Source organism: Ursus americanus, chromosome 23 (assembly GCF_024610735.1).
Source record: "Ursus americanus isolate L20-20 chromosome 23, mUrsAme1.1.p, whole genome shotgun sequence".
Lineage (NCBI taxonomy): Eukaryota > Metazoa > Chordata > Mammalia > Carnivora > Ursidae > Ursus > Ursus americanus.
This window is the reverse complement of record NC_142149.1, coordinates 11,311,315-11,570,000: the sequence shown is the minus strand read 5'-3', so window position 1 is coordinate 11,570,000 and position 258,686 is coordinate 11,311,315. Positions and strand designations below refer to the sequence as shown.

The 258,686-nt window shown below is 47.3% G+C and overlaps 5 protein-coding genes across 20 annotated transcripts; 3 read left to right on the top strand and 2 right to left on the bottom strand.

The window, feature by feature from the left end:
- The first annotated feature begins 19,194 nt into the window (after positions 1 to 19,194).
- On the top strand, positions 19,195 to 58,043 carry GNA13 (G protein subunit alpha 13). The gene is made up of 4 exons (XM_045813934.2): positions 19,195 to 19,670; positions 22,323 to 22,549; positions 48,744 to 48,794; positions 53,880 to 58,043. Exons 1-4 carry the CDS (start codon positions 19,388 to 19,390, stop codon positions 54,450 to 54,452), a joined length of 1,134 nt encoding a protein of 377 aa, XP_045669890.1. The 5' UTR covers positions 19,195 to 19,387; the 3' UTR covers positions 54,453 to 58,043.
- A 25,726-nt stretch (positions 58,044 to 83,769) lies between these two features.
- Positions 83,770 to 92,008, top strand: AMZ2 (archaelysin family metallopeptidase 2). Its single transcript, XM_045814246.2, has 9 exons — positions 83,770 to 83,878; positions 84,325 to 84,421; positions 84,743 to 84,832; positions 85,375 to 85,657; positions 86,196 to 86,369; positions 86,472 to 86,600; positions 89,259 to 89,422; positions 90,606 to 90,782; positions 91,716 to 92,008. The coding sequence occupies exons 4-9, from the start codon at positions 85,375 to 85,377 to the stop codon at positions 91,869 to 91,871; spliced, it is 1,083 nt and encodes a 360-aa protein (XP_045670202.1). The 5' UTR covers positions 83,770 to 83,878; positions 84,325 to 84,421; positions 84,743 to 84,832; the 3' UTR covers positions 91,872 to 92,008.
- Positions 92,009 to 93,913: 1,905 nt separating this feature from the next.
- ARSG (arylsulfatase G) lies at positions 93,914 to 221,114 on the top strand. Of its 12 annotated transcripts, XR_015721250.1 has the most exons (15): positions 94,037 to 99,503; positions 131,869 to 132,597; positions 153,601 to 153,788; positions 156,554 to 156,601; positions 158,466 to 158,577; positions 161,101 to 161,238; positions 169,207 to 169,403; positions 170,333 to 170,413; positions 181,421 to 181,529; positions 187,628 to 187,748; positions 192,167 to 192,257; positions 211,674 to 211,738; positions 212,591 to 215,651; positions 218,147 to 218,210; positions 220,170 to 221,114. XR_015721250.1 is itself a non-coding variant. In XM_087854191.1 (13 exons), the coding sequence occupies exons 2-12, from the start codon at positions 132,380 to 132,382 to the stop codon at positions 198,030 to 198,032; spliced, it is 1,380 nt and encodes a 459-aa protein (XP_087710317.1). In that variant the 5' UTR covers positions 94,039 to 99,503; positions 131,869 to 132,379; the 3' UTR covers positions 198,033 to 198,046; positions 217,999 to 218,140. The 12 variants fall into 12 exon arrangements, 9 of the variants coding, with proteins under 9 accessions (XP_087710312.1, XP_087710317.1, XP_087710315.1 ...); XR_015721251.1 differs by lacking the exon at positions 218,147 to 218,210; XR_015721252.1 differs by lacking the exons at positions 211,674 to 211,738; positions 212,591 to 215,651 and adding an exon at positions 197,956 to 198,046 and having other exon boundaries at positions 94,039 to 99,503.
- SLC16A6 (solute carrier family 16 member 6) lies at positions 98,372 to 116,902 on the bottom strand. 2 transcript variants are annotated; one of them, XM_045814013.2, is made up of 6 exons: positions 116,844 to 116,902; positions 109,433 to 109,671; positions 106,883 to 107,026; positions 105,005 to 105,133; positions 101,724 to 102,539; positions 98,372 to 100,607 (listed from the first exon to the last, which is right to left on the bottom strand). In XM_045814013.2, the coding sequence occupies exons 1-6, from the start codon at positions 116,891 to 116,893 to the stop codon at positions 100,357 to 100,359; spliced, it is 1,629 nt and encodes a 542-aa protein (XP_045669969.1). In that variant the 5' UTR covers positions 116,894 to 116,902; the 3' UTR covers positions 98,372 to 100,356. The 2 variants fall into 2 exon arrangements, with proteins under 2 accessions (XP_045669969.1, XP_045669968.1); XM_045814012.2 differs by lacking the exon at positions 116,844 to 116,902 and adding an exon at positions 116,525 to 116,765.
- Positions 196,193 to 227,351, bottom strand: WIPI1 (WD repeat domain, phosphoinositide interacting 1). 4 transcript variants are annotated; one of them, XM_087854192.1, is made up of 14 exons: positions 227,163 to 227,351; positions 221,726 to 221,808; positions 220,209 to 220,378; positions 215,410 to 215,506; positions 208,239 to 208,336; positions 207,485 to 207,577; positions 206,793 to 206,863; positions 206,089 to 206,196; positions 201,736 to 201,900; positions 200,825 to 200,932; positions 200,056 to 200,174; positions 199,531 to 199,631; positions 197,276 to 197,337; positions 196,193 to 196,679 (listed from the first exon to the last, which is right to left on the bottom strand). In XM_087854192.1, the coding sequence occupies exons 1-13, from the start codon at positions 227,240 to 227,242 to the stop codon at positions 197,317 to 197,319; spliced, it is 1,314 nt and encodes a 437-aa protein (XP_087710318.1). In that variant the 5' UTR covers positions 227,243 to 227,351; the 3' UTR covers positions 196,193 to 196,679; positions 197,276 to 197,316. The 4 variants fall into 4 exon arrangements, 3 of the variants coding, with proteins under 3 accessions (XP_087710318.1, XP_045669971.1, XP_045669972.1); XR_015721253.1 differs by lacking the exon at positions 197,276 to 197,337 and having other exon boundaries at positions 199,219 to 199,631; XM_045814015.2 differs by lacking the exon at positions 197,276 to 197,337.
- Between the last annotated feature and the right edge of the window lie 31,335 nt (positions 227,352 to 258,686).

Below are 258,686 nucleotides of genomic sequence, written 5' to 3'. Positions count from 1 at the left end.
TTTGTAAAGAGTGCTACATGACCTGAGACCCACCCCATGTCCCTCTCTCTCCTCATCTTTATGCCCCTGCCACACTGGCCCCCTTTCCATTTCTGGAAAACCCAAGCCTCTTTCTGCCACAGGGCTGTCACATGTGGCCAAAATTCTTCTTCACTTTCTTTTTATCTGGCTAGCTTCTCATCCTTTGGGTTCCTCAGGCAGAAGTCTTCCCTCCCCCCAAGACCAGCTTAGGTCCTTCCATTATGCCTCTTCTGGGTCCACTTTCCTTAAATATAATTTTTTTTTAATTTGTTAAAGGAAAAGGTTGGATTTGTACACCCACGTTCATAGCAGCTTCGGTCACAATAGCCCGCAGGTGGAAGCAACCAACGTGTCCATCGATGGATGACTAGATAAATAAAATGTGGTCTACCCATACAGCACCCATTAATCAGCCTCTGAAGGGAAAAAGATTCTGACCCACACTCCAGCATTGTCGATAATTATGTGATTCTCTCCATGTTGTCTGTCTGTCTGTCTGTCTGTCTTCCTAACTGTACTGTCAGCCCGCTGAGGGCAGGGCTTGCTTCTTCTATCCACAGGCTAGAGCCAGCACTTGGCACCATGCCTGGCCTTGAGCAGGCTTTCAATTATCCCCTGAGAGAAGAAGGAGATTCAGAAAGACATGCAGAGAACAGAAAGGAGGGACCAAGAGGCCCAAGGAAGCTCAATTTCTGTCTGTTCAGCTCCAGCCCTGCAGAGACCCCAGTGTCCCTTGACTTTGTCGCCTGTCCTTGGATGCCCAGACATCTCACTGTAATCACTTTACCTAAGGTGGCAGGAGGGCCTTTCTGCTCCTGGAGTGCTGGAACTATAGCTTCTCCTTCAAAACCTCCTCAAGGCCTTTTGTTTTGTTTTGTTTTGTTTTGTTTTAAAGATTTTATTTATTTATTCGACAGAGATAGAGACAGCCAGCGAGAGAGGGAACACAAGCAGGGGGAGTGGGAGAGGAAGAAGCAGGCTCATAGCAGAAGAGCCTGATGTGGGGCTCGATCCCAGAACGCTGGGATCACGCCCTGAGCCGAAGGCAGATGCTTAACCGCTGTGCCACCCAGGCGCCCCCTCAAGGCCTTTTGAATACTAATGACAGCGAGAACAAATGCCGGTAACATCGACCTGTTATGAGCCAGGCGTCATTGTCAGCGTTTTAAAGACCACTCACTTCTTCTTCCGGACAACCTCCAGAGAGAGGTCCTGTGACACAGCCCCCATTGTTCAGGTGAGAATCCAGAGGGGGTGGGACAGGCACAGAACTAGGAAGTTGCAGAGGTGGGATTCGAACCTGAGAGTCCAGCCTCAAAGCTCTGAAGTCAATACATAATTCTTTCTTTTTTTTAAGATTTTACTTATTTATTTGTCAGAGAGGGCACGTGTGAACACAAGCAGGGGGAGTGGCAGGCAGAGGGAGAAGCAGGCTCCCCACTGAGCAAGGAGCCCAATGCGGGACTCAATCCCAGGACCCCGGGATCATGACCTGAGCCGCAGGCAGACGCTTAACCGACTGAGCCACCCAGGCGTCCCAACATGTAACTTTTATAATGCATCGCAAATACCCCTGTAAGCTTGATGTACTTGTCCGTGGAGTGAAGACGCAAAAGACTAAATGGTAGGGAGAGTTTGTTCTCCCTAAGGCCCAAGGTCTTCTTCCTCCATTGTAGCCCTTTGAGAAAGCTACAGTTATGATCCCCATTTTACAAATGAGGAAACTGAGTCAAAAAGGCTTTGAATAACCAGCTCAGGTCAGGTAGCCTTGAACAGTAAGTAACAGAGCTGAGATTGCCCCCCAAGCAGGCTGGTTCCAGAGTGAACACTCCACACTCTGCCCCGGGCTGCTTCGGCCCATATGGACACCAGCCTGATGACCCTACGGGACACCCGTTACCAACATCTCCCTGCCTCCGGGGTTTCAGTGTCCCTAGTGTTCCCGTGACAGACACAGACTCACTCTCCTAGAACCGCAGCCCCTCCTTCTGCTTCTAGAAGACAGCATCTTTCCTGAGGAACAGATGGGGGAGCCCAAGTTGGTGTGTCTGTCCTACTGTGACTTTCCAAAGCAAGGGGCTTTCCAGAGTTCCGCCCAGCTGCTTTCTGCCTCTGGCTTTCCCAGGGAAAGCTCCTTCTGGAAGGGCGCAGGAAGATGACTGATCTTGGACAACCAAAGGAAATGAAAGCATGCGCATCTGTGAGGATTTTGACATCCACAGGTTTCCCTTTCTGTGTTTAGACAGGCTGTTCCAAATCTCAGCCCCCTCCCTCCTAATTCTCTCTGCTTCCACTGTGGGTCATTTAGACTCAGCTTCTCTGCCTCCCTTCCCGTCCCTCTCCGCCTTCCCCTTTTCTCCCTCCTTTCTCGCTTTCTCTTTCCCCAGTCACACTAGCTGGCACCCCCGCCTTGGAAACAGTAGCTCTGTGCTTTTGTCTCCTCTGTCTCTCTTCGGTAGGCCGGCAGCCCTGCTAGGGTCAAAGCCAAGGCTGCTCTAGAGACACCAAACTTTTTAAAATTCAAACCCTGAGCGTTTATCTTCCTCAAGGACTGCTAGCATGCTGGTATTCCTTCTTCCAAAATCTTCTGTGACTCCCCGTTGCCACCCACATAAGGATGACAGCCCTCATCCTGGCATTCCAAGGCTGACCCGCATCAACACTCCCTAAGACCCTGTTCTATAGTCAGTTCAGGTGACTTGCTTTTCCCCCAGGCACACGTGGAACCTACTTTTGGCTCTGGCCTCTCCCTCTGCCCAAATCCCCTCCTCCACATCCTTTGCAGTTGCTGCAGCCCCAAAGCCCCTTTTCGGGAACGATTCCTTGCACCCCCATCAGACTGGTGTTTCTTTCCTCTTCTTTGGCCCTGGTGTCATGCCCACTTGTGACACTCGCTGCTGCTCCGGGACCAGAAGCACCACATCCCCTCTGGACTGCAATATCCCCGGGGGTATAGCCAGGGGCTCCAGCAACTTCCTCACGCCCCTCACCCTGCCCCTGCATTGCACACTTGTCCACGACCTCCCTCCCTCCCCATCTCTACCATGCCCCAGAATCCCCCTTCCTAAGCAAACTCCCCTCTGTCCTCCCTCAGTTCCTCTCCCTGCAGAACCCAGCCTGCCTGGGGAACTCCGCTGCCTGGAGGGCACCGCCTCCCTCCCTCCCTCGCTTCTCCCCTACCCCCTCCCTCACGTCTAGAGCAGTGGCTTCCTGCTTCCTCCCACACTCCCCCCACTCGGGTGCTAAAACCCCTCCTTCTCTGGGGCTCATTCTGCCAGATACCAAGGTCCAGGTTTCTCCCCTGTAGTCAGTCTTTGGGCTTCATGTTGGGTGACTTCCCCAAGTCCCCCCACCCCCCAGGTGACCCATCTAATGCTCCGATCTCATAAATTCCCAAGGCCCTCTGCTGCCTTTTCTCTCAAAGCCGCACCCCGGACCTTGTCCTCGCCCAGAAATATGCCTCCTTCAAAACCTGGGTTTCAGCTCCTGGCCCTGTGAGCTTGGAGCGGTCTCCCTCCTGCTGTCTCCAGTGCCCCTCACCGCCAGGACCCGCCCTCCAGGCCCTTCCTGGCCATACTTCCCACCCCACTGGGTCTGGACTCCATGTCGGTGGAATGAACTAACTTCTGCACAGCCTCTCTGAGCCCTGCCACCCAGCAGGGGCACCCTCGCAGCCCCCAGGCGGGGCAGTTCCATGTGCAGTTGTTGAAGAGAAACCGAGAAAAACCCCAGCTGCGAAACCGGGTCTGTACAATCCCCGGCTGCCATCAGAGTTGGGTCAGCCCCTCCTTGAACTTGGTGGCTCCCTCTGCAGGTCTCCCACACAGCAGCCGTCATCTCAAGCCTGACCAAACCTCCATCCCTCTCATTCTCTGCAGGCCACATGGCATGAGTTTGGCTAAGCAGCTGGGAGCTTGGCCCCTCCCCTCCCCCACCACCTGGCAGCGTTGACCCCTCCCCTTGCCCCTCCTCACCACCACAAACGCATCTTCATCTTCGGGAGGGAGCGTAAGGTGTCATTTCTCCTGTTCAAGGCCACCTTGTCCAGCTGTGTGTGCTCTTGAGTCTTTTTCTTACTATCTCCTCCCTGACCTTGCTGCATTCTAGTACTCTCTGCCTCTGTCTCTCTCTGTCTCCTCCCTTGGCTGCGGGCCTTGCCAAGAATGGCCTGGTATGGTATATATTGAATTGTGTCCCCCCAGAAAGGGATATCTAAGTCCTGACAGCCAGCACTGCAGAATGTGACCTGTTAAAATGAGGTCAGGTTAATCCATTATGATTAACGTCCTTAGCCAAGGGGGAAATTTGAACAGAGGGAAGGCAATGTGAAGACGCACAGGGAGAGGAAGGCCATGGGGGTGGAGTAATGCATCCACAAGCCAAGGGGTGCCAAGAAGTGCTGGCGAACACCAGAGGCAGAAGCAGCCAAAGGGGATTCGCCCCTAGAGCTGCGGGAGAGGGTGCAGCCCTGCCCATACCTTGGTTTGGAACTTGCAGACTCCACAACTGAGACAATGCACTTCTGGTGCTTCAAGGTTCCCAGTTCGGGTACTTTGTTAGGGCAGCCCCGGGAAACCCTTGCAGGTGGGGGCGCTGACCCTAAGAAAGGCTTCGGCACCTCCCTGCTGTGAGGCTGGGGATGGACATATAGCTGAACGTAAGGTCTCCCTGAGAGCCTGCTAGAATACTGAGTGCCTCCCTGCTGAGTTAAAATTGTGCTCTCAGTTGGCTCTAGTGACCCCAGAGTTCTGCACTCGGGGGTAGTTTATAAACCTGAGGTCCCCCCAGGACATATCCTAAGTACGTTCCAGTCCCCAGCTCCTAGCCCAGACCTATCACCTGCAGGCTTCCAAGGCTATGCATAGAGTCAGTATAATTCTGGCCAGCTAAGGGAGCAGGGAGCAGGAGTCCGTGGAGAGTTCGGGGTTGCTTGGGGTGTCCACGAGCCTGGCAAAGCTTTTGTGCACAGCCACACGGGCCAGCCCGTGGGACACATTCAGCCTCATGCCGTGGTCAAGATAACCACGCAAAACGGAGTGATGTGCTGGGGTGTTCCGCAGACCGTTTCCCCAGGGTGACTCACAGCTCCGTGGAGATCAGCAGGCCGGGACAAGAGCCTGTGCTTTCTCTTCCTTCTTCTGTCTTTCCAGGAAAGACCAGGGAGCCCTTGGGACAGGACGTAAAAGCAACTCTTCTCATCCAGCCGGGCATCCTGCTTCCAGAGGCAAAGTTGTTGGAGCAAAGTGACACAAAGGAAGGTTTTGTCACAAAGTGACACTTACAGGAGGTTTGCCGGCCACCCATTCGCTCAGGCTCCTTCTTGCCCCTCATGGTGACCGTCTGAAACAAGGACTCACTTGGGCAGATTTCACACCCTCTTGTCTCCCAGGCCCTCCCAGCCTGGACACCCAGACCCAAAGACAGAAGCTGACGTGGGCTGATGTTTACGTGTAACCTGAGTGATTGCACTTCTAGATGAAATCCACGCCAGAGCTTCGTCTCACTGATGAAGGTACTTTTACTGCCCCCGGGCCCGTGGTGGGAACTAAGTACACTGGAATGGGCAGCAGAGAAGCCTGGGAGGAACAAGGAACGTGGGTGGCCACAGGTCCGATTCCTGCAGGAGTCTGTCTGCAAAAATGCATTTCTTCCTGCAGCAACGTCTAGCGCGCGGTGACTTTGCTCGGCAACAGCTTTACCGTATTTACGTGGGAGAAGCGCCACAATCAGCCGGCCGAAGGGTGAGTGCTGAGCTAAGGGACGCAGGACATGTGCAAGCATGTGTTGGGCACTTATGATGTGCACATTGTGGTGGAGAATCAAAGGCAAAAGACACAGTCAGCAGGGAAAGATTCTGCTTGTATGGGGGAGCCGAGCGCCACACAGAAGAGCGTAAGCAGCCTCGGAAAGAAGGAGGAGGGGCCCGGGCTTTGGAGCGGGGCTGGCTTCCAGGCTCAGCGCTGGGTGCACCCTGGACCCGCTACTCCACTTTGTCCTGTCTCAATCTCCTGAAATGGAAAATGGGAACGATACTGACCGCCCTGCATACTTCACAGGGCCATGGCTGAGCCCCGAACGGAGCCTGGTGAAGCCCTGAGTGCAGTTTCTGCCCCTTGGTCAGTGTTAATGGATGTGGTCATTACTAGCGGCTACACTGTTAAATAAGATATCGTATATTAAGTGCAAAGCAGTGCCTGGTACTTCTCAAGCAGTCAGTAATGCTAACTGCCATTATTAGCACAATTTCATTTTGAAGTTGTGCGTTAGTTATCTACTACTGCGTAACAAATGACCCCGAGATTTCACAGCCTCGTGCAACAACACACACGGATCTCTCCTAGTTTGTGTGGGTCGGGAACTGGGCGGCAGCCTGTCGCTGCACGGTTCTAGCTCGGAGCCTGTTAGAATTGGCAGACAAGCTGTTGCCTGGGTTGGCTTCCAAGGTGGCTCGCTCCCATCCTGGCAAGTTGGCCCTGGCTCTTGGCAGGAGGCTTCAGTTCCTTCTTCCATGGACCCCGGCAGAGGGCTGCCCGGGTGTCCTCCTGACACAGTGGCTGGCTTCTCCTGCGGTGAGTGATCCAAGGGAGCGAGGCCGAGACACGGTTGCTGTATTGCGAAACTCCTCACCACGATAACCCATCGGTTACACAGGCTGGCCCTGCTCATTTGGGGAGGGGCTCCCCAAAGGTGTGACTGCTAGTAGAGATTCACTGGGGGCCATCCTGGAGGCTGGCGACCGCAAGTGCCCAAGTTGTGTGGCAGAGACATGAGTTCCATGGGAGTTCAGATGAGAGGGAGAAAAATGGAGTGCTCGGGAATGTTTGGATTTTTTTTTTTTTTTTTTTAAGCTAGGTCTTAACCATTTCTTTTTTTTCATATTCCTTACTTCTGTCAGCACTTGCAAAGAGAGGACAGTAGGACTTTTACAACCAGAAGGACGAGAGGAAGGCAGAAAGGATACAGAAAAATTTAAAAGGGGTGAGCAGGACCTGTTGGAGGGATAGTAAGGGGGAGACATTGGGCGTGAAAAAAGTCTAGAAACAGAGGCAGCTGGGCCCCAAAGCCAAGTAAATAGGCTGAAACGAGCTGCGGTAGGAAGTCAATGTTAAGGGCATCAAGCTTTGGCTAAACACAGCTTCAAAATGCCTGCAGGCTTGTTTGATGTGGGGGAGTTGAGGCTGGGTGATGGGTTTTTGAAGGTGAAAAAATATTCTCTTCTGAGGGACATTCATTTCAATGCAAGCATGCCCTGGAGAGATCAAGGCAATACCAGGAAATGGACCTTAATAGCTTCCTTCTATCAGGGTAGGAAGCTTCCAGTTGATAAGAAAGTCGGAGTCGAGTATCCCACTTGGAGCAGTCTCCCCGAAGGAAGCGTTGGCAGGGCAGATAGTCAGTGTTTACACAGCACGCCGGCACTGTCTGCAGTTTATACAAACTGGGCATCCTCAGGCCTGCAGAAGACAGATCCGCCTGACCCAGAAAAACCCACAGCTGCTGCCCTGCCAGCACCGGGAGGAAGTGCCTGCCCAGACCCACCCTGCCCGGAGGCTCGGATGCCGGGACGTGTTGGGGGCTGGAGCTACTTTGCACCCGCTCATTTCCACACTGGATGCTACACTGTGGCATTTCTGGATTCGAATCAGCCCCAGCCCTTGAGCCTGACCTTGGCAAGGGCATTTTATGGCTCAGAGCTTCAGTTTTCCCATCTGAGAAAAGGGGAGAAGGCTAACAGATAAGCAGCCCTTGGACAGTGCCTAGGATCTAGCAAGAGCTGGTAGGCAGTGACCACCACCATGATCTCATTATTAGCCCATTATTCTTTCACCCCTCCTGGTTTCATCTGGATGTTATAGGGCCCTCCTTCCCAAACCCCTCTTCTTCTTTCAAAACCGTGCTTCCTGGGGCGCCTGGATGGCTTAGTCTGTTAACTGTCTGATTTCGGCTCAGGTCGCGATCTCAGGGTCCTGGGATTGAACCCCGCGTTGGGTTCTTCCACACGCAGTGGTTAGTCTGCTTCTCCCTCTCCCTCTGCCCCCCACCCCCCGTTCAGGCACTCTAGCTGTCTCTCTCAAATAAATAAATAATCTTTAAAAATACAAAAACAAACAAACAAACAAAAAACTGTGCTTCCAGAGAGGCCCCAGACGGAGCTCCCTGGCTGGTGTGGAGATGCTCTAACTCTCGTGGCCCTGGGCAGCTGCCATCCCTGCTGCCATCACTTAGCACAGTAATGGCTGGTTGACCAGATGGCTCTGCCCACTGTAAGCCTCCTAAACTCATTCTCTTTGTGTTCCCCCACATGTAGCACAGTGCCTGGTCCAAGCAGGCACTCCCCACATGCCCAGACGATGCAGTGTCAGGTGTGATTCCCTAGTGCCAGGCCAGATCCTGCAGCCCCACGAGGCTTGCTTTTGACCTAGACTATTGGCACATAGAGACAGGAGATGACAGTAACTTAGGCCACTGACAGGATTAGGGGGCCCCAGGAAGCAACTTCCTTTCCAGCAGAGCCTTCCCCCTTGCATCTAACAAAACCTGAATTCATGCTAGAAGAAATGCTTTTCCCAGAGAAGGTGTCAGGGGTACGAAAAACTAGCCAGGGAGTAGAAGTTAGACCTTTCCTCTGACTTCTGAGAAGTCCTTAACTCGGCCAGCCTAGACCCAGCACCCCAAGGAGTTCCCTAAAGCTAAGGAGTGTCTTCCACAATCTCAGAAACTCTGGGCAAAGTCCAGGGTCACCGTGTGATTCAGAGGGTGGAGTTGGTGTTATAAATTATACATTTGCTTTTTTAAAAAAAAAATCCATAAAAAACAGTCTCTCAGGCTTAGATTCAGCTATTTGTTTTAGGGGAATCGCTTTCTGATAAGCACCAGCACCCTGGTCTCTAAAGCCTTTCCATGTCAACACGGTCCCCTATGCGTGCAGCCCCTAAGCCTCCCGCCATCTTGCCCCTTTCCTCGCCCTCGCTCTGAAGAGCCTTGTCGTTTTCTAAGTCTCTAAGCCGGGCTTGGAAACGTCTCTGCATGGTTCTCTTCACTTTCACACTAGCCAGCTGCTATCACTGCACACCTAGATTACTGCAGCCACCTCCAAGCTGCTTTCCCTGGCTGCTGTGTCTCCCCTCTCCAACCCCTCATAGGCACCAGATGGATCTTCCTAAAACAGTACACAGGTCACCCACCCCTTGCTTAAAAATACTCCAGTACCGGGCGCCTGGGTGGCTCAGTGGGTTACGTGTCTGAGTCTTGATTTTTGGCTTAGGTCATGATCTCAGGGTCGTGAGATCGAGCCCCACTTCAGGCTCCACGCTCAGCAGAGAGTCTGCTTGAGATTCTCTCTCTCCCTCTGCCCCTCCTGCCACTCGTGTGCTCTAAATAAATAAATAAATAAAATCTTAAAACAAATATTCCTGTGGTTCCTCTTTAGCAGCAGAATAAAATCATAACGTCACGACCCAGGATCCAAACCCTTCCCAACCCGATTCTACCATGCCTCTTCAACCTCAACTGGTTGGTTCTGAGCAAACCAGCTCCCATGTTGTCCTGGGCACACACCAGGTGCATGCCCACTTTGAGGCTGTTCCACCTGCCTGGAATGCTCTTCCTTATTCCTTTCCTTCTAACCAGCCATTCAAGGCTTCTCTCTACTCCCCATGGATTGGCCCAGGAAATAGCCCCCCTAACTCCATGTGGCTGTTGAGCACTTGGCGAGTGACACTAAAGACCTTCATTTTTTATTTTGTTTAATTTTAAATAATTTAAAGACTGATACTTGACTCCGTTATTGGAAAACATTTAAGTGTGTTTGGAATCCGTTTTTGTGAACTTACTTTTTCAACTCTAAGTTTTATGAAATCTAAACACAGACCAGGTCTCTCTGATGACAGCCCAGCCTCTGAATTAAGATGGCCATGAGTGTGAAGTACATGCTGGATTTTTAAGACTTTGTACAAAGAAAGAAGAATATAAGATATCTCTTTAATAATGGTTATATCAATTACATGTTGAAATGATATTTGGCATATAACGGACTTAATAAACTAGGTTGTTAAAATCAATTTCACTTTTTTTTTCACTTTTCTAATGTAGCTACTAGAAAATGTAAAATTACGCATGTGCTTTGCATTATATTCCTCTTAGACAGCCATGCTATAGCCTCTAGATCCCTGAAGCAGTGATCGGTATAATTTAAAACTTAGCATATGTGGGACGCCTGGGTGGCTCAGTTGGTTAAGTATCTTGACTCTTGATTTTGGCTCAGGTCCTGATCTCAGTCGGGGTTGCGAGAGCGAGTCCCCACCCCACCCTGGCAAATTTCTGGCTCCCCGGGGAGTCTGCTTGAGATTCTCTCTTTCCCTCTCCCTCTGTCCCTCCCCCTGCTTGCTCTACATAAATAAATAAACAAGCAAATAGATAAAATCTGTTTTAAAAAAAACTTAGCCTGGGGCGCCTGGGTGGTGCAGTCGTTAAGCGTCTGCCTTCAGCTCAGGGCGTGATCCCGGCGTTCTGGGATCGAGCCCCACATCAGGCTCCTCGGATATGAGCCTGCTTCTTCCTCTCCCACTCCCCCTGCTTGTGTGTTCCCTCTCTCGCTGCCTGTCTCTCTCTGTCAAATAAATGAATATTTGGAAAAAAAAAAAAACTTAGCCTATGCAACTCTGCATTTAAAAAAAAAATCTTTATATTAAAAAATCCTTTTAACAGCTTTTAACCCCCAATGCTTCACAGCAAATGCTACTATTACCTGACAGCTATTTGGGGTCAGGCACTTTGCTACGTGCTTTACTGTATGTTATGACACTTAATCTTCCCAGCAACCCAGGGAGGTGTGGGCATAATTGGCTCTATTTTTTAGATAAGGAAAATGAAGCTCACAGAGTTTAGGTGGTTCATGCCAGGATCCTGATGAGAGATATAAGAGAGCAGAGCTGGGATTGGAACCCACACCTGCCCAATTCTCGCTGATGGTGTGACCCCAGCACATGCCTGATGAGAATGAGCAGCCACTAAGTATCTGCTGTTGCTCAGTTCGAGCTTCCCACGACACACGGAGACAAACTCCTCTGTCCTGCTTGACCCCACTGTGAGCAGGCTACTGGACGGACATCCAACATGTGATGGTGTGTCCCAGTCACCCCACCCCACACACGCCCTCCAGCTAGTTCAAGTCACTCAGTAACCCGTATTGCGGTATTATCTAGCCATTCCAAGTTAGCGCAGTGTGTAGCAAGGTCCAGGTCCCTGGTTCTGACAAGTTGGGCTGAGCCAGAAGTATCCTCCACACTCCCTGTATAGATCCCTTCAGTCCTGGAGGGCTGCAAATCCAGCTGGCCACCCTCAGAAACACAGGAAAGCGATGTGGAAGGAGGCAGATGGTTGCATACTCATTTAAATTACATACATTTAGCGAGCCATTATGATATGACACATTAGATGCTGAAGATACAAAATAAGTTAGCTGTGTCCTTTGCCTCAAACGGCTCACATTCTTGAGCAGTAGGTGAGGGAGGGACAATTGCAGCCTAGTGTCCTCTGTACTGTGATGGGACGAAGCAAGGACGCTGTAGGACCAAAGGGGTCGGGTACTTCCTTTGAACCAAACTGCGGAGGGAAAGAGGGGAAGGAATGTTTGGGAGGAGTGAAGAAGAAAGGATAGGGCAGATGGAGGGAGGGCACGGAAGGAGGGGAAGCCTGAAGAAAAGGAGCTAGGGAAAGAAGGATGGGAGAAGGATAGTTGAAGATAGTCTGGAAATCTAAACACTGGAGAATTTCCGGTGTTTTTCACCACTGCTGGCCAAACTAGAGACATGGCTGGTACTGTTAGGAACGGCATGAAATTTACCAAGAGAGTAATTCGTCGAAAGAAATATCTCCCTAAGAAAATGCTATTATTCCATGACAGGGTTATATTGGGGGTTGGACAGAAGGCTTTTCAGAAACATTTCCTAGCTGGCTGTCAGTAAAGTGCCCACTATTATTATTTGCTCCCTAATTTATGAAGAAGGTTAAATAACTAAGAATAGGGACACGGAGGAGCAAATCTTTTGGGGACCCAAGACAGAAGTGGAAGTCTACAGCTCATTCAGATTTTCTGTCAGAATTCATTGCACCTTCCCCCTGTGAGTCTGTTGGGTCAAATATGTTTGTCCCAGGAGAAGTTAAATAGCCCCCAATCCCAATTCCTTAATTGTTGTAACAAATTCACAGAGAGTCTGTGTGAGTCTTAGAAAGAAAATTGCCTGAGGCAATAGTGTTATTCTTTCTAAATCTAAGCACCTAGCCCTTTCTGCCCTCCAAAGTGCACAGAGTTCCTGAATTAGAGAGCCTGAACTTTGCCTTAAGGGCATCACCCCTTGCCTGGGGCAGTCGTGCACAGCTCCCTCTCCTCTTGGAGCTGGGTTTAACTTCTAGGCGGTAACTTCCTTTGCTTTCCCTGAGGACCTTAGCAGAAATCCAGGGTGAAGGAACAACTGAGGAACTGTCCAAAACACATTCATTATGCATCTCCTCGTCTCTAAAGTACCCATTGACTTCTTGCCCAGAGTGGCCTTGGGAAGGGCAGTGATGACCCCAAAATTTAGCAGGCTTCTACCAGAGGGGCATAAAAATCCCCAACCAAGGACCGGCTCGGGAATGACTTAAATGCAGTGTTTCAGCCATTATCTCCACTGGGATCCACTTCAAGAGCCCAGGAAGTTGACCATTTCTGAGGTTTAGCTCAGGTCCCTTGTCTGTAAGATGGGGGCAATTTAGATATGTTCTCACTATATCCCCCCAGGCAGTACTGCCCTTAGCTCCAGCAAGAGAAGTCCCCGCTTCACCTGTGCTTTAGAGGGTCCTGTTCTGGCTCTTTCCTGGTGCTGTCACTACTTGTAGGGTAAGACCAAGGGACGCACCCATGGACTGTGCTTCTAGCAGAACAAAAGCAAGCAAGGTACCCAGGGTCCCAAACTACCTTATCCAAGCAGGCCAAGTCTGTTTCCCTGAATGTGGGTCTGTCCTAAGGGGCGACTGCACCACAGGTGTGCCATCTTTAGGCCAACGGGCTGTGCAAGGGTGTCTGTGGGTGGGGGAGTGATCAGTGCATGGGCTTGTGGGCAGAGGAACCCACATGCCTGTCCATGAGGCATCCCTCATTATCCATAACTTCCATGACATAGACACCAGCTCATCAATTGGACAACTAAACACTTTGACAGAAGGAAACATGGTGACATTGACCAAAAGCCTGCTCTGTCGTTTTATGGAACTCCCCCCAAAACCTCTAAGACTATTATATCCATTTTATAGATCGGAAAACAAAGCCCATGCTCTTAATTCACTGTGCCGACATCTCCACTTGGACCTCTGCTCTCTGATTCCTTACACTCCCGGTACTGATGGGAACTAATCAATCCTGCCCCTCTTCAGAGTTCAAATGTGGGGGACAACCCCTCATATATGTGCATTTTCTCATTGTCGTATTAGATTCTTTTGACCAGAAAGAGATCCTGTTGGGGGGACACATCAGCTGCTACAGATGAAACTGAGTAGAAGAGATACCTTTAAACTCAGAAGGAAGAACTCAGGAAAGATCGGGAGACAGTTCTGACCAGGACAATATTCCTAAACCTTCAAAGCATTCTTAAAGACGTTTCGATGCGCCTTCCTCAAATAGTCTAAAACGGAAACTCTCGCGTATGGACAGAGACTGAGTACATTTGTTCTATAGTCTAATCCTCAGGACAAATCTTTATGTATAAATGCTCCCATTTTACAGATATGAAGGGCAAGGCACAATTACATGGAGTTCTCACCAAGTTCCTGCACCCACACGATATTCCCTCTCTGGGAAACCAGCAAAATGACCAGCAAACAGTCTGATGTGATTTGTACAGTTTAGACAGAAAAGTGGGTGACCTCACTACTTAAGAGACTTTCTTTTTACAGCTGTTTATTAGTAAAGAGGGAAAACAATCCTAAGTGCAAAATCGCTTGGCACAAAATTGCTTTGACAAGGGGACCCGCTTCCCCTTGCTTTTATTTCCTCCTCCCGCCTTCTCCCGGGCAGGCCTGGCATCGCCCTTCCTCCGCCAGGAGATAGCTAATTACTAAAGCAAGAGGCAGGGGCCTCGGTGAGAGTGTTTCAGCTTCTAAAACCTTCGATTCTCTGATTCTGACTCAGTAGCTTCCCTGAATCCTACCATGAGCTAGCCCTGCTTTTCCTTAGCAGCTGACCCAGGAATTTGGAGACAGAGGCGCAGGCGACGTTATTTGCTTTGGGAGCCAGGCTACCTGCTAGCCAGCTGGCCAGGAGCGTGGTTCCTGGAAGCAGCAGGCCTAAGCCTGCACTCCAGTGTTCTGAGTGGAAGACAACTGCTTCTACCCGCTTGGGAGCAGAGGACGATAAGGTGCAGGAAGAACTGGAGACCTTGCAGATGCAGCCTTCAATCTCTCTGGAGAAACAGAAACTTGCATTCAAGATACCTGTTTCTGGCAAGGGGTGGTCCATTTACAGGCAATAAAACTAAAAAGGATCCCTCATCTTTAAAAGCTCCGAGGGGAACTAAAGGAGAGGGACTGAGCAGGACGTTGAGTTTCTCAGAAAGAATCTCAGATTTACAGGCAAAGGTTTTTGTTAGTGTCATATAAATAGACTGCCCATAAATGAGTCCGATGGAGTCAGCACGGCGTAAGAGTTTATATGAGTGCTAGCGTGTGGCTTGAAGACAACACAGACTTCTGACTTCTCATAAGCCGAGTGAGGTCACAGCTGGTCAACAGCAGCTTGTGGATCTTTCTCGGAGGCTGAGAAAAATACAACCAGTAATTAAAGTCATGTTTTCCATTAATAACAACAACAACAAAAAAACCCACCAACAATGCAATTCCACATGCCTCGTTTCATATGAAACTTTCCACATGAGAGGCAAATTTCATCACACACAAAAGTGGCCTCTTCGTATCTAGCTCACATTAAGGGAACGTCTGGGGTTTACGCATCATGTAAATATTGCCCTCGGCTTGGCTCCTCTTTTCTAATTTGTACAGCAGCCACCTGGAACATTTGACAAACCAGAGGCTGAGCTCAAAGTATGGAACATCTTACCAGAATGAGCCTAAGAGCTGGTGAACTTCAAGATGATAGTCAGCTGCAAAGGGGCTGGAGAAATCGACCAACAGACCAACCAACCAACCAACCAGATTGTTGGATTCTGTGCTGCCTCATGGGTAAGCACAGCTAGCGACTTGTTTCTTGCGTCTGAACTTCCTGCAGCTGGACATTCAGGGGCACTACTGCAATTGTGGCCTGTCGGAAGGAGCACTGGCTTCAGAGTCAAAAGAGGGGGGCTTCAGGTTCTGGCTCTGCAACCGGCCAGGCTTAATGAGGCTTCGAGTGTGTTACATCATGTTTTCTTCCTGTCAGCCTCCCAGGGTGAGACAGGAGGGCAGCGAGGGTGATACTGGGTGTTCCTAGTTAGGCTATTGTGAGCCGAGAATGAGATAAAGTGAGTCAAAGTGCTTCGGGGCGTTTAAAACATTACACACATGTAAGCGATTTGTGTCACAGGAAGGCTAGGGAATCCCCTTCCTTTTCTAGTATGGGAAAGGAAGGTATGAAAAATCCACGCCCGTTTCGTGTGTAAGAAAGGATTAGAATCCACCTATTTTATACAACTGAGGAGGCGAAATGGAGTTGTATGGCAAGAATGCTGGCTGTGTTGTCATCCTTACTAGAAAATTAACACAAGGTTTAACTATCGAGTAATGTGACTGATTTTTAAATAAACATACCTAAACGGGGGGTGACCTATCCTGAGTGGTGAATAGTCACCGGGACAGGGGAATCACTTACTGAAGTTATATTTCCCATCATTCCAAAAAAAAATTTTTTTTAACTCCTGTTTTGGAATTGTTCCCAGAGCCTCTGGCATGTTCTTTTGAATATGTCTGAGGGTGACAAATTCTTGTCCTTTGTGGATAACAGTGATTTTTGTAAATAGCCCAAAGTTATTTGGCATGAAGGTTGGTAAATGAGCTCGAGATTACCATGTTTTTTAATGGTAAAAAAGCTGTGACTGGAAGATAGGATGCCTATCTTTCAGTTCCAGCAGAAGAGTTACAAGGGGTTGGCTTCAAGAATTGCCATTATTGCTGGAAAGGGCTTGTATCCTTCCCGGAGTGACCGCATCAGAGAAGAAAAGCCACTGGGAAATGTGTTTCTACATTTTCAATCACACCTTCAGTACCTTGCAAGACTGTTTGCCACCGGACCTTGGGTTTCCAGAAAGAATACAGCATTGCACCTAACCAACCATGCGATCATTTTATCACAGCTCCTCCAGGCACCTGAATTCCTCATTTGCTTTGGATCAACTGGCTAGCAACAAGACAGATGTTTCCAAAGAATGAACATCTGGCCCTACTAGAAATAGAGCCTCCAGCAGATTCGGTTCTAACCAGTGGACTCGGCACTCCCTTAAAAAGTTTGGATTTTTTCAGTCATGAAACAATCTATCTGGAAATTAAATCACTAATATCATTACAATGTTACCTGAAGCAGCTGCTAGAGCAGACTTGTTATTTTGTTATTTTAAAAGAAACACAATCAGTGGTTCATTCACGGGATATTGGACACTGTGGGTGCTTCACTGTTAAATGACGCCTTTTCTTTTATAGAAAATACTATTTTCCCCACCTCATTTTTTTTTTTATTGTGGTAAGATTCACATGACATCAAATTCATCATTTGACCACTTTTAAAGGGTATAATTCAGGGCATTTAGTACATCCACGATGTTCTGCAACCATTACAATGTCTAGTTCCTAAACATTTTCATCACCCCACAAGGAAACGCTGTGCCCATAAGCAGTCACTTCCCGCTCTTCCCTCCTTCTAGCTCCTGGCAGCTAGTAATCTGCTGTTACTATGGATTTGTCTGTTCTGGACATTTCCTATAAACGGAACCTTACAATATGTGGCCTTTTTTGACTCACTTTTTCCACTTAGCATAACGTCTTCAGGGTTCACCCATATTATAGCATCCGTCCGACAGTATTTCATTTCTTTTTATGGCTGAATAATTCCACTTTTATGGATATCCTACATTTTGTTTATCTGTTCATTCATTGATGGATATATGGGGTGTTTTCATCTTTCGGTATTCTGAATGGTGCTGCCATGAACATGGGTGTACAATTTTTGGTCTGAATACCTGTTTTCAATTATTTTTGATATATGTCTAGGAGTAGAATTGCTGGCTCATATGGCCATTCTGTGTTTAACTTTCTGAGGAAGCCCCAAACCTCTCACTCACCTTTATGCTTCTAACTTCAAGGTGGCTTGATTATCAGACAGAAGCAGTTGGACTGCTCTAGCCAAACCTCAGGCTGGGCCCGAAGGTGTCTATTTTCCAGAAACACCGACGAGAGCAGCTAGGCTTGATCTGAGCAAACCTGGTTCCAACACAGAGTTACAGGCAGGGCTTTGAACAGCTTTCTCTGTTCCTCTGCATGTCACAACGTGAACTGGCTGGGCAGGAATACCTTCCTGCCTCCTGGGCACCCTTGGTTCTCCATTATGCCGTACACACTTTTGGAAAAAAGAAAAAAAAAATATGTTCACTACCTAACTTACAGACATCCCTCCTGATTTTGCAGGAGAGCTCAGACCAGCATCTGGAGTCCACGTAGAAATGGTGCATGGGGGCCAAACCCACTCGCCTGTCGTGGGCAGAGGTTGGAGAACAAGGCCTCCTGAACACAACTGAGTCTCTAGAGAGATTTTCCATCCAGGGTCGACTTTTACCATACATTTTGCATGAAGGCACCACCCGGTGATTCTGACCCTATCAATCCATAGATACTGGAGTTGTACCTACCCTACTTTGTGTATTGTAGATTGTCACCCTATGGGCTTGGCCAGGACCATAGGAGATAATCCTACAACAGCCATTGTTTATTGCAGCCTAGTTACTGAGTCATGAGGCTTCTCAGCCATTAAGCCAACCTGACCGTAGACAGGCCCTGATTTTTTAATTTAAACCTGTCATAGGCCAACTCAGAGTGCTGACCTCTTACCTCAACTCCCCAACACATAGGTAGCTTCGGAGACACAGAGGTCCAAATCAAGGAGCATTACGGTTGCACCGCCCCGAAGAGAGACAAACCAAAACGGCTGTTTCCTCTTGCAACTAAATACTGAGAATAAAGAAGTTGGCTTCTGGGGTCCTTGGTACACAGTCTACCAACCCAGCTGTCACTTGTCGCTGGTTCCCTAGCAGCCCTTTCAGGTATCCTGGCCTGAATCTGCTGTCAGGACAGAAAAAAGTCCCTTGGCTGGTCATATCCTCTGTAATCTGGCAGGAAACCGAAAATTTGCCTGCTCCGGTCCTCTGTCTGTTTGCTTATCTGCTTCCTTGTAGGGAAGAGTCTGCTTCACAGTGTCCGGTTTAGGGGGATTTTCACCATGACCTCACCCTCCGCAGCCACCGTGCACTGACTTCAGTGCGACAACTCGGGTGGGAATGCACATTAATGAGACATTAACAACCCCTCGTCGCACATCTCAGATTAACATCAACTCCAGTTTCCTCCCCTGAAAGGAGAGCCTTTTGCAGGGTCTGAGGATGCCTAAAGGAGTTTGGGGCGGCAGACTGAAGATGTCTGGGTGTCACTCCAGGCTCGGGAGAGCAGGATGTCAAAGAAACCACTTTAAGAAAACGCACTAAAACCTTACAGACTCGCGCTGGCGGTCTGAATAAGCGCTGGAGCAAACAGCCTCGAAATGAGGCGCGCGAACAGTGACAGCAGGCAGCGGGCACGTAACGCAGGAGCGTTGAGAGCAGTAGGAGAGCCCAAAGGGCAACGTCTGGGACCTGGTCTCGGGCCTCTAGGGTTCCGGGAAGTAGCTTTCCGCCCGTCAGTGGGCGCCCCTAATTAAAGGGAAACAGAAAGTCAGGCTCAGCCGGTGGGCGCCCGGACCGGCCGGAGGCCACGTGACCATTCCCAGCTGCCCCCACCCCCGCGCGCGCCGGGGACGCGGCAGCTGGCAACCGGGCCAGAGCCTGACTCGTGGAGGGCGGGGAGGCTGGAAAGCGGCCGCGGCGTGCGTGCGCGCTCCCGGGGGGCGGCGGGCGCGCGCACGCCCGGGGGCCACCAACCCCTCCTGGGCCCGCCCTCCTTCCCTCCCTCCCCGGCTCGCCCGGCCCGCCCTGCCCGGCCCGCCCTGCGAGTCACCTCTCTGGTTCCCTCCCTCCGCGGGCGCGCTCGGGCCGCCGCAGCGCTCCCCGCCCTCGAGCCTCGTTGCAGGAGCCGCCCGCCGCCGGAGGAGGAGGTGGAGGGAGCCGGAGGGGCCCGCCGAGGCGGCGGCGGCGGCGGCAAGATGGCGGACTTCCTGCCGTCGCGGTCCGTGCTGTCCGTGTGCTTCCCCGGCTGCGTGCTGACGAGCGGCGAGGCCGAGCAGCAGCGCAAGTCCAAGGAGATCGACAAATGCCTGTCCCGGGAGAAGACCTACGTGAAGCGGCTCGTGAAGATCCTGCTGCTGGGCGCGGGCGAGAGCGGCAAGTCCACTTTCCTGAAGCAGATGCGGATCATCCACGGGCAGGACTTCGACCAGCGCGCGCGCGAGGAGTTCCGCCCCACCATCTACAGCAACGTGATTAAAGGTGCCGGGCGGGGGTCGCAGTGGAGACCGCGGGCTCGGGCCGGGGCGGGGGGGCGGAGGCGCCCGGCGCGGGGCCGGGCACCGCCCTCGTTCGCTCCTGTCCCTGGCGGGGGACCGGGCCCGGCGGGCGGGCGGGAAGGGGGCGCGCCGCGGGCGGAGGTCCTGCTTGCGCGGGGTGCCCTCGCCCCCTAGGGGAAAGGATGGCCGGGGCGCCCCGCTTTCCCCCTTGCCGTTCGAATGGGGGTCACGGCTGGTCCCCCACAGCCCCCCCTCGCCGCTGGCTTCGACCACTCCGAGAGGGAAGTGAGGCGAGCCGGGCTTCTCGGGGTGCTGGGTGATCGCGCCTGCCGTCCTCCAGACGAGGCCAGAAGACCCGAGCGCCAACCCCGGACCCACACCCCATCCGCCGCCCGGGCGCTGCCTGCCCGACCTCGGCGCCCCGGGTGGGTGACCCGAGTCACATGGGGTCGGGGCTGCTCCCAACTCCCTGCTTCTTTGGCCGCCTCCTAAGTAAGGGAATTCTGGAGCCGACTCAGTAAGGAAACTTTTGCTTGAGACTTGTCAAGGGCGAAGGGTGACAGTTCCTGGGCCCTTTTGGGCAACGACATGCAAACTTAAGGGAGTCCTGTGTACTGTGCTGGCATCAGGAAAGAGTAGACCCATACAGTTAGTCTGAAAAAATTAGCATCAGTGGTTTTTCGCCCCATTGTCACGGTCGGGCAGGATGTTTTGCCTGTAATCACTATGCAACACGTCTCTCTCTCCTTTTTTGCTTAATAACTGGGGTGGGGGGGGTACCACCACTTGCTCTACTATTCAAATGAAATCGTGCCTTGGTATAAAGAATCTTTGGCCTAAAAAGTGATGCGGAGCCTGTACAGGTTGAGTCAATGAATCACTGTCGGCTTGGAGCATAGGCTCTGCTTCTGTTTTTAAAATTAAACTGTTTGTAGGTGAAAAATACACATAATTTTATTTCTGGCCTTTCAGAGAATTGGAGAAGATGGTTCTTATTTCAGCGACAGTTACGTTCATTTTTCTTAGTATCAAGCATTTTCTAGTTTATAAAAGGCATTTTGGCAAATTTGAGATACAGAGCCTGGTACTTCAGGTGCCTCAGGAGACCACCATCTGGGTAGCAGTGGTCCAGGGATTTGCTACAGATTTCAGCAGATTTGCAAGCAGGGTTTCTTTAAGTGGGATTTTTTGTTCAGGAAGTTCTTAAGCAACTCCTTCTCATCACTTTTTTTTTTTTTTTTTTTACCTCCCAGGATTGAGTTGAGGAACCCCCCCCCCCTGGGGTGGGGGTCTGGGGTATAGAGGGGAGAAGAGCACTAGGCCAGCAGCTCACAGGTCACAGCCAGCCAGCTCTGAGCCCTCACACTACTGCAGTTAAGCTGTATAAAACAGTTGTATTTATCCCATCTTACTGTTGAGCACAAAACTAATTAAGGTCTCTTTCAAGGCTTAGGGCTCCGCCTTGCCAGTCCTTAATTGAAGGTACCTTTGTATCCTGATGGAGCTGAACTTAAGGAATTATGTCAGTGAATAGAGTCAAGATGTTAACTGATTATGAGCCAGGTAAACACCTGGTCCTTATTGTGCATTGGTTCCCTAAGTGTGACCTACTTTGAACACTGGTTATGAGATGAAGTAAGTCACTAGACATCTACTTTTTTGAGTTGGCTTGACCAAAAGATTGACAGACAATTGACTGAATGAATAGTTATGTGACTGTTAATTAATATGGACCAAAGGTAACAGTTTAGTGATTAGAGATCCTGGGTTTGAATTAATGTGTGTGAGTTGAATTCTCTGTTTCTGTGCTTTTTGCAGTTGCTCTTCCTCCCTGTTAGGGAAATCTAAGGCTTTCCTGTGACTTAAACTGATTTAAAGCTTGGCTTGGGAGTTTCTGAGTTTTGAATGTGTTCTTAGAAGACTTGGTGTTGGGGCGCCTGGGTGGCTTAGTCAGTTTAAGTCTCTGACTCTTGATTTTTGGCTCAGGTCATGATCTCGGGGTTATGAGATCCAGCCTGGTGTCAGTCTCCACACTCAGCTTGGAGTCCGCTTGGGATTCTTTCCCTTCCCCTTTGCTTCTCTGCTCGCTCACTCGATCTCTCTCAAATAAATAAAAATCTTAAACAACAACAACATCAAAACCACTCGGTGTTGGGTTAAAGCCGGGTGCTCAGAGAACAAATGAACTCAGAGAGATAATGTTTGACTCTTGGCATTTCATTAATGTCTTTTTGAAGGGTTCTGAAAATCTTAGCTGCAGCTGTTTTTTCAGAGCCCAGACATTGGCCTGTGCAGCGTGATTTCTTTTTCCTTCACTGGTTTTGGTTCTCTTGTGACTACCTTCTATTAAAAGTTTATAAAAAGTTATTTTATAAATTAGAACATGTTAAAATACTTCAGAAAGAGCAACTGTGTTAATGGTATTTGCTTTTCAAGGCTCCAATTTTATGACTGTGAACAAGTGTTAGCTTTTTTTTAGGCTCTGAGAAATTATGGGTGTTTGTTTCGATGTTGGTCTCCAGTTGTGGAGGAGGTGGGCCTGGAGTAGTTAAGAAACTTCAGAAAATGATACTGGAATAGAGTCAATGAGAATATCTGACTCCTAGCATACTTTTCTCTTTGTTTTTAAACGAAGGTATGAGGGTGCTGGTGGATGCTCGAGAGAAGCTTCATATTCCGTGGGGAGATAACTCAAACCAAGTTAACGGAGACAAGATGATGGCATTTGACACCCGGTCCCCCTCGGCGTCCCAGGGAATGGTGGAAACTCAAGTCTTTTTGCAGTATCTCCCTGCTATAAGAGCACTGTGGGCAGACAGTGGCATACAGAATGCCTATGACCGGCGTCGAGAATTTCAGTTGGTAAGAGATTTGGTTTTTTTACACTGTTGTTATTTTATTTTAATGACATTTACCGGTAGCTGATTCGAACGTACATTTTTTCACTGACTTCCGCATTAAAATGTATCTATCCAGAATTTTAGCCTCAGAAATTTGGATTGCTCTGTAGATGAGCTTCTTACTGAAGCAAGATAAAAATAAGGTAAACACCATAGATTGGGTGAAACAGTTACGTTTAATTGGCCATTTTTCTTCTTTGTAAGTAAGATGATAGTGATTTTCTTAGGTACTTTCTCCTAATTTTATTCTATTCTCGAAAATAATTTCCTCCCAATTGCAGCAATGATATTCATCCTTCCAAAAAAAATCGATCTTTTACTCTCAGGCTGAGAGCTTAGTAACTGCACCTGGTTGTTCAGATGTGTCATTTATATAGTGTTTTGAGGTACTGGTATGATACAGATTAATTTGTAAAGAGATTAAAGTTCTTGATAACATTTAAATCATTGTTGCATTCTGTGTGTGTGTTTTTCTAAGGTTTCTAAGCACAATTTACAAATCCTTTCTTTAAAAACAAAATAATCTTAGAGTACCATAGAATTTAGAGCCATTACACAGCACTGTAGAGAGGGTGGAAAAGAAGGGATCTGATCTAGGTTAAAGATGCACAAATAATGATTGAAATCGATTTTTTTTAATCAAGTGTTTTGCAGTTGAATTGTGAATGCTTTGATTGTATCCTGGGTTTTATTTGCCGGAGACCAGAAAGATCCCAGGAATGATAACAATTTAGACTGTATGCAATTTGGAGGTAGTTCAGATTTGAAGTGTTTTACTGTAATATGTTCCCAAAAAAGTGACAGTTGAAAGTAAAACTGCTTAGAAAGTTGTTCGATGATGTCATTGGCATTAAAGTGATCCACATGTATGGGTGCGGCTACGAAATGATACACAGCCAGCCGTCTTTGCTATTTGTTTGTCTTCAGAAGCAGTCTTGGCTCTTAAAAGTTCTAGAAACGTGTTCATGACAGCTTTTTATAAAACTGATTTTGAATCTTTACTTTCTCTGAATTATGGCTTTCACGGGCACCATACAAATGTAACGCTTGGTTACGTGCTGTCTTCTATAGTTCTCCTCTTTGGGGTGTGTACCTCGTCAAGTAACTTGTCCATTAATGAAAGGCGAAGACTGCTTCATGTTATTGTTCAAGTCGAGTCGCTGGCAGCATTATATATAGACAGTTACGAATTTAACTTGACAGAGTAACCTCCGTCCAGTTCCCAGACTTGGGGTTGATTTTTGTGCTTTGGTCAGTGTTTCTTATTTTATAGCTGATAGTTCCTCCCCACACCGCTTCTTGTCTCTCGTCACCCTCCCTCTTGTTGTTAAGAGCGGCTTATTCTCCTTTCTTCTTAATTCATTTTCTTGACAAAGTACACTTTCCACTCTAAGGTTTCTCAGGACGTTATTCATCCTTCCAGGTTGGGAGAAACACCCATCTGCAAAAGGATACGGTTCATGTTGATTGGATGAATAAATAAACAGTTGTACTCTAAAGGTTTCTGTAGGAAAGTTCTATAAGTCCATTTAATTGAAGTTGGGCCTCACTGACACTTGAATTTGGACATTTACATCCTAACAGTTTTGTGTCAAGACTGTGGTGTCATTGTAGTAGAGAAAGCATTCCTAAGTATTTGCCATTAAGAACAAATAGCCAAAACCACTCAGAGTGGGGACCTACACGTTCTTGACTTGACCCAACTGATGCATTAGGAGCAAAGAAGGTCTTGAGCACAAGGAGAGACAAGTTCCAGAAATACTTGTCCTCATATAAAGCAGGGGCAGAAGAAAAGAGGCACAGGGAGAGACGTAATTTTAAACTCCTGGAGGACAGGAATTTTTTTTCCCTGTGTATATCCTTGGCATTGTTAATGGTGCCTGTCCGTATAGAAGGAGTTCAGGTAATACACTGAATTAATGACTCTTGTGCTTTTGGATGCTGCGTGGTGCTTGGCACAGTGTTAGACACTGAGAAGGCTCCTGGCCCATTTAAAATTTTCCTCACGGTCCTCTTCAATTCCTTTTCTTCTCTACACGCAGCAAATTCCCAAGTCCTGTCTTTTCCACCCTCGAAAAATCTCTTGCATCCACTCTCTCCTTTTCCCCTTTCCATTAATGTCTTAGTACCTCTTGCTCGGACTGCCAGGTAATCTTGTTCAAACACAGCATGGGTTTGTTCAGAAGGCTATGCTCATTCTCCATTACCGCCAGAACAGAGTTCAACCTCTTTGAGTCAAGACTAGCTAGCTTCCCTACGGTTCCAACAATGTTGTGTTCATTAGACTACTTCACACACCTGCCAACCTCCCAGTTTCCACATACTCTGATTTTCTGCTTCTTTTAGTCAGGGTTTTTCATTACTATATCTAGTCAGTGGGTCTTACCCTTAACTTAGAAGAATGGTAATCACATTTCAGTGACTAAATGTGATCCATGCACCCCTTGCATCAGATTCATTGGAATGCTTGTTTAATACAAAACAAAATCGGAGTTCTAGACTTCCATCCCAAGAGGATCTGATTCAGGAATCTGGGATGGGACCCAGTGATGTGTATTTGTAGCAGATAGTCATCGATGATTTGGATGAATTTGCTCCTTGGCCACCCTGAGGGACAGTGCCTTAGGGTCAGAGCTTTCTCCAGCCCTTGCAGCTGGAATGTGGCTCCTGCCCTGTGCTCTCCTTGCTGTGCTTGCTTCTCACCCTCCTTCGGTCGCCTGTACTCCACTTGTTTGCACTTGTGTTTGGTTCTCCCACTGAAGTAGAAGCTCTGGTGGTATGCCTTGTTTGTCTTTTTCTCTCTCCCTAGCGTAAGCCTGACACTATTTTATTTCCTTATTTTTTAGACATTCTGAATTATAAGGTTCTTCTAGAGAAAAAAGAAACATCCCATATTAAGTGTCTTTTGGAAAATAGGAATCATTTCTGTATGCTAGTTTGTTAATTTTCTAGGAGATGGGAAGTCGTTGTATTACAGTCATAATTTTTCTTTTTATGTTTAACAATGTATATTCTTGAATCTTGGATAGAAAAAGTAAAACCATCAGGGGAAAAAGGAAGAGTTAACAGATAAATAAAATCATCTTTTTTTTGTTTCAACTAACAATCGATTATTAAATTTATTAATGCAAATTGAAATGCAAATGGGAACAGGTTTTAAGCCTTTTCATGTTTGTTTTTTTTTTTGTTTAAGATGAACAACTGCCTTATAATCAGTCTTAGGGGCAAAAGGGATAGGGTAGTGGTATCACAGCGTAGGTTTTTAGCCAGTCATTCATTTGTTAGTAATAACTTCGGGTGCAAACATGAATGTTTTCTTTTCCAAGTTCCCAAAGGCAAACATTTCCTTTTCTGGTTAGTTTCAGTATGGGTAAGCTAAATAGTTTACTGTGGAAAAAGAAAAATCTAAGATTTACATTGCTCTTCTAGTTTTTAAGGTACCTTTCTAATTCTTGTAAACGAGCTCACAGGCTAATACGTACTCAGAAGCAGCCTCTTTGAGTACTGGATTAAATATTTGTGCTGCCGAGCTTTGGCTGTGTGTTCACTGTGGCCCGCCACTGCACAGACGAGATACCCTCTCTGGAAAAACTTGTGTGACTGTGGTTGGGGAATGTGGTAGCTTAGATGACTAGAGATGGGAGTCAGGGCTTGGCTGGGAACTGATATAGCTGCAGATATGGAGCAAAACTAACAAAATGGCCAGGAATCATCGTCAGTTAATTTTTTTGGATGTTTAGTATACAGTTACTTACTCACAAATATAAGCAAGGTTAACAGGACTGGTTAAATAGGGCAGGAAAGTGTGTGACTGGGAGGGACACTCCAGAGCTTCCTAGTTCCTATAAACACTTTAACTGGTCAGCATTAATACTACTTCCTGTAATGACCCGTCTTTCTTTGCAATTCCTGAAACCAGTTATTCTCTTTGTTATCCTGGTACCTTCAGTTAGACTTAATTTTTCTTATTCAAGTAGTACAGTTTGTGCTGGATGATAGTTACACTTCTCCAGGCTGATGAGGTAGTTTATCTGTTAAGACAGAGCTGCTCTCAGTCTGGGCAACAGAGTAACTATTTAGCCTCATTCATTGGCCTATAAAGAGCTGAGCGCTAAGTAAAATAGGAACTTCAGTTTGGACTAAAATTTCTTTTTCTTTATTTGTCCTGCAAAATGGATTTGAAATGCTATAGAATTAGAGGCATTGGTTTATTCTTTAATTCTAATTTGGATTGGCTTTAAAAAATGAATTAGTTACTACTTTCTTTGGCAAAATATGTTTCTGTTGGGAAAGGAATTATTCTGTTTTCTTTATGAATAAAATCAAAACAGGACTTTGACTTCAAGTTGCAGAAAACCTATTGTCTCCTGATTCTAGGATTATTGTAAAACATTTGAGCATATATAATGAGAGGATTATATATAACTGCAGAGATTTTAAAATTTAGGTCTGTGTAGGTAGAATTGCCTTTTGGTGAATTTGATCAGATGAAAGTGGTTCCTTTTTATCCAAATCCTAGAAACCCAGAGGTATAGTACTGTACATTGAAAACGGAGAGGCTGCTTTGGCATGTGCTTATGATTTTATTACAACATTGCGAGATTGTGTTTTTGTGTTCCTTTATATGCCTAGGTATCTCTTGATGTATTATGTTGATGTGTTTGTGTTTATATCTTTTGTATTTTATTTTTTTGGTGAAAGCTTAACCAGCTATGGGATGTCTGAGCTCTAGGTGCTGAAGGGGTGTTGTAAACTGTGCTGCTTCATTACTTTTTACTGCTAAATAAAGCTAGTAGTATAGTAATTTATGCTGCTCTGAAAATGTTCATTAAACAACTAAGGGATGAAGCAAGGAAATGGTTTTGTTATGAAGACTAGACTTTAGTTTCAGAATTCCTTACGAGAGTGGACCTAGTGTGGGAGAAAGATTTGTGGCCCTGCGTTTAAGAAAACCATAATTGCCAAAGTCCTACCTGGATTGAATATTCCCTCTTCATCGTTCACAGATAACGACCCAACCAAGCTGGGGCACCTAGTCATATCAGCCCAAAACAGGTGCCATTTTTTTTTCCTCAGAAAATTAATTCAAGGGCTGATGATTAGGTCACTTTTTAAAATACCTTACTTTTTATAAAAATCGCTTTGTACTTTTCAGAGCCCTATCACATACATTACCATATAATCCTTTAAACACTGTGAGAGGAATGAAATACATGCTATTGTCTCCGTTTCACAGATGAAAAAATTCAGACGCAGAGAGGTTTCTTGATGCTTTGGATCACAGCTATTGAAAGAGGATAGACTAGCCACTGGGACCCTGATCTGCTGACTCTTGGTCCGCAGTGCTGGCCAGTGAACCATTGTGAAGCACCCAAGCATTACATCCGTGGAGCATGTTTTCCTTCCATGCCCAGCCTCTTCTGGCCGACACCCATGCACACAAATGATTAACACTCCCCTAGAAAGTTCTAGCATGTTATTTTAGATATGTATAAGGTTTTATTAAGAATACATGGCATTGCACTGGTGGTTACACAGTTCTTCTATTCTGAACTTCCATAATGTCCTTTTGCCATTCCTTCTTTATTAATTTCGATTATAATTATGATATAAATAATCTTAAATGACTTCGGTGGTAGATTTACTCACTTAGTGGTACAGTTCATCCTAACTACCATTCATCATCATAAAGGTGGTTTGAGTCTTCATCTCCTTGAAAACTAACTATACTAGTGATCCTCACCTGATGTCCCATCAGTGAACATGGTTTCTGATGTTTTCCCTGAAAAATGAAAGTTTACAGACAACCTGTTATCTGACAGGCAGCTATATATTTTTCTAGGCAATATGGAAGTTGGCCCATCTGGAATATAGTTGCCCAGCTTTGCTCTTGGAGAAGGGGATATCAGAACTCTTGTATTCTGTATTTTATAAGCTCTTTCCAATGTTTCTCATGTAGCTGTCAACAGTTTTTATACTGCTTGTGAGCATTCAGATTGCAGATTGTCGTAAGTTTTTGTTCCAGTTAGAAACTACCTATTTTTTTAAGTCCCTATTTCTGGAAGTTGACAATTATTTTTATTTCCTTGTTTGAAAGTACTTTGTTTTTTTTCTAGGTATATGATAGAGTTCACTTTTGTCGTTATTGTGAACATACTGTTTTTGCAAGATGCTTTTTTTCAAGAGAATTTGTTACATCCACATTAGCAGAGCAATTATTAGCAGAGCAATTATTAGAATGGACTGTTAGGGATCAAGGAAATAGTAATTTTGTTTTGAGAACCGGACTTTGGTGGCCTTGGCTAAAGTTACCAATCTGTTGCAGTGATGGTAGTTGTTTATCTTAATCTTTCCAGTTTAATCTCTTTTCTTCTGTTGGCAAAATGAATAAAAAAGATTTTTTAAATCAGTGCTGTGGGTGAACTGTTTCATCCCCAACTATTACACAAAAGCTGCAGAAAACTAATAGTAGAATCACCCTTCATTGATTTATTTTGGCTTTAGGTCTAAGTCGTAAGATCTGTGTACTTGGTTTTGCTATATGAAACTTTGTATCTTCCAAGCAGATTAGAAAATAACCATATTCAAATTCATTGATTTATTTTACGTGTTGTAAAGCATTTTTGCAAATGGTTTTAATGTGATGACGTTCAACTTCAATGTGGTTGTCTGCTGTGCAGTGGGATAACGTGGAACTCGAGGACCAGTTAGAACTTGTGTCCTGGCTCTGCCCTTCACTCTGTGAGCTTGAGCCAGTCCCTCAGCCTTTCTGTTTCTGAAATTGTAAAGGGGGACTCTCTGAAGACCTGTTATTATTAGTTGTTGTAGAAATTGCATGAGATGATCCGTATAGAATAAGCCTGTGGCACAGTGCCTGACTCCTATTAAGCATATTATTAACATTAGCCATTAATATTCCTAATAAGCCATATGCGCATAAACCATAAGTAGCTTTTTAACAAAATAAAGCCCTGTAAGCATTGATTTGATTCACTCTCTGAACTTGATCACCAATATAAAAATCCTGAATTCTAAAAAATGCAGAATATGACTCATATTCTCATTACACCATATGTTGTCTCTCCTGAAGGTAGAACATCCGAGAGAGAATTGAGCTCCTCTCTGTGGCTGTATTGGTTCTTGTTGCCTTTTCAGATCACTTGCTTGATTTGTAATCTGATGTGTAGGCCGAATTAACCAAATCCTTATCTTCCTGCCGGCGGTATTCCGCAGAGCGGCAGGCGCGCTGCCACTCCCCCTGCACGTGCTTCTCTGCTCCGTCTCTGTGGTGACCCTGCACCTGCACGCACGCACGCGCACACACACACACACACACACACACGCATGCCCTCTCCCTCTCCGCGTCCTGAGCCTGCAGTGGGCCGAGGCTTTGCAGGTACGCAGGTAGAGGAGGGTATTGGGGCTTCTTTTCCAAGGTAAAAAAAAAAAAAAAAAAAATCCTTACAAAGTACAGAATGATTATTTATTTATTTATTTATTTATTTATTTATTTAAAAGATTTTTATTTATTTATTTAACAGAGATAGAGACAGCCAGCGAGAGAGGGAACACAAGCAGGGGGAGTGGGAGAGGAAGAAGCAGGCTCCTAGCGGAGGAGCCTGATGTGGGGCTCGATCCCACAACGCTGGGATCACGCCCTCAGCCGAAGGCAGACGCTTAACCGCTGTGCCACCCAGGCGCCCCGAATGATTTTTTTTTTAAATTTCACATTACTTTTGTGAGATTTTGTAACTTCTGATCACTTTGCATAAAAAAAAAAAAAGAAAAAGCACTAGTTTTCCAGAGAAATGCCTCTGTTTTCTTATGAAGCAAAATAAATTTCAGATTTGCTCTCCTAAATAAAAAAAACAAACACATTTTACTGATTTTGGTGTTTAAAAACAATGTTAGCCAACAAACACAACTCCTCTGTTGCTAAAATATGGCAGTGTCCTTGGGTTTCTTGAGCTAGGGCAGCCACAATTAGCCTGTTAGTCGGACATTCTCTTCTCACCCTTCTGGAAAGGTTAAAAGAGCTGGACAAATGAGTAATTGGTGTGAGAGACTTTCACTTTCCTTTTCAGTATCCTGGTTACTCTTATTCCCTGGATAATCTTTTTAAAAATTATTTTTCTGTTAAACAAGAGGAACTGCCTAGTGGGAGGATCTGTCATCTTACATCATTGTGTGCTTTTCATTTAGGCCTCATGATGCGCAGTGCGGTTATATCCACTCCCTGCTACTAAGTAAGAGAAAAATGGAAGCTCCTAGGTTTTCCTAGCTGCTAGAGAGTCACAAGTTATTGCCTGGCCAACTCCGTGTTACATGGGGCCTAACAAATGAGAAGATCATGCTTTAGATAAATTGCCATTCCAATGTAAGATGGTCCCTAAATTCCTATTTATTGATTTTTAAAAGCCCAAGTAAGTGAATGTGTATATTCACAAAGTTGCAAATACTGTTTATCCTAGCTTAAAAGAGAGCAATGTGATTTAGCCTGTTGAGTTAAAATACTGCAATACTAGTGATTTGCTATTTTTAACTGTTACTTGCTACATTTGCAGTAAAACTATCCTTGTTTATTAGCTACAGCTTCAAAAATTATAGGGACTTTATGCCATATAGATGTCACACGTTTCAGTTCTAAAATAGGGCAAGGAGAATTATACGTACTTGCTTAATTTTTTCCTTGACTTTTTAAGATTATCTTAAATGATCAGACGTTGCAACCAGTTTTAAGGCTGGTGTTACAACTTAGTAAGAAACCAGAATTCTTACCTGTTAAACAGCATTTGGCACATTGGGCCATAATGTAAGATATCTTTGTTTTGAAAAAGAAGGCTCTTTGTTTTGTTTTGTTTTTTAAGCTTTCATTCTGTAGAAACGCATTGTTTTGAAGGGAATGTATATGTTCATCTTTTTTTTTTTTTTAACGTCTTATTATTTAAGTGATCTCTACTGCCAGTGTGGGGCTCAAACTCCCATCTCCAACGTCAAGAGTCGTGTGCTCTTCCAATGAGCCAGACAGGTGCCCCCATCTTATATTTTTATATGTAATTATATTTTGTTTTAAGTGCAAGTATTAAGGTTTAGAGCATTACTTTGAGTATCCATTTTCATTATGATAATCTGAATTCTTTTCTCAAATAGGAAAAGTAGAGAGAAACATAAAAGACAATGTGCGCAAGAAGGCCTCGAGTCGCAGATTTCAGGAGATCTGTTCTTGTCTGCTAACAGTTGACTGGCAGCTCTCAGCAGCCATTCAGTAACATTATTGATCACCTATTAATGAGCCAGGCCCTTTTTGCAGGCTGGATATTTGCTAGTGAATCAGATGAGAGTGGTCTCTGTTCTCATCAATCTTGCTATTTGGAGGAACCTACATTAATTGGCAAACAAATAACTAATTGAACGTGGTGAATGTTCTGAAGGACAAGAAAAGGAAGCCCTGTGGGAACTAGAGGATGGTCTGAGGAGGTGACCTGTAGTTATGGCCCCATAGATGAGAAAGGGTCAGCCAGGCGAGGAGAAGGAAGGTTCAGCAGGAGCACCGTGTGTGCAGGACGGAGGTGGGAAAAAGCTTGCTGGAGTGTGGAAATTGGGGGCAAATGAGAAGAGCGGTGGTCAGTTAGCAGATAGTTGTCGCGAACCCCTGGATGCTAAGCGGTTCCAGGGTTAGAAGACTGTTGCAGAAGGAACAGCTTTCATCAGGTGGTAGCTGTGAAGACAGAAGACAGTGGCTTCAGGAGGCACTTTGTAAGGAGAATCATGGGGACCTGATAGATTGGAGATGAGAGGAGTGAGGGGGAGGCAGACATTAAAAGTGATTTGGCTTCTGATTTTAATGACTAGATGGATGGTGGTGCTTTTTGCTGAAATAAAGATTGAGAGAGATTTCAAGGGGAAGATGAAGACTTTATTGGACATATTAGGTTGAGATCTCTGTGAGACCTATAGATGTAATCAAGTAGACCATTTGGTATGTGAGTCTGGAATCCAGAGCAGAGCTTTGGGCTATAGGTAGAAATTCAGGAGTAGTCAGGGGATATTTAAAGTCTACAGAATGTATACGTTTACAGGGGAATGTAATGTCAGGGGAAGGGTGTACAAGAGACTAGGTTTCAGGATGGAGTCTTAAGGAACCTTCAGATTGCTTGAGAACATTCAGAGAAGGGGGTGCTGGCAGACATGGCCAGAAAGGTAGGAGAATTTCAGGAACATGTAGTACCACGAGAGCCAGAGAAGTGTTTTGGACAAGAAACAAGTAGACAGCGGTGCCGCATGCCACTGAGGTGTAGTAAGGCTAAGACTGATGTGTTCCTTGATTTTGGCAACAGGAAGGTTATCGCTGACTGTGGCAGGTGACCTGGTGAGGGAGAAGCCAGGCTGGAAGGGCTCGAAGAGGGAAGAGAGGTGAGGAAGTAGAGAAGATTCACTTGAGATTAAGCCGACTGTTCTCATTTCCCTTTTGCAGTACTTTCAACCACCTGGCTTGGTAGGTTGGGTTTTTTCAAGCCTTTTCAGAGTTCAAGAGGACATTGTGTTTATATTAACCAGTTTCTTTGAATCGCACTGTCTCAGAAGCAGAGTTCATACCAGGTAATAATGCTGTTGATTTTAGGCCAGGCACACACAGAAGAGTTTTTCACTCTGTACTTGATTGTTTTACTTATGACCATTTCCTGTGTAGTGAGGGCAATAACTTGATCAGTTAAACACATTCATTCCTTTGTTCCTTCAGCACACATGTATTGAATACCTGCCCACACTATGTTCTGGGCGGAGTAGGCCCTGGGGACTCAAGAACTGCATGTCTGGCTGCCTTAATAGAGGCTCTCAATCTGGTGGGAGCCAGATAAGTCAACCCACGGTGGTCGCCAGTGAGATGGGAGATGCCATAGTATACTGCATTCGCTACTTTTCTGCCAAGAATATGCGGAATCACTAAGTGTTTACTAACCTAGAAAAGGCCTTAGAGAGTATGTGGATCCAGTTCACTTCATTTTATACATAAAACATAGGTCCGTAGAGGTTAAGGTCACCGCTAGTTTTGATTAGAGCCACTATTCAAAGTCAGGGCTGTATGACTCCATAGCCCATGTCTGATACTCACTACCGTACTTTCCTGTATCCCTTAAAAAGATAATTAACTGCACAATGATTTGGAAACAGGAACTGATATGCCAATATAAATTTTGAACTATTTCCCACATTCATCAGTATTTAGAAACATTCACAGGCTGCATTGCTTTGCTGTCTGACATGGTTGATTGACAGATGGGGAAAGGAAAGGTAGTTAATGCTCTCGTAGGCTGTGTGGGGCTTCTCTGTTGGCAAGAGAATTTGGGATGATGGATTGAACACTAAAACGGAATAAAGTGATCCGGGTTTTCCTCTCACCTGCTGTGTGATTTTAGGCATAGAATTTCTTTATTAATGTTGATTGTTAATGTTAAATGTTGCAGTTATTGCGTAATGTTTTAGTTGTGGGGATTTCAAGAAGCACTGTAGCACATCATCATAGAGCAGAACTTTCCATCTGGTGTGCATTCGCAAGGACTCTTATAGGCCCCTCTACTGAGATAGCAGGGGAATTGAAACTGTATTTGGGAAGTATGTCCTGTGTTGGAAGACACTTTTTTCCTTTTTTTTTTTTTTAACAATTGAGGTCATTTCTTTTTGAGTTAAAAAAATATATATCCTACTTAGGATTCTAGTTCTGGCAAAGCTTAATGTTTCTTTATATGCTATCGGGATTGTGTACGATTGATCCTTTTCAAAAAAGTATTTGAGGGGCGCCTGGGTGGCTCAGTCATTAAGCGGCTGCCTTCGGCTCAGGGCGTGATCCCAGAGTCCTGGGATCGAGCCCCACATCGGGCTCCTCTGCTGGGAGCCTGCTTCTTCCTCTCCCACTCCCCCTGACTGTTCCCTCTCTCGCTGGCTGTCTCTCTGTCAAATAAATAAATAAAATCTTTAAAAAAAAAAGTATTTTAACTTTGAAGAATTTTTTTCAAAGCTCAAAACTCTAAGCTTTTTAGTGTAATCATTAGGTGGAAACTAAAAAGTAGGAAAGTTGTTTTGTTTTTATTTTTTGAGGAAATTGCTTACAGACTCCAGAATCCAAATTAGTTTTTTTCAAAGTTTAAATTTTAAAACATATATGTCCATTCTAGAAAATCATCCAGTTAGTCCCTAATCACCATTATGAGATACCTTTGTTGACATTTTGGTATATTTCCTTCTGATATTTGAATACAGTATTGGAGGTAGAGATAAACTTTTCTGTACTTTCTGTACAATTTTATATTCTTTTCATTTGATGTTGCAACATCAGCATTTCCTGGAGGAGGCGATTTTCTCAGAGAACTGGTAAGGGATTCTTCTAGAAATGGATGTGAATTTTTGACTTAAATGTAAAATTCTTTCCTGTATATATTTTTTATGAACAGAAGGTAGTGGTGCTAAATGATAACATGGAATATAGGCTAACTTACCATGTTGCTACGCAGTTGAACAGCATTACATACGATGTCAGATCTAGCCCTCCGTCTCTGCCATCTTAAACTGTTTCTTCACATTTAAAATCTGTATTTAGGAGCACCTGGGTGGCTCAGTCAGTTAAGCATCTGCCTTCGGCTCAGGTCATGATTCCACGGTCTTGGGATCGAGCCCCTTGTTGGGCTCCCTGCTCAGCAGGGAGCCTGCTTCTCCCTCTCCTCCCCACCTGTGCTGTCTGTCGCTCTTTCTCTTATCTCTGTCTCTCTCTCTTACATAAATAAAATCTTAAAAAAATAAAATAAAATTTGTATTCAGTTTTTGAGGGAAGATTTTAAAAAGGAATGCTGACCTCCTCTCTGAAACCTGTATTATTCTAAAGAAGGGGCTTCAGTTCTTATGTAGAGTTTAGAGATACTTCACATACCAAAATTTAACAGCTTCGATGTGTTAGGTACACGCACATGGGTAGAAGATACGTGTATATCTATAAACAGTAAACGTATGGCTAAACTTTTTTCTTTCTTCAGAATGAAATGTTTTAATAAAAGTGAGGTTCTTTTTTGTGATTTCTGTAGTGGGAGAATTACTAAACTGCATTGTACATTTTGTGTTACGTGTGAATTGGAATTTGGTAGGACTACACGAATACTCTTAGCAAACTGGTCATTAGTCTGAAATTATTTTGGTGATAAGTCTCATTGAAAAACTGAATGTAAAAAGGAACTTACTAATTTGTGAGCAATGGCAAGGAAAGGGCAGTTTACAAAATGAAGTGATTAGCTTAGTTCGGTCCAAAAATTTCATATTTTTAATTTTGTGCCCTGGTTTGTTTTTACAGCTTATATGCGAGCCCCATGGAAATTAATTGCCTACATCAGACAAAACTTTTTTGGGAAATTCTATTTAGGCTATTATAAACTATCTTAGATTAGTCTGGAAAAGTATTTACTTTGAAAAGATGTTTTCAAATACTGGCGTGGTTTTTAATGTAACTGACTAATTTTTGGCTCTTTTCGGAAGTTTTAAGTGATACACGTGGAAAGCACTAGCCAGAATTTGAAACTGCACTCAGTTGGAGTCCACTGAATATTGACCTGTTTTCCTTTGACAAAGAAAAATAGCTTATATATTTCTAATAAAAGTTAATAGTGTCTTGTTCCTCATGAACCAAACATGCAGGAGGGATAGTGCTTTCATTATAAAGATGTCGATATGACCCTCATTCCAGACGTGTGCTGTGTATCACGTCAACACTTGATAATGCTTTTTTCCAGAGGAAAATGAATAAGGAAAGCCATTTTTTTTTTTAAAGATTTTATTTATTTATTTGACAGAGAGAGAGACAGCCAGCGAGAGAGGGAACACAAGCAAGGGGAGTGGGAGAGGAAGAAGCAGACTCATAGTGGAGGAGCCTGATGTGGGGCTCGATCCCACAACGCCGGGATCACGCCCTGAGCCGAAGGCAGACGCTTAACCGCTGTGCCACCCAGGCGCCCCAGGAAAGCCATTTTTTAAAAAAAAGCGTAGGTCATTTCAAAGATATGGAATAATAGGTCCTTTGTGAAGAACTGGCGGAAGGAGGGTGTTGGAAGGACACTAAAGGGGAGAAGAGGTGAGCGTGCCCCGTGGCCAGCTCTGAGAACCAGGGGAGGGCTTTGTACGTGCCCTGGATGCCTACACCACTCGTAAAGCTAGGTAGCCTCTTTATCATATTTTAGTTTGAAGAAAAAAAATTAACTGGGGGGGGAGACATGCAACCCTTTAGAAAGATAGTGTATTTCAAATATTTGAAATAGGATGGTTTCAAGCTCTTTTCACTTTGTCATCTTCAAAGCTTTGAACAAACTCTCTTAAAATATAATTAGGCCAAGTTTTATGTTTACTGACTTTAGGTAATTATAATGTTAGAGTCTTAGATTTTAGATAAATAGCGTGAGCAGAGCAGTATCATGGTAACTTTCATATTTTCATGTGAATATATGAAGAGAATAGAGAAAGGACAAATGGGGTAGGAAATTGAGTCTTTAAATAAGCAAAAAATACTACCTTCTGCCTTTGTTGTTAGCCACATCCTTAGATTGAAGTGAAGAGTCTTGATTCATTAACCAGCTTTAACCCCAAACTTTTCCATTTTGTACCTTATGTGTATTTGGCATTTGATTCTTACAGTAAACGTACATAAGTAAATGCTAGGTGGAAAGGCTTACATTGCTCAAAGTCTATTCATAGAATATTGCCCTAAAGTCTCCTTATTTAGATATGGCTTCACTATGATATTTGCAGGGCTTAAATTACTAGTGTATACAAATATAAATTACTGATTTAAAAAAAATATGTTCGGGTGCCTGGGTGGCTCAGTTGGTTAAGTGTCTGCCTTCGATTTGGGTCTTGGTATCAGGGTCCTGAAATGAAGCCCCCCCCCCCACTCATGCACATGTACTCTCTCTCAAAATCTTTTTAAAAAATTAAAAATAATTTAAAAAACATATAGGTCACGTGTAAAGGCGAGTGGATGTTTCCTTTTGAATACATTTTTCCAAACGAATGCTTAATGAAGCCTACCACTGAATATTCAGGTACTTTGATCTGGCTTAGTTTGGGGGATTATAAGACTGATGAAAATTAAAGGCACATTGCAGGCATACCGAAACCTTATTGTGGTAGTCGAGGCAGTAGAGTAGGGCAGTACAACTCACAGGTGTAATCAGTTTGAGGAGTAAACAAATTTCTAGTTTTCTCTCTTATCTGTTGATTCTTTTTCCTCTTTGAAGTATTCCAGACTTGCAAATGAAAGACTTAATATGCATGGAAAGTGTGTAAACAGCTTTAAACCATTGGACTTAGCCATTTTAGAACACAGACGTCTATTTTGTAGTTTACTAGGTCTTCTTCAGGAAATGTTTTGCTCTTTATAGCATTTGGCTAGTGGTTGGTTATATAAAGAGAAACTGGATATTAACTTTGAGTTCTCATTTTCAGAATCACATGTATGCTTACATTTCAGAAGAAAATTTCTCACTGTTAATTTACCTTGGTAGTATAGATTTTCTCTAATGTTTCCTTTACTATCATGTTTATTTTTAAAACAGAAAACTAGGGGTGCCTTAGTCGGTTGAGCCTCTGACTCTTGATATCCGCTTAGGTCGATCCCAGGACCCCTGAGATCCCCGTCTTAGGATCAATCCCTGTGTCGGGCTCCCCGCTCAGCTGGGAGTCTGCTTGTCCCTCTCCCTCTGCCTTCCCCCTTGCTCACACTGTCTCTGTCTCTCAAATAAATAAATAAATCTTAAAAAAAAAATAAAACAGAAGACTGTTGTAGGTATTGCTGGTCTCATAACTAAAAGGGCCTCAACAAGTAAAAACGGGATACTTTTTAATTCACTTATTTTTTCTAATTGACTTCTTTTTTCAGTGAGTTTTCTGCCACTTATAGGCACACTTAATTAGCCTGCAGTTAAATTCTAGACATTTTACAGGATTAAACAATGGCAGTTTATTTAGTAGTAAACTAAAGTCTGATACATACACTTCACGTGTGGTGCATTTTTTTTTTTGCATTTGATTGAATTTTATTTGACCTTTTCATCCCACAGTATAATTTTTACCTGTTTACCAGGTAAAAAGATATAGTATGCTTCTTCCTGATTAAGCACCTTGAGTTGCTTTATCTTACCATGCAAAGTTTAAGTGTCTGTTGTAGGAGCAAGTTAATTTTGTAGGTTTAATTGAGGTTTTAAGTTCTTTAGGATCCTGTGCTAAAATATAAGTAGCGGTTCTAATCATTTTTCTCATTTGTGCTTTTATAGCATTTAAAAGTGTAATACTTGGATTATTAGGTTCATCAATTTTTGACCACAAAAATCTCAGGGAGTTAGCTGCGAAGGCTGCAGACTCTGGTGGCCGTTTGAAAATAGGCTTTAGGGATGTGGAAAGGAAGCAGCTGAAATGGTAGTAAGGCATGTCTGAGTGACCAAGTCAGTTTTTAAAAAGAGAAACAAAGGGAAAGCTCTACTGGTAGGCTTAAGTCCACTGTCATGTCACAATTCAGATCTGTCAAAGGGAGGCCTCATGTTTTACTTGTAAGACCTAGTTGAACGAAACTGATCCTTGAAACCTACTTTTACAGTAAGATAAAGCTAAGTAAGTTTCTAATCTAGTTTTTTAATATTCTCGGCATCTTTGCAAGGCTTAAAAAGCAACTGATATGGTGCAGTCGATACCAAAAGCCATGAAAATGTCAATATAAAATCAATTTTGAGTAAAATGGGTGTCCGGATCTGAACTGATGCTGGAATGGCTGTATCAGGGTCCCTTCTTTTAGAGCTTACGTTTTTGATTTGATAGATTTGTGGTGGACCTGGGAATCTGTAGCTTTTAAAAAAGATTTATTTAGAGAGAGAAAGAGAGAGTGACACGGGGTTATGATCCCCTGACCCTGAGCTCAGGACCTGAGGTGAAATCAAGAGTCAGATGCCTAACGGACTGAGCCACCCTGGCGCGCTGGGAATCAGTGTTTTTAACAAACACGTTCAAATGCTAAGGCATGGCCTGGGGCAAGACCATGGGTCTAGAGCTGGAGTCAGAAAAGTGTTTCTGAAAAGGGCCAAGTAGTAGGAGTATGATATTTTAGACTTTGCATGCCAGCAGACAAAATCAAGACAATTACGTTGGCATTTATATAACAAGAGAAAACAAATTCCCGCAAGTTTTTTGTGGATGAAGTTCAAAATAGAATAATAAAAATTATATACAGTGTCTTGTAGTATATAGATTTACTAATGAGAAGAATGGGATTCTTTTGGAGATGAATAACATTTGCTTAATTGGGGTTCAGATTTTAATGCTCGTTATCATCAAAATAAGGTGCAAATGTTCATTAATGCTGATCTGTAGTAAGATTTTATATATTTCATCCATGAAAAAAATGTCTTTTCAAACAGATAGGTACTGCCAAATGAGCATATGGTGTTTTTTAAAAATTTTTAAAGATTTCATTTATTTATTTGAGAGAGAGCAAGTGAGAGCACCAGCTGGAGGGGGGGCGGGCAGAGAGAGAAGCAGACTCCCTGCTGAGCAGGGAGCCCCACTCCGGGCTGGATCGAAGGACCCTGGGATCATGACCTGAGCTGAAGGCAGACGATTCACTGACTGAGCCACCCAGGCACCCCTGAGCATATGATTTTAATTGAGCATAGTCATTGCTTGGAAGACATTTATAGAATTCTCTTACATTCTTCTCGATGTTTGCCTCTTGGCATGTTATTTACATTGTAAATTACCCATTTCCAGTTGATGGTTAGGTGGAAGCTGCTCATTTCACTGTTAAGTGCATTTTAAAATATGAAAATATCCTTTGTACTTGCATTGGGGTCTGAAAGATGCTGCAGGAACTATAGTGTGATTTTGGAAAAATACATGCAAATTTGTGTGCGGATGGACGTCTCACTTCTTGGTTTAACTTTTGACAGCGAAGAAACCAGATAAAATAGTTTGACATTGCTTATGATTGAAATAATGCCAATTGTTGAAATGAATTACCACAGTATAAGTTGTGCAAAACTGTTCTGCCTTTTAATTTGGGGTTAAATTCCTTAAGATATATAATCAGGTCTTCCCTAAAGCTAATTTCCAAAGGCATTCATGGTCTGCATTAGTGATTGAAGGTCGTTCTTATTTGGAAAAATTCAGTTTCATCCATTAGTTCCAAAAATCTCAGTAAAAATTTACCTCTGCTAAACGCTTGAACTGCATCATAGGACTGATCAGCACATTCAGCTTCTGTTTTTTACCAAAATTCATGGAACTGATGACAGATAAATCCATGGGAAGCAAATTAAATTTATTATTGACACTTCTGGTTCAAAAACACGATAGACCCATCTACTTCTCACAAATACCGAATCACGCAGTCCGAGATCATTTTTATAGTCTTTCTAAATTTGTCTTTTTTGTGCCGCACACGTATACTTTTACTGCCATCGGTTGTAACACACCCTGGCATATTATAACTTAGGTTAGCCTGCTTTAGAGTTTCCTCAGCGTCTTTGAAAGTGTTCTCATCTGCAGTTCTCCCACACACACTGTTGAGACAGGCTGCTTCAGTCCCTTCGGACTTGGCGCCGATTCCCGGAGGAAACAACCACAGAGCAGTAAATGGTAGTCCTTGCTTGGCCAGCAAACGTGAACCGCTTGGAAACTGACTTCAGTTTCAGTCTCTTTCCATCTTTTACCTTTGCAAAGAAATCCTGCTGTGATTAAATTATGTGATTTTTTTTTTTTTCCTGTCACTTTCCTGGGAGTTGGGATTATTTTGAAGAGTGTGTAGTCTGGTAATGTGGACGTACATTGTGTTCTCTTAGCGTAGCCACGGTGTCACTGCATAATAAACAGTGCTTTTCCATCAAATTTGGTGTATCAAAATTACCCACATTCCATTGTGCCTCAAAAGCGGGACATTGAAAGCCCTCTTCTGCTTTTTGTTTTGATGGATATGCACTAGTAAAAAAAAAAAAAAAAAAAAAAATTCACGCTGTGGCACTCTCGGTGACATTTGAGCCGTTTCGGGCTGTAATTGCATCAGGGCATCGTGTCGTGCAAAGTGAAGTGAGCTGCTCACACAGCGTGTGTCGTGACCGCTCGTGGCTGCTGTGGGATGGAGCAGCCCTAAGTCAGCGCGTGAACAAATGAGCGAGGTCGTGTTCCGAGAGAAGTTTATTTATGGACACTGATATCTGAATTTCATATCATTTTCAGATGTCATGAAGTATTCTTTTGATTCTTTTCCCTCCCCAGCCATTTAGAAATGGGCCACACAGAAACAAGCAGTGGGCTGGATTTGGCCTGCGGGTCATAGTTGAAGGATCCCTGCTCTAGAATATAGTTACCTAAGAAGAATATTCGAGTAGCTCTCAACCAGGCTTTCCTTCTGCCACAGTAGCACTACCACTGCTGTACTTGCATAGATTTTTCCTATAGTTCTGCAAGGAGGATCATTTTTAAAGTTCCTGTTAACACATTGCCAAGTTGCCTTATCTAGAATATGCATGCCTTGCTTTTTAAAAATCTGTATTGAAGTCCAGCTTAAATTCCATATCCTTTTAAAGTTGTAGATTCTAAATGCTGTCCTTTATTCATTTTAGCTATGCAGAAGAGAATATTGAATAAATTTGTCACTTGTTCAGTAACTGGGCAAATAAACTGCCAAGCGTTCCATACCGTGACTACACATTTGTTTAATAAAAATTACGTTCGCATTTGTGTTCTCAGCTCCTCTGTCACCTTTAAACTCAGTGTCTCTGACTTATTTTGTCACAAGCAAAGAAAGAACCTTTATAACACATGATTCCTGTGAAGGGGGGGGGGGGCATTGAGGCCATTCCTACTTTAGACGCAACTTACAAAATGCAGTTTGTAGAACTAATAGGATTTTTTAATTCACCGGGATACTGGAGCTTATTACCTCTCTGATCATTTCGTTCTTGAGGTAACTTAAGCTCAGTGGTACTGTCTTGTGTCTAGAAGCCAGGCCCACTGGCTGCTATGCTGTACTTAGACAGGTATGACCGTATTCTGAACAGAGGAAAAAAGAACTAAGGGCTGACATGAAACATCTCACGTTTTAAAAGTCGTAAGTGTGACTTACTGCTTTTCTTTTCAGTTTTATGAAAATTTCTCTCTGGTAACATAAAACAGACTGAGGAAGGTTATAATAGAGCCTCAAGTCATAACCAACAAAAAGCGAGTGTTAGACCCATGACATTTCTTGCCTGATACCTGGAATTATTTACTTCTGTATTAGCCTAGAGACTAGGCAACAACATAACTTGAATAATGAGTCACAACAAAAGTAGACTTAAGATTAATAGACGCAGAGATATAGGGAAAGGAGAACTTAAATCACTTGTACAAACTGAAATTGTTGCGTCGAGCAGAACTTCAGTAATTATCCATGGAACCACAAAACTTCCTCATTTTATTGACGGTTAAACTGAGGCCTGGAGAAGTTTAGAAACTTGCCAGGTCAGTGTTAGAAAAAGGACTAAAATCCACATCTTTTCCTTAACGTTAATAGTAGACAACTAGAGGACTTTTTGATTATTTCTGAAACTGTTAGGAAAAAATATGTGAGGGAAATTTCTCCCTGGTAATTCATACTTCATTCACCACTTTTGGGGAGGAGAGAGGAGGCCACCAGGTGCTGGGCGCTGAACAGGGTATAAATTTGCCTAGGAGCAGTAAAGCACGAACAGAAGGTGACCTTCAGAAGCTCTTGGGCTTACTGAGAACAGAGACTCCAGTATTCATTTTCCATGTCCTTCATGATTAGATTGCAAACAACACACCTTTTATATTTTTTAATTTGGGATTCTTTTTGAGACTGTAAAAAGACAGGTTTTCTCTCTCTCTCTCTCTTTTTTTCCCAGTAACACCCTCTAAAGCTACTGTGGGAAATTTCTCCTATGAAAATATTCGTCCTTTTATAGCACACACGTGTTTGCACATGCACACGGCCCCTGTGTGCACGGGTTTAAAATTGCTTGTTTCACAGCAGCTTAATCTGGGGGGGGGGGGGCTAACCTCTTAACAGAAGGAGGCTTTAGTTTACAGCCATGCACATTAAAAGGTACTAAAGCCGTTCTTGTGTCCCACTCTCGGTTTTCTAACTAATGGAAGGATCAGTAGTATCACTTAAAGGTCTAAAATGGTGAATTAACACAATTTTTTATGTCTGGGGAGTTATTTTAACAATACTGTATTTTTCATAGGAGTAATATGTTCAAGTATTTCCACTCCTTGAATAGATACTGGCTGAGTGATAGTGGAGAAGGCAAAGCGTAGTCACAGTATAATCAGTTGGTAGTAGGGCACCTTATTTGGGACTTTAAATACTAGAGAGAACCCACGTGGTCAAATGTGTGGAAGTGAATTATAAATATTTTGTACAGTGTCAAGTGCACAAAGAACTGTGTAAGTTACACTGATGGAACTTCCTTTGGTCGAAGTTGAAATTTAACAACAGGAGCGCATACATATTTCTCTAATTATTATCATTTGATTTGGGTGAGATTATGAATTCCTAGTAAACAGATTGGCCTATAGTAATTTGAACCTAAAAGATCTCAGATCCACTCTTAGGGAATGTTAAATCAGGACACATCAGGGAAAAGAACTTCAGCTTTTTTTATATTTATACTACCAAGAGAAGAACAAATAGGAACAATTTTCTTTTCCTTCTTTCTTCTTGAAAAGAGAATATAGTCACTCATTGAGCTACAAAGTTATCTTTTCCGTATTTAAATAGAATAGTTAAAGCGTACATAATACCGTCCCATTCTTATAAATTCTTGAGTCCACATTTGTTAATGGAATTACGAATTTTTTGGATTTCAGAAAGATAATACAGTGCATGTCCCGTTTATTATGTAAAATCCATAGTTGTGCAGCAGAACATTGGAATAGTTTTATCAGGTGGGAGAAATAAAGACTAACGAACCTAACATCAAGTCAGGTCAAGTTCTGCTCCCAGTTGAGTGTTAGAGCCAAGCTTACCAAAACACTTGTGGATAAGGGGTTGTAATTTCTTTGTAACCTTCACTTTGTGATCTACTACTTTAATTTAGCATTTAATGGTGTACATATTTCACATGTGGCAATTATATCAAAATAATTATTATTCGATGACATATAATGTTATTATATTAGTATACCAAAATTTATTAAATCATTCCCCTAATGATAAGTGGAAAAATGGACTTCCAAATCTGACTATCGTAGGTAGCACTGAGTAAAATATGTTTTTGTTTTAACATTTTGTTTATGTTGAATAAATTCCTTAGAATGGGTAAAAGTTCATTCAAAGTTTTCACCCATATTACTCATAACTTTCTAAAAAGTTTGATTTTGCAAGGTCACTAGAATGAGTATACCAGCTTCTCTATACCCTCAGAGACAATGGGTTGGTTATAAGCATTTATTTTTTTTAAGGGGGAAGGGGGAGCGTGCTGCTTTAGACAGTGCGCCCATGTTAAAGTGACTTTAACTTTCATTTATTTGGCCAGTAGTTAAGATAAACAGCAGTACTGATTGAAATACATTTTTGCGTAGTTGAACTTTTATTGTCAATTTGGGTATGGAACCTGTCATTTTCTGTGCTGCACAGAGAGCCCCTTGCTCTGGGGTGAGAAGTGAGAAGCAGCAGGGGGATCACAGTGTGGAGCCAGAGTTTGCACCTTACTTTATTACAGACACATCTGCAAAACACATCTTCTCTGATCTCAGCTTCGTGTATTTTCATCATCATTTCACACTGTTGGGGGGGAGAGAGTCAGTAGAACCTTTGTGGCAGTGAGTCGTAAGCATCTTAAACATGTTTAACCTCTTTGCCTTAGCAATTCTTTAGAGATCGGTCAGGGCATAATTTAAGAGCACATATAGCTGTACTCAGAGCTGTTTATCACAGCGTTATTTATTTTTAAAATATTTAAAATGTTTATTAAAAAATTCAAATATTCAACATTAGATCAGCAGTTTCATTTAACTTTTTACATAATAAATACTAGGAATTATTTTGACCATTAAATTTACTTAAGTTATTTAAGTGAGAAAATCAGGACACAGACTTGTCTGTATTATTTCAACAATGTTAAATACACAGAAAGTGATTGGAGAAAGAGGTCCTCAACTGTTAATTGTGATCCTCCCTGAGTGGTGGGGGTGATGGCTATTGCCTCTTTCCTCCTCTGTTCCTTTTACTAGCTATCAGTTTCCACAGTGAATTTATATTAAATCTAAAATCAAGGAAAAAGCCAAATAAATGCAATATATAACACTACCAGTAAAAAAACCACCTTTTTTAGAGATTTGCTAAATTTCATTCAAGTTATCTGACATTACGTAAGTATTTAATATACACATTACTGGAAGAATAACAGTTTTGTTAGTCAGACTCATATAAACAGTGACTATCTCTTATCATATTTATCCAAGAGACTCTACTTCAGTCTAACGGAGTCATTGTTATTTGTTTGAATTTTACTTTTTAAATACTTTTGGGTTGTACAGACAGTCCCGTAAGTAAATATTGGGATTTGTAGATGAAGCCCAGATTCCCTTTGGCCTGTATATCTCGGTCAAAACACAAAAATATTAATTTTTTCATCAAAATTCATGGTATACTGCAAAAAATATCCATCCAAGTTTACCCAGATAATCTCTTCATTAATCCAAAATGTATTCCTTAAAAATTTTTCCCATCTACTAAAAATCATCTTTAGATGCTATGAATACTCTACAAGGTCCAGAAAAATGTAAAATTGTCTATCATTGCTTACAGTCACGAGGAAATCAGCTGGCGCTCCCCACAGGCACACCCATTCGTATTTCTCCATGAAGACACGTGAAGGCAGCCAGGCTCCAAGTGTGTCCCACAGATCTCTGGGGGGTCCCAGACACCCTGTAAAGGGAGTCTTCAAGTCAGCACCCTTCATAATGATACCAAGCTGTTACTTCCCTTCCTCCCTGTGTTCACGCTGGCCCCGAGGGTGCAGAGAGAGCAGCAGGGGCTGTGAACAGCCAGCCCCGGAGCACAGGTCCAGGCATTGGCCCCACACAGAGTTGTATCCTTCATCGCCATGCAGTTGTGGTTGTCATTTCACACGCACACCCCACTGTCACTTAAGATGATCCCTAATTAAGCATTGAAAATTTTTAATTGTTTTCCATCTTGACCTTTGAGTCCACATGTCTTTCCTGTTCTGTGTGCTGGGCTGGGAGGCCCACGGAAACACCCTGCCGCGTACTGACTCAGGATGAAAAGCGCTTTAGCAGCTGGTTGGATTGTGAGCTGAACTAACCGTATTTTTCACAGAACACCGTTTTACTCGAGAAACCAACCAGCTTATTCAGACGTGGGCATTGGACAGACTTTATTTAGAAAAGAAGTGAAGTTAGCCAGCCAGTCACTTCAGGGAAAATACGGGAGAGTATTTGTTGCCATTGATAAAGCTTGAGCTTTGAAGTGAAAATCAAAATGTTAGGAAATCTTGTGATGGCCCACCACTGTGAGCTCGTCAGCTTCCCAGTTCTTAAGACTTCCCTGAGAGGTGAAAGAGACACTCATGACTGTGATTTTCTTAATATGGTGTAATGAAACATGCCAGCATTCGGAAGATCTCATTACTTGGTCACCTGCCACGTTCCTGTGACCGGTGCCTGGTGGTACAAAACAGTGGTTGGGGACAAGATCCATTCTAAGTCCAGGGAAAGCCAGTGAACTTCAGTGTAACAAAGTATAAAAAGTTCATTGGTAGGCTTTCTATGACACAGTGAACTAATTTTTTTAAAACTACCACTTGTCAAGTTTTGGTATAGTAGCAAAATATCTGCAGTTATCTGAAAATATTTTGTTAAACTGCTCCCTTTCCAACAACAGTTTTGTAAAAGGCCAGATTTTCTGTATGTGCTCAGCCAGGACAATCTATAGTAGCAGTTCAAATGAGAGGCCAGTGAGTATCTCACGGTCTTTTATTGAGCTATATATACTAAAATGTGTTAACATGTAATGGGTTTATTATTGGTATTTTTAAATGAATGTTTAAATAAAATATTTTTTAATTTTCTCAGTTTTACTTTCTCATATGGTAAGCATTAATAACTATAACCCACATAAGCAAGATCTGTTTGGCATCCTCAAGAATCTTAAGATGTGTGAAGGGATTCTGAGACCAAAACAAATTGAGAATTTCTGCAAGGTCTGTAACCCAGTGTGGTCCTGGAGGTCACCTGTGCTGCAGAAACTACTGGTCAGTTACCCCCCCACCCCCCGCCCCAGATCAGAACCTACAGTCAACGAAGATCTTCAGGTGATCTCCCCTATCCATTAGAGAAGCACTGACTTCAGGAAGTTACGCAAGCAGCCACGGGCAGGGGAGTGCTGTGCCACGGTAGTAGAAATCCAGCAGGAACGTGAAAACACAGAGAAAGAGCCCTTCTTGCCCCAAAGGGCTCCCCTCTTCTCTGTCCTCTGTTCAAGTATTTCCTCTTAGGAGTATATTCTAGATATTCGAAATTGGCTGGAGGTTTAATAGAAATCTGGGCTTAGAGAGAGTACCCTGGTCACTCAGGAAAAGACCTAACGGAGACATGAAGCCTGCGGCATTACTCAAAACCTTCTGGAGCAAAGCATGTCTGTCTAGGCAAGTGCCTGGTACTGAAAGATTTTACAGTGTCCTCGCCTCATCTCTGCTTTGCTCTTGGCACTAACGATAACCACCACTGGTATAAACTTAAGGTAGAAAAATGTAGACAGAAAGAATCCCCCTTAAATTGTATGTTTCTCTCAAAAGCAATTTTCACCTTTTCATTACATCTTCCCTTTGGATACCTAGATCGTTCTGTCACTAAGCGTCTGTGTGATCCTGTCCACGCAGACGGCCACTGGGCACCGCCTGTGGAAAGCATTTGTGAAATGACCAGCCCGTAGCGCGGGCAGAGGCAGACACCGTGTACGTTCTTAGTGGGGTTAGTTGTTCAGTCTGAAGTTTGTGACTAAACAAACTGTGTTTAGATTAAGTGCACAAGCAGACAGTTCAATGTAAACTGTTGTAACAGAATCTTCAGTTTCTAAGCCCTAATAACTCTTTATTTTCTTCTTGTTTTAGGGTGAATCTGTAAAATATTTCCTGGATAACTTGGATAAACTTGGAGAAGCAGTAAGTTTTTGTTTATGTTTGTTGCCATTTGAAAGCAGTAGCCAGGATATTAGTGGGGAGGTTTAGCAAAATTATGTATTAAGCTGTTTGCTTCTTCCTTTTTCCCAGTGGCAGTATTCCGACTCTTGCTGCTGCATTTTGTTCTCCCTCTGTGATCAGATCTCTGCCATTTCCCTGAGGAGTGCCCCGCCCACTGGTTCATGTGAAACTGTTTAGAGAAAGAAGTTTATGTTTGAAGATGAGATTGCACATTAGCTGTTCTACTTCAGGGTCTTTTGTGTGCGTGTGTGTGTGTGTGTGTGTGTGTGTGTTGGGTTTCAACAGAACACAGTGGGTTGATTGGTTTCAAAATCTTTTAGCAAACAGTATTTTTCAGTTCAGAAAAGGCCTGCTGAAGAGACTTCACGAAGTCGGAGAAGGAGTCGCCCTTGGAAAGAGAGTGGATGGTTTTCCTCTCGGCTGGCACTCCGGCTGGCTCTGGGCCTCCTGCAGACACGGCAGCTGCTCTGTGTTCTCTGGGGTGGACTCGGGCCAAAGACTGGAAGAAAGGTTGCTGTGCTCAGAAAATGTTTGAGAGTCACTGCCCTAGAGTCAGATGTTACCCTTCTGGACTTACCGAAGCATTATTTGTCTCCTCTTAAAGCAGATTTCTGTAATACATGTTCATATAATCATATGGGTTCTTTGGGATTCACTTTAAAAATAAAACTGAAAGAAAGCACAAAATGGGAAACGCATTGCAAGTAGGAAAGTGGCATACTAATATATCCAGGACACGTGAAAATGTACCTTCTTTTTGCAAGGTAATTTTTACAGTCCCTTATTTCGGATTTTGCTACATTGCACTTGTCTGCCCTTCAGCCAGTGTGTTTTTCTCTTGCCTCTTTTCTAGACATGTGTGTTCCAGAAGTTGGGATCTCCATATTAATGGGTTCTTACTCGCTCAGTCCACATTAGTGAAACTTTGTATTCAGACTTTATTTCATTGTCTCTTTTCCATCTGGTTAGATTGTGAGCCTTAAAAAAAAAGTTACGTATGCGCCAAATGGAGAGAGCCCTAATAAGAGTTATTTCGTATTTTCTAATGCAAATGGTGCTGCTTTGACCTCTTCTCGCTTTCCCTTTTCAGATAAGCTTTCCTTGAGCGCACCATGCAAAGTAGGTCCCTCCTCTTGTGTTCAGTATCAGCCCTTGCTTTACTCAAAGATCGTTGCTCTTTCCGCAGTTGGCTTATTTATTTATACGTTTACTCGTCCTTTACCTCCCTCTTGCCATGAGGGCAAGGACCTCACCTCTGATTGTGAAGAGTTGAGTTCCTGAGGCCTAGTGACAGTGTCTGGCATACAGTAGGCACTCAGCAAATAGGGAATGAATGACATTTTGAGTGAACGACTTTGGGCCAACTTTAGTCAATCTGTACTGAGTGCTGTGATCAGTAGCTAGGTGTAAAGGAGGGAGGAGTAAACCCGCTGTGCCACAGATGGGCCATTCCTGCTGTGCATGTCGGACACGTCCCAGGATTGCATTTGCTTCTCCGTCTCTCAGTGAAGTACCCGGGCCATTGAAGCCCTGCTGTGTGCCCAGCCCCATGACCCTCTGGGAGGTGGAATAGCTCAGGGGTCAACGACATGGGCTCTGCAGCCAGACCACCTGGGTCCCAAGCCCAGTTCCCTCACAGACTGGCTCTGTGTGACCAAAGGCATCTCTAAACCTTAATTTCTTCGTATCATGGTGCATAGTAAGAGACCTTATAGGGTTATGGGATGATTACAGGAAATAAACTCCATGTCTTAGTCTGCTCAGGCTGCCATGACAAAATACCATAGACTGGGTGGCTTCAACAGTAGACATTTACTTCTCACGGCTCTGGAGGCTGGAAGTCTAAGAAGAAGGTGTTAGGACTTTCTTCCTGGCTTGCAGACCATGGCCTTCTCTCTGGGGCTTCTTCACATGCATACACATGGAGAGACAGAGATCTCCTACTCTTCTTATTAGACCACCAAGACTATCTGATTAGGACCCTACCCTATGACCTCTTTTCACCTTAGTTATGTCCTAAATACAATCACTTTGGGGTTAGGGCTCCAGTATATGAATTTTGGGGGGACATAGTTCAGTCCATAGCACTCAGTAAGGTATTCAGAACAGTGCCTTGCATGTCGTAGTAAGTGCTCATTAGCGGTTTTGTTCTTTGATCCCTGTTTTTAAGGAGCTCATTCTAGTTGGAGACAAAATTATAACATACATAAAATGAGCAGAGGGCAATTAAATGATACTCGTCGTAAAGATAGTATTAGTCCATTGAACGGAGCGAGAGGTTCCGGCTGGAACATTGGAGCTAACCCACAAGAGTTAGTGGATCTGAACTGTCTGAAGGCTGAGATGGATTTAGGTATGTGGAAAGAGGAGATGGCGGCCCACCAAGATGGGGACAGCTGGCTGTGTTTAATGTTAGGAGGCACATCTGTCTGACAAAGGACCTGTGACGTTCTTGGCTCTAACTTACAACAACAGATTTCTGGAAGGCAGTAGCTTGGGTCTGGACGCATTGTTCATTGTAGTTGCACAGTCGTGCAAGTGAATGGTCGTGTAATGGTACCAAGATGGGCTGCTTTGGGCGGGTCTCGACACTAGCCTCTGTGGTAAGCCTGGACAGTGTAGAGCAGAGTCTGCCGGTTCCAGAAAACAAGGAGTAAAGAGGGTCATGAAAGCTAGTCGGCAAAGTTCGGCTCAGATACAGTGAGGAACCTCCCCATAAGTTCTGAGGTTATGATGTAGAAGGGGGAAGAAGGGGGAGGAGTGGCCGCCGGGAGACGCGGCCACCCGGCCGGACCACATGGCGCGGACACTGTATGCCGGGCCCGGTTCCCAAGCACTTCCCCCGTTGAACTCACTTAGCCCTCACATCCCCCTTGCGAATGTTACTGTCTGTATTTCACAAATGAGGAAGTGGAGACGCAGCAGGATTAAGTGACTTGGCCAGGGTCACACAGCCAGACTGTGGCGCGCTGGCTCCAGAGTTCACACTTCTCAAACCACTGGTGTTTTGCCAGACCGGTTAGCACTTGATTACGTTGTCCTGGTCTTGGAGCTTCATAGGAATTAGCCTTTAGCTTCCTAACCAGATTGTTAGCCTCTAAGTGAGGCAGTTAGAACTTGTAATTTTTATGGAATTAGAAAATTAGAAAACAACGACTCAGGGCTGGCGTGTTTCTGCGGCAGCTGGCAACGTATGCACGGCGTTTCTGGAAAGCAGTTGGGCTGTAAGTGTCCAGGGTCATCAAAATGTTCATAACCTTTGACCTCATGATCTTATTCCTGGTTATTTAGTCTCAGGAAGTAGTCGAAAGGGGGGGGAGGGTGAGGGAATATGTGTGTGAGAATTTTAGTTGCAGAATTTTTATTAAAGTAAAAAATTGGAAACAACTTTAGTGAACACTAGTCGGGGAATGTTTATGTAAATTACAGTACGTTCATTCATTGGGCATATTTATTTATACTCCTCTGAGGCGAAACACAACCGTATCAGCATGTGTAACAGTTGATGGTGAAACGTTAAGCAAAAAAGTAGGGGCAGGCTGCAAATTGTGTGGGTGTGCTGATTATAGGTAAAGTAGTTAAGTATGTGAACAAAAGCTAAAAGGAGGCCTGGAAACACTAACATGTTTTATGAAGGCCTAGCATTGTTTAATAAACGGTTGTGGATTTCAGGTAACTGAGAACTGCCTCCTTTTTTTTTTTATTCTTAACTCCATTGCACCATTTTGAGGAAATAATCACATTGTACTGAAATTTCAAAATTATATTACACTATTTGGAAAAGCATAAAATACAGCATTATAACAATCAGCGTTGTTTTAGAATCTTGCCTTGATTTAAAACAAATATTTTGACCTGGACGATGAGCATTAAAAAGCTCTCCTGTTCCATGTTGCCAAAGAGCTAAGTCAACATTCTGGAAGAACAGTAGCCTGAGAAGAAAGAACCAGTTATACTGCGTCCGGAAGCCCGCCGTCCGGGGTAGCCGGTGACTCGGGAGACCAGCAGCTTCTGTCTGTCCGGGGTCTCGGAGCTGACTGGTCCCGTTCACAGAGAAGGCAGGGGTCTTTGCATAAGCGCTCCCCCTGAGGCCGCTCGGCCCCCTGTGGTCACCTTCACTTCAGGGGCCGAGGCGCTGACAGAGCGACTACTCGCGCCGGAGGTGAGAAGCAGGAGCACAGCTGCTTGGGCTGGACCCTGGAAGCAAACCTGGGAGGCAACCCAAGTAAATGCAGTGCGTTGGCTGCAGTAGAAGCGGCGTTTGCCACGCGCGTGGTGTGGCCGCGGTGGTCATGTGGAGCGACCGTTGTGGGAGCTCTTCGTTGTGAAGGTGGGGCCCAGGAAAGGAGCGTGTAGAATGAGCTAGAGAGAGTTAGGCAGAACCTTGCCCTGGGAGGCAACCTTGGGGAATTGGCATTTCAGCCCTCCTGGCTTTTCACAGAGAGGCAAGCGGCAGGTGGGTGAGTGAGCAGTGAGGTCTCCGGGCGGAGTGGAGGGGGGTCGGTGAGGGGTGACAGTAAAGGTGGCTACACGGCGGTGGGCGGGGCGATGGGGCACCTGGTGGGGAAGACTTCAGTCTGCAGGCATTGCAGGAGTAAAAAACGTAGAATTTGAACCAGTCTTGCTACCCTAACATTTTAATATATCTTGGTGTTCTGTAGTGAGAATAGTACTGACGCTTCAATGCAGCCAGGAGAGGTCATTAAAAAGATAAGTTTGTGGGGCGCATGGTTGGCTCAGTCAGTTGAGCGTCTGACCTCAGCTCAGGTCATGATCTCTGATCTCGGGGTCCTGGTCCTGGAATCGAGCCCTGCCCACATCTGCATCTGCATCCGGGCTCTCTGCCTATCAGGGAGTCTGCTTGTCCCTCTCCCCTTCCCCCTGCTCATGCTGGCATGCTCGCTCGCTCTCAAAGTTTTCAATAAAATCTTTTTTAAAAGTAAATAAATAAAAAGGTAAGTTTGTTAGTTCACTCAGCCAGTTAGTTCATTAGACTTTAATTACGTCTGGGTTACTGAATGTAAAGCAGTTTTTTTTCTTTTCCAGGATTACATTCCATCACAACAAGATATTCTGCTTGCCAGAAGACCCACCAAAGGCATTCATGAGTACGACTTTGAAATCAAAAATGTTCCTTTCAAAATGGTTGATGTGGGTGGTCAAAGATCAGAGAGAAAACGATGGTTCGAATGCTTCGACAGCGTGACGTCAATACTTTTCCTTGTTTCCTCAAGCGAGTTTGACCAGGTGCTTATGGAAGACCGACTGACCAATCGCCTTACAGAATCTCTGAACATTTTTGAAACAATCGTCAATAACCGGGTTTTCAGCAACGTCTCCATAATTCTCTTCTTAAACAAGACAGATTTGCTTGAGGAGAAAGTGCAAATTGTGAGCATCAAAGACTATTTCTTAGAATTTGAAGGGGATCCCCACTGCTTAAGAGACGTCCAAAAATTCCTGGTGGAATGTTTCCGGAACAAACGCCGGGACCAGCAGCAGAAGCCTTTGTACCACCACTTCACCACTGCTATCAACACGGAGAACATCCGCCTCGTTTTCCGCGACGTGAAGGACACCATTCTTCACGACAACCTCAAGCAGCTCATGCTACAGTGACGTACAAAAGACTGGCCGTTTCAGTACCTTCTGTCCTTTTGATTGTTTTCTGTTTTGTTGTGTTTTTTAAAATAGCAGTTTACAACAGGAATTAGAAAAACCTTGATTCTGAGTTTAACTTCTTGGAAATCTTAGTCCTCCTTCTGCGGACTTCGGTGTGTGGCCGAAAGCTGCTGAATAACACATCGCCGATACCTGTTGACATTCAGCCTTTGATCTTTTCACTGTGGCTTCCCTTTGAGGGGTTGTAGTTTCCTGCCAAACCTCTGACTAGATAGAGTTCAGGCTTCGGCTTTTTCCACCTCTCAGCCTGAATCTTGTAGTGCCAAGTGTGGAAGGTGTCCTCGAATCTTTATTGGTATGAAGTTAAGGATATTCAGTTCTAAAACGGGCAAGGTCCCTTTTATCTGCCCTGTGCACGGCAGCGACACTTGTGCCTAGCTTTATGGTGACCTTGTTGGAAAGGGCTATGGAAAAAAAGTCTGATCTTGGGACTGGCATTCTATAGCTTTACCCAGATTTAGCCTTCGTGTGTTTTTAATTGCTTATATAGTGACAGTTGTTTAGTTTTAAAATTTCTGTGGTTTCTGAAGGTAATGTTCTTAGTGTTTTACAGTTTACATAAGGATTCCTGGTCTGATGCTAAGGGAGGTTCACAAATGGTACGGGGGCAGGGGGAGGGGAGCAAGAGGCAAGCCAGTGCCCTACAGAGTATTTGATGCAAAGTGATGAGTGAAATATAATGTGCCCTTTTCATCTTTAAATATCATGTACTAAATGTGCCATATGGGAAACATTCTGGCCATAGCAGCAACCAGAAAAATTGCAAGTCACTTGATAACAGAGCTTTCTGAATAAACGTACCCTTTCCAGGATGTTACATGCTTTACGCTCAGACTTGCACGTCCTGTCTCGGGGGATTTGGGTCCTCAGCGCAGAGAAGCATTCTGCCATCACCGACATCTTTCTTTTGTTCTCCTGTCTGTTCCCATCAGCTCCAGCTGTGGCATTTACTGGAGTTCGTGTTTATTTGGAGCTTGCCAAGGGCAGTGTTTTCCTGTCAAACAACTCAAGAAGGCATTACTTGAGATTCCTGTTCATTCTTGGTGTGTCTCTAAGATACACGTACATGTTTTTATCATTATTGCGTATGAAATTCTGGCTTTACTGAGGTACATTTTTAATGTCTTGAGGATACTTTTAAGAATAAGTCGTAGTTTTTTTAGTTCACACCGAAAGATGATTACATTTGACCTCTCCTCACCACTTCTGAGATGAAAGTGTACCCTTGAAGCAGCTGTGTGATGACAGTGTGGTCATGGGGAGCTCCTCAGAGGGGCTGGTTCGCAGTACTGAGCGAATGCCGCCTGCCGGGTTGTGTGTGGTGTTAGACCGGGCCTGGAGAAGCAAGTGTCCAGGGCCAGTGACAGTTGGGAAAATCTGACAGCTTTTCTTTTTCCTGAAAATTGTGATTAAGACTGTGATATCTGTCACTTTACTGTAGAGCTGTGTTCTCAGGTATTCCATTGGCTAGAAGGTCCTTGAAAGATTGGCCAACATTACAGATCACGCAGCCTTTTTCCAAGACCCTGGCTCTTGGTCTGTCTGCTGTCTAGTGCGAGAGTAGGGCTTTTCAAGGAGCTAACCAGGGATTGTTCTTAACCATTCCTGACTTATCTTGCATTTGAACTTCCACCATCATTTTATCCATAGTAACTTGCAGTGTGTCCACGCCTTGGTCATCCTCGAGCTACAGACACGTAGCCCAGCATCATAACGCAGGCCTTCGTAGTATATAGTTCATGCATGTTTGACTAGTTCTACATCCAGTGCTTCTTGCCAAAAAGAATATAGTGTTTAAATTTTAAATTCACAGAATTAGAATAACTTCAGTGCTAGTGAATGTCTGAATGCGTGCACAGTGACATTTGGACTTTTTGCTGGAGAGTCTATGTGTAAATTACTCAAAACAGTTTAACCGAATGGCTCAAACCATTGAACTCCAGTGAAGGCTAAAGGAAGTTCCCTGTACAACAAGGAAACTTAGTCTTATTTAAGTTATGTTTTAGATCCGTGATATAAACCATACATACCGCCTGACAAAGCAGCAGTCACCAAGTTGTTCCATTTTGACGACCACCAAGAAATGTTCAAACACCAAATAGATGTGGTATTAGTTGGGGTATTTGTGATTTTCTTTCCTGATGTTTGTGATGTCTCACATGTCTCAACGTTCTTTTAAAATAAAATCTAGACTCTACTTTGAGGCAGCAGATTACTTGTCCTGAATGGCAGGCTTGTTTAGACAGCGGAAGCGTGAGGCTGCTTCTGAAGGCTTTGGCTCACATTTCCTGTCGACTGTATTTTAAAACCATTTGAAGGAGTCTTAATACCTGAATTATGAAAGCTAGATCCTTTTGAAATACCACTATATGAAGAAGGAGATGAAATTTTCTGAACCAAATTGAGAAGGTGCTCATTGCTGTCACTATGCCAATTTCCCCTCATCTCTAAAAAAGTGGTTTAAAGTTCTTTGGTCTGTTTGCTTTTTTAAGTCTTCATGATTATGATTTGGAATAAAATGTGCCTAATTCTCTTATTACATTGTGTTCCTAAATCCAAATGTCTTCTCATTGAATTCTTAAGAAATGTCACGAAAGTGCCCTCATTGGCCTTGAAGAAACGTATACTATACAGAGTTGCCTTATAAATCGGAGAACACCACAAATGTAGGCCTTGATTTTTTTATAAGGAGAAGGTTTTGCCGGATGTTTTCCGAGGACCCACATCATGTAAGGCTTGCCTCTGCCACTTCAATGTTATTTTTCTCATGACCCCGAATCGTTGATTTCTGTCAAACATCGTAGGTCCGCGAGGTCGTCGCTGCAGCGTTGCTGTGGGCAAAGGTGCCCAGGAGCTGGACGGCAACCGCAGCAAGAAGGCCAGGGGAATGGCAGCGATCGCCCAGGTCTGCTCTGTTCTCTTTGAAGCGGCACCGGCGCGTCTTACACAGTGAAGGTCCTCTGGTTAATCTCTCAAGTTGAGGTGGTTTAGGGAAATCCTTTTTTCAGCTGGTGGCGTTGGTTTAAAGTAGCAGGAAGTCAGAGTACGTCAGTACCAGAAATGGTTAGAAGTATTGATTGAGATGCAACGGAAATCATACGCCCTGCCATTTTTTTGTAAGAGAACATGAGTAAATCTGAACTTCCAGCCTGTACCCAAGTACTTGTATTTATGCTTTTGATACAAATGTATTTCCAGCCTTAGTACACATAACCCGGTTATGCCTTATTTATGTGAAGAATAAAGTTACCAAGTCATGTTCTGTTATGTTCTGAAATTCAAATCACTATTCAGGAAGGCCTCAAATTGGTGCTTTCATTATGTAATGATCCATTTAGACAAAACCCCAAACCAAGCCATTTGAAACAAGTCTCTCTCCATTGCAATTTGTAGCAATGTTATTTCTGTCTGTGTAATAAGAAGGCTAAAGATCAGTGTTAACTCTTAATTTCTTGTTCGAATCCATGAAATCATGCCTGTAAAGCTCAAACATTTGTAACAAACTCCCCAATAAATCTAGAGAAAGTCGCTCTGTTACCTTTTTATTGCTTTTAGTTTAATTGAAGGAATCAAGCACAGAAAGCTTGCATGTGCCTTTTTCAGGCGGAAGTTTGACTTGGTCCTTCCCCATCGCTTTCCCATCATTTCCGCATGTTCGGTTCCATCCGTCGGATATGCACGTGGTGTGCCGCTTCCCTGTACGGACTGATTTTCTTTTATTGATAGGATGCAGGCTGGCCTTTCAGCCTAGAAAAGCATGAGGACCGGGGGTTGGGGGGAGGGGAGATTGTACGAGAGCGGGTGTGTATGGGTCTCCACAGTCCAAATAAGGCAAAGGTATGATACATATGCATTATTTTATGGTACGAGGTTAGGACTTGATAAATTTATACTAGAAATTGAAGTATAAGTCTACACCTGAACATTTTAAACAGGTCGGACTTCATGGCTTTTTCAAGTCCCATCAAGGCCATGTTAGCCTTAGGCTGGTGAGTGATTATTAACGGCATCTGAAGTACAATGTTTGTACCACTAGCATTCTTGTGTCTGTCCTTGAATGTGTAGTTAGCACGTAAGTGAGTATGTTCATTCTTGGGGCGTCCGGGTCCAACCATCTGATTTCCAATGCCAGAGCTCATATGGAACAAAAAGAGGGAATGACGGCACAATATTTTCTGGGTTGATGGGAGGTTTGGGGACCTATCCGGATCTGCTGTTGATAAAAAAATTTCCAGATCAAAGTATGCTAGGACCCACTATGCATACATTTTCACTCTGTGGATGTCGTGGTAGAAATATGCCACTTCCTGGGTATCTGATTTAGGTTTCTATTTAGGAAGCTTGTTTATGGTATTTCTTGCCATAGTAAGTGATACGTGTGTCCTCAGTTATGCCCTTTTGATGGTACCAAGGGGAACAGAGGGGGCGGGTAAGGATTAATCCTTGGAAAGTATATGTAACAATGCAACAAACTACACCATTTACTCTCTCTTTACCTCTTACTTGAAAGCAGAATGGCAACATGTTTTAAATGGCTTTTCTGTCCCACTCTACTGTGATGAGAGCTCATTCACCACAAGAAGCCCTTATCAAAAAGTGTATTTTGTAACAACCTCACAGATGCTGTACCCAACAAAACATGATTTATATTAGCTTTGTAAAAAAGTATTCGTGGCTTAGGATTTTTTATACGTATTATATCTTTTTATAACTTTCCAGGAACTAAGAAGCACGTTATCTGATGTTGTAAATTTCTTTTTTCGGTCAGTGCTTTAGTTCAGGATTGGCAATAAATTATTTCTAAAGGAAGGTCTGAAAGTGGAAAGAATGGTTTGATTTTACGCAATGAGTTGCTAGTCATGAAGGCTTTTACTTTTGTACATATTTTGCAAAAATTTTGCCTCTTGCTATTAATATTTGCTTTGTAAAAATTACTGACATTTAATAAACATTTATAAACTATTCAATACCACGATGTTATTTAAACCAAAGGCTTGGTAAATGTAAAGTGCAAAGCAGATACTTAGTTTGAAAAGCAAAACCTAGTGACTTAAAGCACTGAAATCTCTCAGCAGATCAGCAATATTTAACCTTCCTATTAATCTGTAAACTTGTCCTTAACTAAAGATGGGGATGCGTGGACTTCATCCAAGGAAGCTCGCAGACACTTAATACGTTTGGCCACGGGAATGGGGGAAGGGGAGCCACTCCTTTCCTCTCCACTCCTCTTAAGATTGCTGAAACCGCACTAGGGTGTTTGGAGCTGTGATTTGTCCACGGGCGGGAGTAACGCTGTTAGAGGTCTATTGTGACAGAAGCGGTGTTTTAAAAACAAGCCCACGTATTACCACTCATTTTTCTGGTTTCAACAAACCTTATTTTAGATCGTGATTTACAGAAAAATTGCAAGGGTCATAGGTTCCCCAATACACTACACCCTTTAAACAGTTGCCCCCATTATTAGCTCTTCCCTTAGTCTGGTACATTTGTCATTAACAAACCAGTACTGAGACTTTTTTTTTTTTTTAAGATTTTATTTATTTGACAGCCAGTGAGAGAGGGAACACAAGCAGGGGGAGTGGGAGAGGAAGAAGCAGGCTCCCAGCAGAGCAGGGAGCCCGATGCGGGGCTCAATCCCAGGACCCTGGGATCACGCCCTGAGCCGAAGGCAGACGCTTAACGACTGAACCACCCAGGCGCCCCTGAGACTTTAACTAAAGCCCACATTTCATTCCAATTTCCTTAGTTGTTCCCCGATGTCCCTCTCTGTTCCAGAATACATCTGGAATTGTCCTGTGTTCTTCGGCTCCTCTTGGCTATTACAGGTTCTCAGATGTTCCTTGTTTTTGATGACCTTGGCAGGTTTGAGAAGGAACACTGATCGGCTATTTTGTAGACGGCCCCTCTGTTGGGATCTGTCTGCTTTTGGTTCTCGTGATGAGACTCGGTTATGTGTTTGGGGGACCGCAGAGATAAAGCACCATCCTCATCAAATCCTACCTGGCATACCACCCATCTTTTCCCTTCACAATTGCCCCTAAATAAGAAGTTGTTAACTTTTGGCATGTTCATACTTTTGCTAAACTGGCATATATCAAAAACAGCATGTACCTCCCTGAAGTGTAATGAAGGGCCTTTCCCCACAACCAGAATTGTACAGCAGGTGTGAATAAAGGTTCGGTGACCATGGCCCTGCCCCAGACTGGCTGGCTCCAGGCCTTAGCGGCAAAGAAACATTCTGTTCCAAGGTCTCACTTTGAACATCAGTTTCACTGTTGGTCCCAAGAAAAACGGAGATAGAAAGATTTGGACTGAGAAATATCTACAAGTCTACAAATATCTACAAATGTACCTTGAAAACAGGTCATTAAAGGCTTTCTTTGAAAAATTTAAGATCTTTTAAAATTGAAATTAAACTCACGAGCATTTGAATCCCCAAAAGAAGTCAAGAAGTCTTTTTTTTTTTTTTAAAGATTTTATTTATTTATTCAACAGAGATAGAGACAGCCAGCGAGAGAGGGAACACAGCAGGGGAGTGGGAGAGGAAGAAGCAGGCTCATAGCAGAGGAGCCTGATGTGGGGCTCGATCCCATAACGCCGGGATCACGCCCTGAGCCGAAGGCAGACACTTTAACCGCTATGCCACCCAGGCGCCCCAGAAGTCAAGAAGTCTTAAAAAAAAAAAAAAAGAACAACAAACTTTTTCCTGCTCTTGTTGGAAAAAAAGAACATCCCTTTGTCAAAGAAATTGCTGAGACTCCTGTACTGTCCAGTAAAATGTTTTGGCACCATCATGGTTAACTGGCATGAGACGCTCTCAAAATGACCTGTTCCCTTGCCCACAGTGTGGGTTATAGGAAGAGAAAAGAGAGACTTTGGTTTCAAGAAGGCCGGAAACTCAGAGTTCATAGGTTAAACCAGAGGTTTGTTTTGGTGATGGGAAATTTGGCAAATCCTCAAAAAAACAAATGGCCAAGGGCAGTGTTTTAAAATATATGCTGTAATTTTTCCTTAGAAATGAGTGGGGCAACCGAAATACAGTACTGCGGTTGCAGTAAGGAGCATCTACGAAAACACTGTGCAGCTCGATTTCACAAGGGTCCCTTTTCAAGTGCACCGAGACGACAAAAGGCTCAAACAAGGCTTCGATACAAACTAACCATTCAAGGCAGCTGCGTGAAGCTTCTCTGTTGGCCAAAAGACTATGGAGGGAAGTTGTGTCCAGAATTAACATTTATTCTGAGTGGAGGAGGGTGCTGGGTGTTCTTTACCCGTGGAGGTACGTGATAGGAAAATGGGAGCCACGAAGTCTTTTTAAAAGTTGGTCATTCTAGGGGCGCCTGGGTGGCACAGTGGTTAAGCGTCTGCCTTCGGCTCAGGGCGTGATCCTGGCGTTGTGGGATCGAGCCCCACATCAGGCTCCTCCGCTATGAGCCTGCTTCTTCCTCTCCCACTCCCCCTGCTTGTGTTCCCTCCCTCGCTGGCTGTCTCTATCTCTGTTGAATAAATAAAAAAAAATCTTAAAAAAAAAAAAAGTTGGTCATTCTTTTGTAATTAATTAATTACACTGCAGCTTTGAATTTCCGTCCAGGTCGAACATCGCAGAAGAGGGAGAACATGCTTATAAGATGAAACTGAAGGTCAAACTGCTGACCTTGGGAGTGAAAATGTATAGTTGGGTTTCTTTATTTTTCTAGGATTCTGCACGGACCATCCCAACGCTTGTCAGCCTCGTGGGATTTCACCAGCTGGCTTATTTTCACACCAGAACGAGTTCGTCAGAACTTCCTCCGGAGTAAAAAGCGCCTCACAGCCCCTATGGCTGGGCGACACTGGTGACGTCACATATTAGAGGTAATTCCGTACGTGCCGTCCTTGCACGCGCGCAGCGGGTTTGCGGTCTGGGGAAAGATGCTCCGGATCAGCGTGAAGAGGAGGACGACTGGCCAGGCTGAGAGCTGGCGGAAACGAAGAGCACGGTTCCCGCAGGCGCACCGGACCGCCTGACCCTGTCTGCAGCCCACGGGACGCAGTTCCGTTCAGCCCCCCTGCCCGACATTCAAGGCGTCTGGCGTCAGCCTCCCTTGCCAACCAGCCTCCCTTCCACCGTCGTCACCCAATTCGCCCAGCGCCGGCCTTCCCCCACCCCCTTCTGTCCGCTCGCTTTGCCCCAGGCCAGACCCTGCTGTCTTCAAGCCCGGCCCTGAAGAAGACCACGGGCTTCCCATCCCCGCCGAGACCAGGAGCACCTTCCCTCCTGTGACCCTGTCCCTTCTTACTCCCCTCCCGGGGCTCTTCAAGCCTTCCCTCTTGTCCTCGAGCTTTCCCCGTTCCCATCTCGCCCCTCTCCTGACGGTGATAGGAACGCATCCTTGCTCTGCAGAGGCTCCTGCTAAGCTCCCCGAGAGCCCGTCGGACACCCCTGACTGCCCGTGAGAGTGACCAACATGGCGACCCCTTCTCAGGAGACTCACCACCAAGGGAAGCCAGACTGTGGAGAAGTGGCTTCTGAGTCGACTGTCACTAGCTTCAGGAGGGACCTGATTCGACGGCCGATCTGACTGAGTAATGGCCTCCGTGTTCTTGCCTACATTCAGATTCTTGAAAGCCTTCTAGAAGATTCCAACATGTAACAAATTGTTTATGGAAGAATATAAGACTATTATAGTCTATATAGTACAAAGTTCCTATGAGAAGGTCTTTTTTTTTTTTCCCTCAAAAAAAAAGGGGAAAAAAAGGGGAGGATTGCAAGAGGAAAATTCTCTGAAGACATTACGGATAACTCAACAGGTTTTGAGAAAATGGACGCCCGGTGGTTTGTTATTTTTTCCCTGCATTCTGCCCTCAAGGGGCACTTCCCCGTCACAAGAACATGTTAGTCTTCCTGAGGTACTGAAAGTCAGGACCGGGCAGCCTCTGAAAGTCATGGGCACTTTCAGATTCACTTGTGCCATGACCACCATCTTAGTTCAGCCTGCTCTAGAAAGTACTGCAGACTGGGCGCCTCACGGATGACAAAACTGTGCTCCTCGCCGTCTGCAGACTGAAAGCCCGAGATCAGGACACGAGCGCGCTGGGGTTCTGGGGGGGCCCTGCTCGGCGTTGCAGACTGCTGGCTCCTCACCGGCAGGAAGAGCTGCTTGGCCCCTTTTTCTAAAGGTACTGGTCCATCCATCGGGGCTCCACCGTCATGACCAAAGTCCCCATCTCCAAATACCGTCACACTGGGCTTAGGGTCCCAGCGTGTGAATGGGGGGAGGGGAGGACAAACATTCAGCTCATAACAGTCACCAGAATGTCATCAGGATTGGCTTGAATCCAGCTTGATCTTCTGCTTTTTTTTTTTTTTTCTCCACGAAGAACCACTTTTTTCAGTGATCAGTGCAGAGATAAGGATCCAGCGGCTTCTAAGCATCTTCTCTTTCAACACCTTTTTTGGTATAAGTTTTTTTTCATATACTACGAAAAATGTTTGGTGAAAAACCACCCCTAATCTTACCCCTTGATCACAACTGCTGTAAATAATGATGATATTTCTGTCTAGTCAGTTTTCTCGGTATATGATTCAGGGACAGGTCATTAACATTAGTCCCAAGGATAATTGTTTTAAATAGTTGCATATTTCACTCAGTGCCTGCTTAGATCTTTCTGCTAGAACTTCTCGCCCAAACTGGAGATGTGAACGGTCCTGAGAACAGTAGCAATGATGACACCCATTTCGTTTTCAGATGCTTGCCTCTCAGATGACTTCAGAGCCTGACTTTTTCTCCCACACACCAGCGCGTGGGTCTGAAGTCCACCTATGTCCTCATAAATCCAACATCCTCGAAGGCCTTCCAGATTGTCGTGAGAGTTGGACCACACTTTATTCGAGGCACCGTAGGACAGAACAGAAAAGTCTAAAACTGATTCCATGTTGCACAGATCCCTGATAGTGTGTGAATAATTCTCCACATGGGGAAGATATCTCAAAATGTGATGGTAGATAATTTTATCCACTTAGTAATAAAAAAAAAAACAGCAAAAGTGATTTTATGTCTGCATTGTAAAATGAAGCTTTTAGTGTTACTTCTGTTTCTAGATTTAAGGGGTTTTTTTTACAATGAGGTTTGTGTGTCCAGGGACATTCTCTAGCAGGATAGGGCTTATGTCCAAGGATGTCCTCATGATGATTTATAAAAGCCAGCTCAAAACTCTCCGGGAGTGGCACCCCAAGGGCATTCGGCCACCAAACTTCAGGTTTTTTACCCGCCTGTGACTTGATCCTTATCTTTAGCCCAGTCCTCAAGTAACCAAGGTTTTTGTAACAACGTCCAAATAACATTCAATAAGCAACTGGAAAGATGCTCGACGTGATTGGCCATCAGGACAATACAAGTCAAAACCACGGTGAGGTACCACTTTACACCAATTAAGATGACGAGGGTTTTTAAAGAATGGGCATAAGGGTTGATGAGGATGTAGAGAAATTGGAACTCTCAGACCTCACTGGTGGGATTGTAAAACAGTATATAACTCCTTTGGAACACAGTCTGTCCATTCTTCAAAACGTTAAATATGGAATTACCAGACGATCCAGCAATTTCTGTCCTTGGTATAAGTCAGAGAAATGAAAACATACATCCATACAAAAATTTGTACATGAACGTTTATACCAGCATCATTGATAATAGACGAAAAGTGGGAATAGCCCAAATGCCCAGCAAATGATGACTCCATGAAATGTGGCAGAGCCATACGAGGAAATATTATTTAATATAATGAATAAAGTACTGACGCATGCTATAAGATAGACGAACCTAGAAAACATTATGTTAAGTGAAAGAAGCCAGACACAAAAGGCTTCATCTTTACAATCATATTCTCTAGTTCCATTGATAGGAAAGGTCCAGAATAGACAAATCTGTAGATACAGAACTACTGACGGTTGTCTGGGGAAACAGGCAGTGCTGCTAACGGGTACAGCTTCTTTGGGGGGATGATGACATTGTTCCCAAATTAGATTGCAGTAATGCTCTCATGACAGTGGAATATGCTGAGAGCCACTTCCGGAATTGAATAGAAGATGCTTAGAGTCTTGGGGCTCCTGGGTGGCTCGGTCCACGAAGCTTGATTTCGGCTCAGATCCTGATGTCATGGGTCATGGGATCCAGCCCCAGATCAGGCTCTGCACTCGGTGGGAGTCTGCTTGGGATTCTCTCCCTCTGCCCCTCCCCCTGCTCATGCTCACGCTCTCTCTCTTTCTCAAATAAATAAATAAATCTTAAAAAAAAAAGATGCTTACAGTCTAGCAGGACAGAAAATATATATGCATGAATAATTAAAGCAAGATATACAGTAATAAACACCACTCAAGGGAACTAGATAAATTGCTGTGTGCCTTCAGAGAAAGATAAGTCCATCAAGATGGAATTGGGGAGACTTTTCTAGAAGAGAAGGCCTTCCCAGATGACTTACACATACCTGGATGTGAGGAGGGGGATAGGCTGCATGCTGGCTGGATGGAACGGCTTAGGAATGAGAAAGCCCATTTCACTGAGCAGTCTTCTGTAAGGTGCTAGAAGTAAAGAGGACAAAGATCCCCCCTATCCTCACCCCAAGAAGTTCACTGTCCAGTACATGAAACAAAAATAGGAAAGGCTATGACGAAAGATGAGTAAGTCCTAGGGAGTTCTAGGCAGAGGGTACTGCATGTGCAAAGGCCAGGGGGGTCGGTGGAGCTTATAAATGGAAGAAGCAAGAACTCGCCCTGAGAGACAGTCGGAGAGGGCCAGACAGGCAAAGCCCGTGGCAAAATAGTATTCATGATGCTATTCCTGCAAATTTAGTGTAAGTTGAAATTTTTCAGAATAAAAAGCTAGAGGAGCACCTGGGTGGCTCAGTCAGTTAAGTGTCTGCCTTCAGCTCAGGTCATGATCCTGGGGTCCTGGGATCGAGTCCTGCGTCTGGCTCCCTGCTTAGCAGGGCATCTACTTCTCCCTCTGCTGCTCCTCCTGCTTGGGCTCTCTCTCTTTCTCTCTCTCAAATAAGTAAATAAAATCTTAAAAAAAAATAAAGAAGAATAAAAAGCTAGAAAAAAGAAAGACATCATGGCCTTGGGGGGGGTGGTGTTGTAAACAGTAAAACAGCTTCAAAGCTTAGACTTGAGTGGGGTCCCTACCGCAGGCACAAAGGGCTGAGTTATGCCAAATCCATGACATGAAGATGCCTTCTTCTCTCAGCCACGGTCCTCGAGTGGCCTCGTTACCACGAACCCCCGGGGCTGCCCGCTCTCGCCAGCCTGCCCCTAATCCTTCTCTGTGACGGAGTCTGTGCTCAGTAACACAGGAGGTGCAGGGGCGCCTGGGTGGCACAGCGGTTAAGCGACTGCCTTCGGCTCAGGGCGTGATCCCGGCGTTATGGGATCAAGCCCCACATCAGGCTCCTCCGCTAGGAGCCTGCTTCTTCCTCTCCCACTCCCCCTGCTTGTGTTCCCTCTCTCGCTGGCTATCTCTATCTCTGTGGAATAAATAAATAAAATCTTAAAAAAAAAAAAAAAGTAGGTGCAAACCGCCCGTTCCCGCGCAGAACACACCTCATGGCGCTGTTTTCACTCAAGCTTTCAAATCCAAATTATGACCTTTCGAGAGAATTGCTGGGCTGCCTTTTCCTTTGATTTCGGAAGCTTATTTAAGGAATGACCGTGGGATGCTTCTGTGATTGATAAACAAGAGGGTGATCTCGGAAGCAAGGCGAGCTTGGGTTCAAATGCAGGCTTCTCTTACTAAGCTGTGTGACTTCAGGCAAGTGACTTAGCCTTTCTGGGCGTCGACTGCCTGCTCTGTCACGCCCGCCCGCGTGCGTTGACTGTTAAACATGAAATGAAGAAACTCGACAGGCAATGGAATAGGACTTGGGATCGCTATTGTTTTTGTCTTAAAGAATGTTTGATTTTTATCTTCATTTTCTCTCTTCTACTCCCTTCGATTTCTGTCTTCCTTCTACCCTCTCATCATCCTCTTTGTCTCCTTTTTCACCTTAACAATTTCCCCCTCGAAGAAGCCGGAAACCAATGTGTGAAATTCTCAAGTGTAATACTACCTTTGCCACCCAGGGGTGACACTTGAGCTGGAAGTTCCCGAGAAAGGAGTTGTGTTGTTATTTGGTAGGAGGGGGGAGGGTACGGACGGAAAAGTCCATCTTCTAGTAATTATACCTTGTATTAAAAGGATCTGTAAGCAAAATACATGTGCACCTCCATCTTTTGGTTGGCTGAGATCTACAGACAGAAAGTGTTACTAAATCAATGGCCAGGGACACCTGGGTGGCTCAGTCGTTAAGCGTCTGCCTTCGGCTCAGGGCGTGATCCCGGCGTTCTGGGATCAAGCCCCACGTCAGGCTTCTCCGCTGGGAGCCTGCTTCTTCCTCTCCCACTCTCCCTGCCTGTGTTCCCTCTCTCACTGGCTGTGCCTCTCTCTGTCAAATAAATAAATAAAAGTCTTTTAAAAAAATCAATCAATCAATCAATCAATGGCCAATGCTGGGACGCCTGGGTGGCTCAGTCAGTGAAGCGTCTGCCTTTGGTTCAGGTCATGATCCCTGGGTCCTGGGATCAAGCCCTGCATCGGGCTCCCTGCTCAGCGGGGAGCCTGCTTTTCCCTCTGCCTGCTGCTCCCCCCGCTCGTGCTCACTCTCTCTCTGTGACAAATAAATAAAATCTAAACAAAACAAAAGAACAAAAACCAATCGATGACCAGTGACAAGACAGTTGGGCTCTACTCAATCTTCACTGTGGGAAAACACGAAGGAGGTGTTTTTTTAAAGTTAGCTTTCTGTTCAGGCAGATACTGAACATTCCTCAGTGGGCGAAGGGTTTAACACTCCTTTTTCAAACATTTTTAATTCAGGCAAGATTGATACAGAGCAGATGGGTTCCTGGGTTGCCCCGTCTCATTTTGGCCCTTAGAGAGTGAGAAGGGGGACCATGATGTGGTCTCTGCCTGAAGCTGGTTCAGTTAGGGTCCCTCTGGGGACGTGTCTCAGTAGAGAGGACTCCCTGGCAACCCCACCGTGGGCGAGTGGAGACATCATTGGATCAGGGGAGGTCACTTGACCAAAATGGGCCCACCCCTCTGCTGACTGGGTGGCCCAAAACAGAGCCCTCTTAGGAGCAAGCTATTAATTAATCAGAGTAGGTCCCCGTAGTGAATCGGAGAAGGGAGACAGACGGACAGAGACGAGACGGAGCAACCTGTCCCCAGAGCTACATTGCATCCTGCCAGCTCTTCCAGAGGGGCTGGAATACAATTACTCCCCATCCTGACGGAAGCCTTGATGGCTCCCCATGCTTCACCATGGCCGCGGGCTTCCTACATAGCTCACAGGGCACAAAGCAGAGGCAAAGGGACACAGCAGGTTTTCTCCCCAACCCTTTCGCTTTGCATCTTTGCATTCAGATGTCTACAGTTCTCATTCCTTTTTGAGGCACTATACTTATAAGTGCCTTCCTGAATGTATTTTGCTGTCACAGTAGCAAATCCACTCGAATACCCAGAATGTTCTCCCCATCTCAAGACCAAAGATAATGATTAAGTCATCACACCTGCAAAGACCTTTTTCTCCGTATGTGGTGACATTTACAGGTTCCAGGGATTAGGACTTGGACATCTTCTGGGGGGGCGGGTACAGGGAGAGTGTTCCAATGGGCTGTGATTTCACGCCTCCTCCTCCCATTTGCACTGGAGACGTGCCCTCTTATTCTCCAACCTTCGGTAACAGCAAACAAGTCCGCTTTCCCGCCCAGCCCAGCTCCCTTCTGACTCCCTATCTCTGTGACAACCGCATCATTTTCTCCACAATCCTCCTTGGAGCTTTGACCCTTCCAGCTCCTTCCCTACCCTGACACCACCCCACCCACACTTGCTATGAGTCACAGATCTCAGAATCACGAAGTCTCTAAGCAGAAGGGAAACTTCCTATCGAATACTTTTGACTCAGAGACATGGCAGAGCCCGAGAGAGCTGGTGACTTGCCCATGTCAGGTGCTGATTTAATGGCAAGGCTGGATGAAAGCCCCGCACCCCCAGACCCACCTAGCTCAGCTGTCCATCCTCGTAAGAGTCCTCCTGCGGACGGTGCTCCCCCATCCTTCATCTCCAGCCCTGTTCTCGCCTGCTGTCCGCCGGGCACTGCAGAAGCCTCCGGGGACCCCCTCCTGCAGTCTCCCCTTTGGCCAGTCTCCCCAGTGTCTGTTCACTGCTTTTACCTGACTTGGGTCGCCCCCGTGGAAATAATTTCAGCATCTCCCTGTGACGCAGAAGCCAAGTCCCAAGAGTCAGCACACATTATTGAGCCTCTATTATGTGCTAGCTGCTGGGGGGTGCGGGGTGAGGGGGCGTCCATGATGAACCAGACCCAGGCCTGGCCTTCGATGGCAGTCTGGGCTGTGGACTGTCATGGCCCAGCATTCACGTGTCTCACCTGCGTCTCCTGTCCCCCCGCGTCCCCTGGCCCCCGCTGCCCCGAGAAGCCGACCTGCACATCTGGAGTGGGACAAGGGCTCATCCCCTGTGTGCAGAATGCCCTGTCCCTTCCTGACCCCGCAACGCATGGGCGGTCTTCAAAGCCTGTGCCTGGCCCTGCCCACGAAGCCTGCCCAGCACTCCAGTCCAGAGCCCTGAATTTAGCTCCCTTGCCCGTCTGGACCCTTCTATAACCCTCGCTCCTGCTCCCGTCCTGGGTTGACTGGAAGGAACCCCTGGCAGCTGCCTCATAGGGTAGTTTTCCGCTTCCATCCCCGCTGCGCTCCACCTGTCTCTTGTGGGTTTTGCCTGGCAGGTGGCGGCGGGTGGGGAGGGTGCCACAGTGGTCTGGAGGCCCCAAAGCTCCCCACTCTGAATACCCCGCTGGGTGCCACCACCTCTCCGGGGGAGCACAGCCGCGGCTGAGGAGAGTCAGGCTGGGTCCTCTGCCAGGGGTGCTCCGTGCCAGAGCTGAGAAACCCCCAGGGTGCCTGTCACCTACTCCCACCCCGGAGACCAGAAAACTGACTTCCTGTTTGGGCCTCAGTGAGAAGCACTCCTGCCTGTGGCTAAACTGAGCCCGTCCTTTTTTTTTGAGCCCTAGGAACCTGACCAGCCTGATGGCTCAGATTCCTGACATTTTTCTGGGCGTTTCACCTAGTTCCTGGGAGTGTGGGTTTTCATTGCCTCCTGTCGTGTGACAGACTACCCCAAAGCTCAGTGGCTTGAGACAACAGCAACGCTATTTGCATCTGTGGGTTGAGAATTGAAACAAGGCTCAGGGGGGTGGCTGGTCTCCGTCTGGGGGGAACACCCGAGTCTCCACCACCATGCTGGGTGTCTCCGTGGGTTTGGCTTCCGAGTCTGGGGGTGGTGGGATCAGTGGGAACAGGGGTGCCCATCAGGCTGAGTCCCTCAATCCCCTTTACGGAGGCTCGAGGCCTCTCTGTCTCCAAGGGGCCTCCCCAGGAAGATTGTCAGCCTGTTACCTGATAACACAGAGCTCCGAGAACGCAAGGGCAGAACCCACCAAGCTTTCCTAAAGCACAAGCCTAACTGTCCCATTTTGCGGTTAAAGACACTGAGGCTCAGGGAGGTGAAGTATTTTGTCTGGGAGGGGGCCACGGAGGGGGTGTGATGTCTCGACTCGAACCCAAGTCCATCGACCATGGATTCTTACATTCTCCACAAGCCTGGAGCTGGTGCCGTGTCCTCTGTCACCGTGTCCTCTGTCACACTGCATCGTTTGAGGCAGCCCAGACCCAAGGATGAACACCGTCAACGTCAGGAGGGCACGAGCGGTGAGTACGAGGGATGTGGTTCATGGTGGCCACCATGGTCACAACCTACTCTCCACGTCTTCTCTTTCCTGGCGGAGTCCAGTTCTTCAAGGTATGGAGGGTGGCTCAACCCCTCAGCACCCTTCCTAAGGGCTGGCTCCCAGCAGTTGCTTCACCTCCGTTCATCCTCTGGAGAGAGGAGTGGGGGCGCCACACGGGCCATGGTGCTGTCTGAGTGGGTCTGTCATGTTGCTCCCCCATTGTCCCCAAGAGCTTTCCTTTGGCTCGGTTGGAGGGAAGTGTAGCATTCGGGCCACCTTCTCCTTTCACAGATGAGAAAACTGAGTCTCATTTGAGGTTTTAGCTTACACACTTGCTAAAAGCCACATTAAAAAAAAAAGTAGCCGATGAGGCTTGAGAGCCCAGGACTCTCATTTTTTATTAAAATAGAGGGAAATAGGGGTGCCTGCCTGGCTCATTTGGTGAAGCATGTGACTCTTGATCTTGGGGTCGTGAGTTTGAGCCCCCATTGGGCGGAGAGCTTACTTCAGAAAGAAAGAAAGAAAGAAGAAAGAAAGAAAGAAGGAAGGAAGGAAGGAAGGAAGGAAGGAAAGAAAGAAAGAAAGAAAGAAAGAAAGAAAGAAAGAAAGAAAGAAAGAAAGAAAGAAAGAAAAAGAAAGAAAAGAAGGAAGGAAGGAAAGAAGAAGGGAGGGAAGTCACCAAACACGCCTCATCCTCTCCCGCTACCTTACACGTGTTCAAGTCATTCCCCCCACCAAGCATGCCCGACGATGCTGTCTCCACCGTTGATATTTTCTAAGATGCATACAAGTGTCACCCCTGCAAGGAACCTTTCTTCCTCCAGTTCCCTCCAAGCAAATGTGATCTCCCTCTCCTCTGAGCTTGGAACACCCGGAACACTTTCTGTGTGGCTCCTGCATGGGGGGTCACTCGCTTTCCACACTGTAAGCTCCTGAGGGCTGGGCTCGTGATCGAGCAGACTTTACTCTCCCTGGGTCCCCCGGCACCATGCCTTGCATGGGGAGGTAATTACTATTTGTGTGGAATTTGGTTTTGTGGATATAGAATTACCTTTCTTATCGTCCCAGAACTGTGTATAGGGCAGGTGAGCAAGCAGGAGGTCACCCCCACCTCCAAGAATTTGAAGATAGGAAAGTAAGATTTCCCTTGGAGATAGGGTTGCTGGATTTAGCAAATGACAATACAGGATGCCCAGTTAATTAGAATGTCAGAGAAAAAAAATGAATAATTTTTTAGAATAAGTGTGTCTGAGGCAATACTTGGGACATGCTTAAACCAAACAATCCTTCATTGTTTCTCTGAAATTCAAATAATGGGGAATCCTGCACTGTATCTGGAAACCCTACTGTGAGAGTCAAACCTTAAAGCTAACATGTCTGGAGAAGAAAAAAGAAAGGTGAAGTCACCTTTGGAAGTCAGAACAAGGCCTTCAGCAAGACTTGATTGCAATTGGAGAATATAAGAAAGCATATTTGCAGAAACACTTCAAACCGTCTATTGTGACATATCTTAGGAACGTGCCAGTCGGGAAGGTGGGGGGTTGGCCAACGATGGAAAATGGAGGGTGCTCTGATCTCCCTGTGGAGAGAGACTTAGCAGTCCTTTGAGTGGCCACTGGGGTCACCCCGAAGTCCCCCTGTTTACCAGAAATACTTGTTAGAATCTGGTGTCCCGTTGCCTCCTGGGACTGAATGTGCTGATGTGGGATGTATGGGAGCCATTCGTTAAATGGCTTTGGGGTTTTTCTACACCATTTTCTCTTGTGCTGGATCACCTCCAGGTGACACCCAGTGACAGTGACTTGTGTTTTATTTCAATTACCGCACTGTGTTTTGCTGGCTGTCTACTATGGCAAATGGCAGAATCCGTTTCTTCAAGGTCTAAGTGCAGGATCATAATAAGCATTATTTATTAAGGGCTTTTTTTATCTTACGTAATCCTTATAACAGCTCATCCCAGTTTCAGAGACAGACAGCGACCTTGAGAGATGTGACATCTCGTTCCAGGTCACACACTCAGTAAGTGGCACAGCTGGGACTCAAACCCATGGCTCCTTCCCGTGCTAATTAACCATCATTGACGTTTTGGCAGCCCTCTTTCTTTACGCACAATTACACCCATGTTTTTATAAAAATAGGCTCAAGTTATATATACTGTTTGGAAACTTTTTTTTAACCTTTAAAAACATTTTTTACTTTTATTTTTTTTTTAAGATTTATTTATTCATTTGAGAGAGAGAGACAGACAGAGAGAGCACAAGCAGGGGGAGAGGCAGAGAGGGAGAGGGAGAAGAAGGCTCCTCACTGAGCAAGGAGTCTGATGCTGGACCGGATCCCAGGACCCTGAGATCATGACCTGAGCCAAAGGCGGATGCTTCACCGACTGAGCCACCAGGTGCCCCAAACTTTTTTTTTTTTTTTAGTTCAACAAGATTTGGGGGACATCCTTCCACGTATGTGCTCCCAATGGCCATGCGATAAGATCATGCATAGCAGAGCTTTGAATGTTAACGAATACTTTGACAACTCAAAAAACAGCTCAAAAAGACTCCAGATATGAAATCCAAATGTGGAGGAGTAAGAAATAGTCACCCTGGAAAGAAACATCCTCGCGCCCTCTCGTATCCAGGGCCATCAGTAAAAGCCTAACCAGTTTCAAAGCCACAGGACGGTCATCCACATGGAGCAGAACCTTCCCAGGTTCTGCGTTTGATGAGAGGACTGAAGCGATTTGAATTAGCATTCAAAAGGCCTTACCCAGATTTCTAGGCTGGATCCCGAATCAATGGAGGGGTGTACCTCCAACCAGAGACTCTAAATAGGTTGGAAAAAGAAGGGTCTGTGAGGAAGCACAAGGGGGAGACCCTGGCCAGTTATTTTTACATCAGCTGTTTCAGAAGTCACTGTCACTACTGTAAATTAATCCCTGGCTGAAAATGATTATAAATCACTGCTTTCTTTTCATTCGAGTATACACATCTCCAAACCCTTCCCAGGAGAGTTTCTGGCCTACAGACTTAAACCACCCCAGTGACTCACGCCAACGGGCTGTTTTGTCAGAGTGCATTTCCATAATTAGAACTTGTGACCGACAAGTCCAACCACGAGGATATATCACAAGGACTTGTCGTGAGCTCTGGTTTCTTAGCAAAAAAATGACCTGCTAAAATGTCAGGGCTTTGCGTTTTTGCCTTTGGGGTTTTGCCATGCTGTTAGTAACGTGGTCAGTGTCTTCTGATAATAAATAGTTGTAAGGGGCTTTCCCAAGTCTTGCTTCATCCTCTTAGCCACCCTACGGGCTGGAGGTTCTTACTGTCCCATTTTGCGGTTAAAGACACTGAGGCTCAGGGAGGTGAAGTATTTTGTCTGGGAGGGGGCCACGGAGGGGGTGTGGTGTCTCGACTTGAACCCAAGTCCATCGACCATGGATTCTTACCTTCTCTGCCTGTGGTACACAGGCCTGAGCTTCCAGAATACGACGAAGTAGTTTGGTTTAATCCTCATCATCTCTACAGAATCTCCCCCGCCCCCAACCAAAGTTGTCAGGCCAGGACCTCATTCCCTTAGGGCCCCCAGTGGCTGCTTGGCTGACCGGTGCCACTGGACAGCCCAGAGAGAACAGTGACCCAGAAAGGCAAGGAGGAGAGTTTCCAGGCAGGAATGCTCTGTGGTGTCAGCTGCTGGGGTGATACGGCTGACAATGTGCCACACTCTGCTGTGACTTTGACTTTGTGCCTTTCAGTACATGCTGTTCCCTGCTCCTGAGTCGTCCCGTCCTGACTGGTCCTTGCTCCTCCAAGATTCAGCCCCAAATACTGCTGCTTTCTCCGCACAGTGGAGATACCATGATGTTTAAAATCTAACACAGCGTCATTATTTTAGAAAGCAAGCACAAGGCAACACTTTTTTTTTTTAAGATTTTATTTATTTATTTGACAGAGAGAGAGACAGCCAGCGAGAGAGGGCACACAAGCAGGGGGAGTGGGAGAGGAAGAAGCAGGCTCCCAGCGGAGGAGCCTGACGTGGGGCTCGATCCCAGAACGCCGGGATCACGCCCTGAGCCGAAGGCAAACGCTCAACCGCTGTGCCACCCAGGCGCCCCAAGGCAACACTTTTTTTAAACTTGTTTTTAATACATACATTTAACATGTATATCTGAATTTTATACCTAGTACGTGAATTTTATACCTACTATGTGAATTTTATGCCTAACATGTGAATTTTATACCTAACGTAATTTATATATTTTTGTATTTGTGCCTCCAGTAAATTTTACATGTAAGATATGTACATTAGTATATAAAGCTATAAAATACCAAAATGGTATCATCCTGTGCATGGGTTTTATAGCTCTCATTTCCATTCACCATATAATGGATTTATTTTATATCAATAAGTACTGATTGACATAAGATTTTTTTTCAGAATACTTTAAAAGATATAAAAGTCATAAATGCTCATCATGATATATACTTAAATAGTCCTAAAAGATATAAAGAAGGAAGTAAACAGCACAGGAAGCCCTCCTTCTAGAAAGAACCGTCATTAACATTTTGGCAAATGTTGCCTGTACACACACACATGCAGTTTCATTAATAGGCTCAAGCTATATATTGTTTTGTAAACCTTTTTTTTTTTAAACATTAAAAATTTTATTTATTTGAGAGAGAGCAAGCAAGAGATCGAGAGAGCACAAGCAGGTGGACGGCAGAGGGAGAGGGAGAAGCAGACCCCCCGCTGAGCAGGCAGCCCGCCGCGGGGGCTCGATCCCAGGACCCTGGAATCACGACCTGAGCCGAAGGCAGATGCTTCACTGACTGAGCCACCCAGGTGCCCCTTGAAAACCTTTTTTAAAATTCAGCACGGTCTCGGCAACAGCCTTCCATGTTCATAAACACGGCACGAGATTAATCTTTTTCATGACTGCATCGTACTGTATTGCGAGATTATAATTTTACATATTTGATTTGAAATACTAGTGATGAACGTTCATTTTCAGGTTCTCGGGGATTTTAAATAACACCGTGATGAACATCTTGTATGTAAAGTATTCTTCCTGGAATAAGAGGAATAGATGGAAAACTCAGTGTGCACGACCTCGGAGGTCTCCTAGGATTCCAGGGATGCTGAAAAAGTCCGCACCACGAAAGAGTCTGCAAGTGTGGGCAGAGGACCAGGAGTGATTTGTCCTTTTGTCGACTTTTCTGTTCTTTCACGTTCTTCTACATGTCTCACTATTGTCTTTCGTCATGTCGACTCGAGTAGGAATGTGTTTACATCGCAAGTAAGAGCTTCGCAACCACTCAAGCGTCAGCCCGAGCGGCCTTCTCCCTCCCGGGTCCCCTGCGCACGCTTGCTTCCGTCACTCGCCATCCCTGACAGAGGGCTGCCGGTCCCTCCATCCTGTCCCTCCGCTGGCAGCAGCTGGGCCCCACTGTTGGCCGGGGGTGATGCTGACGGACTTGGAGAGCGGAGGGAGGCAAGGGCTCGGGGTCCCGCGGAAGCCCCCTCAGGGGGCCCCCACAGTTCACACGGCCTGGGCCTCTCCAGGTTGTGAGCTCAGTGGGTTGTGCTTGTGAGGGAGAAGGCCTGCGGGACACGGCAGGGCAAGGAGGCCTTTCCTGCCTGAGCACATGAGAGGAGCTCCTTGTACCTCCAGGCCCAGGCTGGCAACCCGTGGCCACCGCCCTCCCCGCCCCAGTCTCCCTCGGCTGCTCCCCGCAGTGACCTGGCCACCAGAGGGAAGCTGGCTGCTTCTGCAGGCAGCTGTCCCCTCCCCCAGGAAAGTCTGAAAGGACGCAGAGGATGTCTTCAGTGTTTCCAAAGAGGTCACTGATTGAGTGGGCTGGTGTATGTTTGGTTAGTGCGGAGACACTTCCTCTTTCATTTGCGTCTCATTCAGGCTTCCTCCCCCCACCTTCTTGGAGACTGAAAAAGGGGAAGGGGAAAGAAAACCGAAAATTTCAGATGTAGCTGCAATGCTGGAGCCCATCCCTGGGGGGGTGGGGGGCTACCAGAGCCACCCGGGGGTGGGGGTGGGGGTGGGGGTGACGGTACACTCCCGAGGTTGCAGAGGCCCCTGGACCTGGCCCTTCTCCCTCCCCTCATGCTCCCTGTAGCTCCCACTCAAGTAATCCTGAATGCTCCCGGAGATCCTTAGAACCCCGGCTTCTCCTTTCCGGGGAGCGGCATTCCTAAAGTAAAAACTCAAGTCAGCTTTCGTTCACTTCGTGGAGTTGATTGTATTCATTTGCAAGACAGGTATAGGGAACACTGACGAGTATGTGTGTATGTACACACACGCACGCACACACACACGCACACGCACGCACACACACACGCACACACACACACACATGCACACACGCACACACACACACCCAGATTGTGGTAGCTTTTGGAAGCTGTCTGAGGCACAGAAAGTAACTTGTCTGACATCAAAGGACTGCAAAGAGGCCACAAACAGCAAAAGCCTTAGACACCGCCTCGCAATTTCTACGTGATTGACGATAAGCATCTATTTGCTCCAGTAAGTCGAAGCAGAGCTGTAACATTTTATTTGTTCCGGGAAACAGTAACTGAAGCCGCGGATCATAAATAATAAAAGATAGAAAAATCCTCTTTTCACCTAATGGACTCAAAGATCTCTTGCTTTTCACTTCTGCTAATGGCCTCCCTGACTTGGCACTACCCGAGCGGGCCCATGACGGGCAAATTGAGCCTCAGTGAGCAAGCAGAACTTGGTCCAAAAGATCATTTATAAGTTGGTTGTTTGCAACGCAGAATGCATTTTCCCTAAAATCTATCTTTGCCAGGGTGACTGGGCTCTTGGGTTGCCCTGGCACAGTAATCTCTCTCTAGCCCCTAGCTGACGTCAGCCACTCTGAGTACTCTCTCTCCCATAGCACCTGGGTGCTGGGTCTTTGAGGGCAGGTTGTCTGCAGGGCTGGAGGGAGAAAGCAAGTCAACTCTCGCTCTCTGGATACAGCCCTGGCTCAGCACAATTTAATTGTAAGTGAATTTTCTTCTCCATCTTCTCACCTCCCAGTAGCATCCAGGTAGGTTCCAGTGCCCGAATCCCCTGGATCACAGGACCCTCCCCAGTCTGCCTTAGCTGCTCTGGGCTGCTCTTCTGCTGAGGAACTCTGTGACCCTCAATTACTTACTTGTTTCTACTTCCTGACCAATCAGATTTCCATTTCCTCAGAGCAGCGGATATCAGCTAAGGACTAGAGGAAAAGTAAACTGAGCAAATATGAATTCATACTAGTGGGTAAATGACTGAAACCCTCTCGATGTGTTCTCATGTTAAAATGGGTTGGTTGTGACACTTGAAAAGCATTGTGGGCAGTAAGTTATAGAGGATGAAAACAAGGGGGTTAAGGATTTAGAAACTGCACAGTCATTAGTGGGACGCTCACCCTGTTTCCAGAACATTGGCAGTCAGTTAGGAAACAATCCTTTTTTTTTTTTTTTTTTTTTGGAAAAAATGGTCGGGTCACAGGTTCAGCTGCTAGGGAATCTCCCCTCAGTGAATCAGCTGGTTGTCTGCCAGCTCACCCCTGAGAACCCCCAGTAGATAATCTGCTTTCATGTACACAAAACCATCAACCAGCTTTGTGTGCCTCATGATGAAAGCTTAACAGATAGCCAAGGATCATCAGATGTTTGTGGAAAGTTCTAACATGAAAGCAAAAGACCCAAACAGAGGAAACAGCAGAACTAAACTTCAAAAGTAGCATAGTTCATATCCACAGAGAGACAAGAAAAGACATTTTACCCATTAAATGAGAAAAGGTACAAAATAAACATTCAGAGCAAGAAAGAGCATTTGGCTATTAAAGAATAGGGTGTTTGAAAAAAAATACTCAAAAGAAAAGACAGAAGATAGTTGACGAAAACTTCAGAAAATAGTACAAAAAGATGGATGGAAAAATATTAAAGAAAAGAAAAGAAAATGAGAGGATCCATTTTGAAAGTCCCACGTCCAGCAAATATGGAGAGAAAGAAATTTCTCAGAATGGAAGGATAAGAGACTCAGAGTGAAGAGCCCACTGAGCAAGCAACAAAATGAATGGGGAAGAAAAGGCTCAGACCGGGTCACATCTTTAAAAAAACTTACAGGGGCACCTGGCTGGCTCTGTCAGAAGAGCGTGTGACTCTTGGTCTCAGGGTCATGAGTTCGGGCCCCATGTTGGGTGTAGAGATTACTTAAAAAAATAAATATTTTTAAAAAATTTATATACTTAAAAACCATACAGTTCTTCAGGACTCTAAGGAGAAAGGGAAGATTCCAAGATCTTCCTAAAAAAAGCAGGTAACAAAAGAAGGATTAGGAATCAAAATCATTGAAAGTCAGAAAAAAAAGAACAAACCCTTCCCAATGCTGAGGCAAGATGACTTTCAACCTAAAATTCCACAGCAGTCCAGGGAGACTCTCAGTCAAGTATAAGGGTAGACTGGAAACATTTTTAGATATGTAAGATGTAAAAATATTTATTTCTATGTATCTTTTTTCTTTTCTTTTCTTTTTAAGATTTTATTTATTTATTTGACAGAGAGACAGCCAGCGAGAGAGGGAACACAAGCAGGGGGAGTGGGAGAGGAAGAAGCAGGCTCCTAGCGGAGAAGCCTGATGTGGGGCTCGATCCCAGAACACAGGGATCACGCCCTGAGCCGAAGGTAGACGCTTAACGACTGCACCACCCAGGCGCCCCTCTATGTATCTTTAATTCCAAAAGGATCTAGGGCAGGTGCTACTACAACCAAAGGAGTAAACCAAGAAGGAGGAAGACACAGAATTTAGGAGAAAGGATCCAACAGAGGAGAGTTCCGTTGCAGTCCCAGGGTGATGGCTACACAGCAGGCCCCGGGAGGACCGGTTCAGAGTGGAGCAGGGGATGGGGAACTGCAGAAGGAAGGCTCCCGGAAAACAAAACCAAACAACTGACGTGTTTAGTCTATGCAGAAAATATTGACAAGTGGGTAACAGAGATGATGAAGCCTTTTTTTTTTTAACGATAAAGAATTAGATTAGAGGAGGCTGGTAAATGGAGTTTTCATAATTTAAAAAAGAAAATCAAGTAACAGAAATAAAATGATGATTAACTCCAGGTGAAAATAAGGAGTTCTACAAGAAAGCAAGCCCGGGGGGCCTGGGGGGTTCAGTCAGTTAAGCGTCGGACTCTTGATTTTGGCTCAGGTCATAATCTCAGGGTCGTGAGATCAAGCCCTGCATGGGACGCTACACTCATCGCGGAGTCTGCTTGTCCCTCTCCCTCTGCTCCCCCACCGCAAATAAATAAATAAATAAATAAATAAATAAATAAATAAATAAATAAAATCTTTTTAAAAAGAAAAGGAAGAAAGCACGGTCGTAGTACACTGCCTGGCTCTGTAGTCAACAGTGAGTAATTATCGTAGTGGAAGCCTTGACTACAGAGTCAATCCAAAGTTGTGGTACGACTATATTGGCGGGGAACCAGAGGTGGGCAGTGTGAGGATGAGTAAGAGAGGTCAGTCCCCATCTCTCACGGCAACAAATCAACAGATACTACCTGAAACCAAGGGATCAAGAAATCTCATTCTAGGCATCCCGTTCAGAAATACAGACAAAAATACAGAGAAAACATCTGAGAGCCTCTTGGAAGTTAGCCTATGGGGTGGGGCTGTTATTTTTCATTATAACTCTCAGTATGATTTGGCTTTTAAAAATGTACTTGGAATATTTTCATATATTTAGTAATTTTTAAAGAAAATCAGAGAACTAGGAGAACGAACAACAGATTGGTTGCTGATCTAAATGGATCTCTAGTGGAATCTTCTTGAGTAAAATTCAGAGACTGTAGGGAAATGGTGGTGGGGGGGCAGGGTGAAGAGGTACAATTATATGAGTTCATACTGGTATGTTTTAATTGTATTGTGGTTATTTATGAAACTGTACTTGGTTTTGGAAAATATACGCTAAATATTTAGGAGTAAAGAGACATCGTGTCTGCAAATTACTCTCAAATGGTTTGGAGAAAAATTAAATATAAATATATTTTACATATTACATATATTCTTTTTATTCTAAAAATAAAGCTTAACGAACATGGGGTACTAAAGTTTTTAAACAATAAGTATTAAATACTTTGAAACTGTACAGAACTATTGTACAGAACTACTGTACAGAACTGTACAGAAATATTGTATCCTTCTAAAACTTGGGGGCAACCACAAAGTTTTTTCTTTTATCCAGGAAGTGAATTTAAATAGTTTAAATGAAAAAAAAAATTCTTATTAATGAATACATGAGTTGAATGAAAAACCATCTGGTATGTTCCAGATACCTTGAATGGAAGTCTTTACCTTTAAGTATCTCACAGTTTAGAAAGGGAAACACTGAGGAACTAAGCTATGATTATTGTGATAAGGACAACGATCGCAGTGTGCACAAAGCAATGAACATTGCAGAGGAGGGAGTTTTTTTGTTTTGCAGAGTTAGGGCTAGGGAGAGCTCTACGGAAGAGGTGAACACTGAGCTCAGTGAAGTTTCTCAGGATGTCAGAAGGCCACTGGACCAAAAGGTATAATGTCCAAAGTAACTCGTTTGATTCCTAAAACTACAGAAGTTCTGTGCTATTTTTATCTCTGTTGTACAAACCAGGGAAGAGATGCATAAGGTTAAAATGCTGACCACATGCTAATGAACAGGGTTCCAGGGTTCAAACCCAGACCACCATCTTAGTCCCTGTGCTACACTGACTGACTCTTGGGATGTCTGGAGATAGGCATTCAGTCAAAACGCACAACGTCCAAGAAAGCCAAGAAGTCAGTCAGGCACAGTGAGAGTGATGTGTTGATGTTCTCAGTTTAAACTTTGGGACCAGGCTTGATATGAATGCATTTTACTGACGAATGGGTTCAGGTAAGGGTGGAAATGGGCACTGAGGTCAAAGAATGAATTTGGACGTTTCAAGATCCAGGGGGAATAAACAAAGGAGAGACCGAGGTGGTCACTGGAGTTGAACAGATGAAACATTTATGAAGCTATGGTCCTCTAAGGAGAAACAAGAGGATAAGGGTGGAGAAGATAATCATCAGGGCTGAAATTATCAAGAAAATGTGTGTGGCCTTCCTGGAGAGTGAGGAAGGATGAAGAAAACACATAGGATGAAGAAAAATCAGAGTATGGCAAAAATGGCCTGAACTTCAAAAGAAAAGAGGTTGCTTTTTCGTAGTAGGAAAATGGCTTGGAAATGAAAACTGGGGCTCAGGAGTATTTTTGAGTGAAGGTTGGGAGGGAAAAAGTGATGTTCAGTGTCCCTTAAGGTGGGTCTTGAGAAGAGGACTTGTGGGAAAAGATGGGGGTGTAAAGAAACAGGCTTATAGTGGACTAGGGTTTTGGGGGGATTCTTTTGTAGGAAGCTGCTGAGTCAAATGGAGTGGAGAGCATGGGGTGAACCTAGGTAAGAATGAACTGAGCTGGATAGGAAGTGAGGGGCGGGTGGGCTTGTTTGGCGGCCTGCTGGAGACCAATACCCTTGAAGGGAAAGGGGATGGCAATTAAGTCGCGATTTATCCTTGGCAGTACAATGTGGCATTAGCCAGCCTGACCACCTACTATGTCCTAATGTCTGCTGGGCACTGGGCTGCATGAAGGGGCTGTAAAAGGGTGGGCCAGGGGATCCTCTGCTTTCATATACCACTTCCCAGCGCTGAAAGGGCTTTAGGGATCAGAGCTGGCTCCTTTCATCTTCCCCAGGACCAGAGAGGTTAACCAGCCGACCCAAGGCCACACAGCTAGTTCAGTCCTAACGCCCGCCCGCGCCTTTCTTCTCTCGGGCACACGCATTTCGGCCTTTCCAGCACAGCGAGGCGGCACCGAGGGATGCATCCCCGGGTGGAGAGAAACCCCGCGGGCGTCGCCTGGCGGGGTCCCCGCCTCCGCGCCGCCCCCCTCCGCGCGCTCCACCTGCGCTTGGCGGTTGCGGCCGCACCCGGGCCGCTGCAGGCGCTGCTGCCAAGAAGGGAAAGTCCAGCGGGTGACGGCCGCGGGGCGCGCGCCCAGGCTGTACGTCAACCTGCGGTCACGGCGGACTTATTTTGGACCCGGCTGGTTACATTAGTCACGCCGAGGGTGCTCCTCAAACCCGCGGCCCACTGCGCACCTTCGGCGCAGCCACTGGTCCCTCCAGGGGTCCCGCGGGGACCAGGGGGCAGAATGGGACCGTGGGGACTGACTTCGACGCCTTGCGGCCCGCTCGCCACCCTCCCCCGCTCGCGGAGACCAGCACCGCGACGGCGGCTCTAACTAGGGCTCTGGGCCCGCCCGAGAGCCGCGCGCTATGGGGCGTGGCGTGCGGCGCGGGGGCGTGGCACGGGAGTGGCGCGCGCGAAGGGGCGGGGCGGGGCGCGATGGAGCGGCGGAGCGGTGCGTGGCGCGATGGGGCGTGGCGTTGCGCCGGCGAGGGGGGTGGGGGACGCGGGACGGCGCAGGGCGCGTCGTAGGGGCGCGTAGGGGCCGCCGCAGGAGGCGGGCGGTGTCCCGGCCTGGCGGGGTGAGGGCAGTGCGGTGGAGCCGACAGATCCGGGCCGTGGCCTGCCGGGTTGGGGGCTTGGTTGGAGAGGATGGGGACGGTGTGGGCGGGGCCGCCGCGGCGGAAGCAGGGGAGGACGGCGGGGGCGGGGGCCTCTCCGGGGAGCAAGGCCCTTTGAGGAGGCTTCTCCGGGCGGAAAGACGAAGCGAGACTCCCCGGGGGATCCCCCACTCCACCCCAACCAGGGAGCGGGTCGCGGTTGCACGGGCCCCAGCCCAAGATGCGGGTTGCTATAGCAACCAGCGGGGGTGGCCAACTTGTCCAGGTTTGCCCAGGATGTGCTGGTTTTAGTACTGCAGGCGTCCTGCCCACTTAAGTGATCCTTTTCTGCCTCTCGCGGTTCCACCCAGAGTGGACCTGACAGACTGGCGGAAGGCCGACCTTTCACACTGCCTTTTTAATATTAGGGTTGAAGGCGCCCCCCGCACAGCACTTTCCTGACCAGGCCCAGGCATGCCCGTCCTTGTAAGGCAAAAACTTCGATGGGAGTTTACCTCCCTAAAGGTAGGTAGGATACAGGAGGGCGCATTTTGCTTGATAGTTTGTCCTGTAGGAGAAGTGAACTGGCAGCCAGCCCAGTTGGGAACAATGAGGACGATCTTATGCACGTATCAGAGCTTTGACAATAATGACCTCCGTTTGGGAATTGCATCCTCGCTCTGGAACCTCAGGATTCTGATGTCCAACCAGAACAGACATTAGCTTCAATTTTCCCGTCAGTTGTCAATCATTAAACTGGAAAAAAAAATCTAGAGAATTAGGAAATAAGATAGGTTCCAGAGAGTGAAGTCTAATTTTTTTTTTTTCCTCTTCTAACTCAAAAAGCCTCGTGGTGGAACAGCTGTTTGACGCATTCAGAAGAAAGGATGAGAGCCCTACAGAGGAACACGATGTGAATGGAAGAGACCTGTCATTGTGAGTCTGGCTTTTGATTAGTCACCTGATGTCCTCCCCAGGGTGACATGACTTTGAGGCAATAAACTTCAATGGCTGAGGTCTATTACCAGCCTGCAGTTAAATTACAGAAATGGCAGCACTTACATCAGTTCTCTTTTTGTGTGGTCTGGAACATCTTTGAGTCACCTTGGAAAAGATGAGTATTTTTCATGTGGCCCTAATGAGTCAGTTCATAATATTGTTACCCCAAGGACAGAAGGAAATAGGAAATCAGGTCAGTCATTCTCTTCCAGTTTTTATAACGGGAGCGGGTTCCATAGGAGAAGGAGGAATGAACTTTGTGATTTTCCTTTTTACTTTTTTAGGTACCCTCCCCAAGAAATTGATTGGAAATGGGGAAGAAACACAGTTGTTTGGTACAAATAATAGTTAAAAAAAAAAAAAAAGCAATAGTTTTTCTATTCCAGGGAGAAATTAGAGATATATGTGGAGGATAGGCAGATTAAAGTCACTGGCGTGGATATGCATTGTATATTTGATTACTTGTGTTTTCCTGGTAGATGCAAACAGTACAGCACTCTGAACAGACTCTAAAAACAGCTCTCATCTCAAAGAACCCAACGCTTGTGTCACAGTACGAGAAGTTAGATGCTGGTGAAAGGCGTTTGCTGAACAAAGCCTTCAAGCCAGACAATGAACTGTTTGGACCCATTACCTTGCATTCGGAATCAGACTGGATCATCTCCCATCCTGAGGTTCCCCAAGACTTCGAACAGTTTTTCAGTGATCCTTCTAGAAAGGCCCCGTCTCCAGAGAAACGCAGTATTTATATACAGTGCATTGGTATGCATTGGTAACATGCTGGATTTGGGTTGGTTTGTAGCGGGGCTATTGCCAGGGATAGCCTAGGCTGCTGATCTCATTCAAGTGGGCAGTTTTATGATCATTTTTTGACATTCATTACAGTGGTGGAAGTTTTGTACCCAAATGCCTTGGAAAGGGACATTTTGTTTTTTTTGTTTTTTTTTTAAAGATTTATTTATTTATTCGACAGAGAGAGACAGCCAGTGAGAGTGGGAACACAAGCAGGGGGAGTGGGAGAGGAAGAAGCAGGCTCATAGAGGAAGAGCCTGATGTGGGGCTCGATCCCATAACGCCGGGATCACGCCCTGAGCCGAAGGCAGACGCTTAACCGCTGTGCCACCCAAGCGCCCCAGGGACATTTTGTTTCTTTGTAATTCATGCTCACATCAATGAGTGATAAAGGTTTATTGAAAATCTGGAGTTAGTTTGCTTCTAATTTCAGATTTCTAATTATAGATGGACGTAAAGACTGAATGATCATCTTCAAGTCTGTCTTATAATTTTTTCCATCTTCTAGGCTCTCTAGGAAACACCAGAATTATCAGTGAAGAATATATTAAGTGGCTCAAGGGCTACTGTGAAGCATTTTTCTATGGCTTGACAGTGAAACTCCTAGAACCAGTTCCTGTCTCTGTAACGAGGTGTTCCTTTAGAATCAATGATAACACACAAAACCTACAAATTCATGCAGGTGAATTAAACAACTGTACAATTTGAATTGAGTAAAGGAGATACTAGATACATGTATGGATATATATATCTCACACATGCATTTTTTTTTTTTTTCAAATAGGGCACATCCTGAGGTTCTTAAAAAAGAAGAAACCTAGAGATGCCTTCTGTATTGTGGGAGTAACAATGATTGATCTTTACCCACGAGACTCCTGGAATTTTGTCTTTGGACAGGCCTCTTTGACAGATGGTATTCCTTTTTGACACTGTTGGTAGAAATTTCTTCAACTTGAGAGTATGTGAAACTGTTGATAAAGGGAAGAAATTTCCAACCAGTTATCATTTTGGTACTTTAGACTGTAATATTTCAGGTGCATCGTGCTGTGCTCGGGACGTAGTATGCTGTGGACGGGTTCTGGTGATCTGGGTTCCTCCCCCAGCCAGCTGTTCACTCCCTACGTGATCTTGCGGCCGATGATACCTAGTTCAGAGAGTCCTTTTGGGGTAGTTTACCTAACAGTGCTGATACATAAAAAGTGTGTCTATAAGCCTGGCATCTACATAGGGGTTCAGCACAACAGATGGTAAATGTCAGTAGTTCAGGGGCAAGGTGAATTAAAGACATTAAGGATGTTTGTACTATCATTAGCATAAGTGAAAATCTTGCTAATTGTTTTTCAGTTCTTTTCACAGTTCTCTTGTCTAGATAGAGTCACCATAGGCTGATTTACAAGTGTGCAAGCTTCTTAGTTATCCTGTGTCTCGTGCCATTTTGTTATTTTACTTTTATAAAAAGTCAACTTCAGTTTTCGAGTTGAGATATAGTAAACTTGACTCATTAGAAATTCTGCATGGTAATACTGAGGGGTAGGAAAGAATCTGGAAGCAAATCCTATTTTTGCCTCATTTTTTTTCTTTCTTTTTGCCCTCTCCACTGTTCCCCTCACCCCTCCATTTTTGCTGTAATTTCTCTACCCTCGTCCCCTAGGATCTGACAGGTTTGAACGGGAATGTCCAATGCACTAAGGGGAGCGGTCATCTATTAGCGGTCTGGGGATGGGGAGTAGGTACCCGGACTGTGCTTTCGGATTTCCAGTTCATGGCTGACCAGGTGTCTCTGGGCTTGTTGGAGGTGGGCCCTTTCCTTAACAAATGTTTCTTTCTATTAGACATCTCCCTTTCTGACACATTCATTAGAGGTGGGGGCCCAGGGCAACACAGAGCCTCTTCTTCCCCCTACTCCTTCATTGGTGACTTCTCCATTTACATTCCTAGAGCGCCCACCCCCCCATCAACACACTCACTGTCTTGGAGACTCTGGCCACTGCTATCTTTCTGATTTTTGTAAGAGCTATTTTTCTATCAGAAGTAAACTTGTTTTTTAGAAAAAGATTTTATTTATTTGAGAGAGAGAGAGGGAGAACACAAGCTAGGGGGTTAGGGAGAGGGAGAAGCAGAGTCCCTACTGAGCAGGGAGCCTCACATGGGGGCTCGATCCCAGGACCCTGAGATCGTGACCTGAGCCCAAGGCAGATGCTTAACTGACCACACAGGTGCCCTTATCAGAAATAAACTTCTATGAGCTAAATTTTTATCTCCCCTTTTATAGTTAACCTGACAGTAATGGAAACATTAAAAAAATGTTGAAAGAGTTGGGACACTGCTAGCTCTTTTTATCTTATGCACATTTGAGGAGCATTTTCCTAAAATGTTTCTACTTTAAGCACGCTCACCTTTTTTAGTGCGTTTCTTAAATATTGCATGGCCTAAGAGAAGGTGTAAGCTAGCAGCACTGATCTGCCATGCAGTGAGATAATATCTTATGTGTGACTGTACTCTCCAAGTTTACGAAGATGGGGATTTTAAAATGGAGAAATATTTAATTACTAAAGAAAATAATCTTCCATCTGTAGGATTATTAGAAGGAAAAAAATGTTCTTGCTAAAGGTATTGGAGTGAAATATGCCCACACTTGCTTGGCCAGAGGATAGAGGTCAGCTGTGACATGAGGAGATTCCGTTTTTTTCTTAACTTTCAGAATGCTCTCTCTCTCTAAATATCAAATACCAGGTGACACTTCAAAGGGTGGGGTGAGGAGCATTCTCTTTGGATTAAGTTGGATCGGACAAACTTACAATGAATTCGTTTCTTTAACCAAAAAAAAAAAAACAAAAACAGAAAAAACCTGATTACTTTCAAATAACAACGGAAAGAGGCATAAATAAAAATAAACAAGTCCCATTCTAAAGCCGTGCCCTTTAGACCGCTCGGTGCAGCAAACCCTGTTCTCTGTGCGTGCAGGACCAGTGGAGAGACGCTTCAGTGTGACAGGAAGTCAGTTACAAGACTGTTTATTCTGGTCATCCGAGGGCAGCCACATAGCAGAGCTGTGCTCTGAGTGGGGGGCGGAGGCAGGAGGAGTTTTCTGTGGGAAGGCATGGTCTCCCACACGGTCTCCAAGCATCAGGACCGTGCAGGAACCCTCGCTCACCCATAGGGCCTAGAGGTCTGTGTATTGTGTTCTTAAAGACTAAAGTCATGGGTGCGTGGTGTGTGTGTCACCATTTTTCCTCGCTCCTCTTGGAGGCCTCGATTTGGACTACTCTTTGAGAAAAAAAGACTAATTTGGGGGGGGGGGGATAAAATTCCAGAACTTTCAACTTCTCAAGAATTTGATCTCAAGACCATTGAGTCTTACAGGGCAGGGCAGTGTGGCTCGCAGAAGAAGATTTTGATAGGGAAATCTGGGGCAAAAGCCCTCCTTTGTCTTGGCCAACCTTAAGCATATTAGACCGTGAACGCATTAGCACAGATTTGCACCCAATGACTGGATGCCCAAACAGGCTCTGTTGGTTTTGCATTCAGGAATCTTACCCCCATTCTGTTGTTGCTTGCCCTCCTTTTCCAGGTGTGGGGATATTCAGCTTTGCCAGGTATGGCAGTGATTTTTATAGCTCACGCTATGAAGGCAGAGTGAACAAGCCGCAGAGAGTATCTTCAAGTGACTATTCCATTTTTGATAACTATTATATTCCCGAAGTGACCAGTGTTTTGCTGCTTCGTTCCTGTAAGGTGAGTCGTTTAAAAAAGAAAGAAAGAAAGAAAAAAATGCAACAGAAATATTTTTGAAAGAGCTCTTCATTCCCTAAATTGTATCTCAACAGTACTTAAGGTCATATTATAAATGAGTTTGTATCACTCATATACTTTTGGTGGATATTGTTTGACTGAAGTTATCAATAAAAACAAAGTGGACACCTTAATACTGAAATGTACAGTATACGTGCTGGCTTTTTGTCCCGTTAGTGACACACAGCTTTGGCTGTTGTACCCACATCCTCACCACTAGTTTAATTCCAGAATTCTGTTATGAGTAAGGTAACCGACTCTTTGAAGCTGTTGTGGTCATCAGGTAAAGTGGCTCGTGGAGGCCTCCGCTCTCAGGCGTCTTGAGAACGGCTTCCTCTTGGGCTCTGAGCCCCCTTCTGCTGCGGTTAGTTCTACTCACGGCTCCTGATACCTCCCCAACCCCTGCTCTTTGGAAAGCCCGTCTCCTGATTTTCCCCCCATCTCCCTAGCCAGAGATGTAGGCTTTTCCTGCTGCTCGGAGGTTCTGCTTTCCTAAGTACCCCTTCCTAGGGTGTGAGAGCTGCAGGGTTTTCGGAGTGTGTACCCCACATCAGCATCACCCAGTGTGCTCAGTAACATGCAGATTGAGCCCCCTTGCTCCCAAACCCACTGACTGGGCATCTGTGGGGGAAGGGTCCCGGAATCTGAATCCTAACAGGCGTCCCACTGGTCTGGAGCCGCGGCTGTCAACCAGGGGCAGTTTTGCCACCCGGGGACTTGTGGCAGTGTCTAGAGCCCTTTCTGGTTGTTGCATTTGGGCAGGGCGTCTTACTGGCGTCTCGTGGGTAGACGCTGGAGGTGGTGCTAAAGCATCCTGCAGTGCACAGGACAGCGGTGTCCGCCCCCCCCCCCATGCTTACGCAGAGAGTGATCCCACCCAACATTTCAAATGGATCAAGGCTGAGAACCCCTGCTCCAGGGGAAGTAATTAAGTATAGGAAGGAAGGCGGTAAGACATTTAGGGAAATGAAGGATTAAGTCTTTGGGCAGATTGAAGTTTTGGTGATGACGGCAAGGGAGTTGATTCCTATAAATTTGTTTCTTTGAAAAGCAAAAAAAAAAAAAAAAAAGCTCTAACTCTTTGATGATGGTGGCGCTCTAAAGCCTTGCTGTGAATGTCTTGCAGACTTTAACCCATGAGATCGGACACATATTTGGACTTCGACACTGCCAGTGGCTTGCATGCCTCATGCAAGGCTCCAACCACTTGGAGGAAGCGGACCGGCGCCCCCTCAACCTTTGCCCTATCTGTCTGCGCAAGCTGCAGTGCGCCATAGGCTTCAGCATAATAGAGAGATACCAAGTAAGAAAGAAAACGGGGGGAAGTGGTTATATAAGTAGCAAACTACCGTTTTCTATTAGGCCCTTCTCTGGAGCTATAATTTATCGGAGGAAATTAGTGCAAAGATAAGCAGGAAGCTGTGGTTTAAAAAAAAGAAAACACGCAAAGAAATCTCCTCTTAAAAACTACCTTGCCTCAGGGCCTTATACTTGCAGTTCAGTGAGAAATAGTGGAGGAGGTCTCTGGTCCCCTTCGCTCAGGGCCGGAGACCTTGACCTGGGAGAGCAGGCTGCTTGTTGGTGTGCCTGGCAGAGTTCGTCTGTTTTGAAACCATAAGTGTATGTGGAGATGCTTCATCTTTCCAAATACGGGACGGGGGTGTGCTGTGCACTCAGAGGAAAGGATGAGTTTCTTTAAGAGGGAAGAGGGTAAGTGTGTAACCTTGGTCCGTGTGGGCATGTCCGTGTGTCCACGCGTGCCCACAAACGTGTCCGTATCCATCACGTCCCTCCTCGTGGGTGTGACTTCTCACGCAGGGATCTTTACATACGTGTGTCTGCCTACATGTTTGTGCACAATTCCACAGGGACCTACGTTCACATCAGCTCGAAAGCACTTGCCCAGTGCCCTGTGGAACATTCGGCATGTTGAGAGAAGCATAATCCTCCCATCCAGAAAAACCTGTGAGGATTCATGTGTTTCTCTTTCATCTTTCCTCCTGTGCACACTTCTGACCATCAGTTGTAATCGTAGTGTGTGTATTTTTGGTAACTGCTCCTTCACCCAGTCTGTGTTGTTCCATACTCACAAACATCTTTATCAGGTGGAACATCTTACCGGGGCACTAGAAGTCACCGATTGAGATAATGTGATTTAGAAGCCAACGTGTTTCTCCTGCCTCAAACTGTTTTGTCCTGATTCGTTAACATGTGAATCTGGATTTCGGTTTTCAAGGCGCTGGTGAGGTGGATTGACGACGAGACTGTTGACACCCCCGGAGCCAGCACAGAACACAGTCGGGAGGATGATGTGAATTTACCCAAACCCGTGGAAGCCTTTAAGGAATGGAAGGAGTGGATAATAAAATGCCTTGCTGTTGTCCAAAAATAAGGACCTTCACATAGGAGTAGTTACAGTGAACACGTGCGCATTAGGCTTTCACCTGGCTGCTGTACTACATTCAATAAACTCTACTGATTCTGCCCTGTGTCAAGTAACAGAAGGCACCGGTCTTTAAAGCACCTGAACTCTGAAGTGAGGCTTATTTGGAAAGCTGGAAACTATAAACCCTCTCTCTTCTGTCTTAGTAGCCTGGTCCGTGGTAGCGAGCACATCATTTCCATTCTTGAAATAGGTTTGTGTCTCACAAGAGAGCCAGGATGAGCAGATAAGTAAGTAAATATTATAAAATCGCTGTATATGTCCCAAGAAAGGATCTCCAAGGAACATCATTTCCAGGGGGTGGTTTTTCGTTCACTTTTTAGAAGAGGTGCCCCGCCTCCTGTAGACCCAGGCAAGTCACCTCTTCTACCTACATCCCTCATCTGTGGACTCTCCTTTCCAGGGGGGCTGCCTGGTCTTCCTTTTATTGGCTGGTAGTCCCCAAATGTGAACTAACAGGACTTGTACAACAGATGCAGTGTTTGTGAAGGATCTCTCACACAACTTGTCACACCGGGCCTCATGTTGGTGAGTGTTGCACTCTTCCTATAGGCTTCGAGCAGAGTATCATTCACACCTTGCATTGTAAAGTGTCGACCTGAGGGGAGAGTGTGACAGGGTGCCCAGTTGGTGTGTCAGGAACGCCCGTGATGGCCTGTCAGGCTGTGAACATCAGCTGGATTTCCTCCGCGGGGAACAGCTCGAAAACCGCAGACTTGACAAATCACTTCTGCGAGATCAGTGTATCTCAGAGATCTAGAAATTAGATCAGATCATTTGATTGAACGCTGGTGAGCAGATGGCGTTTCCCGCATTCCCATCTTCACCTCGAGGGTAAAACTACAGGTAATTTGAAATTTTGAAGTTTGGAACCTAAATTCTTTCCCCGTTAACTTTATTTATGCAGTGTGACTGAAAGCACGTATTCTAACCGAATCCATGCTTTCCCTCACTACATTCACCTTACTTGATGGACCTCTTAAGGTCATTTAGAAAAATGGTGATTTGTGTTCAGGAACACTTGGTTGGTCTAGTATGAAAAGAGAACCCAAGGGATCATGGGCTTTTATGGATTCTGTCACAAGTTTTACTTCCTCGTAGTATTATTGTCCACTGGGTTCAGTTTTCCTCGGTTTTCCCACAAGGTAAGCACAGGTTGAGCCCTATAGGTCAGCACTTGTTACAAACCTACACATTCAGATTTGGCTAGGTGTGTAAATTAGGGGGTGAGGTTATTTGGCCAAGACCTGAAGTCCATTTGTACCTACCCTGCACAGAGAGACCAGGAAAAAAGTATTTAAAGAATCAAATCATTCAGTCCTGGAAAAAGTTGGACAAATGTTAAGTTTTATGTAATAGGCATTTATTTAGCAATCATCAACTGTGTATAATATTGCACTGTTTACTTTTGGACCATTTCTTAGGGTTAAATTAAATATAATTTGTTCATTGCAACTAAGTTTTATGTACCATAGGTAAATCTTGTTTTGAGAAATGATTTTCAGTCAGTAACAGACGGAAATCCCCGCAGTTTGCTTTGCAAATGCTGAATGAACAAGGTATTTAAGAGTGAAGAGAGTGAGTAGTTTTCCACAGTCTACACACCGTTCTAGAAATCAGGGAATTTGAAATGCTGTTCGCGTTGCCGCCTGCAGAATTAGCCGTCTCTCTCGGGTCAGGCGAAGGATTAAGCGTCTACATTTTGTCCGCAAAGCCCTGTAACGGCGACAGCCGGACAGAAGAACGCGGCCTTGCCGGGGTCACCCTCTGACACCCCGGAGGCCCGCGCGGCCGAGGGTCGAGGTGCCGCGCTGGGGGCGCGGAGCGCGGGTGGCTGAGGGCGGCCGGCGCTGTGCCCCCTCCACCAGCAGCGGCGCTGTCCCCCGCGTCCCCCGCGGCGCCGTCCACCCCCAGCCCAGCGGCGGCGCTGCACTGCGCCCCGCCCCGCCGCGAGCCCGCGCGGCGCGCCCCCGGCCCGCGCCCCCGGCCGTGCCCGCGCGCCCCCGGCCCGCAGGGCAGCCTCCCCGGCGAGGGGCGCAGGAGCGGCGGGGAGCCCGGCAGACCGGCGCGGCGGGCGGCGGCGCAGTGAGTGCGAGCGAGCGGGCTCGGGGGCGCGTGTGCGCGACGCTGGCCCGCGGAGGCCGCCGCTGCGCCCCGTGGGCGGTTCGGGTCCCTGAGCTAGAGCAGCCCGGTCCACGACGAAGAGCGCGCGGGCCGCCCCTGTCCTCTTCACGTTTCTGTTAGCCACGTGAGCTCGCGCAGCGAGGGGCACGTGAGATTCGGCTTAGCCACGCACTTTCTTTAGTCCCACACGTCCCAGATATTATCATTTCAACCTGTAGTCGCTATAAAAATGGAGAGGGTCCACGTTCTCCTCTCACACTAAGTGTTCCGACTCCGGTGTGTACTTGACGCTGAGAGCGCATGTCAGCCCCGAAGGCCACGTGGCGAGGGATCGACGGCTCCGCGGGGTTCGGCTACGGTCCTGGACCGCGCAGCTCTAGGTTGGTACGGATTCCTGCGCCGCCCGGGGAAGGTGGACGTCTCGAGCAGAACGAATAGGAATTCATAGGAAAGGCTTTTTAAAGGAAAGGGTTTTGCGCGTCTTCGAGCAGTGCAGGGAGTGTCGGCATTGAGGCCGAGAGGATGTGGACACTTTAAGGATCCGGTATTGATTGGCTCTTAGATCTTGCTGTTACTTCCGGCGGCACTGTTCTTGACCCGCTCCCGTTGCCAAGGGCCTGGTCGGTCCTCTGAATGCGTTTTCCTTTTTGGAATGCAGAATCGTAGAGGGTTAACGATGTGCATCCTGCTCCGTGCGTTTCGCATGTGAAGACACAGGCCTGCAGTAGCGAAGTCAACTTGTTCGCAGCAGCACCAGCGGCAAAGATGGACCGGGTCCAAGCCTCCCTAATTACGAATTCTGCTTTGTTTTCCCTCTGCTTCATGACCTCCTAAGAAGTAAAGTACCGCGAGCCAGAAACCCAACCGATTCCCCCCCCCTCCCAGATTGTTTATAGAAGAGGTTATAAGATTAAACTTTCTTTCAACCGCTTTTCTATTCAAGTGGGGCCATCTGGGGTTGCTCAAAGTCAGAGAAATCCGTCCATGCGCTCTGCCTTAGCACCAAAAAAGAGATTCAATCTCCAGAAAAGCACTTGCTACCCACGGAGGCATTAAAAAAAAAAAAAGGCATCATAAAAATAAAAGTCTACTGGAAAATAGGTTAATAGTTAAAACAAAATCTGCTCCAACAATATGTTAAAACTGAGGCCTCCATCCGCATCCCTACCCTGGGGTAATTTCTTCCCGAGGCTTGTTTAGTCTCCGGATGGATCTATGTTTTCTTCCTTAACAGCTGATTGGCTCCTACAGCATTCCTGCCGGGCACTTAGAAACCCATCCTCAGCGGCTGGGCCAGGAGGCTGGGATCACAGCGCATTCAGTGTCTTAGGGCCACCCGGAGGCTTTCTAGCAGCACCAGACTGTCTTGAGTCGTAACTGTAAATCCACACCATGTTCTTTCCTCTTGAAAAAGCCAGTGAGAAATGAACTCATTCATTCATTCAACAATATTTTTGGAGCACCACCTACTATATGCCAGGCCCTGCTCAAAAGCCTTGGGAATGTAGCAGTGAACCAAAAAAAAAAAAAAAAAAAAACACTACCTTAAGGTGCAAATGGAGGAGACCTGATTAATGAGTGAAAGCAAATAGTTGTGTAACTTTTCTTTTCAGAGTAAAGGGTAGAAACAAGGACTGTTTTGGATAGGATAGTCAGGAATACCTCCTCAGGAACATTTGGAGGAGACCAAACTGAAGGGTCCCATCATGTACACATCGAAGGGAACTACAGATGCTAAGGCATGCGGCTTGTGTTCTCAAGAAACAGGAAGAAGGCCATGCAGTTAGAACAGCAGGAAGCAAGGAAGAAAGTCAGAGCGGGCAATTCATGGAGAACCCATTGTTAGGGATTTTAGGTTTTAAATGTGGTCATGACTGATTTGTGCCTTCAAAGGATTATCGTAAGGTTTCTATATGAAAAATCGAAGCAGGAAAATTCAAGCAATAGCGGGATTGGGCAAACCAGCTAGAAGATGATTGCAGTAATACAGCTAAGATGATACTGGCTTGGATCAGGGGTACTGGTGGAATTGGCACAAGTAGGTTCTGGATATATTTAGAAAGTAAAGCCAATAGGATTTGTGGAGGAGCAGGTTTGGGGAGGAGGGTCAAGAGTTCTGCTGAGGACATGTCAAGTTGGAAATGTGTACTTGACGGTGGCGCGTGTTAGCATGTTGGCACCAGGTGCCGTCACATGGGCGCGTGTGAGTCTGGAGCTCAGCTGCACAGTTGGATCTTAGAACAGGAGCTGTCAGTGTAGAGAAGGTGCTTACAGTTTTGGTTGAATTCTAGGGGAGTAGGTTGTTAGGACAGTTGGCGTGCTTTTCTTGAATTGCTGGAAAGGTATCTAAATAATATCAATACATGGCCACAATGTGTATTTTCTCTCCATAGTATTTGCTGAGCTCTATTTAAAACGCGTTTATAGATAAAATGTTCTGGAATCGCTTTTGTTGTCCAGTTTTTCCTCTAGAAAATCCGTAGTCATTGAAGTAATTTTGACTTGGATGTGAGTTTTTCTTCCATGAAAAGCGGAGGTGCGCGTTCTTGAACTTGTCGCTTTTTCTTCTTCTGCACCCCCCGGGAGTCCTTACAGAAGCCGAACACCAGGGGGAGCTAGTTTCCTTGCTTATACAGTGGCTGGCCCACCTGTTGGAGACTGCAGCCCTCCTTTGATTAACATCCGTATCAAAGACAAATCCGAAAACAAGTCCAACTTCTCTTTTCTCAATGCTACATATACTTATAGAATTGACCTTTTAGCACATAACAAGTCTGAATTGTCTTTAAATTGGTCGTTTCAAGTAAAGCTCATAACAAAATAGAATGTTAAAGGCAATGAATGGTCTCTGAACTTTAAATCCCTGTTAGCAAGCCCGATACTTGGGAGCTTTTTAAAATAAGCATTCATGATTATTTCTGATTTCAAATATTTTTGAGAAAGAGTACGAAAATCTAAATGTAGTAAATACCTCTAGGTGACCTGAATGGATAAGTGGGGCATGGGAACCCTGACACGGGATTTATTTTCTATTTTATCACCAGGTATTAAGCTGCAGGAAAGGCAAAGAAATGTACAAAAGCTACATTACACAGTATGGGAGGACAAAACTGAACTTTGTTAAAAGGTTTGGAAACATTGTATCCATGAAGGGTGCATTTGCCTTAAAAGAGCACATGACCTTAACTCATTTTTACCACTGGAATAATTTTGCTTTTGGGGAGGGAAGTAGCCTTCATTTAGACTGAAACATTATTAAGTCAACAAGGTTGGAGCAGAATCTCTTTAATCCCCGGAAATGAAAACTTGTAATTAACGTGCCGTCAGCTGTTTGATCTTTCCTGTCTCTGGCACCTATGATCTCAAAGCCACTTTGACCACAATGATCCTTTCCGATCGGTCAGGACGTTCCTTTTCAGAGCGGTGCTGCTGGTGGGACCGAGCCTGCCAGGGTCGCAGATGTGTGGGGCAGGGGTCAGAAACTGCCGTCTGCAGGCCAAATCCAGCCCACTGCCTCTTTTTCTTTCCAGACCACAAGTTAATCGGGGTTTTTCACATTTTCATGTGGTTGAAAAAAAATCAAAATAATATTTCGTGATGAAATTCCAAATTTCAGTATCCATCAATAAATTTTTATTGACGCAGCCATGCCCATGACTTTACATATTATCTTTAGTTGCTTTCCACACAGATGCCGTGGGTCTGAGTAGTAGTGACGGAACCCACGTGGCCCACGAGGCCTTTAAATATTTACCATCTGGACCTTTACAGAAAAAGTCTGCTGGGGCGTCTGGGAGGCTCAGTCGTTAAGCGTCTGCCTTCGGCTCAGGGCGTGATCCTGGCGTTCTGGGATCGAGCCCCACAACGGGCTCCTCCGCTAGGAGCCTGCTTCTTCCTCTCCCACTCCCCGTGCTTGTGTTCCCTCTCTCACTGGCTGTCTCTATCTCTCTGTCAAATAGATAAATAAAATCTTAAAAAAAAAAAAAAAAGTCTGCTGACCCCGAGGTTAGAGAAGCTCTTAGGACTAGTGTGTAACTGGATATAGATCATCTCCACTATTTGTTACTTTTGATAGGCATAGCTATTACTCTGTGGTGACCGTGATCTCATTTCATTCATATATTTTTCATCAAGAAATAATCAAGTTCAACAAACACTGCTTAGACATGTTAATGGGTCTCTAGTAGAGGTAAAGGATTTTGCAAGAAAGTGAAAAAAAAAAAACTATTGATTTGAAGTGAATCTTCCCTGAGCGTTTGTGACTTGAGTTGGATCAAACGATGAATGCCAAGGAGTCTATAAAAAAAACAACCCAGGAATCAGGCTCTTAATAAAAAAGCCATACATTTATTGCAAATCTAGGAGTACCAGAATGTCACGAATACAGAACAAATCAGCAATCCTGTTTTGATTTTCTTCCGAACATTTAAACCCTGATTATTGACACACTTAAATTGGCATACATTTTTTTTTTCCCCATGCAGTTAACAGAATGGACTTAGAGCCGGTTGCTCAGAAATCAGTTATAAATATTAAATTGTATTGAACATTCATAGTAAAAAATGTTGTAAAGTGCTGAAGTTATGTAAGTCTGCAAAACTGCCACAAGCTCAGAGTCCCTCTCGAGCAGTGACAGAGATTTGCTACACCCACCTTGATTCAGGTGCGTCTGTTTGCGACGGACACTTGGTCATTTTCTCCCCCACCCCCCACCCCCGAGTTTTCCAGATTGTCCTATCTCTATGGCTGATAAAATGCAGTACAAAACGTAGCAGGTGGTGATGAGCTGTGCCACTTCCATTTCAGTGCAGAGAAATATTCAAGCTTGTGTGTACCTGTAACCAAACTAGGCTTGTTATATTTTTTTCCCCCTGAGTTGTCATAAATTAACAGTAAAGACAAATAAAAGATGGAGCAGCGAGCAACCGTCACCTGGAGAGGGAGATTCAGTACATATAAGTAAGTAGCCGCCCTTGCCCTCTTTACGGAAAACTGATAAAATGAGAAATACTATACATGTAGTGTAACTCCAAAAACAAACAAAAAAAACCACAAACCGACAGCGACCAGTTACCTGATAACTCTGGCAACTCAGAGCAATCAAGGTTTATGTAAGATGCACATCACCACTTGCCACTCACGATGGTAAAAACACACATCTCCGCTACCCCATGTGAAATACAGAAATGCTTCGACAGTTAGCTGTTTAAAAAAAACAAATCAGAAATGCTTCAACAATTCGATGAGATAGAATTCTGATGCAAGGAGATGCTCGAGTATTCTTAGGTGATAAAACAAATTATTTTAAAAAGCTAAGGCGATTATTTTTTTCCCCTTCAAATAGCACACGTGGCCTTTAATCAAATTGAAGAATCGTTACAACTTGGCCCTCTGATGAGAGTGACTTTACAAGAGAAGAAGTATTCTTTGAGGCATTGAAAGGATTGCAAAAAGGAGGTAAAAACAATGCTTAGGTCTCAGATTTTATTTCTTTTGATTAATCATCCTAGAATAACTTAATAATAAATAGTGGTTTAAATTAAAGACACTATAGTCACATATTTCTGCATAATTAAAAGCAACAGGAAGCACATTTTTGAATGTCATTCTCTATCTCCTGTGTTGAAATACTTCTATGGTAATGACTGGCCATAAAAAGAAGTGGTAATCTTCACATTTATGAAGTTCAAGTGATAGATCTTTTTAAAAAAAATTTCTGTTTATTCACCAAATGTTTGGTCTTAAACTGTACTTCATTCCCATGGAATATCTGAAAAACGGAGAGGCCACCGTTCGTGGATGGAGACCTCAGTGTTTTCCAAGGGGTGTTCAGCAATTTGCTCATATTTCTGAAAAGGAGAAATTTAAAAAATGATTTAAGTTTTGTTTGTTTGTTTTGGGTGGCCGATTTCATTTCAGGGATCTGGGCTAGCTGTCCTTTTGTAAGATAGTCGTTTATCACATGCGAGAGCTCTTAAAACCACTTTACCAATCCGCATCGCTGTTTTAAAATTGGAATGTGAGCCACAGGGTCCTTCTTCGTATCTCTGTGTTGCTACTGACACAACCAGACTTACCTACAGGAGAGTGCTGGGTTGTTTTTGTTTTGGCTTAAGAAACAAGCAAAAAGGAAAACTTAAAAGGGGGAAAAAAAGGAGGTTGGTGGTAGTCTCATGTACATTCCCTTTAAAATGTAGATTTAAAAGTGGGGAGAGTGGATAGTCCCCCATCTCTCCCTGTGTCCCCCTCCCCCCTCCCCCGTCCGCCCGCCTCCCAGCCAGCGGGGCGGCGGCCCTTCCTGGGACACCTGTCATACTGGTTCCATTTTCACGTGAACCTTATGCTCATTCTTCCCAAGGTCCATTTCGAGAAAGTCTTCAGGAATGTCTTGTAAAGCTTTCCCACGAGGACTCTCTGCCTGTCCTTCGGCTGCAGGGTGAGGCTGGCACAGTCCCTTTTTACAGGGTCTCACGAGCGCGAGGCACACGGCAGCCACACACATGCCCGCCGCGCAGGAGTAGAAGGCGCGGCTGTAAATCTTGCTCTGGTCCACCAGCAGGCCTGGGGGAGAGCACGCACAGCTGTTAGCCACACGGGCGCAGTCCCTCGCTCACCCAGGCCCCCCTCAAGTGCGGGAGCTTCTCTGTGGCTCAGCCCTCTCTGTGCTATCTGGTTTTTCTAAAGAAACTGGCGTGTTGAAGGTAGGCATCTCTTCTAGACTGGGGAGGAGAGATAAGTCAGGGCAAATGCACGGCTGAGACTGTCATGTTGCTAGCATGTTCCTCACGGGCTAATCTGTTCCCGTAGAGAATAAAAGTCGGGACAGTTAGATGCATGCTGCTGCTGCTGCTGCTCCTTTTTTTAAAGATTTTATTAATTTATTGGAGAGTGAGTGAGCATGAGCGGTGGGGAGGGGCAGAGGGAGAGAGAGAGAGAAGCAGACTCCTCGCTAAGCAGGGAGCCTGACAACTGGGACTCGATCCCAGGACCCTGAGATCATGACCTGAGCAGAAGGCAGACCCTTCACCGACTGAGCCCCCCAGGGGCCCCTGCATGCTTCTTTGAAAAGGAAATATTTTGAAGAGAAGGAAGAGCCTTATTATTTTCACTTGGGTTCACTTCAGGGATCTTTTAAAAGGAGGTAAGAATTCTCTTGTAATAACTTTTGAGGACCTATCTCAGGGCTAAGGTATGAGGCACACCCCAGCCCTTCCTACAAGCAATATTGTGTAGTAATCAATTAAGTATTTGCAGAGTGCGCTCTGTGCCCAGTTCCCTCATACCCTTCCTTAGAAGGGCAGATGACTTACAAAAGTCCCTCGGCGCTGCTTTCCAAAATCAGAGGGTAATGAGGTGACACATGGATGGGGTCCCGTCTAGCACAGCTAAGGCAAGATGGTAGCAAAAAGCCCAGGGCAGCCTGGATGGCAGATGTAGGTTCTAATCCCGACCTGGTCACTCATTTACCATATGATTGTTGGCGGACACGCTTGGGCTTCCATTTCCTTGTATATAAGTCAAGGGAGTTGGCTCAGGTAATCTCGAATCCTACCAGCTCTGAAATTCTATGGGACTATAAAAAGCAGTCTTTTTTTTTTTTTTAGACTGCAACAATAGGCAAGCACAGTTCCTAAGGTGAGAGTAGACAAGGGTACATATTTTGTGCGTTCAAATTACCTGCAAGGGGGGGTCCGGCCAGTCCTGCTATACTCTGAATGAAGACATACACTCCAGCCGCAGAAGACATCTTCTCGATTCCCACGACATCGTCTTCGGCGAGCAGCGGAATGTGGGTACCCGCTACTGTTCCGACCATGACACCAAAAAAGATGCTACATGACATGAGACCCCAGAATTCGGTCGTGAAAGTAAAGGCAAACAGAGACACAGTCAGTAAGATGACACAGATGAGCTCGATGTAGATCTTGCGAATGGGCTCCCTGTCGAGGACGCACCCGGCTCCAATCCTTCCAAAAACTTCAGCAATGGCCATTGCGGATAACAAAAAAGCAGCTCGCTCCTGCTCAATGCCCAGACTGATGCCCAAGGGAATGATGTACAGGGAAGGTGCAAAGAACCCCAGTGTTGCAAAGAGACCGAATAATGCGTAACAGATGAAACTTCTGTCTCTCAAGATTGAGAAGTCCAGTAACGGGGCTTTCTCATCGCCGGGCTTGGAGCTCGTCTTCCCCAGGATCTGCTGCGTGTCGGCCTTCGGCCCCAGTTCCGTGTTGGCGTGACTAGGCACATTTTTCGGTGAGGTAGTGAGTTCTACTCCTGAGTCAATGGAGTCTAGCGAGGTGCGTGTTTTCTCGTTTTCGAGCATATATTGCACTTCTTTCCGATTCTCGTGGGCGGTTGCTTTCGGGGACCCTGGTGCTCTGATGATAATTGGTCTCAGCAGCGCCCCGCAGACAACGATGTTCAGCTGCAGCAAGCCCACGAAGAGGAGGCTGTATCTCCAGCCGATGTTGTCCTTCAGAGCCGTGATTGCTGGAATAAGGCGGGAGCGGAGGGGAAATAAGATCGAAGGTCAAAACGGACTCGAGACCCAGGAGAACATACCCAGCCGAAATGGGGATTCAGCTTTCATCACGATGGCTGTAAAAATGTACTCAGCGGTGTGAATGCAGTCCAGCTGCATAGCTCCTGTATCCCAGGTGTTGATGCTCTTAGGAACCAGGGAAGGAGGAAACGGGCGCAGTGACGATGAGCTGTAAAGCAACGCTTGGTGGCCGAGGGCTCCAAAAGAGCTTGGGAGGGGGCGCTTTGCCAGGTGGAGGCGTAAGACATGAAAGAAGTTGGTGACCTACTTGCAGGTTTGGCAAACAGCAGCCTGCCGGCCAAACCCAATCCTCAGCCTGTCTTTGATAACAAAGCCCCGCTGGAGGACAGCCAGGCTCACTCGGCGGTGCGCCCTGCATGGGCTTCTGTGCTGGGACCGCACGTTTGAGGGGTGCGGACAGAGCCTTACAGTCCCGTGAAAGCCATGCTATTTACCGTCTGGCCTTCTAAAAATAGAATTTCCCACCTCTGAGCTCGCTCACTGTTCCTGTGCTCACGCGAGCCTTAGTAGCGATGGGTTAAGTAAAAAGATAAACGGAGACCCAAAAGCTTGTGATGATCCCAGAATGAAATGATGCCACGGTTCTATGGTTTCCGCTCCGCGGACTGTCCTTCACTACCTGCGTCCTGCCCCGTCCTGCCAGTAAGCTGGGGCCTCGGCTGCTGACCAGGGTCTCGGCTGCTGGACAGCGGAAGGGGAGTTTGGGGCGCCAGCCACAGGAAGCATAAAGCCCCACAGGGACAAACTGATACATGCAGGCCTGGAAGCATCTTCGTCATCAACCCAGAAAGGTTAAATGATATTTAGTAGAATTTTATTACAGTCTAATTCTTTGGGAGCAGACGGGTGTGAACACAGGCTAAGCTAGTTATCCAGAAGATAGGCTTAGCAAGACAACGCCACATGCCTTGGTGGGGGGCGGGGGCCACTTACTTTTGTTGCATGTTTCTGTATCTCCCGTTCCTCCCATTCATGTGGCAAACTTCAAATTGCAAAATATTTCAGGCTTGGGTATTTTTTTTTTTTTTGAATTTATTTACTTATTTGCTTTTTAAGTAGGCTCCATGCCCCACGTGGGCCTTGAACTCGCAACCCAGAGATCAAGAGTCGCAGGCTCTACCTACTGACCCAGCCAGGCGCCCCTAGGCTTGGGGGTTTGGAAAAGCTTTATACTCATCTGGCGAAAATGGGTGCAATTTTCCTTTCTCCATTTCCCATTTCTTGAGCGCCTACTGGGTACCAGGGAGATACCCCGTGCTAAGGAACAAAGCCGACCAAGACATAGTCTCCCTCAGGGCATTCACAGACCACCGGTGCTCCCCTCGACATGTTATTTCGAAAAATTTCAAGTGGACAGTAAAGTGGAAAGAACGATACCTACGTGCCCACCTGCCTGCCCTTCACCTAAATTCAATAATTAACATTTCCTCTGTCTCCCTATATATTTATATGCACACACACATTCATTTTTCTGAACTACGTGAAAAGCTTCAGACATTAGGACACGTCACCCCTAAATACTTCTACATTATCTCCTTTGAACAAAGCGTCGTCCACGGACACATTCTTCAAGACACAGCAGAGTAAGAAGTGCATCTGGGTCTCCAAGGTTAACCGTCTACTACCTGTTAGAGTGTAATTCACCTACTGATGTTGAGGTAGCAAAAAAACCAGGGATAGAAATGTTGCTGTGGGGGCGCCTGGGGGGCTCAGTTGGTTAAGCGCCTGACTCCACTCTTGATTTTGGCTCATGTCATGATGTCAGGGTCGTGAGATCGAGCCCCGCCTCTGGCTGGGCGTGGAGCCTGCTTGAAATGCTCCCTCTCCCTCTGCCCCTTCCCCCTGGTGCAGGAGCATGCACACGTGTGGTCTCTCTCTCTCTCTCAAAAAAAAAATAATAATATATATTATATATATATATTATATATTTTTATATATTTTTATATATTATATATATTTATATATATATACTATATATATATTATATATATATTTTTTCTGTGAGATTACCCACACAGAGTTAATAAAACTAGCTTTATTAGCATATGTTAAATCCACGTTGACTACGGTTCTTTTAACAAAGGAGAGAAATAATAGTACGAATAATCTCAGATCATCAGATTATTCATTTTGGAACGGATGTTTCAAGCCTTCCCACTGAATATGTGTCTTGCATCTTCCTATTTATGTCAACTTGGATTAGTATTACAGTGTCTGAAATCCGAAAACGGGATTAGGGAGGACAGAGCCTACAAATGCACTGGAGGAGAGACGGCAAATAACCTTTCCCTGTGCAGACAGTTAAAGTCACCCCTCAGCCGATGGGTGGCAGGAGCAGCCGAGCGCCTCCCCTCAGCCCACGGGCCCCCGTGGACGAGTGCAGTCCGCCTACCTGGGGCGAAAGCAAACATCGCGAAGCATTCTCCCGTGGAGGCAACCGCAGTGACCATGGATCGCTTTTTGTCAAAGTACTGAGATAAAATGGTGACTGTTGGTAGGAAGCTAAAGCAGTACCCCAAACCTGAAAGAAAGCCGGAAACAGCGGTCAGAACCCCATACTAACTGATCCCAGCAGCGTGGGATTTCTGTGTTTATTTTTGTTTTAATATTTAATTTAACGTACGTATATATATATGTACTTTTAGGGATTACTGAGGGTTTTGTTTTTTTTTTTTATGTGCCACATCAAAAAGACATTTTTGGTTTCCCAAAAGATTATGTGCCAATGAGGACTTTGGTCACAATGCATGACAATTTGAAAATAATACCAAAAAAGTTAACAACCAGATAATCTAATCTCTTGGAAATCCAAACAGTCCATTTCTGAAACAATTCCTGGGCAAAAGGGGAAACAGAAGCTGCCATTATAAATTATTTGGTGGGAGGGGTGCCTGGGTGGCTCAGTCATTAAGCGTCTGCCTACAGCTCAGGGCGTGATCCCAGCATTCTGGGATCCAGCCCCACATCAGACTCCTCCTCTGGAAGCCTGCTTCTTCCTCTCCCACTCCCCCTGCTTGTGTTCCCTCTCTCACTGGCTGTCTCTATCTCTGTCAAATAAATGAATAAAATCTTAAAAATAAATAAATAATTTGGTGGAGGAGGGGCGTTTATTTTTTTAAATCATAAGTTCTGGGAGCCAAGAATTTCATTCTGGAAAAAGGTGCTGTAGCAAAAAAATAAAATAAAATAAAATAAAATAAAATAGGTTTCATTAGACGTCTAGAGAAGCTATAACCATTGTTTTTGGGATGCTAGGAGTATAAAAACTGTTTTCTGTTTTTTTCCCCCTATTTTTCTGCATTAAAACAATTTCTGTAATTCACAATGGGCAGACTATTATTGAATATAGTTTTTTTTTAAAGATTTTATTTATTTATTTGACAGAGAGACAGCCAGCGAGAGAGGGAACACAAGCAGGGGGAGTGGGAGAGGAAGAAACAGGCTCCCAGCGGAGGAGCCCGATGTGGGGCTCGATCCCATAACGCCAGGATCACGCCCTGAGCCGAAGGCAGACGCTTAACAACTGCGCCACCCAGGCGCCCCTGAATATAGTTTTTAAAGAAGACTTATATTTGGAAATAAATGAGCTTTGTTAAGTGCAGAAATATATGAAAAGTGCCAATCTTCACTAAGTATGTATATCATCTGTGACATGTGGACTCCTTTCAAAGGGAAAAAAGTTTTCTTGCTGCACCCTTGCCCATGGCCCAGAAGCCAGGGACTCCCACTGTGGAAATACCCGCTAGCTAAAGAAATTCACATCTTACTTTGTGAAAATGATGCCTTTTGGCTACAAACTCATGCAAAAGAGAAGTTATCTTTCTCATGGGTAGATTTTTTTTTTTTAGGACACCATCAAAAACTCTGGGGCACTGAGAGGAGGTTCCCAAAACCCCTGGAGTCCATCCAGCCCAGTTCAGAACCGCTGATCTGGGACACAATTAATTTCAAAGAAAAAAACAAAAAAAGAGGGGCGCCTGGATGGCTTGGTTGGTTAAGCATCTGCCTTCGGCTCAGGTCCTGATCCCAGGGTCCTGGGATCGAGCCTCGTGTGGGGCTCCCCGCTCAGCCGGGAGCCTGCATCTCCCTCTCCCAGCCCCCTGCTCATGCTCTCCCTCACTCTCTCTCTCTCTCATAAATAATAAAAAATAAAATCTTTAAAAAAAAACAAAAAAGAGAGAAAGGGAGACAGAAGTACTCTTTGGGCTGGACCCGCTTCTTCTTCAGAGTGAGTATCTGGAGAACTTTCGAGCCCAGGAGCAACACTTACCGGATATGATGCCGATTGAGATATACATGTGGTAGAGCTCGCGGGAGAAGGAGGCTACCACCATTCCTGTGCTGACAAGCAGGCCCCCCGTCACCACCACCAGACGGTGTCCGAAACGGGTGCTCAGGACAGCAGAGAGGGGAGCTGCAGATAAGGACCAGAATGGGCTGTTTTATTTTTTATGTTAAGATTTTATTTATTTTTTAGAAAGAGAGAGAGAGCAAGGGGTGGGGGTGGACAGAGGGAGAGGGAGAAAGAAGCTCGGGCAGACTCCACACCGAGTACCGAGCCCGACACGGAGTTCGAGCTCATGACCCTGAGATCAGGACCTGAGCTGAAAGCAAGAATCAGACACTCAACCGACCGAGCCACCCAGGGGCCTCCATAATGTGATATTTTAACTTCAAAGTCATAAGCATTAGCTTTCTTAAGATTGCCTTTTCTTGGGGCACCTGGGTGGCTCAGTCAGTGAATGGTCTGCCTTCAGCTCAGGTCACGATCCCAGGGTCCTGGGATCGAGCCCCGTGTGGGGCTCCCTGCTCAGCGGAGAGTCTGCTTTTCCCTCTCCCTCTGCCTGCCTCTCCCTATGCTCTCTTGTGGGTATTCTCTCTCTCTCTCTCAAATAAATAAAATCTTAAAAAAAAAAAAAGAAGATTCCTTCCCTTAAGTCTTAAACATGGGAGATGATGTGCGATATATATAATGCATTTTATGCAATGGTTATATTTGTTCAACCGGACAGTGTATTCTTTGGGCTTCTTAGAAAGCCAGAAGAACAGTATAAAATCTATAGTGATATCTTTAGATGAAAGCGACAGGAGCACCTAAAAAGTTAGATATGCATTTATGTATGTTATTCTGTCATAAAAATGGGTTTCCCGTGATGGCTTGAAGCGTTTCCTTTTTCTATAGTCACTGTTTCAGATTCCCTTTTCAAAAAAAACCTCCATTTCGGGTCAGTTTCTAGCTCAGTTTCATTTGACTTTTCTGAAAATGATATGAAAGTATAGTGCATTCTCCTGAACACCCTAAAAGGAGGATAGCCATAGGGTAGATAATTCCGAGTGGCTGATGGATTAGCGCTCATTTAGCGTCTATACTCCATATTCTGCAGAACATTAAAGTCTGATAAATTCGTTTCCTGGTGATACGTTACTTAGGCTGACCCCGACACTGCCTGGAATATACAGAGACGAGGGAACCTTTGAGAATTAGGTAAAAGGGCAACACAGAACATGCTGGATAGAGGAGGGGGAAAAAGGACTAAATTTTGTTGGGGTTGGTGCATACATAACCCTTATGTTACTAGAATATGAACCAATATTGAATATAGCTCATAATGAAACCACTCTTGCCAGTTTTAGGTAGCATGTTGGCTCAAAGCATTAACTACTATAATAATAGCATTTAGGAGACTTATTTTCTGGTATGATAGTATTAACTGGAAATTTCTGGTTGACCGTACTGTTCTTTTTGGTTATAAAAGAGCTCAAAGCGAAGCTTTGGCATTTTCTTTTTATTTAGATTACCAAAGATAATATTTTAGTTCTAAGTCACTTCAGTTATCTCTCCAAGAAAGTCAATTTTCCACAACTAAAAAATTAAGTATCTTAATATTCAGTTAAACCAGAAGTAGGAACCTTTTGATGAAGCCTGCAAGACAGAGTATTAGGAATAGTAAGAGAAGCTTGTTACTCGATAGGAAAGAACAGGGGAGCTGCCTCTTTAAGACATTATATGGCTGAAAACTAACTAGAACTAAGGAAAGAAAACTTTAGAGGTAAGAGTTCCATTGGCAGGATATTAGGGTAAAGTCAAGGAAGTGCAAGGTCAGCCCCGGTAGCTCTCTGAGAGGAGTTCAGTAGCCGTGTTTTCTCGGAAGCCCTTGGTGTGGCCCCTGGCAGATGGACCCTCGGACCATCGTGAGATTCAGGCCCGCAGGGGACCCAGTGAGAATGAGCATGTGACAAGTTATCCTCAAACCCCGTTTCCTCCGACGCTGTTGGACGTGGGAGTCCTGCACAGTGGCTGGCCAGTGACATCCTTCAGGGAAGCAGGTGTCTGGATTTCAGAGTGTCCCTTCTGGATGAGGTCTGTAATTTTACATTCCATCCTGTTTCACGCCCCCTCTTTTTCCTCTTGTACTCACATGTCATGTGCCGAGCCTGTTTGCCACACGTGTGTTTATGAGACCAGGGCCTAGGACGCCAAGTGTTTTTGCTGTTGCTTCTTCAGAAAATGACGATACGGGATGGGGTTTACTGCTGGCCTCAGAGCCATCTACCATGTCCTAAGATTGTGCATACAGTAGGTGTTTAATGCATGTGTGTATACACTAAAGGCCATCAGAGCAGGAAAGAAGGCCTTTTCCTTTGGCACCTCTTGTTTTTTTGCCATCCCTAAACCCCTGAAAACCATGTCACTTACTGGAGGCTAGAAAGGGCCCACAGGTCACAGAAGGAAATGCATGGCAAACGGGACGGTACCGTTACGCAGTGAAGCAGCGAAAAGCGGCACATGCTTACATGTTGAACGGAAAGAGGTACTAACCTGTAAATGTTAAGACGAATACACATATTGATATGACCCATGAGATCCTGCTATTAGATTCATCAAAACTGTCCATTAAGTCATTAAAGAAGACGCCAAATGACTTGATGATGCCGTAGGTAAAGACTTCAACGAAGAAAAAAGAGACAGCTACCACCCAGCCCCATCCTCCATCAGGCACTTCAGTATAAACATTGGCTCTGGAACAAAGCTGTGATGTCTTTTGGGTCATTCTTAATCTGAAATAAAAAATTAAAAAAACATTCAGACTAGCGATAGCATGAGGGTTGCTGCTTCCGCTACTCTTGAGTCAACGATAATAGACAAGCACTACTTACCACAATTCTTAGGGTGATGAATATTTAATTAATATGCAGTTACTATAAAGTCTTTGGGTAACAATTACATATTTATTTAATGGTCACAGCTGGGAAGCGCACTTCCAAATTCTTTTGTATTTGTATTGTATATGGAGCCCCGGAAGAATTTGGAAGTAAGACTTCCCAGCTGTGACAGTAAATGGGACAAAGAAAAGGAATCAGAACGGCATAGGAAGAAGCACCGCAAAGGACACAGAATGGCCACCAGACCCAAGTTTTGATGCTGACCTTGCAGTTGAAGACAAGTTAGGTAAAGGAAGCTTGCAATGATCACAAGGCATGTTGATCAGAAATGAAGCCTAGAACCTGGGAGGCTAAGAGGCCGACGTTGACATTCCATCTCGCACCTTCTATGGGATAAGTGTTTGCGACATCCTATAGACACCCTATGCCTCTCTGCTTGATGCTACTAGCCATTCAGATCACTGATCCCGTTTCCCGCTCAGTCAGCAATATTGTGCTTATGATCTGGTGTCCCCTGTGGAGGAACCTACAGGTGAGAACTCCGTCTTCTGGGAATTTGTTTAGCGTGAGTAAGTTCCTCGAAGTCAATCACCACTCGATGTATCAGCAATTGACAAATACTCTAGAATACAGTGACCAAAGAAAGCACTACAAATTTGCAAGGCCCCAGGCAGCCAGTTAACCTAACCAAGGTGCCCCTGACCTCAATATGCTGTTCCATCTGAAATACAACATACGTCAGAACAGACTTGTGCCCATAACACCACTAGTAAGGGGAAACAGTGTATTTAACACTGGAGGGAGGACGGGTGAACTTGAGTCCCCCATTGTGTCTAGCACACATGTGCAGAGCCCCTGCCACAACACGCACTTTGAAACAGCGATACGATACGTTGGCTAATTGAACATAATAAAAATAAATAAATAATTTTTTAAAAGTAAAAAAAAAAAAAGAAAGAAAAGAAAAAAAGAAATAGTGATGTGTATTTAGCCCAGCCCCAAATTAATATCTATAATAATACATGAGTCCATGGTCTTAGAACACTTGGACTGAAGAATTCTCTACAATCATACAGTTGTATACGGGTGAATTTTCAGGATGTGTGGGTGTCCTTATCCTGGCTGTAACTTGTGTCCAAGTACTAAGGCGGGTTTTATTGATAATGCAGGGCAACTGAAAAATAAGAGGACACAACCTCATCTATCCAGTCGACTTGCCAAGTTTGGGGAGCAGGATCTGATATTTTGAGTTTACTCTATAAATCTTAAAAAAGCAGCAAATCTGACCTATCATTCTACCGAAGGCACCATTCCCACCATAGCCTGGGTCTCAAAGTCAGTATATTCACTTTCCATCCTTTACTGTTAAATATTTGATTGCGTGAAATAGGGCATAAGATGCTTAGAAAAGCTTATGCTCTCTGCAGCAGAGACCTCTGCATTCTGGTATGCGTCAGTGTGTCCTTCCTGAGAGCACCTGCAAAGGGGGGGAGGCCGGTTAAGTGCCTCAAGATGCAGGCTGAGCACCGACAGCACAGTTTTGCCATTAGTCTTCCCCAACATGGAAAGCAGCGGATTTAAGAAGGAAGTAGGGAGCCCTCCCCCAAATGAGGTTTTCACAACACCCCTCCTTCATTAGACTTTCGAAATTCATGCCCAAGATGAGGGCAGCTGGGGCAGAGGAGTGAGACAGTGCTGGGCTTAAGATCTAGAAGACATAAAATAATTAAAATAAAATAAAATAAAATAAAATAAAATAAAATAAATAAATAAAAAAATAAAATAAAATAAAATAAAATAAAATAAATAAAAAAAATAAAATAAAATAAAATAAAATAATAAAATAAAAGCACTCCCCAGCAATAGGGTCTATCGAGTATGGAGTATTTCTTTGTAGGAAGAGGTAGAGGGGGGAGAGGAGGGAAGTGGTGTGAGCCCACAGCTTAGGTCCTTAGCTTCACCCCTTCTACTTCATCCCCCTATCAGACCATTAGTTTGGGCTTTTCCTTGTGGAACCCCAGACGCCTTTACCAGCCTAACTGGCTCCGTGCGTCCGGTACGATTAATCTCTTTGAAACGCTGCACTGTTATGACATTTTTCTGCTCAGTCTTTTTCAGTGGTGTTCCTCTTTCTGAAGGATAAATAAAACCCATGGATTAGCCTGGCTTTCAAGGCCTTCATCGTTGGACCCCACCCTCTCTTTGTAGCCTTCTCACTTCCAGTTCTAAGACTTGACTCAGGCCCTGGTCCAAATGGACTCCTCCTTGCCCTCCCATCCCTAACTACCTTGTCTGCAGCCACACCCTCCCCCCTCCCCCGCCACCGTACAGCTGGCACCTGTCAGGCCCCACTCCAACAAATCTTCCTTCTTCCACAATGCCTCCTCTGACCCATTTAACCTAGGGGGTTCTCTTCATAGGACAGGTATCCCTTAGTAATGGGGTATTGTTTACTTATATGTGTTTATCTTACTTGCTCAGTTAAATTATAAGCTCAAGGAAAACAAATCCTGGGGCCTTGATCTCTTTGTACCTTCTTCTCCCGTCCCGCCTCCAGACCCTGCACACAGTTGGTATTTAGTTTTCCAACGAAGTGCCTATGAGGGGCCAGGCCTATGAGGGGCCAGGGATACTCCAGTGACAGACAGAGGGATGGTCTCTGTCTCTATGGACTTAAATCTCTGCTGATGGTAATGACAGGGATCCTAAGCCTGAAATGCATAGTAAAACCATTTGCCACATCCTTCCAGAGCTCAGCACATTTCTAACAAGCAGTTAGACTAAGCGGTAACCAAGCCCAAGGACCTGCTGGCATGACTGTTCTAACCCAGAAGGGTGCCCTAAGACGAGCTTAGCGCTCAGGACCCACCTGAGTAAAAACATACTGGGATAAAACTGATCAAGGCCCCAAAGAGACAGGCTGAAACTTCTCTCTAGCCTAAAACCACTACGGAACCAAGAGACGGAATCTTTTCGTTGGGACTGCATGTAGGACAAGACTGCAGTTTTTGTATGAAGAGGGGACTAGCTACCCATCGGCAGAAGGTTCTGGTGATGGGTGCCTGCCTCACTCCTTCTTTGCCCTTTATGATTTGTGTTTGGGTGTGCAACATGGGTGGGGTTCCCATCAACTGGGAGCCCTGTGGTGTTACAATTATGGAATGTTAACTTGGAAAGGGGATTTGGAGCTCATTTGTCCGTCTCATGGTAAAATCGCACTCATTTTGCAAAGGGGGTTGGAACTAAACCCAAGAGAAGGCACTTGACCTAAACGGTCCAGAATCAGATCTCCTGCCTCCCAGGGTCCTGCCCTATCAGTTTAAGGGACAGCGTTTTAAAGGCCCAGAAGGGGATGTCTTAGGTAGAGATTGTAAGGAATGCCTTTCAGAGACAAAAACTCCCTTGACCTCCCTGTGTAAAGAGTTCTGTAAATTGTATTACCACTTAACCATGTGACCTTGAGAAAGTCAGCTGCACCTCTCTGGGCCTTAGTTCCTCAATAGTCAAAGGAGGTTGGCCTGGAGACTCTTTAAGGTTCCATTCTGCTTTGGTAGTTCATACGCTCGTATTCGACCCGACGTTCTAGGAATCTCCTGATCCCTCAGGCCAAACCTGGTGGCCCAGGGAACCTGGGAATGAGCAGGAACGTGCAAATGCTAGATGGTTCTTGCAAATGTAGGTGAAAAGCAGTTGGACCCTGCTTAGACCTGATCTGCGGTGGCTAGTGAGATGGCAGACTTGACTGCTGTCTGTGGACTTTCTGAGCTCCCTCTGGGTGTTCGATTCCTTTGTTTTTGTAAATTTTGCTTTGCGTTGCATTACTCCCCTGAAGCCAGATCCCGATAGAACTTTCACCTGCATTCTTAGGTTTCTTATTATCATTACTGGGAAGATGACACCCCCAAACCCACTCCTTCTCCAAACCTTAAACCTCTATCATTCTAAAGCATCGCATGTCCTATTGTATTTAGCTTTGAGGATAAGACACCATCTAGAAAAATCCTAGAATAACCTGGTTTTTGAAACATACTGGATGAGAAGCTCTTTGTGTTTTCCATGTCTGAGCGCCTGGAAGGGTCGTTGGCAGCTCCTTCCAGACCCACAGCCCGGACGAAGTATGTTCTCATTAAAAGTTCCCTAGCCAAGGTAGGAGTCTTGGCGCGCTGCTGAAGCAGGGCCCAGCTCTAGCCTTAGAAAACGCAAGTGAGGAAGTCCCTGCTTGCAGAATAAATCCTTTCCTGGACTCGTCTCCTATTTCGTACGTCTATTCATTCCGTAGGCCAACTGGCTGGCAGTGTCTGCCTCCACAAAGCTAGAAACCATGGCCTGAATTTTGAACTCAGTAACTTAGAAGCCTATGTGAGTCCCAGAGTATGAAATATAGTCTGGTTCGGGGTTTTTTGGTGATGTGAACTTAGCTTACGGAAAGGGAAATTGATTTGCCGTGTGGGGGTCTAACTGGTGAGGCATGCCGAGGGGCCGAATCAGTTTGCTCCTTGATTGCGTGCTGTCGGAGGGCAAGTAGAGTTTTGCTCCTGATCTCTGATCTCTCCCTGCCCTAAGCGTCTATGCTTTTCGCACGGCTTTTGAGCCTGACTTGCTCTGTGTTACACTTTCATCCTTCTTACCTCTCGAGCCCTTTGGGGCAAAGCCCATGGGTTTGTTGTCTGTTTATCATTAACTGGCTGCACAATCTTGGGGAAATCAGTTAATCCCTAAATTTCATCATCTGTAAAGTGGGGATTAGACACAGAGGACTGGAGGGTCTCTCCCAACTGTAAAATTCTACAATGGGGGTTCCAGGCAGCCAACCCGCCTGTACCCTCATGTTTCCCCAAAGCAAATACAGTGACCAAATACGCGGGGCAGTTTGAGTATTGCCGGTGAGTATTTGGTTGTCTTAACCTTAAATAAGTGAGGATTCTGCCAAGGCGTGGAAATCTACTCTTCCTGGGGATTTCACTCTGAGTCCATTTGTTGAGTAAAGATTTGATTTGGGGGCATCCAGAATGCAAAACCTCGGATTATTATAGGTGAGAGTGTTAGTCCAGGGTCAGCTCCGAGCAAAGTTCAAAACGCAGCCTTTGGATGGAAATGGTGGTGACGGCTGGGATAAGCCAAGCTTCTCCGCAAATGCCCTGCCAATCTCTGTTCTTCTGAAAGGCGTAGCCCGGAGAGAACAGCTTTCGACAAGTTGTTTCCAGCCCCAGTTGTCAAAACCAGTCTGTATTTAGGTGAAGTTCATTTGAATTCTCTATTAAAAAAAAGTCCCCAGCCTAACCTGGAGGTCTGCCTCAGCAGCTCTGAATCACTGGCTACTAACCGATTCACCCACTTGACAAGATCACGATGTTGAAACCTGAACCCCTAGTTTAAGTGTCCTCCTCAGGAGTTCCACTGAGGAAGGTCCATTTTTGGAAACCACAGAAGGAAAACTCACAGTTAGTGGTCCTCATTAAGACAGGAGGAGCTTTTCCACTTGGCTGCATTGTTTATTTACCAACTGGAACTCTCTATCTTGGCCACCCTTCCCTTAATTATGAGAAGAGGTATTTCTTTATCCCCGGGGGCAGGATGTATTGTTGACCCCAAAAATGCCGCATAATGGTGCTTGGGACATGGGAGGATGCATCACTTCGAAATTTCGGCATAAGCACTTGGTATTTTTTTTTGCAGACAAGAAGACACTCATCTTATTATGATTTGCAAAACTGTAAGATTACAGAGAAATCTCATTCCCAGGGTAGAAACCCTCTCCTGCAAGAAGGAGCTGGCACGGAGAGTCTAACAGTGCAAACAACACCAGCTTCCAGGTTGTCAAGTTGTAATGCTCTTCCCCAGTTGGCTCCGGGGAGCTTTTTCTAAGACTAACGCCCCTCGCGTTTGGTGACATTTTACGTGCCACCTAACAAACTTCTATCTGTCACCTGTCTGCTGGGGGAGAGTGGGGGTTTCATTTTAAAAGAAGAGAAAAAAAGAAAAGGAAAGGAAAAAACCCTGAAGGAAATAACCCATTTCCCGTGCAAAATCATCCTCCGCCACTACGGAACTGCTCGGCCACACGGGCGCTTTCCTGCGGCTGGCAGCCCCAACCGGGAACCTTGGAAGTTGAGCGGGACCAGCGTCAGGCGCTGACAGCTCGGACGGTCTAGGTGTAGGACCCGCGCTCCGCAGGGCAATCCCTGCCTTCCCTCCGCGGGGTCACGCTGGCTGCCCCGGTGCGTGTGCCGGCTGGGGGCGGCGGGGGGGGGGGACACAGGGATTCCCACTTGCCCTCGCGCTGCCTCAGTGGCCGGCCTGCGCGCGCGCGCGCGAGCCTGGGGAAGGTACCTCTGACATTTCGCTCTTGTGACGCGCAGGCAACTTCATGCGGAAAATCCACGCAGGGGTGAGCCGGACGCCCCCCACTCGCCCGACCGCCTGAAGCCCCTAACCCGGGGCGGGGGGCAGTCCAAACCAAGCCTGCCTCTAGCTATTTTCCGGACCCCAACTGCCAGGGCCACGGGCATTCAACTCTCAGCTGCCCACACTGGCTAGAGCGCGTCATCCCGGTGGCCCTGGGCATTCCCAACTGTCAGAATATTTTTCAGAATAACCTCTCCAAAATGTTATGATGTGAAGTGGTCTCCTCCCGCCTCCCCCACCATAAAAAATAAAATAAAATAAAGCTCCCAACACAGATTAAAAAAAAAACACCCACACCCCACAATCAAACTTTTAAACATGTAAAATAATAAAACCAACTCACCAAGTTAGAAGGGAAGAGAATAAACCCCAAAAGGCTCCCAATAAGGCGGAGGCTTGGCCTCCCCCTCCTTATAAGCCGCTCGGTAACATGAGAAAGGTTTAACCCCTTAGGGCGTGGGCCCGAGCCTACCGCAAATTGGCTCCGGCGGGTGAGCACCGGGCGCCCGGCCCGCAGCGCCCCGGCCCCCCACCCACGGCCGCGCCTCGGGCACCCCGGCCACACCCTCCCCCCGCCCCCCACCCCGGCCGCCTGCGCCCGGGCCCTGCGTGCTGCTGCCCGCGCCCCGGCCCCGCGTCGCTGCCTATCCCTTATCCTATACCGGCTGCAGCCGGTCTCCGCCGGCCTCGGGGGCGCGCCGCCGCCGACCATGTGCTGCGAGCGCCGAGCGCCGCCAAGGAGGGGGCCGGCCTGGCGCGCGCGCGCCGGCCCACGTGGACCGGGGCCGCGCCGGGCGCGCGCCCGCCTGGGGCCCGGGCCGGGGGTCACGGAAGGTAACGGCGTCGCAGTCTGGAGCCAACCGCAGGGTCCCGCGGGGCCACTCCCGCCCCTGCCGCTGGGGTCCCTGGCACGCCGCCCCGCTCCCCCCAGCCGGGCGCGGCCTTGCGCGCAGGCCCGACCGGACCCCGGCGCTTTGCTACACCGCGGGCGGGGAGCGCGGGCGTGCTCGGGGCGCCTGCACCTCTCCCCCAATACCCCTGGCTGGGCGCGCGCGGGGTCCTGGGGCCGCTTCCCTTCCCGCAGCGCCTCGGCGTTCCCACCGCCCAGTCCCACCCGCGCCTGGAAGATTTAGGGTTTGGCTAGGGGCGGGCGGGGAGAGGGGCGCCGGGGCTAAACCCCCGCGGCGCTCGCGGCTGCGGCGGCTCCGCGTCCGCCCCGGGCAGAACAGGTTCCTTCCAGTTTGGGTGTGAGCTGCGCGCGCGGCGCCGCGAACCCCGAGTTCCTCCTCCAGCGCCCACTTCCCCCCATTTCGTCAACTCGCGCCAGGTTCCCCTTGTGGGGCGGGGGGGTGTGGAGGGAGTGCCGCAGCGAGCCCCAGACAGCTAGTGGCTCGGCTGCTACGAGTGCCTTGCTTTCCCCCTTTGGCAGCACCAACAGCATCCGCGTTGCGCGAAAGGGATGTGAGCAGCCGGGCTGAGTCAGCATCCCCGGTCGGGGCGCGCGCGCATCCTCCCTCCCAGGCGGTTGGCGACGTGCACACAGGTGCATGGCTGCCTAATCCGCGGAGAGCCCCCAGGCCGGGAGGGTCCCGGACGTTTAGGGAGTACATGCCCCTCATCCCGAAGTCCCCGACCCCAGGGTCACTGTGAACTCAGCAGATGATGCCCGGGAAACCAGTTACGAGCTTGCCCTGGGGACAAAGCCATGTGTCGTATCCCGGGCATTTCGGAGCCCGCGGGGGCGCAGACTTGGTTTCCTGGTCTCCACCTCACCTACCCAGGCCCACTTTGACACCTCCTCGGAAGCAAAGAGACCTTACTCTCTGCATTTCCCCGTCAACTTGAGTACGGATTGCTCCCTCCATTGGGGTTCGAGGAAGTGGTTCTGATGTCAGAAACTCCTGAGAGCCTACTTTGAGAGCGCGCGCACGCGGGGTCGCCGCCAGGGGGTGGGGCGGGGGGGGGAGGCGGCGGTTTGAGTTTTAATAAAAAGCCCTTTGCAGTTGCTGCCTGATTTCTCTCACGACTTGGCGATAGGGTCTACTGCGTTAAACGTTGTGTGCTCTTACAGTTCTGGCGTGGGTTAGGTGGGGAGCAGGTGTGTTGGTATAAAGTGCTCAGTTACGGGCCAGTACTGTACATCCAGGGGGCAACTGTCTAGCTTTGCAACCTTGTGGAAGTAACGTAACTTCTTGGAGCGTCCATTTCCAAATCCGTAAAATGGGGTCCATAGTGGTATTCCCAGAATCGAAGGCTTTAATTTATTGGGAAGCTTGTAAAGTGCAGATCAAAGGGACTGCCTTTGATAAGCCCTCGTTGCCCATTAGCTCTTATTGTTGTTATTATTTATGGCTTACCATACCGATTAATGACTCCAACACTCCCCCCACCCACACACCGCAAGCGATCCTTTTTTCGAGTTGTTCTTCGAAGAATCCACAAGTGATGATTTAAAAAAAAAATGATTTTAATCACTGCAATGACAACAGTGCTAAAACAGGACTGACAGTACGTGTGATCTCTGAGATTTAGGATCTCGCAGTGCGTTAGGACCTGCCACTGCGCTCACTATGGGCTCGGCATAGTTAATATGGCACAGTATCTACTGTTTTGGGTCTAGGGAATCTATGGGTGTAGCCCATTATTTGTAACTGAGTGATTCTAATCAAGTCCTGGAAGTTCCTGGTGCTTCGGCTTCTTGATTTAAAACGTTAAGCAAATCATGCCAAAAGCTCGAGGTGTGAATGAATGATTGAGAGAGTCACATCTGAGTATTTGACCAGAGTGAAAGCACTGGCTGTTGGGGAGTCATAACTGTAATGATGATACTCATACTAAATCACTATGATTTTTTAATATTAATTAGACCTATTAACTTTTTGCCTTTTTTCTTTGTTCCCAACACTATTAAATGCCACACATGTGATCTAACTTTCACCCCATGGGTAACATTCTGCAGTTGACACTATCCCCGTTTTACAGATGAGAAGAGTTGAGGCACAGAGCACTGGAGGGCTTCACCCAAGGTTTCACAACATTTATAGACACACCCCGGCCCTTTTTGTAACTAAAGCTCATCCAAAGATGACATTTGCCACCTGCATTTGGGGAACCGGGGTGGGGGTGGGGTTGGAAACCCAATCTCTGCCCAGTCTTGCCAGCCACAAGCCAGTGACTTTTTTTCGCCCTGATTAGAGGCTGGCTTCACCTTGGTCCCTTTCCTAGTGAGACCAAGCGTGAAAACCCCTGCTTTTTTCACTCCTCCTGGGGAAAGCAAAGAGAGGGAAAGCACTGCATTACCATGCTAATCAAAACCCCCCCAAACAAAACTAACTCTGTTTAGTTCTAAATACGAACAAAAGAACCCTTGGAGTCTGGAGTACAGAACCAGAAAAATCAGGAGCTTAAGTTCAGGGTTCAGCTCCCCTTTTAGCCTCTTCTGTTGTGTCTGCCATAACCCCCGTGGCAGCAAAGCCCCTCGGGTCCTTCATTTACAGTGGGAGAGGCTGCGATGATGCCCTTAAAAAGTCCCTCAACATCTTCTGGGGAAATAAATTGGCTCCTGAGGCTATCCCCTCTGCTCTCTCTTTCTAGCCATCTTGCTTCGGGTCATTTGCATGAGAACAGATTCCTTTGTGCAAAGTTGGCCAGCCTGTTCTCTGTCTACGGTTTATAGCCCTTCTAGTCTTCATGTTGGGTTGCTAGGCAGATATGACCCTGGCTTGCAAATAAGCTCACTGCATTTACCAGCCCGTGAGAACTTAAACTTGGGTAAGTAGATTGAAAGGAATCTTGTCTGGAGCTCAGAGAGTAGCAGCCTCCTTTTAAGGGCTGGGTCTTCAGAGCAGCCATGAAGAGGGGACTCCTATGGGAAGTGTTGGTCACCCACCCATCCACTCTCCCTCTTCCCGCTTCTGCATCACCACCCATTGTATCACCTGAGGGCCTGTGCCAGGAGGTGTTGGAGGGGGGGGGCTTGGACACGGGACCCATGTGCATTTGATTGAAGCAAATTCTTGCTTTAAAACTGCAGTATCTGCTTCTCTAGACAGCAGAGAAACCCACAGACTTCCTTGTAAGAATTCGAGGTAGATATGTTGGGTTTATCTTGTGGGTGGTAGAGCCTTCCCCAACCCCCACATGTAACAGTTTGAAGGAAGTCAGGACCTTTCAAATGGGCATGCATGCTTCTGGGGAGATTTGCAGATTTGCTAAGCGGACTGAGACACAGATAGTTTTAGGGGAATCGGTTTCCAGAACATGAGCTCTGTCCTAAAGCTGATTTGTCTGAGAACCCACTGTGGAGCAGGCCTGGTGCTGGGTTAGTCTTGCACACTTGGCTTCTCCCGCATAACCAGAGCCAGGATCTCACCAGTGTGTACTCTTCCAGCCGAAAACGTCTCTGGGGTGAATATTGAAATACTGTGCCAGGGAAGCCTCTTTCTTCAAGTCAATATGTCCCATGCCTCAGTCCATCTTGTAAAGATGCTTTTGCAATAGTAACAGCTTGTCCAAATATACCATATATGTTGTTCGATGATAAATGATCACTTATAGTAATAATTGTGATAATAATTCAACCCAGAAGGGATTTTTTTTTAAACCTTGAGGTGTAAATAACACAATTTCAGTTTATACACAAAGTCTGTGTTCGGAGAAATAGGATCATTGAGTACTTTTAACTATATAAGTATATCGTATTGAGATGGAATGGAAATACATTTTTGAAAAAGAGAAAAAAGAGGTGATAGAAAATTCCTGACCTAATGAGAAATGTTCCCATGTAACTTTTAAATGGATGATGATGGTTTTCCTATTACTCGGATGTTTATCTTACACTGGATACATTAAACTAGTTTTACTGTAAAAGTAAAACCCATTTATGGATACAATTGAAATAATATCTTTTGAAACTGTGATGAAACATTGACCATAACTTAAAACTGCATGAGGGTGAATGCCCCCCCCCCCCCCGCTGCTCCCAAATTCGTATGTTGAAGCCCTGGCCCCAAGTGTGATAGGATTTGGAGATGGGCCTTTGGGAGGTGATTAGGTTAGGCGAGGCCATGAGGGTGGGGCCCCCCATGGTGGGATAAGTGCCCTTAAAAGAAGAGGATGAGAGCCCTGGGGGACACAACGAGAAGGCAGCTGTCTGCAAGCCAGGAACAGACCCCTCACCCGACCGTGCTGGGGTCCTGATCCCCCCTAACTGTGCTGGGGTCCTGATCCCAGGTTTCCAGCCACCAGAACTGTGAGAAAATGAATTTCTATTGTTTAAGTCACCGAGTCTATGGCGTTTTGTTATCGCAGCCTGAGCTGAATGACATGGAGAGGGTTTATTGTTTTTCGATTCTTTGAGAAGTTACCCAAGCACAAAAATGTGCAGGCCACTGAGTATGGTCTATATTAATATGAGGACAAGAAAGCCGTGGTCCCCACCCTCTTGGATACATTCTCCCTGGGGTGAGAAAACAAACCTGGGGGTCACCACAGTGGGCCACATGAGGCCAGGTAGGGGCTGTGTAATTGAGAGGTATGGTGTAAGATGCATGTGGGTGTGGACCCTGGAGCCTGACCTTGAGAACATCTCTGTTCTCAACTAACTGTGTCACCTGGCTGGGCAAATTACTGAACTTCTGTCTACCTCAGTCTTCTCATCCATGAAAGGGGGATACTAATACTGCATAAGGTTGTCATGTGGGGGGCTTAGTGCCATGTTGCTGGGATAACTGAGTTAACGTGTGTAAGGGGCTTAGCAGCTTAGTGATGGGCCTGTCTCACGATGAGGTTCCCTAACTCTTGGCTGGGGGGCTGAGGAGGATGGAGACTAGAGAGGCCTAGAACCAAGAAAGACCTTACAGGGACTGGCAAGAGGGAAGGGGAGGGTGAACAGCAGGAGGTGCTGGGTTTGGGGACAGGAAGTTCACCTCCCCACCCATGGCCTCTGATGATCTGATCTCTATCATGCCTGACTACCATTCAGGTGCAGTGTTGATGATGTATCACTGGCTGTGTCTCATTAACTCTGGGGTGAGTTTTACTTGATTTTAACACTGATATTTGTTCTTAGACTTATCAGTCTTTTTTTTTTTTTTTAAGATTTTATTTATTTATTTGACAGAGATAGAGACAGCCAGCAAGAGAGGGAACGCAAGCAGGGGGAGTGGGAGAGGAAGAAGCAGGCTCCCAGCGGAGAAGAGCCTGACATGGGGCTCGATCCCAGAACACCGGGATCACGCCCTGAGCCAAAGGCAGACGCTTAACGACTGAGCCACCCAGGCGCCCCCTTTTTCTTTAAGATGTTATTTATTTATTTGAGAGGGAGAGACCAAGAGCAGGGGGAGGGAGAAGCTGACTCCCCGTTGAGCAGGACCCTGGGATCATGACTTGAGTCGAAGGCAGGCAGATGCTTAACGACTGAGCCACCCAGGCCTCCCTAGACTTCTCAGTCTTGACGGTTTATTGCCCTATAGGTTTGTCACCTTCTTACTACTTAAAGAGAGAATGTCGCCTCGAGGAGGATCTCAAGCCTGTTGTAAAAGTACTAACTGCAAACCAAGAATCAGGACTGTCGGAACAAAGTGATTTTCATCACATTGCTTTTAGGAATAAACACGTGCCGTATTGAAACTTTAAGACACAGTTGCCGCCACGAAATCTAACTGGCCCTGTTGGAAAGTGAGTGGGACCACTGGGTTTTCTTTGCATAATTGTTATTGTTAAAGTTGCACCACCCATCAGTTGCTCAAGGCCAAGGAATAAAAAACCTGCTCTCCTATGTTTCTTGCCTAAAGGGAGATGCTGCCCCCCCCCTTCTTGTCTAAACATGTACAGCCTGTCTTGCTGCTCCCAGGAACAATACACAGTGTTAAGCTTCGATTTTAACCCTTTAGGAGCCGTGTATCCACTCATTTCCAGATGGTAAGGGGCTGGGGGATGGTTCATGGAAGCTGGGAGGCTGCTTCAGGCTGCGCTATGGACAGGAGGCCAGGAGGGGCCCTGTCCTGCCATGGTCGTGGTCGTGGTTGGTGGAGGGCTCCGGCCACCTTAGAGGAGCCCACATGCTTGGTAGGGGTTCACGGTGGGAGTGGGGACAGGGAGTGTCTGTCCTTCCTTCCCACAAGCATCGCTCTTCCATCTGGGCAGCCTCTGCTCATCGCAGGCCACTCGTGAGCCCTGATGAATGCGGTTGTTTCCCAGGACACAAAACCACACCCCAGAGAATGTGGTCCCTCCTCTCCCCGTGTTTACGGTCTAGTTCAGAAGACAGGACACACGTGTGATCATTACCCAAAGCAGCATTCCCACAAGTGCACTTTTACGAGGGACGACCTCAGAGGAAGGGGAACTCACAAAGGCCATCTGAGGTTAGGGAAGTGATGGGATGGGGCTGAGCTTTCTGGGTGGGACAAAGCAGGCTTGGCCACAGTTGTTCACGTTAGATGCATTCATCCAGCAAGTATTGGTTGGACTCCCTCTGGGCTAGGTACCGGGGTTATGCAGCACGTCAAGCACATAGACATTCCCGTCCTGATGCACCTTACGGCGTAGATCTGTGACTTTTCTAGCTGGAGTACCTAGCCCAGGGTCACGGGCAAATCACTTTTTTTTGGGGGGGGGGGTGTTTCCGATATTAACATGTCACTCCCACTTTCAATTGGCATCCAAGGGGAGACTTCCTTCATACCTTCTCTGCATCTCGGCTTGACCTCATACTGTTAAATTGTCTAAACTCAGATTTGTTGGTAGGCAATGTGCTCCAGAGACCGTGTTGACAGTCACCAGGGTCTGCCCAGGCACAGGGACCTGGCTCAGGTTTAGCCAAAATGGCACAGACAACCATGGGACCGTGTGACAAGGAACTACAGTTTGGAGCTTTGAATACACAAACCAGAAGGACTCTTCAGTTTCCCTTTGGTCTTGTTTGTGGCCATGGTGTTTGTGGCTCCAGGCCCCACCAGCAGAGCACGGGGGCAAACAGGGATGACCAAGACAGTCAGCAGCTACAGGGAGTCCGGGTTTCACCATCGACACTCAGAACGGTTTTGTTTCATATTAATTTTAGGAACCCTTTGGGCTTGTATAGCACTTTTTTCCACGCATTCTCGTATTTGCTATCTCTTTATCCTCAACACAACAGGGGGTTAGAATAACAACAGCCAGTGTTTCTGAACCCTTACTGGCAGCTGACACTTGTGTTGGGTTACTTCGTCCTTACATTGTGTTTCATTGTGTTTGAGGGGGAGAAAGTTTACTGTGGCTCTGTTTTTCAGGTAAACTGAGGCACAGAGTTTTGTTTTGGTCCTTATCCAAGATCACCCAGCTAGGAAACAACTATACTGAATGCTGGGCACACATTCTTCTGGAAACAGGTCACCACATCCCCCAAATCGATTTCCCAAAAGGTACATTTGCCAAGTCACCACCTCACTGGATTAAGCATTAGCCGCACCCCCGCCCCTCCCCGCCCCTGCCCACCCAGGTTTTGGTCTTTCCCCCTACTTCCCAGGCCCAGACCTCAGCCTCAGAGGTACTCTGTCAGAGCTCAGCTGGAATCTGCGTTAGTTGGCTCGGGCTGCCATCACAAAACACCACGGACTGGCGGGTCACGCAGCAGAACTGTAGTTGTCACAGTTCCGGAGGCTGGGAAGACTTAGATCAAGGTGCCGCCGATTTGGTGCCTGGGGAGGGCTCTCTTCCTGATTTGCAGAAGGCCACCTTCTTGCTGTGTCTTCACCTGTCAGAGAGAAAGATCCAGATCTCTGGTCTCTCCTTCTTCTTCTTCTCCTTCCCCTTCCGCTTCTCCTTCCCCTTCATCTTCCCCTTCTTCTCCTTCTCCTTCTCCCCCTTCCTCTTCTTCCTCCTCCTCCAACTCCCCCTCCTCCTCTCCCCTCCTCCTCCTCCCCTTCTTCCTCCTCCTCCTCCTCCTCCTCCTCCTTCTTCTTCTTCCTCTTCTTCTTCTTCTTCTTCTTCTTCTTCTTCTTCTTCTTCTTCTTCTTCTTCTCCTTTTTCTTCTTCTTCTTCTTCTTCTTCTTCTTCTTCTTCTTCTTCTTCTTCTTCTTCTTCTTCTTCTTCTTCTTCATTTTATTTATTTATGTGACAGAGAGAGCAAGAGAGCACAGGCAGGGAGATGGGCAGAGGGAGAGGGAGAAGCAGGCTCCCCATTGAGCAGGGAGCCCAACCTGAGGCTCAATCCCGGGACCCCGGGATCATGACCTGAGCCAAAGGCAGATGCATTAACCAACTGAGCCACCCAGGCGCCCCTCTCCGGTCTCTTCTTAAAAGGGCACCAGTCCCATCAGGAGGGTCCTACCCTCACGACCTCATCTAACCCCAATCCCCTCCCAAAGGCCCCATCTCAATACCATCACACGGGGGGTGAGGGTTTCAACATACAAATTTTGGGAGGACATGAATATTCTGCTCGTTACAGAATCTCACGTGTCTCATCGTAGAGGTGGAACAGCTCCTGGGAAAGGAGACGTCTGCAAAAATAGAAAAGATCGCACGTGGCGTTTAGTAGAAAGTTTCCAATTCTCGTGCAAAACTGACACAGGGAGAATGAAAGTTTGACACGCAAACCACTGATCAATCTTAACATGACAGGGAGAAGGATAAGAGGTAGGAGGTGGGCCTGCCAAAAAAAGTCAAACCTGAATTAGATCTCACCGTTAGATCGACAAGTCAGTTAACAGGGAAACCGGGGCTCCAGGGACATTTTAAATCACACTACGGGGTACAATCAGGCCCAAAATTGAGAAATTTCACAGGACAAACAACTGAATTTATTTACAAATATATTGCAGGGAAGAAAGAGGAGGAACTTATACATGAAAGGGGAAGGACACATGAACCAAATGCAATGTGTGGTGAGCTTTTTGTGGATCCTGGATTAGAGTTAAAAAAAAAAAACAACATGGTAAAAATGTTTACAATTAAAAAAAATAAAACATTAGTGAGACAACAGAGTTTAAACACTGATTTAAACACTGGTTGGAGTTTTGATGATACCAACACATTGTTGTTAATTTTGGAAAGTGGCTATGAATAGGGTTGTAGTTATAGTTTAAAAGAATTCTTATCTTTTAGAGAAACATAGAGAAATAATGTCGGATGAAATTACATAATATCTGAGGTTTGTTTCAGAATCATCCAGGGTATGTGGAGGACAAGAGAAAGACAAGTAGAGGAGGGAGAGATGAAAACGGGCTGGCCGTGTGCTGATAGCTGTTGAATCGAGATACTGGGTAGGGATGCATGAGTTTCTCAACTTTTGTATGCTTGACAACTTCCGTCAAATTTACTTATGATAAATGATAAGTAAATACTGCTTTGTAAAAAGTCCTTAAAAATTTAGCAAACAGGGAGTGGATTTCGGGTAACTGACCTTGAGTTCTTTCTGCTTGACCACATTTCTCGTGACATTTCTTCTCAAGTGGAGGATAGAATTTTAGAGAAAGGATGTCATTCGGAGGCCCATCTACTTTCTCTCTTCTTCTGACATGTGTTCAAGGACCCAGATATAATTTCTGCAGGGCTGCTGAGCTTTCAGAGGCATGGCACGATGCCACCTCTGCTCTCCCCAATTGGCTCCTGCCACATAGCTTCCTTCAATGACAGATCCAACAGGTGGTTCTAGCTAACACTATGCAGGATGTCATTCGCCCCATGTGGATGAGCTTCCTGGCAGTGTTGGGTTCACAGAAGGAATATTCCCAACAATAGGGTCTGGCTTGCTCCCGTTATAAGATAAATGAACGTTGGGGATATAAGGTACCACAACGTGGTGACTAAGTTCACACCATTGTATGGTATATTTGAAAGTTGCTAAGAGAGTAGATCCTAGACGTTCTCACCATGAGAAAAAACCATTTCTCTTTCTCTTTTTTTCTCGTATCTACAGGAAATGATGAATTTTTCATAAAGATTTTATTTATTTATTTGAGAGAGAGAGCAAGAGAGCGTGAGCGGGGGTGGGGAGAAGGACATCACGGGGCTCTACCCCAGGACTCTGAGATCATGACCTGAGCCGAAGGCCAACACTTAACCTACTGAACCACCCAGGCGCCCCAGCAAATGATGGATGTTAACTAAACTTATTTTGGTGATCATTTCCCAGTATATATATAAGTCACGTCATTATATTGTATACCTTCAAGTTACACAGTGCTGTATTACGTGTCAATAAAACGGAAAGAAAAAAGAAACAGAAAAAAAAATCTCCTTTGCCTCTTCTGTCGAGCTAAGACCGAGACCCCGAGATACACTTTAAGAAAGCGATCTTTCTGAGCTGGGGTCGCCCCGAACTGACAGGTTAGATAGGATCTCAGGGCAAAGGAAGGGACCACGAGGATTGTTTGTTTGTTTGTTTTTTCCCACGAGGATCTTTATGACACATAGACATTAAATAACCTGAGTAACTGCTTGTCTTGGTTCCCGAGGTAACTGGGTTTTCCTCTCCACTTGGACCTGGATCCGGGTGAGGCAAAACTCCAGGAGGTGCTCCCCGTTACAGTCACGTGAGCGCAGGTGGACCCTGAGATGAAGTAGCCGCGTCCTTAAATTTTGCGCCCTGGGCACCGGGCTTGGCTCCCCCAGCACTGTCTCTCACCTGAGCTCACCTGGGCTCACCTGGACTGGTGCCGCCGACTCCTGATTCTCATCTTCCCTTCCCTGCTGCCTGTTGTTGATTCCCGGCAGCGCAGCGGGGGGAGCGCTGGCCTGTGTAGGTCAGAACTCACGCGTCCCCCCCTCCACTGTTCGCTGACCCTCCCATGCGCCAGCCCTTGGCCTTGCTGGTTTCCCTGCCTGGCCTTCCTCTCCCGTCCACTGCTTCCTCCTTTACCTCCTGCAGAACCTTCTGCAAGGACCACCTTCTCTAGGTGGCGGTCCTTGACCTCCTTCTCTTTGCACCTTGTGAGCTGCTTCCTGCCTTGATTTTTTTCTCCCCAGCACGGACCTTTTACTCATTTCGTTCCCCCCGCCCCCCACTAGAAAGGAAGCAGCATGAGGCCAGGGGTTTTGTGTGTGACCTCTGTATGCACAGCTCCTAGACTGAGACAGGTCGCTGGGCCCGCGTTTGCTGGATGGATGACAAGGCACGGGAAGGGGGGATTGGTGCAGACTACACGCGGGCAGCTGGGACCCCAGGCCCCTCCTGGCCGTCCGCCTGTGGCTCCTGGCCCCCGCCGGCGCATGACCACGCTCTGATTTGGCAGGTAAAGCAGCAGTGCTCTGCCGCCAGAGATCACGCTCCCCCTGCGCCTCCGTCCTTTTTGGCCTCAGCTCATCAGAAGCTTTGTCTCTGGAAAACCAACAGAGCCCTCTGCCAGAAATTCTGCCCAGCCTTCTTGTTATTTCAGCTGTTTTCAAGGCCCTCGAGCAGGCTGCTTGGCCGCGTGGAGGTCCTTGGGGAGCCAGGTCAGGTGATGGACTCCCAGGCCTGGGACTCAGACACTGCAAGGCGCAGTCTTCAGGTTGACTCATGCCATTCCATCCTCAGCCCTTCTGGCCGACCGCTGCCTGCTGGTCATTCCACTGCTCACGAGCACCTTTCCCCAGAAGCGGGCCCGGAACTGAAAAAGAGGCCAAGATGTAGCAGATCCAGAAGCCTTTCTCTCCAGTGGGGGCTGTAGAGAAGAAGACAGATCATTGCTGAGCCGATGGGCACCTCAAGTTCATTCTCGGGCTGCCCCAGGAGCATGGAGGCATGGCCAGGGGTTCACGCTTGCGCTCAGCAGGGATCTAGCCCAGTTTGTTCTGCGTGGATGGAGCAGATGGGTCTTCCTTGGGGGGTTGGTTGAGTAAGGTGGTCAAGTTCCCTCCAGCCCAGTGGAGGGAGGAGAGGACACTCTATTTGCCAAAGACTCCCCTTTTCTTCCTGAGCCCACAGACGTGCTCCCTGCCTGTGTCCACTCTCCCTTCTGAGAGGGACAGGGTGATGCCTGAAGAAAGTTGGGAAGAGGACCTCAGATGAGGCACTGAGCACAAAGTCTTAGCCTGCATCTTTCAAAAGCTTTCCCCCAGCCTCACTGAGGTATGATCGACAAATAAAACGCGCATGTGTTTACTGTGTGTGATGTGATGTTTTCATGTACATAAACATGAGATATGTCCACGATCTCATTAGCACGTGTATCACGTCATGCAGTTACATAGGTCTTAACTTTTTTGTGGCGAGGACATTTAACATCTACCAATCTCCCCTTTGCCTCTATGTGTTTGACTTTTCTTTTTTAGATTTCACCTATAAGTGAGATCATGCAGTATGTGTCTTTCTGTGCCTGGCTTATTTCACTCAGCATAATGTCTTCCAGGTTTATCGAGCTTGTTGCAAATGGCAACAACTTTCTCTTCCACGATCCTTCTTTTTAAAGGCTGAATACTATTCCATTGTGGGTATATTCTATATGCAGCACATTTTCTTTCTTCGTTCATTTGTGGACACTGAGGTTGTTTCCATATTTTGGCGATTGTGAATAATGTTGCAGTCAACACAGGGTGCTGATATCTCTTCGTGATACTGATCTCATTTCTCTGGATAGATACCCAGAAGTGCGATTGCTGGATCATATGGTCATTCTATTTTTAATTTTTTGAGGAACCGCCATCCGGTTTTCCATGTCAGCTTGGATCTTAATCAAAGTCCAGGCTTTGGGTCCATTCTTTGAATGCCTGGTTTGCCTTCTAACTGTAGTTAAAAAAAATAAATGGGAAAAGATTAACTATCTCCCTGGAGGTAGGGGCATGAAGGATAATGCAATGGCGTACTGGCTAAATTAGCTTATTTCCATTCAGTGAAATTTTTGAGCATTAACGATTCTCTTTGAAAATCCTCAAAGGAATGTTTTATCATGGAACTCTTAAGAAAAACAAGCTGTTTATTTATGTTCCCACCTTAATTTTAGCTTTTTTCTTAAGTGAATTTTTATTCCCCTGGAGTCCTTCGTGTTGGGTCATTCCAAAATGGATTATTGACGAAGAATGAGGCCACTCTAGAGTTCCAAGCTAAGTAGCTTTAAGAAGAAAAGCCTCCTATGATTGTTGCTCATGGTCGGAAGCCAGTAGAATGAGGCTGGGAATCAACCAGGAGGTCAACAAGTGTTTGTTGGGCGCCCTCCTTGTGCAAGGGCTCTTTCTTCTTCTAGAAAGGGAGAAGTCTTTGGGGCCTCAAGATCAACAAATACTGGTTGAATCTAATTGAGTTTGAAAGAATAACTCTCCTCTTGGAAAACAGAAGAATTTGCATTTCTGAAGAATTGACTCATTGGCCTTCAGATGACCATGACTGTTTACTTGAACTCCCTTTTATTTTGTTTTGTTTTATTTTGATTCAGTATGTATCTGCCCATCCTTTTGAGTTTATCTGGGTCTTGCAGAATTTACATACCTCCAACCACCCCCATCCACCTGGGTTGGCAGTTGGGTTGGCCGGCTGGCTCTGTCAGTTGTCTGCGAATCACGTCTATTGTAATCCCAGCCCCAGTAGCATCTTGTGTTATTACAAATTGGTTCTCTTCTAATCCTCTCAATGGCTTGCGTGTCCCAACCGTTTTTTTCACTTGGTCCAGAATTTCAAGTCTGTGCCTCCTTACTGACCTCATACATTTAGGGCTTTCAAGTGAAGTAGGGTTGATAGGGTTTTATTCTATGGTTCTCATTTGCAACCTGCAGTTGAAAAACGTAACCTTCAATTCCCGTTTTTCAAAATTCGACCTGATTTGTGGCTTTCACGCTCGTCACTGAAGCTGTTTTATCTCCAGTAGGTTAAGCTTCTCCAGTTTAAGTTCGTTTTCTTCTTGGACAAGAATCATGATGTTTTTGTTTCTAAGCCTCTTGGTCCTCCACGTGTGATTTAAGGGCTAGTGATATAGGCCTCACCTGGGAGCTCGTTGGAACTACCCCAGCCTTTCTTACTGGAACTGCGTTTGATGAGACAAAGCTCATTTGTAAGTCCATCCAAGTGTGAGAAGCCCTGATTGAGTATGTCTTTAGATTTTAATAAAAATTACATTGTCGAGATATAAAGGGACAACTTCCATTAACCTTTGTCGGAAATGTGTTTCTGACATTTTATTGCGAAACGTTTCCAACAGCAAAATAGGACGTTCTACCGTAAGTACCGTACGTATATTCTCCACCTGGATGATACCATCGTTTTTCTTTACGTTTTTTTTTCCCTCTCAAATCATTTTCCACCAAGAATTTTATATAGAAATATTAGTTGACAGCACGACTGTTAGAAAGAATCATGTCTTGGTCACACAGTTCTCACTCTTTCTTCTAGAATTTTCAGTGGGTTTGATGAGGTCACGATTAGTGGGGGGATTTCTTGTGACTCAGAGAAGTGTGGTGGGGTGGGAGTAGGGGAGAACTGGGATTTCACAGAGCTGGGTGCTGGCCCTTGCCCCTTTCAGGGCACCGGGCCTCAGTGTCCTTCATCCATACAGTGAGCGAGTCGAGAGACCTCATCCCTAATGGCGCTCCCAACCCCGTGATTGTAGGTCCCTTGCAAACAGTATCATCATCACGATCCCTCAGGTGGAGAAACTGATGAACCAGTTACATATTCGAGTGAGAAGGAAAACATCTGTTGGCGTGGAAAAGAGATTATTTCCTAAGCTACTGAGTGAAACAGCTGCAGTGGCGGTGTTAACTCCGTTTTCTCGTCAATTTTTGTTCTTTCAGGAAACCTTACAGAAACATGAAGCCTTCAGCCATCTGGAACTGAGAAACTCATTCGAGGCTGACTGCGGCTTCTAGAACGTCCAGGTGTTCTGCAGATGTGAGAATTTATCCTGCACTCGCCAGCTGGAGTCCCGAACAGATGCACGGCTTGGGCTCGGCGCTAACATCCCTGCGCACAGAGGGGTCGTTCGCGAAGTGGCCGAAGAGCTGTTGTTGACCCCAACGGCTGACTGTCGCACACAGCCGGTCCTCCCTTGGAGCCGTGGGGGGCGGGTGGCAAACCACATTGGGGGTTGCAAGTTTCCTGACTCTCTTGAATAAGGATTCCAGGTGGGGGCCTCATTTCTGTAGCCCCACCATTGTTCTAGGGACCACCGCCCCACACGACCGCCACCACTTGTATTTTCTTGCAAACTCCCTGCCCTGAAAGTGAGCAGGAGGAAGCTCTTGGAAACATCTCTAGCTGTGGCCCACCGTCCCTCCAGACAGTTATTACCCTCCCCTCCCCACCATGGGCTGGCTTTTTCTAAAGGTTCTGCTTGTGGGGGTGACTTTCTTGGGAAGCCTGTATCCCCTTGTGGATTTTTCCTTCAGTGGGGACACAAGAGGCCAGAAGCCGAATTTCGTGATCATTTTGGCGGATGACATGGGATGGGGGGACCTGGGAGCGAACTGGGCAGAAACGAAGGACACTACCAACCTTGATAAGATGGCTGCGGAAGGAATGAGGTGAGTCTTGAGGAAGCCGGGCCAGCATCCCTTGGGATGCCTGACTCAGCGGGAGGGGGCCACGTAAAGCAGTTAAAGAACAATTGATGGGTCCATGTTGACTTAGTTAATTGATTGGCTAATTTGGTTTGAAGCCAGTACAGCATCGTGAAGAAAACCATCCATTCATCCATCTGATAACATTCAGAGTGTGTGTGTGTGTGTGTGTGTGTGTGTGTGTGTGTGTGTGTGTGTTAGGAGCTGGGAATATGGAAGTGAACAAGTTACCTCTGGTACTAATCGTCTGGGGGAGGGGACAGGTTAAAAGGAAAGTAGGCATTACAACCGAGTACGTGAGCCCGTATCAAAGATTTTTGGAGTCCGCAAGGGAGGGTGTGGAACCCAGCCGGGGGCTTCAGGGGAGAAGGTGATCTTTGAGGAGCAACTGAGTCAGCAGGCACACAAAGGGAGGAGGACTTACTTGCAAGCAGACGGGACTTACTGGTCCATGGAAGGGCACACGTAACTCCAAGGGACCATAGAAAGGAAGGGCTTGTGCGTCCGAACGGGTCTGGGCGTTCGTAAGCCCCTTTCCTGCTTAGAAACAACACGTATCAGAGCGTTCAGACTTCTGGGTGCGCATCTTGGGCTGACGGCGATCTGACCGGCCAGCTCAGACCCCACCGGCACTGCGTTCAACTCCTCTGTCTGGCTCGGTGGGAATCGCTCCAGCTAGCTGGTTAGGACCCCGCGTGGGGCATCGTCACAGTATCTCAGCCACTTGTATCCTGGAGCCCGGAGCTTCCCCAGAGATACAGACCCTCAGGGGTCCCTGCATCTGGTCTCCCCACTCCAGTCCATCCACCCTACCTTGGCCAAAGTGAATTTTCTAGAAACACTCTTCTGCTTCCAATTCTTCAAAGGCATTTTGTGGCCCTAGGGATCCAATCCGAACTCTGGACAGCAGCTTACAAGACCAGCCCCTACTCCACACTGGCTCTCTGTGCGGCCCCTCTGTTCACTTGGTGCCTCCCCATGTCTGGGCCTCGGCTAGGTGATTCTGTCTTCCCGGTGGACTTTCCACTTCCCCTGTGTAGTTACTTTCTATTCACTGTCTGGGGCCCCCGTGCCTCCCGAGGTCCTCAGGAAAGCTTTCTCAGATGCTGCCGGGTTGTCTGCCGGCTCCTTGGCTGCTCCCCATGGTGACTGCGTAACCGTCTGACCACCTGTATCGGGTTGAATAGTGTGCTCCCCCTCAATTCATGCCCACCTGGGCATGTGACCTCATTTGGAAACAGGGACTTTGCAAATGTATTTAGTCATGGATTTTTTTTTAAGAGTTTATTTGAGAGAGAGTGAGAGACAGAGAGACAGAGAGAGCATGAGCTGGGGGAGAGGGAGAAGCAGACAGCCCGCTGAGCAGGGAGCCTGACATGGGGCTTGATCCCAGGACCCTGAGATCCTGACCCGAGCTGAAGGCAGACGCTTCACTGACCGAGCCACCCAGGTACCCCTTAGTTAATGATACCACCCTCCATTGGGGGTGCGTCATAAGTCCAATGCCCAGTGTCCTTATGAGAAGAGGCCAGGACGCAGAGAGACACCCAGAGGAAGTGATGGGAAGGCAGAGACAGGGAATGCAGTGATGGGTCTGCAAGCCAGGAATGCAGGGATCCACAAGCCAGGAGAGAGGCATGGGACAGATTCTCTTTCTGAGCCTCCAGAAGGAACCAGCTCTCCTGACATCTTGATTTCAGGCTTCCAGCCTCCTGACCCATGAGAGAATTACATTTCTGTCATTTTAAGCCCCCCCGTTTGTGCTCCTTTGTTGTGGCAGTCCAGGAAAATCACACAGCTCCCTTCTAGCTGCGGCCTTCAGCAGGAAAAATGCCTGGTCTCTTCTCCCCCTTTTGTATCCCTGGCACCCAGCACAGAGCCCAGTGTGCACTCGGCAATGTATACACCATTGCTTATCAGCGAATGGGCTTCAGGTCACGATCCCTTCCCTTGACATGTCACCCCAAACTTTGCGTGTTGGAATTTTTTTTCTTCTATATTTGGGGAGAGAATTTAATCCATAGCATTTACTAGATCCTCAAAGGGCACTGGATTGCGGAATACTTAAAAACTTCTGCTTTTAGTGTCCAGTGGGTTTGTGGGGAAGTATCTGGCCCATTATTTAAACCGAGATTTCTGAGGCCGGGACCCTCCTCTTCTGAGCTGTCCCCACCGGCACCGTCTCATCCTGGGCAGAAACGGCACCGCGGGGTCCCTTTGGTGGGCTCTCCTATTTTTTCCTCCCTTTGTGAAAATATTCTCTCCATCTGAGCTTTGTGCCAGGGGCCAGGCGGCCGGCCCTCTGGCCCGATGTCTGCGTCCGCGGCAGCTTTGCTCTCTGTGCTTTGTTGACAGGAAAGCCGGCTTCCTGTGGGGCCGCGGATTGATTCATCGCTGGCTTGGCCCCTGCCTGCTCACGGCCGATGGGGAACCGTGACTTTCAGACAAGAGCTGCAATTGCCAAACAGGGTCCCCGGGTGACTTGAGAAAGTGTCTTTTTTATTGTCTCTTTTCTATTAGGGTATTGTTTCCTCGGGCTCCCATGACAAATGATTATAAACGGTGCGGCTTAAAGCAGCTCCTGTGTATCCTCTCAAGGGTCAGGAGGCTAGAAGTCCTGAATCAAGGTGTGGGCAGGGTTGGTTCCTTCTGGAAGCTTTGAGGGAGACTCGGTTCCATGGCTGTCTCCTTGTTTCTGGCCACCGCAGGCAGTCCTTGGCCTTGTGGCCGCACTACTCCATTCTCTGCCTTCGCTCTTCCGTGGGATTTGCCCTGCATGCACATGTCTAAACCCCCTTCTGCTCATAAGGCCGCCGTCACTGGCTTTCGGGCCCATCCTAATCCAGTGTGACCTCATCTCAACTTGATTACATCTGCAAAGGCCCTATTTCCAAAGAAGGTCATATACCCAGGTTCTGGGTTGACATGAAATTTGGGGGGGATGCTGGTCAACCCAGAACATTGAGCTATACCACACGCATCTTTACCCTTGCTCCTCACGCAGTCTGTAATCTGGCAGGTGCCTGATGAACGATTGTTGCTTGGAAGACTAAATATCCTGCTTAAGAAGTCGGGCTCTGGAGTCAGGTGGCTTGGGTTTGAATCCCGGCTCTGCTACTTTCCATCTGTATGACTCTGGGCAACTCCACCATCCCTTGGAGCTTTGCTCTCCTCTTCTGTAAATGGGGACGATGGTAGCACCCGCCCCATAGGATATTGTGGGGATTAAAGTAAGTAATCCATGCAGGCCGTTAGCACAGAGCCCGGCTCTCAAGAGACATGGATGTATGTGAGCTGTGGTTATTTTTGGTATCGGTATTAGAAATAACATCCATTCGAATTGTCAGTGTGAATTGGCTACTCTGCATAAGAAAAGGCCTAAATGATACATCGTGGAAGGAGGAGTGGGTTCCGGAGACAAATCCCTGTTAATCTCAGTGTGGACCGTCCACACTGAGCCAACATCTGTATTTGAATCACACATGACAGCTGTGGTAATAGCTAACCCGTGCTGAGCACATGGGAGGTGCCAGGCTCTGGGCATCACCCCATTTAATTCCCTTCACCACCCCGTTTCTCTTCTTTCACAAACGAGGAAGTCAAGGTCAAGCCACTTGCCCCCACTTGGCTGTCCTCTTGGGATCTGCTTGAGTCCATTGCTTCCTAGACCAAGTCCCCAAGGCAGCACTTAAATGTCCCCGTAACATTTCCCTGCCAGCACACACCATTAATGTGGGGTTTTTTTCTTCTGCACTTGGTTATGGTAGATGCAATTTGCCAAATTTGTCAATGGAATGGGCACCATTCACAACATAACCGTGATGTCATCATTGTTGCAGAACAAAAGGATTCCTTGGGGGGAAGAAAGGCAGAGCTGTTAGTGCCCCAATTTTGGTCCCTTTACAGACTTCCTAACTTCCATTTACATAGCGGTAAAGGAGGGATTGTGGCCTGAAACCCCACAGCCTTGAGGGTTATGATAGAGCTATGTTACTCACGGTAGCTCAGGTCAAAGAGTGTCATCATGTTATCACATGGGGGACACTGAAGCCCAGAGAGGAGTGAAGGGTTTTGATTACTCTAGTCGCCTTCCAGCACGTGGGGGCAGATGAGCTAGTTCACAAATCGATTCCATTAAAAATAATGATAAACAATTTATTTGTGAAAAAAACCCGAAAGTCACTGGAAAGCAGTGAAGGGCTCATTATCAGAGGACATTGCTGTTCGGGCTCCCTAGCATTCAGCGGCCGCCCACCTGTGCCCTTCCAGGCAGCTGGGCCCCTTGCACCTGTCAGTAGGCTCAGCAGACAACGCGCCTTTTGCCCTTGACCTGGGGGGCTGGGGCGTGTTGCCACTGTCCTGTGCAAATCTGAGCTGAGCGGTGCTGTTGAACATTTGAAAGTTTAAAAACGATACGATAACCCAAGGAAAATAAAAATGTTGGAATTCGGGTGAAAAGGCCAGGGACTTAGTAATGAGCTAAAACTTAAAACTTTTCAAGCAACTGGAAAAAGGGAGCCCAAGGCAACTTGGATCGCCATGGGGACTAGAGGAGGGAATCACTCACACTTTAAAAAAGAGGGGGAGGGGCGCCTGGGTGGCTCAGTCCTTAAGCGCCTGCCTTCGGCCCAGCGTTCTAGGATCGAGCCCCGCATCAGGCTCCTCCTCTGGGAGCCTGCTTCTTCCTCTCCCACTCCCCCTCCTTGTGTTCCCTCTCTCTCTGGCTGTCTCTATCTCTGTCAAATGAATAAATAAAATCTTTAAAAAAATTTAAAAAAGGGGGGGGGAAGTATTGCACTTCCATCTCTTCCAGCTCTTCTGGCAGAGAGTAAACTCTGAAAATAGTTGCATCATTTAAATAATTACGAGAACCCAGTGAATAACCTTGGTAATGCAACACTAGCTTGGTTCTTGTCCGCTGCACACCAGAGACGTCCAGAGCTGGTTTCCCCTTGTGAAGAGCCAGCAACTGCTTCTTGACAATTCTGGGAGTGAGCAGTGACTCCCGGCAGGTGACAGGATTCTAGCAGCAGCTTAGGGTGTCCAGACTGGGGTTTGAGCACCTGAGTGGTCATGACCTGTAGGTCTCTTGGGGGAAGTGAGCCCAGCCAGCCAAGCCCAGATCCTGGCCGATCACTTAGAGTGTCTCCCAGGCTGGCTCAGAGGCGAGGTTGACCCAACACCGTAAGCACGTTCCCTTGCGCAGACCGACTTGTTAGTATGTTATCTTTGCACCTTGATTTCCTTCCATCCTGCTTCATCCCTTCTCGGGCCCCAGTCTAATCTGAGTCAACTCAGTGCTACTGCCGAGTACAGGCTGTGACTTCGCCAGGAACCAAAGATCAATATTTACCACTGGAAGGTCAGAGGCTCCCAGGGGCTTGAGTTTCTTTCTAGAAAGGGCCTCGGTGGGGAATGAATTGATCTGTCAATTCAGTCAAACACCTTGTGTGATTTCTGTTCTCAGCATTGGATTTATGCCAACATGCATCCATCCTATTTGCTCTCAGTTTCCTTGGCTGTCCTGCTGCCTTTGGAAGGGTTTTGCAGCAATCCCAAGGGAGCTAGGAGCCAGGCTGGCACTCACAATGGCTGGGGATTGCAATGAGGTCTTCCTGAGAGTTAGGGTAGAAAGAACATTCTCAGTGAGACTTATATTCATAAGAGAATGGGGCGCCTGGGTGGCACATCGGTTAAGTGCCTGCCTTCAGCTCAGGGCGTGATCCCGGCGTTATGGGATCGAGCCCCACATCAGGCTCCTCTGCTGGGAGCCTGCTCTCCCTCTCCCACTCCCCCTGCTTGTGTTCCCTCTCTCGCTGGCTATCTCTATCTCTGTCAAATAAATAAATAAATAAATAAATAAATAAATAAATAAATAAATCTTTATATTCATAAGAGAAAGATTCCCTCCCCACCATGTAATCCCCTTCTAGCTTTATTTATCTCCACCCGCCCCCCCACAGTGATTCAGACTCAGGATTGAGGGAAAAAGCCTCTTGTCCTATGACCTTCACTGCTAACTTCGAGACATTTGCTCAGCGTCGTGGGACAGGTGATTTTACATCTTTGCCCTTGGGTACAAAGGTCCAACGGACATAAAATTATGCAATGCCCACCTTCCAACTGGGCCAGGGTGAAGTTTACAAGAAAGTTTCTGCAGGGTGTAGCCTCGTGGTTCTGTTTAATAGATGGGGACCTTCAGGAATACAATTGTCTAGGTTAACACCCAATCTTCAAGAAAAGAAACTGAGATATTAGCCAGTGAGGCCTTGGTGCCAGCCTGGTTCACAACCTCAAATTCCTTTCAAGTCCTTTGACAAGGAATCTCTGCTAAGAGCCCGTCATAGGACAAATGCTGGAGGACCCCAGCCAGCTGTGCCCTAAGAGGCTTCCAGCCAGGTGGTGAAGAAGACAAGAAAAGCAGCTTTTATTCTTTATTAGTTTATTTTTAAAGGTTGATTTATTCATTTGAGAGAGAGAGAGTATGGGGAGAGTGGCAGAAGGAAAGGGAGAGAGAGTCTCAAGCAGACTCTGTGCTGAGTGCAGAGCCTGCTGTGGGGCCCGATCCCGTGACCCTGAGATCACAACCCTGAGCTCATGAGCTGAGCTGAGACGAAGTTCAGTCCCCTAACCGACTGCACCACCCAGGTGCCCCAAGAAAAGCAGCCTGTTGTGTGAAGAAAGGAAAGGTGTTTTACGAGCAGGAAACCACATACCTCCTGCCTCCCACCCTGGGGCTTTAATAATGTGGATTGGATGGAACTGGATTTGAATCCTCTGGGATAGAATGAGCATGTTACTTATTCATTGGTCACAGTCAAGAATGAGAAAGGTCCATGCTGGGCTTCCTGCCTTTTGGATGATAGAACCCACCCAGAGCAGAAGCATGTTAAAGACAGTCCTGTGGGGCTGCAGGAAGAGAGAGGCCATTTCTCTGGAGGGAAGCCAAGAGGTGCTTGATAAAGGACCTCACTGTTGAGACCTTAAAGATGAGTGGGAATTAGCCAAATGAAGGGAGAGGAAAGCGTGTTGTAGGCAGAGGGAAAAATGGGAGCAAATACCCAGAAATGAAAGGTGCCCTTTCACTGGACACATACACCTGGTAGCTCCTGCGGGGACTGTCCTTGGTGCTGGGAATGCATCCCTGATCCAAACAAGGAGACGCCCTCGCTCTCCCAGGGCAGCCATTCCAGCGGCTGAGTGTGGCTGGGACAGGGAATGTGAGGCTAGACGGGTGGATGAGGCCGCTGGTGAAGGGCCTCGTGTGCATATGCTCGAGTGTTCGGACTCGGTCCTGGAGGCAGTGGGGGCCCCAAGGACTGAAGGCATCGGCCTGCCTTTGAGATGGATTGCTCCGGCTTAGCAGGGATGGCCCACGCTGGCGGCTGGGAGGACCGTGGGCAGATTGTAGGAAACTCCAGGACGGCATGGCTCAGGGTTGTAGCAGTTGGGAAGTGTCCAGTCTAAGAGGCACCGAGATGCCCGTGTGTGTGTGTGTGTGTGTGTGTGTGTGTGTGTGTCCTTCCTTGAACGTGATTGTACTCATATCCACAACGAGAATGTGGAAAGGAAAGGGGGAAATTGCCAAGGATCATACCAAGCTCAGCTGCCAGGAATCTTTTTTTTTTTTTTTAACAGAACAAGAGTATGAGCAGATGGATGGAAGGATGGATAGAAGGATGGAAGGATGGAAAGATGGATGGATGGAAAGATGGATGGATGGATGGATGGATGGATGGATGGATGGATGGATGGATGGATGGAATGATGGAAGGATGGATGGATGGATGGATGGATGGATGGATGGATGGAAGGATGGATGGATGGAAGGATGGATGGATGGATGAGTAAACAAAACACACCAAGTTTACTCTTTGCTGCCACATTTGCATGTGGTTTACAAAGGATCTGCATATCGGTTACCTCAGTGACCCCACCCGACAACTTTCTGAGTCCCGACTTGGTGGTCTTCCCATTTAACAGAAGGTAACATGGAGGCCAAGCTGTGTTGGTGGGTCCCATAAAGTGTTTCTCCAGTTCTCACCTCCCACTCCATCCCTCTACACACAAAGGCCACAGCAAATAATTTTTAAAACCTATTTCTGCCTCCAAGCCTTTAAATTATGAATGGAGCAGAGACAGCCCTTATTCCAGGCCCACAGCAATTGAGAGAGTGACCACAGAAAGCCTCATCATCTATTTTAAATTCCTCATAAATGAGGCTGGACATGCTTAACTTCACAATGTTATGTCTCTCCAGGGCCTTTCGGGGCAGCGTTTCCAGCACTAACGTTTTCTGATTCTAATACACGTAATTTATGTGATGGCAAGTTGCTTTGGTTTCTGTCTGGCTGTGGCTTAATTTGCGTTGATTTTCCTGTGAACAGGCTGCTGTAATGTCTGGCTCTGTACTTCCAGCTTGCCTTTACAATGTATTTTCAGACTTTAATTAGGACCCCTGTTGGTGAACTGGCCTGAGCCTGCCCAGATAGATTTGGGGGAAAGCAAAAGAAGCTTTCCAAATAGCGAGACCATTTTATCGCTTATTAATTAGTCTCTGCTGAATGGAGACAGAGGCTGGGAGAGAGGAAAGGTGACAGGCAGGTCAGTTCACTGGGCTGCGTGGGGTGTTGTGAGTTTTTTGGGGGGGTGTGTGGTGAGGGTACGGTCAGGGTTCTCCAAAGGCTTGGAAATAAGGGACATAAAAAGATTGTTTCGGAGCATCAAGCTATGTGAACTTAAACACAAGGTGGGGAAAGAATTGAACCCTGAAGAGCATCAGCTTGAGCGATTTTGGGCAAAATGGATGGATGGATGTTTTCCAACCGATGTCCTCTTCAAGTTTTGTTTGCTCACCCACCAGATTTTGCTGGAGTGTCTCCGTGGCATCAAGGCATGCTGCTTTGGGGCTGCCCTTCCAGCTCCACCCTGTCCTCACAGAACCCACAGTCTGGGGAGGAAATCGAAGTTACACGTGCTGTAGAAATGCACGACAGGTGTTCCCACGAGGGTGGTGGTGTGTGTTCAAGGAGAGCCCCTCCAGGATGGTCGTGAAAGGCAAGCAGGGACAGCATCTAGGCGCTGTGTTTTGGGCTCTGCCCGCGTGTACTGGTCCGCCGGGGCTGCTGTCACAAATACAAAAGAAGGGGTGGCTTAAATAATAGGAATTATTTTTCACCATTCTGGGGGCTAGGAAGCCCAAGGTCAGGGTGCCAGCGTGGTCGGTTTCTGCTGAGGATCCTCTTCCGGGCTGCAGATGACCCCCTTCTCACTGTGTCTCACCTGGAGGGGGAGAGAGAGAGAGACCTCTGGTCTCTTCCTCTTCTTATGAGAACACTAATCCCATCATAGGGGCTCTACCGCCATGACCTCATCTAAAACCAATTACCTCCCAAACCCCCACCTTCCATCATATGGAAGGTTAGGGCTTCAACACCAACTTTCAGTCCCGAGTGCCAGGGAAGAAAATTGTGGTCAACAGCCTTTGTGCAACCCAGACCCACTGAGGACAGAATTTCCCTAAGCTTAGCAAACTGAAGGATTTTTCTGTGGTCGATTAGAATTCTCTTAGCATTAATGAACTCCACAGTCCCCAAGGTAAAATTTGGATTCTGATTTCCTCTGTAATTCATGCCTAGGAAGAAAACTTGTTGACCCCTCTGACACTGTGGTTCCTGCCCTCATCTCTGGAGCTCGTTGGGAGACAGGCATCCCGGTGTTTCTCTCAGGCTCACATGGTTTGTGTGCATGTGAGTTGGGCTTTCGGGGCAGGCACCACCAAAGGTGAGTCTCAGGACTTCCCTAGCCCAAGACTAGTCACCTACCTAAGGTAATTCCCTCTGGATTTACTTTACCAACCTCTGGACTGGCCCAGGTCCAGCCAGCCTTCTCTCAGGTGCATAGGGAATAGAAAGAGCATGGGATTTTGGTTGGGCAGGCCTGGGTTCAAGTTCTAGCTCTGTGGTTTCCCAAATATACGGGTCTATAGTCTGGCCTACGGTGACTGGACAGGGTAAGGTGTGTCTGCACCCATACCAGCGGCATGGTCTTGGGAAAGTTGCTTAAACTCTCTGCCTCACCTGCCTTATCTGTAAAATAGGATTCCTAGGGATTTGACATCATATATGCAATATGATTGGGATAAATGGCAGCTATTTTTATTTTGATAAGACACCCATAAAGTTAATGCCTATTTATACTTTAGGTCTCAGCTTACGTGTGGCTTCTTTTAGGAAGGACTTGCTTCCTCAACACCCATGTATGTATGCCTTGCGTGCTTCCAGAACACCTGTGCATACTGTTCTCAGAGCTCTCTCACATGCTGGGGTTGTGCAACTCCCTTATTGAACTTTGGGCGACTTGAGGGCAGGGCTTGATGTTGGGCGCTGTGACATTCTGGGCTCCTATCCTATTACACCCACATTGTGAGAGCCAGGACTCTGATTCTAAGTGGCCGCAGCCCAGTGCCGCCAGCCTGAGCCTGAAAGGGGCGGGGCTTTCGTTCAGAAACTAAACTCCACAGAGACTCCGTCCTGTGTCCGGGCTCCTGAGTCAGTTGCTTCATTCTTTCAGGTTCCTCCATAGGATGGGACAGGTGTCCCTTGCCCCGCACCCTCCTCGCTTGGGGTTCAAAGGGAACGAGAGGGCTCCTCCTCGCTGTCTGGTTCAGAAAATCCCAGGGTGGCTTCTGAGTAGCCCTGCCCGGGTCACGGGCTGTGGGCCCAATCCTCGAGGCTACGAGGTTGTGCTGCTCTGCTGACCCCGCAGCGGAGGCCCGTGCCCGTGTCGGGGTGGGTGGGTGTGGGGCATGAGAGTCGCGTGGAAGGGTGGGTGGGGAAGGCCTTGGCCCACCGTGGGAAAGCAGGCCCGAAGCCCGTCTGGTCCAGCCCGGACATTGTCAGGTGAAGCCATACATTCAGACACAAAAAGGCTGCCAGGAGGTTTCATGCGCTCCAGAAGCCAAAGTCCAGGCTCATCGTCCGGGGAGAGGAGGAAACACTGGGACGATGCTCGCTCACGAAGGATAGGCAGGAATTTGGAAGGGCAAGAGGAAGAGTCCGACTCTCCGGGGTGAGGTGTCACAGAGTAGAGGTGCTGGAGAGGCGCGTGTGGGATGCGAGGGAGGGAGGGCTGCCGGATGTTCTGGGAACAGGAGTCCTGTTGGGCTGGGCTCTGGGGCTCAGTAGGAGGGAGTGTTCCTGTCCTGGTGCTGCTGTGACAAGGTATGACACACGGAGTGGCCGAAAACGACAGAAATCTATTCTACAGTTCTGGAGGCTGGAAGCGAAAAATGATGATGTTGGCAGATCCATGCTTCCTCTGAAGTTCTGGAATAATTTCCTTCCTTGCCTCTTCCAGCTTCTGGTGGCCCCAGGCATTGCTCAGCCTGTGGCAGTGTCCATCCCTTGCTGTCGCCATCATGTGACCACCTTCCCTCTGTGCGTCTCTCTGTCTTCTCATGGCGTTCTCCTCTCTGTCTCTGTCCTCTTCTTATCAGGATACGGGTCCTAGGAGGTGAAGGACTCGTCCTAATCCAGCATGACCTCACCTTCACCGATTATATCCCCAATGACCCTATTTCCCAATAAGGTCACATTCTGAGGGACGGGGGTTAGAAATTCAACCTATCTTTTTGGAGGACACAGTTCAGCCCACATCAGGTGGCAGGGACCCAGGAGGTTGAAGAGGTAGGTTGAGCCAGAGCCTGGTGTGTTATGGTGGCCATACAGAAGGAAGTCACTGAAGACTTGGGATCCAGGGTTGGCATGACCCGCTGGTCTGCTAGCATGGGCTGGGGTGAGGGAACCTGCCATCTTGGAAGGTCACCGAAGTGATCTGGGTGAGGGACGACAGCTATATAGATCCCAGGTGGCATCGTCGGGAATGGGAAGTGGCGGAGAAGGACTTGAAGATGACGTCTTGGTCTCCAGCCAGGTTTACTGGGAGGGAGGTGGACACGGGATCTTGGAGGGAGGACGCTGAGCTTGGTGCTGTGCACACTGAGGCCGAGGTGACGTGTGACATGCGTGTGGCAGGGACCGTGATACCTGGGGAGTGTGAGCGGCATCCAGGAGCCTCGCCTCCCCTGAATCCTGCCCCTTGGTGCCCAGCGCACTGCTCTCCTGCATACCTGGAATGTCCTCTCTCCCCCCGTTTAGCGAGTCATGACACCAATTACCTTGACTACCCTGAGTTTTTAAAAGCCTGCTGTCTACCTGGAGCTCTGCTGGGTGCTTGGGGCACATCATCCCACTGAATCCCTCAAAGAAGCTGGTGAAGCAGGTGTGTTATGCCCATTTTGCAGAGGGAGATACTGAGGCCTAGATGAAGTTACCTGTTTAGTCTCACACTAGGGGGCGTGGAGGCGGGGATTTAACACAGCCTTGTTTGTGCACGTTTACCCTTCCTGTCACTCCACCTCCCAGAGCGCTTGCTTTGTATTTCTCTCATGGGGCTTGGTCTTCTTATCCACATGTCCTAACACTCCTGCTCAAGTGTGAGCTACCCGTGGAAAGGGCTGTGGGTTCCTCCCTGTAGCTCCCCCAGAGAGCTCTGCTGTGGTTGGCTGAACTCCACTGAGGCTCCTGGCGGCTGGAGGTGACCAGCGGGGCACCCTACCCCAAGGGCTCTCTCCACATTGTGCTCTCAGAGGATTGCCTTCCCTGGAATTGTGCAGGGCACACACCCCACCGGGGTAAGACTGCCCTGGAGCCTCCAGTTGCCCAGGGCCCCATCTGGCTGTTCCTGAGGCTGAGAGGAACCTAATCTTGGAAAACCTGTGACCCATTTGGCCCGTTCTTTGTGCTCAGTGCCCGGGCTGGGGAGCTCTGATGGAGGGCCTGGAGGCCACTATAATGACTTTGGAATTACTTGCATTATGGTGAAAACCATTAGAGGGCTTCCAGCCAGAAATTAATGTTAGCCAATAAAGAAGATTTTGAGATTACTTTGGTTGCCCCATGGAAAATGGGAGGAGGGGGAATTAGGAGCAGGAGTGGAAGTGGGGAGCAGGATTGCCACATACAGCTGGGCAGAGGGTGCTCTGCTCAACTCCGCACAGCAGCGTGAATGGCATCCCCTGGGGTTATACAACACGGTGGCCCTGGGGAGACAATAAAGACTATGGTAGTAGTCTGGGTGCAAGATGATAGCAGCTTGGACTAGGATGTTAGCAGGTAGTTGGAGAGAAATGGATAGATTCTGGATATATTTGAAAGTGGAATCCTATCAGGAATGTGCTGATAGTCTGGCAGTGGAGGGAAGAAAAGAGAGCAATCAAGATGACTCCTTTGGACTGAATAACCGAGTGAGAGATGGTGCTGTTTCCTGCAATAGGGAAGCCTGGAAGGGAAGAGCAGGTGTTCAGGGGCAAATGTAAAGCAGAACCAGATAAACTTGCAGAGACCAGCAGAGAAAACAACCACGTGCCACATGGGAGCAACGTCTGGGGCCCAAGACCCATGGGCCTTGCTCTTCTTGCTCTGGGAAGCTCAGTGGGCTGAGGGATGACTGGGGCCCGAGACAGAACCGGTGCGGCTGGGCAGGGCCGGCTCAGTGGGCATCTTCCCTATGCAGCACACACGGCCCCATGCTTTAGGAGGGCCCTGCTCTTGGTTTAAGGCTTTGTCATCGCCATCTTGAAATGCTTAGTAAATTCTTAGCAAGGCTGCCTTGTTTTCTTCTGCACAGGGCCCTGCAAATTGTGCAACTGGGTCTGTTGTAGTAAAGAAATGACACCTACAAGCCCGGGCCAGCCTTCACAGGGCTTACAGAATGTGCAGTTTCAACTCAGAATGAACCCAGGGCTAACAGGTGCTCATACCTGCTATGTAGGTAAACTGCCTGGGTTCTAGTAAGTGCCTGATAGGCGTGAGCTGGAAGTGATAGGGGTTATTACCAGGGACAGGTATTTAGGAGTGGGAGCTGGGAAGGTCATGTGCTTCAATCTCGGGAGGAAGAGAACAGAAAAGGCCGGGCGGAGACGAATGTTTGTCTTGGGAGCAACAGGTGCTCTGCTAGGTGGAACTTGGTTTAGAATTTGAAGAGTAGGAGTTGCTGGCTGCCTGCACCATCCAGGACCCTTGGGGCCCCAGGATGTCTGGCAGGTGGGGATGGTTTGGAGAACTGTGCCTGGGAAATGGGCACATAGGGATTGAGGGAGGCAAAGTTGCAAGTGTAGCTTCCAGCCCTGATGGACTGAGGGTCTGGAAGGAATGTTGGCAGGGGGTGGGAAGCCAGAGCCCCTGGGCTCCCTGAGGCCTGGAGAGGGGCCTTGCCCAGCACCTGCAGACCCAGCAACACATGTGGGGCCCCCTGCCTTCCCTGCCCTCATTCTGTCAGATGGAGGCCCCTTCCAAGAGGGGCTGCAGGTCCAAGCCTGCTCTTCTGGAACCTCAGGGCGCCAAGTCACTGCTCCCTGATGATGTCCCTTCTTTGCCATTTGTGGCCTTGAAGAATGGCATCAGGGAATGAAGCCATCTTTGGGGTGAGCTGTGTGGCAGGGAGGCTGTGGGAACCCCCTGGTGTGGGCTGAGGATGTCTGGAGCCGAGGAAGCCCAGCGGAGAACTCTTCTTTCCAGAAACATGAATTCCCAGAACTGTGGCCTGCTCAAGAGACCCTGAAGCTGTGGAGTGTGGCCTCTTGCTTCCAGGCAGGACTCCAAGGAGCCCAGATGGTCAGGTGCCTGGGTTTTCTCTTGAAGGTTTTCAGGATTGGAGGCTCTCGGGCCAAACCTGGGTTGATCATATCAGTGTTTTGTCATGTTATTTCAAGAAGCTCCTTCTTATGCCCAGGTAGCAATTCTGTCATGTCATAGCCAGCTGCATTTGGAGATGGGTGTGCCTGCCTGCGAACGCGCGTGTGTGTGTGTGTGTGTGTGTGTGTGTGTGTGTGTGTGTGTGAGACCCACACCAGTCTTTGGATGGAGTGTCGAAATTTCTCCTTGGGCCAGTGCCCTGTTCTGCCTCCTTTACCCTGAGTCTGAGGGACTGGGCATGTTTCCTCTCTGCTTAAAACCCTCACTCTATCTCTTGGAGTCTCGGGGCTGGTGGCCCCCCAAGACAGGCTGTGGAGTGGGTACTCCCAGCCCGTTCCCTTCGGCTTTCCAGAACCGCTCTGGACTTCCTAATGGAGGCAGCGTGGTTACGTGGCATGCACAGGGGATTTCGAATTGGATGGGCCTGCATTTAAAGGCTGCCCGTGGATACCTAGCTGGGCGATGTAAGGCTGGGGGCCAGCCCGGAGCAGCCTGCCCGGGGAACAAACCACGGCTCTCCAGTGTCCGGCCGTGGGTCCCGCTGCTTCAGTCTCCATACCGGGAGTGCTTACAACAGCACATCCTAGGGCTGCCGTGTTAGATGCCTTAACCCTCGTAGAGGGCCATGCCCACAGTTAGTGCTACGTAAGTGGTTGTAACCATTCGTAGGAAAGTAGAAATGACCTCGTAAGGCTGTTGTTCAGAAACTAGACTATAAGGTCATTGAGGACGGGGACTGCTTCTGTCCTTCCTCAGCATCTGTCACAGATCTGCCCCTGCTTGCTGCTTCGTCATTAGTTTTGGACTAAATTGAGTGAAACGATAGATCACCCCCTGAGTATTTTCCCACCCAAAGAACTGCAGACCTGCCACCCAATTTCGTGGGCCTCTTCAGCCGGAATGTGGCATTTTCCTCTTAGTCTGTAAGATCTGGATTGTTTTTTAAATTGAAGTGAAACTCTCATGACATAAAATTAACCGTTTTATTTATTTATATTTTTTATATTATTTTTTTAAAGATTATTTATTTGTTAGAGAGAGAGAGAGAGAGAGCGTGCACAAGCAGGGGGAGCGGCAGGCAGAGGGAGATGCAGGCTCCATCCCAGAACCCTGGGATCATGACCTGAGCCAAAGGCAGATGCTCAACCGACTGAGCCACCCAGACGCCCCAAAATTCACCATTTTAAAGTGAAGAACTCAGTGACATTTAGTACATTTCTAATGTGGTACAACTACTACCCTGTCCAGTTTCAAAATATTCTCATCATCCCAAAAGGAAACCCGCATACCCACCAAGCAGATTCTCTACAGCCCCTGTTTTCCATCTCTGTGGATTTACCGACTTGGGGCATTTCATATAAAGGGGACTGTAAGTATGTGGCCTTTGGTGACGGGCCTCCTCCACTCACGTCGCGTTTTCAAGGTTCATTCTCGTTGTAGCAGGTGCCACTGCTTCGTTCCTTTTCGTGGATGAATAGTATCCCAGAGCGTGGATGGGCCACCACATTTTGTGTGTCCGCCCACCCGCGGATAACCAGCTGTGCCACCTCCACCTTTCGGCCACACCGAATAGTGCTGCCGTGACTGTGAACGAGTCAGTATGAGTCTGAGTACCTGATTCCACTGCTTGTGGGGATTCCCAGCCCTGGTGGTAAAATGGCTGGGTCACGTGGTCATCAGTTTGTAACATGTGAAAAGTTTTTCCTTACCATCCCTAGGCTTGAGTGTAGTATTTTTACAAAGAGAGAGAGAAAGGGACGCCTGGGTGGCTCAGTCAGTTGAGGGTCTTGGGATCCAGTCCTGCATCAGGCTTCTTGCTCAGCAGGGAGTCTGCTTCTCCCTCTCCCTTTTCCCCTCCCCCTGCTTGTGCTCATGCTCTCTCACTGATAAATAAGTAAGTAAATAAAATCTTTAAAAAAGAGAGAGAGAGAGAGAGAAAGGGAAAGGAACAAGAGAGGAGGAAGCCAGTGTTCCTGACTGCCCTCCAGGGCCATCACCCCTGCAAATGCCAAGGTCAATGTGAAGGGCAGGGTGTTCAGGGCCCTCCCTGCTTGCTGTCACCAAGCTGAGGGGAGCTCCGTAGGGCGTCTCGGAGGGGCGTGAAAACATGCCAGGACTCCTAAGGCTTTCTTAGTCCAGCTGGACCTGGAGGCCGGAGAGAGGCTGCAGGTGGAGGCCCTTTTATTTTATTTATTTATTTATTTATTTTTTATTTTTTTTTAAAGATTTTATTTATTTATTTATTTGACAGAGAGAGAGAGAGACAGCCAGCGAGAGAGGGAACACAAGTAGAGGGAGTGGGAGAGGAAGAAGCAGGCTCATAGAGGAGGAGCCTGACGTGGGGCTCGATCCCAGAACGCCGGGATCATGCCCTGAGCCGAAGGCAGACGCTTAACCGCTGTGCCACCCAGGCGCCCCAGTGGAGTCCCTTTTAAACACTGCATTTTAATCCCCTCTGTTCCAAGTCTTCTGCCAGAATTGTGTGCTCAGAGAAGCAGGGATTTGTATGCATTTTGCCATTTTCTTGCCCCAGGCTGGCCTCTGTGAGGGCACCGAACACAAGGAAATGTCCCCAGGCTGCTCTAAGCCCCTGAGCAAGCACGGCCCTGGGCGGGCTACCTGGGCAAGTGGCCAGACTCGGTCTCGAGCCGCTGTCAGTCCGTTTGGGGGCCACCACCGTCCAGGTGTGGGGTTATGGTGGAGACCTGAGGCCCTGCTGTAGGGGATAGGTGGTGAGCCAGGCTCTGCGGCGAGTGGGAAGGCAGTGTTTACACAGGCACTGCTCTCTGTGACCTCATCCCCTTGCTTTCACATGGGTCCCCTGATGTCCTATCTCTTCATGATACTTCACATCGTGACATTTATGCTTGCAACCTCCACGCCAGCATGTTATCTTTAAAACTTTTGGTGAAGGCGCTCAGCGAACCCCCACCCCCGCCCCCTTCCTCCCATCACACTTTACAGTAATGCTTATTTTGAGGTTTGGTTACATTTTCAGTGAAGTTGCTGGGAAGGAAAGACCCTCCCCCCCTCCCCTCCCTTCCCCCTGTATTTATAGAGCCCTGTTTCAGAGCTGGAGATAAGCAGCAAGCAGCATGGGCTAAGCCCTCCTCGCAGGAAGCTTGCATGGAAAGAGGATGGCCCCGAATGAAAGGACACAAAAATAAACCAGATAATCAGGGTTGGGGTCAGTGCTACCAAGTATGCCCCAGGGTGCCTGATTAGAGGACAGCAGAGGCCCCTTTGCAGGAAAACCGAGGAGGGAGGAAAGGCCATGCAAAGATCCGGGAGAGCATGCCAGGCGGAGGCTGACCTTGGGAAGGAGCTGGCACTTTGCAGATCTGGGCGAAGACTGTGTGCTGGTGCCCGCGGCGGGGAGGGAAGGAGAGGCCTGAAAGATGGGCCGTGGGGGAGCGGGTTTCTAGAGAATGGACCAGGTAATCATTGCAGGGTATTAAGCAGTGGCCAGAGGGGCACTTTAAAGCCCCCCTGGCTGCTGGGTGAGGATGGGTCAGACGCAGAGAGGTGGGGACAGGTGGGGAGAGGAGGGGAGAGGCACCGAGCCCTGCTTGGCTGTGCTCACCTGGCGTCTGTGGCCCAGTCCTGCACCCCACCGGACCTTGGGCTTCACTCTGTCTGGGGTGGCGGCTCAGCAGGCAGACCGGCTCCGGACACCCTGGACACGCATGGTTCTGATAGGCCAAGCTGTACTTTAAGCCGGCCCTCCCTACCTTCCCTACCCTCCTGCCCGGCCCTGGCCCCCCACCCTGCCATTGTCCTGCCCATTCTAGACTCTGGGTTGTCATCTTTTAGAAATATAATATTAAAAATTAATTATTAACTTTTAATATTAAAAATCTCAAACAGAAAATGAAAAGAATCGTCAAAAAAACACCAGTATACTCAACTGTTATTAACATTTTGGCGTTTTTGTTTGTACCTATTATTTATTTATTTATTTATTTATTTTTAAGATTTTATTTATTTATTTGACAGAGAGAGAGACAGCGAGCAAGAGAGGGAACACAAGCAGGGACAGTGGGAGAGGAAGAAGCAGGCTCTCAGTGGAGCAGGGAGCCCGATGCGGGGCTCCATCCCAGAACGCTGGGCCGAAGGCAGACGCTTAACAACTGAACCACCCAGGCGCCCCTGTTTGTATCTGTTCTATCCGTAAATAAGGTGGTGGTGTTTTTCCTGAGTCATTTGAAGAGTACAGACATGCTCATTTATTATAAACACCATAGCATGTATCTCTTAAGAATAAAAACATTCTTAATGTAATAACTTCCTTAATGTAACAAAAATATATCCCTAATGTAATAAGAAATGCGGTATTCATAGACAACAGAAGATTATTCATCTGTAAAAAAGAAGGAAATCCTGCCATTTGTGACAACACGGGTGTGGACATTATGCTAGGTAAAGGGAATCAGAGAAAGACAAATATATGATCTCATGTATATGCAGAATCTCAAAAAACCCAAACTCACAGATGTAGAGAATGGATTGGCGATTGCCAGGGGTGGGGGTGGGGGTGAGGGGAAATGGGTGAAGGGGGTCAAAAGGTACAAATTCCCCGTCATGAGATAAGTAGGCTCTAGGCATGTAATACACAGCGTGGTGACTCTAGTTAACCATACTGTACTGTATGTTTGAAAGTTGCTAAGAGAGGAGATCTTAAAATCCTTATCACAAGAAGAAAAAATCATAGTTATGGGAAGTGATAGTCATTCACCAAACTTACTGTGGCGATCATTTCCCAGTATATACAGGTATCAAATCATTATGTTGTGCACCTTTGATGAATACAACGTGATAGGCGAATACAACCGGAAGAAAAAAAAGAACGAAAACATTCTTATATCCAGTCCATATTAAATTTCCTTAATTAGCCCCCAGATGTGCTGTTAGCATGTTTGAACTGGGATTTAGTCAAGGATCATGTGTTACATTTGGTTTGTCTCTTTAGTGTCCTTTAGTATAGAATATCCCCTCTCTATCCCATTTTTCCCTCGGATATTGACTTTTTGAAGAACAGCAGTTGTCATAGAATGTGTAGAATGGTTTGTTAGATTATCTCCTTGTGGTGTCATTTAATTTGTTCTTCTATTAGCTGCATTTCCTGTAACCTGGAAATTAGGTCCAGAGCTCTGATTAGATTCAGGTTAAATGTTCTTGACAAGAATCCTCGATGAGATCAACTTCGTATCATCCCATGAGGAGACACACAAGGTCAGCTGCCCCATTATTAGTGATATGGAGTTTAATCACATTCCTTGATGGTAGGAAAATGGCTAGACTTCTTTTATATTGCTCCACTGTGTCCAAAAAAAGGTTGAGCGTCCAGGCATGTGTAATAGATACAGCCGGTTCTTGCTATTGGCAGTAGTCGCTCTGTAAAGTCACGGAGAACCCTGAATTACAGAATACTGAACCCTTGCTTCTAGGGGATGGACAGAGGTCAGTTCCTGCGAGCCTCTGGTTACATTTTTGTCAACAGATCAGCACAGAACCTTGTTTTATGTGTGTTTCTGTTTAAAAACCTCTTATTTAATATAGTTTTTGATTCATTAACGTTGAGCTCATGGCCCACAGCACTGTAACTCATTCCTGAATGAAGCTTATCTAACACTCGTATTTTCTCTATAAGGCACATCACATCTCTATAAGGCTGAAGTGCCAGCCCTCGGCCCTATTCTTGTGGGCCACTTTAAATAGCAAAATCACCAACAGAAAGCACAAAAATGCAAAAATTCTAACACTCCATAGACTGTGGAAAGGAGGACATTTGCTTGCAGTATGAGACCCAAAACAAGAAGGTCACCTTCGTCAACCTCAGCTAGGGGTGTGCAAGTGGGAAACACAAATTTTTGGAACATCTTGGAATGCCCACGAGTGACCACTTAAGAGCCAAGAGTATTGATTTTGGAGACACAGGTAGGTTTTAGTGAGTCGATGAATTTGAAATATGGAATCTTTGGATAAAGAGGATCCATTAAATATACTGGAATCAAACCAATCTGAATGAGCTGTGTGACATTAAATTAGTTGCATTACCTCTCTGAGCTTCATTTTCCTAACCTGGCCCTTCAAGAGGTGGTCTTCCAGCTTTTCCCAGCCCTGGAATCCTGGGCACTGGGTGGGAACTGAACTTCTCTTGCTTTGGCTCTCTGTGGATGGAAGGACCCCAATCCCTCTTCTTTCCATGCAGGTTTGTGGATTTCCACGCAGCTGCCTCCACCTGCTCGCCCTCTCGGGCCTCCCTGCTCACCGGCCGGCTTGGCCTTCGCAATGGAGTCACACACAACTTTGCGGTCACCTCCGTGGGGGGTCTGCCGCTCAACGAGACCACCTTGGCTGAGGTGCTGCAGCAAGCTGGCTACGTCACTGGGATGATAGGTAACACTGGAGCCCCGCAGCCGGGACCCCTGTCTCCCACAGCCTTTGCTGCGGCGCCTGCTTTGTGTTTATTTCTTGCTGTCTAAGGTCGGAAAGCTTTCAGCTATAAGTCATTGAAAAGACCTAACAGGGACCTAAACCATATATGGAGCTCTTTTCCTCCCATTATAATAAGCTTAGAGGTGAGTGAGGCTTTCATGGGCTCGGCTGCTCGAGGACACCATTTCTGTTTCTCTGCTCCGCTATCCGTAGTACATTAGCTTTTGTCCTCATGCTCGTGGCTTCTTGGTTGCAAGTGAGCGGCTTCAGTACCATCCACCATCTTTTGGCTTAAGGGAAGGAAAAACAGAGGAGGGGAGGCAGCGGCCTCGTTTGCTCACTTTTACCAGGAAAACCAATCTTTTCTCGGACACGCCCACCCTTCCCGGCGGTAACGCACTTCAATCTTATTGGTGGAATTTTCTGACCACGCCCCGCCGCAAGGGAGGCTGGGAAACTGGGCTCAGGACTCGGACTGGGGCACGCGGCTCCGATCCCTGAACAAAACTAGAGTTCAATTAGCGGGGTGAGTGGGTTTATGGGTGTAGAGCAGGCAATTGCCACGCTGTCCAACAGCTTCCTTTCCTTTTAAAATGTTTGTAGGCACCTCTTAGTCAACATTTCCTGCTTGCCCGGCCCTGGGCTAAGGTTTGATTGGCATCAGGGTCGGGAGATGCCTTCCGAGGTGAAGATTTGCCCGGTTATGTGTGTGAGGAAACCGAGTTTCCGCCAGGTGAGGGAACGTGTTCGCTGCTGCGCACCCCGGAGCGGGTGGATCCAGGCAGACGTGTCTGCCCAGCCTTGTTCTGATGCTTTGCTCCACTGCTGGTCCTTCCTCCAGAGACCAAGGCAACGTGGCAGTCCCAGCAACATCCTCGGGCTGCCGGTGCTTGTTACTCTGACTTTCCAAGAGCTGGGTCCGGTGGGATTCCTGCCTCCCTGCACCCTACGCACGTGCGGTGCCAAGGGAGGGCCCCCGTGGGGATGTTATTGGTGCCTGGAGCTCGCTTTTCGGGTGTTGGCCCCGCCTCCTCCTCTGGGTCAAGGAGCCCGAGATACTTTTACAGAAGGTCAAACTGGAGTGTGGCGTTTATTGTCTCAGGAGGGCAAGCCCCAGTGGGGGGAGGTGCAAATTAAGATCCCGTCTTTACAATCCCTTTCTGCCCATACCCCGAGGTATATTCACTGTGAAGCCCACAGAGTGGCCTGAGTATCCTTAGTGGCCCCACCACTTGCATCCGAGTCATGCTCACAGCCCGGAAGGGTTTGGCCCCTGGGGCGCTCTGACTCTAAAGTTTCATGAGGCAACAGAGGGCTGGGTTCTTCCTGAGCCGAATTGGATCTCACTTGCCCTTCCCTCTTTGTGCCTTTGAACTCCAGGTGAGCCACTGATTATATATTAACTGTTCAGCTGCTCCCCTCTCCCCTCACTGCTCATTCCACCTTTTGCATGTTAGTGAGAAGATATTCAACCACATCCATGTGTTGACGTTATGAACTTCCTATAAGCGTGCTTATGGGAAAAATAAAAACCCCACCACGGATTTTTTTGATGGCTTTCTAACATGGGTCCATGGTCATGTGTTTTTACCTAGTTGTATATATACCACTTGGGCCTCCTTTTAACCCCTTTCCTATTATTTTACATTTCTATCTGATACAATTTTACATATTTACAATAATTTTAATAATTTTAAAAATAACACTTTAATATAATTTTGGATTGCCATGTAATGCTTAATCCAAGCATTCCACATAGAGCTGAATCTGTTTCCTTCTGCTTTATATTACATTTCCCCCCCAAACCTACAGAGCAGTTGCAAAAAGGGAATAATAGACTCATCTGCCCTTTCCCTGGGTTCCCTGATTATTACCTTTTGCTACATGCATTTGCCTCTAAAAGATAGTTGGTAGTATTTTGTCAAGGCCATGTAAATAATTTACTTAGCCATCCTCCCACAGTTCCTCATTTATTTCTTTCCTTTACGTGCTGTTTGGTGCTGGCACTGTTTAGATCTTTGGACCACATTCTTTTCTCTGCCCCTTGCCTCGTGGGTGGTTTCCCTGGGGTCTTTACTCCTCAGAGCGGAATTAGCAGGTCCAAGAGTTCAAAAACGGTCAGAGCTTCCGCCACACATCGCCCAGTCATTCTCCCCCACATCTACAGAGCGAGGCGCAGCTGTGCACATCCAGGCGAGCGTCTCTGCACGGGAACAGCTGCAGAAAGGGGGAGGCGGTCTTCCATCCAGCCTCTGCAGGCTGCTGAGGGTGGCCAGAGAGGAAGATGATGAAACCGGAAGGGAACCAGGCATCTCCAAGGCTCTCTGAGGTCCTTGCTTGTCCTCTGGGCCTCAGCAGAGCCCCAGCACGGAAGGGCAAAGCAGGTGCAGTGGGCAACTTGGGGTTGCTGTGGGCACTGAACCCTCTTTGAAGGGCAGAAGCTCAGCCTGCTGGTGTCTCTGAGCCCCCAGTAAAGGCTTGCCTTCCTTTTCTCTGTGTGCTTTCCTGCGTAGGTCCTGAGTCATCCTTGCTTTCTCTGTCCCTGTGGACTCCCTCTCAGTCCCAGAGAGCGAGGCTTGGCTTTCATACAGCATTTGCAGTCTCTCTTTGCTTGTCTTCCGTAAAGGGTAACACGGATGGAGGACTGAGTATGTGCTCAGCTCCCCAGAGGCACTGGGAACCCCGGCGCGGATTCCTCTGAAAGTCTCTCTCTTACTTTCCTACAGGCAAATGGCATCTCGGACATCATGGCTCTTATCACCCTAACTTCCGTGGTAAGAATTCTTTGGGGAACTTGTTACCTGGGAAACAGAAAGTAAAGAACTTGGTGTAAAAGGATTCCACTCATGTTTAAGCCATCCTACTCCTGGGGTCTCCCCTCCTGAGTTAGGACATTTTCATTCACAGGGTCACGTAGGTGCATTTCGGGGACCTAGGGCTCCCCTTGGTCTCATATTCTTCTCTCCTGTCATCTTTCCTGCCCTACCCCCCTCCTCGGTTCTGCCAGCCCTTCTGGCTTTCTCATCGAGAGCCCATCAGTGTCCACATCTCAGGAAACATTTGGCCCCTGGAAGGTCCAGACATGTCCAGTGTGGTAAGAAGTAAAAATTGTCCAGTGGGTTCACAGAAGCAGGCCGTAAACCCAAGTAGGAGATGCTCCCTCTTGCCTTCTTCCTGCAGCTGTTCACTGCCTTAGACTTTTGATTCTCTGACCTTGGGGAATAGGCCAAGATCAAGCTGCCTGAGCCAATTATCTGAAAATCAGTTTGCTGATTGATGAGTTCTCTGAATGTCCAAGTCACCGAATTATTGATGGCTCTCCAAAGTTGTTATTTTTGCCTCTGCTCTTCCCCGACCTGCCTCTTCCATTTCAGATGGGAACCCACAGACTTTTTCTTGAAAGTGGTTTATCATTATCTCATCTGCTGAGGCTTCTCCCCACTCCTTCCGTGGCACTTGCTCCCGGCTGCTCCTGCTATTCTGTAAGCAAACGGGTGACCTTTTCCCTAAATGTAGTTCTTTGGCTATTTTGCAGACTTCTCTGCCTCCCCACTCTGCCCTCTATCTCCCTCTAACTCCATGGAAAGAGGCTGCAGTGCTCTCTCCTAGACATGGGGGAATGTATACGTTTGAAGATTTTTGGGTTTGGAGAACAGCTTCCAGAGAATCGGCCTGCAACCAGCCTTCAGCCTCGGGCTCCCACTGGCCAACATCCTGTCCCACTCCTTCCCCCTCTCTGGTGCTCCTTCCTCCCCCTTTCTTCCCCTGTCCCCCATTTCTCAGTCGGGCTTCCCTGGCATCTTCCATGTGTGCTTTGTAAAGAGTGGCAGGTGAAGGAAATGAAGACCTGGCTTTTCCACTAAAAATTACCACAGAATGTACTTTTCCCACATGGTGTTGTTTCCTCCTTGACAAATGAGGCTCAACTGGGTTGGGGTGTTAACACCCTGAGTGCGTATTTCTGTAGTCCTGTGTTGGAAGGGATGGATCCTGAGACTGAATCCTGTTCAGCAGGAAGTGGTGCCATTTTGGGTTTGTGGTGTCTGCTGTTGGGACTGAGAGGAGAGAGCACCTTTCATACATTTGTGTCCCTGGACCGGATCGTCTCAAAAAGCCTGCTGGCTTGGGCTCTCTTAGGTTTCTTGATTCCTATCTCCGAGTTCATTTGTATCCCCTCCTGCTTCTCGTACCGTGGTGCACTGTCCTGGTACTCCATTACCCTCATCCAGACCTCTTAGAGCTTAATCTATATATCTTACTTCCCCTTCAGTCCCTTGAGGTCAGTCTATTTTATTCCTTGCAGTGCCTTGCCTGTACTTGATTTTCACCCACTACTTACTGAATGCGTTCATAAGTGCACTGGGGATGGTAGGTGTGCAATACTTCTCTCCACTTCCTCCCACTCTGGGTTAACTCTAATTCCAAGGTGTTTTGCAAATCTAGTCTTACAGCCAGAACCCAGCGAAGTGTTTTCTTTGCATACTACAAAGGGATATTAATCAAATCCTCTTTTAATTACATACTCCATAGCACTGCAGTATTAAATCATGGAAAATTAAATTTTTGTCCGGGGTGTAAGAATGCAGGCTCATAGAACAGAAGCCGAGTGGGGGTGCTCACCAGTTGCTTCTCTTCCAGGTTTTGATTACTACTTTGGAATCCCATATAGCCATGATATGGGCTGCACGGATACCCCGGGTTACAACCACCCTCCTTGTCCAGCGTGTCCACGGGGCGGTAGACCATCAAGGTAATCCCATCCGAGCAACTGGCAATGGGCTCCAGAGCGAGGTGAAATCCTTAGGGTGTAGTTAGGAGTAAATGAGGAAGGCCACCAGAGACAGCTAAAGAGTAATGAGTACGTTTAGTGCAAATTTGAACGCATTATTTGCATGGGGTATAAGAAAACTTTTAGCAGAGGTGTGGTCAACAAAATTATTTTATTGGAATTGTCCGGTCTCCTTGGACTGCTGAGCTCAGCTGGGAAGAACCTGGGGCTGCTTCGGACTTACCCAGGTGGGGCCCAGCTCCCCCTCTGCCTGCTGGCTTTGCGCTGGACCACTTGCTTGGCCTAAACCCTGGACATAAGAGGGAGAGAGAGAGGGAGAAAACACACAGGGCTCCTTATAAGCTTCGTCACCCTCCTTCCCCTGGCAAAGAAGCCAGCATTCAGCTTTGAAATGCCATGCCGTCACTCAACAGGATGTTTTAAAATCCTATTCCATGGAATGGGGAAATGTTCAGGACGTACTAGGATGTGAAAAAAGCAGGAAACAAGTCATCAGCAGTATGCTTTTGCTATCTCTGTATCGGTACCTTCCAGCCCTATGGAGCGGGACTCAAAGGGAATAAGCCGAAGTGCTGCTAACAGTGGTTCATTCCCTCTCGGTGTGGGACTAAAGGGTTTTCATTTCTTCTTTCTTTCTCATTGTATTTTCCAAATATTCTGCAATGCGCTTGCGGTGCATTTATTATCAGAAAAAGGTGCTAAACTTTGTTCAGGCGATAAAGCAACACAAACCAGGTTCTCTGGTTGCTCAGCGCGTGCGCTGTGGTTCTTGATAAGGTTACAGGTGTCTCAGCCACTGGGGAAGGCAGGTCTCCGCTGGCTCATTAATAACCCAATAGTTAACATAATAATGGCCACGTATTGAGAAACTGTTACAGTCTCGCCCTCTCCGTGCTCACCGGCAATCCCCGACCATCGTGTGAGGCAGGTACCTGTCCTGATTTTGGAAGTGAGGAGCCTGTAAAGGTAGTAGAGGTGGCGATCCCAGTCGGGGTCCCTCGGAGTCCAGAGCCCGCGTGCTACTCAGAGTGTGGTCGCTGGTGTGGCTGTCACCTGCGTGCTTGTTAGAAAAGCAGAATTTCAGACCCCTGCGCCCCCCAGGCCCCAGGTCTGCATTGTCACAGGATACACAGGGGTTTCGGTGCACATGGCAGTGGTAGAAGTGAAGCTGTGGCTTGTCTCGCTGCCCTCCCTACCAGCTGCGGCCCGCGGGCACCCCTGGCCATATCGTGGCCTGCCATATGTCAGCCAGGCCCCTTTAAATCTATGTTAAATCAAAGAGAAAATAAAGGGTTGGCTTAGTGGGGGGCGGGGGGGAGGGGAGAGATTGTAGGTGACGGTGGATTTGCCACAAAGTCTCATAACAACCTGGAAAACTTGACACTGACGGTGATGTTAGCATTATGATGCCTACTACGGTGATAATCCTTTTTCCCTTTTTCAAAAATTGTAGTCCTTGGTGATTATTTACCCCAGTCTGACCTTGTCTCCTAAGCTTTTGGAAGGGGGATGTGTGCATCTAGGTGTGGTGGGGGATTTTCATCTCTTTCCAGACCTTCCCTGCACCACGAGGACGGTTTCCCTCCTTGAGATGCCTCCCGTTCCCCCTTCTCTCTCCATGGTTCTCTGCTTCTCTCCCGGTGCTCTGTGGCGGCCAGGACGGGGTGCTGAGCATTGATGGAGTTGCTCGTAGGCTGGGCAGTGTGCGGAGCGCTAGCACTGGCTGTCTTGTTTCGTCCTTTCAGGATCTCGTCAGAGCACAGGGTCATGCTTCAGAAAAGGGGAGTTGGGCTCTGAGGGCTTAGGTAACTTTCCCACGGGTCACGGCCAGAGTCATTACTTAGCCACTCATGTGGGGGCATTCACGGGTCAGGCTCATCTCCAGCTATAAGACCATGGACTGAGTTTGGTTTTTTTTTAGGAAATATAACTGGTTTGACTCCCACTGTTTCCAGTGGCTGAAGCTTCTCCAAATTCTCCAAACATGGCTTGAAATGTTTAAACTGTCCCTAGCCACCTGCGTTTGGTCAGACGTCAGGTCACATGAAATCCTGATGGTTGACCTAGGAAAGCACCAAGCGTTGCGCCCCGTAGACAGAAGTCATCATTTAGGGAGGTCGGCAGAAAAAGACAGGGATGGCGGCTATTGGTTGGCTATGGGACTCTGCTTGAGTAATTTAATTTGCTTGAACCTCAGTTTCTCTCGCAACAAAATGGGAATAGTAATGTCTGTAGCTCACGGACGTCTTTGCGAGCTTTGCAGAGTGGCCGGGCTTGTCCGAGGAGCATAAAGGCCTGTTAGAAGGAAAGGGAAGAAGGCATTTTATTGGTTTCACACTGGAGGAAACAGCAGATGGGAAAAATCGTCTGGGGCCAGGTTATTAAGTGTTTTGTACTCACGCCCATCGCTGCATAAAAGCATTTTGTTCGACACCGCGGCTGCGCAGGTCATGGAAAGGAACACCATCTGTGGTTTCCACACAGGCACCTTGAGAGGGACTGTTACACCGATGTGGCCCTTCCTCTCTACGAAAACCTCAACATCGTGGAGCAGCCTGTGAACCTGAGCAGACTGGCGCAGAAATATGCCGAGAAAGCTACCCAGTTCATCCAGCACGCAAGGTCAGAACCCCCTTCCCACCCCCCGCCCTGGGGCTGCCCTCCCACCCCCACCCCCGTGGCCCCTGGCCTCAGCGCCCCTCCAAGCCACACTGGAGTCCCATTGCCCAACAAACAGGGACACGTGCATGTTCCCTGTACGTGAAACTAGAGAACAGTCTCCCCTAGAATCTCCAGACCTGGGTTAGAAGCTCCGCAGGTCTGTTCCCTGAGTTCCTGGGAGCTGTCCCCTACCCCTCTCCTCGGAGCTCCTGGATGGTAGGGCCTGCCGCTGTGTTCGGGACACTCGAGGCATTCGGGGCTTCATTACTTGGCGGGGCAGATTACTTCGTACTGCTGCGGTTACAAACTCACCACCAACTTACTGGCTAAAACAACAGCAGTTTATTCTCCGGCTCCGGAGGCTGGATGTCCCAAATGAGTCTGGTGGGGCTAAAATCAAGGTATCAGCAGGGCTATCTTCTTCCAGAGGTTCCAGGCGAGGAATGTTTCTCGTCTCTTCTGCCTTCTGGTGGCTGCTGGCATCCCTTGGCTTAGGGCCCCGTCATTCTAATCTCGGTATCTGTTGTCCCTTTGCCTTCTTGTCTTCTGGAGTCAAATCGCCCCTTGCACCCTCTTTTAAGGACACTTGCAATTATGTTTAGGGTCTTCCAGGTGAATGCAAGAGAATCTCCCAATCTCCAGATCCTTAATTCAGCTGCACCTGCAACATCTCTCTTGCTGTAAAAGGTAACACTCGCGGATTCCACGGATGAGACCCCAGATAGCTTTGGGGGCTATTATTCAATATAACGCACGGGAGTTACAATTCCAGCATCTGCAGGGCGCTGGTAGCTTCCAGAGGGAAGCAGGCTGAGTGTAAGGCGTTAGGGAGTGGTGGGGCCTGTGGTGAACTTGGAAGCACAGGCCCCTTGTAAGGAGCAGCTGGTACCTAGCTCCGGCTGCCTGTGGCTTCTTTAGGAAATAGGAGCCGAGACTGTCAGATCCTTCTCTTTCACAAGACACACAAGACACACCTGGCCCATGTGTGAAATCTCCTGATCTTTAAATGTTAGAAGTGACTTATTAAAAATAACGAAACACGAAAAGCAGAACTGTGCCATACCCCTGGATGCCCATGGTCGCCCTGCCCTCCCACCTTGGCCTTGCCCCCACCCTCCATAGCTGCCTTTGCTCTGGCCTCTAACAAGCCTGGGGGTGATTGGCTCATCTTTCTCCCAAGACTGCAAACTCCTCCGGGGCAGTGGAACATCTTCCAGCAACTTCTTTGGTATTCCCCACAGCCTTAGCCTAAGAGGGCAAGAAACGACGTGCCGCATGCCTGTCTGCTTGTGCAGAATTAAAAATGGACTCCACCTATGGAGCATATTGGTCCTTGACTGTACAAGAATCCCCGCCACCCCTTGCTCAGCCACAGATTCTTCTAGAGAGCAGGGCAACAGGCAGAGCAGAGGTACCAATTTATTCTTGATAATGAAACCTACTTACGGCTTAAATATGGAGAGCAGCCGGTTGGGGCTTCAGGGATCACATCTTAAAAGTTTTTCAGGGCTTTCTGAGAAACACTGGCTTTTTTGGGGGGTGGCTGATATGAAACAGGCAAGCCCCTTCTCCCATCTGGAGGATTGAACATGTCTCTCTGCTCCCTGGAGCTTCGAGATGGTTCAGGTCCCTGTGCCCCGTGACAGGTGAATGCTTCGTGGCTGGTGGGGACAGTTCAGTCCTCAGTGCTTGGGACAGCACAGTGCCCTTGAGGAGAAGTGACAGCCTGCTGGGGACAAGGGACTGCTTCATGCTCTCAAGTGGGCATGGGGCTGTTCATCGATCAGTTAACTAATCGCTTACAGGACAGACAAATCCACAAACAACCTCCTTATTGTATGAAAAAGGTGAAGTTTGCCAATTTATTAATTCATTATTAAGGAAAAAGTCACATGAATCCCTTTGCCTTTTAACCTTACAGAAAAGAATCCTTAGGCACGCTGATTTCTTTAGGATTTGACTTGCCAATTCATCCATGATTTTTCGAGCATCAGCAAGAAAGGGCCCCAGGTCTGCACTTCTCTTCTGTGACCCTTCCCCCAGGGCCAGGCCATCCCCCACTTGGGCCTGTGTGTCAGAACTATCAGGAGTCCCAAGAGTGGGGCTTCCTGCTTCTCCTTGGCAAGAAGCCCTCCCTAGACTTCTTCTAAATTTCTACTTAGATCTTTAGTTGTATTTAGACCCTTGACTTGGCAGCATGCCCAAAGCTAACCTTTGATCTGGGTGTTTTAAACAGCAGGCAAAGTTCTTAACCAACAAAAAAGGAGAGATCAGATATCATGAGCTCCTGGGTCATGGAGTTGCCAGTCCTCTCTGCGCCCCAGGGTCTGGGATGGCACGCTGAGCCTAAATAGGGAATATGGGTCCTGATAAGTATGAGTGTGCTGGCCCAGGCATGAGCAATAGCTTAGGATATCTGAAATCAGAGTGCATGGTCAACGTGGCGGAGCACCCCTCATTCAGAACTAGGTCCCCGAGGGGCGCCTGGGTGGCACAGTGGTTAAGCGTCTGCCTTCGGCTCAGGGCGTGATCCCAGCGTTATGGGATCGAGCCCCACATCAGGCTCCTCCGCTATGAGCCTGCTTCTTCCTCTCCCACTCCCCCTGCTTGTGTTCCCTCTCTCGCTGGCTGTCTCTATCTCTGTCAAATAAATAAATAAAATCTTTAAAAAAAAAAAAAAAAAGAACTAGGTCCCCGAGATACACGGGTGACACACAAGCCCCCCCCTCCCTCCCCCCCGCCTTTCTGGGCTGGAGCCAAGGACCCACGTCAAGGTCTTGATTCCCTCCTGGACTTGCCTCCTCGACCCCGCCCCCGCATTGCTCTCCCCCTCCTGGTCTGCCCCTTGCCTTCCATTCACCCAGCGCCCACCTGTACCCCAACCTGCCGCCTGCATCAGGGCTCCGGGTTCAGCTATAACCTGGTGCCCACTCCCCCCACCCCCTTCTTTCCCCTCTCTCCTGTGCCAGGGCCCCGATGAATGCAGAGTGAGGCAAAGAAGGAGCTAAGGAACAGCTGGGCAGTGGGACCTGGAGTCTTCCTCTCCTACAGCTTCTCCCCGGTGCGGTTCACCTGCCCCAGCTGCTACCAGCACAGCCCACCTGTACCCCCATCCTGCAGGCCTCACCCCAAACCCGGCTTGGTTCCCCCGTTACAACGTCCCACAGTAACCCTGTATGTAGTTCTTCTCCATCACTCCTATTAATTTGTAAATAATTATCTGATTCATTTTTTAGTTGCATTTTCCTCTCCTGTTTCCAATTCAATGTGAAGCTCCAGGAAGGTGGCAGTCCTATCTGTCATGTTCCTGGCTCTGTCCCCAGGGCCTGGGGCCTAGTTAGAGCTTAATAAATATTCCCTGAGTGAGTGAATAACGAGTGGGTGACTTTATCTTGCCCTAAAGGTGTGCCGGTGTTGCCCTAGGGATACAGACGTGAGTTAGGTCTGTCCTTGCTTTTGAGTGGCTCCTAGGCTAGTAGGGAAACAGATTTGTGGAAAGCTACTTTCGCGCAGTTTGTATGGTCAATGCTGATGAGGATGGTGAGGGAGGGGAGAAGACAGGGGCAGGCAGCAGGAAGCCGTCCATGACCTGGGAGCAAAGGAGGCATGTTGGAGGCTTTTGAGCTGGATCTTAAGAATTAAGTAAGTGTTTGTAGGCAAGGTACCAGGGAGGTTACTGCCAGGAGAGGAGTAGCATGACCAAGGCATAGGAAGGCAGAAGGTCAGGTGTTTGGAAAGCTGGCATATAGAGTCTCTGAGCAGGAAGGAGGGTAAGGCTGGAAGGGACCCAGGTTGGGAAGGGCCTCGAATGCTGGGCTGCTGGGTTCCCCTGCAGTGGAGTCCCTGTGTGCTTCTAAACAGGGACCTGGGTTCCCATGTGGGTTTGGGATGCTGTCTGTAACACTGAAGCCCAGAGAAAGATGGAGAAATGTGGAGGCAAGTCTATTCCAGAGAGACCCCTTGTCTGGAGCCGGAAGCCAACCAGGTAGATCCCTACCCCTCCTGGTTCCACCTGCAGGTCAGGCTCTCTGGCCAGGCGCCCACTGGGGACCTTTCATGAGAGGGCTTTCTATTTCAGATCAGATGATTTTGTCCAGATTTGGCTGTCCTGGGTTTTAATCTTTAGCCCACCCTCCATGCCCTGCCCCATCCTCTCTCTCCTGGAATGTCCTCTCTGACATCTGCCTTTTTTTTTCTTCTGTGCTCACTACTCCACTCATTTTGCCATACAAATTATATGTATCCCCTTTAGAAATCTCTGAAAATGGAGACAAACACATAGGAAAAAAAAAAAATCACCCTGAATGCCACACCCCAGACATAACCTCTTTTGATAGATTTCAGCAAGTTCTTCTAGCCTCATTCTGTGCTGGTGCGTTAACACACATATATATATCTATTTTTTTTAAAGATTTTTATTTATTCAACAGAGATAGAGACAGCCAGCGAGAGAGGGAACACAAGCAGGGGGAGTGGGAGAGGAAGAAGCAGGCTCATAGCGGAGGAGCCTGACGTGGGGCTCGATCCCATAACGCCGGGATCATGCCCTGAGCTGAAGGCAGACGCTTAACTGCTGTGCCACCCAGGCGCCCCTTTATATATATCTATTTTTTAAGAAAAATGGAATTATGCTGTCTTATACTCAGCTTTTTCTTTTCTAGAAAGCAACAGACTTCTTCCACTCTTTATTATTATATTCTTATTTTTATGTTCCGTATAGGAGCATACTGAAGGGCTGGTTTGGGGGCTAGATGGCCCAGGGAGCCAGCATGTGTGATTTCCGCACGATGCTGTCTCTCTGAATTCTGGATGGCATCAGGACGCAGGTAAAGAGGTACATCTCCGAGCACCACGCATCATGTATTATTCAGAATTGTCAGTAAAAAGGCTTCCGTTTATTAAATGCTTCCTAGAGGCAGTTAATAATCACAACTTTATCAGGGAGCTATAGTCGTCCCCACTGTGGAGACGACAGAGGTTAAGTTAATTGCCCAGGGTTGCACAGCCATAAAGTAAAAATCCCAGGGATTTGGGTACAGGTGTCCAGAGACTGTGCTTTCTGTCTGTCTGTGCTGCTCTCGCTCAGCCTTGCACATATCTCTCAGCCTCTGGCCCGGGGTGCTGACGGGACTTTGATAATGGGTGGGAGTTTAGAGCATAATGACAGGGATAGGACAAAGTGTGGGCGGTGGGACCTACCCCCTAACCCCAACCTGGTAAATGAGTAACAACAACAATAAAAAAAAGCCCTGATTTGGAACATTTGCCATTTCTGTGGTGTGAATACTCTCACGTTGGCTAGTTTCAGGCCACCAAGCAGGTGTCACTGAACATGAAGTTGGTAAGAGAGGCGCTAGAGTACTGGTCAGATGGCATTTGCACCACACAGATACAAAAGATAAGCTCAAGAGCATGCATAATAGTAAAATGTCGTGGAATAGTCAGGATGAGATAAATCGTAAGAATTTATGACTTTTGCTTTTCACATGATTTATTTCAGTGTAAGTTGATATCATTTAATTTTTAATGATGGCCATGTTTAACAACTAGCTTGCAAAATTCCAGGAGTTGGAGCCGCTCCCGCCGGCAGGCCGCTGCGGTAGGGTATCTACCTGTTAGAAACAGGTGCCCCGGGGCGCCTGGGTGGCACAGCGGTTAAGCGTCTGCCTTCGGCTCAGGTCGTGATCCCGGCGTTATGGGATTGAGCCCCACATCAGGCTCCTCCGCTATGAGCCTACTTCTTCCTCTCCCACTCCCCTGCTTGTGTTCCCTCTCTCGCTGGCTGTCTCTATCTCTGTCGAATAAATAAATAAAATCTTTAAAAAGAAAAGAAAAGAAGAAAAGAAAAGAAAAGAAAAGAAAAGAAAAGAAAAGAAAAGAAAAGAAACGAAACAGGCGCCCCCTCTGGGTGGCTGCTGATCTCTGCCGGGGCGCCTCAGTTGGCCGGTGGACTCTGGGGGGAATTAGGCATCTAGTCATTCTCTCAGCAGGACGTCCTGGTGCAGGACACAACTTACACAACCGCACATTATCATCCCTGGGAGAGCGGGCAACAGACGCTAAATCAGCACTAGCTAATGGAATTCTCCCCAAGGATGAGAATGTTCTCTGTCTGTGCTGTCCAAGATGGGAGCCACTAGTCACCTGTGGCTTCTGAGCATTTGAAATCGTCGGCTCAGGCAACTGAAACACTGAATTAAATAGATAATATATATCATATGTAGGATTTTTGTGTGTATATATAGTGGTAAATATACATACCATAACATTTACCTTCTTAAGTGTGCATTTCAGCCTGAAGTACATTCACATCGTTATACAACCATCACCATCCATCCGTCCACAGAACTGGTTTTCATCATCCCAAACCGAAACACTGTACTCATTAGACACCAATTTCCCCTTCCCCCAAGTCTCTGGTGCCCAGCGTTTTACTTTCTATCTCTATGAAGTTGACCACGCTTGGGACCTTCTCTAGGTGGGGAATCTTACAGTGTTTGTCCTTCGTCACCTGGCTTATTTCACTTAGCATAGCGTCTTCCAGGCTCCTCTGTGTTGTAGCAGGTGAGACACTGAATTCTTAATTTTATTTAATTTTCATTCATTGAAACCTAAACAGCCACATGTGAGTTGTGGCTACCACATTGGAAAATGCAACCCTAGAAATGTTGCACAGAAACTCTTGGTTAATCCGCTATGAGCCTGCTTCTTCCTCTCCCACTCCCCCTGCTTGTGTTCCCTCTCTCGCTGGCTGTCTCTATCTCTGTCGAATAAATAAATAAAAAATCTTTAAAAAAAAAAAAAAAAAGAAAGAAAGAAACTCTTGGTTAAGATGGAGGGGAGACCCCTGTCATGGGACTTGTGTCTTCAGTTTTATGCCTACTGTTGACAAGAGCTGAGTACAGGCACAGCCCCAATCAGGGGACCCTGGGAGTCAGGACGCAGGGGGCTCCACAGGGCGCAGCTTGAGGCAGAGCTGGGGAGCACTCAGAGGACTTGATGCGGGGTGGTGTAAATTGGGGTAAGCTAAATAATTGAGAGCCACCTTGAAAATCTTATCTCTGGGGGAGCTGTGTAAAAAAGACCCACGCTTCTATCACCTCTCTGTACCAACTTAATAGATCCCCCGAAAGACACCCTCCCCCATAGGTGTGGTCTGTGGGAGGGGGCTCCATGAAGGTCCCTGCTGCTTCCGGCAGGGTGAGGCTGGAGTTCTGCAGCTGGCTGGATCCTGTTCCTTGCCTGGGGGTGGGGGTGGGGGACAGACAGGAAGCCCAGGCCACCCAGGCTCTCTCCCCTCCCCAGAGGACTAGAATAGGGGCAGCCAGCGTCTGGGCCTCTAATGGGGCCTTGATCTAGACGTTCCCGGTGGTCCTGTGCGCGTCCTTGGAATTGTCTGTGGTCAACGCGAGTCATCACTCATCTTCTGGAAAGGGCCGGGGCTGGGAAAGGATGTGATGGCCTGGATGCTGCGAAGGAGCAGAGGCCGTTTTAAACTAGGTCTGCGCTGGATTCTCAAGTGCAGCAGTTAAGAGCAAGCCAATGCGAGTTTGAATCCAGATTCTAATCACTTACTAATAGGTATCCTTGGGCAAGTCCTTTCATCTTCTTGAGCCTCCGATGCTTCATCTGGGAAAGGGAACTTGAGGGTTGTCATGAGGGTGAATTTAGACAGCATGAATCGCATTTAATAAGCTCTGAGTCAATGACAAAGGACAGTCACGATGATTACGATGACTCCCAGTTTTTAACTGGCTAACCAGATGACCTCCACATTCCCTGGCAAGGCTGTAGACCGGTGTGTACTTCCTGAGCACACGGGGCAGAGGGTGTTCTGGGGCTTCTCTCTGAGGCAGAGGAGAGCCGCGGAGACCCTGGACAAGCCAGCAGAGCCTTCTGGAGAGTTACCTCTTGGTTCTCCTGTTTCAGCGCCAGCGGAAGGCCCTTCCTACTGTACGTGGGCCTGGCCCACATGCACGTGCCCTTATCCAGAACGCAGCTCTCAGCAGACCCACAGGGCCGAAGGCCATATGGCGCTGGTCTCCGGGAGATGGACAGCCTGGTGGGCCAGATCAAGGACAAAGTTGACCGCACAGCAAAAGAAAACACATTCCTCTGGTTTACAGGTGAAGTAGTCAAACCCAGCCAGCTCACTGAGATCTAATGGATAACCCTGCCCACACCCCCTCTGAAGAGCGGAATCCAGCTAAGTGATCCTCTTTCACGGGGCGGGGGGCTTGCTTTGAACTTGGCGTCCTGCTAGTGTTTGTTGGCCTGAGTGCTGAGCACCTGCCCATTGGGGCCTCCAAAGCTGAGCCACTGGAAAACTTTGCTCAGAGAGCAGGTACCCTGCTGACCTCTTCTGTATTGATTTAGGGCCACCTGGGCAGTGACTTTGACATTCCTCGGGTGGTTCTCAGTTTCCCTCCTCACCATCTTCCCAGTCCCAAAGACTCCAGTCGCCACCGGTCACCAGGTCACATCTTTTGGCTGAGTGGGCCGAACTAGTGAGCTATTTAAAGGGCCTGCCCAGGCACTGTGGGTCCCAGGTGCCCTTCTGGAACAGGGGCAGTGGTTGAAAGCACTGCTCTCAGGGGAGGCAGAGACCCCAGCTTGAATCTGTCCATTACTATTGGAAAAGGCTCTTTACCTTCTATAAGCCTGTTTCCTCTTATGCAGAACTGAGCTCGCAATAGCATCTACTGAATAGCCCGTTGAACGATCACGAGATAACGTCAGGGAGGCGCTGGGTGCATCCTAGGCGCTCAGGAAAGAGCTGCGGGGCTAAGGACGGTTGTAAAACTGTAGGAGAAGGTAATAGCATCTAAGACAAGAACCTCACCGTGGGGCTAGCTTGGGGCAGGGAAAGCCCACCTCTCTAAGAGCCCAGCAGAGGCGGGCCTCATACAACAGGTCATTCTTCAGGGGCAGAGATCATATTTGTTTTTACAGGTTCTTCTCCTGCTGAGTCAGGGATATGGGACCAGGGAGGGAGAATGGGCAAAAGCGTCCACGAGCCTATCGATCGCTACATGTTGCTTCTTTTGGTTTGCAGGAGACAATGGCCCGTGGGCCCAGAAGTGTGAGCTGGCAGGTAGCGTGGGTCCCTTCACTGGATCGTGGCAAACTCATCAAGGTAGGGACTCAGCTGGGGTTGGCGCGTCCCGCCGGGGGTAGAGCCCAGGCCAGGCTGTGGGGTCTGTCTCTGGGAGGACCAACTCCTATGTAGGCCTTCTGGCCATCATTACGAAACACAGACAAGTTGCTCACCAGCCACCAGCTCCTGGGGAAGAAATAAACTAAGAGACGAGAGTTTCTATTGAGCCTCGACCACCCCTTTCTCTCCTCCTACAGCCCCTGGACTCCCTAGGGGGCCGGGCCCTCAGTCCACGGACCTTCCAACAAATACACTTCACCTTGACTTTCATCCCACTGCCCTTGCTCGTCCTCCTTGCTTTCTTTTCTTTCCTTTTTTTTTTCAGTCATCCCTCCGTCCATCCAACCATGAATTTATTTCATTCATTCAGGAAACATTCAGGGCATAAAATGCACGGTTTTTATACACATTATTCCTAAACCTTACAATGTGGGAAGGTAGGTAGTAACATCTCTATTTACAGGTGAAGAAGGAGAGCCTCAGAGAGGCTAATAACTTGCCCAAGGTCACACAGCTTGTGAGGAGGGAGCCAGGCTGTCTCCCCAAGTTAAAGTCAGTGATCTCCCCACCGCACGACACTGCCTGTTTCTACTTAAACCTCCCTCAGCCCCCAGCTCAGTGCCCATGTGCTCTGGGAAAGCTGCCCCCCCAAGGACCTCGCTTTCTAAGACAGTGGCTGGGCTGGGGACCATTTGGCAGTAAGGACCAAAGGCTTGGAACATATGCCTGTGGATGCATCGGTTCTTCCTGGTCAGTTGAGCGCACAGTGATATATGTGAAAGGATGCTCACTGCATAGGTTTCTAAAAAAATAGTTGGGCCTTACCCAAGTGTCCAGCAAGAGAGGAGTGCTTACAGAAATGGTGATAACATTTAAGGAAATTCTAAGGAACTGCTGAAGTGATGCATATTTTGACCTGGAAACATTTACCTTAAATACTTTTCAGTGAGTAAAGCAGGTTATAAAGCAATATATAAAGTATGATTTTCTTATATGAAAATAAGCATACCGGGGCGACAGGGTGGCTCAGTTGGTTAAGCATCTGCCTTCAGCTCAGGTCGTGATCTTAGGGTCCTGGGATCGAACCTTGCTTTGGGTTCTCTGCTCAGCAGGGAGTCTGCTTCTCCCTCGCCCTCTGCGCTCTTTCTCTCAAATAAATAAATAAAATCTTAAAAAAAATTAAGCATACCGTTCTCATAAAAAATCTCGAGAGAGGTACCAAAAGTTAACAAAGGATTAGGAGTGATTACCTATGGGTAGGGGAAGGTGGGTTTACATGTGATTTTTTTTCACAACAAACTGGTCTTGTTTGTGTCCTAAAAGATTAAAATAAACTTTTTGGAAAGTGCTGTGTCCAAGGGGTTCAGAGGTGGGCTTGGGGGGATTACCCCCTCCCTGGGCTGGGCTTTCCCTTCTGTCCAGCTCCTGACCTATGGCTTCCAGTCTCTCCAGGTCAGAGGGTGCAAACTGCTTTTCCTATTAGTCTGGCAGAATATTTGTAGTTACCTAGACACGAGAACATTCAGGCATCTCATGGCTGTTGGTGAGAAGGAAGTGCTGATCATTCGTTTTTATTTGTCACCTTTAACCTGGTGTCTGTCCAATCAGATCCTTCGAGAACTTCACAGGTGATTGTGTCTGTGGTCAGGTCTTGTGCCTGGAGATTCGAGTTGGGGGTCAGGAGAACTGGGTGCCTCTTCCCCCTAACCTGCTCGGTGACCAGGGGGCTTCATATCATGTGTTGTTTCTCTCCATACATATTGACCTCTTTGACTGGTTCTGTTCAGGAACACTTTCTGGAGAAATGGGCAGAAAAAGGTACCAGGACTAGAAGAGGGTTAAATATGCCTGATCCTTGCAACCATAGGCTAGAGAGATAGGGTGAGAGCTGGGAGTGGTTTTTTGCATTAGCTGATTGTAATTGCTCCTGTCCGTACTTGGGATACCCTCAGGCTCAGGCTACGGGCTTCAGTGCTCAGTTGGAAAGCCTGAAAGAGCCTGGAATCAGGACTCTCCACAGTAAGATTCCAGAAGGCTCTGGAGACCTTGGATGGGGCGGGTAAGCCTGCGTCAGTAAGTGGTTCCTCTGTAGGTAGCTCTCTGTTCCCTAAGAAGATGACCTCTGATCTCCTATCTAGACCAGCCTTATCTTGTCTCTCTCCCCTTTAGGAGACAGTTTCGAAATAGTGAATTAGGTGTACAGATGGGGAGTGGGGCGCTGTTCTTTGAGGAAAGTACTTTGTCCCGTGAGAAACACGATTATGAGGGGTGCCTGGGTGGCGCAGTCGGTTAAGCGTCCAACTCTTGGTTTCGGCTCAGGTTGTGATCTCAGGGTGGGGGGATCGAGCCCCACATGGGGCCCTGTGCTGGGGATGCAAAGATGAACAATGACCCTGGCTTTAAGGATTGATGATCCAGAGCGGTGTTTCCCAGATTTTAATGTGTAGACAATCTCCTGAGGATCCTGCAGTTCGGACTCGGTAAATCTGGGATGGCCAGGGACATGTTGCATTTCTAACAGGCTCCTAGGCGACACTGAGGTGGCTGGTCCAGAGATGAGCTCCTGGAACCACCAAGCTAGAATATCCACGTGGAAACCGTATGAATCTAGAACTTTCAGATCGAGACCAGTAGTTATCGGGCTATGGTCCCAGACCCACAGTGGTAGCACTACCTGAGAACTTGTTAGAAGCAGGAATTCTGGGACCTCACCCCAGACCTATTGAGTCAGAAACTCTGGGGAGGGATCCTGGCAATCTGTGTTTTACCGTGTCCTTCAGGTCGTTTTTGATACAGGTTAAAATCTGAGCCCCACCTGTCTAGAACTACCCTGTCTCGTACGCCAGGCATGCTGGCCACTCTTCAAGGGCTCAGAAGCCACGTGTGGCCGGTGGCTACCATATTGGACAGTGCGAATGGAGAACATTTCCGTCACTGCAGGCAGTTCGATTGGACAATGCTGGAAGCCTCCACAGAGGCAGGAGATTATAATCCTGGATAAGGACTGCAAGATAAAGGGGAGCACAAGGGCATCTCACCCACACGGGAGGGAGACAGGAAGGCTTTCCCGAGTGGTTTGAGTTTTGAAGAATGAGTAGGCCACAGCTAGGGATTTGCAGGGGAGGGGGCCATGAGCAGCCTGGGCGGGGGTAGGAAGACCACAGCGTAGGAGCTGCCCAGCCACTGTGTGTGTGTCTGGAGCTCGTGGAAGTGGATAAAGTAGGAGGCAAGGCCAAAGGGAGAGCCGGGGTCAGTGGTCAAGGGTCTTTTGTTTCAGGCGGACCATTTTGGCCTTAATTCTAAAGAAATGTGGAATCGTGGAAAGGTTTTATGAGTAAAAGCGACGTGATTCAATTTTGTTTGAAGTGAGAGTAACCGTATTGATGTGTACGATTCAGTGGCGTTGAGCACATTCTCTGCGCTGTGCGGGCATGACCCCTGCTGAGCCCCCAGATGTTTTCCTCTCCCCAGTGAAAACCGCATGCAGCTTCAGCACTCACACCCCCCCCCCATCTCCCACTCTTCCCCGCCCCTTGTTCAAGTTAAAAAGAACTCTCTTACGTCAGTGGGGCTGAGGGCAGGGGGCGGGGCAAGACTAGACTCATTTCCACCAAGCCCTGGATGATAAATGAGAGCAGCACGTGATGGACTCCCCAGCAGTATCCCTGCATTCAGAGAATGCCGGGGTAGGAGGACCCCTTGCAATCTTTATTCCAACCACCCTGTCAGCGAGGTGGAGCAGGGCGGAGGGCTTTCCGAGGCCAGCCATTGGTCAAGGGGTTTGTGTCATTTGACCTCCACCAGCCTGTTACTCAACCTGCATGTTGGTCGTTACTCATCCCGAGTTATACCCGGCTAACTGCTCAGCCATCTGGAAAATCCTGTGTTGCTTCTTTGGACCCGTGGTCATCAAGGAAAACGTCTTTGGCCCCTGGAACAGTATGAATCTTTCTGAATCTGCAGGAGGCAGAATGGAGAAGTGGAGGGAGCTAAGGGCTTTGGAAGCCCCAGTGGGGCTCGACTCTTGACTCAGCTTATGAATCCGTGCCCCCTGGACAGTCCAGTTTCCTCCCCTGTAAGGTGGGGCTGCAGACCCCGTTCGAAGGACAGCTGGGAGAATCAACTGGGGTACTGCCCACAGGCACCCAGCCTTGTGAGTGTCCTCTCCTAACCCCCATGATTCTCCATGTCTTCATTCCCAGCTGAAACAGGCCAGTCCCCGTTCATTAAGCCAAACCGGTCAGTGTTAATGTCTAGCCCCACCGAAGTTCGTGGGCAACTTAAATAACATATGGATGACTTTCCAAGCGTTCTGAGTCTTGGGAAGCTTTGCTCTGAAGCTGGATTAGTAGTCTTCTCATTTCGTACTCTGGTGAATGTGGATCTTTTTACTCGGAGCATATCTTTTAGAATATGTGCACCCCAAGGGTCACCACAGCATCTTTAGCCCAAGTCCAGTTCCTTGTGGGATAGTTCGTTCACAGTTGGGAAAGCTAAACTGGTCAGTATTAACGTCTGGTCCTACCAGAAATAGCCAGTAGCATCTGAGGATGAAAACTGAATGAAGTACCTCCAGGAAACAGTCTGGCTTAACTATTTTTGAAAATACAACTTTTTCCCTCTCTGCTGCTCTAGATGTTGCCTTTACATAGGACCAGAAAATGGAATTTTTCACAGCTAAAGCATGTGTGTGTTTCATCTGATCAAGCAAAGCTTAACTATTCATATCAAATAAAATTATAATGTTAATCAATTTTAAAAAAGAACACTCTTTTCTGGGGGGGTAAGTCATAAACACGTGCGGCTTACTGTGTACCTGGAGGTGGGGTGGGGGGCACAGCACTGAATTCTCGATGGGGAAGGGGCTGGATGCCATTCTCTTCTTTTCTCAGGAAAGCCTGAAGGTGAACTTTGCCTAGGGGTAAACACTTCCCCTTCCTAATTCTCCAAACCAGCTTCCCATCCGGCTCCTCCACAGCCCTCCTCCTCCTCCCTGCTCAGCATGATGCTTGGGGGCTTTGGGAAGTCAGGCAGAACCCTGCGTGGAAGGGGGCGCGGCAAGGGGCCTCAGGTCACGGGAGGGAGGCTGGGGGTCCCTCTGGACCCCCTGCTCCTCCTCATCCAGGTTCCTCTTCAGTGGGATGCCTGCTCATCCTGCTGTAAGGGGGCCGGTCTTGAGAGCAGATGAAAGGGAGAAAGCAGTCAATGTTTTCGCAACGGAGCAGGACAAACAGTACCCAGAGCCCTGCTTCTGTCTCCCCGCAGCCAGCCCGCTACGTCAGGCCACGCGCTGCCTTCCCCTGTTCCTGGGGCCCCAGGCCCCCCTCCTTGTCTTCCCTTTCCTTTCCTGGCCAAGCCGCCTTGCTCAGCTGATGGGATGAGGCAGTGTCTCCTGGAGCCATCTCTCCACCCTGTGCAGGAGTGAGGATGCTTCTCTGGGCTTGGCCTGCGCCCTGCAGGGGCGAGAAGAAACTGAACCAGGGGGCTGGGGACAGAGCAGAGCACCTCTACTTTCTCCCAAACCAAGAGGGCCTGAGGTGCGTGCGCATGGCTGACACAGAGCCCCCTCCCCCCGCCAGCCCCAGCGCAGCCCTGGCTCACAGCAGCCGTCCCTCCCTTCCCCACTCCAGCCCTGTTTCCTACCCGGGACAGAACCAGCACCTTGTTTGTCCCCTAACTGACTGCTCCTCTGTCTGGAAAATCTTTTCTTGTTTTATTTGAAGAGCAGAACTGTTCCTTCCTCCCCCTTGGTGATGAGGAAACATTCTGTTGAATTTGGCATCCTGAGCTTCTAGGAGACCTTGGTTGTTTGTAATTTGATGCTATCAGGTTGTTGCGTAAGCTTTCCCACTGGGAAGCGGCTCCGCATCCTGGGCCTTCTGTTCCGCTTGGGGCAGGGGGGTGGGGTGGAGAAAGGTCAGAGGTGGGGCTGGGTGAGGGAGAGAGGGACACGGGATGTTGGCTGTTGGCCCTGGTGAGGGGGCAGGGCCAGCTGGTGGGGACCCAGTGGAAGTCAAATTGTGTCTCCTTCTGGGACATTGGCCACCTGGCTTGGAATGTCCCCATCACCACGCTCAAGGCCACCCCAGGCCAGCCAGAGTCCTCGGTCCACACAGAGGCCGGTCTGCCCTGTGTTTCTAGAAAACTAGTATGCTGCGGGTATCCTTGGCAAGGACACGTATTTATACTTAGAAACGAAGGCTGCTTCTTTAGAAGGCTATAGAATGCACACTCCTCGGGACAGGCACGTCCTTCTACCCGAGTCACAGATACAAATGCCAGGCAGGTAATATAAACGAACACACGTTTGTTTTCCTAAGTTGTGGGCAGTGTTAGGATTCAGTAAACTGGAGAGAGGGCCTTGTCTAATGACATTCAAAATTAGCTCAGAAAATACTGTTCGTGCCAAACCCAACTGTCAGAGGGCTGAATTCAGCGTGTCAGCTGCCAGCTTGCAACTTCTGCTGTTTTTCTCTCTGTAGGTAGTTTTGTTTGTTTTGGGGGTTTTTTTGAGCTTTTTTGGATGACATTTGTTGGGCACTTCCGGCAGGTGCTATGCCAAAGGACCTTGCTCAGAATTTTATATACATTTTTTTTCAGATTTTATTTATTTATTTGAGAGAGAGAGAGATTGCGCGCGCACAAGCAGGGCGAAGGGGCAGAGGGAGAGCGGGAGAAGTAGGCTCCCCGCTGAGCAGGGAGCCGGATGCGGGACTCGATCCCAGGCCCCGGGGATCATGACCTGAGTTGAAGGCAGACACTGGACGGACCAAGCTCCCCCAGGTTCCCTATATGGATTATCTTATATAACCCACGACCCCATGAGATAAGTGCAGTCCTTTTTCCGCTTCACAGCTGAAGAGATCAAGTCTGAGCGAGGTTAAGAATTCTGCCCAAGGCCACACGTTGAGAAGGGAAGGGCACCCAGACCTGCCTGACTCCAAAGGCATCTTCCTACTTCGCTCGCTAATATTTCTCAGACTCTGGTCCTCAGACCGCTGGCATCGCAATCACCTAGAATCAGAGCCCCAACCTAGACCTGTGAAGTCAGAATCTCTGGGGGCTCTTCCCGTGCTTCTCTCGCACTGAGAAGTCTGCGAACCTCCTTTTTGCCAGGCTGCCTGTGTGACTCAGAGAAGCACGGCGGGGTGTCCTTCCTGGGAAAGACCTCTGCTCCCCAGCGGCGTGGGGGCCGGTGAGTCTTCCTCGGCCTTCCCCGTCCTCAGAGCATCATGGAATGCCACTTCACTTCCTCAGCCAGGGAAGAGCAAGAAAGCAAATTCATGAATCATGGTTCTGTTTATGTTTTGGTTGCTGAGGCTAAATATTTATTGCTTTAAGTAAGAGGTTCTGCCTTAATTAGAGTCATAACTAACCACAAGTGCACTGAAATGTGTTCTCACGACCATAGGACATGCATTTCTCCATCGAAAGCCAAATGTCACGAACACTTGTAACGTGCCGGTGCCGCTGGTCGAAGTATTAAGGTTTATCTGAACTGAGGAATAGCGTTTGAAATCAGAAAGTGTGCAGAAGTTTAATTTGAAATCAAAAAGTGCATAGAAGTTCAATTTATGGGCTTCGCTATTATTCTTACTTCCTGTAACTAATAGGCTTACTTTCATGATCCTATGGCAGGCATAAAGGTTTAAAGCTGTGGGCAATAGAAAACCTGTGCTTTGGGGCGCCTGGGTGGCTCAGTCGGTTAAGCATCTGCCTTCAGCTCAGGTCATGATTCCAGTGTCCCGGGATCTAGCCTCACATCCCACATCGGGATCCCTGCTCAGTGGGGAGCCTACTTCTCCCTCACCCTCTGCCCCTCCCCTGGCTTGTGCTCTCTCTCACTCTATCTCAAATACATAAATAAAATCTTTAAAAAAAACCCCAAAAACTTACGCTTAAAAGGATATAAGCCACATCTAATTTTGAAACGGATTGTGTCCAGTTCCTGATTTTGCCCCTTACCCTCCTTGTCCTTGTCCTAGATGGGCGGTCTCCACATTAAATCACCAGGAGAGCTTTAGAAGATATTAATGTCCAGGTACCATCCCAGGCAAATTAAGTCATAATTTCTGGGAAAGGAAACTCGGCCTGGGTATTTTTTTGGAAGCTCCCCTAGTGTTCCTAATATGCGTTCAGGGGTGGGTGGGAGCCACTGTCCTAGAATAATGGGTCAGGGGCTGGCTATGTTGTTAGACCTGGATTCAAATCCTGGCTCTGGCATTTGCGAGCTGGGTGACCTTTGGCAAATGACTTAACCTCTCTGAGCTTCAGTTTCTTCATCTGAAAAATGGGGATAATAGTGCCTAGCTTGCAAGGTTGTCATTAGGATTAAATGAGATAATGCAGGGAAGCACTTAGCATTACGCTTCGAGGTACTTTAACTTGGTGTTTAGGAAGGGCTCAAAGAATAGGAGATATTATTGTTACTGTAATTATTACGTTTAACTCGGAATGAGTTACCATTAGTGGGAGCAGGTATGGCTGCCGTGTACTGGGGGACCAGGGGCTGCTATCCTGGGACTCAGCCTTAGCTGGTGCAGATAAACTGAAACATGCACTGTTAGATGTTTCTGATAATGAGACTCCACAGCTCTGGGGACCCTCAGAGGACGCTAGTGGGATCTTTTTAAAGTTTGTCCACCTAGCGGTGCCAATGAGATACTGGGATTTAGAGCAAGACAGTTCCATGTTGAGGGGGACTTAAGAAAAAAATTGTTTTAATTGAAGTGTAATTCACATACTGTGTTATATTAGTCTTAGGTGTACAATGTAATGATTCAACAAGAGGGATTAATTTTTTATAATTGCTTACTCACTCTCTGGACTCCTTTAAGATAAAATTCCGCTATAGGAGGACGTCTGCGGGCCTGGCTGGAATATAAAATCGTGTCTTTCTGTGAAAGCCAGAAGCCATGGTGTAGATGTCACTGGCTGGTCAGTCCTAACAACCCAGACAGGGGCTCGCTCCTCAAGTGGACATACACAGCCGTCCTCTTTCTCTTAACTCCAGAACCTTTCCATGTGGACTGTCCACTCTATTGACATACACACTTCTTATAGCTGGCTGGATTCCTCCTAATCCCTCCAGCTTTCAGCCTGCTGCTGAAATAAGGCACACGGATTGAACTATTTTTTTCCTCCGAAAACCGAATTAGGAAAATCAGTTGCCTGGAGAAAGAGAAACACAAAAGGTCATGGCGCAGAGCGGAACCCCCAGTGTGAAGATCAATTAGCAAAACTATCTAGGAGGCGCTTGGGTGTTCTTCTGGAAACATGCTGGAGGCGGAGACCCAGCCCTGCTGCCCGAGCCCAGGGCTATGCACGCACTCAGCCCCTGCCTTCTGACGACTGTCGTCGGAACTCTGGGCTTGCTTCTTCCAGCTGGAGGCTTCGCTTGTCCTTAGCATCTGGCCTCAGGGATGCAGCGAGTCTGTTTGAATTTTGTGCAACGTGGATATGCAAATAAACAGGCTGCCTATTTTCACCCATCTATCCCCCCCCCAAGCTTCCATACAGATGCCCCTCCCGGGGAGGGGGTAGAATTATCTGCAGGGCTCGAGCACATGCAATGGGGGATGCTTCCTCTCTGCTCTGTGGCCTTGAGCTGCAGCGTGAGTTATGCATTCCAAAGCCACGTGGGAGTGCGGCTCAGGCTTGCTGCAGCCCTGGATTCCCTGTTGCATGTGCATGAAGAATTGAGAGTGGGCTCTGTACGTCCGCATGGGAGGGGCGGCTCGCGACACAGAGCAAAGCACTTCCCATTCAGCCTGCCGAACGCCACTTGGTTTCGAGAGTCCCACACCCCTGAGCATAAACAGTCCATGGACGTGAGTTGTTTTATGTTTTGTTTCTTACTTCAACACTTGGGGGACTCCAAAGCTGGTTATGAGAAAATCCCAAGAATGCCGAGCATTTCCGGTGTGGTGTGCGGCGCCAGGGACATCAAAGGTTCTGTTAGTGGCAGAGGGAGTGCAGAGCGACAGACGCCTTGGTCTTGTGGCCCCCTCCTGCCCGTCATTGCCGCTTTCATACTCGCGCCAGCCGAACATGGGGAGCTTGCATGACCGCGATATGTCTGAGCCACATACGGCGTTTGCCTTGGAAGGGCTTTCTACACGCTAACTTTGTGGAATCCTTGGCTCAACGACGAGGAGGGTGGGGTGTGTGTGGGAGTGGTGGGGATGGTCATGGTTAATTCGATGCTACATGAATTCAGGATGTTTCCATAAAACATGAGCTCATCTCTTCCAGCCTGCTGGTCATCATTATACCGGTGGTCACTTTTGACTTCGTGGTTACGAAAATAATTCCTTTAATTACCAAAGTGGAAATTCATAGATTGCACATAGATTGTTCTTACTCCCCCAACCGCCCCCCCAAGAGGCAAGAGGTTGGAGCTATTACTAACTCTGTCTCCACAACATGAGAACGACTCATTAACTCAAAGAAATACAAAGCAAAGCGAAGCAAACCAAAATACAACAATAAAATCCGAGCCAAATCAGTTGTTGGGCGTTGAGCAGATCAGATAGGTGGGGGAGTTTCTGCCTTTCTCTCCTTTCAAATAATTGTTGTTGTTGTTGTTTATCCTAAACAGTCACATTATGATCAGCAGGAAGAAAAGTCATTTTTATTCAACCTGTTTGTTAAATACCGACTATGTCCTGGGGTTATGAGACTGATGGAGTCTCAGGGTGTGGAGATATACTGTCAGCAAGTCAATGACCAAACCAGACAATCTGAAGTATTAGAATTGTCACGAAGAAAATAAAGTGGCGTGGTTCAGTAGAGAGTGATAGAGGCAGCTGTTTCCCGGTATGTTGAATCCAGGAAAATAAAAGCACGGAATGCGAGATGTTAGCTAGAGGAGTAAAAAGAGCTGGTTATAAAAAAAGTCCTTCCTTTGGGGGAGTGATCTGAAACTCTCTGGGTGCCTTTGGGACAGGACTATGGTCCTGGAGAATTGACTGTGTCCTGTCACAGGGGGAAGTCCGGCCAAGCAGACCACCTGGGAAGGAGGGCACCGGGTCCCGGCTCTGGCTTACTGGCCTGGCAGAGTTCCCGTCAATGTGACCAGCACCGCCTTGCTAAGGTATGAGACCCGAACTCCTGAAATGTCAAGAATCAGAGCAGGAAAATCATGGAGTGAAGAGGGGACTGGGTGGGGTTTGTGACCTTGTTGCGGAGCCCGGGAGGTGTCTGCTGGTGCTGCGGGGGCAGAGAGGTTTGCAGCGGCATCCCCCCACCTTGTGTCTGGGCTCAGCTGAAGGGGGGGAATAGACCTTTGGAGCCATAGTGATTCCATCCTCAGGGGCAGGGCAGGTGGCCTCCAGGTGCCCGTGTGAAGCCAGCATATCACCAGCCATCACGTGGGCCCAATAAAGGAATCTAGGAATGTCCACTTGCCCTGGAGGGGAGGGAGAAGGAGGTGGCCCCATCAGGCTGTCAAGGACAGAATGAACCGTAGGTGAGGCCATTCCTACGTCTGGCCGTGAAGCTTCTCCAGTGAGGTGAGTTCGCCGGCTGCTCCGTTTAGTGGAAGGATGACTAAATGGGATCATCTCCCGCCCTCGCTCTTACCTCCTTATGAAGGCAGATCCCCGAGGCCAAGTCTTGGCACGGCCCGGCTCTGGTGTGTCATTCAGAGAGCAGTGGCATGCAGCTCTCTGTAACCGAGACTTACAATAGGAACTTGTCACTCTTTCAGATGGGGACTTCCTCTCTGTGGTTCTGCTCTTACTCACTGACAAGGGGGCCTGGGTGCTGCTCATGTGCTCAGAGCTTTTGGTCTGGTCAGAGACGGATTTACAAGGCTCTTCCATTAGCCGAATGGGTTGTGGCCTAAAGAACACAGCCTCACAGAGGAAAGCAAGCTTCCTGGGCTCCTTCCAGCATCCCCGGACCTGGTGGGGAGCGGGGAGAAAGACTGAAGCCCAGGGGAAAGCAAGGGTAAACAGTTCTGGTGACCCTGGTTAGGGGTGTGGGGGGGTGGGAGGGGGTGGAGGGGGCGAGGGGTATAGGCGCTGTCCCTGGCAGCCCCCAGGACTCCACGTCAGCCCTGTACAATACAATCAGGAGGGGGCAGCGTGCTGACAGGGGGTGCCAGCAGGTGTGACAACAACAGTGAGGGCTGGAGTCTGTGATGTCAGGCTGGCCGGGAAGAGGGCCAGACGGGCTGCTTTTTATGGGGCTGACTTGGTGCAGTCGGGCCAAGTGTTCACAGGCTGGGCCGCACATGCACGAATAGCTGGGCAATCTCTCAAGTTCCATCACCGAAAACCAAGCACGTGCTTCTCATCTGAGAAGGGTGTTTGCACCTACAGTCGACCACAGCGCCGTGAAAACATTGCACCATCGTGTTAATGATTCAAGACCTCAGAAGGGACAGCTGACTTCAGAAATAGTTTGATGACTGAAAAAAGCGAGTCTTGGCACAAGGTAACGTTTGCTCGAGGGTCCCTGGAGTTTTACCAGGACAAGACTGATAAGACACCATCAGCTCCCTGTAGGATGTTGTTTTGGTGTTGAAGTCAACTCAATCCTAGCAGGAAGGTCTGTCTCCATAGAATTCACCCCCTTGCTGTTTCCCTACATGAGTCTGTCCATGTAGAGCAAACTTGGGCAGAGTGTCCTTCCTGCCAGGACAGGCCACTGTGTCTCTTCCATGACTCCTTCAGGGTCAGCTCTAAGGAGAAGAGCCTTATGATCTGTTTTCAGGAAACTGATGAGAATACTTCATGTCCTTGGGAGCCCAGCCTGGCACCCCCACCCACAGTGTTGAGCACCTCTGCTAGTACTTGATCCCTTGGGGGGGGGATATCTATCTTCCAGAACAGAGATAACTCCCCTGAGCCATTCAGAGCTAAGGCCAGAGTTCCTTACACCTCAATTCCAGTGGCCCTGAGCCATGATGGGAAGAGAGTAGACAGGTTGATCTAAATACTCACATGAATACAGAAAAGTAAAAAGTGTGTTGGGGGTGGGGGGCGAGGAAAGAGGGGTCTACACTAATTCCGTTGGTTCCCTTTTGGAGATACTCACTGTGAACGTTCCATTGCGCACCCATGTAACGTAACGAGGTCGAAGACAGATCTCACACGTGTCCTGAACCCTAAAGCCCAGTGACACAGTTACAGAGTGAGGGGAATTCCTTTATTGAACAAATATTTATTGTTCTGTCCAGCTGTGGGTCAAGCAGTGCTCTAGGGACCGAGGATGGAGTAGTGAGCAAATCAGACAGAAAGTTCCTGACAGTTAGGAGCTAACCTACCCTCAGGAGGGCAGGGCTTTGGGGGCGTCCGTCAAAAGGGCCTGGTGGTTTGAACCTCAGAGTCTAATGCGGGACAGCTCACCCCTGGCACTGTTGACACTTTGAGCAGGATCGTTCTCTGCATGGGGGACCGTCCTGTGCACTGAGATCTCATTTGGAAAAATAGCTAAAGGTTCCGTTTAGCTGGGAGAGCAGATAGTCCTCTGGGCTGCCTGGGGGCTCTCTGGGGACACCTGAAATGCTGTCAGTTGTGTGGAAGGGTGATTCGCCTGCTTCTGTATCGTTCTGAGGCCCAGGTCCCAGAAGTCAGAGCTACAAGAAGACCACGCTCACATCAGCGTCCCTGTGGTTTAGGTGTCATCACGAGGGCAAGGTCTAGCCACACACCTCCTTTCAAAGACCCCCCTCTCTCCTGTGGGCAGGGGACGGTAGAGCGGGATATGGGGAGGGGTCTCACCCCCACCCCTGCTCCTAGCTGTGCTCTGCTAGGTATCAGATGTGTGTGCTTTGTGGTGGGGACTCCTGACACTCTGGGACCCCCGTGTTCCCTGGAAACAGTGCTCTGGGGTTCTGCTGGCCTCTAAGAGGGACCTGAGGCGGGGGCCTGGGGGAAGCTGCAGCCTCTCCACTGCTCGCAGAGGGGCTCAGGCCAGGAAGGGGTGCGTTCCTACTTTTCCCAGGGCTCACGAGAGGGAACTACAACAGGAAGAAACCTACAATTAAATGCTAAAAAGGAGCTGCTCCCACATCCCAGGGACAGTTCCCACTCTCCTGTGACCTGGAGGAAGTTCTTCTGTCCCCTCCCTCTGTGTTCAGGCCCACGCACCCCCAGTCTTTCCCTTGGCAACCCCCTTCCCACTTCCCATCTTCAGATCACACCGCCTTTCCCCAGATAAAATATCTCCGGCTTCTAGGAAACACTTCCCTTCCCAGCCCTTCCCTCTGCCCTGGGATGTTCTCCCCCAAGGACAGCCCAGCACGGCCCATCCCCAGTTCCCATTGACACATGTCCTTTGCTGGGCTGCCGGGCTGCCCAAGTGAGCTTCTGGCAGCCCTTGCGCTCGGCTGGCTGGCCGGACCCCATGGCATCCTCCCCGTTGCCGGCTGTCTGGGCCCAGGTTCCTGTGGCAACACCTTGGAGAAGAACACAAGCATACGCACTCCCTCTGAACAACTTTCAGTGTGCTGGCAGGCCGAAGCCATATTAAGAAAAAAAGAAACTATTTTCATTTGGGCAGCAGAACCTGCTTAAGGTAGTCCCCTGCCCACTCTGATGGCAGCATTTAGTGTCCCTGTGCAGAGAAACTGCAGGCCCAGGGAAGTGGGGCTTCCTCCCTCCAGAAGCCAGGGCCGACTTGTCCCTTGGGCCAGTGGTGGCGGGTGGGGCGGCGCCCAGAGATTTTTAAGGATGCAAGAGATTTTTAATTTCTTCTAAAACCAGAAGTAGAAAAAAGAACTTTCAGGTTGAAGAAAATGGTTTAATATATACTATTTCTCTATGCATCTTTCTGTCAACACAGTTGTGGAATCGAATTTTTAATATTTTGTATGGAAGACGGGGCCCACAAATAGCCCACGAAAGTCAGAATGTGGCCCTGCCCAAAGCCTCCATCCTGAGTATCATCAGCCACAGAAACTTGAAAATGTAGGTTCTGGGGTGTTTTGTTTTGTTTTGTTTTGTTTGGTCTCTTTCTCGAAGGTTTCAGAGACTCTCATGACCAGTTTCTTGGGTGGGTTTTGAGGTTGGGAGCAGCTGGGCTTCCTTCGGTGGGCTCCGTAGGACCAACATTTTCTCTAAGCTCACACCTAGGCTGGGGGCCCGGCCCTGGGATGGCACTGGGACCGGCTGTGCCCAGGAGCCACTCCCTCTTCCGGGGCTAACCTCGGGGGCTTGGCTTCCTCCAGGACAGAAGGAAAGACTGGGTGACAGCCCGGGTTTGGCAATCAGTGCTGGATTGGCAAGTCATCAGAGATGTTGAAGATTTTCTCTGGAGCCAAGGTTTTCTTTGTGCTCTGGGTGGACAAGTTACCTCTGAGGATCCTGACCAGTTCTGAGATGCGTGGGTCCCAAGAACATTAGACTTCATGCTTTGTTCCTTTAGAAGATGGGAAGCCTCCTGATAGCGGGGAGAAAACATAAGATGGAAAGAAAAAGTATGCCAATCGAACACAGATCCTGTTTCTCTTGCTTGGTGATGTGACCCTTCGTGGGGCCAGTCTCTCTTAGGGGTGCAATTTAGAGAAAGCTCGAACCAACAGCCCTGGCCACCAGGGCCTTCTCGGACCGCACTGCAGTGCTCTGAGCTGCCCAATTTGTCCCAGGATCCTTGGACTCCGGGCAGGTTCTGGGACTGTGCTGGACTCCGCTCGTGCTTACTCAGCACTCCTTGGCTTGGCCCGTGTGGGATGCCAGCTCCTGGAACACGTATCTTCAGAGATAAGCCACCAGCTGCGTGGACCATGAAAGCTGACGGCAAACCAGAAACAGTGTGTGCCATCGTCCAGGGAGAGATTCTGCCCCGGGCTTGTAGGCAGAGCCACACGGTGGGCAGAAGCTCTGTCCCTTCCACAGCCCCCCTCGCTGGGCAGAGAACCCCTCCCCCGAACCTCAGGGTGCTGACAGTGGGAGGTGTGGCCTCTGAGGCCTCCCTGAAGGTGTGCCTGAGGCTCGGTGCTGTGCCCAGCCTCAGGCGAGCCAGGGCCTCTCTCCGGGGGAGTACCCCTCGCCCTGGCCCTGCCTTCCCGACTGCATCACGGCCCACTGACTCAGTTGGCCTGGCCCGTGGATGTAAACAGCTTTGTTGAAAGGACAGTCCATTTGTTTATGCTGGAGAGGTTTTTTTTTCCGACAAAGCACAGCAGGCTGGCAGGAGATGTGCCCTAGAATAGAGTAAAATTGTACCGCATGACTTAAAGAAAAAAAAAATCGCATTAACAAAATCCACCAAAATGGTAACTAACAGTGGCTAGCTTTGGGTAATGCGCTATGCATGTATTGTTCTCTCTTTTATATTTCTGGATGTTCTTTTTTTTTTTTTCCCCACCATAAACATTTACTATTTTGTAATGGGGAAAAAGTAACTGAAATAAAGGGGTGGAACGTTTCACGTACCATGGCATTTTAAACAAAGACCTAAATATTTGTGACAGAGACCCAGGGAAGGAATAATGAAGTGTACATTCTCTAGCAGGTACCTGTCACACACTGTCCCCTTTCAGCGAGTGGCTGTGGCTTAGCTGGTGACAAGTAGAACCCCTTCGTTCTTAGGTCCACAGGGATGCTCTTGTGAATATTATTTTTTATTTTAAAAAATATTTTATTTATTTATTTATTTGAGAAAGAGAGAAAGCGAGCTCAAGTGGGAGGAAGGGCAGAGGGAGAGGGAGAAGCAGACTTCCCACTGTGCAGGGAGCCTGGCGCAGGGCTCGATACCGGCCTCCATACCAGGACCCTGAGATCATGACCTGAGCCGAAGGCAGATGCGTAACTGACCGAACCACCCAGGTGCCCCTCTTGTGTAGAATTATAACACAAACACCCGCTGAGCCCTACGTTGTCTTCTACATGCCTTCTCTGTGTGTCTCATCCACAGAATACCCCGTGAGGTGGGCACTATTATCATCATGCCCATTTTAGAGAATAGAAAATTGAGGCATCTCGAGAAGCCAGATAGATACAACCCTGGGATTTGAGGCCAGGTAACTCTCAGCCGCAGGGCCTAGGTGCGAACCCGCTGTGCCATTCTGCCTCTTCGGGGAGCAGAGATCCAGGTGGGACCCAAAGAAAGGAGAGGTGGGGGGGGCATGAGGGAGGATGTCAGTGCTCAGTCTGGGCTGGTTTGGGTGGGCCTTGACCACAGCGTGGCCAGGGAGTGAGTCTGGGAGTAGCTGGGGCCAATGCTCTCTTGTTCTTCCTGCAGTGTGCTGGACATCTTCCCCACTGTGGTGGCTCTGGCTGGGGCCAGCCTGCCCCAGGACCGGCACTTTGACGGTTTGGATGCCTCCAAGGTGCTCTTTGGCAGGTCGCAGATGGGACACGGGGTAAGTGGAGGAGGTGTGTGGCCTGCTCAGGCTCTTCAGGAGATTGGCCTGCTGCCTCCCACCCAGGGCCGCCTTTGTGCAAAGAGAACCATCCTTGGACGATGCATGGAAGTGGCTGCTCCAGACCTAGTTTAAGAAAGCCTCATGGATGACCCCTTTGAGATGAACCTCTCTTTCCACTCCACTCCCCCTCTTCCCCTATGATCAATCCAGTTTGCCAATCCATACTTACATTTAACTAGTTGACTTAGAGCTGTTTCCCCATAATATAGGATTTTTTTTTCCCCCACGATTACTGAATTTTCTGACACATTGTGGGCACCTGGCATGTTTTTGTTGGATGAGATGGCTAAGTAGTGCGAGTGACTTGTATATCGTGGGGCTCCCCGACTAGGATGGAACTTTCTGGAAGGCAAGGATCTCACCAAGAATTCTCAGTGCCCCTCACAGTGCCTGGCTTCCAGGCAGCATGCGGTCAATGTGGATCTGTTGAATAAATGAATGAACAGACACACGAATGAAACAGCTCTTGGACGGCAGGGCCAACGAGGGCTTTATGCCCCTGACCTTCCCCCTGGCTCCCGGAGGGTCTGGCCTGTGACTCTGCAGCCCCTGCACCCCAGGGTCCCCTCCTCATGTGCGCTGAGGCGCTCGGGGGCAGTGACAGCCAGGAAGTGTCGGGCCCGATGGCCTTTCCATGTCATTTCCGTGTGTTTTCCTTTCACCGAAAGGAAGAGGAAGTGGGCGGAGGGAACCCCAAACCCCTTTGTAGGGCCCGGCGAGCACATGGCTTCTCAGTTCGGGACCCACACATCAAAGGGTCTATTTGTGTCTTTACTGAGGGTCACATGGAAGTGACTCAAATGCCGCTCAGATGTAAGGTGGCGGTCACCGAAGCTGCCCCCGGCCCTCAGCCGGCCTGGGCAGCCCAGCACTCTGGCCCCGAGAGGGCCCCCTGTGCTTCTGAGAGTGTTCATGCAGTTTCTGGAGCTTGTCAGACATGCCTGAGATGCCCTCTGAAGAAGCTCGGCTTCTCCTGCAACACGGAACCTCCTCGAACTGCAGACCCTTCCAGGCTGAGCTCTACTGCTGAGCGGGGGCGAAGCAGCAGGAAGATGGTTTCCGCCTTTGGGCTGGAGGTTTGCAGTATGTGACCCTGGGGGGTTATGGACGACGTCAGTGGAGAGGTGCTCCCGAGTGTTTATTACCACAGCTACTAATAGAATAATTGGGGTCACCAGGAAGTGCTTCAAGGACTCTGGGCTCCTTGACGTGGGCAGTCTGCCTGTGGAAGCCAGCTCCTTCGCGCTCACTTCCGTTCTCAGACGGGAGAGCGCTCACTCGCTCTCGAGTCGCGGCTTTGTGCAGAGTCACCGGGGCCCAGGCTCGGGGCCTCCCAGTTACTGGTCTGGTGCCTGACGGGGGTGGGCCCGGGAACCAGGCAGGAAGACGAGACACAGCCACAGCACTGTTGGGGGTTTCCGTGGGGACATACGACGTGTGGGGACGCAGCTAGAGGCGGGCTGGTGGGCTCCTGACCACACCCCGGGGCCCAGGAGGAAACAGCCCCTGCTCACCGCCTAACGGAAGCTGCTGATGGTATCTTCAAGAGCAAAAGCGCTCGGTGCTGGCACCTTCGGGCCACACCCAGCCTCCCAGAGCACTGGGTTCCCGCCGTGCTTGTGGAGACGCTTGAGATAAGATTATTTGGAGTTTGAGGGCAACACAGGTAGCTGTTGGCCCTGAGTCCAGTCTTTTCCGGTCACCTGCTGAAAAGACTAGAGTAAATCGCCTTGAATTGCTGAAGAGAGGCCGGGAGGTAAAGAGAGTGATCCTATAGCTATAAGACCATACGCGTATGTGTAAACACACCAATGTGTCTCCCCACGGAATTTTTAAGAAACACGATTTGTGTTCACACGTAGATGGGTCCTGTGGGCTTACAAGGATTCTAACATGGCTTGGTCTAGAAAACCAGTCCAGTTTCAAGAAGCTCAGAGTAACTCCTAGGTGATCATCTCAAACACAGTATGCAAATACGGCTCAGCAGTGGGGTTCTTCCCTATTTTGCAAATGAAGTCACCACAAGTTGAAGAGCTCAAGCCACCTAGAGCCACAGGCCTTCTGGCAACCTCCCCAGGCCTGATGCGGATAGATTTAAAGGCAAATCGTGGGCTACCGGTTTTTCCTACAGAACGGTCTTCTCATTGTCTCCTTTGAGGTCACTAGGGACGTCGGAGGGTGTTTTAAACCCATAGCAGCTGCCACTAGCCTGTGCGGTCTTGCACCTGGGTCTGCATCTGGGCACTGAGGGTAACCACAAGATGGGGGCAGGAGCTGGGCAGGGGAGGCTGCCTCAGGTGTCCCACTTTGTGTTTGCCAGACTCCTGGATGGAAGCTGGAGCTTATCACAGCACCACGGGTCCAGCCCTACCGCAGCTCCGGGTCTCCACCAAGTCCCAAGATGGTCACCAAAGGGAAGGCTTTTTTGATGGCTTGGCATCTGCCAGTCTGGTTGGTCTGGGACTGCAGTGGGTCCTGAAAGATGTGGCACCTCCCTCAAGGCCATACATTGAGGAGCCGGCAGCTGGTTTGCAGGCCCTGCAACTCCCATCACTTCTCTTAGGGAGGCCCCTAGTGGTGAAAGCCGCCGTGCGGCATGGCTGGCCACTTCTGAAGACAGAACTTTGCAGCCCCACCTGCGTGTGCGTGCGTGCGTGCGTGCGTGTGTGTGTGTGTGTGTGTGTATCACATATGCACCAGCCTCCAGGGCCCGAGGAGATGCTCGTGGGCTTAAGACAACAAAACAAAATGAAACAAACAGGTAAGAAACGCAACGAAGAAGGTGCACCATGGTGGCAGAAGATAAAGTTATCTTTGAAATTCCGACAGGGTGTCCCGCCGGGGAGAGGACCTGTCTTCAGTGGCGGTTCACGTGTCAATTTGCCAACCTGCTTCCTCTGTTGATAGAAACAAGAACACCCTGGCCAGTCTGCACGGAGGAAACAAAACCCATCCCTGTCTCAGAGCGGGAGCCAACCTGAAGTTTTGCTTCCTCTTCCTCTTGGATTTTGGAAGTTGTCTCTGGTAACGCTGCATAAATATCCTGGACGTGGCAGCCCACCCTCAGGGAATTTCTGTGACTGAGACCCAAATGTCCATGATTTGAACCAGCGGAGCGTGACTCCCATCTCCTGGATGTCTGAGTACGTCTTCGGTCGGTGGACAAGACGTTTTTCCCAGTCCCCCACTTCCTGCCTTCTCCACAAGGAAACCAAACGGCCTCCTGCGGTGACCGGCTTGGCTTCCTGCAGGCCTGGCCCAAGAGTGGGTTTTGAGTTACGACTTCTTTTCCTGTTTGGAAGGAGCCTGCTGTCATCACGCTGGCTGGGGACCTTGCGGGGACTGTCACGAGAGTGCAGCACGGAAGCTGCAGGTGTGGGAGGAGCCCCGCCCTCGCCGGCATCCTCTCGGAGCCGGGAAACTTGGGGGAACAGCTGTTTACTGCTCCAACAGATGTTTCTCATTTTTTCTTTTTTTTTTAGCCCCATGGAAACTCTGAATCACGTAATCGCCTTTCCAGTGATATATATCGGTCATGATTCATACCAGGGCGGTCTCACGCTTGCAGCCCAAACCCACCAACTGACCAAGGACACTGGTCATTTATTTTCTACCAAATCCTGCCCTTGGCAAAGCCTGAATTAGGTGTTTCCGGTCTGTAGGGTGATTCTTTCATTGATGGCCTGATGAGGGAAGATTTCCTCAGTCCGAGTGGGGTAGGACTGAGTCAAAGGTGAGGACATCCATGTTAGGCTGTGCCTGGTTCTGGAGTAATCATGCCGAGCTCTCCTCGGAAGGATGCCTTCTAATGCCACCCTTGCTCAAGGGAGAGTGAGAAAATCAACCGGACGCTGAAGGAGCTGTTTTCCCAAAGACACCTGAGGAACACCTGTGTCAGAGTCCCTGAGAAGATCTGTAAGACAGGAAGGTCCCCAGGCCCTATCTTGAACCCGAGGGCTGGGGCCCCAGGCAGGTGTGTGCCCAGTGTGGGTCCTCCCGCACTTAGGACAGCCCTACTGTTGGTTTCAAAAGCAGGCGCTGTGCTGTCTTGAAATTCTTCAGCGTTGAACAAGCTTTCTCTCACTTAGATTTTGCACTGGACTCTGTAGCTTCTGTAGCTGGTACCGGACCTAGGGATCTATCAGAGCTGCAGCCCACTCCCGATTAATTAACTGGCCAAATAGCTGTTTCATGGAGGCGGGGTGGGGGGGGGACTCACAGGCCCATGTGCATCAGTGTTTGGGGCCGGGGTGGGGTGGGGGTGCTGGGGCGGGCTCCATGACAGACAAACGAATGCTTTCCAGGGAGTATCCAGCATGGCTGTCTGGTCAGGAAGTCCTGCTCCTCTTTCTCAGGTGCTGTTTCACCCCAACAGTGGGGCGGCTGGAGAGTATGGAGCCCTTCAGACGGTCCGCCTGGGGCGCTACAAGGCCTTCTACATCAGCGGTGAGTCAGGCCTCCCCCGCCCTGATCCTCCCTGAGGCCTCCAGGGGTGAGTGTGGGCCACCTTCCTTCAGGGAGCTCTCGGCACCCAAGGCTCCCCCCCCCAGGCCCTCTGCCCCCACAAATAGGAAAATAAGGTCTTTCTACCATTGGCCGACATTGCCAGCAAGCTCAGAGCTAGTCAGCACACTTAACACAGTTCCTTTCCACCCGAAGGACGTTTCATTCCATTGTTATGCTTTAAATGCCAGTTTGGCTGAACATGAAATGGGAGCTTAGAGATATTTTAAAGTGTAATTTACTGGACAATGGACTGTTTCAGAAAATAGACTCGAGACGAGGTCGAGTTAGCAAACCGACAGAAGTCTGGCTGCATCTCGGTTCACTCGCTGACCGTCTTAAATGTGTACTGTAGAAATGTGGTAACTGGGTCAGGATGGTTCTCAGAATCTTCCAGTGGCTCCCTGCTGCCCACTGAATTCAGGCTTCTTCCAGCCTGGGTCCCCACACTTTTCCAGGGTCAGTTCTCCAAAAGCAACAGCCTTCTTCCTTGGCCTCGAATCAAAACCTCTCTCGGCTGCTAGGGCCTCGTGTCATATTCTAGTACCCCGGTCATGAAACTCCCTCTCGTCTTCCCGGCTGGGTCCGATTTGAAGACACTCTGATAATGGTCACGTGCTGCTATATATGCCAGTCATTTGGGTACATGTTTGCTTGGTTTCTTTGGGAGGGGGCTTGGGGGGTTCCGTGTTTTAGTTCCCCTACTAGTTTTGAGCTTTGTAAGATACTCGTTTTTGTTGTCTCTAAGTGCTGAGCACAGCATCTCGTACCTCATAGGGCCCCTAACATTTTTCTTTTAGTGAATGAAAAACACACACAAAAAATAAACAAAACAAAATCCGGGACCTGGTACAGATTCCAATTTCATTCAGTTGTTTCGTGTTAGAGCGTTCCAAAGAATTATATAATAAAGAACAGAAATGATTTTCCCCGAGTGTAAATACTTGATCCCGAAGAAAACGTGGCATAAAAACAAAACAAGTCCTTTGAGTTCGTAACTTGAGGGATATTAAAAATGCCACAAGAGTCATTGATTCTCCAAAACCGGAAATACAAACCAGTCAGATATTTGTTATGCTCGCAGATGGAAAGTTTCTAGATCGCAGTCCTTACATTACATTATCTCAGAGGTATGGCTTCTCCAGGCTGAGTTAATTTCAGAAGTCAAGGCCCTGCCAGAAAGCCCTTGGCACCATGGGGTTGGAATCCTGAATGTTACTATGAAGTAATTGGACCTTTTAAAACGACCGCAATCAGACAGGAATTATGATACCCAGGGGAGGGGAGGTCTCTTCTTCTGAGGAGTCACCAAAGTCCCAGGAGCGTTAGCACGAGGATGGGGAGGACGGACCTCTCAACAGCTGGGTGTGTGTTGGGAAGGAAGAGTGTGACATGTTCTGATCCCTCCCTTCCCCCTCTCTTTGAAAATCTGCGTCCTTATTACTTAAAACTATTTCGGATAAATGACATGCCTTGACGTCTACTGCATTAGAGAATGAGGTGGAGGGAGTTCATCCACGGATTTGCAGACTTCTCCTCTCTGGCTCCCTCCTCCTTCCTGGGATTTCTACTCATCAGTTTTCCTCCATTGTGGCAGCCCTGAGCTCTGTCCTCTGACACCGCAAGCCAAAGACACGACAGCTTTCTCGCTGAGCTGCTCCCTGCTGCACGGGCCGAGTGGTGTCTCCAGGGGGAAAAAACTCTTAAATGCAGACCCAACCCCCTGTGACCTCTGTCTTTCAATGATCAGCATCTTTTCAGTTCCTGCCTGCCTTGCTAATTTGCTGGTGCCTTCAGTTTTTTTCTTTCTTTTCTGACTATGTTGCCTAGAATTTAGTGGTGTTATCCATAGGAAGGCTGGTTCTACGCCAGCTATTCCATGATTCTCTGAAGTGGAAGTCTTACATTTTTATAAGAGGAGTCCCTCTCAGCCCTTGCTTGGCTGATTGCAAACCTCATTCGCTGCCTGTTACAGGCCGTGAGGAAGAGTCAAATTAGACTCCAAATTCTAGGCAAAGGCAGGGACTCTTCTCTTCCTCTGAATGACCTGAATGTCAACCATAGGAGGAAAACCATTAAGGAGGGCTGCCTAAAGGCTGTGTGATGTGCCCTTTCTTCTCTCCCTGGAGGAGGAGCCCCTGGAAAAGTTTCTCTCACACCTCAGGGCCAGAAAGAGCTCGGCTTCCCCTGAGCGACTGCTAAGTTTCTACGCTATTCTTTGGCTGCTAGGAAGCTCAGAGGCAAAGTAGGCGTTTAGGAATTGCTGTCTTTCTGATGGCTGTCCTTTGCCTGGATTCCTTCCGTTTATTCAGTTGTATTAACTTCTGCCGATACCTTAACTACTTATTGTATGGAAAAGGCAAAAAAAACCTTTTAAAAGGTCACCTGGATCATTAACAGCTCAGGATGTGGCCATGACTCCCTTTCTTGTTACCCGTCTTGTGAGGCTGCCTTCATAGCCAGATTCGACTTCATACACGACACTCCACTGCAACCCAGAGTGAAATTGCTCCCCTTGCCTTCCTGCCCAGTCCACCAAATTAAGGATTTTGGTGTTCAAGAAATCAATGTTCGGGGGAAAAAAAAAATCAAATTTCCTTGCAAAGGGTAGAGACGAGAGATCCCTGATTGGCTTTTGTAACGGCTCCCAGAAGTTCCGAGTCATTCTGGATAGTACAAGCATCACTGGAACAAGCACCTAAGATCTCAAGGTGGTTTCTTTGACAGGCAGAGTAATCATTTGAATATTCAAGTCCTGGGATGTCTGGATCAGTGTATAATCAATCACAGTTCCCGTCTTTCCAACATAGGGCCGAAGCTGGGTCTGATGGGGTATTTGTTGTCCCCTGTCTCCAGGCGGAGCCAAAGCCTGCGATGGGGCCGTGGGGCCCGAGCAGCAGCATGAGCCCCCCCTGATTTTTAATCTAGAAGACGATGTTGCAGAAGCCGTGCCTCTCGACAGAGGTAGTGCCGAATACCAGGGCGTCCTGCCTAGGGTCAGAGAGCTTCTTGCCGACGTTATTCTAGACATTGCTGGTGACAACACCTCCAGAGCGGATTACACTCACCATCCTTCCGTGACCCCCTGCTGCAATCCCCACCACGTCGCCTGCCGTTGCCAGACTCCCTGACAGACCGATTTTCCCCCAGGCAGATGTGAGGAAGTGAGAGCAAGTTTACACTCCGGCTCCAGATGCCCTAAAGCTAAGTCTCAGAATTCTGTTCTGAAGCTCCCGCTTTGCGCCCCCTGCGGTCCTTCCTGCGTGCGGGCTTGAGAGAACAGCTGTGCGGAGCTGAGCGGAGAGCACCTGGGCTTTGGAGTTAGACCCGGTTCAAGCTCTGCTTTTGAACGCGGGCGATTATTTAACCTAGCTTGCCAGCTGACTTTGAGGACGAACGAAGGCGATTTGCGAAAATGCCTCCCATAGGACCTGCCACAGCACCGGCACTTCATACATTTTAGTTTCTTTTTTCTGTACCCAGTTTGGCTGGTCCCTTTAGCGTAGGTTCATCCCAACTGGGATCTAGGGCAGCGCCTCTCCATCTTTAATACGCATGCCTGTCACCTGGGAGCTCGTGGAAGTGCGCACTCTGACTCAGTAGGTCTGGGGTGGGGCCCGAGATGCTCCATTTCTGGGCGGCTGCTGGCGGGAGGTGGGTACCCCGAGTAGCGCGGATGCAGACTAGGACAGAGTTAGAGGTTTCCGGGTCTCAGCGCAGGAGAGCCCACAGATTGGTTTATCCGCCTCCCTCCTTCCCCTCTTAAAGATCAAACGACTGTATTCTAAAGATTTTAGGCATCCTTCGTAAAACCAGGAAGAAATAAAAATTTAAAACCTCAAAAATGCATTGCCATGATTTATTATTAGTGTCCTAAATGGGACTCAAAGGTAATAAATGATTTATTGCAATCACTGCAAAAATACTTTGCCTGGCTGAAAACAGTCTCTCTATATGTACGTAATACACAAGAAATACAATTCAAAGAGATTTTCCTATAAGTACATTTTTACACGGCATACATTTAAAAAGGATGCCCTTTATCATATAAAGTTCCGGCTATAGACCAATATGGTTAGCATTGACACTATGGCTGTAACGTATTTTGAATAGCAGGATGTGTATATAGTGTCTCCTGTACCCACTGGCAACCGGGGCAGAGGAGAGCCTGGAGAGCCGTGAACATGTCCCGTGGCTTAAGCAGGCGGCACCTGCCCCCCTTTCTGCACACACAATTGTACTCCATTCTTCCACCTTCCTTGTTTTCTCCAAAACCACCTCATAGGGGGTGTCCTGATTTCTGAGGTGCGCTTCTCATCATGACTGCTTCGTTTTGCCCTTCTGACTTCCACGGCACAAGATTATCTACCAAAATCAAAACAGAATGGCCTTACTCTTTCCAGGAAGAGGCGGTTAGGCAGGCTGCATTATCAACAGATCTGTGCCCATGCGGGGTCAGCAGGGGGAGGCTGGGCACTGCAGAGTTTTTCCGTGTATCCACAGACTGACCCTCACTCGTGGCCACAGGGAATCCACCCATCCTACTTAGGTGTAGACGATATGGCACGGTTTCAAAAAATACTGTGTATAAAATATGTGCTTATGTGTGTGCATTTATATGTATTTTGCATGTTTTTTTTTAAAAAAGGTTCATCTTACTTGTAAACACAGACTGCCAAATCTCTATTAAAAAGTCAGTAAATACCCTTGGTCCCAATTCCCTTACTCTTGCTCACGGAGAGTAAGACTAGTGTTGGTGAATACGCAGACTTGTAAGGGGTTGGCAAGTTCTTGCCATAAAAACTGCTTCCTGAATATGGCACCTTTCTAAGATACTAGCAACGATCAATTCTCTTCTCTCACTGTTTACGGAGCAAAGTAAATCCCAAGGAGATAAGAATGATCATATCCAGGGAAGTGTGAGTGTATTAAAAAAAAAAAAAAGACCCACTCACACTGACCTGTGTTCTGAAGGCAAAGGCCCAGGGAGCCCCTTATGAGATTAGCCAGGCAAGCCCATGATCTGAACCAAAAGAGAAGTGATTTTAACCACGCTGAGACTCCAGGATCCTTTCACGATTCCGGAAGTTTTTAAGGGATGTAGGCAGAGGTGTGACTTCTGGCCAAGTGTCTGTGATGGGCATACTGATGCGGACTGAAGGTGGGGAAAGGAGTTGTCCAGCATCTCCTCTCCCGTCGGACATTATTGCCAATAAGGGCATGAGATGGTCCGTGTTGAGAGGACATCCCCGTGGCCCTCACACTTCTGGTCCCTGTGTGATGGGATGGAGAAGGCCGTCTGCTATGACGTCGGGAGCTTGTGGAAGCTCAGCCCTATCCTCCCCATCTGCCTGGAGGCTGGAGGGCAGGGCTGGGGTCTGATGGCCTCCATGACCCCAACCACCAGCTCTAAGGATCTCATTCAGTGATCAACACTCTCACTGGCAGGGAGCCTTCCTTGTGTCTAAGTAAACCTCCTGGATGCAAATTACATCAACTTCCATGCGTTTGGTCCTTAAGAGGAAGACAGGACAAGCAGCTCATACCCAGCTTCCTGGCAGTGTTTAGGTGAACAGGCCTCTCGACAAGTTCTACTCCTAGATTTTAAGCATCTCTGTTTTTCTTTTTAAACTCCAAACAGGTGATCTGTACAGCGCACCTACTATTTTATACAGGTTTTCTTCGGCAGGGGACCACCTTCTGAACGCCAGTATCTGAAGAACCCCAGTTGTGTAAGTACAAGATGTTGTAGGGTTTACTTTGATGACATTTAAGGATCTAATTAATAATCCAATAGTCTTTGGTAGCAGTCACAGACTTTCACCAAAATTACTGAAATGGAACCTAGTGAGTGAGGGCGCTAAACCCGGACAGAGTGGGACACATTTATCCCCACTGCATCTGTTCTGCTCTGGCTCCTGGAAGATACAACCTTAGATGAATGACCGCCAGCTTCTGAGGGGGACGGAAGAACTCCCTTTATGGCTAGTCGGGGCGTGAGAACCCAAAGACAAAACAACTGGTTTATCAGGAGGCAGCAAGCCAATAGCTGCTTTTATATTTATAATGAGTATTTTTAAGAACCACTGCGCTCCACCCCGAAAATGTCAACTGGCCTTGTTGGCACGGGATTTGGCAATCCGCCTGTTCAAAGCCAGGAATGTAGATCTCAAGCTACAATCCGCAGAGCCTTTATGGGCAATCGCAACCCAGCCCTCTCGTCATGCACAGAGGGCCCCAAAACAGCCTTTCTGTGTTTTTCTTAAAGCTGACTGGGTTGACCAGATTATGCCAGGATTTATACAAGAAAGAAACTAGACCTGCATCCCATCCTTTTGCAAATGGATTTTCAATTGATGTAAAATAATGCTCAGGAGAAAACCTTATACACCAAGACCTAATGGGCTCTGAACTCTCTTAAGTCTGGGCCCAAACACGGCTTCCAAGCCTAAATGATTTTCGGCTTATCCATACCACTCTAACCGCAGCTCACAAGAGCCTCCTGGTGTTGCTCGAAATGGAAGTTTGAAGAATGAGAAGCTAAGGAGGCCCTGGCAGCCGCCCAGGGCGAGAATCCTCTCTTCAGTCGGGGGTGCTGGAAGAAGCCAAGCCTTGCACCCAGCCAACCCGGGGGGGAGGGGCGCTTGCTGCCGGAAGGGCTGAAGCAGGATGCAGGGAAATGCAGGGGAGCCCCCCGCCGAGCCCCCCACCCTCCATATGGCCGCCGGGAGCCTGGGGTCAGCCCGTGAGAGCCGGAGGAGGGTGAGGGTCTAGCTCGCTTGCAGAGCACAGCGGCCCAGCCGGGTTAGATCATGGTCTTTAGCAAAAAGGTGGCAGTATTCAGCAGGGACATCCTTAACGGAGCCTCAGGCAAACAGGAGTTTCCGCAGGCATGAATTCCTACCTGGTGAGCAGCACAGAGAGTGCTAAGGAAGCCAAGTTAAGGATTCCAGGCCTCGGAATGTAGTGAGGCCGCTGAGACTCCCTGGATTAGTATTCGGTTATTCGAATGCTGCCGGCTTTAGCCCGACACCTGATGGCTAGTCTGTAGGGCCGGAAACCCACGGCGCCAGCTATGGCTTTCTGACTATTAGAGAGGAGGTTAGCTGTTATAGGACGAGAGAACAGGGACAGTGACTTCGCGTCCTGCCCGAGGTGAAGGTTTCCTTCTAAGCACACAGACTGAGCCACTCTTTTAGGGATTCCTAATGCTCACAGGGGGGAATTCATTCTCATCATCAAGACACACTGGTCCCGTTGCAAACTCATGTTCAGGAATAACCTCTCCTCGGAGGGCTCCGCCGTCCTCAGAATAACCTGGAAACCAAGAACGAGACATGAGAGAAGCCCCCACGGTCTGCTCTTCTTATGCCATGACCCCCGGGGCGGGACCTCCAGGGAAACCACGGGAAGCTGCCTTCGCCTTTTGAATGTGCTTCAGAGGCGACGTCTCCAAGCCTCCGGCTGACCTCCCCCACCCTCTACCCCAGGCACCTCCAGCCCTCCACCTGTTGCCGATTCTCAGAGGCCAAGGGTGGACACGACTTGGTGGGGAGGCAACAATTGTGGGCTGTGCCTGCCAGGTTTAGGGACCTGACTTTAAAGGCTGTTCTCGTGGCCGCACCCGGGAGGAGGTAAGGGGTTCGGGGAGAGCATTCCATCCACACGTGCCGGTGAAGACAGCGCGGTCAGAAGTGCGCCCCCACGGCGCCCCCGGCCAGGCCCCCACAGCCACACTCACCTGGCACCGTGGAGGCGGACGAGGTGCTTGGTCTGGCTACAGTTGCTGCGTAAGACTGAGGTAATGAAGGTCTGAGGTCATTTTCTTTATTTTCTTCTGTTGTTCCTGAGCTAAGCAAGCTAATTGCAGCAATTGGGGGGGGGGGAGGGAGGAGAAAAGAGAGATGATCACATATCCCAGTACCGCCAAAAGCAGTAGGAAACTCACTCGAGCTTAAAGTACAGACCTAGCCCAACGCTGCTGGGTCACGTGACCTCCCAGCGACCTTGAGCGGCCGGGGTCAGTCACGCCACTTCACAATGACCCCTTTCTGTTACATTTACTGAGCGAAGATCGGCCCTTGGCTCTTCCTGATATACCCTGGCAAGGATGCTAACCCACGCTCACAAGGGGGGTTTCTGAGGGCAAGGCAGCAGGGGCAGCTGGTGCTGTCCTGTCACAGCAGGAGTCGCCTTGTTCTCGGTCACAGACATCAAGAGAACTTCTTGATTCCATTTGGGCACCATTTTTGAGCACCCATTATGTACGAGGAGGAAAGGCCACAGGAAGACATTCCCTTTCTTCAAGTGCGTGTTACTCATCCCAGCACTTTTCTGGAAGTGTCCTGTGTGGTGAGGGTGCCTGACATGGAGCCCAGCACAAAGCGGGTGCCCGCTCGAGGTCTGCCACTGGGACGGCCGGAGAAGAGAAGCAAGGGCACTGACGCTTGTCACTCTTGGCCCAGTGACAACCAGCTCTTAAAAGGCTTTTGTGAAACTAGTCTCTTCACCTGTGGGTCTTGATTAAGACACATTCTCCTCCGTCCTGAGGGTCCAAATTGTAGATGTAAAGGTGGCCGTCGGATGATGCGACCAGCAGCCTCGGCAGTTTCTGGATCCTAAGAGCCAAAGAAAACACGCGCTGTGATCACCACAGAGACGGGTACTGGGCCAGCTTCAAGCGCGAACCCTCCCCGCCTCAGCTATCACACTAGCTGCTTCTCCTGCCATCGAGAAACCTGTGCCCGGCCCGCGGGCCCACCATTCTGGGTTTCTGGCTCTCTCTTGGCATTCTGGCCTTAGTGATCTACCTCGAGGATTTTTTCTTGTCTTTGAAAATAATTGTGGGGATGAGACAAAAGGAGGCGTGTGCACGCTACTACTCTGTGAAAAGCCACTGCCCAGCTAAAGCGTCTGCTGACCTGAGTGGGACACGGCCTCTGGCGCACGTGGGACTCTGCCTTTCACAGTGACAGAAAGGACAAAGGACAAAAACAGCTCACCGCGTTGCTGGCTAGTTTTATCAAATTAAAAAAAAAATAAACATTTAGCTTCTTTAACTCCTTTAAACCACTTAGATAAAGTATCTGTCAAGCCCAGAGGTGTCTGAACCCGGACCGTGGAACTAGGGCCTTGTCACAGTGTTACCAAGAACGGGAATTGCTTTCAAGACCGTGTCATTATCACCAGAAAGTTGGGGCTCCCGTGCCAGCTTCCAGCCGCCCCCCATCCCCAGAATACGCCCGACGACCGGGGAAGAAAAGCAGCTGGCGGACACGGCAGGCTTCGAGGCTGCTCGCCCTTCCTCTTGGCCATCTTGCGTCCTTGTTTGGCTCTCTGCACGTGTTTGGGGATGTTGCGCTCTGGGCAAACAGACCCCTAAAAGATTTTGCCGGTGGCAGGTGGGCGGGGCAATACGTACGTTGAGAGGGTGCAGATATTCCTCTGCCCAGAGAAATTCAAACGTCCGGTGGCAAAGGCCCTGTCCTGGTTCATCATGTCTGACACCTGGGTGGGGAGGTAGTTGGAAGCAGCCATGAACATTTTTCCCATGTAGCCAGTCCAGGTCGAAGGCTCCTCTGGTCGGCTGGGGGAGCAAGGCACAGTGGAGGTGAGACGGCCCTGCGGGCCTGGGCATTGGGCCAGCTCTCCGCACGCCCAAGCGTTAGGCGCTGCGCTCGCTGCACCAGGAAGGAACTGTGCCTTAGTGCCATGTTCTGCCCACCCGCGGCGGCTCGGGACGTACTATCCTGGCAATACCAGAAGGGCATCGAGGGCTTGTTTGTCCTTCGGAAGGGCCATTGCAAAGCTGTTAAGAGGTTCCCGGTGCTACCGCCTGCCTACATTAAAGAAGTTGCATGCGATGATTAGTCTGATTTCCAGATTTCAAAGAAGGGGGCCAGGGTCGGGCACGAGATGGGATCGCTATCTGGACTCTGAAAACGAAGCTCAAGCCTGTCCTGGGCCGTGGAAGAACAGAACGATCTCAGGGTCAAGGCCTCCCTAGCCAGACTGAGTGGGAAGCAAACCTCCGGGCAAGGTGCTTTGGGCGGTGTTTGATTACAGCCCTGAAGCCACCCCGGTCCCCGGTGATTCCCAACGGTGGAGATAATTCAGAGGGACCTGGTGCATCCCCTGCAGTCATCAGACTCCATCGCAGGGCATCTGCTGGACTCGGGGTGGCTGCTCTGTCGGTGAGAGGTGGGAATGGGTAGGGGCACACCCCTGCCTTTGCGCAGTGCATGCTGGGGGCGCATCAAAGACCAGGGTGGCCACACGCGCTCCCGGGAGCACCTGCTGAGAGGCCACTTGTCTACAGGGCCCGAGGCTGGTGGGGAACACACGCCATAGCTCAGAAGAATGGGGGTTTATTTCTCACTCTGTTTACCAACCGGCTCGGTGGTCTTTGGACAAACCCCTCTGGGCCTTGATGTTCCCATCTGAAACCGAGGGCCCCTTTTAGGGGTTCTGCCGGTATTCTGGGATCCCGAGCATCATGAAACACACCTGTCCTGCTTGCCCTGGAGCTCTGTGCCACGGGGTGGGATTTATGAAGAGGCATACTGTCCGGGCTCTGCGTTCCCAGTGCACACACGGCACAGAGACGTAAAATGGCAGGTGTCACGTGCACGGTGCAGGTAGTAGCTACTCCAGGACCATGGAGGAGGGAGAGGTGGATGGAGTTCCTTTACCTCAAAGTTCCCATCTTCCCCCCTGGGAAATGGGGATAACCTGTCAGCTAACACGCCACCTGGCAGGGCTGCCATGAGCACCGAAGAGGTGACCCCCGCCGAGGGGCTCACATTGTGCGTGGCACACGGCAGACGCTATTCGATAAGACGGTGTCTGCACTGACTGGGGTGTCCTGAGGGTGGCGGCCACGGGGCTGGGCTCTGCAGGCAGGTCCGACTCAGCTGTGGGGTGCGGTGGGACAGGAAGGCAGGAGGAGGGCCCCGCGGATGCAGAGGCAGGTGAACAAGGCCTCTGGGAGGCACAGCCAAGCTGGTCTGGCTGAGGTGGCCGAGGTGGGAAGGCCGCACGGCAGGTAGGGTGCACCAGGAAGAGCCTCAAAGGCCAGGCTGGCGGAGCTGGGACTTCTTTCCCAGAGCTGAAGTAGGGGGTAACAGTTTCTGAGGAGGAAGGGTCAGGTTTAAAGGAACACTTCCAGAAAACCAGTGCACTGAGAAGATACAGGATGGACTGGTAAGAAGAGCCCAGAAGGAGTGAGACTTAACCAGCAGACCAGAGATGGTCAAGACTTGGCTCGGGGCGGCGGCCAGAGGAACAGGACTGCAGAGGCCAGTGCGAGCCATCACAGGGCTAATACTTCATGGACGGCTGAGGGGAAGGTCAAGAGCCACTCGGAGTAGGAAGGGGTTGTTCCCAGCTCCATGAGATCACTGACGGAAACCGGAGAGCCTGGACAGGGAAATGAGTTCAAATGGCAACTTCCTGTCTTAAGCATCAATAATGAAGTCAGATGAAGACAGGGCTAAAGCAGTGGCTTGGTGTCACTCTGTCATGGCCCCTCGGGATTGAAGGTCATCCTAGCAGCCCAGCCACCCTCCTGTGCTCTGAACTATCACAACAGCTCCTGAAGAGATCTGGGCTTACATTCTACAAGCTGTCTGAGAAGTGATAGAAAAGTCCAGAAAACAGATAAAAGCTCTAGGGAAACCACACAGGGTTAGAACTACAGGACAAACACTGAGCTCTAGGATGCCCATGAACAGGTGTGGACACTCGCGGGGTTCCAAGAACACTGAGGAGCTGGGAGAGAGCAGTCCCTGGGGTTTCGGGCACCAGGTGGGGGGACAAGGTTTCCCGGCAAAGAGCATGGCACTGGCCTGGGGCGGGAAGACAGAACCAGGCCTGAAAAACCTCTGGCACTTACTGACTCGGTTGCTGGTGCCCTTGGATGGAGTTTCAGAGGAAGGTGGACAGAGGCTGGGTATGGGTGTCAGGCAGACACACACCGACACATACCTAACAGTAGTTGGTACAGTGCCGGACAGACATGTACTCTACCGGACACACAGAACAGAGGCCAAGTACTGTATCTTGCTAATTAGGTGGAGAAAGTATTCTTCTCATAGACGTTCTACCACATCAGGAGAATTCTTTCAGTTACAGAAGAGGGGCCGCTCTTGGCACAACTGTGAAACCTGGCATGGAAGTAAGTCCTGGGGACATTTCTTAGACACCTCTGGGGTTTCCGCTCTGGAGCAGCTCTAGAAGCCTGGCAGGGGGTAAAACATGGCACTTCCGTGTGGACTCTGGGACCCGTAGATGGGGGCTGGCTTTGAGCAACACGTGGAAACGCTCTGAACCCCTGCGGCCTCAGCGATGGAACGTCTACTCCTGCCTTCCAGGACTCTTGTGGGAAACGGAGGGAGGACGTGTGTGAGAAGACCCCATGGACTGCACAGTGCTCTATCCACGTACGAGACTCACTGCCCTCGCTAACACCTCATGTCTCAATTTCCTGTCCCGGCACCAACGAGTCAGGAGACATGAGGCATCTGAGGTTGGCTGAGGAAGGTGTGGACTGTTTACTGTGCTACCAGAAGCAGGATCTTGATCTTGGGAAGAGGGCTGGCCGAGGTGACACTGCCATGAACAATGGTTGGGTGGGAGAATCCTTTCCAGTGTGGGATATCTTCAAGGGTAGGCGTGGGCCTGCGCACCGCGGGTAGTTAACATATATTCGATTGCTCACACACCACGGCGGAATTTCTAGGAATGGCCCTAAGATTCCACGCCCTGGTTCCTAGAACATGTGACGGTGACGAATGAGCCGTCCAGTGACCGTGTTATGTTACATGGCCCAGATCCCCGGAGGTAGCGAGATTATCCAGCTGTGCTTGATCTAATCACAAGAGCTCTTAAAAGCAGAGAGATCTCTCCAGCTGGTGGCAGACAGGGAGGGCAGAAGGAAAAGTCAGAGCAGTCCCAACCACAGGAAGGAATCAGTGCGGCATTGCTCGATTGAAGGCTACGCGAGGAGGGAGGCAGGTGGCCTCTTGAGCTGAGGGCCACCAAGGATGCAAGGACTTCACTGCTACCACCGCAAGGACCAGAATTCTCACCAGGAACAGGACTGAGTTTGGAAGAGGGCTCCGAGCTCCAGATAAGAGCAGGGCTGCCTGCTACCCGGATTCCGGCCTTGTGAGACCCTGGGCACAGAACTCGCCATGCCGTCCTGGACCAGCAAACTGTGACATAATGAACCTGTGCTGCTTTAAGCCATTAAGCCTGTGGTCACTCGTTATAGCAGTGAGAGGAAACTAATACCCACACCCCTGGCTGCAGGTTAAGGCCTACTACGCTCAGGGCCCTCGTGCCGCCACAGGCATTGGGAGTGTCGGCCACACGCTCAGCGGTGGGCGCGACGGTGGGATTCGCAGATTCCTGTCCCCATAGCTTCGCCGCCCAGTACTTATTGTCTACTGGGTGCCAGGCACCACGCTAAACACTTCAGCTCAAGGAGCTCACTTAATCCTCACGACCAGCCCAAGATGCATCAATGATCACTTTGTACTCAGGTACAGAAAGATGAAATTACCTGCCTGGGTCTCCTAGTGCGCGGCAGCCGGGGGCAGAGCCAGGGTGTGAAGTCAGGGGGGTGGCCTGGATTTTGTGCTTCCGGGCATGACACCACCCCTTCGGGGAAGACCTAGCCAGGAAGGCCGAGTGCATGGCATTCAGAAAGAGCAGAGATCTCTTATGCCGGCTCCCCCGGTCCATGCATATTTGATGTCTGGTGCTCACCCACCTGTTAGTGACGTGCTCCAGCTTGAAGATGTGCACGGTCTCGGTGTTGCTCGAGGCACAGAGGAACTGTGAGTCCATACTGAACACCAGCGAGCTGATTGTCACGTACCTAGGAACACAGCGACGCAGAGACAGACCAGTGAGCCAGAAAGGTGAGGGTAGCCGCTTTCTAGTTCAAAAACCAGCTTTGTAAGAAAACTCAATGTGTCCCGGAGAGTCTAGGTATTCTCAAAGTCCCCTGACATTGTGTCATTCGCATTTAGAAATTCACGATGGGAAGCTTCGTAAAGGGGCACAGTCTCCGGTGGGAAGAAACAAGGCACCGCCCCCTTCCTGTCATCTTGGACGTTCTCCAGCTGCTCTGTGCACAGATCCAGCTGCAAATGCTACAGCCGCTAGGATCCCGGCCCATCACACTTGACGAATTGCTTTTGGATGGTGACTTGCTCGCTCGCTCTCACTTCTCCTTTGCTAGCTGCCCTCGCACACATCAGAAAAGGGCTCCCGTGGCTGAAGTCCTGTGCTAGAAGAGTGGCCGTGTTCTCAGGTCTACTAAGCACCCAGCACGGTGTCGCAGGCAGTTAACCTCCTCTGGGGGAGAGGAGGGCACACAGCCGCCCTCCCTGCTCCCCCTAGACAGCTGCCAGCCGTCCACCGCGGGACTTGGGTGGCTCCCGTAAAACGGGTTCCATGGTGAACACAGACCTTTTCATGCCTCTCCGAAACTCGTAGAGCTTTTGCCCGTCAGGTACAGAGAACACCCGGATGACAGTGCCCTGAAAAAGAGAGCAGGTGGACATTTCATACCGTTAATGGCTTCAGAGAGGAGCTTGTTTTATTGCTTTGGAACATGGGTCTCTGAGGAGGAAGCATGAAGCGTTGGGCACAGAGGCTTTTCTGTGTGTGTACTGCCGTAGAAGTAGTTCTTGGACCGTGTGTGAAACACTGTTTCCCTTTTCCCTCCCTGCCTAGCCGAAGGCTCTGTATGAGGGGATGCTCGAAATGCTTGGGCTTCCTAGAATATTCAGTCTCGGTCTGTCAAAATACACATGCTTTTCACCGCATTTGATCACCTTCCCTGGCCTTTCCAGTTGGAAGAGATCGCTCTCTCCTGCCAAAGAGCACACAACACGTTGTTTACACTGTTTCTGAAATGCAGCCTCAGTCTGTATCTAGGGAGGATGTGCATGTACATTTGTCAATAACACCACAAGTTTCCGTGTCAGTGTCAAGTGTCTTTAACATGTATCCATATACACAGCATCACGGGTTAGAGGTTCCCCTGGGAAATGGATTCCAAGTAGGCCCAGGGACCAGCCAGTCCTTATCCCCCAGCCCAGCTCATCAGATCTTTGGCCCCAAGGGAGCCCGGTTGAAGCCACGGCCAGTGCACTCACTTTTTCAGAGGCGCTCGCTAGTTTGGAGCCCGAGGCATTGAAGGTGATGGCGGCCAGCGTCCCCTCGTGGGCAGCAATCGTGCAGACTGTTTTCTGTTGGTGACAAGGGAAAATGGATACTGATGCTGGGGAAGCGGGAAGATACATTTCCTCTCCCTCCCCTTCCTCCTCTCTTCCACAATGCCCTCCCTCATCTGCTGGGCCCCCTATCTCTCACTCTCCAGGCCACATAAGCTGTACATCCTGTTCTGGTCTATCTAGATTCTGCCTCCGTTTCTATCCCTCTTCCTGCCCCCGGGAAGATGGACAGCCAGCTGCATGCCCAATGCGGAGTGATGCTGCCATGGCTCCCCTTGCACATGGCTTTCGGGGACTTCCTGCAGCAATCCCGCCCTGTTCTGTGAAGCTTCAGAGAGCAGAGGACAGAAAATGTGAAACATCCGTGCCCGGTCACTGTGACATGGCACAGCATGACACCTTCAATCTGACAATGGGCCACCAGCTAGCAGGTCGTTTCCACGACACTGTCTATGTCTGACCCGGGCTGGCGTGCTGCCTCCCAGTTGACTGATGGCAGTGAGGGCAGGTGTTGTTACCTTCTCCTCCACACCCAACCACTGTGGCCGGAACCAGCTCCCCCCGTGCTGCTTCTCCCTCCACACCTCGCCCCACCACGACAGAACCTGCACACCACCTGCCATTGACCACACAGCCAAGCAGGTGGGCTGGGTCAGCCGGGTCGCTGCCAACTCACCAGGGAGTGTCCATCGTAAAGCACAATCTCGCCCGTAGTCAGGCTTCCGGGATAGGCCACATACGAATTGGAATGGTTGATAGAGAGGGCACACAGACCTGGAAAAGAATGGACCGCAGACTGAAAAGCAGCATCCCCTGGAAAGGGCATCTGAAAACAGCGCGGCTACAGCGCCACCTACTGGCGAGGGGAGGAACGGCTTAGCAGATCTTTCGGTGGCTTATTCTTGTAATCGAGGGAATCCCATGAAGTAAATTCACGCTTGACACTGGCGGGGTCTTCACTGCAGCGAAGCAGTCAGAACTCAGAATACTGAAAAAGCTCTTCTTCACATTTTACCACAGGGCTCTGAAACAACATCTTTTTCTCTTTCATTACTCTCTAAGGCTCTGAGAGGATTTACTCTTCATGGAAATAAATCTTCCTGCTGTGAACTTAGCCTTCCTACAGGTGACTCCCTGCAGCTAGCCAGTCCTATCAGGTTGGAGAACCCAGGAGGCAGAGGGTGGGGGGAAGGACCTATTTAGAAGCTGTCCATTTCTAAGCCAAATGTCTGTCTTGATAGGATTTTCACAGCAATGGTCTGGATTAATAGTAGAGCTGTGTGGGTGTGACAGAAGTGAAGTCAAGGAATTATTAGAGCCAAAAGCATGATCAGATTAAGAACTTTGAGATTAGGCAAGAGAGACATCTTTTTAAATGAAAACACAATTGACATCTTTGTTACAAGTTAGTGTATATGTGTGTACACACACACACACACACACACACACACAAACACACATTTTTAAAGTAGGCTCCGTGCCCAGTGTAGAGCCCAATGTAGGGCTTGAACTCACGACCCTGAGATTAAAGCTGAGCTGAAACCAAGAGTCGGACACTTAACCGACTGAGCCTCCCAGGCGCCCCCACAAGTCAGTATATTAAATGGGTTTTTTATACGAGTATAAGAAAAACTTGACATCAGGCTAAAATGCACCCAACCTAATCTGCCAGGGGGAGAAGCAGAGAAAAAAATCCAACATTGAGAACTGAAACCAAGGTTCTCCTGCCCACTCTCTGGCTTTGATGAGGACAAAGCCAGGGCTGTGCTCTTATCATTTGCCACACAGAACTATGGGCGGAAAGTGACTAAGGGCAGAGCCCTCTCCTGCATGCTCTGGCATCCTGTGACCCCTGCCTGCACAGGACCCCTCCCAGCCCCAGCCTTAGGGAGAGAGTCCAGAGTCTCCTATCTTCCCAGTTTTGCTCTGGGAGCCTCAGTTCCCCCATCTCATCTGGGCTCCTTGCAGTCCAAGTGCAATTTCAAGAGCAGCTAGCAGGTGGAGGACATTCTGGTCTTGTGAAACAGAAGGGAAGAGCAGGGGAGGTCGGGTTGGCTTGCATGGTGGGTTCCCATAGGGCTGTTAGCCGAAGAGATGGTAAGACGACGTGGCAACTGGGGAAGGACTTGAGGACCACACTAAAGAGTTAAGACCTTACAAATGCAGTGGGTACGTGCCGGAGGTTTCTGAGCACGCAGGTTTAAAAAAAGCAGTGTTAATCAAAACCACGAGACACCACTTCACACCCACGAGGATGGCGATAATCAAAAAGACAGATAATTGGAACCCTCCTGTGCTGCTGCCGGGAATGTAACATGGGCAGTGCTTTGGAAAACAGTCCGGCCGCTCCTGAAAAGGTTAAACACAGAGTTATCCTCTAAGCCCCGAATTCTACTCCTAGGTATATACCCAGGAGAAATCAAAACACACAGCCACATAAAAAGCAGTATCATTCATAAGAGTCAAAAAGTAGAAACAACGTAAACGTCTCTCAACTAATGAATATGGGTAAATAATGTCCTTATGATGGAAGATCATTAGATGTAGGACGAATACATGCTCTAACATGTGAGTGAAAGAAGCCGGATACAAAAGTCCACATATTAAATGATCCCTTATATGTCATATCCGGAATAGGTCAATCTAGAGAGACATGAAGTAATTAGTTACCTGGGGCTAGGGGCACGGGAGGGTGGTGGCTAAGAGCTATGGGGTTTCTTTTTGGGGTGATGAAAAGGTTCTAAAATTGATTGTGGTTATGGTTACACAACTCTATGAATATACTAAAAGCTATTGAATGGTGCACTTTAAAAGGGCAGATCGTACGGCATGTGAATTATAGCTTGACAGAGCTGTCAGGAAAAAAATGCAGGGTTTTAAGAACATCTCCTTGGCAGAGATGGGCTGAGGACACGGAGTCAAGATCCCGGTCTGCCATCCACTGTATGACTCTGGCTGGGTTATTTGTGGCCTCAGGGGGCTACCTACAGTGATCTTTCCAGCTTTAACATTCTAAGATGCCAAATCTTCATTTACTTACATCCCCATCTGAAAATACCAAGGCCCATCTTTGTGGCAGGGGGAACTAGGAGGTCTTTGAGCAGAAAGCTTGGACAGATAACTTCCAGTTGCCCTTAGAGATTGGGTTTTTAAAAAATTTAATCGAGGTGTAATTGACATAGACAACATAACAATCGGATATGTGTCTATACTGTATCTTGAGGGAGTGACAGTTTAGTGAGTCTAATTCACATCCGTCACCATACACAGTTGATGAAATTTTTTTTCTTGTGATGACAGCTCTTCAAGATTTATTCTCTTACCAACTTTCAGATATGCAACACAGTATTATTCACTATAGCCACCGTGCTGTACATTACATCCACGTGACTTATTTATTTTATAACTGCAGTTTGTAACTTTTGACTCTCTTCCTTCATTTCACACCCTCCCTTCATTTCAGACCCTCCCCCAACTCCCCGTCTCTGGCAACCACCAGTCTGTTCTTTGTATCTTTATTTTTTTTTTTAAAGATTCCACATAGAAGTGAGATTATACAGTATTTGCGGTGTTTGCCTTTCTTTGTCTGATTCAACCCACTTAGCATAATGCCCTCAAGGTCCCAAATGGCAAGATTTGCTTTTCTTAATGCCTGAGGAACATTCCACTGTACATACGTATGTACCACGTTTTCTTTACCCATTCATCCACTAGACATGTGTTTCCATGTCTTGGCTCTTCTAAACAATGCTGCGAGGAACATGGGGGTGCAGATTATCTGTCTGGGTTACTGTTTTCATTTTCTTTGAATAAACACCCAGCAATGGAATCGCTGGGTCATGTGGTAGTTCTGCTTTTAATTTTTTGAGGACCTGCGTCCTGTTCTCCGCAGCGGCTGTGCCAGTTTGCATTCCCACCCACAGTGCATGAGGGTTCTCTTCCCTCCACATCCTCGCCAGCACTTTGCATCTCTGTCTTTTTGATAATAGCCATTCTGACAGGTGTGAGATGATCTTCTTAGCTTTTTTGTTAACGAGTGTAAATATTCCAGAAGGGAAGACAAGCTTCAAACTCCTTCAGCTGACATCGAACCTTCTGTACTATCCAACAGAGAGCGGGCGGACACTCGATTCTAACGGGGAGAGGATGATGGCCAGCGCACGTATATTCCGACAGGTAACCACTTATCTGAGAGCTTCGCCTCTGGGCTTGCACTTCTGCCAATCCACCCGAATTTAGCCAGCAGATCCTGCACACCAACCTTTGCGGACTTAATGAAGGTCCCCAGAAATGCTCAACAGGAGTTCCTTCGATTTCCTATGGCCCGATTCTCAGACAAATCCAACCAGCTACAAGAATGCATTTTTATTCCTTCCGGAAGCCCCCGAGGAAAGCATCAAGAGCTTGCTTCAGGCTTAGAGATTACCATTCTACCCGTCTTCTGTTTCCATGACAGGTGTCACACAAAGCCTTCTTCGGGAAGGAAATAAGCTTTGTCTCTGATATCATTTTACAAGAGAAAAGTCATAGTGTAAAAGATTTGCAGAGTCCGAAAAAGTATAAAGAGAAAAAAAATCACTCGTTATTCTAAAATCTAGAGGCTCTTCACTATTCTCAATATTTGAGCATATTTTCTTCCAGTCTTTTTTCTATGTAGGAATCAGGTTTTGATGTGACTTTTGGATTTGTTTTAGAATTGACACTCATTCTCATAAATCACTGTCAGCTGGAACTTTCCTGAAATTGTTGGGCTGTAATTCTGCTGCAGTGCAAGAACCAATCGGATCATCGGCTGGAATCAGAAGGAAGTCCTGTGATTCTAAATCACCCCCACCTTGGTATTTATAGTATGACTTGACAAACTTAAAACAAGTTAACAGTGATTTATACACATTGCAGTTCCCCCTGGGTTGATTAATGTCTCAGAAGGTGCTTTCCAATTTTCAAAAATAGAAATCTCTGTATTTGCAAGTGTTGCAGGCGACTGCAAATGAGAGCCATTTACCCCGCCTGTATTACCCTTTTCAGAAAGAGCACCGGCTGGGGAATGAACCGCTACCTTGTTCGACTGCACACACTGCTGGGTGGTATAGACGGCTCCCTCGGTGTGCGGTACAAGGTCGTAAGATGATGGCACAGCCGAGTTCTGCACTTGGCTGAACTTGTGTGGACATCTCCACTCTCACTGCTCAGCACACACACTGCTGTGCTGGCCGGAAATTAACTTCGAGCCCCGTCTGGCCAAACCCTTTAAAGGAAACAGCCTGCAATCTTCGACACAACAGGAATGGCCGGGACACAGACAAAAGGAAGGAAATTTACAGCCGCATGAGATGCAGGGTGAGGAGCCAAGATAGAGCTCTGTGTGTGTCATTTATCTGTAATTCACTAGGTTACAAGCTGCTCAGCATGAGTGTCCTCCAGCCAGTTGGACAAGGGACTCTGTTTCCCTCGTGTACACATGAAGCACCGATCAAATCAAGAGCCCGAGTTTCCATCTTATGTTCTAGTGTAGAAAATAAATGAGAGAATGAGAACAAATAAAGGAGACTCCCTGTCTCTGAAAATTTTACATTCCTGGGCTTGACAGCTCTGAGCCCGCTGGGCGAGGAATTGGTCATGTCTGGGCAAGTGTAACTTTGACCACGGTCAGGCTGCCCTCCAGGCAGGGGCTGGGCCCCTGAGTCTAGCCATTGCTCTCGCTGCTTGCTGCCTGCCTCAGTTAATCCTCCCCAAAATAACTCTGTGGGATAACCATTATCATCTCTCTTTTACTGGAGAAAAAAGGGAGCTCAGTGGAAGTTGAGATGATAATTATAAATTTCAGGATTTGAAAAAAAGTCTTGGGCTATCTCTCCAAAGAACATCAAAGGTGTCAGAAGACGCATTTTGGTCTTTCAACCCTCCCAGGGTCTTTCACAAGGAAATGCTAACTCTGTCCTTGAATCCATTCATAACGTTTATCTGAGAGGGAGAAAACACCTCCCACTGTTTCTAATTTTTCTCGAGATAAAATTATTCCTTTATAAATAATACCCATTCTCTCTAACATAAAATACAAAAGGCCCACCCTTTCAAACCTTCTTTTCTCCCTGTTTAAACTGCAAAAAGAGAGGCAACCAGTGACTTTTCTGAGCTAAGGAAAACAGCTCCATTTGCTAGAAATTAAGAGTAGATGGGGAGAAATTGCTTTTCACGGGAGGAAGGGGCCCAGTCCCGCAGGCAGGCAGAGCTGTCTGGCGGGCCGAGCAGACGGCGGCAGCGGCAAGGGAAGGCGACAGCAGCGCTAACACACAGCCCCCTCCACTGGAGAGCGGCCTGACTGTGCCAACTCCTATCTTACCAGAGAAATGGAGAAGCAAGGCAGCTTCTAGCTTCCTGGCCACCTGGATGTTCCCTTGCCCAAATCCATCAAGGTCCCGCTCAGGTCCACTTCTGCTGGGAGTTCTGCTGGGATTTGGCAGCACCTCTCCTGCCTGCCCTTGCAGAAGAACACATCTTGCTTTCAGCGGTCTGCACCCCACAGTCCCACCCTGGGGCCTGGCCCCGCAAAGTGCCTATCTCCAGGGACTGGCGTGGCTACGTTCTGGGTCCCGCGGGCTGCGCGCGGCATTTGTACCCGACAGCGCCCGCTGTCGGCGGGGGCACGTAGTGCATCTTCAGTAGGTCCCGTTCAACCTCACATTCCTAGACCAAAAAAACCGACATCCACAGCTCCTTCATTTGGCATCCTCTGTTTTATGAAATACGCTTTAAAGTCATCATCTCACAGAATTTTCGAACGGCCTCAATGGCTTTGATCTTTGAAAATATTTTTTCATGGCTGAAATTTTAAAGCACTGAGGTTAGCAAAGAGGGGATCTATGTAATTGAAATTTATTATATGTATATAATAGAGATGAGGGGAGGAAAGCAGGCATAGGAGATTTTACTGCGTGGCGGGCTGGGAGCTGGTCACTTTCACAAACAAGAGTTCTTGTAATTCTCAACTGATCCTGCGAGACGGGTACTCCCACCCCATTTTACAGATAAAAAATCTGAGGCCCAAAGAACCCCGGCAACTTGGGTTGGGCCATACAGACCTTGAAATTTAGTGGAAGTCAAAGAATGAGGAAACTGCCGTAAACAGAAGCTGTCACTTACTGATAGTAACCTGGAATTCAGTTCACAGATATTAACCTGAATCCCTGGACACACCAGCTGCTCTGTGTGATGACCCCTCACCATCCCACACAACCAACGGCTTCTTCCTCGTTTCCTCCTTGCCTAGGGAGCTCATACTCGTCATCTGCTCTTTCAATCTACCCAATCCAGTCTACTCCCATTCTTACGTGGGGGACTGGCTCAACAGCGTTGTATCCGAGGGATTTAGTGAAGACCAAGTATCCCAGCACATCCCCGAAGTAGACAGATTTCATTGTAACATCATAAAACACGTTCCTCAGAGCCTTTCTCCAACTCGCGCAGACACACCAAGTCAAAACCTGCTTCAAATTATTACACCTACTCTGTAGGGAACAACCACAGAAAATAATTAGGGGTAAACACCTTTTAATATCAGATGCATGAAATCTCCCACGCGTCTACCTTAAGCGCCTCGACACATTTGCTGGGAATGGGTCCTGGAAGAAAGGGGATTCTCGCAGGCCGCAGTCCTGAAAGGTGCACAGCCCAACATAATTGGGCTCCGCCACCATGAAGACAAACCTCCAAGGTACACATCACTGAGACTTGAACCCATAAGAACACTGCTTCAGGTTTTTGACTGAGGAAGCCAGCCAGTGAAAGGAGCAGCTGGGTAGGAGATTTTGGAGTGTGGGGACCTCTCCCCCGATTTTGGAGCTCACCTGTTGGGTTTGCAGGGACATCCAGGATGGTCTTCAACAGCTTCATGTCTTTGATGTTGTGAATGTAAATGGCCTCCTCCAGGCACACCAGCAGCCTCTGCAATCACACAGACTCATCAGTCCACGGGGCCAGCTCCTCCGAAAGGGACCGACCGAACCACTCATCTTTCATGTGAGCCCTGACTTGCTTCTAAGCCTAAAGGAGGAAGGATTTTGACGATCGAGTTGAAGATTATGTTTAGGTATGCACACGTGCGCACGCACGCACACGTTATCCACCTGAACAGAAGCAGAAAATATGAGATCTTAAAAATTTTCATTTAGAAATTGATTTTTTTGGGGGTGGCTCAGTTGGGTTAAGCGTCTGCCTTCGGCTCAGGTCATGATCCTGGGGCCTGGGATTGAGTCCAGCGTATGCTCCCTGCTCAGTGGGGAGTCTGCTTCTTCTTCTTCCTCTGCCCCTCCCCCCCTCGCGTGCGCTCTCTCTCTTCCAAATGAACAAATCAAATCTTTAAAAAAAGAAAGGACATTGAGATTTTGTGTGTGTGTATGCGGTACTTTCTCCTCTTTAGAACAGGGATTCCTGAACACCTCCTGATCAGACTCCCTTTGCCAGTTAGGACATTTTTGGGTGACCGTTCTGGTTCCTATTCCCATCGGACAGGCTCCCTTTCAGTGTTCATAAGGCAGGCTCCCTCCCGCACAGACGTGGGTTTCTGTGCTCCCTCCGAATCACCAATCTTACGTTCTACTCCCTCCGAAGCACTGCCAGCTTTCCTTTCGTTCCACTCCACTTTCCTCCAGACCCACTTCTGTGTCTCTCTCCAGCCCCGGCAAAGGGAACGGGGAAGCCCTTCCGGCTTCATGTGCACACCTGGTCCCAGGGCGCCCCCCTATGATCTTCCTAGTGACCCCCCCACCCCACCTCAGGCTCAGCTCCTTTCCCTCTGCAGTGCAGGGAGGCCCTTCTCTTTCTTTTCAAACGAGGCTCGCCAGGTGCAGAGCTTCCTCCCAGTGGCCATGCTCTCTACCAAGTGGAAGCAGCCCACGGGGTTGACGTTGGGCGTGTACAGGAACGGAATGCATAGCTCAGTACTAGCGCGGATGTTGGGTGCCGGTGAGCGGCTGGTCGGGTGGCACTTCCCTCACTCCGAGCACTGCCCACACCCCCTGCACAAGCCTGACTTGGCTTCCTCTAAGCTAGTGGTTCTCAGGCTTTGATGAGCCAGCTGAGCACCTAAGGGGCAAGGCCTGGCCTCTCCCTGGAAATTCTGGTTTGGGAGGTTTGAAACAAGTATCCCGGTCATTCTGATGCACGCCTGAGTTTGAGAGCCTCTGTTTTCAGGCCAGATCCTTTTATCCCAAACGACAACACTTGGAAAGGAAGGCACCTAAAAATACTACCAAAAAACCTGGTAGACTCTCCTCCAGGGAACAGCCCTGCCCTGCTGTTTTCCCAGTATGACTTCTCTCAGCTCCGAAAAATGGAGACCATCACTTTTATCAAGCAGAAAAAGAAAATGCAGACGCCTTCCTCGATTTTAATTAAGCCTCTGTGGTCTCAGGTCTGGGTGCCGAGGGGTAAAAAAAAAAAAAAATTCTAATAGGGTTCAAAATTGATGGTAAATGTTAGCATTTCTCCGTGAAACATGTTCCCTGATTTATCTGATCGCTTTGCCTTTTGCCAGCACTTTCTATGGTTTGGACTACAGTACTCTATGCTTACATTCTTAGGTTTCTGATAGCCTCCTGTGTCCCCACACCCAATCCCCAGGACACTGGGTCCTCGACATATGCCCCTTGTAGGAACAGCCTCTATACCCAGCTCGTCCCACCTGTCTGCCTCTGTCCCACTAGCTGTCACAGCACCAGCTGTTGTGTGGCCTAGTCGGTGAATTTCAGGTCACCCCTGCTGGCCACGGACAAGAATTAAATGGGAGGGAAACAGAGAGATAACAGCGAGGGGGAGAGAGGAGGTACCACGTCTCAAGTTCACATGCAAGCAGGCCTCCAGGACCAGCGTGACCCTGGAAACTGCTCGTTAGCGACCAGTTTTCCAATTCCTAGCAGAACCCTGGGAGGGCCTCCAACTCCGCTCGGTCCCGGTCACCTTGGCTATCATCAACTGTTTTATTTAGGATTTAGAAGTAATAACTCCTATTGATGATTAAAAAAATATTGGTAGCACCTGCCCTCAAGCACCACAGACTAAGATGTAGCTCCAGAGGCTTCGATCCAGTGAACATCCCCCTGAAGAACCAGGGACCCTCGGAGCAGATGGTCGGAGCACTGGCAAAGTTTACATATGGAAATACATCGGGTGTGGCGTCTTTATTCCGCAAGATGCATTTCCTCAATTAAGGATAAGGGGCAAAACATTAACTGAGAGTGAAAAATACCATAATTACTAACTATGCTTCCTTTCTATGTATTTAGAAGAAAATAGGGATGTTCTCTTCTCATAACTCCCTACGCAAATCTTTGATGGTTTCCTGTTGTTTTTAAAAAAGGAACCGCACTGCCCCAAGACCCCGATAAACCCCACAGCAGGCAGGGCACGCGGTTCTCACTCCCGTTCATTTCCTGCAGGGGGCGGCAGAGCCTGGGCATCAAGGGACCATGGCCTGGCGGGAGGGCTGCAGCAGGTGCCCAACCCCAAAGCTGCCGGCTGAGCCTGGCCGTTCTAAGAAAAGCAAACCCCAAACATGTTCCAGACCTGTTTCAAATCATCTTTTAGGAGAAGAAATGCTAAGGAGGAGAGAGGTGTCTGAGCGGGTTCCAATGAACTTGGCCGTTGACAGGTGAGTAGCGCTAGGGGCACTAATGTTCTCAAGAAGCTGGGGGAGGAGAACCTCAAAAGTCATGGATGTTATATTGAGGACAGGGTGGCATCAAAAGGCCAGCCGACTCAGACCCTTGAGTAATCATTGTCCCACTAGGTAATGAAAATGTCAGCAAGTAAGAGAGAAATGAGAGAAGTAAATTCTATAGATACTATTTGAGGGTTCTGATCTTTATAGAACTTTGGCCTAAACAATCTTTTTCTTCAAAAGATTTTTAAAGATTTATTTATTTGAGAGTGAGAGAGAGAGCGCACACACGAGCAGGGGAGGGGCAGACGGAGAGGAAGAGGGAGAAGCAGACTCCCCACTGAGCTGGGAGTCTGACAAGGGGCTGGATCCCAGGACCCTGAGATCATGACTTAAGTGGAAAAGTCAGACACTTAACCAACTGAGCCATCCGGGTGCCCCTGGCTAAAACAATCTTAAAAAGACAACCAGGTACCAAAAGCAGGATTTAATTTTCATATACTGGCTATCACTGTACACAACGACGAAAGGTTTTGCAATGAAATTTAATGTGCTACCAACAGATTTCAGAGAGAGCCCTTGAGCCAAGAATTGGGCTTAAAAACCTTCAAGTCAAAAACTCTCAAATGCCTTTCCCTCCCTGGCCAAGAGCCTGGGCTTATTTCCTTCTTTACTCCCGCTCCTTACTTAAATACCGCCACATCCTACTTCTCGGGCTCTTTTCTACCCCACCGCTTTATATAGACACGAGTGGGTATCCAGTCAAAGTAGTCGACCAACTCAAAGAAACAGTCTCTTCCTCCTCATAAACTGAAGGAGCACTTTGTCTCATTTGTTAAAAAAAAAAAAAAAAGATTAGCATTTAATAGTTTACGTAAGAAGACAGAAAAAAACGTTGTCCTGGATGAATGCAATGACCGCCGCCGTCCAGGGAATATTTAATTGAATAGAAAGATCTGCACGGTCACATACAGAATCTGTTTGCTTATTTATTTAACAGGCAGTTGGGAAACAGATACGCATTGAGCGCTTCTGTCCCCCAGGCGCTATCAGGCCTATAGTAGTGAACACAACAGATCGAGTGCCTACTCTTATAGGATTTCAAATCTAATGATTTAATGGAAACTCTACTAATACCCCCAAATATTTATTTAAGGAGAATTTCTATTTTGAAAAAGAATGTAATATATGTTTGAGATAAGAATAATCCTTCCTGGGGCGCCTGGGTGGCTTGGTTGGTTAAGCGTCTGCCTTTGGCTCAGGTCATGATCTCAGGACCCTGGGATCGAGTCCCACATCAGGCTCCCTGCCCCACAGGCAGTCTGCTTCTTCCTCTCCCTCTCCCCCTGCTTGTGCTCTCTCTCTCTCTGGCAAAAAAAAAAAACCAAAAAACAAAAAAAAAACCTAAAAACCAACCAACCAAACCACTACAAGTAAGATCTGTAAGGGTGAGCGGGGAGAAAGAAAGTGGGAGCACGAGCCTGGGCACCTGGATCACTGGGAAAGCCCAAGGACAGAGCAAGAGAAGGGGCAGTTTTACAACTGCCTTCAGAGCTAGCCCGGGGCGGGGGGCACGCTCATCCTCGGGCTCCATTCTGAGAGGCATTACTGCCCGTCTGCGGTGAATGCCACCGTCGAGGGCCCACACCAGAGAGAGATGTTCCTCTGCGTGCAGTGCCCACGACGTAGCTCATGAGGCAGTGTCCGAGCCAGATTTCCACCCAGCCTGCATCCAGCAGAAGAGGGTTCACTCCACCAGGGGCCCATGTTCAAGAAGGGACACGAGGCAGAAGGACCAGGGAGGACACATCACCGAAACTGGTGCCCGGAGTAGGCTCACCATGTCCCCGTGATACTAGGCCTGAGTCTTCAAATCCCTTTTAGAATCGGATGCGTGGTTCAGAAACATTCATGTCTAAAGACAGTCCTCTTTTTCTTGGGTGCCCATAGAGCAGAAGCCTTGCGACCCGAGAGGTCGCCCCCACGCACCTGCCGGTTCAGCCTTATGGACAAGATGTTGCTGGAATAGCTGTAATTGCAGATCTCCGTGCCTTTCTTGAAGTGATAGACGTTCATCTGTCGCGGCTTCGTGTGACTGACCACCACCACCAGGCTGCTGGAGAAGAGGCGCTCCACGATGTAGACATCCGGGATCTCATCTGGGAAGGAAAGCAGCCGAGGTAACACCGATTTCAGCCTCCCCTGCAGTTAGCCAATGGCCTCTAGGTCTTGCTGCCTGGGCGCCCTCCCTTAGCACCACTGGCAATGATTTTCTTCCCCTCACCGTGAAGCTTTATCTGCTTCCCAAGGTCGCAGTTCCAGAGCCCTTTCCAACACCTAAAGAAAACGTTAGTGACCAGAACCCACAGTCAGGTCTTCCAGAGCTTCCCCGATGCCCTCTGTGAGGTAGAACCAGCCCTCGGGCACCACCGCTCGCTCTGTGAAACGTATTTGGGAGGCCTGGACAATCTCAATCTACCCTTTCTCCATGAGAGGTTTCAAAGGAGTGTCTACTCCGAGAACCTCTGCTTTCAGAATTCTGGTCCCTGTTGCCGAGAGGTACTATGGGTACGGCCACGAGTGGGGGGGCAGTAACCTAGTTAAGTCTGTAACCCCTCCTCATTTTGTGCTCCCTGGCCCTCTCTGCAATCCCTTTCTTGTTGAAGACACTCTGGACATGAGTGTCATGACCAGGGAAGGACTTCCGTACTCAGGAAGAAGGTAGATAAGTAAGCCTCCTGAGTGCCCTTTGGTAGACATCTCAGTGTTTTTCTGAGAACATCTTGTATGCATGCCTTCCTTGTGCATGGGCAGGTCCCACAGAGAATGACAGAAGACAGATACAGAGCGAAGTATTCCTTAAAATGGTACAATAAAAATAATATCTTACAAATATATTAAGGACCCAAGGTATTTGTTTACCAAACCACTTTCTTTCCAGGAAATCCAAAGATTGTGTATTCTTCACTATTAGGACGGCATAAATTATTACTTACCCTGAGAAAATAAGAGACATGTTTCTAAGCTGCATTTTTTGTGGTATTCACTAACGTATTTCAACATCTTCAATATGAACTACGCAAATGGGATCATATTGCTGTACTAAAACAAAGAAAATACTTCCATGACTGGACGAACATTCGTGATCTTCTACAGGGCCAATATAATGGCAAAAACATCATAAGTGACCTTCTGGTTTGACAATGATAAAAACTGATAGCTGGGCATAAACGTATATGAAGAAGGGTCAACAATATGGTTTCAAACAAAGGATTTCTTAATATAAAAAGAAAATGTTACCTAAGATATTGCCAAATCTCAGGGCTTACTTGTGGTTTCTTTTTTTTGTAAACCAAGTGGAGGCAATGATTTATATTTAAACCTGAAAAATACTGACTCCTTCAGTTTGACAGTTAAGGGAGAAAAATGCAGACGGCTCAGGAGCACCACAGATTAAAGTCTAGAGGGAGGATTTGGTGTCCCTGAGATCGCACACACACACTTACTGCTTCCGTGGACTTGGTCCAGTTGCTCCACAGAACTCAAAGAAAACAGCTTATAACCGGCTTTGGTTCCAATTGCTAGGGATCTGTGGAAGATAATGACAGCATGGGAATGACAAGAGGTACTGTACTCCAGACCCAGATCTGCCGAAGACAGACATGCCCTTTCCTCCCAGTCTCGTAGAGGACAGACAGACAACCGTCCTCAGGTATCGCGATATTTGAGAACTATCTAAACAGTCGTCAGGTGGGCAGGTACATTAAATCGGAAAAGGGCAGAGACAACCGCAGCTGTGAAATGGGTAAGAGATCTGAAACTCATCAAAAGAAATGTCAAACCTCCCCGCAACTATGCTTTCCCAACTGGACAGAAGTAGGAAAAATGGAATGCTTAAGAATATTCATCCTGGCCTTAACTCCCAACACGATTAGGCGTCTTCTGGTTGTTTGAGACGTACTTTACCCAGAGGTAAATTTTCTATTTCCTTTTTTTTTTTGCTTAAAAAATGAATACACTACCATAGTAGGCACAGTCATTAGTAGGTACAATTTAACGCATGCATCCTTCTATCGCTTTCCATGAAAACATCCAAGATACTTTACACCAGTAGCTCTCATCCCCAGACGTACACTAAGACTCTTTCTTTCCTCCTCTTTCTTTTTCTCTTTCTTTCTTCTTTTCTTTTTTCTCTCTCTTTCTTTCTTTCTTTCTTTCTTTTCTTTTCTTTTTTCTTTTCTTTTCCTTTTCTTTCTTTCTTTCTTTCTTTCTTTCTTTCTTTCTTTCTTTCTTTCTTTCTTTCTTTCTTTCTTTCTTTCTTTCTTTCCCACCCCCCCACCTTCTCTTCCTCTCTCTTTTTCTTTTTTTAGTTCAAGTACTCCCATGTGCAGCCAGGGTTGAGAAATCTGCTGGATACCATGATCTACAAAGTTAGTCTCACAACCAACAACACAACAAAAGCTCAACACTCATCTGGAACAATATGGGCTAAAAAAAAATTTTTTTGTTTTTTTATTTTTTTCACTTTCAACCAATAGATAAAGACAGAGGGTAAAGCCAGGTTTCTTGGCTTTACGATGAGAGCAAAGGAGTCAATTTTGTCCAGCAGCTGAGATCCCCATCCCACTCTCTCCTGCTTTGCCCTCAACGCCTCAGTGATGAGCAAAACCTTACCGGGGGCACGCTCAGAATAAGCAGTCTGACCTTGAGCACTTCCACCCTGGGAAAGTGGGATGTCAGAGCTGACGTGGACCTTAAAATAGTCCGAAGTGGACCTCAAAATTAGCCCAGCTTCCTCATTTAAAACAAATATTTGAAAAGGTGAGATGTGTTCTTCACAGGGAAGCATAGACGAATATAAGCAGTTTCCTGGGGCAAGCCTGGATGGCCAAGGCTCTTGTTTCACTAGCCTAAAAATAAAAAAGAGGACGTCACCTGATTTTCCCTGGGATTGTTTTTTTTCTACCCAAACATTTGTTCTTCCCTGGGACACAGGGATTGGAGACTATGGTCACCTTTTAACCGGTGAGGGAGCTGCTTCTGTTTCTCAGCCCTCCAACCTGCGGGGGGCGAAAGTGCTGTGCTAGACATTTGCACAAGCGCAGCAGGGCGCCCAGAACCGGGGTCTGGCACCCAGAACTACAGCATTAGTGGTGACAAACAGCACCTGGAGGGCAAGTGGGCAGCATCTTAAAACTTCAAAACGCAGCTGCGGGCAAAAGGATGAAACTGGACTACCATCTGAGTCCCAGATACAAGTGTGAACTCAAAATGGACTAAAGACTTGCATGGAAGACCCGAAGCCATCAAACTCCTAGAAGAAAACACAGGCCGTAAGCTCCTTGAACTGGGTCTTAGAGACGTTTTTTGGATCTGACTCCAAAGGCAAGGGAAACAAAAGCAAAAATAAACAAGTAGGACTACATCAAACTAAAAAGCTTCTGCACAGCAAAGGAAACCTTCAACAAAATGCAAAAACAACCCACTGAATTGGAGAAAATATTCACAAGGGGTTAATAGCCAAAATACATAAATTCATATAACAACAACAAAAAAAACCCCAACCTGATTAAAAAATGGAAGAGGATCTGAATTGACATTGTTTCAAAGGAGACATACAGAAGGTCAACAGGCACAGGAAAATATACTCGACATCACTAATCATCAGGGAAATGGAAATCAAACGACACTGAAATATTACCTTACACCTGTAAGAGTGGCTATTCGCGAAAAGATAAGAAATAACAAGTGTTGGCGAGGATGTGGAGGAAAGGCAGCCCTCATGCACTATTCATAGGAATGCAAACTGGTGCAGCCACTCTGGAAAACAGTAGGACGTTTCCTCAAAAAATTAAAAATATAACTACCCTATGATCCAGCAATTCCACTTCTGGGTATCTTTCTGAAGAAAATATGAAAATACTAATTCAAAGAGATATATGCACCCCTATGTTCATTGCCGCTTTACGACAGCCGAGATATGGAAACATCCTAAGTGTCCATCGATAGATGAATGGATAAAGATGTGGTGTGAATGCGCGTGTGCACACGTGCGTGAGCACACACACACACACAAACTTCTCAGCCACAAAAAAGAATGAAATCGTGCCATTTGCAGCACCACGGATGAGAGTATTATGCTAACTAAGTCAGTCAGAGAAAGACAAATACCACGTGATTTCACTTATATGTGGAATCTAACAAAAACAAAATGAACAGAAGAAAACAAAACCCAGACTCAGTTACAAGAATAGATTGGTGGTTGCCAGACGGGGGGGGGGGGGTGTTGCAGGGGTACGAAATTAGTGAGATCAGGAAGTACAAACCTCCAGTTATAAAATAAATATATTATGGGGGCTAATGTACAGCATGGGAAGTAACAGTAGCTAATACTGCATTAATTTCGTAAGTTAACAGATGTTAAGTAGACTGGTTGTGGTGACCATTTCCCAGGATATACAAATGTTAATCACGATAGGTTGTACACCTGAAACTAATATAAGACTGTATGTCAATTATACCTCAGCTTTAAAAGCCTCCTTTTTATTCCTATGAATCAAAAAAATGTTTTAAAATATACTCCGTAGCAATTACTGTTTTTAAACTTCCTTCCATGGACTTTTTCACATCAATATACACGCATGTAGTAGCAAACTGAGGTTTCTAAAGCTTGCAAGTAAGCGGAAAAGTGTAACTAGGGTCTTGTGATATTAACCAAAAGATTTCTGGCAATTTAAAATAATTTTCAAAACATAAACCCTGCTCCTAGAACAGAAGGATTTTATACATGAGAAAATGGCAGTGTGATCACCATTATATTTCAAATGATTGATCAATGGCCACAGAAGATGCTGAATCAAGGAATTGAAATGACAACCTTGTTTTATTCATAAGGCCTTCCTGCAGGAAAAAAAATTCTCACCACCTCTCACAGGAATAGGGCTTGGGACAAATACAGACTGCCAGTCAAATGAAAAAATGTACCCGAAGTGTCTAGCACAGTGCCAAACATAAAGTATGATTGAAGAAGGTTAGTTGGAACACTGGATGCCAGACTCAGCCTGCACTTATAGAAAAAGACACACTGATATTCCTAAATGCATTCGTAAGGGGCTTGACTTATTTTAAAACCCAATGTCATACCCTCTGTGGCTCAAAGCAACTGACTGTGACAAAAACTTTTATTTATAGGCAAGACAGAGCTGTCCAGCAGAGCCTTCATCCAAGAAAACAGAACTGACAGTAGAGACAAGGAAATTAACTTTCCAAGCACCCAACAGCTTCGAAAATAACATTCTTACCCAAGTGCTATAGAAAGTTGGGACTCAGCTAGAGTAAAAATCAACATCACTTACAAAAAATCTAATAAACAATGTTACAAAGCAGAATTTAGAACATTTACTTCCAGTAAGCAAACTGACTCCCCTCCTCGTCTTGTGTTCAGTTGGGAAGGAAAACATTCTGGCATTCATTTCAACAGCCATCCTCTCTTGCAAAATGCTACTTACAAAATGTCAGAATTTTATCTCCACCATCATTTCTGTAAACTGCGGGTCTCAACCCATCAGCTGACCTTAAAAACAGTTCAGTGAGTTACAAACACCTTTAAAAGAAGGGATCACACACAGTAGGGGTAAACACTATGTAATGAATCACTTTTCAGAGATATTCTATGTATGTGGGTATTATGGGGTGTTGTAATATGTATTTCTTATTGTCGATTGTGGTTAAAAAAAAAAAAAAAGCTTGAAAGTCACTCATCTAACCAAGCTGTCCAGCTACCCGGTTACCCGATTACACATAGTTTTTTTTTGAACAAAGGCATATTGTTTGGCATAGGGTGTTTTTAAACAGAAATACAAAGGGAATGAAAGCCGGAGTTACTTATGGTACAGCATGGCCTTAATTACACCACTGAATGTTCAATATTAGCTCAGCCCCGTCACAGGCAGCCAAAGCACAAGCCTGAGGAACACAACACAAGCTGGTACAGCAGGAAGTGGGAAACTGGAAAGCGGTCATCCCTGCTTGATGCTCTGGGTGCACATTCCAAAGAGATTATTCCATATGGTCCCCAGGACTGGCGTCTAACAACTCCATGAAAAGAGGGAAGGAAACAGGCGTTTGCTTCGAAGGGACTGAATCCTCGAGATGTCTGAAAAACAGTTCAGCAACTCACTCTGGCCAAAGTCCAAATGTGCACATCGAAGTGAAACATTAAAAATCCACTCAAAAAGCAACTGGAACTTGTGCTTCTCAGAGAAGGCAGCCTGGGCCCGGGAAAGGGCCCTTGGACTCGGAGAAGCAGAAGCTGCCTCGCCGAGGGGGTCTTTGCGAAAGCGGTGAGAGGGGTGGAAAGGTTTCTGACACCCCAGCCGGCAGGCGAGATACCCTGAGCTGGGCTGGGACGGGGGCTGGCCTGGCCACAGGGATAGGCTGCCTCTTTGTCCCAGGCCCTGCCCAGATGCCACGTTGAGATGCTCAAGGACAAATGGGAAAGTTTTTCCTGTATTCCCATCTTCCTGGGCCCCAACAACCTCGCCTTGGGTCAACTCGCAACTTCCCCCTCCCCACCCATCTCCTTTGTTTTGGCTTCTCCTCCTCCTTGCCCAGACCCCCACTCCAGTCGCTAACCTCTGCCCCCACCGGATTCCGTAGCCTTATCCCGCCCCACTCCGCCCGCGAACTCCCTCCCTTCTTGCTCGGCCGGCCGCTCCTGGCCCTCGGCCCGCAGCCGGGGTGGGGGCGCTCGAACCCCCGCCCGGGGAGGAAGAGCCCCCCGCCTCCAGACCGAGCCTGTTCGGGGCCGCCCCGGCCGGGCCGCCGACGCCCTCTTGGGGCGTAGGCCCGCGCCTCTCCGGCTACAAGTTGCCGACGGGACAAGACCCCTGCTCGCGACTCCCCCCTCCCCCAGCTCCTGGCAGGGTAGGCGCCGCGGCTTACGTGCAGTCCTGGTTGAAAGAGAAGCAGCTGAGCGCCGCCTCGACCCCGCCCGGGGGGCCGTCCGCCGCCTCGGCCTCCATCGGGGACTCGACCCGGGGAAGCCGCAGCTCCGAGCCGGCGACAGCCACCTCAGCAGCCCGCTGGCGCCGGCTCCGCGGGCCGGGTCGCCGGCCCCCCTCCGCTCCTGGCCCCGCCCCGTCCCGCTTCGCTCCGCCCCGTCCCTGCTTTGCTCCGCCCCCCCAGCCGCGGCCCAGACCCTCCTGCGGGTCCTGGCAAAACCTAAGCAGCTGAGGAGGCGGGGGCCCCACCCCTGGCCGCCATTGGCTACGAGTTCACGCCCACGGCGCCCTCTTGGCCAATTGACGACAGCTGCGGGAGGAACCGCCCCGGTGGCGACCCGCCCCTAGCTCAGTGAGACGGCTCTCCATTGGGCGAAGGCGCGTGACGCAAGGCTGCAGGCCACGTGGTGGTGTTGTCATTGCCAGATGCTGCGAAGCGGGATATGGCGAGAATGAGTGCAGCCCGACCTGTCGGCCTCGGTCGGGCGTCTGCGGCGGGGCTGCCGCGGGGGCGGCGGGCGGACGCGCTCGGTCCCACCCCGCCCAAACCCCTGTCACGGGTAGCTCCCTGTCTATTAAACTTACAGAGTTTAGTAGAGAGCGTGAGACGCCAAAGCCCCACCCTTTTGTAGAGTCTTCAAGCTGCTTAGAGAAAAGATTCTACAATGGGGTTGCTAAAGCCGGACAGATCTGAAGTTACCTTACCGATTGCCCTGACTTGGAGAGCTCTTCCTACATGCCAGGCACTGTCTTAACTGTGCAGATTATCTCGTTGAATTCTTATAAAACAAGAAAATGTTTTATGCCCAATTTTTTATAAAGGGCCAACTGAACAGGTAAATACTCTGTCTAAAGTAACACAACACGTGGTAGAATGTGGATTTGTCTGATACCAAGACCGTTGCACCAAACCACTCTGTTGGAAAATTAGGCAAAACCCATCTGATCTGTAGTTGAAAAAAAAAAAAAAAGAAAGAAAGAAAATGTGTGTAAGATGGTGTATGTGACGAAAGGGATGAGATCTCCAAGATGGCACAATTCAAAACTCACATATTTGACATGAATCCTGACAAGAGTCTCTCTTCCCAGGTTAAATTCATGTTGCCATGTAGAAAATCCAACACAGTTTATAAATCATAGCTCTGATGGCTTTGGATTTATACAATTCCTGATGAATTTTTGACTCATACTTTTCAAGTTGAGATGAGATGACATTTTAATTGTTATGCCACAGTATTTCAAATTGCCATAGTTAAAATGTATCTATTTTGTGACAAAGCTATATATGCCTATGTGTGTACACACACACACACACACACACACACACACACACACACACTTTGGAAACCTGAACCTATAATGGATGAGTGAAGAGCACTATTTCACGTAAGCTTTTCTGGTTGCATTTCTGGTTTGGGTTTTCTGATGTGCAAGTACAAGTTTCTTCACTCAACGCTATTATTCTTTCAACTGGTATAAAAATAGTTCAGCTCATAGATCCGCAGACGCTGGTTGCTCTTTAGTTGATTGTGAGGTGTTGTATAAACCATCCTAAGTGAAAATAACTTCTATTTGGATGTTTTAAGTGCATCATCTTTGTTACCTCTTGGATCAAAGATGCTTCTCACCACTCCCAGCTCAGCCATTTAGAAAACCAGGAGTCTGGTAGGCTAGGTGCTGGGCTGTTTGGAGAATTAAAGTGTGGAATAAGGTTTTTACAGTGGAAGCTGTTATTCTCAGTAGTTTGGACTTTATGGGCTAGAGTTGGAAACTGATGTTAGTTTTTGAGCAGGAGTGTTTCATGATAAAAGCAGTGTTTTAGGCAGATAAACTCGGCCAGGGTGTGCAGAACAGATTAGAAGGGGAATAGCCTAGACTAATGTGAAATTCTAGGAGTGAAGGGACATGACATGCAGGCTAGAAAGGTTAAAACAAACCCAAAAGAAACTTTTTTTCTATTGAAATATATTTGACATATATTTGATATATAACATTGTGTAAATTTAAGGTGTATAGCATGTTGATTTCATACTTATATATTGTAATATAATTGCCATTGTAGCTATAATTTGCACCACTAACATGTTACATGAAGAGCTATTTTGAGGCAATGCTTTCCAATAGAAAGTTAATGAGTGAAAGAAAGAAAGAGAGAAAGAAAGAAAAAAAAGAAAGAGAGAAAGAAAGGAAGAAAGAGTCAGCCACAGTTGTGAACACCATTTGTAATTTTAAGTTTTCTAGAAGCCACATTAAAAGAGGTAAAAAGAAATGAATAAATGAACTTTAATAATATACTTAACACAATGTGTCAAAAATCTCATTTTAATGGATGATCAAGGCAAAAATATTAATTGGCTAGTTTAGATTTTGTTAAAGCCTAATTATTTAAAATGCAATGTATTCTTTTCACTTAGAACATATCTCATTTTACGCTAGCCACATTTTAAGTACCTATGTGGCTGGTAGCTATCGCATTGCTCAGTGAAGTTTGGGGAGAATAAACCACAACGCGGTGGCTGATGGGGGAGGGGTGGCATGGCAGGGAAGAGGAGGGAAGAGTCAAAGCCGGTTCCGTGGTTAGGAAGGTGCAAGCTCATGGCGCTGCTTTCAGAAACTAGATATTTGGGCAGGTATCCAAGAAGATGCAATTAGTTACACGTTGACATAGCAGAACTGAATGCTCATTGGGATTAGGGTTCAGGCCTAGAGATGTAAGTATGGGAGAAAACTGATCATCTTCCCAGCCCCACCTTTCCTGTGAATGATACCCCTTGATGTCTCCCAGGGCTGCCTCATTTGGTTTTATTTTTCCCAAGATAATACAGAAATCTTTATTTTTATATAAATACATTTTAAATAAATATTTATTTTACATAAACCTATATTTTTACGTAAAAATTTATAATGTTGATGACCAATTCTTATTTTAAAAAAACACTGTGTGGGCCAAATTAAATATACCAGCTGGCTGGATGTGGTTTGTGGGGGGTCCAGTGTGTGACCTCTGTTCAAGGCATAAGCAGTCTCTTTGAGAGGCTCCACCCTCAAAAAAAAAAAAAAATCCAAAGAAAATACTACAAATAAATTCAGAGGTGTTGGATTCATTTAATGTCAGGCTGATGTTTCTTTTTCTAAGTTCTAGTTCCAGGTTCTGTGGGAGAGGAAACTCCTGATTTAAATGTTGGGTTGATGGCATCCTAATCCTTCCACATTCTTGGAACAGAAATTTCAACACCAAATAACAGAAGCAGAGGCTATCTGGAGGAACAGGGGAATACAACACTTTACCACAAGAAAAACAAGATTTCAGCTTTTTGTCCTTCTTCCAGTCGAAACGCCTAAGTGTCTATCTTTTCCCGGACAAAATGTCTATTATTTCTAGGGCAACAGTAAATCAGCAAAATCTGAAAGAATAAAGCTGAGCTTGGGAATTAAGTATCCTTGGCAATACAAAATTGCAGGCCACAATTCAGCTAATGGGAAGCCTTTCTATTTGTGCAGCAATCAGGTTGTAATTTTAAAATGCCGATGAGGGAGTGCACAGGGCAATGACAGGGGAAGTTGGAAATGACACATCCTGTCTGACGCAACCCTCATGTCACCCAGTATGGTTGCCCACAACACCCAACTGTCTATAATTAGAGTAACTACGAGGTGAGCAAATACCACTCCTGTCCCCTTCTTTGTATAAAACCCAGCCTATTTTTATAAAATGAAGTCACAGGAAATAAACTCCTTTTTTCTTTTCTGATATGTTTCAGCACTCAGAACGTGAGCGGAGAGAAGTAGAACCGGAAGAAAAGAGTGCATGGTAGCACTTTGAGAAAAGGATAAAGGAGGAAGGACCTGGAGACAATGCAGAATACGTAAGATTTGGGGGTGGGGAGAGGGAAGGGTGATGTGTCACAAGCTCAAGGAGTCAGCCCTACCCTACCACTCTAGGGTGGGAGGTAAGGGCTTGGCACGTAGGGTGATTTCTGGGAAAGGAGGTGATCCCATCAGATTGGCAACCAGGAAGTACCCAGCCAGAGGTATGGCTAAACAGCAGGCACAATTGGGCTTTTTTTTTGCTGCTCGTCACAGGCACAATCTGTGTGGGAGAGCCTGGCTGCAGTGAATGAAGAGTCCCTACAATGTGCCTTTGCTCCCAAAACGGAACCACTATATCTGGCAAAAACCAACTCCCATTCTAATATTCCTTAACGCATGTATTTCCTCTCAAGAGCAAGAAGCAATGGTATTTCATTAAAGAGCAGACTGGTGTCTTCGTCTACATTCTCTCCACCATCTGTCTTATTTTTGCTTCCAGAATAATCTTAAAATGCTGAAGCAAGATCACAAGCCCTCCGTAAATACTTGCTCATCGGCTGACGTTCATGAAGACGTTAGCTTTCTATGTGTGCATTTGCAGACATACCTTGAGCTAATGGTCTATTAGTCAAGGCAACGTAGAGAGGTTCAATCATGGAGCTTTTTGTTCACGGGGCCATCTTAAGCCCAGCCAGGATTCTAGAGAAGTGTTCGTCAGGTCAACCAATGCCCCTGACTTAAGTTGGAAAGTATAAATATAGGTGACATCTGGGAACAGAAGACAAAGCCTTATAGAAAGCTTGGCTTGAAGCCTCATACGTGTTCTCATTTAATACTTTCTACATGTCCTGTCCTGGAGATTTTTATCTCCATCCCCCAGCTGCGTAAACCAAGGTCAAGAGATGTTGGATAAGCTGCTCAGGGTCCTGGGGCAGTCCGTGATGGAGATGTGGTTTGCACTCACCCTTCCACCGCATTTCCAGGTCGCCTCTCCTTCCATGCTTCCCCTCACACTGGTGTGCCTCAAAGCTCGCGACAGAATTGGCATCTTCACCTATACTCCTTTCTCTAAAGGGACAGAGAGGCAAGGGTGGAGACACCGAGGCAGGATTGCGCGAACAGGGCCACAGGCCAAGTGCAAGGGGCAGGGCATCAAGCCTGGAGCTTTTCAGTGGGGGGGGGGGGGGCAAAGCCTGGCTTAGGTTTGCCACGGGTACTACTAGACGCATCTAGAAACATCCTTTGCTACCAGGTAAAGGGTTAACCTGTGCTCTTGGGCAGGGTTAGCTAGTTAACAAGTGGTGCTCTAGGACTCAGGGTTTCTTCCTGGTCTAGAGAGCTTGTGTGAAGAAAGGTAACCGGTCCTTAGAATTTTTCGCCTTGGGGCCGAAAGGTGATTTCAAAGGCCTTAGGGGAACCGGGAAGAGGGCTGAGAATCCCATGATTCTTGGTGAACAGTGCCATCTAGTGACCTGTGGTATTCAGTTCCAGGTTGGTGGGTGGATCTTGAAGAGAGTGGCTTGAGGGAGAGGATATGGGGAGCTAATCCTGAAACCCTGGGAGAAGAGTCTCGGACTTTCCATGGGTTCTTCCAAAACCTCTTTACCATCTGTACATGGAAAATACAGAGGCCTCACTCACCACTCCCTTGCAGAAGGAGAAGTTTGGAAGGGGTTGGCCCATTCACTCGTTTGACGCATTTTTATTCAGTGCCTGTTACGTGCCTGCCAGGGTTCCAGGTCTTAGGGATGCAACATGAGGAAAAAATGAATAAAAATCCCCGCTTAAATGGGCCCAGAGACCACTGGCAAGAAAAATAGAATGGAGAGTGTCTCAGATGGCCATGAATGCCAAAAAGAAAAATAAAGCAGTTGGGGTTGTGGGGGAGGGGAGGGGAAGGTTTGATGAAGAGTGGGCAGGGAAGGCGTCCCTGGAAGGTTCCATTTGAACAAAGACCTGAAGGAGAGAAGGGAACGTGTGGGGAAAAGTATCCTGGGCAGGAGGAGCATAGAGGAGGTGAGGATGTTTGGAGGAGAGATTGAAGGGGTGGATAAATAGGAAAAGAGGTCAGAATGATAATGCTTGGGCATGTGGGGGAGGGGCGAGAAACCACTGGACTTTTTGACTTATATTTGAACAGAATCACTCAGGGAGCTGTGTTGAAAATAAATGAAAGGTGTCTTGGTAGATTCCAATTCCCTTTAGCACATTTACAAACTCCAGGAATCCCAGTTTATTGTGTAACATTGTTTAACAAGTACTTTTCAGCCTCACGTAGATCTCATTCTTCTAGAAACAGCCACTCACTTCTTGTGGGACCTGAGAAAGTGAAGGTCAGCCCTGATAGGCAGACTGTGATGTTAAATGAGGCCCCCACAAAGCCAACAGAAAACAGTGTTTTTCCCAAGGCCACACCACAGCCGCAAAGGGACTAACACTGAATGATTAAGTCTGTGTTATCAATGCCTTCCGCAGACTTGTTCCATCCCTCCCACCCACTGAACAAAGATTTGGGAGATGCCCAATGATTAAACCACGCTACGTCACGACCACCTCCAACCCTCGCCTGATGTCTCTTCCTCTGCCCTTCCCACCTCAGAATCACTTAGTGCAAACCCAAACCCTACAAAAAGCCCCTTCCGAGAGCCTCCTACTGAGACACCCCACGGTACCTTGGGTGTGTGCTTTCCTTTGCCACACCAAGTTAAGAAAATTAGCATCGACTGGGCGAACTTGGTCGTCTCTACCTACAACTTTATCCGCCCCCAGTATTTTGGAAAACAAAGTTTAAGAAAAGTCAGACAAAATAATTACTTTCCGCTATAACATCCTGTGAGTCGAATGCTGAGATATTGCTCCCTGCCTGAAATGTCTTGTGTAGCAGGGTACGATCAATGAAAGCGCTGAGGACTATATTGTCAACTATTTTTAAAAAATGTTCTGGATATTTCTTATAAATGAGGTGATACAATATGTAACCCTCTGTGTCTGGCTTCTTTTATGTTGCGTGATGCTTTCAAGGCTCATCCTACATGGATGTTATAGCCTGTGTTAGTCAGGATTTCATGTCTTTTTTATGGCTGAATAATAGTCCATTAAATGTATATACCAGGCCTCATTTGTCCATTTGTCAGCTGATGGACATTTGAGTTGTTTCTACCTCTTGGCTATTGTGAAGGGTGCTATGAACCTGAGTGTACAGGTGGTTATTTGAGTACCTGTTTCCAGTTGACTTGGAGATATATATCTATATCTATATCTATATCTATATCTATATCTATATCTATATCTATATATCAGAGTGGAATTGCTGGGCTATATGATAATTCCATGTTTAACTTTTTTTTTTTTTAAGATTTTTAAAAAAGATTTTTAAAAAATTTATTTGAGAGAGAGAGAGAGAATGCGAGAGAGCACCAGCAGGGGGAGCAGCAGAGGGAAAGGGAGCCCGATGTGGGGCTCCATCCCAGGACCCTGAGATCATGACCTGAGCCGAAGGCAGACGCTTCACCGACTGAGCCACCCAGGCGCCCCTCACTTTTTGAGGAACTGAAAAACTGTTTTCCGCAGAGGCTGAACCATATTACATTCCCATAGCAACGTACGAGGCCTCCAGTGTCTCCATGTCCTTGCCAACATTTGTTAGTTTCTGTTTTCATTTTTTACAATTACTATAGCCATCCCCATGGGTGTGAAAAACACTGAATTTTTATGCCATGTCTGCAAAGTTGTAACGTGTTGGGACACCCAAGTAGTCCTGGGTCCCCCAGTACTCGCAATGAGCCAAAGCCATGCCATATTTTCAAGGCTCCCACACCCATCCTGGGTCATGCTCTGACAGTTGGGCAACAAACCCTTGTAGCCTATAGACACTCATTCAGCTTCAGTATATAAAGCTGAAATGTGAGTCCATGGGGCCAAGTCAAGGGAGCCATATCTGAAGCAGACCCTGGCCTGCCCCTTCTAGCCTGTTCTTTCTAGTCTTATCTTATTCTGCTAGCTAAAACCTGTTGATGCTGCAACATGGTCTTCACATGCGCCCGGACATGATTACACCCCAGCTTCAATTCAGCTGGGGCACTCCATTATGCAGGCTTCTTGTTAGGGTGAAAAGGGGTGCTAACCACGTAACTAACAACACAAAGGACAAAGTTGTTCCTTTAAGTGTGAGGATCCTGTGTGACATCAAAGAGGGAATGTCTCAGCGGCATATCTGGGCATAGGGTAGGTATATGGGATTGAGAGAGAGAGAGAGAGAGATCCGGGTTCACTGGTGAAGACGTAGTCGCTGAAGCCATGAGAGGAGGTCAGATGTAATGAAAAATGTGTCAGTTAGTTGGCGAAGAATTGGAGTGAAATGTCCTGGTTTGATGTTTGGAGTAATTTAATTTTAGGAACACTACTAGATAAGAGGCTGGCGTGTGTACCTATGTGCGCTGAGCCAGCTGCCGCAGCTCTAATGTCCCACATTGCTGATGAGTGAGATCCTCTGTTATAAATGGAAACCTGAACTGGCACATGCTCATTGGCGAAAGCTGAAGGCACCAGTTTATTTTGGTACCTATTATCTACACGATCTCCTGTTTTGCTTATCGATTGCAAATATGCATGAGGAATAGAAAGCTGGCGTGTTTTCCAAAAGAGAGACTGAGCGTTTTCAATGCTGTGTGTCTGCAGTAGGTGCGATTCGGACTTTCCATCTTTTCTCTGTGGTCAGAAATGTCCTTTGGTGAGTTTCTAATTTTTTATAGATGTTTGGCTCCAGAAGCTGTTGAAGAGCCTTTAGGAAAGATATCAAGTAGTTGAGACATATCTTAAAATATTTAAGGTAGCTATATGCTAGGCCCTCAGCAATCCTTTCTCCACTTTCTCCACAGGCATCTGTTCCCATATGTGGAGGTTTAAGTCAGCCTCTATCTACAGATGACCCTTGTCTGACCTCACTCTCTGGAATGCTCTGCCTGCCTCTGTCTTTCATCCCAGAGCACATCAACACTAACTTCCACTGGCATTCCTGATAGGATCTCTTTCTTCTGAGCTCTTGAAAGAATCCTGCTTCAGCAACTCCCAGGGAACGGTGGGAGAGTTGGCTTTTAAAAAGAGATTTATCCCATACCAAGGACAGGAATCATTTATTTTGCACTATTGTGTGCATTGGCTCTGTGTGGTAGTTTATGCTTCTTCTTTACTCTCAATCCATGAACATAGTATAGAGTCTTAGGTTCTCTTGACTCAAGCATTCAATTTTCCATAATTTCATAGACCGATGCCTTCTATTCCCAGGGATTCTTCTTTTATTAAAGATTTTAGTAATGAATTAACTAACTCATTAATTAATTAATTTAGAGAGCATGAGCAGGGTGGGGAGGGGTAGAGGGAGAGGGAGAGAGAGAATCTCATGCAGACTCCACACTGAGCTTGGAGCCTGACACAGAGCTCGATTCCCTGACCCCAAGATCATGATCCAAGCTAGTAAGTGACAGAGAACTAATGTCCATACCCAAGTCTCTCTTACCACCAAATGCTAGATTAGCATGACGTGGGGGTAAAAACCCAGAAACAATGAAGAGTTCACTATACAAATTAACCTTGCTGTTTTGTACAAATGAATCAAGGAATCAAACAGTGCAGTTTTTTTTTCTTTCAGTGATGTACACCTAAAGAAGTTAATGCATGTTTTTGTGATTTGAAAGGAATATATTTACAGCAAAAGACTAGAGAACAATGAAATATCTGTCAATAGAGGACAGGTTACATTAATTATGGTACATTCATAGGTGGATTCTATGCAGTCATCAAAAAGAATACGGCAGCCATTTTGGCACCGAAACCAGCTCTAAATACGTTGTTATATGAAAATACAGGGTAGCACCAGGTCTGTTTCTATTTAAAAAGTGTGTGCATTAACGTACACATGTAACTGGTTTCTTCCATGAACTCAGTGGAGGGATGAACAAGAGACAGTTCGTTTTTCTGTAATCACACCACCTAGAAGGGTGGCATGGGCAGATTCCCTAACTTTTCGAGTTCTTCCAGCCAGAAGAGGGGATTAGCAAGAGAGGAGTGAAGTCTTCATCAGTGACACCCCAATACTTCTTTCTTGCCTAACACTTTCCCATTAGGGCAGCTCTCTAGATGTCTCCTAAAGCCTGTCTCTCCCATGGGTCCCAGATGTGGTTATTCAGAGGGCTCTCATGGGACCTGTTGCCTAGCTGCTGATTTGGGGGTGTGCTCTTTGGCAGACCTCTGTGGCTCTCCTCCTAAACTTCTTCCCATTGCCCCCTCCACAGCCTCTTTGTTCTGTCACACTAGCAGGTGGCAGGTGGGGCCCTTCAAGGTGGCTCTAGCCTTGAGAATTCCTCCAGCCTCTCTTACTTGGGCAGCTCATAAATCCTTACCTTGTCATGGCTGGGGTAGAGACCTCCCCACTGCTACTCTCTCTCCCCTCACCCTGCTGGTGGGGAGTAGGCACTAGGCTCCACCTTCACATCTTTCCCTCCCACATTCGAGGGGACACAGGCCAAACTCCACACACTTTCCCACTCTCTCTGGTCAGGCACACTGGGATGGGTCTGTGAGTCTTTACAACAAAACCTCCAACAGGGGCCAACTACGTGATTTACTGGGCCCAGTGCAAAACAGAAACTCAGGGTCCCTTGTTCGAAAAAGCAGGAAAAAGTGCTGATGAAATCACACACATACACACACACACACACACACGTATTTATTTATTTATAATAACTAAAATAATTCTACATTTTATAACTAAAAGTATGTTATTACTTATAAAACAGGGGTTAGAAAGATACTTGAGTATTAAGAGAAACTTACAAATTACAAAACAACATTTTGATGTCAAAATTTTATATAACGCAATAAATAGTAATTCGTTTATGTGATCTCTTGAGTCACCATTCAGTTTTTCTGGCTCGTTTTTATGCAAATTCATTTATTAGGTCACCAAAATTTGTACTTTTAGCAACTTCATTCTTAACTGATGCAATTGAAAGTGATGTCAGTCACTCATGGCAAATGCCAGATCGTAAATACTTTTTAATTTTGAGAAGGATTGTTCTGTGGATGCAAGTTTCATGTTCTTACATGACTTCCACAAGTTACAGGAGATGTCAGAGGAAACATTCAAAATGTCAGGTACGAATCTACATTTAAACTTAAATTGAGGGCTGCCTGGCTGGCTCAGTAGGAAGAACATGTGAGTCTTGATCTTGGGGTTGTGAGTTCCAGCCCCACGTTGGGTGTAGAGATTATTGAAACAAAAACAAAAACAAAAACTTTAAAGAAAACCCCATAAATTCAGACTTACACAGAATTGTTTAGTATGAAAAGACAGAACCATTCATTTGGCTGCTGACCTGTCAATGTACCAATCAACTGATCTCTCTTGCACATGCATTGTCAATTTTTGGAAAGATGGAGAGGAACTGGAAAGGGTGATTTCCCACTCCCAAAGCCTTTGAAATTGGGGAAATGTGGACAAATTATTCATATAATTTGTCACTGTTTGGCTTTTTATTTTTATTTTATTTATTTTTACTTTTTAAAAGATTTTATTTCTAAGTAATCTGTACACCCAACATGGGGCTGAAACTCACACCCGGAGGTCAAGAATCACAGGCTCCACCAACCAAGCCAGCCAGGCGCCCCCTGCCACTGCTCGGCTTTTAAAACACAGGCCTGTATTCATCATTCGATTTTAAGACTTGTTAACAAGAAGAGGAACTCTTCAAAAGAAGGAATGCATGTCAGCACTCAGTTACTCGTTGGTCATGTTTTGATTCTTGCCAATCTTTCCAAAGCCGTTCGATACATTTTTATATCCATTTTATCCATAGCTATGTATAGTTCAGCATTCTTCAATTCAGCTGAAAAGTGTAAAGCCTAGAAAATGTCTAGATTTAGAGCATGAAGTCGGACCCACTGTGCTTTTTTTTTTCCCCCTCCCCTAAGTTTTTGGAAAGGTAGAGAGCCAGCTGTCATTTGTTGGCTGTTTTTAAAAAGATGAGGTGTGCTTCCGAAGGATTGAAGGGGAATGTGGCAGAAGGGCACTTCCTGCATTGGACATCCGTGCGTGCACAGCAGCTGAGCGCTGGGTGACTTGGACAGCAGTGCCTCAAGGGCCTGCTTGATCTGCTGCTGCCTGATGTCACACATGGTGACAGCAAGCGGGCAGGGCTGCCTCCGGTCCCGTGATGAATGTGCAGCAGAGCCCGGATGTCAGGTGGTGCCTCTTACAACTCTCCACCCAGCTCCTCAACCAGCTCGTCAGATAAAAACCAAACAACACCAACATCCCAAATCGAAACACCCGATTCTTCCTAGGTGCTTAAAAAAGGGAATAAGACACTTAAGAAAGGTCTTTAAAAATTCCAAAACCTAATTTGGATTTGCTTCTACAACGAAAGGGTGGTGTAACACTCAAAAAGCACTTCCTACTTGCAGCGCGATTTTAATGTATTAAGGGACGAAGGAGGAAAACACAATCCTCTCAGTAGGTCTCTTTGTGGATTGATACATTTCAAAAGCATTCAGGATAGAAATTCTCAGCCAGCTGAGAATAGAAGGGAACTGCCTTAACCTAATACGTAGATTCTACCAAAAACTTCTAGAAAATTGCATATGTATTGCAGAAACATGGCAAGGATTTTCTTGCAGTCAGGCCTGTGCACCCTGTGTTTGTACATAGCAGTCAAAGGGAGCAATTAAATTTCCATGTGTCAATAACATGCCAAGAAACATAATATTGGGCGAATAAAGCAAAAGCAACAGAAAGACGCCCATAGCATGAGACAGTCCCTGGAAGTCCTCCTTCAGCTTCAGCCCAGCCATTTTGATACAGTCTTTTCATTGCTGTCTCTGCCTAAATATTTTCTAATTTCTAATTTCCACTATAGTGGAAACATATATATATATATATATATATATGAAACATATATATATATGTTATATATTCCTATATACATACATATATAGGAATATTTCAAAATTTCTAAACATGCCAAGTTTTTGTTGTTGTTGTTACTATCCTTAAAGTTGATTTCGAGTTTCCCAGAGAACGTGGTGATGGGATGTTGAGTGTTTGGGGTGCTCGATTTTGTGGATGCCCTGCCTTTGCAGCCTAATGCATGTGTGTGTGTGTGTGTGTGTGTGTGTGTGTGTGTGTGTGTGTGTGTGTGGCCTGGTCAATTCTGGTAGGTGTTCTATAGTGATTGAAAGTAACGTCAGTGTAATAATTGTTAGGTGCAGAGCTCGCTCCACTATCTATTAGATCAGACTTTTAAGTTATGTTGTTCAAACCTTGAATCTTCTTGATAATGGTTTGGGCCATTTTTGGATTATTATTGTCACTTTATTTTGTGCTTTTTATCTGCCATGTTTGCCTATGCATCAGTTTATCTCATTAATTAATATTTTTTAATATTTTATTGATTAGAGAGAGAGAGAGAGTGAGCAATCTGGGGTAGGAACGGGGGAGGGAGACAAGCAGACCCCTCACTGAGTGTGGAGCCTGAGGTGGGGCTCGATCCCACGACCCTGAGATCATGACCTGAGCTGAAATCGAGAGTCAGATGCTTTACTGACTGAGCCACCCAGGTGCCCCTCATTGATTACTATTCATGACTGCCCACCTCACCCCCTTTTAACCTGTTTTGATTTGGAAGTTTACATACCTTAATTATTCTTTTAGAGATTACCCTATGGTGGGTTTTTTTTTGAAGCTTATTTTTAAAGTTTTAATCGTAGTAATACATGTGCAATATTCAAAGATCAAATGATACAAAATAACTTATGAGAGGGAACAGACTCATACCTTACATCTCCTCATCCTAAGCTCACCCACCATATATATTTACTTTCAAAGTCTTTTGTTTCCCAAAATGTCTCCTGAATTCTGGATTCTTCAATATGTCTAAGTAACGTGCCCTTTGTTATGTATTCATTGACAAATTTTAAACATTACCTTCAGTTGTCTTGGTGTGATAGTGGAATCTTAAACCCCCTCTTCCTCGATAACATAGCAATATTAAAATCCTCCCTGATTATCTTTGTACATGACAGCAATGATCGTATCATAGACCTTTATTTTTTTTGCCATCATGCGTAAAATCTCCCAGACTATTGGAGGATATTAGATACCCTTCCATCTGCCACTTGCAGTTCCTCTGTCCTCCTTTGCTGTATCTTTATTTTCACATTTTCTGCCATGACCTCATAATGATCATGTAAAGTTTGTTCACTTCAGAACCAAGACTGATTATAAGACTGATGTCCTATTATTATTCAATTTTATGATCTTTATGTCACCCAGTGGGGAACTATCCAATAGCTTAGGGAAACAGAGAAGTGTGTCTTTGTCTGCGTTCTGGGTAAAATAGAAAATCTCCCTGGAGACACTGAGATTTCCAGCCTGTACTGCAAGTGGGTTTGGGCCTCAAATGTACAGTAGCTGGGTTGTCCGTGAAGCCTTGAACTGATAGATTAACATTTGTAAAAGTCCCGGGATAACAATATCTCTGGGGTACCTAGCAGAAGAGGCAAACAGCTCTCCGGAGGGATACACCGTAACTCAGGCCCCAGAGGATTCCCACAGATAGCTCTACCCAAAAGATGAGCTCACAACAGAAAATTAACACACGAGAACCTCATATGATACAGCAGTTTGAAAAAGACTTTCATGGATGGTTATGTAAGGACAGATGTTGAAAAGAGAATCAAAATGAAGAGAGGGGGCACCTGGGTGGCTCAGTCGATTGAGTGGCCAGCTTTTGATTTTGGCTCAGGTCCTGATCTCGGGGTCCTGGGATGGAGCCCTGAGTTGGGCTCTGCTTTGCAGGGAGTCTGCCTGGGATTCTCTCTCTCCCTCTCTCTCTGTCCGCCTCCTTCTGCTAGTACTCTCTGTGTCTCTCTAAAATAAGTAAATAAATCTTTTTAAAAAGTGAAGGGAAAATAGCCAAGACCCTAGAATTTAAAAAGATTGATCTATTTTTAAAAGAATCGGGTAACTTCCAAAAACCAAAAACAGGGTCATTGAGATTACAATCTCATAGACTGGTTTAACAGCATGTTAAGTGCAGTAAGAGAGAAAATTTGTTAATTTTAAGAAAAAATCATGATAAAATTAGGCGGAACACAGCGCAGAGAGAGATAAGAAAAAATCCATTACTGTGGCGGAAGAGCCTCAAAGACCTCGGTTTTATGTGGGGATCTCAGCTTCAAGTTCCTGCCACAGGTGGGTCCAAAGCTTCATCTCTTCTGTCTATGCGGCCGTGCAATCTAAGCCTGTCATTCACCAAGTCTGAGAGCCGTATCTCTCCCTACCCAGTTACCGCCTCAGCTCACCCCCTTGTGGGTCTGCTTTTCCGTACCTTTTTGTTTGTACAAACATGGCCTATGTTTGTGCCATGTTTTTGACTCCTGAGGTTTGCCTTGCCTCTTTGAGAACTTAGCTACGCATTAAGCACATTATTATATTTGATCCCCGATTTCCAGGGGAGGATGGCCAGGACATCTCCTCTTTATTACAGGTTCCATCTTGATAATTACTCACCAAACCAGCCATTCATTCATTTATTCACGCTGAAGCACTTCATATGTGTTTGGCACTGGTGGTACGAAGATAACTCAAACATGGAGCAACCAATGCACACACACATGCACACACACGTGCACGCTCATGCACACACGCACACGCATGCACACGCTACGCACACACGCACACGGTAGCTATGTGAGGTGATGGTATGTAAACTAGCTTGATTGTGGTCATCATTACATAAGGTATACTTACATCAAAACATCACTTTGGACACCTTAAATGTATACCTTTTTTAAATGTCTAGAATGAAATGTGAGCTCCGCACAGTTAAGAGAGTCAGAGACCATGACTGACTTCACTGCCCCAGAGAGTGACCAATGCTGAGTGACCCCCAGACCCAGCTCTGGCTGTACAGGGTATTATCTTAGACCTCCGAGTCACTCGGGGTGCTTGGATTATGTTGTATTAGTAAAGCAGTAGGTGTGCTTTGTAGAAGAGAGAGGGCAAAGTGAAAAAAAGACCTCTGTGACTTCCCCGGAGTTAAGCCTTCTAAAAATATTTCCCTTAAAGTGACCACTTGTTTTTCTGACCCTTTGATCTTTTATTCTGGAGACAAGACCTTCTAAACTCTAAACTACTTCCCTGTCTGTGTTTGTAAAATGGTGATCACGCCTGAACTACAGACGCAGAGACTTCATTTTGCATCCACAGCTTTCGGACACTGGGTGAATAAAGGGGGAAACATCCCAATTGTTCTCGCAAAGCCTAGAAGAGCTACATTTTCTTCACTTAAAAATTATGTACATTTCATTGATTCTAAACATATACACTTTATTTTTCATTTTTTAATAATATTTTTTATTATGTTAGTCACCATATAGTACATCCATATAAACGTATACACTTTAAGCTCGATGATCAAGTCCTACGGTCCTAAACATATTTAGTGATTCACTGAACCCTTGATTGATCACAATGGAAGAAAAGATTCTCTCAGGAACCAGCCAATGTTGCAATCAATTTCACATTAGTCAGACTGACGTCTGGACTAGGCAGAGAAGACCCGGAGAGATTTTTTTAAATGTCTGCGTGATTATGAAGTCTTGAAAGCTAATGGGTTTCCAGGGGACTGTTCTATAAAAATCATCAGGCTGAAGTCTGCTATAGTGTTGGGAGGCACGAGCTCTTAATTAGGACATTCTTCTTCTTCTCCTTCTCCTTCCCCTCCTCCTCCTCCTCCTCCTCCTTCTTCTTCTTCTTCCACTCTTTCTCCTTCTCTTCCTTCACCTCCTCCTTTTTTACCTTTTATTTTTGTTTAAAAAAATATTTATTTATTCTGGAGAGAGAGAGAGCAGCATGAGTGGGGGAGGGGCAGAGGAAGAGAATCTCAGGCAGACTCTTCGCTGAACGTGGAGCCCAATGGGGGGCTCTATCCCGCTGACTTGAGCCGAAACCAAGAGTCAGATGCTTAACCAATGGAGCCACCCAGGTGCCCCCTCATTTTTCCTTTTAAATAAGCGTTTCCCCCTCCCTCTTCCTAGGGACGAATAAATTAAGCTCACGTAGAAAGTAAGAACATAGTGTGGATGTACTTTTTCTCTGGAATCAAACTGGAGTTTGAAATCTGGTTCTACTGCTGACAACCTGTACCTAACAGATACACCTCACATAATACACCTCAGTTTCCTAAGTCTTAATGGGTACGCTAAAGCTGGTTACCTCCCAGAGCTGATGTGTGGACCTCGTAAGATGTTCATGCATGCACATATGGTCCAGGCACATGGTGAGAACTCAAAACATTGTTTTATTAATAAAAGTCAGAAAACCATAAATAGCTAAAACAATCCACAATTCCACTGCTGGGAAATAAACTTTACCTCCAGATACATTTTTTTATTCTAGAGTTTTCAAATGAAGGTCACCAAATTAGTTCATCAATATTTATTTAGACCAACATTATGCTCTGTAGTGAGAGGCATCTGGGTATAATTTAAGTCAACATTTTCTGACTTTCTCTTGTGCCAATAATCTCTCTAGTATTCATTCATCCATCACTGAATCATTCAAATGTATTTTTTAGCCCCTTTTATATGTCAGATACTATTCTAGGTGTCAGAGGCATTAGCGTGATCGAAACAAATCCTTGCTCTCATGAAGCTTACATTCCTTTTTTTTTTTAATTTTTAATTTTTTTAAGGTAATGTCCACACCACATGTGGGGCTTGAACTCACAATCCCAAGATCAGGAGTTGCATGCTTTACTGACTGCGCCAGCCAGGCATCCCTGAAGCTTACATTTCTCTGTGTGTGTGTGTGTGTGTGTGTGTGTGTGTGTGATTGAGAGAGAGAGAGAGAATACGCAAACAGTAAAACACATATAATATGTCATATAGTGATAAATATGGAGTAAGTGAGAAATGGGGGGTTCAGGTGGCATTTGGGCACAGACCCCAAGGAGGTGAGGCCGTGAGCCCTGAGGCTGTCTGGGCAAGTCAGCATTTCAGGGGGAGGGAAGAGCCAGCCTGGGGTGATGGGCCTGACTTGTTCGCACACCAGCCAAGACGTCGGTGTGATGGGAGAAGTACGCGATCAGGAGATTAGAAGGGCTCAGATCAGAGGCTGACAGCAACCACATCATAGGGCTTTGTGGGCCATCGTAAGTCGTCTCTGCTCCGCGTACAACCTCGTTGTCCTGTGATCTGCCTTGATAGAGAAATGCACGAAGGCCTGAGATGTGTCCCTCCTTGGCAGAATCTTTAAGAGCCAGCATGGGCTTCTCCAACATTTCTTTCCCTCCACCACAATGTTCTACAAAGAAGTTACTTTTTAAACCTGAGACTGGTGTGAAGACAATATGGAACCAGATTTCAGGCTACCTGGTGGATAGGTGTGGTGAGAGCAAGGGGTAAATTTTCAGATAGCTCTTTTCCCAGGCTGTTTCTGGATTGGGCTTGTCTTGAAGTTATGTTTGTGAAGCACTTTATATAATATTTGTTGAAGCTAAATTGCCTATATTAAAAAAATGAAATGGGGAGAAACTCATGGAATGGCAGAACTCTCCCCTTTCCCCCCAGGCCTTGCAGGGGCCACCGCCTCCATTATAGCGATAGCTGTCCAAATTGGTCTCCCTGCCAAGCTATTTTCTGCACCGATGTCAAAGTAATGTTTCAACAAGCAAATTAATAATGTCCATTTCCTATTTAACATCTTTCAGTGGAAAAGTACAAAAATATATGGAGGGTCTGAAGAGATTGGACATCGAAAATACTGACAGAGAATTCTTCACAATGTTGTGTGATAGCTTCTGGGTGGTGGGATTGTGGGTGATTTTAAATTTTTTTGTATTTTTCCATATTAATAATGTCGAAAGAATCCACATAGTCCCCCCATTCCCCCAAAAAGCTCTTTACTGGCTTCCCTATTTCTAGTATGGTGGATTCAAGATGGTCAAGGAGTTTTGGCAGTCCTTCACTGAGAGGTTGGGTTCAGTGCCCTTCCCTTTGGATCTGGGCTGGCTGAAGTCATTTGTTTGACCAAGAGAATGTGGCAGGAATAATGTTCTGGCACTTCAAGGTTAAAGCACAAAAAGTTATGCAGTTTTTGCGTGGTGGTTTTGAGATACTCTCTGGGAGCTCTGGGCCATCATGGAAGACATCTTGAGACTTCCGCGCTGTAAGTGCCCCAGCCAACAGCTTCAGCGGGGTGCATTCACTTAATCCTTCCCACTGCAGCAGGAGACATGTGAGGGAAATCATTTGAACTGTTCAGACCAGCCTATGCTCCAGTTGAATACCACCCTGAGACCTCAGTCGATACCACATGCAGCAGGAGAATCACCCAACTGAGTTCTGTCAAAATTCCTGATCCATAAAACCATGAGATTTAATACAACGATTGTGGCTTTAAACGTTGGGTCAATTTGTTAGGTGGTACTCAATAGACACCTAGAATTGTAGTAGACAAAGAAAGGCTTCTCCGTGGGGCTAAGCATCTCCCAGATCTGGCCTCTGCCTACCTTTCCTGTCATCTCTTACCCGTCCCCTCCTCCTGTGCTCTCCTCTGATCTCAGACTCCTTAATAGTTTCCTCAACCCACGCTGGTCTTCACTTTCTGTGCCTTTGTCCATGCCTGGGCTCTTTTTCCTTTTGTTTTTTTTAAAGAGTTTTATTAAAGCATAATTAACATGCAAAACCCCCACAAAACCACACATGCTTCACATATGCAATTTGATGAATTCGGACAAATGCACACACCTGTAATGCTCTCCCCACATTCAGGTAATAAACAAGCCCACCACCTCCTTGGGCCCCTTTGCGTGTATGTAAGTGTGTGGTAAGAATCCTTAACATGACATCCGCCCTCTTACTAGATTGTTAAGGGCACGATACTGCGTTACCTCGAGGCACGATGTTGTACACCAGATCTCTAGAGCTTGTTCATGTTGCAGAACAGAAACTTTATCCCCAGCGAGCAACATCTCCTCATTCCCCCCTCCTCTACACCCTGACCACCACCCCTCCATTCTCTGCTTCGGTGAGTTTGACTATGTCAGACACCTCATAAAACTGGAATTTTACATGCAAAGTGAAATAAGCCAATTTCAGAAGGACAAGTGCCATATGATTCCACTTACACAGTGGGCCTCTTTTCTCGTGTATTCCATTGGCCCGGACTGCTTGTGCTAACGTCGTGCATTGTGCCTGCTTCTGTTTTGCTCCTCTACTCATCCCATTTGCTCCCTGTCTATCTTTTCTGTTAATTTGTGTGTCAGTTTCCTATTGCTCCTATAACAAACTGCCGCAAACTTAATGTCTTGAAACAATAAAAAGTCATTATCTGGAGCTCCAGAGGTTAGAAATCTTTTTTTTTTTTAAGATTTATTTATTTATTAGAGAGAGAGAGACAGCCAGCGAGAGAGGGAACACAAGCAGGGGGAGTGGGAGAGGAAGAAGCAGGCTCCCAGTGGAGAAGCCTGATGCGGGGCTTGATCCTGGAACGTCGGGATCACGCCCTGAGCCGAAGGCAGACGCTTAATGACTGAGCCACCCAGGCGCCCCAGAGGTTAGAAATCTTAAATGAGTCTCACTAGGCTGAAGTCAAGGTGTTGGTTAGGGCTGAGCTCTTTTCTGGAGGCTCCAGGGAAGAACTTTCTTACTTGCATTGTGTATTGTCTAGAGACCACACATTCCTTGACTCATGGACCCCTCCCCCTTCAAGGTCAGCAATGGCCAGGGAGGTCTTTGTCACATCGCATCTCTCTGACACCAGTTCTTTTGCCTCCCTCTTCCACATGTCAGGACCCTTGTGATAACATTGGGGCCACCCAGATAATCTAGGATAATCTCCCTACCCTAGAGTCATCTGATTAGCAACTCAGTTCCATCTTCAACCTTAATTCCCCTTTGCCATGTAATATTACAAATCATAGGTTCTGGGGAGTGGCATGTGGCCATCTTTGGGGGCCATCATTCTGCTGACTCTAGTCTGTGAACTCTTACAATAGAGAGGCTGAGACTTACACATGACTCTTTCCCAATGTGTACTGAGAGCCCTGCTACGTAGCCTGCAACGTAGCTATGTAGCAGGCTGTCAGTGGTCGGTATTCCAGGATATGGAGCTATGAATGAGATGGGAGTTTTGTCTAGAAGGAGCTTATCCTCAAGAGCAGGGGTCATCAAACTATGGTCCACCTATTGTTTTTCTATACCTCACAAGGTAAGAATGATTTTTACATGTTTACGTGGTTGAAAAAACTCACTTATCTTGTGAAATTGAAAATCCTTGAGATTCAGTTTTAAGTGCCTGTAAAGTTTTACGGAATGCAGCCATGCCCATTCATTTATGCATTTATGCTATAGCTGCTTTCATGCTATGTCGATGAGCATGGAGCCCGAGGCGGGGCTCGATCTCACGACCCTGAGATCAGAACCTGAGCCCAAATCAAGAATCTGATGTTTAACCGATTGAGCCACCCAGGCGCCCCCTGCCTTTTACACTCTAATTATAACTGATATCAGTTTAAAGAGCCACCCGTGGCTAGGGGCCACTGCAGTGGACAGCTCAGCCCTGGGGGAGATGATGATTATGAAGATGCTGATGGTGTCCCTATGTGCCAGGAGCTGTGCTAAGACAAGAACAGTGCTCTTACCATTCCCACTCCACAGATGAGAAAACTGGGGTGTAGGGAGATGGAGTGATTTGATGAAGGTCAAGCAGTGGGTGGGTGGCAAAGCTGCACCCAGGTAGTTTGACTCCAGAGCTGTCACTCTAACCAAGAGTTACTGTCTCAGTAAGGTAAGACCTAGACACATGGAGCTGTGACCTCTGGTAGAATATGATGGGTGCTATGGATTTCGTGAAGACAAGGCAGGGAAATGGAGGGAAGAACCCCTGACCAGGGAGGAAAGAGACAACTTCCTGGGGGTCCAACTCTTGAAGCTGGGCTTTGATGTTTGGGCAGGATTTTGACTGTTAGCTGTGCACTTGTAGGCCAGGAGGGTCCGATGACCTGAACCTGGGTGTGGTGTTCGGAAAACGGAGGGTCTGGTAAAGAACTAGACAGCAGTCCAGTTTGGAAACCTGTGTCAGAGCTTCGCCAGCCAAGGGACACAAACGTTTTCTTGACAGATGGGTGCATTTCCTCTTTTCTATCAATAGCCACCATGTAAATGACCTTCTCTCTCTTTTCCCTTGTCGGGAAGCTTAGCCTCACACTTGAACTTAACTATAGCAACAGTTAGGAAAACTGTAGAGCTTGAGTATGTATGTTTCATCTTCCCTCCTGCCCCCAGCTTCATTTCTGCTCTTATTTATGTTTTCTTCCTGATCTTACTATTTATTCTTATTCATATTTTAACCTAATTTTATTCTATGCTTATTCGTTATAATGCTCCTTGGTCCTTTTGTGAATGTGTCTGGGTACACGTAAGAAAGTAGGTTCCAGTTGGGTGAGTATCTCGGGTGAGCGCAGGCAGGTAAGTCTGAAAAGATAAGAGGACAGTCTGAAAAGACACGTTGGTGTCAAGCACTGGGCGGTCACGGCCAGGTGCAATCCCTGTGCACTTTTCTCCTGCAGCCTTGGCTGGCGTCCTGCCAGCTCCTTATTCAGTTCTCGGAAACGTGGCAGCTGACCTGAATTCCATCCTGTGCTGTTACCCCCTTGCTTCCTGGACTGGCGGACGTGTGTTGATATCTACTTCGGGTGTTAAGGCCCAAACGTCCTTGGTGCCAGTCTTGCTGTCGGGACCAGAGAACGCGCTGGCATCCCGTGACCTTTCTAAAGCACCTCGATAGAGCCCCTCTTCCCCCCTGAGGTCTTCAGTTGCCCTCTAGGTGAAAACCCAAGTGCATTGGCTTGGTTCTGGGTCCTGGTCCATATCCCAGCCCTACCTCTTCCAGTCTCTATGATTTGGACAAGCTCCTTAACTTCTCCACGCCCCAGACTTGTCTGTAAAATGAAAATGACAATAGCATCTACCTTAGGAAACTGTGATGAGGATGGGCTGAGTTAGCAGGTGTAAAACATGGGAGTCGATCCAGGCACAAGTAAACACTGTTTCATGAACTCTTCAGACTCATCTTTGGCCAGTCGCCCTCCCACAGTGTCTGGGTTCCCGTGTCTTGAACTATTTGCAATTTCCTAAATGCCATCCAGAATGTTCCCTTGTACATCTAGGTGTTTTGCACACGTTTCCTCTATCTGAAAAGTGTTCCTTTCCCCATTTTCACCAACTCTTCCTCATTCTTCTTGTGTTAGTTCAGATGCCACCTCCTCCGGGAAGGCCTCCCTGTCTACTCTCCATCCTCCCTCCCCCAGTTGTAATTTTCTGTCTCTCTCCCTAGAGACCAGAAACTGTGTTTGGCTCACCCTTGGAAGGGACAATCACAGTTCCTGGGAGAGTAGCTACACATGAAACTGTTATTGAATGCCTGGATGACTCCCCTGGTCAAGTCAAGACACAGTACAGACAAAAATGTATGCAAATTGGAAATGAGACTACGTCCATTTCCAGCCACAGAATTTCAAAGGTGGCGTGAATCCTCACCCCTGTTTATACCATTGCCACTTGGTGGCGCCACTTTAGCCATGAGTGATGATCAGCCTTTCTCAAGATCAGCCTTAAATAATGAGTGCTTCTGGAATTTGTGCTTTGCATAAAATGCTAACACCTTGTACTCCCGGCCAGGGCTGAAGAAACAAGTGTATACCATGATGGGTGGTAGGAAAATGGGCAAGGGCAAGGGAATACTGAGACAGGTGGCTAGACTCCATCAGGGGATAGGAAGATAAGAAGGGTCTCTGAGAACCTGGGGTCATGGACAGGAGGCCAGCTGCAAATCTGGACTGCTGGACTCAGTTCAGAGGGCAGGGATGTCATGGAGGTGGGAGAAAGGGAAAGGAGAGGGACAGAAGTAGGTAAGACCCATTCGACCAGAACTGATGAGAATACATTCAGAAATAGGGCACTGAATTCTATCCTGGAATCCAGATGAAGAAGCAGGCAGGGCTGGGGCAGCAAGCTAAGATTCAGGCCAGAAGGACCAGCCATAAAAAATGCTTTATTAAGCCTCACCAGTACCCATCATTAAGATGAATGCATATAGGCTGTTTATTTCAAAGTGGAAAAGGCACATAGGTTTTCCCAGTGCAGGTGCTAGAAATTTTTCTATGCTTTTCTCCAGCTTATAGTGGAGAATTTTGGGTGTTGGTCCTCTACAGTTGAGATGGCCAGTGCACTGTGCAGTGATGAATTGTAAGCGATAGCCACGGATCAGAGCTCCCTGCTCTGGGCTTCCACCTTCAGGCATGGCTGGATCAGGGTTGGTCAAAGTGTAGCTAGCCAGCCTGGGCTTTCCACACCGTTGTAACTTTGGACTGGGTGAGTATCTCACTCACTGACCCCGTCACTCACTGCTCACTGTCTCGTGGTCTTCCTTTCTTGGATGACGTAAAGACCGCACATGGACTAACAGGTCGCTTTGTAATTATCCAAATAGAAGTCTAGAGATTTTTATACTGTTGTTTTCCAGAAACTTATATCAGTCAGTGTTCTTACATGTAAGCAAAGAAATAAAGGCTGGATGACCTAAGTAGGAAAGGAATTTATTGAATGGGTATTGGGTAACTCACAGAACTTCTGGGAAGGCATGACAACCAGCTTTGGGGAATGTGCCAATCGGGGCAACGTTCGAAATCACACTGCAGCAATGGTTGGGTAAGGACACCATTCAGGATTCACTCCATGGGACGTGACTAGAAAAGCAGTTAGTGAAAGCAATGCAGTCTTGACATTCTGTAGGGTTCCCCTGTGCCTTTTGATACAGATTGCAAATGAACATTAAGTAGCCTGATAGCTTCCTGATTATTTATTCTCTAATCTCTCACTGGTTAATGCAAATGAGCTCTTGTGGAGAAACTGCCCGGAGCATATTTCCTCCCTGATGGCAGGTCAGACATGGTATCTTGGTTTCCGGTGTCCCACCTGTGCTGCGACTTGCCCTTATCTTCATTTCCCTTTGTAGCATCTGTCTTCTTCTGGAAACACTTGCTTCCTTGGGCTTCTGTGACCCCATTCTCTCCTGGTGTGCTGCCTGCTTTCTAAATGTTCCTTCTGGATCCCCTTCTTCTCCTTATCCTCTCATTCTTGGTCCTTCTCATGCCACCTTCCTTCTTCCCTTTTCTTCTCTCAACACCGTCTACCAGGAAGGATGCATCCACTCCCACGGCTTTGTAATGAATAAGCTGGTGATTTCCAACCAGCAACTGGATGGCCCCTGCAGATATCCCAAGGCTCCCTCAAACTCAGTGTATTCCCATCCACCCTCACAGCTCCACCTGTGTTCTCTGAATCAGTGAATGGCAACAACGTTAATTCATTGTCCAAGTCAGAAACCTAGGCATCTTCCCTGGATCCCCTCTCCTGTGTACCCTCCACATCAATCCCTGGGTTCTGTTCCTCTTATTTCTTTAATATCTCTGGAATCTGCCCAGCTTTACTCACCTGTATCAACACTTTTTTTTTTTAAAGTAGGTGCCACACCCAGCGTGGAGCCCGACGTGGGGCCTGAACTCATGACCGTGAGATCAAGACTCAGACGCTTAACCAACTGAGCCACCCACGCACCCCATCAACTTTTTAAATTTAAGCCACCACTATCCTTCACCTGGATCATTGCAACAAAACCCCTAACAGGTGTCCTTGCTCCCGGTCCCTCACATTTCCTACTCCCACCTTGCTTCATTACAGGCAGAGTGATAAAGTGGACAGTTGGCCACTTCTCTTTACTGCATGTGACCATTCAAGGAATCCCCAGTGGCTCTAAGAAGAAAATCCAACTTCTACGGAGGAGGTTGGCACATGATGGGCTCGTGGGTTGAATCTGTTCCACCACGTGTTTTTGTACAGCTCACAAGCTGACAATCATTTTTACATTTTTATTTTATTTAATTTTTAAATTTAAATTCAATTAACACATAGTGTTATTGTTGGTTTCTGAGGTAGAGGTCAATGACTCATTGGTCATACTCAGCGCTCATTACATCACGTGCCCTCCTTAATGTCTATCACCCAGTTACCTGCTCCCCTCCAGCAACCCTGTTTGTTTCCTATGATTAAGAGTCTCTTATGGTTTGTCTCCCTCTCCGATGTCGCCTTGTTTTATTTTTTCCTCTCTTCCCCTACGTTCCTCTATTTTGTTTCTTAAATTCCACATATAGGTGAGATCATACGATAATTGTCTTTCTCCGATTTTTACATCTTTAAACTGTTGAAAAAAAACAAAAGAATGTGACATGTGAAAAAGACATGAACTTTGTCCAAAATATACAAAAAACTCTTAAAACTCAACAAATAGAAAACAAACAATTGGATTTAAAAATGGGCAAAAGATCTTAACAGACATACCTCACCGAAAAAGATATACAGGTGGTAAATTAACATATAAAAAGATATTTCACCTCGTATGCTGTGAGGGAATTGTAAGTGAAAGCAACAGTGAGACACTACTACACACCTAACAGCATACCTAACATCCCAAACGCTGAAAAGGTGAAATGCTAGTGAGAGCGTGGAGCAGCAGGAACTGTCATTCACTGCTGGTGGGAATGCAAAAGGGTGCAGCCACTTTGGAAGACAGTTTGGTGGTTTCTTACAAAGCTAAACATACTCTCACCATATGATTCAGCAGTCGTGCTCCTTGGTATTTACCCAAATGAGGTGAAACATGTCCACATAAAAACTTACACATGATGGGTGCCTGGGTGGCTCAGTTGGTTTAGTGACTCCCTCTTGGTTTTGGCTCAAGGTCATGATCTGAGGGTCGTGAGATCTGCATCCGGTTCTGTGCAGGGCATGGAGCCTGCTTGGGATTCTCTCTCTTCTTCTTCCTCTGCCCCTGCCCCCCCCCCCAAACTCTGTACATGAATGTTTCATGGCAGCTTTAGTCATAATTGCCAAAACTTGGCAGCAACCAAGATGTCCCTCAATAGGTGAATGGATAAATAAAGTGTGGTCTAACCACACACAGGAATGTCGTTCAGTGCCAAAAAGAAATGAGCTATGAAGTCATGAAAAGATATCAAAGAACCTTAAATGCATAGTATCAAGTGAAAGAAGCCCATCTGAAAAGGCGACATGCCGTAGGTTTCCAACTGTATGACATTGTGGAAAAGGCAAAGCTTTGGAGACAGTAAAAAGATCAGGGATTGCTAGCAGCTCAGGGAAGGAAAGGAGGGATAAATAGAATCTGGTGGACTTTTAGGGCAGTGAAACTTTTCTATACGAAAGCATTCTATAGGATACTATAATAGCAGGTAACTGTCATTACACATTTGTCAAAACCCATAGAATGTGCAACACCAAAAGTGAACCTTAGTATAAACAATGGACTTCAGTTGATAACCATGCATCAGTATTGGCTCATCAATTGTAACAAATGTCCCACACTAATGTGAAATGTTAATAGGGGAAAATATATGGTGGGTGGGTGTGAGGTGGTATCTGGGAATTCTCTGGATTTTCTGCTCAATTTTTTTTGAGACCTAAAACTGCTCAAAAAAAAAAAAATAAAGACTGTAGATTTAAAAATTAAATCAATTTCCATGTTCCTAAAGTATTATTGGAACACATGCACATCATTCACTTACATGTTATCTATGGCTGTTTTTGTGCTACAAAGGCCACTTTGAGAAGTTACCAGGGTGACCAGATGGCTGGAAAAGACTAAACCTGTTACTACGTTGCCCTTTCTGGGAAAGAACATGCTGACCCCTGGTCTAACCCCTTCTGCATTAGGCTTTCACTTACCTTCCCAGCCCTCTCCTTACCCTGCTGCCTCCCATCTCATCCTTCGGCCATCCGGAAAAATATTTTCTCTAAAAACCCATGCTCTCTCTTGCCTATCAGTTTCCTCTGCCAAAAGACCAGGCAGGACTCAGATAGAATTCCATGTGTCTCAGCATCTCTTTGGGGCAGCCTTCTCTGACCTCCCAAGCTTGAGTTAGATGTCCCTTCGGTGCTCCTCACCCTCTCTTTCTCACATGTCACCCTGTCTTTGGAAAACGCTATGTTCTTGCTGATTCCGAGAGCCTGTGAGCTTCTGAGGGTGGGGCCATGGTTCATTCTTCTCCGCATCCTCGGTGCCCTAGTGCCTGCTGCATGGATGCCGAGGGAACATTTTTCAAGGTTTTTGAACCTGGTATCCATGCATGCATGGGCTTCGGAATCTGTGAAATCAGATGGTAAATGTCATATGTGTGTCTGTTTAGGCATGTTTTCTGGGCAGAAAAGCCCATTGTTTTTATGAGCTTCTCAAAGGGGCCATGACCAAAAATTTTTTTTTTATTTAAAAAAATTAAGATTTCCTGGAAGAGGTATAGATACATGGTTAGTAAAATGCCAACAGGGATACATTAACAAGATTTGTTGACTTTGTCCGTTTGACAGAATGAAAGTTCCTGATCCTACTCAACCCAGTCCAAAGGTCTTCGTGGGTGAAGGACCCACCGCTGTTTTCTTTTAAGCCTCATACCCATGGCCTATTGATATAAAGATAGCATTAGTTAAAAATAGCATAGGCATAGGAGATGGATGTCCAGAGGAAGAATATTTAGAAGAGATACATACAGGTATCTGGGCTTGACTTGATTCATGCTTATGATGATTAATTTTATGTGTCAACTTGGCTAGTCCCTGGTGCCCAGTTTTTGGCCAAACTTGAGTCTGGATGTTGTTGAGAAGGTATTTTTTAGATATGACTAATCTTTAAATTAGTAGACTTTGAGGAAAGCAAATTACCTTCCATATGATGGGTGGGCCTCACCCAATCAGTTGAAGGCCTTAAGCAGAAAGATTGAGGTTCACTGAAGAAGGAGTTCAGCCTCCAGGCTGCCTTCACACTCAGGACTGAAACATCGACTTTTCCCCGGGTTTCTATCCTGCTGGCATACCCTGCAGACATTGGATTTGCCAGCCCCCCACAATCACCTGAGCCAATTCCTTAAAATAAATCTCTATACCTTACTTAATACAACTCTCTCGCATTGAAATTCATGGATTTAAATACACTATTTTGGCTCAAGCTATGTTTTGGATGAAGCCGTTTTCGCTTGGAAAACTCTTTCATAGTAGACCCAGGATTGACGTTCATCTGGTTTTGTGGTTCATATTTTCAATTAATGCTCAAGATAAACACCCCTCCTGAGTTGACATAAGCTTTTGCCAGTGAGAAAAGTAGGAAGACTTTTGGCATTTGAATGCCTGCTGGATTTGGGTTATGTTTGAAGCATAAATACTCACACTACTCTGTACTACAAACCGGTGGTGATAGTCTGAAAAGTTCTCCTTGGAAATCTGAACCATGTGGATCTGTCCTTCACCAATGGAAACTTAGCATAAGAAACGGGGAAAAAGGGACCATCAAAATATTCCTTTCTTTTACGTATGGATTTTCTTAGTTCTATTTCTGCTTACTAAATGCTCCATTGATATTTATTTTGCTTTTAAAATTGTTTGCTATCATTTCACAAACATTGTAACGGCCATCAGGGATTTTTTTTAAGACAAAAATTTATAAAAAAAAAAAAAAGAAAAATTTACTTGTAAATCAGGTCTAGAAACTGATTTTATTGAGTTTTTCAGGGACACTGGCCAAAGGAAAGGCTGACAGACCTTGGAATCAAGGGCAGAAGGCCTCTGGAGCAGGGAAAGCCGCCCAGAAACTACAGCGGAGCAAGTGTCACTTCCGAAATGTAATTTACAAGTTGTTACTCTCCCAGCGGCGCCGTGTCACTGAAAGAGCATTTGCACTCTTTGGAAACCACGGATGCTGTTTGGTGTTTCAGCACAGCTGTCTCCGTGACCTCTCCCCAGGCTCAACTATCCACTGCCCGTTTCCCTTTTTGTCTTTTAAAGCCCCGGCATATTGGCAGCTAGAACAAGGTGGAGCACCACTGACACAGGAAATGGTCCATGGCTGGACTGGTGCCTGAATGCAGCTGAATGGGGACACACACCCAGGCCTCAGCAAGGAAGCAGCTGTCACTCAAAGCCCTCAGTGGCTCAATATCATCGGCTTCATCTTGCAGTTCGGGTGGCTCTTTAGGAAGAGAGGGAAGTGCACTTTTTTTTTTTTAAAGATTTTATTTATTTATTTGACAGAGAGAGAGACAGCCAGCGAGAGAGGGAACACAAGCAGGGGGAGTGGGAGAGGAAGAAGCAGGCTCCCAGCGGAGGAGCCTGATGTGGGGCTCGATCCCATAACGCAGGGATCACGCCCTGAGCCGAAGGCAGACGCTTAACCGCTGTGCCACCCAGGCGCCCCCGGAAGTGCACTTATACGTTGTATCCCACACTGTGCTGGACACTTTATTTGTATACATTCTGCAAAGGAGAGTGAGTGGTTAAGATCCTTGCCTGGGTGTGAGCCACACTAGCCGTGCTGTCTTGGGCATGTCACTGCACTTCTCTCTGCCTCATTTTCCTTCTGCAGCACTAGCAACAGTACCTATACCACGGGTTATTATGAGGATTATGGTAGTTATTATATGCGAAGCGCTTAGAACAGTGCCAGGAACAGGTGTGTCATTATTAGCTTTATTGGTTAATTTTAACACAGCCCTGTTTATTCTTTTAAGATTGGGGAAACCGAGGCTCATGGAGATCAAGTCAATTGCCGGACACGGCAGAGCCTGCAAGCAAACTCAGATTTATTTGCCGGCAGTGTTCTTCTTCTCATAACATGACTGGGCCTGCTCAATGCTATCGAATTCCCTCTCCTGCCTGCCAGCTCAGGGTTCAGTTTGTTAGCCCTTCTTTGTACTGACAGCGGTGAAATCCTATATGACTGAAGCTCTGTCTTTAATCCCCATTCCACCCATCCCTGGCGAAAGGCCAGTGGTCACCAAGTGGGGGCGGTGGGGGGGAGGAGACACTTTCCTTCTACATTTCCCTCCTGTAGGCCTAATCAGCCCTTTCTGATGGTGCTTATGCTGCCTCCGACTTTCTGAAAGCAGGAGTAACTGTAACTGATAAAAGACATATTCTGATGAGCAGGACCCTTATCAGCCTGGTGGATTTAGGGGAGCAGCTGGCCACCTAGGGCAGTGCTGTCCCACAGAAATGTAACACAGGCCATATATGTAATGAACATTTTTCTAATAGCTATATTTAAAAGATAAAAAACAGAACACACACACATAAAACACAAACAAATAAAAAGTAAAAAAACAAAGATGAAATTTATTTTCATAATATTTAACCTAATATATCCAAAAGATTACCATTTCAACCTGGAATTCATATAAAAATTATTGATATATATATATTTGCGTTAAGTGTTAAATCCTCTGTATTTTGCACATATAGCCCTAGAGCTATATACCATGTGAATACAGCAGGTACCAGACACAAGGATGTGTGTTCTCCAAGGGCCTTCTTTATTCACTTAGCGACTTCATGTCAGAAACCCCGATGGAAAAAATGGCTGAAGCAGTAAAGGCGCCTCCTTTTCTCCCGCCCGTCAAATACGAATCATCCTTGACGAGTGGTTGTTCTCGTGTGGTCACAGAGGGTGTGCGCCTATTTGCACCCTTTGAACTTGTCA

What these genes read in the sequence shown, in the direction of transcription:
- GNA13 (XM_045813934.2), top strand. Translation starts at nt 19,388, where the DNA reads ATGGCGGACTTCCTGCCGTCGCGGTCCGTGCTGTCCGTGTGCTTCCCC. An exon ending in CTACAGCAACGTGATTAAAG is followed by an intron (nt 19,671 to 22,322) that starts GTGCCGGGCGGG and finishes TTTTAAACGAAG; the next exon opens with GTATGAGGGTGCTGGTGGAT. An exon ending in GGCGTCGAGAATTTCAGTTG is followed by an intron (nt 22,550 to 48,743) that starts GTAAGAGATTTG and finishes TTCTTGTTTTAG; the next exon opens with GGTGAATCTGTAAAATATTT.
- AMZ2 (XM_045814246.2), top strand. Translation starts at nt 85,375, where the DNA reads ATGCAAACAGTACAGCACTCTGAACAGACTCTAAAAACAGCTCTCATC. An exon ending in AAACCTACAAATTCATGCAG is followed by an intron (nt 86,370 to 86,471) that starts GTGAATTAAACA and finishes TTTTTCAAATAG; the next exon opens with GGCACATCCTGAGGTTCTTA. An exon ending in ACAGGCCTCTTTGACAGATG is followed by an intron (nt 86,601 to 89,258) that starts GTATTCCTTTTT and finishes CTCCTTTTCCAG; the next exon opens with GTGTGGGGATATTCAGCTTT.
- SLC16A6 (XM_045814013.2), bottom strand. Translation starts at nt 116,893, where the DNA reads ATGGTCGGCGGCGGCGCGCCCCCGAGGCCGGCGGAGACCGGCTGCAGC. An exon ending in GCGGAGACCGGCTGCAGCCG is followed by an intron (nt 109,672 to 116,843) that starts GTATAGGATAAG and finishes TTTTTATTTCAG; the next exon opens with ATTAAGAATGACCCAAAAGA. An exon ending in GATGTTTGCTTTCGCCCCAG is followed by an intron (nt 102,540 to 105,004) that starts GTAGGCGGACTG and finishes GCCTTATTCCAG; the next exon opens with CAATCACGGCTCTGAAGGAC.
- ARSG (XM_087854186.1), top strand. Translation starts at nt 132,380, where the DNA reads ATGGGCTGGCTTTTTCTAAAGGTTCTGCTTGTGGGGGTGACTTTCTTG. An exon ending in CTACGTCACTGGGATGATAG is followed by an intron (nt 153,789 to 156,553) that starts GTAACACTGGAG and finishes ACTTTCCTACAG; the next exon opens with GCAAATGGCATCTCGGACAT. An exon ending in CACATTCCTCTGGTTTACAG is followed by an intron (nt 169,404 to 170,332) that starts GTGAAGTAGTCA and finishes TTTGGTTTGCAG; the next exon opens with GAGACAATGGCCCGTGGGCC.
- WIPI1 (XM_045814015.2), bottom strand. Translation starts at nt 227,242, where the DNA reads ATGGAGGCCGAGGCGGCGGACGGCCCCCCGGGCGGGGTCGAGGCGGCG. An exon ending in AATATCTGCACCCTCTCAAC is followed by an intron (nt 200,933 to 201,735) that starts GTACGTATTGCC and finishes TTTGGCTCTTAG; the next exon opens with GATCCAGAAACTGCCGAGGC. An exon ending in GTCTTAATCAAGACCCACAG is followed by an intron (nt 200,175 to 200,824) that starts GTGAAGAGACTA and finishes TGCTGCAATTAG; the next exon opens with CTTGCTTAGCTCAGGAACAA.